Source organism: Tachypleus tridentatus, chromosome 10, assembly GCF_004210375.1.
Source record: "Tachypleus tridentatus isolate NWPU-2018 chromosome 10, ASM421037v1, whole genome shotgun sequence".
NCBI classification, from domain to species: domain Eukaryota; kingdom Metazoa; phylum Arthropoda; class Merostomata; order Xiphosura; family Limulidae; genus Tachypleus; species Tachypleus tridentatus.
Window position 1 is genome coordinate 102,613,059 of NC_134834.1, and position 288,358 is coordinate 102,901,416.

At 34.0% G+C, this 288,358-nt stretch overlaps 4 protein-coding genes and 4 long non-coding RNA genes across 26 annotated transcripts in view; 3 read left to right on the forward strand and 5 right to left on the reverse strand.

Moving 5' to 3' along the window:
* The window catches only part of LOC143229994 (uncharacterized), a 20,838-nt gene extending 2,363 nt beyond the window's left edge, over window positions 1-18,475 (forward strand). Inside the window, exons 1-6 of one of the 9 annotated variants that reach the window (XR_013016165.1) lie at window positions 1-1,107; window positions 1,537-5,079; window positions 13,996-14,101; window positions 15,849-16,261; window positions 16,899-17,071; window positions 18,014-18,475. The exon at window positions 1-1,107 is cut by the window's left edge and continues 2,363 nt beyond it. This is a non-coding gene — a long non-coding RNA (uncharacterized LOC143229994). Of the gene's footprint in view, window positions 5,080-5,510; window positions 5,552-13,995; window positions 14,102-14,603; window positions 14,704-15,848; window positions 17,072-18,013 lie in introns of all 9 variants that reach the window. The other 8 variants (XR_013016158.1, XR_013016156.1, XR_013016162.1 and 5 more) reach the window with 8 other exon arrangements.
* A 3,889-nt stretch (window positions 18,476-22,364) lies between these two features.
* LOC143229995 (uncharacterized) lies at window positions 22,365-78,800 on the reverse strand. 8 transcript variants are annotated; one of them, XR_013016166.1, is made up of 4 exons: window positions 78,545-78,800; window positions 35,665-35,762; window positions 24,403-24,520; window positions 22,365-23,114 (listed from the first exon to the last, which is right to left on the reverse strand). It is a non-coding gene; the product is annotated as an uncharacterized LOC143229995 (long non-coding RNA). The 8 variants fall into 8 exon arrangements; XR_013016168.1 differs by lacking the exon at window positions 22,365-23,114 and adding an exon at window positions 23,128-23,806; XR_013016171.1 differs by lacking the exons at window positions 22,365-23,114; window positions 24,403-24,520 and adding an exon at window positions 23,128-23,806.
* Window positions 65,688-72,039, forward strand: LOC143229996 (uncharacterized). The gene is made up of 4 exons (XR_013016175.1): window positions 65,688-65,767; window positions 69,470-69,608; window positions 70,799-70,933; window positions 71,910-72,039. It is a non-coding gene; the product is annotated as an uncharacterized LOC143229996 (long non-coding RNA).
* A 7,444-nt stretch (window positions 78,801-86,244) lies between the features above and the next one.
* Window positions 86,245-159,737, reverse strand: LOC143229997 (UDP-glucose 6-dehydrogenase-like). Its single transcript, XM_076462934.1, is given in 14 exon segments — window positions 86,245-86,564; window positions 92,517-92,707; window positions 95,070-95,161; window positions 115,997-116,037; window positions 116,856-116,951; window positions 120,694-120,781; window positions 120,784-120,823; window positions 122,523-122,617; window positions 127,277-127,424; window positions 131,864-132,061; window positions 143,882-144,046; window positions 148,251-148,388; window positions 151,863-152,063; window positions 159,635-159,737. Coding segments are annotated over 12 exon segments (1,431 nt in total). The 5' UTR covers window positions 152,019-152,063; window positions 159,635-159,737; the 3' UTR covers window positions 86,245-86,564; window positions 92,517-92,533.
* A 9,275-nt stretch (window positions 159,738-169,012) lies between these two features.
* Window positions 169,013-176,809, reverse strand: LOC143229998 (mediator of RNA polymerase II transcription subunit 7-like). Its single transcript, XM_076462935.1, has 3 exons — window positions 176,555-176,809; window positions 173,871-174,054; window positions 169,013-172,058 (listed from the first exon to the last, which is right to left on the reverse strand). Exon 3 carries the CDS (start codon window positions 171,911-171,913, stop codon window positions 171,266-171,268), a length of 648 nt encoding a protein of 215 aa, XP_076319050.1. The 5' UTR covers window positions 171,914-172,058; window positions 173,871-174,054; window positions 176,555-176,809; the 3' UTR covers window positions 169,013-171,265.
* An 11,504-nt stretch (window positions 176,810-188,313) lies between these two features.
* Window positions 188,314-223,372, reverse strand: LOC143230000 (uncharacterized). 3 transcript variants are annotated; one of them, XM_076462937.1, is made up of 6 exons: window positions 222,964-223,372; window positions 217,174-217,267; window positions 202,628-202,713; window positions 201,555-201,656; window positions 194,845-194,895; window positions 188,314-193,333 (listed from the first exon to the last, which is right to left on the reverse strand). In XM_076462937.1, the coding sequence occupies exons 1-6, from the start codon at window positions 223,054-223,056 to the stop codon at window positions 193,250-193,252; spliced, it is 510 nt and encodes a 169-aa protein (XP_076319052.1). In that variant the 5' UTR covers window positions 223,057-223,372; the 3' UTR covers window positions 188,314-193,249. The 3 variants fall into 3 exon arrangements, with proteins under 3 accessions (XP_076319052.1, XP_076319051.1, XP_076319053.1); XM_076462936.1 differs by lacking the exons at window positions 217,174-217,267; window positions 222,964-223,372 and adding an exon at window positions 211,742-211,979; XM_076462938.1 differs by lacking the exons at window positions 188,314-193,333; window positions 194,845-194,895; window positions 217,174-217,267; window positions 222,964-223,372 and adding exons at window positions 200,140-201,056; window positions 211,742-211,979.
* LOC143230002 (uncharacterized) lies at window positions 213,241-238,798 on the forward strand. Of its 2 annotated transcripts, none has more exons than XR_013016177.1 (2): window positions 213,241-213,375; window positions 237,925-238,798. It is a non-coding gene; the product is annotated as an uncharacterized LOC143230002 (long non-coding RNA). The 2 variants fall into 2 exon arrangements; XR_013016178.1 differs by lacking the exon at window positions 213,241-213,375 and adding an exon at window positions 227,564-227,757.
* A 1,908-nt stretch (window positions 238,799-240,706) lies between these two features.
* Window positions 240,707-288,358, reverse strand: part of LOC143230001 (cysteine-rich hydrophobic domain-containing protein 2-like) — a 50,003-nt gene continuing 2,351 nt past the window's right edge. The window contains exons 2-6 of the mRNA XM_076462939.1: window positions 274,115-274,169; window positions 256,224-256,379; window positions 253,839-253,895; window positions 251,865-251,924; window positions 240,707-245,429 (exon numbers count right to left, since the gene is read on the reverse strand). Of these exons, the coding sequence (XP_076319054.1) occupies window positions 245,379-245,429; window positions 251,865-251,924; window positions 253,839-253,895; window positions 256,224-256,379; window positions 274,115-274,169 (379 nt within the window). The 3' untranslated portion in view covers window positions 240,707-245,378. The remainder of the gene's footprint in view (window positions 245,430-251,864; window positions 251,925-253,838; window positions 253,896-256,223; window positions 256,380-274,114; window positions 274,170-288,358) is intronic.

The following is a 288,358-nucleotide window of genomic DNA, read 5'->3' on the forward strand; positions in this document are numbered from 1 at the left end:
ACTAGAGTACTTGGAAGGAAAAAAAAAAACAACTAACCTATTCTAAACCGATTTATTAATGTTTTGCTGTGCCTGATATTTTAGCGGGCTCCAAATATATGAAAAAAACTAATATACTATGAACTTATTTTTAAACATTTTGTACCAAACTATGACCTCAGAACAATAATAATGCTATGACTGAAGTACTTTTTGAAATATAATCAATAGGATTTGTTTTGTTTTTTAATTGACCGTTACATAATAACGCCCCCACGGCTGAAAGGGCAAGCATGTTTGGTGTGACGGGGATTCCAGAGTGAAAGGTAAAATTTGATTAGTGTGGCGGGTAGGCCAGCAATTTATGACGGGTCCTATTTTGCCTACCCTTGGTTTACAGCGTTAGCTCAGCATGTATTCATATAAAACCAATAATAGGCAAGTTCATTTTTTAAAACGAGGGGAGGAATGTACATCGTAAATGATGAATTACTTGAGATAAACGAGTATTCTAAGAGGATATGTTGATAAGTCCGTCGATCTAATTGTACAAATATATCTACAGGACTGACTGACAGATTCCCCACCAATTCTAAAAAAACAAAAACAAAAAAAACTAGTTTATTCTTGCCTTTCAAGATGCAAACTAGCGCCTCCTACGTGTCCTGCTTTGTGCAGCGCACCGCTCGATTTACTCTTAGTACGGCCTTGCAAATCTGGTTTTAATTATGAAAATACAATTTAAGTTCATTTCTAACACGGTGCCAGAACTATTCGCCTATAGAAGATGCTGTTATGGTTTATGTTATACTGGTGTTGGTTTTAATTATATTCATGTTTGTCTTCTGTACACCTCACTGCAACATATTTGGTAAACTCCATTTTTATTTTGAGTCTTTTTCAAAATCGTTGAGTGTTTGTAAAATAATCGACAATTTTGTTTGAGGCTGTTTTTTAGCGAACCCACATTGGACTATCCGCTTTGTCTAATGCAGGGAACTGAATCCTAGAATTTAGCATCTTATGTCCACATAATTACTGTTGACCCCCCGAGGGAAAAGTTTTTAGGCACGAATGTCAACTTGCAACCATATGATGGGAATCCTTTTGGCAATTTGTTCAAATATTGTAAGTAAAACTTTTTTAAATCAACATCACGTATTGCATATGTTAAAAGACAACTAAAATAATGGTAAAAACACAATATACAGAGAATCTTTCTGAGTAAAGTGGCAAGTTAGAAATAAAAAATGTATTATATGACGTAAATTTTGTATGAAGTTAGAAATATTCAAACTATTTTTTTAAATGATAAATTTGTTACTAATGAATTATACAAAAAGCTATGGTTTTAAGTCTAAGTGTTTGATATTAGCGTACAATTTATGAAATTTAATTGTGATATTTTATGCATGACAATTTAAAACTACATGAGTTTGACAAAATAAAATTTTTAGTCTCAGCCTAAAGATAATGTAAGGTGTGATATTATTCTGTAACATGTTAAACCTACTTTTAGTATAAACCTAAAAATAACGTAATATTTGATATTTTCAGTGTTGAAGAACAGTTATGCTGTCTGATATATACTAGTAAAGGTATTTAATTAAAAACTCTTACCATATTATAAATTTCTGTATTATTAAAATCTCCAAAACATGAAGGCTTGTTCATCTTAGTTATTAAAATTATAAAACGGGTGTTGTTTTATCCTGTAACAATACATCAAGCATTGGTTTATCTTAATTTTTTTCATATTATGACCTCAATTCCAACTAGTGTGGGGCTGGTTAGTATTTATGTAAACAATTTATTTTTACACAAGGTTGTTGGCCCAGTTGGCAACCATATAGGCTGAACGTGATGGACGATAGGTATTTGGACTTACAACCCTCAGATTACGCATTAAACCTATTAATGTCTGAGCCATTGATTTCTCCCATGATAGTACTAAATTTTAATATGTATTAAATCATACTTGCACACCATCTAAATCTCAAATGTTTTTAAGCTATTCAATATAAGTATATGTGAAATTCATTCATGAACTGAACTGACAGTATCCTTAAGATTGAGGTTTTAATCATTTCCATCTTAACATTTACCTAAAATATATACTAATACTTTCGTTTCTTAAAGTTAAGAAAAGCTGGTCATGTGTGTATAATTTTGTGCTTCATGATGAAGAAGTGAATTCTGTTCTCTTGTAACTGTGAAAGTAATAGAATTTCAGGTCACTTCACAAGCAAATAATCATTATGTGGACCTTGGTCACTTTACAAGCAATAATCAGTAAGTTGATCCTGGTCAGTTTATAAAGATGATTATTATCAGGAGAAGCACTTCCTAATTAGATATTTTTTGTCTTTCTCTATCATGGCCGGCAAGTTGTTAAACCCAACTAAAAGAGGTAAGGAGAGGCAGTTCCTATAGTCCCAACTATCTCCTCCCACTTGTCCAGGTTGTTCAGTTTACCTCTTCAGAATGGGATAGTCATCAAAATAAAAGATTATTCAGAAACTTAACTACTGTGTATTATCATATCCTGTGCCTAATTAATGGAGCAAAGAAAATGTTACAAGAGTCAAAACAGATCAGCAACCATCTATTCAGTAAATTCTCTAACACAGCCGTGTTTAGTTCCTTCCTGGCCTGGCATGGCCAAGCGTGTTAAGACGTGCGACTCGTAATCTCAGGGTCGTGGGTTCGCATCCCCGTCGCGCCAAACATGCTCGCCCTTTCAGCCGTGGGGGCGTTGTAATGTTACGGTCAATCCCATTATGCGTTGGTAAAGGAGTAGCCTAAAAGTTGGCGGTGCGTGGTGATGACTAGCTGCCTTCCCTCTACTCTTACACTGCTAAATTAGAGACGGCTAGCACAGATAGCCCTCGAGTAGCTTTGTGCGAAATTCCAAAAACAAACAAAACAAACTATTTTTATGTAGCCTCAATGAACCAGAATGATAGGGAACAATACCTAAGCCTTGAGTGCGTTTTTATTGTTAATAGTTTTTCTTGGCGCGGTATGGCCAGGTGGGTTAAGGCGTTGGATTCGAAATCTGAAGGTCGCGGGTTCGAATCCCCGTCACATTAAACATGCTCTCCCTTTGACGGTCTATCCCACTATTAGTTGGTAAAAGAGTAGCCCAATAATTGGCGGTGGGTGATGATGACTAGCTGCCTTTTCTCTAGTCTTACACTGCTAAATTAGGGACGGCTTGCGCAGATGGCCCTCGTGCACGAAATTCAAAAACAAACAAACAAACAGTTTTTCTTCTTGCATCTGTGTACTTCTGCTGTTATTATAGTGGTTCGGTGATTTTAAAGCGCGTAATATACAAGGCAGAAATTGCATATGTGTACAGGTTTGAAGTTACACTCGTTTCCGTTCGTTTTCATTAGAACTTCTAAAAGTGTTGGTCACATGGTAGCCTGATAATCCCTCAACAACCTTGAAACTAGATGCACGTGTTATTTCTACCGATACAACACAAGAAATGTAGTTGTTCCTGTTGATTTAGATGTAGATAAGCTTCAATATCAGTTTAAACGCAGATATCGTAATGTGTTGCCAAGGTGAGCTTAGAAGAAATACTGTTTCGCTTTGGTTATCCAAACAAGTGCCTACTCTCGTTTGTTTGTCTAGTCAGCTACTCGAGGGCTATCTGGTAGTAACTTTGAACTAGTAGAAGACAATATCAACTAACGCCAGCTCTTGTTTAATCGAAGTTTGGTTTTTGACCGTCACGCTCTAACATCCCTACCACTGAAAGGGCGAGCGTGTTATGCAACTTGTTTCGATCCCGTGGATCTGCAAATTGCAGGTCGACTGCCCTAACTACCATGCCTTACCCTCGTATATGGGTTATGATAGGTGTTTATGTCAATACTATTGTATAATATGGTATTCATCGTGGAATATCAGTATCACGAACAATTCTAGGAATTGTTTCATTTAAACCTACATATCTTGGGGCTAGAAACGTTTTGTTGAAATACTAGAGTACTTGGAAGGAAAAAAAAAAACAACTAACCTATTCTAAACCGATTTATTAATGTTTTGCTGTGCCTGATATTTTAGCGGGCTCCAAATATATGAAAAAAACTAATATACTATGAACTTATTTTTAAACATTTTGTACCAAACTATGACCTCAGAACAATAATAATGCTATGACTGAAGTACTTTTTGAAATATAATCAATAGGATTTGTTTTGTTTTTTAATTGACCGTTACATAATAACGCCCCCACGGCTGAAAGGGCAAGCATGTTTGGTGTGACGGGGATTCCAGAGTGAAAGGTAAAATTTGATTAGTGTGGCGGGTAGGCCAGCAATTTATGACGGGTCCTATTTTGCCTACCCTTGGTTTACAGCGTTAGCTCAGCATGTATTCATATAAAACCAATAATAGGCAAGTTCATTTTTTAAAACGAGGGGAGGAATGTACATCGTAAATGATGAATTACTTGAGATAAACGAGTATTCTAAGAGGATATGTTGATAAGTCCGTCGACTCTAATTGTACAAATATATCTACAGGACTGACTGACAGATTCCGCACCAATTCCAAAAAAAAACAAAAAAACTAGTTTATTCTTGCCTTTCAAGATGCAAACTAGCTCCTCCTACGTGTCCTGCTTTGTGCAGCGCACCGCTCGATTTACTCTTAGTACGGCCTTGCAAATCTGGTTTTAATTATGAAAATACAATTTAAGTTCATTTCTAACACGGTGCCAGAACTATTCGCCTATAGAAGATGCTGTCATGGTTTATGTTATACTGGTGTTGGTTTTAATTATATTCATGTTTGTCCTCTGTACACCTGACTGCAACATATTTGGTAAACTCCATTTTTATTTTGAGTCTTTTTCAAAATCGTTGAGTGTTTGTAAAATAATCGACAATTTTGTTTGAGGCTGTTTTTTTAGCGAACCCACATTGGACTATCCGCTTTGTCTAATGCAGGGAACTGAATCCTAGAATTTAGCATCTTATGTCCACATAATTACTGTTGACCCCCCGAGGGAAAAGTTTTTAGGCACGAATGTCAACTTGCAACCATATGATGGGAATCCTTTTGGCAATTTGTTCAAATATTGTAAGTAAAACTTTTTTAAATCAACATCACGTATTGCATATGTTAAAAGACAACTAAAATAATGGTAAAAACACAATATACAGAGAAACTTTCTGAGTAAAGTGGCAAGTTAGAAATAAAAAATGTATTATATGACGTAAATTTTGTATGAAGTTAGAAATATTCAAACTATTTTTTTTAAATGATAAATTTGTTACTAATGAATTATACAAAAAAGCTATGGTTTTAAGTCTAAGTGTTTGATATTAGCGTACAATTTATGAAATTTAATTGTGATATTTTATGCATGACAATTTAAAACTACATGAGTTTGACAAAATAAAATTTTTAGTCTCAGCCTAAAGATAATGTAAGGTATGATATTATTCTGTAACATGTTAAACCTACTTTTAGTATAAACCTAAAAATAACTTAATATTTGATATTTTCAGTGTTGAAGAACAGTTATGCTGTCTGATATATACTAGTAAAGGTATTTAATTAAAACTCTTACCATATTATAAATTTCTGTATTGTTAAAATCTCCAAAACATGAAGGCTTGTTCATCTTAGTTATTAAAATTATAAAACGGGTGTTGTTTTATCCTGTAACAATACATCAAGCATTGGTTTATCTTAATTTTTTCATATTATGACCTCAGTCCCAACTAGTGTGGGGCTGGTTAGTATTTATGTAAACAATTTATTTTACACAAGGTTGTTGGCCCATTTGGCAACCATATAGGCTGAACGTGATGGACGATAGGTATTTGGACTTACAACCCTCAGATTACGAATTAAACCTATTAATGACTAAGCCATTGATTTCTCCCATGATAGTACTAAATTTTAATATGTATTAAATCATACTTGCACACCATCTAAATCTCAAATGTTTTTAAGCTATCCAATATAAGTATATGTGAAATTCATTCATGAACTGAACTGACAGTATCCTTAAGATTGAGGTTTTAATCATTTCCATCTTAACATTTACCTAAAATATATACTAATACTTTCATTTCTTAAAGTTAAGAAAAGCTGGTCATGTGTGTATAATTTTGTGCTTCATGATGAAAAAGTGAATTCTGTTCTCTTGTAACTGTGAAAGTAATAGAATTTCAGGTCACTTCACAAGCAAATAATCATTATGTGGACCTTGGTCACTTTACAAGCAATAATCAGTAAGTTGATCCTGGTCAGTTTATAAAGATGATTATTATCAGGAGAAGCACTTCTTAATTAGACATTTTTTGTCTTTCTCTATCATGGCCGGCAAGTTGTTAAACCCAACTAAAAGAGGTAAGGAGAGGCAGTTCCTATAGTCCCAACTATCTCCTCCCACTTGTCCAGGTTGTTCAGTTTACCTCTTCAGAATGGGATAGTCATCAAAATAAAAGATTATTCAGAAACTTAACTACTGTGTATTATCATATCCTGTGCCTAATTAATGGAGCAAAGAAAATGTTACAAGAATCAAAACAGATCAGCAACCATCTATTCAGTAAATTCTCTAACACAGCCGTGTTTAGTTCCTTCCTGGCCTGGCATGGCCAAGCGTGTTAAGGCGTGCGACTACTTTAATCTCATGGTCGTGGGTTCGCATCCCCGTCGCGCCAAACATGCTCGCCTTTTCAGCCGTGGGGGCGTTGTAATGTTACGGTCAATCCCATTATGCGTTGGTAAAAGAGTAGCCTAAAATTTGGCGGTGTGTGGTGATGACTAGCTGCCTTCCCTCTACTCTTACACTGCTAAATTAGGGACGGCTAGCACAGATAGCCCTCGAGTAGCTTTGTGCGAAATTCAAATACAAACAAACAAACAATCCTTCCGAGATACCACTCAATTGTTTATGGCTTGTATGAGTTTAGCTTTTCACGTTCTGCAAGTCTTTTATTTACTGTACTTCTCTTACTATTATAACCATTCCATCTTTCCAAGAATTATTATGAACCAAGATTTAATTTGTACATCTGTCAACAAACAATACTAAAATTAATATACACAGATTTATTTCTCTTTTGCTAATTTAATTTGGGAAAATATTAATTTCACTGCACAACAATTTGTTTGAAAAGTTTTGCTTCCTGAAAAATTTTGCTGATTGTGAAGGTACCTGGTGGGTATGCACAAATATAGTTTTGGTTTTGCTTCATCACGTAGGAACTCTGAGAAATAGACAGTTAACTGTTTACCGGCAATAACGTATTTAATTACGTTTATGTTTCTAATACGCTATTAAGTTCAACATAGTTAAAAGTGTTTTGCTCCTGATTTTCGTTTGTATTCAATGTCTGGTGCATCACGTTGCAATGTCCAACAGTAGTCAGCAAGCATTGACGGATTCCACTTGCCCTGATATCGTTTTTCCATTGTAGCAATGTCCTGGTGAAACCTTTCACCGTGTTTGTTACTGACAGCACCGAGATTTGCGAATGTAGGAAATGAATCTTGAGTGACATGTTGCACTTCATTGTTTTGTTTGCTTTAAGAAGTTTGTCTACCAGCTAAATGTAATGTGGGGCTCTGTAATTGCCAAGAAAATTGTCAACAACGTCTTTGAAGGCTTTCCAGGCAATCCTTTTGGCCCAACTACCAGATCTTCGAACCGCTTGTCACTCATAACATGTCTGATCTGAGGGTCAACAAAAATGTCCTCTTTGATCTTGGCGTCATTTATTCTTGGGAACATCTGTCTTAACTAACGAAAACCTTCGCCTTCTTTGTTCATTTCTTTCATAAAATTCTTCATAACTCCCAATTTTATGTGAAGAGGAGGCAAAAATATCTTTGGCGGGTAAACAAGCGGTTCATGCATCACATTTTTCTGTCCTGGAAGTAACATTTTACGGAGTGGCCAGCTCTATCTAGAATAATGTGACTCTTTGGCACGACAGTCCCATTCACAGATGAAACAACAGTACTTTGTATAGCCGAGCTGCAGTCCCAGTAACAGAGCAACGACTTTCAGATCTCCACAGATATTCCAGTTGTACTTGCTGTATTGGATGTGCTTCAGCAACATTTCCATGCTTTCGTAGGTTTCTTTCGTGTGTGCTGCATAGCCAACAGGTATTGAAGGGTGAACGTTGTCATTGTGTAACAGAACAGCTTTGAGGCTTAACATTGAATCAATAAAGAGATGCCACTCTTGCGGGTCATGATCACAACTCAAAGCAGAGAACAATTCTTCGATGTCAACACAGAAACAGAGACTGTCAACTTGTGCAAAGAATTTGGTTATATCATCTTGGCAGCTTTGAAAAAAACAAATTTTCGTACCTGGTGACAGCAAACACTATTCCTGCAGTCTCAAACCCAGCAATTCGGCTTTTGCTTTTGAGAGACCCAAATCTCTGACCAGATTGTTTAATTCTGACTGTGTTATGAGATGTGGATCACCTGAGGAGCACAGTTCAAAATCCAGATCAATGTCACTGACAGTTCCCTACATTGCAGTTTCTTCATCTGGTTCGTCTAAGGTCCATTCCTCTGGTAGTTTCGGAATTGAAAGACTATCGTCATGTGGCACGGGCCTCATTGCTGAAGGCAGATTAGGGTATTCAACTGATTTCTTGTTTTTGGCAGAGAAACCAGATACATTAGTCAAACAGAAGTAACAGTCCATCACATGGTCTTTCTGTTCTCGCCATATCATCGGGACAGCAAGCAGCATTGTCTTTTGAGTGCCTCTGAGCCAAGCTCTCAGACAGACAGCACATGTCGCACAACAAATGTGAGGTACCCATACCTGGTCTTGATCACCAATTTTACAGCCGAAGTAGAGATGACATGCTTTCTTCACAAGAGCAGTCATTAAGCGTCTCTGATGAACAAGCGTATACTCGCCACAAATATAGCAGAATGTATAGCGGCTGTTACGACATTGACGAGACATATTGACCGACGCCAATCATCCTGTAAAACGTCTATAACACCTAACTTACTTGTTACTGTGCTGCTGAGGCAATGCTATGTTCTGAAACAATACGTACACACTATAAAATCTATATTAATCCAATGAGCAGCATCTGTGTATGCAAGCCACTTTTATAGTCTGCTGAGACTATAAAAACACTGATAAAGAGAACTGATACAACATAAGGTAAAAACACTGATAAAGAGAACTGATACAACATTAAGCGAAAAGACTGATAAAGAGAACTGGTACTACATTAGGTGAAAAGACTGAAAGAGAACTGGTACAACATAAGGTGAAAAAGACTGATAAAGAAATCTGGTACAACATTAGGTGAAAAGAATGATAAAGAAACCTGGTAAAACATTAGGTGAAAAGAATGATAAAGAAACCTGGTAAAACATTAGGTGAAAACACTGATAAAGAGAACTGATACTACATTAGGTGAAAACACTGATAAAGAGAACTGATACTACATTAGGTGAAAACACTGATAAAGAGAACTGATACTACATTAGGTGAAAAGACTGATAAAGAGAACTGGTACAACATTAGGTGAAAAGACTGATAAAGAGAACTGGTACAACATTAGGTGAAAAGACTGATAAAGAGAACTGGTACAACATTAGGTGAAAACACTGATAAAGAGAACTGATACTACATTAGGTGAAAACACTGATAAAGAGAACTGATACTACATTAGGTGAAAACACTGATAAAGAGAACTGATACTACATTAGGTGAAAAAACTGATAAAGAGAACTGGTACAACATTAGGTGAAAACACTGATAAAGAGAACTGATACTACATTAGGTGAAAACACTGATAAAGAGAACTGATACTACATTAGGTGAAAACACTGATAAAGAGAACTGATACTACATTAGGTGAAAACACTGATAAAGAGAACTGATACTACATTAGGTGAAAAAACTGATAAAGAGAACTGGTACAACATTAGGTGAAAAAACTGATAAAGAGAACTGGTACAACATTAGGTGAAAAAACTGATAAAGAGAACTGGTACAACATTAGGTGAAAAGACTGATAAAGAGAACTGGTACAACATTAGGTGAAAAGACTGATAAAGAGAACTGGTACAACATTAGGTGAAAAGACTGATAAAGAGAACTGGTACAACATTAGGTGAAAAGACTGATAAAGAGAACTGGTACAACATTAGGTGAAAAACTGATAAAGAGAACTGATACTACATTAGGTGAAAAGACTGATAAAAAGAACTGGTACAACAATAGGTGAAAAACTGATAAAGAGAACTGATACTACGTTAGGTGAAAACACTAGCAGTGTAAGACTAGAGGGAAGGCAGATAGTTATCAATACTCACCGCCAACTCTTGAGCTAATCTTTTACCAACGAATAGTAAGATTGACCGTCACATTATAACGCCCCGAAAGGGCGAGTATGTTTGATGTAATTGGGACTCGAACCCATTACCCTGAGATTACAAGTCGAGTGCCTGAACCACCTGGCCATGCCGAGCCGACTCAAAAGGACAAAAAAATATTTCAGGCAACTAGCTAGTATTCATATTTTTCTTCTTTTAATCAAAATTCTGAATGTCATGGAACTTGTAACTGTAATAAAATGAATGAAAAGTGTGAACTGGAGCCTAAGAAATACTGGCTAATTCACACACTAAGAGCAGTATTTGAAACTTGACAGATCTTTTTTTGTGAGTTGAATAATTCTACATTAAAAATAAAACTTAAAGTATTTTACTGTTGATGTAGTTTACAGACCTGATGAGACTTAACAATATATAAAACTAATTCAAAATGAACAATATCTGAACACTTTGTGTCTGGTTTTCTTTATTTTTTATGCTTACCGCTGTATTTATTTGATGCGTTCATTAGGGATTAACATAATGTTTAGGGACGACAAGGAAGCTCTTGGTTCAACTTGGTTGTTACATTCTGCAAATTAAAAATATAATTTGCAATGGATTTATTATTATATATTTATTTTAGTTAAATGGATAAGGATTTAAAACTGAAAATAATTCAATTCAAGTTTTCTCTTTCAGTTTGATATTCGTAAAATAACGATTTCAGTTTCGATTCAAGATTTTTTTTTCAATTGCAGTTTTTCATATTTTTTAAAATGGTTATTACTTTCTTCTGCAGCACTATGCACTCTTTTGGTTACTTGGAACCTTATTATACATGTGCATTCACGCCTATTTTCAAAAGATAACTTTTTTATCTCTATATGTAAGTTTTTATAGTTAAACTTTAAAAAATTCCACACTTTGGCAACTTCATCTGTTTTTCCTTCTACTGTCCCGTTTTTTCTCTCTTAGGGCCGGCATGGCCAGATGGTTAAGGCACTCGACTCGTAATCTGAGGGTCGCGGGTTCGAATCCCCAACACACCAAACATGCTCACCTTTGCAGCCATGGAGACGTTATATATTTACAATCAATCCCGCTATTTCTGGCAAAAAAGTAGCCCAAGAGATGGCATTGGATAGTGATGACTAGCTGCCTTCCCTCATGTCTTACACTGTTAAATTATGGACGGTTAGTGCAGATAGCCCTCGTGTAGATTTGCGCGAACTTTCATAAACCAAACCAATCTTCTGGGGGATGAAGCACTGACTTCTCTTCATTATTATTTTTACAGTTACAATATTTTAATACATATTTAAGACAAGTATCAATAAAATCAACGTATTTAACAGAAAACCACTCATTCTTTCTGATATCGTTTTATTTAATTTTCATATTTTATTTATACTATTTAGTACTTCTCAACTCATAGTTTTACAAACACATTAAGTTTTAAAAAAGAAATAGTAAAAAGGAGTTTCTACTGCAATTCCTTTATTTTATAAAAATACAAGCATATATAACATAAGCTTACAAGTTGAAATTGGAATGAACAACTAAGATATTCTCAATGTTTTCAGGCAACAAACTGTTTCTTTGGGGACTAAAGATCACTAAATATATAAAATAATCTTTTTACACATGCTTCACATAACAAAACACTAAATCTATAATCTAGATATAACAATGCTCTGATTACTTCGTTTTCAAATTAATTTTCCCTCGCCATTCACTGGTTCTATGATGTCAGTTTCATTTTTGATATTTCACATTTACAAACAAACCACACTTCATAGAGGTCTTCAGGAGCTAAATTTTCTTCTTGTAACTGTACTGTAGCTTTTTAGCCGATTCTAGTACGAGTATAATTTGTTGTAATTTCTCTCAAGATTGAAGAGAATGTTTTAAATCCACGCCAATTATTTCAATGAACTCTTTAATACACATCGGAAGTTCCGCTAAACGGGAGATCATATCGTATGTTGATCACCATGTCTATGATAGGCATATCATATTTCTTTGTCTTTAAAATATTCATTATAGCTGGAGTTTGCAGCTTTTAAGACTGTTTTCATGCTTTCGATATAGTAATTGCACACAGGGCCGGTTTGTTTGTTTTGGAATTTCGCACAAAGCTACTCGAGGGCTATCTGTGCTAGCCGTCCTTAATTTAGCCGTGTAAGACTAGAGGGAAGGCAGCTAGTCATCATCACCCACCGCCAACTCTTGGGCTACTCTTTTACCAACGAATAGTGGGATTGGCCGTCACATTATACGCCCCCACGGCTGGGAGGGCGAGCATGTTTAGCGCGACGCGGGCGCGAACCCGCGACCCTCGGATTACGAGTCGCACGCCTTACGCGCTTGGCCATGCCGGGCCCCACAGGGCCGGATTAAGGGCAAGTGATGCCGTAAGCACTGCCAAACAGTGGTGCCCCCTAGGCCCCTCCAATGCTTTTCTGACAAGACGTTATGACTTATTAAGTGCTGAAAGTGAAATAAATGTTTGTATCGATAGCACATCTGTGTGATTCACGTCATCACTAAAAAGACCTAAAGATATTTAACTAAAACAGTGTATGTCTCAAAACATAACTTAAATCTATGTTTAATATGCTTATATTATATACATAACCTCGTTTTTGAAACAAAATAAAGGTAATTTGTCAAAATACAAAACGCATGTTTTAATACAGGATTATAATAATATTGGATTTTCAAAACGTTAGCAGCGCCTCATAAGTTTTGAATAAAACTATTAGAAAGAATTGTTATGAAGTTAGAGAAAAACTTCGTAAACAGTGACGTTCGACGTTCAGCGTTTGTGGTCGAAATGTTATCGTTCTTTATGTAGGAAATTCACAGTAAAGTAAAATGTGTAAAAATTACTGTTTTTAATAGTGTTATAAAAACGCAAAAACTACCATTCAGTGGATACGATTCGATAGTAAAATATAATTATGTACCATAATAAGTGAAGAAGTTAATTATAAAACTTAATACAGTAAGTGAATAGTGATTAAACAAACTGGCTTTATTAAGTAGTCAATGGAAAGACGGTTTGTTTAATTTGTGTTATATATTCTTACAAGTTAAGTGAATCGAAGTTGATTTTACTCACTGTGTTATACTGAGTTGAATAATATGTACATTATCGTAAAGAAAATGTCTAGATTTTTCTTGTATCGTCTGATCACGTGTGTTTGGAATGGAAAGTCAGTAGGTTTCTTGTTGTATTGTCTATTAAAGTAAATATGTTGGAAAACCTGACTGATTTCCCGTTATATAACTATATAGTTATTGTTATTACATAACTGTACTATTTGTCTACTATTAAGGAGCTCAAATAATACAACAGGCGTCATTTTTCTTTGCTAATTATCTGTTTAATGTGTAAAGTAACATGTATATATACAGTTGTCAAATTGTAAAGGTTGTTATCAATGTTTAATATGAAATATATTATAAATGTAAGGAATATCATATTTATTTAATTAAAATTTTAAATATGTTAAATTAAGATTATATTTTAGTTTAAAGAATTATACACTTTGTTATTATTATTATTAACTTATATTTGAAGTTTTCTTTCGGTTTTATGTAATCGATACAATGTGTAAAACGGTTTTAAAAACAACTCTTTGTCTTAAAATCCAACTGAAGTGGTTCTCAAGGTTACGTTCCCCTGGGCTTCCAAACCTGCAGTTGAAACATATCCTTGGTGGATGGATGAGCTAGCACTAATTTTGATCTGTTTTATTGCTTTATGGTAAGTTATATGTTATCTTCAAGTTCTTAATAATTAAAGTATGTGGAACACTGGAATTAAACATTTGATCATATTGGGGTGAGAGAGCATTTCGCCTCAATACCCAATTATCTTTTAACTGAATAGTAGGGTTGGATATTCTGTAATAGTGCTACCACGTTTGAAAATGTCAAGTGTGTTCAGTGCCCCTTTGGTAGTTAATTTGTGAAAACACCAATATGAACCTAGTAAAGCTGAATGTGTTTAATTAACCTTACAAATAAGGTCAAAATAAGTTTTCAGTTATGGTTAACACTTCTTACCAAACTTATATTTGGTGATTTTTCAAATATTTTTGTAGATCTGTTTAGTTATAAAAAAAAAAAACAACAAAAAATACAACTATTTAGAGTTAATCTTTATTAATATTGTTTATATAGAAAACTGAAACAAAAAATCGCGTATTTTTCTCATTTAGCTATATAAGATTATTATTTATGTTCTTTCTTAAATGTTTCTATAGGCAAACTGCTGTTATAAACATCTGACCTCATGTGATATACCATATTCATGTATTTGCCTTCACACGAGATACAACGTTGGTACATCTGATTTCAGGCGAGGTATTAATTTGAGATCTTCACCTTCATATGAGATACTGTATTGATACAACTGCTTTCATGTGCGGTACTATGTTTGATTGTTCGAAACATCATGACTAAATACACTTGCTTACAGAATCGATGCAATTATTTGTTGCTCAAGTACAAGAGTGCTTTTATATTGATATCTTTAGCTTATAAATATACTCTTCAAAAAAAGAAACAAAATTTGAGACAAATTGTTAACAAGTTTTTTCCGGGTAGTTCTGTATGACATGTGTGAAACTTTGCACATTCACTGCTGAACATCCAAAGTCTGCAAAGGCGAAGTCCACGCTCACTAGGTGAAGTTTAACGTCACTCAACGTCAATAACGAGTATGCCCCCCGTGAGCATCAATAACTGCTTGGCATCTCCTACCCATGGAAGCGATGAGATGACGAATCACATCCTGTGGAATGGCTGTCCACTCAGCCTGCAAAGCTGCTGAAAGCTGAGGTAGAGTCTGCGGTTGAGGTTGTCGCCGTCGCAGACGTCGGTCCAACTCGTCCCAAAGATGTTTGATGGGGTTTAAATCTGGTGATCTATGTTGTTGGTAACGATTCCATAGCCTTGTGATGGTGCTTGGGTGGACATTCACAGCTCTGGCAACATCTGATCGAGATTCGCCTGCTTCCAAGCGACCAATGGCGTTGTTGCGTTGTGCTTCAGTCAGTCTTGGCGTAACTGTATTGCGTGTCAGTGGCTTAACACTGAGCTATGGAAACCGAGAACCCGTCACTTTTATAGGGATTTTGCACATGTTGCACTTGCAGAACATGCAGATCTCTCAAACAAATTTATTGGACACGAATGCGTTTTGGCGAAAAATCCGATGTTTTCCTCCGTTTTCAAAGTGCACAACTTTTATTGTCATTTTGGTCTGACAATCAGTGCCTTAACACGTGTAACATCACATACTCTGAGCTTGTAACGTTATTACATATATTTCTCTTTAAAATAACAAATATATCCCTTTTGCGTTTCTTGTTTTGAAGAGTATAAATAAATAACCCATTATTCCTAGCTTATTTAATAATACTGTATATTTTAGTGTTCTTGAAATACGTGATTTTTATTTGTTATTATTATTTTATGATTGTTTAATGTTTTGTTGTTTCTGTAAGTGGAATGAAAAAGTCCGGGGGGCGAATGGAAAGTCCTGAAAAACCGAGTCCTTGGGTCTTGTGGTGTTTTTGCCGTTACAAAGCTTGAAGACCAGGCACTTGTAACTGGTAAGATCGCCCCTAGTGAATTAGATATTTTGGAAGCTATTTCAATAATCCCTGAATGTGAGAAGGTCCCGACAAACAAGTTTAATAAAAGAGAAACTAATGTGCTGTTAAAGCAAAAACAGACACAACCAACGAGCTTGCAGACGATAAATGAAAATTACTGAGTAGAAAGGAATATAGAAAGAGCGGAAAACGCGAGCAAGTCCGCTTTAGGTTCTGGTGAAGATAAATCAAAGAAAGGTGTTACGATAATCACGAATGATGACAAACTTGAAGAGACATTAAATTGTGATTTACTGACAACGGTTCGTATACGTTTAAAGTTCTTGTTCGTTTTAGTACTCAGTATTATACAGCATAAGTATATAACAATTAATAACAAGGATGTGCTCTTAATGTTAAACTTTCACATCATATAAGTTTATTTATAGTTACACATAAATATATATTGGACGTAGCAACTAAAATATAATGGAATTAATAGCACATTAATAATGTTAATGTAAAATTACATTTATAAAATAATTACAATCATTCTCATATTTAATTTCTGTGGATATCTGACATATGATTATCTGTATTTGGTTCAATATTCAATTAATTTCTGATTTATCTTACGTTTACGATTAATATTTGGTAGAAGTGAATTCACATTTTAGAGTTAAAAACATTTCACTTTAATGTAATGTATATTGTGTCAAACTGTGTGACCATTATCATATCGATGTTGCATCCTTACAATCAGTGTTGTTAAGAGCCCGAGGTATCCACAACTACTGAAAAAGATGCGTTTAGAGAATCCTTAACGTTCAGAGTCATTTGAATACATGTAATTCTTCCAAAAGATACCTATACATGTTCGATACTATTGAGGTTTGATAAGTCTGTACACTAGTTAAACTGATTAATCACCTTTTATTCAATATTATTACATGTGGGAAGACAATTATCATCCATTCAGCTGAAGCCAGAACCAAACATTACAATATATGATTGTGTAGGAGGTACTTCCATTGTTATTATGTATCGTCTTAATGACATCTGGAAAACATAAAGGTCAGAGTATCCGTTCGTGATTTTTCATTATCACACATACTTCCACCACTGATATTAAAGTGAGTTATTTTGTGTCTTACTATAACTAAAATATACCTTGTCTTGGTAATGTTACTAAACTTCTTGTGTTTTTAACCGTACATACACTGAAATCACGTTATGTTGAAGCTAATCTGATTCTGTTTTTAACAGTTATCACATAATGTGGCGAATCGTTAGATCACGGTAACTTACTTAAAATGTGGATTTTATTATTCTTAGTTTAGTACCAGTGTATTTGTACCATTTTGTTACAAGTGATTCCACCATATCTTGTTAATAACACTTTGAGACATTTTACAAGTGTTTGTTTTTATAATCAACCAACTTTCATTGGTCTGACAGACGTTTAGTGAAATATCCAGTTGTCTTCTTTTGGACTTTACTAAGATTATTGAATATTTTAAAGTACTATAAACTCCGTGATTTACTACAGTGTTACAACTATGATAAGACAGTTTGACTATAAACTGTGTGATTTACTACAGTGTTACAACTATGATAAGACAGTTTGACAATTCTTACTCTTTATAATCATTTGTAGTTCAGATAACGTAACTTTTCATGCTTAATGAAATGAGAACAACTGACATTTATTTATAACAGTAGTTTTATCTTGTTTTAACAAGTTAGTATTTGTGAACGTACAAAACATAAATGTCAAACATTATTTAAAACTGTTGTCTGCTGTATATAACCTTCCTCACTATTTGGGACAATGCTTGAGATATATTTCGTAGTTTCGAGAAAACGTTTATCAGACATTTTAAACCAATTTCATAATTTACAATTTTTATATAAACACTTATTTGGTTTTACTCATATTATAGTAAAATGATTGTTACATAAAGAATAAATTATATATTTTTAAAATGTTTACTAACCGATTATTGTTATTAAAATATTTTTTTTCTCGATTGATAAGTGTTACCTCACTAATTGTCATTTACATCTTCATACAGAAACACCAGCTTCAAAAGAAATAAAAGACGTTGATGAATGTATCCAAAGAAAGCTGTCAAACAACATCAGGCCTAGACTTGTGAACAATGATGATAAAATTATCACTGTAATACTTGGCAGTAAACCAGAACATTACCAGAGACACGTTTTGGTTGTTATTGAAATGCTGAAAGCCGAGACAAATTTATTATTGCTAGAGCTCCGAAACCAACACCTACGTGTCAGTTAAAACGTTGCCAAAGCAAACATAATTTTATTGGATACGAAACTAAAAAGAATTATCAAGTTAAATATGTTGGCATCCCTCACAAGAGCTCCGAAACCAAAACCCAAATATTATATAACCCATGAGCTGTTCACAAGCATGCCATATTAAGAAGAATTACTTTACCTTATCTCATAATTTACTATTTTTTACATTTTACTTACTGATATAAATAAAACATACACATGAAATATAATATTCATCTGGGTCTTATCTTTTTTGCTATCAACTGTCATGAAACTTAAGCTCACTTTTTGATGTACTAAAGGTAATTTGTTTGTTTGTTTAGAATTGAGCACAAAGCTACACAATGGGCTATCTGTGTTCTGCCCACCACGGGTATCGAAACCCGGTTTTTAGTGTAAGTCCGCAAACATACCACTGTGCCACTGGGGAACACTAAAGGTATTTATACAATCAATAATGTTTTCATGTAATTAAATATTACAACTAAGAACACAGAATAATAATACACAGAAAACTGTCCTGTAAATATGATAATTTTCTTGGTTTTTAACTATGTGATAATATCCTTTAAGAAATTAAGCTAAGCTCTCCTATGTAATTAGTAATTTCCATCAGAAGAAATTTGAAACCAAGTGATAAAATAGACAAAGCTATTTAAAGAAAACAACAAACCAGATCGCTTGATAGATTGAAACTTTAGTTTTGTATTGGATATAAATCATCATCATCATCTACCATTCGATTCCATCAAGGAACACAGGGCAGAAATCACTTGCGGTTTCATGCACAGGTATTTAAGTGAGTAGGTTGTTAGCCCACTGCACTGAGCCATCCCTAATTTAGCAGTGTAAGACTAGAGGGAAGGCAGCTAGTCATCACCACCCACCGCCAACTCTTGGGCTACTCTTTTACCAACGAATAGTGAGATTGACGGCCACATTATAACGCCCCCACGGTTGGGAGAGCGAGCATGTTTGGCGCGACTCGGGCGCGAACCCGCGACCCTCAGATTACGAAGCGCACGCCTTAACGCGCTAGACCATGCCCATTGTATAAATAATATAGTGTAAAACAGTAAAGATAACTATTAGCATTTGTGAAAGATGGAATTGCAGGACGTTGGTCTGATTATCCAGTTAATGGTTTGTAGACGAATAACAAATAGAGCTATATCACTGTGTTAAGTTTGGAGCTATATCACTGTGTTAAGTTTGGAGCTATATCACTGTTAAGTTTGGAGCTATATCACCGTGTTAAGTTTGGAGCTATATCACTGTGTTAAGTTTGGAGCTATATCTCTGTGTTAAGTTTGGAGCTATATCACTGTCTTAAGTTTGGAGCTATATCACTGTCTTAAGTTTGGAGCTATATCACTGTGTTAAGTTTGGAGCTATATCACTGGCTTAAGTTTGGAGCTTTTTCACTGTGTTAAGTTTGGAGCTATATCACTGTCTATATCACTGTCTTAAGTTTGGAGCTATATCACTGTCTTAAGTTTGGTGTTAATTGAGGAAGAAACGTGGAGACGTATAAGAAATAGACGCACACATACTGACATTTATTTGTATAGATTAAATGATAGTGAACATTTTAAAAATTTAACTAAAGCCCAGTAAATTATGGCTGAAAACTCAATTGTCGAAAACAATAGGTGGTAATAAAACTCCTTCTTTATAAATATAAGGTCAACCATAGAAAACTATGGCTGATACCTAATGGCATAATATTCAAATTGTGTTTATGATTAAGAATGTCATCTTTATTAATTTCAGTGGATATATTGGCAGTTTTGTCATCACTTTTATTACTAGGGTTACTATACAGCTCCTCTGCCTTTACTTTTAACGAAAGTTAAATGTTTATGCCAATTAGACAGCTTACGCATCTGTTTTGTTTGATATATTAGAATAAATACTGTATTTTTTTTTATGTTAAAAACTGCTGAATTTATCACGACTCACAACTCATGTTCGTACATTAATTTAATTTGAAAACTCTGTCGATCACAGATATAAAACATTAAATGTGTAATCGTAACATCTTTTTTTTTAAAGATTCGATCGTCCTGAAAAGGACCTTTAATTGTAACTTAGTAACTAGAAAAAATTATTATCACCTTGTACAAATCCTGTAAAACAGAAACATTTTATATTTAAATGCTTTTAGGCCATGTTTATACCCCCTTTCAGCCCACAAGCCCCATATAACTTTTAAAAGATGCTGTCATTTAGTAATCACAAAGTAACGTGTTATAGACTTGAAGGATGTGACGTTTGATGTAAATTAGACAACAGATGTAGTTTTATTATCATATGATTATTAGGAGTGTCTTATAATTCCAATATATTCTATATAACCCTTAAACAGTGGGAATGTTGTAGGTTCCAATATATTCTATATAACCCTTAAACAGTGGGAATGTTGTAGGTAGCAACATCAGTTGATGATGGCTGCTGTTCAAGTGATAAATTTGTAACTATTATAGATTGTTGTTCAATGTTAAACATATTCAGAACCACATACTTCACTGATAAAAAGTTTAGGTTTCTCTGTTTAATACTTTGATATGCGTAGTTTTCCAGTCCATCATCGACCCAAGATGAAATGCGATCTCCATCAAGTTTATCCGTAAAATCTACGAGAAACTATCCTACACGTGGATCATTAGTTCCAATTGTTATGGGCCCGGCATGGCCTAACGCGTTAAGGCGTGTGCTTCGTAATCTGAGGGTCGCGGGTTCGTGCCCGAGTCGCGCCAAACATGCTCGCCCTCCCAGCCTTGGGGGCGTTATAATGTTACGATCAATCTCACTTTTCGTTGGTAAAAGAGTAGCCCAAGAGTTGGCGGTGGATGGTGATAACTAGCTGCCTTCCCTCTAGTCTTACACTGCTAAATTAGGGACGGCTAGCACAGATAGCCCTCGTGTAGCTTTGTGCGAAATTCCACAAAACAAACAAAAACAAACAAACCAATTGATATATGAACGATACTACACCACAATACAGGCAGACCTAACTTTCAAATGTGTTGCGCAATTTCAGTCAAGAGTGACAAGTTGTGTGTCAGCCGTAAAGATGTTCGTTTAGTCACTCTGAGGAAAATATTCATGTTTGCGCTTCCAGTGAGGAACAATAACTCCATCATTGATAAGGGTAACATCTGTAATAATTTTGTCTGGAACACGCATTAATGTACAATATTCTTCAACAAATGTTACATACGTCAACTGGGCGACATCCGTGATAGTTAACACTCACTTAACTTATAAATATTGTTTCGTTCCGTGCAGAATTCATCTACCCTTCAATTAAGAATTTGTTTTTCTGAACCGTTCAGGATATATCTATTGTTAATCCCTTTTAATTCAATAAAATCAAGCCACCGTATACTGACTGACCTGTATGTGGTACATCCACGGTTGAGGATCAGAGCGGTGTATAATGGAGGGCTACAGTCACTTGTTTATATAACCGTACACGTGAAAACAATGTTGGTGGATATAAGAGGAAATTATCACACGTTGATACATCTTGTTCTTGAATTATATAAAGTACCGTCGGAATATGTCAATATCAGAACGGCATATGTGAATAAAATGAATAAAACAATTCTAGTTATCGGTTGATTATGTACATATGTTTTAAACACGTATAAAAATTCATTAACAAAATATCTTAAAATTTGAGGTTAGATATCAAAATATTTCCTGTACGTCTGTTTCTGGAAAGCAAAGATGTAACTTTCCTCCTATTACTGTCGATACCATTCGAGAAATTTCTTTCGAGATACTGTTGTCATGGTGTCTTATGAATAAAGTCTGATGTTTGGTATGTGTTTCTGGCAGTTATCTATGGTTCTTGTTATCTATGGTTCTTGTTATCTATGGTTCTTCTGTGTAACAAAGATAGGAAATATTCCTTCTATAACTTTAGTAGCCCAAAGGTTTTGAGAACACAACTAAAGCTACAGGAATAAACCTGAGACTGTTAACGATTCTGATCTTGAAGTATATCTACACCAACAGTGATATTTGGCTTAGTGTAGTTTTGTGTTTAACGTCAAACAAACAAGCTTTATACACTTTAAAAATTGTTTACTTACCGTCAAAATCATGGACCACTTAGTAATAAATTTCATAGCTTCCTTTATTAGTGTCAAAATCATATGTTTGTGATAGATCTGTAACATCCTCAAACTGAAGAAAATACAAATGATTTGGTTCTATGAACGTAGATTTTAGAGCCGTCATACTTAAATTTTCCACACCAATAATTATCTGAAAAAACATTGTTTTATTGGTTTTTAAAGATTTTGAAATAATATATGTATTAATAAAACCTGAAATGATAGAGTTTGAGTTTTATCTACACTTTGTACCTGTTATAACAGCCTACCGATTTGAAAAACCTGTTGAAATTTGTAGAAATGTTAGAGTAATATACAATATAATAGGTAGAACAATGATGATTATTTAATTATGCAAATCCTTTATCACAATTCGAGCAATACAAACTTAAGCCAAGTGAACCCTTCAACGTACTTTTGATCTTACCTTTGAGAACAAATAACAGAAAAACGGCCAGACTGATCTTCATCAGAACGAGAACATTTGACCCTTGATATATACCCCAAAAATGTCTATTATAAAATAATCAGAAAAGATGTAAAAATAATTTAATTACATGAAAAGAGTTTCCCCTTCTTCACCCTACATAATCAAATAACTTGTTATTGTCTCTTTCTTTAACTTGTAAGTTTACTTACATGTAAGTAGCTGAGGGTGAATGTAGCGAAATCTAAACTGTAAACAAGTCTGTCTCTCTGGCTTCCCCATTTTACTAGAACTAGTGGATAGTGAGTTTAATTCCTACACAAAAATAACAAATATACATATTAATTCAAGCTTCATAAAATATAAAAATATTAATAAAGGGTAAATATGCTTACAAAGTCAAAATCACTTTTTGTATCCCATTACAGAAGTAGATAATGTTTGTTACATAATCTTCCTAAACGTTGCAAAATCAATTGACCAATATATGTGTAACATGCTGACTTTATATACATAGACTTGACCTTCAATCTCTAATTATATATTTATACCATATAAATCTGAGAACATTAGATGTATGAATAGATACTTTCATATACGGTCGTTTAGAAACAGGTAAATACAACAGCACTACATTACTTGGCTCACCGATAAGACTTAGGGCTAATAACGCTATAAATCGGGTTTCATTACTTTCGATGAGAAGAGTATAGATGTCTGTTTAGGTAGTTTTCTGCTTAACAACATAACACATTAATACATTACAGTTAGTGACACACTTTCTGAGTTTGGACATTTTATGTATCGGGCAACACGATACATTCCTTTCAGGAAGACGTAGATAACACACTATCTATCCTCTGGTGCCACTTTATAGAACTATACGTCCCTCTATCAAATTTTTTATCTTCATCTGGATTCGGTCCATGTTTTGCACCAGGGATGGACAGGTATAACGTAGACCTCTTCCTCTGGAACTGTTATTTTATCTGCACTGCTACTAAATCCTGAGTAATTAATTAGCATTGTTACTTTGTTGTTGTATTACTTACAATACATTAAATTTTGCCCATTGTCTGCATTTTTAATTAACATAACCTATTCATACAAACGCATAATCCTATTTTTACATAAAAAAGTAAAATAGAAATAGTAAAGAGTGTTTTAAAATGTAATAGGTTTAATACTAATATTGCATTACAAAACTGTAACAATCATTCTTTGACAGATTCTGGGAGGCGAACACGACATAAAACATTAATTCACTATATTATGGTTTACAATAATTGACTAACGTATTGACTACCGTTAATAAGTTGTTAAACACAGATAAATATAAAATACTCTATTTTGTAGATACAACACTTCAGACAACATATCTGCCACAAAAAATACTTCATTGCTCTTAATTTATAAAATGTTCATCACGTATGTATACATAAATGTCCAGGCAATATAGATCTTACATAAAACAATAATAAAATAACAAGTTAAAGATCATGAAGACTGTTTTTGTTCTGTCAAATAAAATAATAGTTACTGCCAGAACTAGATAGGTGGCGGGTCTGTTGAAGAAAGAGCAATGTGAAAAAATATTAGAAACCTCGGTTTTGGTTATTCGCTGGTTTCGAATTTGGGACACTGGATAACTGGAAAGCAACACATGCACCGGATTTAGAGCGAATATGCCAGGTAGGTCTTCATATCTAACTTCTAATGACCTGTAGATAATAAATCCAGATTAATTTTGTGCTACTTTAATAAAGACTTAAAATCGTTGCATAGAGAGTGTTAGCTGTACTATCACCCTCCAACTTCCCAACAATTGATTCAACAATATTGTTACCCCACACTTCCAACCATGTTTCGCACGTTCTCTTATTGTTAAATATGTTAGTGATATTTGAATGTGTTCTGGATATACGTCTTAGAAATACATCACCAAAAGAAGATGTTAGGCCTGAGACGCTGTATTGAATTAAAGTATTCCCTACATTTTACTACCTTGTATTTAGTGTTTTGTTGTTTTCTTTAATTTTATCTTGTATCTTATTTGCGGTATGTATGGACATATTTTTGGGTCTGATTCAACTGGAACAATTATACTGACATATCTAACAGTAACAAAGCTATAGTAGTGCTACAACTACAGAACTTTAAAACATTAATTCTAGCAATAAAAAATCTGAGGACCGTTATATCTACTAGTAAAATAAGATGAAAGAAGGAAAATACTTTAAGAGAAACGTTGAGAAACGGTTCCAGTGTTTAATTCCGTATTGGTATGTATTAATTATCTTTCAATTATTTTACCTTTTATATGACTTAAACTGAAAGAATTTCACTAAGACTTAACTGCACTTATAGATGCTTTCAACTATGGACAAGACTGATATTTATTATTACAACAAAAATATATAACTAAGAAATAAACAATTCAAATAAACAAATACAACACGAGGAAATGAAAACTCACACACAAGTTAACTAGTTAAAATAGGTTTAAATCCAGTGAAGACTGTGTGTTATTCAGTCATAGAAGGAGAGTTTTTTATGTGTGTTATTAGAAGTTCAGTATCTTGTTCGGTTGTTGAAAGAATTTTTAAGTGAGAGAGAGAAATTGGATGTCCTGCTTCTGTGTTGTGTTGATATTGGATGTCCTGCTTCTGTATTGTGTTGATATTGGATGTCCTGCTTCTGTGTTGTGTTGATATTGGATGTCCTGCTTCTGTGTTGTGTTGATATTGGATGTCCTGCTTCTGTGTTGTGTTGATATTGGATGTCCTGCTTCTGTGTTGTGTTGATATTGGATGTCCTGCTTCTGTGTTGTGTTGATATTGGATGTCCTGCTTCTGTATTGTGTTGATATTGGATGTCCTGCTTCTGTGTTGTGTTGATATTGGATGTCCTGCTTCTGTGTTGTGTTGATATTGGATGTCCTGCTTCTGTGTTGTGTTGATATTGGATGTCCTGCTTCTGTGTTGTGTTGATATTGGATGTCCTGCTTCTGTATTGTGTTGATAGTGGATGTCCTGCTTCTGTGTTGTGTTGATATTGGATGTCCTGCTTCTGCATTGTGTTGATATTGGATGTCCTGCTTCTGTATTGTTATGATATTGGATGTCCTGCTTCTGTATTGTTATGATATTGGATGTCCTGCTTCTGTATTGTTATGATATTGGATGTCCTGCTTCTGTATTGTGTTGATATTGGATGTTCTGCTTCTGTATTGTGTTGATAGATGTGGGAGTTGGGAGGGTTTGTAATATTTCTTACAGTTTATATAGATATATTCGTAAACAACATAAATACTCCAATGTATTTCCTCTCTAGAACAAATCAACACAAGTTTTATATTGAGTATAATTCTCGCATGTCATCTATTTTAACAATAAATAACTCTTGTGTTTTAGATCACAAAATAATGTACCTATTTCTGTTAATCATATTTCAGTGTGGTATTTTTAAACGTTAAAGTAAAGCTACACAATAAAGTATATGCACTGAGGTCACAGTTGGGATTTAATATCGAGTTCTAACACCATCAGTAAAAAACAAGTATGTGTTACCTAGAAGTTTTTTAGTTTATATTTGACATTTTGTATGTGAAGAACGTTACATGAATGACAGGTTTTCATAGATAATGTATACTTGATTTTAAAACTAGCAAAACAGTAGTCATTATCTTATCCACAAAGTAGTTGCACTATTATTTAAGTGGTCTTTATAAAGAACCAATGATCTGAGACAACATTATTAATGAGACTGTCTAGACAAACTTAAACATGTGTTTAATACGGTTAGTTTTGGTTTTCTTTACAGGCTCTCGTACATTCATACATAAATATCGTTTCTCTGTCTAAAGACGGAGAGTTCTTAAGTTTTCAAACACTTGAAAAGTCTCTCAGTAGATTGATACTGATATTTTCAACCTGATGGGTATCTCACTCGGGCTAAACGACAAATCAGAGACCAGTAGTCAGCCGTTCCTAATTTTAAACAACTGACCAGCTATTCGGCAGCTCTTTCTGCCATAAGAACCTTTATGTCCTGTAACCACATAACACGACTGACTGTCACTCTTATAACCCGAGCACAGCTAAAATTACGGATTGTGTTTAGCTGTATTGGGGTTCGTACTTCGAACATTATGACCCATAACTCTGTACACTTACAACTAACTACTGGTGGCCTATGTTCGTAGAATATAATAAGCATAAATTAATGTTAAAGTTTAGTATTAGTAAAGATTTGTTTTAAAGTAACGTATTTTTCATATATATAAATAATGCAACATTTTTTGTCATTTATCATGACTTTTGGATAATCAGTGATTTCGAATTTAACATTCAAAATGTCCGTTTCATATCAAAGTTTAACTTGTATGGAGTTTGTTGTGATTTTATGTTTGTCGCTATTATCCGTGTGGCATGATATTATTTGAAAATTTTAACTTTTTAATCAATGTTAGTATAAAAGAGAAACAACAATAGCTACATTCACACTTTTGTTTTTGTTTCCACGTGAAGTATTAAAATACAATCCACTGACCTCAAGTCAGGGTAAAATATCATGGACACTCTGCCCCTCACTGATGACGTGTGGGGTCAGCTAGTTAAGATTAATGAAGATGGCTCGCAAGTAGTAGAAATCAGACCTTCCCCAAAACAGTTTGGATTTTTCACAGCGCGTGGTAGAATAAGAAACGCCAATGGTAAGCAGTTTCTTGTTTATATCAAAAAGGGGCAGCAAACCGCCTGGAGAAATCATCAGTTCTAACAACTCCCACCAATATATAGTAGGGTGTTACCTGTCACTCAGTTAGTAGACACTAAAATGGTGTCACATAGGGGTTGCTTAACGTTGGAATTTGTATCGTCTTGACATCAACAAAACGTGCGCAAGCCATGAATCACGAAAAGAATTATACATTCTGAAAGGGCGACCATGTTTGGTGTGAAGGGAATTCGAAGCCTCGGCCCTCAAATTACGATTCGAGCGCCCTAACCACCTGTCCATACCAGTACCTCTAAGGTTTGGATAGGATCAGATTGAAGGACATATTACACGGTTGGCACATGAAAAATTAAACCTCCAGAGACAATATCTAGATTATTGTTGTTTGTTAAAATAGTACTTCTACGACCTAATTTTAATGTGTTTTTAAACCTTTGCCTGAGTAGTATCTACCTTTGTGTTGTAGTTAAAAGCTATATTAGGCCTATTTATTAGGATAAATTGAAATTTTCTCAGACCTTGTGAGGTTATCTTGTAAGAAAAAACAATTACAATATGTCTGTTTGTAAATTGTATTAAAAATCTGTGACAGTATTATAAATATTTATAGAATTTTTATCTGAATTGTTACCCATAATACCTACAGATTAAATATTTATATCACTCTCTTCACTATTAACTAAATATTAACAATTATATTTTGTTCCATCTTTGTTGTTTTTTTTAATTCTCATATATCATTTTTAATTACAAGGTAAATTTTCCATTCTTGTTTTTAAGACCGTTTATTTAGTTTTTAGACACAATACAGAAGATTAGCTACTTAATGTTAAAAATCTATTTTGAACTCTCACCATGTCTGTATCTAACAAACTTGATTTTTGATAATAGACCTGGTTTTCACTTCAGACAGCTATCGTAAGCCTACTTTTCATTTTTAAAGCACCTCACTCTACCTGCATGCTTTCCATAACCTATGTAATATACAACGACGATGGTTTTTCACTTTCCATTTTAATAGTCTGATTGTACATAAATCTATAAGCATCTCGTTTTAAAATTTCCTCGGTATATTTTTATAAGGAAGATACTTAATACCCGTTTCATTCTTCAGTTGCTTGAAGTATGCGACGGTTGAACGAGTGGTATGATGCGTCTTAGCGACCCCATACTAAGTTGCTATCGTTTTAGAGCGAATATTGAACTGGTATACATGGATATCTTGTTATAAGACAATGCACTTCATTTCTCATCACTGAGGTATGATATATTTCAGATCTCTTTCTGGATATCTCTGATTGCCAAAGTTGATCCGCGTTTCTTTGTTTTCCAATACCACTAAGTACAAGGGAAATTCACAATTTCCTATCTGTATATATCTTTATGTTTTGAGTGTACGAATAGTTTTCATCAAACAAGGATGCCAAATATCCTTCCAACAAGTAACAACTTTTTGGTAACATAAAATCACCTAGGAATCGCCAAGAAATGTTAAAATCTATTCTTGATAGATCCACTTCCATGGTGATTTTATTTCAGCTGTTATTGTCAAATTCTGACTTACATATGAAATGTGTTTTGTATAACGTATTTACCCATATGGAAGGTTACTACAGTCAGGTAAATTTGAAGTAAACATATTCGATAACTTGTTGTTGATATAGGTTCCTCAAGTGGGTCACCAGTAAGTTGACATAGTTACAATATTAAAATCTGGGTTTTGATTCCATAGTCAGATAGTATAAAGCCTATTCTATAGCTTCGACTAAACCAACGACAATAAGAACAACTTAAATATTTTTGTTTTTTGTTTTGGAATTTCGCACAAAGCTACTCGAGGGCTATCTGTGCTAGCCGTCCCTAATTTAGCAGTGTAAGACTAGAGGGAAGGCAGCTAGTCATCACCACCCACCGCCAACTCTTGGGCTACTCTTTTACCAACGAATAGTGGGATTGACCGTCACATTATAACGCTCCCACGGCTGAAAGGGCGAGCATGTTTGGCGCGACTTGGATGCGAACCCGCGAGCTTCAGGTTACGAGTCGCATGCCTTAACACACTTGGCCATGCCAGGCCAACTTAAATATAGATCGTAAAATTTTGTAGACCCACGTAAGAGCAACCTCTAATTCAGATACATCCACTTCCAAAACGTAATGTGTCAAAATTCAGCTGCAGGTCGTAAATTAAGAGCTTCCATTTCACGTTAGATGTGTGGTTACAGAAGTCCACTGTTCAAAATTCATCTACACCCAAACCTGTCAGTATTTTAAACGGATCGCTCAAACTAAACTAAACAACTCAAACTCGCCACTCTTGCTATATTTATATTCTCAGAAGAGCTTTCTATAAAAATATGTTCTAACCAAACATAAACAAGTCAGTCAACTAACAACTATTATAGAAAAAAAAACCGTTAAGCTCATTCCGTCATTAAAAAGACCACGGAATGTCAGGTTCTTGTGTTTAAGGTATGAGTATTTAAGTTTTGTAGACCTGGGATGATCAGGCTCGAAAGCCCTCTTTCGCTCTCCGTCCTGCTTTAATATCTGTCCAATATTTATTTATTTACTACTAGAAGGACACAGTTCAGCCAGTACACACTTTCACTCTTAGCCATTTCAGGGTCATCTCCATGTAGGTAATTGTGTTAATATTGTTGTGTTAAATATACTTTCAATTTATTTTATTGTTTTGAAGTCCACACTACACGAACGGTTCCAATTATGCTTTTCACATTTTTCAATAATTTTAAATTTCGGCAATATTACTTACATAGAAACAGAGAGAGTTAGAGAACTAGATGTCAGAAATATAGATTTAGCCAAGGTAGAAGTTGTCTTCAGCAAAGACAATTTTATTTTAAAGTAGAATGGTTGGCCATTATATTATGTTATGTTCTTTCCTTCTTCATTGGTATTCCGTTCATCTTTTGTATCAGGGAGGGTCAGGTTCATCGTACAACTTTCTTCCCTTTATGGAACTGTTATTTTGTTTGTACTGTAACTGAATCCCAGTTACTTTGTTGTTGCATTATTTGTAGTATGCTAAAATTTGTCCATTGTCCTCAGTTTTAGTTCATACCCTTTTCATGCCATATCCAATTTAATTTATGTTCGCTGTTTCTTATTATCAGTATTTAGATCCTTTAGGTGGATCTGAAAGGATCATATACAATCTTGACTTCTTTCTCCCGCATTTGTGGCGTTATTAATAAGTTTATGTTTTGGGTAACTGCTACATGTTGAACATAATATAAAAGAGAGTATTGCTTTCAGAAATGTTCATTGATATGAATTAAAAAACCCCTATAAGGCAGTGGCGGCGCCAAGGGGGGCTTGAGCCCCCCTAAAATGAGCTAAGCCCCCCAATATTGTTACCTACATATATTTATAAAATGTGGAAAACACAATCGTCGTTGTTGCTTAACAATTAACATCAAAGAGACATGGATCTGTAGAACTCAACGTCTTCATTAAAACGGAAGTATGTGTCATGCGTCCCATAGCAACGTACTGAATGCACTGAAACTCATGCGCTGTATTGCCGCTCGCTGTGTAATGCTATTTTGTCTTGAGCTTTGACGAAGATTAGACAACCACGTTGATTTCAATGGCAGCAAACTATGGTTGGGCAGAGGATGACCTCGCAGTGGAGGTCCAATGGTGTGGATACTTCCTGCCCCTTGTCTTTCTTCCTGGCAATTAGCCAGTTCAACTAGTGCATACAAGTTTGTCCATGATGGCATCGCTGTGACCCTGCCTGTCACTTCAGCTGCCTGTGAGAGAAGTTTCTCATGTCTGAAGCTTCTCAAGACATACTTGCACAACAGCAGTGGTAACAACCGCACCAGCAACCTTGCTGTCATATCAGTAAACTCCAGGAGGACAAAACAACTCGATATTAATACTGTTATAGACACATTTGCTGCAAATCACCAGAACAGGCGCATTGTTTTGAAGTAATACTGACTACAAACACAACACGATGAAAGATAGTTAGCCTGATAATGACCTTACTTTTTCTCACAGTGTATTAACTTCACACAGAATAATTCGTTTCTGCTATATAAAATATGTCTATGTTATATTTCTTTTGATTTGTAGCTTTACTCTTAATGGTATATTAAATGTTCAATCTAAGCTCATCTTGATTTTGTTTATTATTATGTATTACCTTAGGTGAACTTTAGGTGAGCTTCCTCTTTTAGATGTACGTATATTTTCATAAACAGATTATTTCTAATTTGTAATAATGAATTATTCATCAGAGTATGAGTTTCCAATGAAAACTGCATTGAAAATGCAGTTCAAAATAGCACACCTTTCTGAAATGTACCTTGGTATTTACATTATTATAATTTACCGTCTATACTTCATATTGATGGCATTTTGGGAAGCCCTTCCACAGTTTACTTCAGCCCCCCCTCAGCCTCCCCAACGAAAATATCCATGCGCCGCCACTGCTATAAGGGCCATTAATAATGTAAGTTCATCCTTTACACAGGGACTTGTTATGTAAGTATATTCCAACCATCCTTTACACAGGGACTTGCTATGTAAGTATATTCCAACGTTTTTCTTAAGTTCATCCTTTACACAGGGACTTGTTATGTAAGTATATTCCAACGTTTTTCTTAAGTTCATCCTTTACACAGGGACTTGTTATGTAAGTATATTCCAACCATCCTTCACACAGGGACTTGCTATGTAAGTATATTCCAACGTTTTTCTTAAGTTCATCCTTTACACAGGGACTTGTTATGTAAGTATATTCCAACCATCCTTTACACAGGGACTTGCTATGTAAGTATATTCCAACGTTTTTCTTAAGTTCATCCTTTACACAGGGACTTGTTATGTAAGTATATTCCAACGTTTTTCTTAAGTTCATTCTTTACACAGGGACTTGCTATGTAAGTATATTTCAACGTTTTTCTTAAGTTCATTCTTTACACAGGGACTTGTTATGTAAGTATATTCCAACGTTTTTCTTAAGTTCATTCTTTACACAGGGACTTGCTATGTAAGTATATTCCAACGTTTTTCTTAAGTTCATCCTTTACACAGGGACTTGCTATGTAAGTATATTCCAACGTTTTTCTTAAGTTCATCCTTTACACAGGGACTTGCTATGTAAGTATATTCCAACGTTTTTCTTAAGTTCATCCTTTACACAGGGACTTGCTATGTAAGTATATTCCAACGTTTTTCTTAAGTTCATCCTTTACACAGGGACTTGCTATGTAAGTATATTCCAACGTTTTTCTTAAGTTCATCCTTTACACAGGGACTTGTTATGTAAGTATATTCCAACGTTTTTCTTAAGTTCATCCTTTACACAGGGACTTGCTATGTAAGTATATTCCAACGTTTTTCTTAAGTTCATTCTTTACACAGGGACTTGCTATGTAAGTATATTCCAACGTTTTTCTTAAGTTCATCCTTTACACAGGGACTTGCTATGTAAGTATATTCCAACGTTTTTCTTAAGTTCATCCTTTACACAGGGACTCGCTATGTAAGTATATTCCAACGTTTTTCTTAAGTTCATCCTTTACACAGGGACTTGCTATGTAAGTATATTCCAACGTTTTTCTTAAGTTCATCCTTTACACAGGGACTTGCTATGTAAGTATATTCCAACGTTTTTCTTAAGTTCATCCTTTACACAGGGACTTGCTATGTAAGTATATTCCAACGTTTTTCTTAAGTTCATCCTTTACTCAGGGACTTGCTGTGTAAGTATATTCCAACGTTTTTCTTAAGTTCATCCTTTACACAGGGACTTGCTGTGTAAGTATATTCCAACGTTTTTCTTAAGTTCATCCTTTACACAGGGACTTGCTGTGTAAGTATATTCCAATGTTTTTCTTAAGTTCATCTATTACACAGGGACTTGCTATGTAAGTATATTCCAACGTTTTTCTTAAGTTCATCCTTTACACAGGGACTTGCTATGTAAGTATATTCCAACGTTTTTCTTAAGTTCATTCTTTACACAGGGACTCGCTATGTAAGTATATTCCAACGTTTTTCTTAAGTTCATCCTTTACACAGGGACTTGCTGTGTAAGTATATTCCAACGTTTTTCTTAAGTTCATTCTTTACACAGGGACTTGCTATGTAAGTATATTCCAACGTTTTTCTTAAGTTCATTCTTTACACAGGGACTCGCTATGTAAGTATATTCCAACGTTTTTCTTAAGTTCATCCTTTACACAGGGACTTGCTATGTAAGTATATTCCAACGTTTTTCTTATTGTTGGATTATTTTATGTTTATTTACATAAAGACCATTTTGATATACTACCTGATAAAACAACAAAATGATGAGTTATGAGAATCTAGAAATAGGTAGCATATTACTAAACTTATAGTACATATTTAAGGGTGAGAGGCACCTCTGCTCATTTCCATCGTGTTCGAAATCGCGATGTAATTCTCGTAACATATTGTTTTAAAGTATTGTTTTGTTCTTGTTGTTAAAGTTCGTAATAATCCGCTTAGAAATCTGTCATGAACTAATTGCATGTTTATATATGTATGAAGGAATTTAAAGTTTGTTGAGCGGGAAACGTTATATGCACAAGTAAGTATTACATTTTGTTGTTGTTTTTAGTTTAATATTAATTGTCTGATCATATCTTGTTAACACTGATAAATATAAACTGAATTAATATTTTGATTTCAATTTATTTCGACATTTTTCTCTGAAAGAGTCCCCAATTAATTACTTCACTCATTATTATAAATTTCAGACAAGTCTACGAGTTATTATATTATGTTATGTGTATTACTATTTCAAATAACCGGAAATTTTAATTTTAATTTAGAATTTAATTAACTGTTAATATTTATCAAATTCATGATATTTGCCAACAAAATTGATATTTTGATATTTAATCAAATTATTTTAATATGCAAACAAAAAACAAAACAATTTATAATAACGGTTATTTCTAATAGCTATTATAAATGATGGTTTATATAGACGAGGTTTTGAAAACTTACATGCAATACTGAATGTTATGTCTGGTCTAGAACTGAATATTTTATCAATGATCTAGGTCCACGACAAGTTGATGTTGTCGCTAAAGTTAGGTTGGTTTCTGTTTGGCCTCACGCCCGTACAAGCTGATATATGTTGTTTTGTTACTATAAAGTCAACTAATTTCGAACTATATGGAAAAATCGACTTTTATAAAACCGTTTTACCTAAAGTAAATTGAAATTAAACTTTTTAAATATAATATAACTGGGTATAACTTGTTTTATGAGAATCTACTTTATGCAAGACAAAGATGATAGATAGACTCACAAAATGTTAAAAAAAGTGAATAATGAAAGAGAATTGTTGAAGAACACCAGGAACAAAAGGAAACGGAAAGTTATATGAACGACTTCATGAAGACGTGATCACGACGAAGATTTTTACAACATCATGTCCGAGTCGTTCTTTTGTTATTGAAAAGTTAATTAGTTTAAACATTGATGTTAAACTTAACATAAACATTATTATAAAATATAATAACACGACTTATAATTAAAATAACATTGAACATAAATCTTCACTAAACACATGTACAATATTATTAAATCCTGTTAATATGTTTCGTTATGTAGTAAGATTCAGATAATCTATTGCACAACTTTGAGTTCACAAATAAGCAATCAACGAAAGTTTAAATTATGTACAGTTCAAGATATAAAACCAAACAATAACATTTTAAACAGTATAACAACCCAATTACGTTTAAAATATATAGTTTAACTATCACAATAACACACAATTTTTATTATAATTTAAAAGAATCACTAACACTTTCCTTTTACTTCGTTCTTTATCAAAAGCATAATTCATTCCAGATTTATTACTAAATTGTAATCAAATTAGTAATTATAGCCCACATATTTCAATACCACTTTATTAAATTCTTTCATTATACCTACAGGTATATATATTCATTATTATATATTTTCAAGTTTATATTTTTTCATAAATCGGTAGTTAGCCTCAATCCCCTCTGGGCAGCGGTAACGGATTTACAACTCTAAAATCAGGGATTCGATTCCCCTTGATGAACATTGCACATAGCATGTGGTTTTGCTATAAGATATTACATACGTGCCCATACTGTTAGCCTCCTGTTTTTCCTGTCACACTCTCTTAAGATGAACGTTGCGACATCTGGTAGTAAGGATTGTACACTCTGTTCTTTCGAACTGGAAACAATATGGAAAAAACTTGATTTATTACGAATGCACTCTTACACTTCATTGTAAAAACTAATCATTTTACAAACTTCTTGAACATTGTCTAGGGTGTTCGGAAAGTCACTGTGCACTTATATAATTATTAACAGCCATGTTTCAATATAGAATAGAGGAGGAAAATATGAATGACAATTATAAACAATGTTGAAAGTGACCCCGTTGGCATCAATACAGACTTGGATCCTTCTTATTTTGTTTCTAAACACAACTATCAGTTGCTGGCTTGAAATAAACTGAATAAATGCTGATTACAAAACTGCACAGTGACTTTCCGAACACCCTGTATATCAACATATATGTATTGTTTAATTACAATAATGTAATGTTCAAAATTGTCCAATAATTATAAATAACATTTAAGGAAAAAGAAAACAGAAAATTTCATACACTAACGAAATAAAGTGTTCAGTTTCTTGTCAAGGAACTTGTTACTTTCTATGAATATTACAGTATTTGTGAACCTTAATACGTAGTAAATTATGATGTTATTTTTAGAGTTTGAGTTAGTGTTAGTGGGATTTTCAGAACAATTTATTCATAATTCTTATAAAGGATTTCATTTCAAAACCGTTAACGGAAATCTTCAAATAAACATTTTGATATCAAGATATAGATTTAATATTTTCGTAAGAGCTTTATCAGCAAACTGTTTTTCAAGACAGTTGTCAAAAATTTTAAAATTAATGATATTGAACAATGTCTTCTCAGTATAAATATGTATTTAAAGTACATCCTTGGACGTTCTTTTATTAACAACTCAGATCATTTTGGAAACCAAACTTCAATAACGTACGAGTGAACCATGAACAGCTCAAAATATAGAAAGCTTATGTCTCAAGTGATCTGAAAACGTTTAACTGGAATTTTTCGAAGTTTTTGTAGTAGAGAAAATGTCTGATGCTTCCCGGTATAAGTTAAAGGATATTTTGAATGTTTTATCCACGACAGTGTGGAGAATGATGCACCTAGTTAAAGAAAGGTTGAAAGGTTAAATATATTGAACAAATTATTTATTAATATTTTATTCAGATATTTTGTACTTGATATAAAGTTAATAGTCGTGATTTTATTTAAATATTGATTTTAGATATTATTACATTATCATTTGTCATGTTAAATGTTGAGTTTTGTTTACATAGTTATTTTCATAGTTAATGGTTTGTTTTGATTTACAGAATTCTACAAAATATACTGCAACATAATTATCTGAGATAACTTGAAATTACTGGTTCAAGTGTTAATGGAAACTATAAGAAGAAACGACGGAGAAAAGATATTTCTGTTTGTTGCCACATTAATTGGATGAATTCAGAGTATTAGAAATGTTTGATTGGCTGACACAAACTTTATTTTGGAAGGACAATGTAATAAGATTCGCAAAATGTTTTGTTAGGCATCGTTTTGAAAAATAGTTAAAACTATACACACATAGAAAGTTATACCAGATTATTGTACATGGTCTAAAATATCTAGTTTCATTCTGTTTTGATAGAATATATTTTTGTTCACACATAACAGCTATTATTGTTCAGTGCAGCCTTCAATATGCGAAAATGTCTTTGGTTTCACTAGTCTTGAAACTCTCACCAAACCCATGTTTCAACTTGGTTCATCTGCGTTGTAACATGTAAATAAACAAGCACAACGCTTCACTGAAACATACTCTACTATCAAAGCTGGAAGCTGGCTTCCTATTTACTGTAGAACACAATCTTCAAAGTTGACAGAAAAGAAGCACCAGAAGTGTGAGGAGAGTAAAGTATCAATCGGAAATATATTTTCAGTGTCAGAAAACATCAACTTTGATACGATATCTTACCTAAAAACACATAATAACAGGAATCTCATTGAGAATCTTACATTGACTTGGTGGAGGAATCTAGACGAGCAGTCCTCGGAAAGTGTCCACAGGATGTGGTTGGAGTGTGACTTCACTTCTTGGAGGGACACACTAGTGAGATAACGCACAAACCAGGTATACTCAACACCCATCTTGAAAGTACGGGTCACTAAGTTGGGCGTAAAAATGACATTCTCAACTGTAGATACGCTGGCTGGTCCACCTTCTTTCCCATGTTGGGGGAAGGGACATCTTAGTAAACACAATACATATAAATTAGTCCACCTTCTTTCCTATGATAGGGTGGGGAACATCCTTCCAAACGCAATACATCTAAAAGGGTCCACGTTCTTTCCCAGGATAGGGTGGGGAGCACCCTAGCGAACACAATACATCTAAATCGGTCCACCTTTTTTCCTGTTATAGGGTGGGAAACATCCTAGCTAAAAAATTACATCTAAAGTGATCCACCTTCTTTCCCATGATTGGGTGGGGGTATCCTAGCCAACACAATACGTCTAAACTGGTCCACCTCCTTTCCAGACGAGATCTCCAAAGAACTAACCTGCAGGAGATAGTATGAAAGTTTCTCAGCCGACTGGTATGTTCTTTGGCTGCTAAAGTTCCTTCTGAAAGAAGACAAACCTTTTAACACAGTTAAGATATCTTCTCTGTTCGTTTGTCTTAGAGATTTGCTCTTCAGGCAGTTGTAATCTTAACTCGTGAGATATCTTTTCATGCAATATATGTCTTCCAATAATTTCAGAAGACACCTTCCTATTTTCCAGCTCTCTCTGTAGTTTTGCGATCATGAAAGTTAAAAAAATTGTAAATTTACTAGTTTTTAATAACAAAGATTTGCTTTGTTTTTCGAATTACAGTTTTTATCATTTAGTAACTTAGAAGTCCGTATTACTATTTCTCTATCCTTTGTGAGAGAAGAATTTCTTCACATAAGTGAAATTTCAACAGTGGCGAGGAAAGGAAAGATACGTGTTGATGACGTGACAGCCACTTTTCATATATTAGTGAACACCATCATGTAGTCTGCAACTTCATTCACATCTATTTACTCTCTTTCATCCCTTCGATTTCAATAGGAAATTTAGCAGGAGGTCAGCTTCTTTGTTTACGTTCATCTACTTCTAAGGCTTTGTGAACTTCCTATTGAGGACAGTATTCGACCATCCTCTCATTATGCGGGCATAATTTCGATTCCAGCTGTTTCTCTCTTACACAATCCCTTTTGTATAAATCTAATCCTCCATTTCCAAACATACTGATTTAGGTTTAGACCAACTACATTCCCAGGACAATATGCCTAGTCCTCGTAGTCCTACGGATTCCTTCATTAATAATTATAGTTTTTTTCACATGCACTATCTAGATTCACAGAGTGTGGCATAAATTTTGAATGTTTGAATAGCTGGCCCATTTAATTCAGTTCAACTATCCTGTCTTTTCCTGAACCTTCTTTGTTTGTCTCCTTGCACTTTACGTCTTCATCTTATGTTAGATGTACTTCATAGAGATGCTGATTCCTTTGGAATGATTCTTGTTTCAACCTATTTTCTGCTATGGATTGTTCTATATAGATTTTACTCCTCAACGAACGGATGGATTACAACCATTCTTACACATGGGCTTTCACTCCCGTTCTTTTCTCCCTTACTATCAGTTCTCAATCTGTTCAGTTTCATCATCTTTAGAATCTATTCTGTCCTCTTTAGGTGTGAAGAAATTTGCCAACCTTCTTACAAGGTTTTACTTGATGTCCCTATAAAGACACGGAGGAGATTTAGTTATTAATCTGTCCAACGTTTTCATTTGAAAAGTTATCTTCACTTCATTGGACCATTACTCCATATTCAGGTCTATATCTCAAACACCTTTCTTCCTATTCCCATCGCTGAGTTCTGTAGATGCTTCCTTTTATTCATCCATTGTTACTATATTTTATTGTTTCAAACACTACATTGTCTCCTGTAATTTCAGTCAGGTGGTCAAAGCGTTTGCTCTACATCTCCATTAACTTGGTCTATGGTTTCATTATTACTTGCAAAATAGCCTTCTGTTTTCATACTTATGGAAAGAGTCCTCCAGTCATATCTTCATTCTTCTGATGGTGGTAACCCACTTTGGGTGAATTGACAAAATGTTCAAATCGTTACTCACTCCTACCCAATACTTTATCTACTTAATCCAATCATCTTTCATGTCCCCTACTGTGCTTGAGAAACTTATGTAGTGGCTAGATAATCTATTACCACTGTTTTGGTTTCTTCACTTTGAATCGTATCAAACCTACACCACTTCAGAAATGTTAATGTTTACTGGTTGGGATACATCATTCAACAACAATGTCATCTTAAACATGTGTACCAGCATAAGCAATTCATTCACATCAGTGTACCCAACCTATGTTCTGTTCTTGGACATGTTTATATTCCTTACCACTGCTAATGAATTGTTTGATTATGATTCATTCTGATAATTTCGGGGCAATTTTTTACATCAATTATAGAGCAGGTATCAGATCTTTAATTCTGTTTTAAAACACTCGACCGTCATGATTCAACATCTTCCCAATGGATTTGCTGTAGAGATTCTCTAGAGATTTGAAGCGATGAACTTAAAAACAGATCATCTGTATCATGGTATGTCGATCAAACAGCCGCTTGACCCACAAGTTTTCTTATGCGTATGTGTTCTTTTGGGTAATTACGACTTATTTCCTCGTCAATAATGAAATTTCAGGAGTGGAGCAATATAGAGGGAGCCAGTAAACAAGGAGTTGATATCGCTTTCCTATTGGCAGAGGGCTTTTACCGTACAGTATCATCATTAGCCATTAATAAGAATCACGTGAGGTTAGGTTGAAGTTTCTAGTTGCCTAAAAACTAGTGTTATGTAGATACTCAAGGCAGATGATCACAGGAGATATAATCTCTGTGTGAAATGGCATCTAATGGAAACACATTTTCATCTAAGAAAATGTTAACTTTCCAAAACCAGATGTCTTCTGAACTAACCAACAGCAGATAACATAATGGGGGGTTCCAGTCTTCATCTCTACAGTTGACACAATAATCTTATGATGTATTAAATTTTTCTTCCTGCTTTTACTTCAACATTTTTCATGCTGTTTATTACTTTTTATTTTGTACAGTTATTAAGTAGCTGTAGTTTCAAAATTCACTCCAGTTGAACACGAATCTTAAATTTCATATTACTTTTCATACACTTTTCACCTGGGATATTTTTCAACACATTTCTCAATCGGTCTGAATTTTCTTTCTTTTCGTTTAGGTTGATGTAGTCCTAATCTGTCTACTAGTGAAGTAATTTCTTTACTCGAGGTAATAGCTGTAATGGAAGTCCTTATACCTTTGAGTCACACTCACTTTTACATCTGTTACTGAGTATGACAAAATCAATGGAACTTTGTATCCATTACTTAGTTACTATACGATCCTTTGTACAGTGTGTTCTTTCAATACCCAAGTGTTCTGATAGTTATCTAATCAGTGAAATACTCAACCTCTCTACACATTTACCACCCATCTCAGAAAGAAAGGTCATAACTTTTTGGTCACCAGTACCACATCGTTCTGCTTAGATGGTAAATTAATTCTATCAAGACTGGACCAAGTTACCTATATACACTGCTGGCCAAAATCTTAAGGCCAATGAACATAAAGAAAAAATAGCATTTTGCGTTGATAGACTCAACTACTTATTTGAGTATAGCTTCAAGAGATGAAAATTAGAAAAGGGAAAATAAAACTATTTTTTTAGCATTTAATAGGGAAAATACTAGCTGGTCAAAAGTTTAAGACCATAGTGAAACGAAGCGTTAATCGGTAAACACGTAACGAAATTTAGTCATTTGTGTTCAAGCATTAGCGTTGTCAACATCTCCCCCTGACATCTCCTGTGTTGCATTGTGTAAAAACATGGCAAAGTCTAAAAAGTTGACAGAATTTGAACGTGGCAGAATTATTGAACTGCAAAAACAAGGTCTCTCTCAACGTGCCATCGCTGGTGAGATTGGGCGTAGTAAAACTGCTGTTGCAAATTTCTTAAAAGACACTGAGGGATACCGAACGAGAATTTCAAGTGGTTGGCCCAAGAAAAATTCGCCGACGTTGAGTAGGAGGATTCGGCGGGGTATTCGGCAAGATACTAGACGATCGCTAAACCAGATTTAAGGCCCTTATGGACGGAAAATGCAGCTCAAGAACAATAAGACGGCATCTACGAGAGAAAGGCTTTAAAAACCGTAAACGTCTTCAAAGGTCACGCCTCCTTCCACACCACGAAACACCTCGGTTTAACTTTGCTGAGAAGCACCAAACATGGGACGTAGAAAAGTGGACGAAAAACTTTAACCTGGATGTTCCAGATGGCTTCCAACGTCACTGGCACTGGAGACATTTTCTACACGACACAGTGGAGGAGGTTCCATCATGATCTGGGGTGCTTTTTCCTTCCATGGAACAATGAAGCTTCAGGTTATACAAGGGCGTCAAACAGCGGCTGGCTACATTGGCATGTTGAAGAGAGCATCCTTATTGACTGAAGGCCCTCGCTTGTGTGGAAATGACTGGATCTTTCAGCAGAACAACGCTGCAGTCCACAATGTCTGCAGGACAAAGGACTTTTTCATGGTGAATAACGTGATTCTTTTGGACCATCCAGCGTGTTCGCCTGAACTGAACCCCATTGAATATATTTGGGGGTGGATGGCAAGGGGTCTATAGAAATGGACGTCAATTCCAAACAGTGCATGATCTTCGTGAAGCCATCTTTATCAGCTGGAATAACATTCCAGTCAGCTTTCTACAAACGCTTATTTACTGAAATATTAACATTGTTCATGTATGATGATTTAATACGATCACATTTTATATATTTTAGTAGTATATTAGGGTTCAGAATGTTATATTAAAACAAATTTGAATAACCAAATCAACAACTTGAATATAAGGTTCTAATGGTACAGTAGCACAATTATTTAGTATGTAGTTTGAACTTATCAAGACTTTGTCACGTTCGGGAAAGTATGTGATGGTCATGAAAAATAATCACGTACATGGATTATGGAGATGTGTTCAGATGAAGGACTTTTCAAGATGGAGATAGTCCTTAAACGTTGTTGAAATGAGAAAACAAAATACATCAACATCAGAACCACTATTGAACATGTTTCTATATCAACTATTACACTGACTTCCAGTTAATAATCATTACTTGATGTTTTACATGATAGATATTACTTTCAGTTATATCGTTGCTATGCGTTATTTTACAACTTTCACTAACACTGGTATACCTTCATTAACACAAAATTAGTCCTGCATGGCCAGATGAGTACGCGCTTGACTCCCAGTTTGAGGGTGGCTGGCTCAACTTTTATTTCGATACAGTTTCATTGAAGTGAGTGTACATTATAACTGTGTAATAATACGATCTGTACGAAATTCACACCAATAGCAGGTTCGCTTCAGTCACAGTGACACCCATATTAACGTCTCAGAAGTCACACTGACACTTCTAGAGATGACGTGACTGAAAGTGGAGCTAGTTTTACCGACATTTTGTATGTAACATGACGACTTTCTGTAACGTTTATTGTACATAGAAAAACTTTGTGTTTACAGTTTTGATTGGTGGTTTAGATGAGGTTAACTGTTAGTTATCTGGAATGTTTGAGACGAACCCCTATTCTAACCTCACAATAATAAACACAGATTTAGCTGCCAGTTCATTAGTTTTGTTCACAGAGACACAGTTATGGACATTCCAGACACAGAATACCTAGATATTGTCAGTTACCTAGGGTTCAGTGCCTCATACTGAAGGTATAAAAAGTTTAGATGTCTTGTAACAGGCTGGGTGTACTCGTTCGTTTTGGTAATGTAGTCGAAAGTAAAGAACTGGTACAAAAATTGTTAAACTGGACCCAGATGTGTTCTATATAATCACCTTTACTTACTTAGCAGTCTTTCATGTGTGCTGATGGTTGGTATCGTTCTATACCTGAAGAGAAGCAGCTTGTTGTTAGATAAAGTTTACCACATCTACTAAGCCTTATTCTAATTAAACTATATTAAATAACGTATTTCAATGTTCTCTGGAGTATCCCTCCCCTGGATGGAAATGATGTAAATTCATGGTTAATGAAAGGGGATCTTAGGAGATAAAAAGTTGCTTTTCTTACATGCAATTGTAAAAGCAACGCCCATAAAAACTGCAAAATACAAAATGTGAAACCGTAAGTTTCTGTGTATCTCCGCATGCACCCATTAAACATACATGACAAATTTGGTGAAGATCCATCACAAAAGGAAGACGTAGTGGTAAAAAATATCACCCAAATATTGCAAAACCAAAAATTTGTACATATTCTCCACACCAGTTTTGGTGAGGATTCATATCTACCTTGCAAAGTAGTGACATGGTCATACAACAGTTATATTTATACACATTCTATTTTGACTCGTAAACAATTATAGCTCTTCAACAGACATTGTTGAAAGACTTTTATGCATAGTAAACAAAGTCGTTTTGTAGAACAAACAACGTGTTACCTTTAAAAAAAAACAGCATAATGTTAATGTGTGTTTGTGTTGTTTTTTACTGCAAAGCATGGAAATCAACAAAAGATTTTAACGTTGGAAGTCTATGAACTTACCACTGGACCCCTTTAGGAACACACATATCACATTTTTGTGGGTTACATTTGGTGGAAGCCCATAAATCCCAGTTTTTTCTAGCAAGCTTATTCTTTGTTGGTTCATGAACTACTGTTTTAAAGAAAACTAAATAATAATTATACTTTCTAGGGTAACATGTCAAAAACTGAATTCGAATTTAACCCTTTCTGCATCAAATCTTCTCTCACCTCTTTACCTCGAAGATTTTCTTTGTTCCCAATGTTGTGTTTTTATAAAGACTTGCATCTCTCATCTTATTTCTTTAGATAGGGTGTTTGATATGAAAATAAGTGGGACTTCCTTGTCTCTGAACACTTCCTATCTTCTGTTATTGTTGTTTTTGGCGTTGACACCAGAAGTTGCCAAACCTAGTCAAACTTCATAACCAATGGAAACTATCCAATTTGAGGTAACTTAATGTAATTCCTAGTATTACTAACATGATTCGAATAAGGTATTTGAATTCTGTCGTTAAAGTCTAAAATCTTGCAATAATTAATCCACGTACAATCACTTTGACGAAACTACAGATTACTAAATGTATGAACAAAGATGTCATTACCAGAATGATAATTTTCTTTGTCAAAAAAAAATTCTAAAAGCACTGGACAGTTCAGTTGCAGTACCAATTTTCAATCGCCGAATTAGAGACCTTGTCCTCACGTCTGAAAGATACCTATAATTATTCTTTGGTATAATGCTAAAAAGAGGCCCGGCATAGCCAGGTGATTAAGGCAATCGACGCGTTATCTGAGGGTCGTGGGTTCGAACCCCCATCACACCAAACATGCTTGCCTTTTCAGTCATGAGGGCGTTATAATGTTATGGCTAATTCCACTATTTGTTGGTGAGAGAGTAGCCCAAGGGTTGGTGGTGAATGGTGATGACAAGCTACCTTCCTTCTAGTCTTACACTACTAAATTAAGAACGGCTAGCACAGATACCCCTCGTGTATCTTTGAGCGAAATTCAAAACAAAAACTAATGCTAAAAAGTCATTTAGGTTTCTCTGTTTTTTGAATTTCGCACAAAGCTACACGAGGGCTATCTACATTTTCCGTCTCTAATTTAGCATTGTAAGACTGGAAGGAAGGTAGCTAGTCATTACCATTTACTGCCAACTATTTTTGCTAAAGAATAGTGGGATTGGCCCCTCAGCTGAAAGGACAAGCATGTTTGTCAGAACTAAAATTCGAACCCGCTACACTTAAATTGCAAATCGAGTGCCCTGACCACCTGGTCATGATTAATGTAATAGGTAGTTTGAAACTAATAGTTCGAAGCTCCAGTTTCTGTCCGGACAGCTCCATAAGTATCCGCTTACACAAAAAGCACAGATACAATTAATGAACAACAACAAAAAAAAAAAGGGAAGTCAACCAATCAGAAACACTTCATCACCCAACATTTCTACTAAAATATTGACTGCCATTCTTATAACGCAAAGGTGCGGGGAATATTTATAGTATTTTACAGACTCAAACCTGACTTTCCATTTCCAAAATCCAGAGTTTTATCGAGGGCCAATCCGACCTTAAACAAATTATCCCATCAGATTCTGCTGTTTCTTTGTTCAGGATTTGACTTCTTTATTACCTTTATTCTTACAATACATATCATGCACTTCAAACCAATTACTGTTTTCAGGTTTAAATTGTTCCACGCTGGAAAATATTTACTTTCCACGGGCTAAGATCTATGTAAATTAAAAACTTGCGTAGAGAAAGAAAAATCAAAAGACAGTAAAATATGTATTTTTAAACATCAGCATTACAAATTGCACCATTTATTTTCACAGGCAGATGCTGATGATGGAGATAAAAGTTTTGTATCTTTCATCCAATCATCTTCTCTGAAGGATGTAAAAGAAACTGATAAACATTATACTGACGGTAAAAGAACGAGCCCATTTTTGGCTTAAGGGAGCAGGAATTTGATGAAAATAAGAGAAATAACGTTTTACGGCTTAAGGAAAAAGAAAATACAGGATTTTCATGAAGAAAGAACAATTCTGTTTTGTGGCTTAAAGGGAGAAAGAGAGGATTTTCATTAAAACAGAACAACTCCATTTCTCGGCTTAAGAGGAAAAAAAAAGATTTCCATGAAAAAGAAGCGAGTTCGTCTTCCATCCTCAGAGGTAAAAAAAAACATCATATTGACGGTACAAGAGTGAAAACATCTTTCGACTTGAGAAGTAAAAAGAAAAGAAAAAAGATTTCCATGAAAAAGAAGCGAGTTCGTCTTCCATCCTCAGAGGTAAAAAAAAACATCATATTGACGGTACAAGAGTGAAAACATCTTTCGACTTGAGAAGTAAAAAGAAAAGAAAAAAGATTTCCATGAAAAAGAAGCGAGTTCGTCTTCCATCCTCAGAGGTAAAAAAAAACATCATATTGACGGTACAAGAGTGAAAACATCTTTCGACTTGAGAAGTAAAAAGAAAAGAAAAAAGATTTACATGAAAAGAAGCGAGTTCGTCTTCCATCCTCAGAGGTAAAAAAAAACATCATATTGACGGTACAAGAGTGAAAACATCTTTCGACTTGAGAAGTAAAAGAAAAGAAAAAGATTTACATGAAAAGAAGCGAGTTCGTCTTCCATCCTCAGAGGTAAAAAAAAAACATCATATTGACGGTACAAGAGTGAAAACATCTTTCGACTTGAGAAGTAAAAAGAAAAGAAAAAAGATTTACATGAAAAGAAGCAAATTCGTCTTCCAGCCTCAGACTCATTATTTACACTTGTGTGTTTTAGTTACCATATTTCTAGAATTGGAGAAGTGCTGTTTACCACCAGATTTGAGATAATGTATCATGTTAATAACAGAGACAGTCGTTGATGTTTTTTCATTTAAATATGTTTATAAATTCATATAATATTCTGTAATATTCTTTAAGTGTTTCTAAAGTTAAAATTACATTTTAAATTTGTTCTAAACAAGTCCTTTCACGACTTGTATATTTCCTTGTTTCTAAAATTATATTAATAATTACGCCCGCAATTAATAAAGTTAGGAGCTACACCGTCTGATAAAGGCGAAATTTTACTTTTTTCATAATAATTAGGCGTTCAGATTGCGTGAAATGTATATAAATTTGTATAGATCTGCGTCAAAAATTATATAATGAAACGTTAATACAGTCGAACAATAAAATCTTCATTGTAGAATAATATGGACAAATATCAGGACTTGTTGGCAAACAATGTATTGTTATGCATGTTATCTATTAATATATCGCCCGGCATGGCCGAGCGCGTAAGGCGTGCGACTCGTAATCCGAGGGTCGCGGGTTCGCGCCCGCGTCGCGCTAAACATTCTCGCCCTCCCAGCCGTGGGGGTGTATAATGTGACGGTCAATCGTTGGTAAAAGAGTAGCCCAAGAGTTGGCGGTGGGTGGTGATGACTAGCTGCCTTCCCTCTAGTCTTACACTGCTAAATTAGGGACGGCTAGCACAGATAGCCCTCGAGTAGCTTTGTGCGAATTTCCAAAACAAACAAACAAATCTATTAATATGTATACACATATATATGAAACAATTTTCTCAAATAATTATTGATATCAACACTACACCTGGTGTCCAAATGAAGCATAATTATTATCTGCTGTATCTTAAAACAGCTGGTATGGGTATTAAAACAAAGTAGAGAACAACGTTTCGACCTTCTTAGGTTATCTTCAGGTTAATCTTTTGTTAGCATGAGATACATTTTTACTTGAAAGTGGATTTCTCGTTATCATGAATTACGAGCAACTACTACTTTCTGCTTATTGTCGTTGTGCAAAGCTACAGAATCTTACCTGGAATACGGTACCATAACTTGCAGAAACACAATGAGATGACTGTTACTTGTTGAATTTCGCTCAAAGATGCACGTGATCTATCTGCGAAAACCCATTCTTCTTTAAAAGTGATAGTCCAGACGGAACGCCATTAAAAATGCAATGCTTAAGTTACTGTAATCAAATAACGCACTCACTGCTCCCAATGCTGGGAGTACGATTTATTTTACTTTATATCTTTGTACTAATGGGACAAGAAACAAGAATTCTTGGATCCAAAGTCCCTCATACTAAACATGCACTCGGCCCATTTAAAATAAATAAATTCAACGTCCTTGAAGTACAAGATGCTTTGTTTCATTGAAACAGTATTTAAATAGACACGAACGAAGCTATCTTATAAAATAAAAATAATTCATCAACTATACTTAAAAGTTGTTTATAAAATTATTAAAAATGTAGAAAAGGTTTTTAAATTAATGTAAAAATCCACTATCAAATTTTAAATAGGTATTATTATAATCGTTTGTTTATGTAGAGAAAAGCCAGGCTACCTGCTGTGTGCACCTGGTGAAATCGAACCCGATATTAGCATTGCAAGTTCATAAACTTACTAGATATATTGTTAAAATCTTGCTTTTATGTTAATAAATTAGTGTCCCCATTGGATCATTGGTATGTCTGCAGATTCCCACTGCTACAAACCAAATTTAGATACTCATGGTGGGCAGAACACCAATAGCCCATTAGGTAGCCTTGTGCATAATTAAAACAACAACAACAACATACATAATCATATTTACAACAATGTGGACTGTTCTCAAAAATCAAAATCATTTACAAATGCAACACACCACACTTCCCACTAGCCAGACACTGTTGTATTGAACAATACAGATAGCAGCAGAATAAAAGAAATGCTATTGGAGTTCTTGTTTTAAACTTCTTTGTTTTAACTATAAAGCCTCGAGTTAGTGCCCATGTGCTCCATTCACCTACTGCATCTTCACCTAAAAATAAATCTTGTAATGACAGATAGTATTAGTCGAAGCTCCGACAGCTAAGCAGAACTAATCTTTCTGCCTATTGAAGCCACTCACTCAGGTTCCATTACAAGTCTATGAAATGTTTAGTGAAAAAGAATACCTGCATTACCTATAAGTCATTGTGGGATCAACATTACCCTCTCCATGTTAGATGATAAATTTTTTTTTTTGTTTATTTCTGAAATTTATCATGGTTTAGAGTAAACTGCTACTTTTCTAGAAACTTTTCCATTTAATGGAATTTCAGTATTTGCTAATAAAGACACCAATCAGAAGTTGTAGTTGCAGATGGGTGAGTGGAGTGTTAAAAGATGGCATTTTCTTCCACCCCTATCTTTCCTCTGTGATCACCAATGGCTCCCAGATTCTGGTTAAAATATTAAAAGATATACAAATTACCCCACTTCTTAACATTGGTGTGTATAGTCATCTGATTTATTTCACTAACTGATAAGTAATGTTTAAAATATCATACAACATACCGACTTAACCCTCTCAAGATTTGCACCATCTCTGACTGTTTTTATTAAAGGTATTCACTTACATTAACATAACTATAAACTTTACTTGTTTAAATCAAACCATTTAGAGTCATATATGAAAGACAAACCTCATGTTCAATTTACTAATTAATGTTTGATGTCTAATATAGATGGTAAGTAGTTCAGATACATCATACATCAGAAGGTCCTGGGTTGTTCTTTAGTTATTACCTAGTATTATACTTTACTTGTTTGTCAATGATGAACTATTTCAGATATGTTAAACAATGTGAAAAATGAAAAACAGTAAACTTTAAACTTGAGGTTAAAAAAAGCTTTCATAATTATCAAAATAACTTGTACAACTTTTCTGTGTCCAGATTATTCACATATAATTCAGTTTTCACAGGGAGTCAACAACAAAGTCCTGGTAACATTCAATGTTACAAATGAAGATATATTGTACAAAGTTTGCAGATAATGTGTGTGAAGCTATTCAAGAGGTGGAAATTTTTCATTTTAAAATTCTACATAATGAATTTTGAAGGTTTGTAGAATCAAATCAAAATTAATGTGATATGTTTATAACCATTCAGTCCTTAAGTTACTGTTTTCATTCTTTGATATTATTTTTAATGTTAGTTTGAATATTTCCCTACTGTTAGATAAAGTAACGTGCAACTTGGTCTAAATATTTCCTTACTATTAACGTAACCTCCTAAACTATTCTTTTAACAAACTGGTCCTCAAGTTAGGGTTTTTCATGTTTTTTTTTTTTTCAATGACAGACTGATACTGTTTGAGACTGTAGTTTCTCATCTGTGATAATGGAGGGGAAAAGAGAGTCTGGATAATACAAAACAAAGAAAAACTTGTGCATGTCTCTGTATTTCTGAGATAGATGAAAGGATTAGAAAAGTAGTTTGACCTGATATTCAACCTTACAGGTTTCACTATATTCATTTAAATTCTCCTTTTGTTAGATTTAATTTTTGAATTGTGAAAACACAGAATGTAAAAACTAGTTCTGAAGTTTTGTATGACAGCTTGTGGGATTCTCAGGATTCTTTTAAAAGATAAACTGGATAATCTATCCATGGATGAGTGAATTAACTATAGCTTCATGTAAAAAGATATTACTTAACCATATTGACTTTTTAAACACATTTTTAAACTGTTTATATGTCACATTGCTGATTATTCTAAGAGTGTGTTGTTTACAGAATCCCTAATTATATACAAGTTGTCAGAAATATGTACACGAATGTATTCTCAATATGGGGAGCACTTGCTCTAATCTGGAAAATGAGAAACTTAATTTTTATTCATTCAACATATCTAAATGATTGGTTGGTTTGGTGTTTTATGGCACAAAGCAGCTACACTATCTGTGCCAAACATCCAGTAAAAAGTTAAAGTAATATTATTAAAATTTGTAAAAGGAAATTAATGTAAAATAAAATAAAGTTTAATTTTTGAATTAAAAATATAAATAACATTAAATACATTTTTTACATCTAGTTTACAGCAGTGAGAGAAAATACAAATTGTAAAGGACTTTCTATAGCATAACTGTAATTATCATAATTCGCCAGGAAGACTAACAAGTAAGTTCAAAAACCACCGTTAGTCACCTGAAGTTGGCCTTTCCAGTCCTGGTTCCGAGTCATTTGACATTACAGCCATTTTCTAATTTCAAGTCGAACTAAATGGACTTTGATTCTTAAAAGCAAATTACATTAAAAAAAAGGTCTAATGTATAAATTAAAAAACCTAAATAGCATTAAAATTATTAATGGCCTTTAAAAAACTAAAAACATTTCCAACGTGGACAGTGTCACCATCACCAATAACACTGTGTAACGTTATGGACAGAACATGTTTAGTATAGTGCTGTCATTGAGAGACATGATGACAACAAGACAGTAACATGTGGCTTATTGTGACCTGAGTGTTACACATACAACACAATGTATGGCTGTACTCTGCAATTAAGATAACCTGCCTTGATGGTGGCAGGTGGATGTGGTGATGTAAATGTCAAAATGAGGACACTGGTTGGCATTGTAATTCCATCTTTGCGAGTGGAGATACACCTCACTGCAGAAACTCCTTGGGTGAAGAAACCAGCAAGAATCCCTGACTCAAGAATGTTCTTTAAATCCCTCTCTACAATAACTCCTCATGATGAATTCAAAGTAGCATGAGGTGTAACCTCAACAGGTATATCCCTGATTGCCTTTGAATGCAAGTCCTTAACTTCAGTAGGATGTAACACTTTTTTACAAATAAAGTCACTCCTACCTCTCTCTTTAATAATGTATCAATGTCACTGAGAGTTATTATAATACAAGGGTAGAAATATTCTAAATTTTCAGCAAGACACATGTCCTGCTGGACAGTGAAACTTGCTGGACATTTGAAATTTTAGCAGGACACCTCAAAATTGTCACCGGACATTACCGAAAACAAGAAATCAAGTAGAGACAATTATTATATAAAACAGAATCATTTTATTTATGGCAATGAAACATTATTTCAAAGCAACTGGTAACAAGCCTTGTATTCATTAAAATTGACACATCAATCAAACTGGTAGATTTAGTCATTCAGCAGTAAGACATCAGCTGATGTAACTCAGTATCTCTATTGTATCTACATGTGTAAGTTTCATGTGGACTCACAAATCGTCTGGTTTTTTTACTGTCCTTCCATCAGGATTCTACAGACTTGCACAGTAATTCTGTACTTGCAAGATCACAGGTTTTAGCTAATTTTGTCATCAAGTCATTAAGAGAATCATTTATTAGTTTGGACTGCCAGTCATCTTTAATAACTATCATCTGGGAAAATCCACGTTCTGGTTCAGCAGATGACACAGAAATCACCTGCATGAGGCATACCAAGGCCAACATTGTTGATCCAGGGAAAGGTTTACCGTCCTCAACAGTAATTTGATTTAACATGTGGGCACACAATCCACTTGAACTACTAGCCAGGGACTCATTGGATTTGGCAAGTCTTGTGGCTTTGAGGAGTGTCTCATGTAACTCAGCTTGGCAAATATCAGCTGCAATGTTGAAACCCTTAGCTTCTAGCAGAGCACCAGAGTGGTCCAATAGTGTCTGAAGTTCATTATGGCCATAAGATGACAATGCTTCCTTGCTTTTAGGCAAGTTGCTTGGTTCAAAAATTTGAAAGGCACCAATAAAATCCATATCAACTTCTTCAAATCTCTCATTCAGATATGTGACAATTTTACCTGTGAAGATGGCAGTTTCTTCAGCCATGGATTAAGCAACTGTCTCTTTTGTGGCACTTTTTGAGCCTCTGGCCCTTGTGTGACCACTAATAGCAATCATCTTTCCTCTAAGTAACCACTTGCCAGTTTGTTCACTTGTTGTGAGCTCTTTAAGAATTTTCTGGGATCTCTCAACATGATTCAGATTGCCCAGCTTCTCTTTTCAAACAGTGAGTTTGTCAGAAACAATGTTCACAGTAGCAGAATTGTCTTGCATTTTGAGACTAAGAAATGTCAAAACAGGCAGAACTGCCAAGAGTATGTCCATGTACAGGATGAATTTAAGGCTTGTCAAAGTACTGTATAATCCTGCAGCTTTCTGTCCACGTTCCCCTTTGTCATGCAGCTTTACTTGATACAAATGCTTTGCTAAAGCTGGCCAGTTATGAGAAACTGACTCCAGAGCACGCTCTTTGTAGGCCACCCACCGGGTTCCTGTCCCTTTTGTTGGCTTTCTAACAACAATGTTGTTGGCTTTACCAGCTTCTTTGAGGCCAGCCCAGTTCTGTGGTGAATTGTCATAAAACTTCCATAGGTTTTGTAAAAAGGTTTGGATACTATCAAGGTAAGGGATGTCCTTGATGGTCTTCTTTATTGCAAGTTCCAATCTGTGACTAACACAGTGGATCCCTATCAAATAAGGTTTTTACACCTTCAACCTGTTGACAAGTCCTTTATTTGTGCCAAAATTGACAGCTGCCCCATCAGCTGTCAAGCATACAATTGATTCAAGCCAGTCAGGAAACTTGCCATATATGGACAATGCTGCAAATAATTAGTATCCAATATTAGTTACTTTCTATAAAACAAACAGAATGTAAATTTGTACTTTGGAAAATTCAATTGCTCCATTATCTATTACGCTAGTTATGCTGGGTTAAGCTCCAATTCTGGAAGTGGTAAATACATGGTTCTTCTTGGTTTAAATCAATTGAAATATGCTCGAGATTTCACTGATGTATATTAATAATGGAATGACTATGTAAACCTGAATTAAAACACAAATGTACATGAAATATTGTCCATTTTAATTTGTCTTAATTAGGGAATTCAGGATAAATCCAGAAAATTCTCATCCCAGGTAATTAAGAAACCTTTACCTGAACTAAGTGCCTGTAGCAAGTGTTCAGAATCAGCCTTCTCAACTGACTGCAGACACAGGAAGTGGGTTACTGGGTAACAGTCACTGTCCAAGTATCTTACATAGACTATCTCCTGCTCAATGTTGGCAGTGTCTGTTGAGCCGTCAGTCATAATGCCAAAGAATAATGAGGTGTGCAGATGAGATCTGACATTAATTCTAATTGTTTCTGCAGTATGCTTCGTAAAGATAACTGCTTGTTTGTCATTGGCATAATGTTCTGTTAAGTTCATACCAAAGTTGTGCTCCTGCAGCAACAGAAGCTCTTGAAAATTGCTGAATGGTTTGGCATTCAAAGCCATATAAAGGGCAGTCCTGAACAGTACAAGCAAACTATCTTTCTCAGTCTGGTTAAGTTTGCTCAATTCTTTCATCATGGGAGTTAAATCAGGTGTTTCTTTTGCTGTCTTAGCTTGACAACTTAGACTGTGGGCACGACTGTTTTCATGCTCCTTAACAATACTTGTTCTCAGGTTGGAAGATCCTGTTATGAAGGTTTTCTTCTGCCTTCCACTACTTTGGTCATATTCCTAACAAACTGAGCAAAACATCAGTCTGGTAGCATTATTATACTCCAGCCATGGTCGGCCTCTATTCCATTCATCCTGGAAATGATGAATAGGCTTAGCACCAGTACTAGCAGTAACAGTTTTTGCTTTAACACTTGGGCTTGGGTCAACAAGCTTGGGTTTTTTCACTTGGGGTTCTATAGTATTGTCTTCTTATTCATTAGTCTTGCTTGTGAAGCCAAACTGAAATAGATCGTGAGACTTTCCCGTTTTTTTTACTATCATATGCCATGGTAGGATCGTTGTGAATGTTTGGCAGTCATGTGACTATCCGGAACGGCACAAATAAGGCGACCTAAAAAGCGCATTCACAACTGTTTTTTAAAATTTGCTTTTTTTTGTCTTAAATCTTAAATTTTGCAAGTTATTTTCCACTCATTATAGAATATACTTTTAAGCAAAATCTTTGGGCTGTGCATACACAGCTTTTGCCTCACTTATTTTGAGGGGCGATGTATTTGTGTCCGACACGTTAGGAATATGACCACGGTCACAATGTCGGTGATAGATGGGAAAGTGCCGGTCAAACTTGATTTTTTAATGGACATGTCTGGCTTTAAATAAAAAATTTTTAACCCTGTAATACTTTGTTCCTATGCTTAACTTTCATCTACATCTTACATTATCACAGTTATTGTTTACCTTGGGTCTCACTTCTGTCTCATCCTGCTTTAAAGTTTCCTTTTCAGATGTATTAATACCCTTTGCAAACAAGCCAGTCTTTATCCTATTTATTTAAAAGTAAACCATCCATTTAAAAATGTCCTCTCACATGTCCAATCAGTCAATCTGTTCATTCTTACATATTAACCTTGCATCCAGCCCTGGTGATGTACTTATTTTCATTCCAACCATTAGTTCTCAGCAGTATTCTAAACATTTTTTCTATGAGTTAGATCCACTGATTTGCCTTTACCTACAACATTAGTTTCTATGTGCACATCAAAAATTGCATCATTGCTAGCTCCTTAATTATATATCTCCTGTTCTGTCAGATATATCTTCCACCCATTCTTCTGGATATCATAATCCAGTTCCTTCTCCCTATTTATCCCATAAACCATCTTGTCTGTTGAACTTTAGAGGTCCTAATATTGACGTTCCTTTCCTTCTCAATCCCTCCAGAAAAAACTACTGAATTTTGATCACTATCAAGTAAATAGTTAAACCTTTTGAAGAGTAACTAAATATTTGAATCAATCAAAAATATTTTTACACTAGTGATAAAAGTATTTATTCCACTTTATTTTATTGTACAATGTATGATTTACAAGAGGCAGATCTAACCAAAAAAAACATCTTGATGCCTTCTGGCATTAACTAAACATGCCCAAGAAAGAGAAAAACCAAAGTTGTATTGACAACCAGCAAAACTGTGGAGGAACTTAAAATAAACGAGTTTCATGAACCATTTGTTCTCAAAATAAATATTACAATGACAACAAGATCAGAGATATTTTATCCTGAAAAATAGAAGTGAAGGGCAATGTTATTATTTAACAACCTATTTAATACTGTTAGTAAAAAACATGGTCCTTGATAAAAACACTTTTTATTCAATTATGAATAATGCATTAAATCAAATTATGTGCTTTTTAATGATGACATACATTTAATTTAGCAAAAGCAACATGTTATAATAACTTATAATACTGATCTTTTTACTTCAAGTTTTAGAATAGCTTTTAACATCATCAGTCATGAAATGTTCCAATTGCTCTTAATGCATGAATTGTAGGTAACATGACATTATATTTTGTACCAAGAAAGATAACTTTCTTTGAACAGCATTGAATTAACATCTTATTATTGAATGTTTGGAAAACATTAACTAAATATATTTCAGTTACTTTTTTGTTAAGCACATGTGTAGACAACTGGTTATCTGTGCCATACAAACTACACAAATGTAGACAATTGGTTATCCGTGCCATACAAACTACATAAGTGTAGACAACTGGTTATTCGTGCCATACAAACTACACAAGTGTAGACAACTGGTTATTCGTGCCATACAAACTACACAAGTGTAGACAACTGGTTATTCGTGCCATACAAACTACACAAGTGTAGACAACTGGTTATTCGTGCCATACAAACTACACAAGTGTAGACAACTGGTTATTCGTGCCATACAAACTACACAAGTGTAGACAACTGGTTATTCGTGCCATACAAACTACACAAATTTAGACAACTGGTTATTCATGCCATACAAACTACACAAGTGTAGACAACTGGTTATTCGTGCCATACAAACTACACAAGTGTAGACAACTGGTTATTCGTGCCATACAAACTACACAAGTGTAGACAACTGGTTATTTGTGCCATACAAACTACACAAGTGTAGACAACTGGTTATTCATGCCATACAAACTACACAAGTGTAGACAACTGGTTATCTGTGCCATACAAACTACACAAGTGTAGACAACTGGTTATTCGTGCCATACAAACTACACAAGTGTAGACAACTGGTTATTCATGCCATACAAACTAGATTTACCACTTTGCCAGAGAAGACCAGTTGAATGACTTTATAACTGTGTATTATATGATTCTCTAAACAATTAACTATAATTTAAGTGAATAGCTATATTAATATGTTTGTGATCAAGAATGTTCAATATTTATTTGTCTGAGTATTAGATGAAAAATTTTTGGTTTTAAATAGTCCATACAGTTATACTTTTGTTGTTTATGCTAATTAAATATATTAAAAATATTCACCTCCATACAGAAAAAAACATTTTGAGTATATAAACTTGGTTGGCTAAATATTGAACTTTACTTTGGAGGTCTATGTTAGACTAATAAATATATATATGTGTTTTTTTTTCATAGATAGTACATTCAGTAAGTTTTTGGGTTCAACTTTAATTCAAAATTTTTGAAATGAAGACTGTTAGCCGAAAAATAATAAAACAAAGCTTACTCACATTGTAATCAGCATCCAAACATAATAATTTAAAATAATTTGTTAAACTGATTTAACTAAATCAAAGTTCTCGGATCATGTGACAACACATGTATTACTTTTGGAGCGATCAACCCTACTTAGCTTCTCCTTTATCTGGGCATGAATGAGATCAAAATGTGACTTTAATGACACTATTGTTTTTAGTCAAATGTTATTGGGTTTTTTTTGTAGTAAACTGATCTGACAAAATACAACATACAGAGACATTTACATATAAAAAGATGACAGCAAAAGATTTTCCTTTCAACAGTGATACAAAAGCTTACATCATTCATGTAAGAAATGAATCAAACCAGACGGGTATAAGATCTGAAGTACAAAAAATACAACCTGTACGCAAAATATGTTACCACGTTTGTACTGGAATTAATTCACATTTAACAGAAATGCTTTCTAAAAAGAGGTATGGTCAACTGTAATTTGAAAATGTTAAGCACATGGCAACTTTGTTGCTTTATCTTGTGTTTTTAATGTGCCATCAGTACTATGGCCAGACTGAAAAAAAAATTGATTTCATTTTGAGATAAGAAAGCCATGTAACCTTGTCTGTGGCGAGCACAGTATCAAATCAAATTTGGACACTTATTAATTTTGATTAAAGTTAAAAAAAAATACCTTTACATTCTGAAGAAGCCATAAATGTATTTCATTGGTTTGAATAAAAATATATTCTTTTATAGTCATCTGGAGTTTAAAGGTCATTTTTTCATAACTTTTATTAAAATGTTTTAATTCTTTTAGACAGTTGTAGCTATTTAGACAAAACAGCCCAAAATAAATTGCATTTATATATCCATGTATCACAGTTTAATTTACTAAAAAAATGTGAATCCAAGTAACGCTATGCAAAAGCAGTTTTATATCACAATGTAAATGAAAAATGTAAAATTAGGAACATCCCAAACACCCTCACTTGTACATAAAATATATTATGAACTCATATGTTACATCTAAAAATGAAAGATGCAATTATTTTTTGTATTCTACAAATGTATAAAGAATACATATATAAAAATTACTATACCACAGTTTCTTCATTTAGTACACAACATTCTGAGTCTTGAATTAAGCCCAAATGCCAATCTATGATGCAACATACACCTTTTATTAGTAGCATGCAAACTTCTAGATATAAAATACACAGCTTCTATCTTCAGCAAATCTTTGAAAATATCAAATTGAACAATCTTTAGTATAATTACTAATATGAAAATACAATGAATAGTTTTAGGACTTTATAAAACATGATAACGTAGTCTTGTCATTTCTACCAACATGAAGAAATAAAGTTGAAATAACAAAGGAAGGAGCAGTTTACTACAGCTTGAAGCATGTTAGCAGATCTTCAAAACTACTTCCTGAAATAACTTCAACACCTTCCACAATAGTATTAACTCTGAATTCTATATTTTAAACATACAAAAACTCTATACACTATCTCTCTCTGTTCATCCTGATTTTTAACCTAAGTGATGTTGTACATCATGAAACCTACAACATGCAGCTAGAGATCTAAACTTCTACTTTAAATTACCTCTAAATGTTAGAATCCCAACCTGTATTAAACAGTACCAGCACATTTGATGTTGGTAATGTTATTAAAACTATAATAAAAACAATGTTGCTTTATCATCTGTCTACAAGTTTAACTGTCACAGGACTCTCTTTCCTTTGTCAAGAGAAGAATTCTTAACTCTTAAAAGAACTAGCTAGCAATAAGGATAACATAGTTACTTCACCTGATAAAATTGCTGGATTTATATTTATAGACAAAGAGGGCAATTCTAAGTTTTGTCTTGTAAAGGAGATGCTAGTTATTTGGGAGTTGGCAAGGTTTGGAATAGGTTTTATTCTGTCTGAAAATCAATCAGAAACAAGAACTGAAAACTACTTTAAAGAATATAAGGATCTTAAAAGAAGTAAGACACTGAACTAGAAAACAAAACAAAAAACATTTTTTCAGAATACTCTCACATACCTGGACAAAGCAGACAAATCATTTGACATTGGGACCAAAGATACAGTTCAAATAATAAAAGTGCAGCTTCAGATCCAGTGATGATAAGGAAGAACATATTCTTTATTTACAATATTGCAGAAGGAAAAAGTAGTGATGTTGGAATGTTACAAAAATATGAGGGAAAGATAAAAATAATAAAATATTGGAGGAAAGGATGAAACAGTATAAACAGGAGCAAACAGCAAGTTTAATTTTTGAAAATGGAAAAGAAGAGCAAGAGACCAGTTTAAGTGAACACCAGACAAAAGATGATGTTTACATCACACATGATGAAAATAAAGGTACTGATCAAAGTGACAGTTCCAGCAAGTAAAGTGTGGCCCTCAAGTAAGAACATGTAATCCTAGAAGTAGCTTAGTGTAATCTGTAGTATGCCAGATAACACACAACATACGCTGATAGAAGCATTTAATAATACATGCATGTGATTTGTTCTGATGGAGAAGCAAATCATAAACAGTGGATTATAAAATTTAAAAAAATAAATGAATATGGCATCCAGTAAGGATAAAGTAAATTACTTGTAGGCATTAATCACATTTAAGTACTTCCAATTAAATATAAAAAGATGACATATTTGGCTACTTACTTTATTTAAATGTTAATTCCATCCTACTTTCCTTTTGACTAAACAAGTTTTTACATCGTCATAGAAACTATCAGTCTTAATTTCCAGGTCATTCTGGATTCTGTTTGACAGGACAGAAAAAACACTCGATTTCTTCAAATGAGATTTCAATAATCGATCATATTTCTTGCACAAATTTACCTTATCCATATTATTTAAATAACCAAATCTACTTGAATTCCATGTCCCAAATTCACTGTTAAATAATAAACATCGCCAGCACAAAAGCTTTTGCAAGTTAAAACAAACAGTTAACCAAGTTGTCCTGTCATATTGCTTTACAATGAATTTTCGAACCCACTGCTTTGTTCTTAGTTATGCTTAGATCTGACATCAGTCACCCTTTACTGATTATGTTTTTTTTTTCACTAAAACTTGTTCACTAATAGGCTTTCAGTTATACAGTTACATTTTGAAGGGTGACAACAAAAAATTGTACACACAAACCATAACAGTATCATTTAATACAATGCCTGAAGCCCTTGCACATCACGTGACATCACAGAGGTAACAAACAGCTATGACACAAGGTGCTGGTCGTGAAATGTTTGTTTTGAATTTCATACAAAGCTATCTGCGCTAGCCGTCCCTAATTTAGCAATGTTAGACTAGAAGGAAGACTAGTTAGTCATCACCACCCACCGCCAACTCTTTTACCAATGAATAGTTGGATTGACCGTCACATAATAAAGACCGCATAGCTGAAAGGGCAAGCATGTTTGATGTAACAGAAATTTGAACCAGCAACCCTTGGATTACAAGTCGAATGCCTGAACCACCTGGCCATTTGCTGATGAAAAGCTAGAGAAATCATGAGTAATTGGTAAATGTGTAAATCATTAATTTTGTAGTTAATTTAGATTCATGATTTGTAGAAATATATTTATCTTTTAAGAGCAAAACTCTTTAAACAATTCTCATGAAAAAATAAATTCTTAAGTTTCCAAATTAAGTAAAAAAGGTTTTTTCCTATTTGATTTGTTTATTGTAGAGTTTAATTTATAAAATAATAATTACAAAACGACAACTTTTCACAATTTTTTTATTTCGCTTAAATTTTTTAGTGATTTAAATAATTTAATATATAGTATAAACAGTCAGTAAGTTCCAATTTTGCATGTATTTTGAAGGAAGATTTGTTTGTTTGTTTTGAATTTCATGCAAAGCTACTCGAAGGCTATCTGCGCTAGCCGTCCCTAATTTAGCAGTGTAAGACTAGAGGGAAGGCAGCTAGTCATCACCACCCACCGCCAACTATTGGTCTACTCTTTTACCAATGAATAGTGGGTTGATTGATTGATTGATTTAGTGTTTTATGGCACAAAGCAGCGAGGCTATCTGCGCCAGACATTCGGTAAGAATGTAAAAAAAATAATAAAATAAAATAAATAAATGTAGTAATAGACATAAATGGAAATGAAGGTAAAACAAAAAAGTATAAAACCAATGTTGAGACCTAGTCTACAATGTTAAGATAGAAGGCAGAGTATAAGAAGTTGTAAGGTATTTACTCTAGCAAAAAGGTAATGATCATAACCCGCCAGGAAGACTAACAGGTAAGTTCAAGAACCACTGTCAGTCACCTGAAGTTGGTCTTTCCAGTCCTGGTTCTGGGTTATGTGTCATAGCAACTAGTATAAAAATGTAAAAGAATAGAAGTTTTAAAAGATACATAGCAAAATTGTAACAATGAGTAGCCAAATGTCCAGTAAAAAGATAAAGTCAAGTAAATGGAGTAAAATTTGTAAAAGTAAATGAAGGTAAACACAAAACAGCAATTAAAACAGAAAATGGTGTAAAAACCAATGGTGACATCCAGTCCTCAAAGTTGTAAAATATTTACTCTAGCAAAATGGTAATGATCATAACCCGCCAGGAAGACTAACAGGTAAGTTCAAGAACCACCGTCAATCACCTGAAGTTGGCCTTTCCAGTCCTGGTTCCGGGTTATGTGTCATAGCAGCTATTATCAAAATGTAAAAGAATAAAAGTTTTAAAAGACACTCTGCAAAATCGTAATAATGAGTAGCCAAATGTCCAGTAAAAAGATAAAAGTCAAGCAAATGGAGTAAAATTTGTAAAAGTAATTGAAGATAAAAGCAAAACGGCAATTAAAACAGAAAATGGCGTAAAAACCAATGTTGACATCCAGTCAACAAAGATGTAAAGGACTACCTGTAGCAGAATGGTAATGATCATAACCCACCAGGAAGACTAACAGGTAAGTATAAAAACCACCGTCAGTCACCTGAAGTTGGTCTTTCCAGTCCTGGTTCCGGGTTATGAGTCAATATGGCCAGTACTAAAAAGTAAAATAATAAAAGTGTGAAATGATATGCAGCAAAAGTATAATAACAACTCGCCAGGACGACTAACAAGTAGTTCAAACGGATAGTTCAAACAGTAGCGTTAGTCACCTGAAGTTGGCCTTTCCAGTCCTGGTGTCGAGTTATTTAATGTTCTGGCCATTGTCCAATGTCAAATTGAATGAGAGAGATTAAAACTGTAAAAAAGGAACCACAATTAAAAAGGTGTAATTAATAAATATGCAACACTTAAATGAGATTAAAGGCCATTAAAAAATTAAAAACATTATCAAGGTGGACAGAGTCACCATCACCAATAACTCTGTCCAATGTTACAGACTGACCCTGGGAAAAAATATGTTTAAAATATTGCCGTCGTTGAGAATTGTAACGATGGCAAGAAAGTAAAACGTGGCTGATAGTGATTTGAGTGTTACACAAACTACACATTGGTGCATCAATTCCAGATAAAAGAAAATGATGAGTTAAAAAACTGTGACCAATGCGTAGCCTAGTGAGAACAACTTCCTCCTTCCAAACTTTACAGAAGCTAGATGGCCAAAGTCCAATTTTGGGTTTGATTTGAAAAAGTTTGTTGTCGCGTTGCTCACTCCAAGTGGACTGCCAGCTGGCACAGAGCCGAGCCTTGAAGATAACACCATAGTCATAATGAATATCATCAGGTCCAACAGACGTACTGGCAGACCGATGAAGGCCAATTTTTGTTCCAATTGGGTAAAGGGACAATTATAGTCAAAGAAACAGTCAGTTTGAAAGGAAAGAGGTGATCGCTCTGCCCGAGTCTTGATGGCCAGGAAGGTGGAGGAACAAGCAGAAGTGCTAGATACCCAGCAAAAGCTTTCACCTAGAGTGTTAGCGATGTTCCGAACATCAGTCACCTCCTGACCATCAGAGTAAGATCGAGAGGGGACAGAATTGTAGTGCCCATTAACCTTTCGAATCCTGTCCCATATGATCTTGGAACTGGTGGTAGAAGATATGCTGGTTGTGAACTTAATCCAAGATTCCTTCTGGCTTTGACGTCTTACCCACCTAGCATGTGCATGGGCCCGTTGGAAAGCAACCCGGTTTGAAAGTGTGGGATATCTACGAAAAGTATCCCAGGCCCGCTTTTGAGCCTTCCGTGCTAAGTGGCAAGCAGGATTCCACCATGGACGAGGATATCATGGAAAACGTGTCGAGGTTTTAGGAATACACTGAGCAGCTGCATGTGTAATACAGTCAGTTACCGCTGCTACACAGTCGTCTATTGATGGCTGATTTACGATGGCAGGATCAAGTTCTGCGAGAGCAGTGAAAGTGGACCAGTCTGCCTGATCCAGCTTCCACCGGGGCACGCGGGTAGGGTGGCATCAACTACGGCCAGTCTCTCTCAAAAGGATCGGAAAATGATCACTGCCTAGTAGATTACTGTCAACCCTTCATGAAAAATGAGAGAATAATGAAGGGGAGCAAACTGAGAGATTAATAGCGGTAAAGGACTGACTAGGTGCATGAAAGTAAGTGGAAGAACCAGTATTGAAAAGAGAAAGATTGTGATCAGAGAGCATCCGCTCTACAGATCGGCCCCTCCCATCAATAATAGCACTTCCCCAGAGGGGATGATGTCCATTAAAATCCCCTAGGATTAGAAATGGAGATGGCAACTGTTCAACGAGAGCATCATGATCTGATTGATCATATGTATCTCCAGGGGACAGGTACAGAGAACAAACAGTGATGGTATGACCCAAGGAAACACGGATGGCTACAGCCTCCAAGGGTGTGTTGAGTGACAAAGACAGGGTGGGCACGTGTTGATCAACCACGTGTTGATGCTGAAGATTGCTGTTCTGAGTATTCAAGACATGGTTGCTTACCCATTGACTGTTTTTTTACAATTTTATTTAAATTTTTTGGAGGATCCATAGGAAAAGGAAAAAATTTCGGTACCCACTGACCCCACCCACCATGGAGCCCTACAAGGGGACGCACTACAAAGTCATGCAAGGACAATGCAGCAACGCCAGGGTTTTGTGAGCACTATACCAAAACACCAGCATCAGGCACAATGTCCACAACACCCGTTGAGAACTTCCAACACTGGTACTTGGTTGACTCTAGCCCAAGTGGACCAGCTGATTGACCAAAGGGGGGCCACCCAAAGGCCGCCCGTCTACAGGAATTTGAGGCCAAAGTGGTGTGTTAGGGTTGGACCCCTCAATCACCAGGATCCACTCCTCCCCTTCACGGGTCGCCACGCACGGCAAACACGTGGGTGGATGTTTAGATCCCAGAGAAGGTAACCAGATAGAACAGAACCTTCCATGGGAGGTCCCCTCACCACGTACAGGAATCCACACCGAGGGGACGAATAGTGGGATTGACCGTCACATTATAACGTCCCCATGGCTGAAAGAGCGAGCATGTTTGGTGCGATCGGGATTCAAACCCAAGACCCTCGGATTACAAGTCGGACGCCTTAACAAGCTTGGCCATGCCGGGCCCTTTGAAGTAAGAAGAAATGGTAATTGCTTCCTTTATGCTATAAAAATAACCAATATAGTGTTCAATATATGTTATTTTAAAAAATACAGGTATGAATTTGAAATTGTTTATTCAGAAAATTATTCATGTAAAAAGTATTTTATAGTTTAAATAATATATGTAACAAAAATATTTTTAGTTAAAAATAAAGCCTTTTTTAGTAGGAATAAAACTAAAATGAACTCGACTTTTACGGTAAGAAGTAGAAAAACAGAGTTGACTAAATTAGTACAAACACTGTATGTGGCAGCAAATAGGCAATTCAGGTCATATTTTTACCTTCTAGTAAATTGTAGAAAGTATTGAGTAAAATTGAATGAAGACTGTCTTCACACTTACGTGTGTTTTATATATGTGGTGACTAGATTTATATGTATTATACATAAGCTACAGTAATAAATATCCTATGAATGTTTGTAAGGATACTATTTGAAAGCAACACACAGAATGTTTAACTATATGGAATAATGCATTATTATTGGCATTAAAGAACTCATTGGCATTAACTGTGGAGAACAAGAGTCTTGCATAGTTAATTAGCACACAGAACTGACAGAAGACGTATGAAAGTGTATAAAGGGACCTGTTAGAGTATGTGAGCCTAATTCAGGAACTTATTCAATTCAAATAGTGTCTTATAATTATGTGATATTTGTAGGCATCCAAAATAAAATAATAGAGTTATGCGAGAAGAGAGTAATCATTCCAAAACTATGATGACGAGAAAACCCACTTCTAGAGAAAATATATCTGTAAAAAGGCTCCTCTATATAAAAATTAGTAACACTTTATTTAGTAACATTCCTAACAAACATATTGTTTTATAGGGCACCAGATAAACTCTGATTAGGATACTAAGATTAGATGGATTATTAAACGAAATTAGAAAGATATAAAAAAACAACATTGAATTTGATGACAGTGAGACAACAAATTTCAATTACGTAATAAAGAAATTACTAATGGCGAATCTAAGAACGTAGAAGATGAGAAAATGTTAGTAACATAAATTTATAGGCAATATGAACATGATTTTTATATACTTGATTCTAGATGCTTACATAATCTTATATTTTCTTTTTTCATTATTTTATGCACAATTTGAATGTTTATATCTTCAACTTCCTATTGGCACAGCAGTATATCTGCTAGATAACTGGTTTTCGACACCCATTGTGAGCAGAGTTCAGAGCCCTATTCTGTAGCTTTGTGCTTAACTTCGAAGAAACAAATAACCTTCTCTAATTTTCCTTCTAAAGCTTGGGGATAAACTTACATCTTGTCTATGCACTGAACAATTTGTCATTAATTTTAAATAAATACCACATTTAATTGTATTGTCATAGTTTCATGTGGGTACTGACATATTATGGATAATGATATCTCATCTTTGATAGTAGAGAACCATGTACCACATGTCCGACTTCTGTACAAGTAAAACGGTCTTGGGGTAATGATTCCATTTTCATATAACCCTGACTTCTTATTCTGAATTCCTGAAAATATCTAATTATATGATCGTGCAGGTACAAAACAAATTTTCGAATCTGGATTACACACTGGTACAATTATATATCTTAGGATATTTTTTTTCAGTTATTTCTAGACAAGTGTGTTGGTCATTTCAAATGGATATGTTTAATTTAACTCATCTGTTTGTTACTCCAAGGAATATCTCTGTCATAACATTTTCTTATCCTCAGCAGTCTTTACCACCGTGCCCATGTATAGCAAATGTAGTTCATGATAAATAGTGGTCAAATTTATAAGTTTGATGGAAGTCTTCTCTCTCTCATTGAGGTAAAACTTAAAAGGATAAAAAATATAAATTTAGTTTCATATCAACAACCAAATTTAGTGCTCAAACTGACTTGGTTAATTCTGTTATGCTATTTCCTACTGTAATTGTTGTAAATTATTCGAAAAGATCAGGTGGTTGGCAATGCTTGATTTGTCTGTGCTTAACTTTTCTGCAAGCTTACGTACTGTTGTGTGAGGATCTCTCTCAACTGCTTCCTTTAATGTCCATGTTGAAATATTTGGAACCAGCTCTAAACTGTACATTCAGTAACAGATCAACAGCCGAATGCTTGGTTGATGTTTCGTCTAGCTTCGATAGTTTTTGTTAAAGTTTGAAATCATAGAGAGAAATCAGACAAAAGTCCTTCTTGTCCAGGCTGCCTTGGGGGATGTGAAACTTATTCTGAGTAGAGTTGAAACAGCAGACAGTTATGATACATTGTAAGTGACAAATGTTGGATTAAACCAACCAAACAATAATAAGTTCCTCAATATTCAGCTTCTAAGTATCATTGTAAGAATTCTGACATTTATTTCGACAACCTAATACATTATTTTCTAGTTACTACTATTACATTATCTGTATCTGTCGAGCATATTGTTAACTAGTTGGATTATCCCATCTTCTTAACAAAACTTATGTAAATTTGTGATAAATGAAAGGTTATCAGAGAACATGAAAAAATTGCTTCCCTTATATTTCATTGTAAAAATGTTAAAATTGTAAAACACAAAGTGTGAGACTGCAAGTTTGCCTGCATCTCCGCATGGATCCAATAAATATTCATGCTAAATTTGCTGAAGACCCATCGACAGTGAGCGAAGTACTGATTAAAAATCTCAAAAACACTTTTAAAAACTACAAAACACAAAACCAACAACTTGCATGTATCTCTCCATGAACCAAATGAACCTCCATACAAATTTTGGTGAAGATCCACCCACACCTTGCAAAATGGCTATGTGGATGTACAATAGACAACAAATTGTACTATTATATTTATATTATGTGTTTTATATACTTCTTCGACTAGTGTATTACTTGTTTGTACTTACTGACTTTATATTTTCTATATCATTTATATGAAAGCAATCAGGTCAAATCTGATCTGTCCTAGTCTCCTAATAAGTGGGTCCGAGTCCCATGGCTGATCTGTTATGGACTGACATAACCTCATGTTATACTCGTGTGTTATTCTAGTTAGTGTTGTCTCTGTTGTGCCTATACTAAGGGTCATTCCTTAGATGTTGACTTATTTTATTCTTTTGTCATTCAATTAGTTACAAAAAATATATATTATTTCTCCCTGCTTTGTGGGTTGTTTTCTATCACTGAGTACTGTAACAAACAAAATTTATATCGCAGTATGTTGACCCTCTGGGCAGTAAACAGTGGGGAAACAAATCAGAGAGTTCAGGGTAAGAAGTTTTCGATTATTCTTGTCTTAAGAAACTTCCAATATGATAGCATCAATCTGATTATAATTCTTTCTAAACAGATATTATTTCTTCAGAAATATATGAACAATAGGTAAACATAGAGGAAGTAACCATGTTGTTTAATTTTATAGAATTATTGTTTCAATTACATTTAGATTATGAATCATCATAACAAATACAAGAAATATATTTATTATTTTATGACTTACATAATAGTCACTGTATGGTATATATTTTTTCTTAGTATAGATAGGTTTTTTTTTCTTTGAAATTAACTTTTTATACAACTTGGGATACTTTTGAGGAAATATATTTTCATTAACCTTAGAGATGGATAAAATGGAAAAACCTTAAAACATAGACAGAAGTAGAAAAACAGAAATCTATGAGAAACAGTGTTCCAAATAACATAGAATCTGGAGTAGTAGATATAGAGATTTCCCCATTGCCCAGCAAAAACAAAAACAGACTTTCCTGCTAAACAATGTTTCAACAACATGATAAACACAAGTTTGATTTTAAAAAAATGGGATAACTGAGATTTATTTCATAATTTTAAGTGGTGGTTACTGAGCCAGTCTAATCCAGTGTAGAGTGATGACAGACAAAATAACAGATACAATGTAAAGTGTTTCTGAAGAAAAACATTTTGTATTTATTTAGGAAATTTTAATGGTCATGCAAATATAGTTTGAACATTTTGAGAGCAAGGAAAGTATTCTTATTTTAACATGAAAATCACTTTGTATCATAAGCAGTCAATTCTTTTACTTCCTGTATTTATGGACAAATTTTTATTAAAAATCCTTTTGCTTTCTGGCATCAGATAAAAACCATATCAGCCAATATGGCATGATGCTTTATCAGATGGCACTAAGTAAACAGTTTTTTTTCTTAATTGTAAAATTTCTATTTTGGACTTTTTTACTAGAATCATTTAATTGAGATAATGAAGTTATTTAAACAGTATCAAAATGTGTTATAAACTTTAAAGACATGTGGAATTACAAAGTAAATAGGTCCCAGTAGTTTATCTTTCTTGTTTGTCTGTAGGACACCCAGTTCAAAATCCTTTTCAATTGTTTCTCTATTCAAAAACAAACTATTTGAAACTGTCTATGGTCTGTTATCTTGTGGATCAACTATATTCAAGCCTTAGAACAGTTGAAACAACCCTGTGATAAGGTCAAAGGTCAGTAATACATGCAAGTTATAAGCCAATAAACTTTTATATAAAAAGTAGGATAAATGCTGTAAAATGCAACAAAATATAAAAAAGAAGGAAAATGTGTCACATATAATTTTTATAGATAATAAAATCATATGTTTTTGGTATGATACCTCTTCATAACCAATAACTGTAAAATTATTCTCTACATCCATGTTTTTGTTGAATAATTATAAAGCAAATTTTTGTTATAACTAAAATAATGAACCAATCAGTTGAGGCTATATACAGAAATAAATGAATTGAAATTATTAATGTGAATAAGTCAGTGAAATTCTATACGGTAAATCCGTCAGTTAATACCACAGTGTAAATAAGTTGGTTGATTACTTACTATAAACCAGCTGGTTAATTCCATTTTTTAACATTTTGGTTACTTCTTTAATATAAACCTGACTATTAAGTGTATATTAGAAACCAGTTGGTTAATTCTTTACTAAAAACCAGTCAGTGCATTCTATATTATAAACCAGTCAGTTAATTTTATACTATAAACCAATAAGTTAATTGTGTAATATAAACAAGTTTCTTCAGAGTAGCTTTAGAATCTGTAAAATAACAGGTTAATTTGAGTGTTTTTCTTTCATGAAGCATATCCCAAATTTTCTCTGTCCTATTACTGAGTTACAATAAATACAATAACAGTCAAAAAATTCTTAGAATCTACAGTAAACACCATTTTAACTTGGAGTTAACACTGCTGTCATGTGCTATATTAAGGATTTATCAGACTGTGGAAATGTTCCTGCAGTCCAAGGTTTTATTATTCTAGAGAAAGACACCAGTGAAATGTGTTAAAAAATTAGTGGATATACACATTGTAGTATAGTCAGATATTAGTAAATATATATAAAAATAGAACTTATGTGTATATAACTGAGATCCCATCTTTATTAGTGTACGTAGTTGTTTGGTATGATGTTAATATTATAAATATTCAGTAAATACATGTAGTGTACATTAAACGTTATTAAGTTTTCACTTTTTACCAAGTTGTGTGTTATTGTAAATACATGTTCATTATACTCCAGTATACATTCCAAAAAAATCAAAATGTTTGTACAGAACAAAAATTACAGGAAACATTATTTACAACCAAAACAAACAACTAAGCACTCTGCTATTGTTCATATCGGTTTGTATTCTCTTCACAGCCCCCATGAATGAAACTCACATACTGGTGGCTATCTGGATCGTAGTAATACACAGGTATACAAGCTTTACAAGGATCTAGGTCGGGTGTAGATTTGCAGTCTTGACCAGTGAAAATATGAAGCAGTCATTAACAGGTGAAAAGTGTGATTAACCTCAGAAACATAAATATATGGTATAAAAAGTGTTTCATATCCTGTAGTTATAGTTTATAATTATAAGCCTATCATTAGTTGGTATTTCAGCTAGGGTATTATTAAACAGAGATATTTTTCAGGGTAATTATGATATAAAACATTTCTATTGTAGATAACATTGTAGACAATACAATTAAACATTGTTACAATGTGTATAGTTGATATATCCATATCAAAACAAAACATAAAAAGAATTTCTTCGTCACAGATACCATAATCGAAGGATATTAATACCATGCAGAAAATGTGGGAAAAAAATTATCCCATTGTGTTTTCAATCCCACGGTTCTTTTATTATTTTATTTTATTTTATTTTGTGATATGAATATGTTGTCGTGTTCTTGTATTTTCTTTTTTTGCACGAATGGTTTCTAGTTTTTCTTCATTAACTTTCGGTAAGTGTTAAAAATACCGCTAAGAGGGTTACATTATACACTGCTGCATGTGTTAGGTTCTGAAATTAAAGAGTACATGATTGACATTAAATCGAGTAAAACACATTTGCTTAACTTATTGCGATTAGTGGCAACAAACAATTATGGATAAGATTATGTAAAGTTAGACTGACAAACAGCTAAATTCAGACACCTATAAATAGCTTCCTTTTTTGGGAAAACTATGCTATTTATGAATGAACAAACGTACAGTATGTTCGACTGAGTACAACACGACAGACCCCTTGTTTCCTGAAGCCACACCCACAAATAGTCATGAGTTTCAATATTTTCCAACTAACATATATCTTTAGTCAGATATTTTTATGTAATATTTTTCTAAATTTCCCTCCGGTTTCTGAGTGTAATTTTGACATTCTTGTTGACCGGATGTGCTAATCGTTCTAAACATGTAAAAACATAAATACTACAACCTTTGTTTTTAACTCTGAAACAAGACTGGGTTTTTCTATAAACTTTAGGAAAGCAGCCTATTGAAAAGACAATACAGAAACCAGTACTACCATGTCGGCCATTGGTTAAAACGTGTAACTTGTGGACATCTTACTTTTTTTTGTTTCACTAGAGCAGTAGTTTCCAACTCTTTTAGTCTGATGCTCTCTTGATATGAATAAAGAAGATTTGAGGCCCCATCAACCTATACCCACAGCATGAAGATTGAAAAACAATGCCGTAATAAAAACAATAACATTTCATTTCAACATGCTATATCATATAATTAATAAAATATCACAACTTTTATTGACTCTTTATTTGCCTAAAATTAAAACTAAATCAGCGTCTTTGTTTTTTTGTTTCCGGCCCATTATTTGGTGCTCCATCACTGAATTTATTAGCTCTGGTTACCATGGTGTTAATGTGACTGATGAAAATGAGTTGTCTATCAAAGTTTAGTATTTCTAAAGTACTTTAGTGTTTCTTTCAGAAGGATGCCACTGCTTTAAATGGTTGCTAATGGTTTATCTTTAACAGTATGTCTGTTACTGAGTGTCCAAAACTGTGGCTTTTGAAGGATTGGTGACTATTCCTGGGTCACTGAACCACTTGCTCACATTGCTAGTTCAGATGTTGAAGAAGACTAGCAATATTGGTGATCTATGAAGCATACTGGCATTGATAGTGATCTGTCTGATTACCAGATTTCATGATTCAGGGTACATATTACAGTAAATAGTGAGGCTACGACCAATCTTAAATATGCTGCATGATGCACCTTCTGAATATTTTATCAGCAAAAATGGGCAGCTGGAGTTTATTGTAAGCATCTTCTAAATCTAAAACCACTGCCAAGATACTTGACCATATTTCAAGCCTTCCTATATATATCATTTTCAAATTCATTTCTGTCGCAATAATCATCTGATAATGAGACTAAAAGTAATTCAATCTGAAAGGACAATCTAGCTACAGCCCTCTCTGGAATATTAGCAATAATGTTTTGCAAGATGATATTTTGATTACTTTTAAAGCAACAGTGATCCTTCAAGGGCTGGGATAAGGATATGATAAAGCCATCAGTCCATATCTCACAGATGATACCTGTTGCCTAGCTACATTGATACTCTCTGACACTAATTTCAACAGGTTGGTGTCTTACTTGAGATTTATGACTGAGTATCTAGAATAAGCTAAGGATGCTTATATATATGCTTGTAGTTTTAATTTAATCCACTTCTGCATATCATCATGGTGAAATCAGTTAATGTATCAGTGCAACTAGGCCTTCTTTTGCCTTTATGTATACACAATGGAGTACTGTCATTATCTTAAATGACTGTTTGACATTATCATGTGTTTGAATATTGTGTTATCCATGAGCTTGTGAAAGTGTCAGAAGAGTCAGGTTCTATATTTTGTAACCATTGACTCCTTTGCACAACGTGGGTCTTACCTATTCAATATGAACTAAGTTTGAGCTTGTTTGTTTTTGTTGGTTTTTTTTTTAATTTCTCGCAAAGCTACTCGAGGGCTATCTGTGCTAGCCGTCCCTATTTTAGCAGTGCAAGACTAGAGGGAAGGCATCTAGTCATCACCACCCACCGCCAACTCTTGGGGTACTCTTCTACCAATGAAAATAGAGGGATTGACCGTCACATTATAACGCACCCATGGCTGAAATGGCTGGTCGCATGTTTGGTGTGACCGGGATTCGAACAAGCGACCCTCAGATTACGAGTTAAACACCTTAACACGCTTGGCCATGCCGGGCCCTTGAGCTTAATTACAATTAAATTCAATGTTTGTTTCTTTTGTTTCTGAATTTCATGCAAAGCTACTCGAGGGCTATCTGCACTAGCCATCCCTAATTTAGCAGCGTAAGACTAGTGCAGCGGTGTACAAACTTTTTGAATCAGGGGCCACAAACAGACTTCTCGTAACCGTTGGGGGCCACAAAAAAGTGAAGATTAAAATTGTCCCACAGTTGTTTCACACAAGATGGACATCACATTTAAGAACACACAAATAACGATTACATCAAAGAGTTTGGACATTATTCTAAGAAATGTTATGATACGTCAACTGTCACAAAGTCAGTGTGATGGATGGTGCTGCATGTCATCTGTGAGCTTAGAAATGTCCGGCTTGATGTTTGACGTTGAAAGACGCAAGACTGCTTCTAGATGATCATCAGTCAGCTGATTGCGAGTGTTGTTTTTGTTCAGTTTCATATGCGAGAATGCCTGTTCGCAGCAGACCCAGTTGTCTGACCCTTCATGGAACCCATGCTGATTGGTTCCTCTGTGATATCAAACGATGACAGCACACCACAAACAAAAACTAGTAGCTGTGCTGTTGAGCTGATGTCAGTTGACTCGTCTGCTGCCAAAGAGAAGTAGACAAAGTTGGCTGCTTTATTTGTAAGCTGCCTTGTTACGTCTACTGAGAGGTGTGAAGTTCTTCGTTGAACTGTCATACAATTCAAAGCCACTATCTGTAGCTTAGAAACTGCTTCCGGACACAACTCCGATGCAGTAATCATACACTGCTTGACAAAATCACCATTAGTTAATGGTCGGCCAGATTTTGCTATCATCAACGAAATATCATAACTGACCTCACATGCTGCACCTAAATCTGCTGACTGCTTTGAGAAAACATTCTGCTAGTGATTCAGTGACTGCTGCAGAGATTCAATTCGAGCTGCTCATTCATTACCAACAATGTTGTGGAAATCTTTATGCTTCGACTCATAATGATGCTTTATATTGGATACCTTTGCCACTGCCACTGTCGAATGACACAGCAGACAAATTACGTTCTTCTGTTGTTGAACAAAACAATGTTGCACAGTCCAATCATAAAACTGTCGGTTTTCATTGTCAACTTTTCTTTTACAATTAGCTGCCATTTTTGTTACGAAATAATATCAAAATAGGGCTCGTAAGTAAATCTCGAAGTACAATTGGAACGTGTGAGATTTTGTAATTACGGAAATATTACGTCATTGCTCCAATGATTAAATGCCTATGCATTAACGAGGTATTCTTATTAAATTTTCTTTATTGCTCGACACAAATACTGGACCATCCAGTATCTAATCTAATGCATATTCTTCTATAATGTCATGACTGTATGGTTCATTTTGTGACGTATGACATAAATAGTAAAGTAGTAACATCACTAAATTCTTCAGTTCTGTTATATTGTCATAACTGTATGGTTTATTTTGTGATGTTTGACATAAATAGTAAACTAGTAACATCACTAGATTCTTCAGCTCTGTTATATTGTCATTACTGTGTGGTTTATTTATTATGTTTCCGTATGTTACATTCTGTTCTTATGTACTTCAGAATGTCCTACAGTAGTTTATCATTAACCAACAACTTTGTTTCCAGCTTGAAAGAAAAGCAGTTTTCCAAAACATCACCAAAGAAAATTAAAATCAAGTTCCTTTCAAGTATCTTTTCTCCAACAGTCTAATGTTATAATTTTCCTGCACATAGAATATACTTCTCACAGACACTTACCAACCCTCACATAAAACTTTTCTCAATTATTATATTCTCTATATACTTACAGGTTTCACTCACCACTAGTCTTAATACTTTTATCTACCCCAACATGTTTAATGTGGTTCAGTTGTACAGTAGCATATAAACAATTATACAACAGGCATGTGACACACCCTCCTCATGCAACTATCTCTACCAACAGGCATGTGACACACCCTCCTCATGCAACTATCTCTACCAACAGGCATGTGACACACCCTCCTCATGCAACTATCTCTACCAACAGGCATGTGACACACCCTCCTCAGGCAACTATCTCTACCAACAGGCATGTGACACACCCTCCTCAGGCAACTATCTCTACCAACAGGCATGTGACACACCCTCCTCAGGCAACTATCTCTACCAACAGGCATGTGACACACCCTCCTCATGCAACTATCTCTACCAACAGGCATGTGACACACCCTCCTCATGCAACTACCTCTGCCAACAGGAGTGTGACATACTCTCCTCATGCAACTATCTCTCTCTGATGTATTGTCTAAGCTCACTTGGAGATTAGATGCTAGAAAGAAAAACACTACATGGGAAAGAAGGATGTAAAGTGTGAAAAGTGGTAAGTATAAATCAGAAATACATTTTATTGGTAAGAAAATTATAAGTTCCAATATGATTCCTCACCTTTGCTAAAAGCTACAATCCTACACATTGACCTGGTGAAGAGAGTGGTGTAACATTACGAAGATTATCCCTTTTCAAAATACATCTAAAAAAAGGCCATGGAGTTTATCAACATCTCTGTTTAGTAAACACACTAAAGGGAGATTGAACCACATCTGAATCAGTTTTACTCTTCACTCTTGATGAAAAACATCATCACTGAATGGACAACAAAGAGAAACATACGATAAACAGCAGTAAGTAAAAGTGTCTGAGACTTTTAAAAGATAGGGCAAGCCCACTCAAAGCCGTGTTAACAATTCCATCCTCAAACCATTGGAACTGTGAATAATATATCCAGTTCACAAAAGAAGGTCACTGACCAACTGTGACTTGACCTGCCATTGATATAGCATGGTTGAGGCACGTCAGACCACAACTGAGAGATCAACTATAGCTTCATACTATCTGAACCAACAGTGATACATCTAGTCCTAGAAGAATGATGTCCTCAACCAATCAGATTGAGATGCACACCTAATATAACATGATGATGAAGCTTCAGACTGCAATCAGAAAATCAACTCAATAACCATATCATAAACACCCTGAATGTTTCATGTTGTTTCTGCTGCACTATTGCCTTTTTTAAACTCAAAGCATTATATGCCTAAAGTGCTCCTCAGACACATCCATCTTCATAAAGGTTTTTTTTATTAATGATCTGAAAATGTGGAGTTGGGTTAGTTTATTTTATTTGTCTGAACATTTTTATACATGCCCTACTACATATTTTAGTAATTAAAACCTTCTACAGAGACAGAAATGATGATGTACTCTCTGTATTAAATTTTTGGGCATTACTTATGGGATGACGTGATACAAATACAGTTAAAAAAAAAAGCCTTAACAACAAACTGTGTGATAAGTAAATTTTTATTGTTGAGTTACAGAAACTGACATGACTGTCATAATACCTAGATCTGTCAGTAGACATGTGGTATCTGAAGATGTAATTTCAACACTTTATTGTTTCAAACTTCCTTTTTTAACTACTGTTTTATCAAACAATATTTAAATAAACCTAAGTCATTGATGTTTACAAAACAAATTATAAGTCAATGTGACAAACCTCATTGCTCAATTATTGCAAAGATATAGTCTAAATAAAACAAGGCCAAACTAAGAATGAACAATAAAAAGAAGCAATCAGCTTTTTTATAAATATTATAAAAACTATGTGTATACTAAATAATTGTCTTTTTAAATTAGTAATTGATAGCAGACTCTCAAGTTAATTTATAATCATGTATCTTTATATATATTTTGAACAATGTTACAGTGCTTGTTCATTCCAGCAGACAATGTTGTAGTCATTTATTTGTTCAAACAAGTTTCTGTATATCTCACAACACTAACAATATTTATATCAAAGGATATCACATCACCTCAAACAACACGGAAAGTGTAATTAAAAGTATAGTATATAAAAACTTTTTATTTCTTATACACTTACTATTATTCTAGTCTTACCTTCTCCACAAATAATCCAGAGTGAGACACAACTATCTGAATGACTCCTCTTAAAGGAAACCAGCCTGAAGAGCTCAATTACTTTCTGGCATATTTTGTGTTATGAATCTTTTATATTAACAAATGATGTATCATATAAGTGTTTCATAAATAAAAGTTGAAAGTTTACTGTTTGAAGCACTATAGTAACCCAGTTTATTTTAATCAATACCAGCAATACTTAACTCTGTCATACATTTAAAGGTAAACAGGTCAGTTACCTTTGTGAACCTGACGATGACCGAAGAAGATCGAAACGTTGTTCGCTCTTCTATGTAAAATATTTTCTCAACCCAAACGAGCCGTTTTTGCATATAAATTTCTCAACAAGTGGGTTTCTCGACATCACTGATTTGTGTACTTTAATCGAACCATAAAATATTTGTAATTCTCTCTATTTTTATATTTCATATAACACATACATACAGTATATATGTAAAAGGTTAAAGTTGTATGTATAGAATAAATCTACAGACGACAAATAAACGTTGTCACATCAAAAAACTTGTTGCTTTAAGATCTACACCAACAAATCATCATTCCTGTGATCGCGAGAAACAAACCTTTATTTATATTCTATGTACACTTTGTTAACTATATTTAAAGGATAAATTTTCGTTTTCATAACTAAACTAAGAATATCATCTGACTTTTCCCGCTGTTATCCCTCACTTATCAGTTTTATTTTTCTGTTATTTTCCTTCTCTGTTGCTTACGTCATTTCATTACAACAACTGATTCAAGCGTATTGTTACACTGTCAACCAATGTGAAGAAAGACAACAATGAAATGGGACCACAATAATACTGAATATTTGCACATAGTAACTATAGAGACGAGACATTAAATTAAGCGGCCGAACTTTGAGAAGAAAGAACAAAATTTTACAACAAAAAATTACCCACCTTGCATTCCACGGGTATTTCGACCAGTACAATTTGTTGGTATAAAGTTTTGTATAAATATTTTAGTTGCATATTCACATAAGGTCATTTTATAAAAATGAATTAAGTTCTTGAAATGAGAAACAAAAGTCAGATAAATAGTAAGAAATATTCACTTTACAACCTGTTTTAAAAAGCGTCGTACTAAAAAAATTGGAAAAGGGACTATTTTCTAAGATAAATATATTCTTTTTTACGGTAATTAATGCAGTGCAAAACTGTTTTTATTGTGATAACACAAATACTATTTTTGATCTATTAAGTATGGTACCGTTTATTCAAAAATCAACAGTTTTTGTAACTGCATTCCTTAAAAGTATATTGATAAATTACATCAATAAAGATATAATCAAACCTTTAGATTTAGTCTCAGTGAAAGTAGAGTTCTTGTGAAAAAGACAGTACTTTAAAATTCTGTTCTTTGATAAACAAAGGCTTGTCGTACGTATCGTAGTTATTTTTATAATTGTATGAATTTAGAATACCAAAGTGGGAATTTTATTATAGATTTTTGTTTGTGGTGCAACTAAATAGGTAGTGACACAATGTATTTATTATTTCGGTCACATAGATACAGATACGCAATCCATGTCCTTTTTATAACAGTAAGATAAGAAAATATCACCTAATTAATAATTTATATGGGATTTACCAAAAATATATGTCTTCAACATTACACTGCAGGCCAAAATCTTAAGGCCAATGAACATAAAAACAAAATATGCATTTTGCGTCGTAAGACTCAACTATTTATTTGAGTAGAGCTTCGAAAGATGAACGCCCGCGTGGCGCTAAACATGCTCGCCCTCCCAGCCGTGGGGGTGTATAATGTGACGGTCAATCCCACTATTCGTTGGTAAAAGAGTAGCCCAAGAGTTGGCGGTGGGTGGTGATGACTAGCTGCCTTCCCTCTAGTCTTACACTGCTAAATTAGGGACGGCTAGCACAGATAGCCCTCGAGTAGCTTTGTGCGAAATTCCAAAACAAACAAACAAGAAAGATGAAAATAAGAAAAGGGAAAATAAAATTTAAAAACATTAGCATATAATGAAGAAAATGTGAACACTATGAAATTAACCTAAATACTAGCTGATCAAAAGTTTAAGACCATAGCAAAGGGAATTCCTAAACGCCTAACAAGATGTCTCAGTCACGAGTTGCATGGTCGTCATTGCGAATAACTTCAAACATTTCCTTTTAATACCTAGTGGTTGAACTAATAAAATACAGAAATAGTCACGAAAAGTTATTTAATGTTTGAGAAAATAGAACATGACTGTTTAACTCTATAAACAGGGGAAAATTACTGTCTACAGTACCATGTATTGAAGCGTCATAAATCACGAGTAAGTCTTCTTCCCAATTTTAGCTAACATATATTAAATAGAAAGGCCGAACTTTCTAGCTATAGATTATAACTGAAATGAGCTTGATCAATGTTTACAGATGTCCTAGACACACGCTTCCAAAACTACAGCTTTAATATTTTTCTGGTCTTTTATCATTGTGAATTTCTTTTGCTGCTCAAGAGTTTTACATCCAAAGTAAAATTTGCTTTGCATATAACATTTTTTATTACAGAAATAAAGACAAAAGGTACAACACAATGTTCATCTTTTTTTTTTTTCATATTAACTGTCAGGAGAAATATACTCTTTAAAAAAAGAAACGCAAAAGGCAAAATATGAGATTAATTGTTAACAAGTTTATTCCGGGTAGTTCTGTATGACATGTGTGAAACTTTGCACATTCACTGCTGAACATCCAAAGTCTGCAAAGGCGAAGTCCACGCTCACTAGGTGAAGTTTAACGTCACTCAACGTCAATAACGTGTATGCCCCCCGTGAGCATCAATAACTGCTTGGCATCTCTTGCCCATGGAAGCGATGAGATGACGAATCACATCCTGTTGAATGGCTGTCCACTCATCCTGCAAAGCTACTGCAAGCTGAGGTAGAGTCTGCGGTTGAGGTTGTCGCCGTCGCAGACGTCGGTCCAACTCGTCCCAAAGATGTTCGATGGGGTTTAAATCTGGTGATCTGGAGGGCCAGGGAAGAACATTGATGTTGTGGTGTCTCAAGAAGACAGTGGTGAGTCGGGCTGTGTGAAGACGGGCGTTGTCATGTTGAAAAACGTCGTTGACGTTTACCGTGATGGGTTGCACATGGGGCCTAAGAATCTCGTCGACGGTTGCGTACGGTCTAATCGGAAATCCTACGCCGCCCTGGTATGGTTGAGGCAGTAGACGTCGCAGTGGTGGTCCTATCCCGAAGGTGACGTAACCGGATGTTGCGATCTTGTGCGGACGTGGTCACACGAGGTCTGCCAGATCGTGGACGGTCACGAGTTGATCCATGTTGTTGGTGACGATTCCATAGCCTTGTGATGGTGCTTGGGTAGACATTTATAGCTCTGGCAACATCTGATCGAGATTTGCCTGCTTCCAAACGACCAATGGCGTTGTTGCGTTGTGCTTCAGTCACTCTTGGCGTAACTGTATTGCGTGTCGGTGGCTTAACACTGAGCTATGGAAACCGAAAACCCGTCACTTTTATAGGGATTTTGCACATGTTGCACTTGCAAAACATGCAGATCTCTCAAACAAATTTATTGGACACGCATGCGTTTTGGCGAAAAATCCGATGTTTTCCTCCGTTTTCAAAGTACACAACTTTTATTGTCATTTTGGTCTGACAATCAGTGCCTTAACACGTGTAACATTACATACTCTGAGCTTGTAACGTTATTACATATATTTCTCTTTAAAATAACAAAAATATCGCTTTTGCGTTTCTTGTTTTGAAGAGTATATTTATAACGTGTACTGAGAGTTTGCAAAATGTCACAGACATACATAAGACCTATTGATACAGTACTCTCGATGTCGTCATGGTAAAGTGTTTTACGTCAGTATTTTATAACCTTGTTTTAATACCTAGTGGTTTAATTAATTAAATACAAAAGTAGTCAGAAAAGTTATTTAATTATTAAGAAAATAAAATGACTATTTAACTCTATAAACAAGGAAAAACTGCTGTTTTCAGTATCATGTATTGAAGTGTCATAAACAACGAGAAGGTCTTTTCAAATTTTAGCTAACCTACACCAAATAGAAAGACTGAATGTACACCCTGAACTGCCCTCAAGGAAGACTGTAGTTTTGATTTGGGGTACTTAACTGTGCGATTAGGCATAGTGAATACTTACTAAAGAGTAAGTAAGAGGCACAAACATTGAACACGCATTACAAAAGCTACTATTTACTTACTAAGAAGAAAGTAAGAGGTACAAACTTTGAACACGCCTTAAAACAACTACTGTTTACTTACTAACAACTAAGTAAGAGGTGCAAACATTGAACACGCTTTACAACAACTACTGTTTACGTACTGACAAGTTAGAGGTACAAACATTGAACACGCTTTACAAAAAATACTGTTTACTTATTAAGAATTAAGTAAGAGGTACAAACATTGAACACGCTTTACAACAACTACTGTTTACTTACTAACAAGTAAGAGGTACAAACACTGAACACGCTTTTACAAAAAACTTGATCGATGTTTACAGATGTCCCAGACACAAGCTTCCAAAATTACAGCTTTAATATTTTTCTGGTCTTTTATCATTGTGAATTTGTTTTGTTACTCAATAGTGTTACATGGAAAGTAAAAATTACTTTGTATGTAACATTTTCATCACAGAAATGAAGACAACAGGTAGTATACAATGGCCATCTTCCTTTGATGAATTTAACTGTTAGCAGAAATACTTATAACGTATAGTGAGGGTTTTCAAAATGTCAGACATGCACAAAACCTTTCGATACAGTCCTCTCGATGTCTTCATGGTAAGTACTTTTACGACAATCTTTTATCAATCTTCTGTTAATACCTAGTGGTTGAATTAATTAAATACAGAAGAAGTCACAAAAAGTTTTTTAGTGATTGAGAAAATAAAACATGACTATCTAACTCTATAAACAAGGGAAAACTGCTGTCTGCAGTACCATGTGTGGAAGCGTCATAAACCACGAGAAGATCTTTCCAAATTTCGCTAATCTATACCAAATAGAAAGGCCGAACTTCATCCTGAACTGCCCTCATGGCAGACTGTAATTTTGCCTTGGGGCACTTAACTGTGCGATTAGGCATCGGGAATGCATTGTTTCTCCTTTCAAGCAAGAAGATGAAGAATAAAGATGTGGGTGGGAAGTGGTGGTTAATACAACGAAGAATAGGTATTTGGGTATCAGATATGTAGGAGAAAAATAGAGACTTGGTTGTCATATAGTTAGCAAGACCACTGGATGTCAAGTAGTTGGTAAGAAAATGTAAAATGGAGATATGAGGAATAGATGCTTAGAAAAAAATTTAAATAGAGATTTGGAACTCAAATTCTTGGCAAGGCATTGAAGAATAGTGATATGGATGTGAAACAGTTAAAAGGTAGGTGAAAAATAAAGATTTGGATGCCTGATTTTTATAAAATATGAAAAATAGATACATGGATTTCAAAGAGCAAAACGAAGAAAAGTAGAGATGTGGGTGGAAGTGGTGGGTAATACATAGAAATATAGAGATTTGAGTGTCAAATAGTTGGGAAGAGGTTGGAATATAGAGACTGGATGTCAAGCAGTTAAAAGGTAGTTGAATAATAAAGGTCTGTGTGCCAGATTTTTATAAAATAATGAAAAATAGATATATGATTCTCAAATAGAAAGATGAAGAACAATAGAGATGTGGGTGAGAAGTGGTGGATAATACAACAAAGAATAGATATTTGGGTGTTAGATATACAAAAGAAGAATAGAGATTTGGTTGTCAAATAGTCAGCAAGACGATGAACAATTGGGGCCTGGATGTCAAGCAGTTGGTAAGAAAATGTAAAATGGAGATCTCAGGAATAAATACTAAGAAATAAAAGGTATAAATAGAGATTTGGATATCAAATACTTAGCAACATGATGAAGAACAGAGATATGGATGTGAAACAGTTAAAAGGTTGGTGAAGAAAAAGATGTGGATTCACATTTTTATAAAAATATCAAGGATATATGACTTTCAAATAGCAAGACAAAAAAGAATAGAGATGTGGGTGGGAAGTGGTGGATAATACAATGAAGAATAGATATTTGGGTGTTACATATATAGAATGGCAAGAATAGAGATTTGAGTGTCAAATAGTTAGTAAGACGATGAAAATGAAAGACCTGGATGTCAAGCGTTGGGTAAGATGATACAAAATGAAGATCAGAGGAATAAATGCTTAGAAAAAAGGTTTGAATAGAGATTTGGATATCAAATACTTAGAAAAGGCATTGAACAATAGTGATATGAATGTGGAACAGTTAAAAGGTAGGTGAAAAATAAAGATGTGGATTCCAGATTTTTATACAATATGAAGAATAGATACATGAATTTCAAATAGCAGATGAAGAAACATAGAGATGTGGGTGGATGTGGTGGGTAATACAAGGAAGAACAGAGATTTGGGTGTTAGATATATTAAATGTCAAGAAGAGAGATTTGAGTGTCAAATAATTAGGAAGAGGATGGAATATAGAGACCTGGATGTTAAGCAGTGGGAAAGATAATGCAAAGTGAAGATCTGAGAAAGAAATACTTAGAAATGGTATGAATAAAGATTTGGATCTCAAACACTTAGCATGGCAATAAAGAATAGAGATATGGATGTCAAAGAGTTAAAAGGTAGTTGAATAATAAAGATCTGGATGTCAGGTTTTGTAAAAATATGAAGAATAGATATATGATTTTCAAATAGCAAGACGAAGAAGAACAGAGATGTGGGTAAGAAGTAGTGGGTAATTCAACAAATAATACAGATTTGGGTGTGAGATATATTGAATGTGAAGAATAGAGATTTGCCGGGTCGAAAGGCTGTTCATGCGCCACATTTTTCTGTCCTGGAACTAACTTTTTACAGAGTGGCCAGCTCTGTTTAGAATAATGTGACTCTTTGGCACGACTGTCCCATTCACAGATGAAACAACAGTACTTTGTATAGCCGAGCTGCAGTCCCAGTAACAGAGCAACGACTTTCAGATCTCCACAGGTATTCCAGTTGTACTTGCTGAACTGGATGTGCTACAGCAACATTTCCATGTTCTTGTAGGTTTCTTTCATGTGTGCTGTATAGCCAACACATATTGAAGGGTGAACATTGTCATTGTGTAACAGAACAGCTTTGAGGCTTAACATTGAATCAATAAAGAGACGCCCCTCTTGCGGGTCATGGTCAAAACTCAAAGCAGAGAACAATCCTTCGATGTCGACACAGAAACAGAGACTGTCAACTTGTGCAAAAAATTTGGTTATATCATCTTGGCAGCTTCGAAAAATAGACATTTTCGTACCTGGTGACAGCAAACACTATTCCTGTAGTCTCAAACCCAGCAATTCGGCTTTTGCTTTTGAGAGACCCAAATTTCTGACCAGATCATTTAATTCTGACTGTGTTATGAGATGTGAATTGCCTGAGGAGCACAGTTCAAAGTCTGGATCAATGTCACCAGTTCCCTGCATTGCAGTTTCTTCATCTGGTTCATCTAAGGTCCATTCCTCTGGTGGTTTTGGAATTGGAAGACTGTCGTCATGTGGCATGGGCCTCATTGCTGAAGGCAGATTAGGGTATTCAATTGACTTCATGTTTTTGGCAGAGAAACCAGACACATTAGTCAAACAGAAGTAACAGTCCATCACATGGTTTTTCTGTTCTCCCCATATCATCAGGACACAAATGGCCCTAATCTTTAGAGTGCCTCTGAGCCAAGCTCTCAGACAGACAGCACATGTCGCACAACAAATGTGAGGCGCCCATTTCTGGTCTTGATCACCAATTTTACAGCCGCAGTACAGATGATATGCTTTCTTCACAAGAGCAGTCTTTGAGCGTCTCTGATGAACAAGCGTATACTTGCCACAAATATAGCAGAATGTATAGCGGCTGTTACGACATTGACGAGACATATTGACCACCACCAATCGTCCTATAAAACGTCTATAACATCTAACTTACTTGTTACAGTGCTACTGAGGCAATGCTATATTCTGAAACAATATATACACACTATAAGGTCTATATTAATCCAGTGAGCAGCATTGTGTATGCAAGCCACTTTTATAGCCTGCTGAGACAGTGTCAAGCTGGCTCCGGCCTGCCCAGGAATGCCCGGACTGCAACTTCCACAGAACAGCTTCCAACCTGGCTTGATTTCATGCCTGGACATGCCCAGACTGCACAAAACATTGTTCATAGGTCTCTTACAGGAACGAAAATTTTTGGACATAAAAATATACGAAAAAACATTACAAAACTGAAGATATTGATGAAATGGTATATGATGGGCAAATTTTAATTTGATTTTTGTGATCAGCAGCCAAAAATCTATCAGTAACACCCAACAGTGTTCAAGAAGCAAAAACTTTGTTATGCAGTATTATCAGCCACTGGTTATTCTGATATTAGTATAAGCATGATACATTTGTAGAAAAGGTTTTTACTTTCTTGTATAGGTAACAACAGAAATTGTAATTATCAGAATATCAAAATTCCTACTCATTCCTTCATGATATGATTGATAAAAAAGAGGTGATTTATATATTTATGCAAGTGATGTAAACATTTAAACAACAACAAAAGTAGGAGAAAAGTGGTTCTTTTAATAAAATACTTTTGGCTACATTCTTAAAAATATACAAATTGTGAAGGTGAATTAACAAAATAAAATAACATAAAAGCAATCACAAGTAACAGTAATGTTAAAAACTGTTAATATTAACTTTAAAAAAACCAGCAAAAACAATTTCCATTTACATGATCCATTCAGGAATAGATTTAATCTGTGTTTAACATGATTCATGTTTTCTTCGGCTCAAACAATAATGTGAGGTGACAATGTTTTCTTTATGATCTACATATGATCCAAGTTTAACACCCAGGCCTTACTTCAACAAAACTCCTGTAAAATACATCAATAAAATAATAAGTTTAGCTCTCAGTATACAATAATTCAGTCTATCTCATACGTACCTACCACTGAATCTTATGATCAAGGAAAATAAACACGTTATCCTAATTATTTTAAAATGACACTGGTTTAACATATGATAAAAGTAATAAACAAAAAATAGACTACATAACATTTCTTCACTTAATAAAGTCGAATAACTTATACAATATAAAAATATTGAAGCAAAGTTTCACTAAGCAGTCTAAGTAATTATATGTCATACAGTCATCTTCATACATAAACACAAGACTACATTTACCAGAATCTTTCAATACAAGTTTAACATTTCTTCAAAAAATTATTACCATTTGCAACTCCAAATATCTAAATAAACAAACTCTTGCTGTATTGACCTAAACATAATTACTAACTATAAAATATGTTTAATAAACAAACTCCTGCTGTATTGACCTAAACAGACATACTGACTATAAAACATGTCAAAACAAACAAACTCATGCTATATTTACATAAACAGAAATACTATACATGCAATCTATATAAATAATAAAAAAAAAGAGTGCTGCATTTACCTCAATGGAACTACTAAGTACAAGGTATGTCAAAATAAACAAATTGCTTTTGTATTTACCTGTGACAGAACAACTAAGTATAAAGTATGTATTAATAAACTCCTGCGCTATTTACCTAAACAGAGCTCCAAACTATAAGGTACATCTAAAATACACTCGTGCTGCATTTACCTGAATGGAAATACTAACTATAAAATAAGTCTAAATGAACAGAGCTGGTGCTGCATTTACCAAAACAAAACTACTAACTATAAAGTATGTCAAAATCAACAAACTCCTGCTATATTCACCTAAACAGAACTACTATGTATAAAGTATATCTAAATAAACAAACTCCTGCAGTAGTTACATATAAAACAACAACTTAGTATAAAATATGCACAAATAAACTCCTGCACTATTTACAAAACACAGCTACAAACTATAAAGTACATCTAAATAAACAAACTCCTGCTGTATTTACCTAATCAGAACTACTAATTACAAAGTACATCTAAATAAAGAAACTCCTGCTGTATTTATTTTAACATAACCACTATCTATAAAGTATATCTAAATGAACAAACTACTTCTGTATTTACCTATAAAAGAACAACTAAGTATAAAATATGTACAAATAAACTCCTGCTCTATTCAGCTAAACACAGCTAAAAACCATAAAGTACATCTTAATTAAAGAAACTCCTGCTGTCTTTATCTGATCAGAACTACTAACTATAAAGTATGTCAAAATAAACAAACTGCTTCTGTATTTACCTGTGACAGAACAACTAAATATAAAGTATGTATTAATAAACTCCTGTGCTATTTACCTAAACAGAGCTCCAAACTATAAGGTACATCTAAAATAAACTCATGCTGCATTTACCTGAATGGAAATACTAACTATAAAATAAGTCTAAATGAACAGAGCTGGTGCTGCATTTACGAAAACAAAACTACTAACTATAAAGTATGTCAAAATCAACAAACTCCTGCTGTATTTATCTAAAAAAGAACTACTAAGAATAACTTACGTCTGAATAAACAAACTCCTGCTGTATTTATCTAAACAGAACTATAAACTATACATTGTCTAAATATACAAACTCATGTTATATATACCTAAACAGAACTACTATGTATAAAGTATATCTAAATAAACAAACTCCTACTGTAATTACATATAAAAGAAATACAAACTATAAAGTATATCTAAATAAACAAACTCCTATTGTATTTACCTAAACAGAACTACAAACAATAAAATATGTCTAAATAAACAAACTCCTGTTGTATTTAACGAAAGAGAACTACTAAGTGTAAAGTATGTATAAATAAACTCCTGCTGTATTTACCCAAATAGAAATACAAAGAATAAAGTATGTATAAATAAAGAAACTCCTGCTGTAGTTACCTTAACAGAGCTATAAACTATAAAGTACATCTAAACAAACAAACTCCTGCTATATTTACCTGAACAGAACTACTAAACATAAATATAAAGTATGTCTAAATAAAAAAAACTCCTGTTGTATTTACCTCAGCAGAACTACTAAATATAAAGAATGTATAAATAAACTCCTGCTGTATTTACCTAAACAAGAACTACAAAGAAGAAAGTATGACTAAATAAACAAACTACTGCTGTATTTACCTAACCAGAACTACTAAATACAAAGTGTCTGAACAAAGAAACTCCTTTTGTATTTACCTAACCAGAACTACTGACAATAAAATTATGTCTTAATAAACAAACTCCTGCTGTATTTACCTAAACACAGCTACAAACTATAAAGTATGTCTAAATAACAAAACTCCTGCTGTGTTTTCCTTAAACAGAAAAACTATAAAGTATGTCTAAATAACAAAACTCCTGCTGTGTTTTCCTTAAACAGAAAAACTAACTACACAATATATATAAATAAACAAACTCCTGCTGTATTTACCTAAATAAAACTACTAACTATAAAATATGTACATATAAAGAAACTCCTACTGTATTTACTTTAACATTACTACTAACTATAAAGTCTGTATATAGTTGTGGTTGTTGAGCTTGAAGTTTGTCTTCATCATGCTGAATTCTATGAGGGTTGCTAATTGGTTGCTGGAATGTCTATAGATGGGTTAGGGTCTCGGATATAGAGTTCCAAGGCTATCTTGCAGGCCTCAGCAGTTGGAACTTCTGTAAAGAGGGATATAACATCGAAACTGGCCATTAAGGCTTTATGATTAAGTTGGTTAAGACTAGACTTGAAATTACAAGTCTTTGATGAATGAGCAAATATGTTACATATTTGGAGAATGCTATGCTATGTATTTACCAAGATTGTAATTAAACGATTCAATTAGCAACCCTCATAGAATTCACCATGATGAAGACAAACTTCATGTTCAACAACCATAACTATATACAAACAAATGGGCAACCCAGTATCACCAGTTCTAGCCAATATTTTTATGACAAAAGTTGAAACACAAGCAATTAACACATCATTACATCCACCACTCTACTGGTACAGATATGTAGACGACACGATTGCGGGATTCACATCTACAGAACACATACTTAATTTTTTCAATCACATTAACGCTACACATCCCAACATCAACTTCACATGCGAACAAGCAGGAAGCAATCAAATATAATTTCTTAACTTCAAAATTACAAGAACCGACACACAATTTAAAATAGAAATCCACTGAAAAATCACCCATACTGGACTATACATTCCTTGGGACTCAGCACATGAAACAAAACAAAAACTCAACATGCTAAGAAACCAAATAAACACAGCCATAAAACTATGCTCACCAGATAAAATTAACGATGAATTAGACAAAATAAAACGATACTTCATCAACATCAATAAGTTTCCTCCACAAACTGTAGAAAACATTATACACACACACCTAGACATAAAGCAAAATCAACCAACAAAAGTAAATATATCTCACGAATCAAAAAAATCACGAAACCATATACTGCTGTATACCATATATTCCCGACATCAGCAGAAAAATAACCAACATTTGGCAAACACTTGTAACAAAATATGACATTCCAGTTAATACCAAATTTATTCAAAAACCAGGCACAAAACTGATGTCTATACTATGTAAAAACAACACTGACAAACACAACACCAACATTATTTATAAAATACAATGTGATAACTGCCACGACTTCTATATTGGAGAAACAAGTAGAATAATGGAAACCAGATTCAAAGAACAAAAAGTCACCTTCGTGACGCTTTTCAACACTGCAAGTCAAATAAACACAACATAACCACAGAAAACACTCTAATACTAAATAAAGAAACAAACATAAACAAATGCAAAATTAAAGAATCCTTACTCATATAACTCAAGCCCAAAGTAAACCAATACAAAGGAACTCCTTTGTACCAATATTAAACATAATATAACAAATAACAATAATAAAATAAATTTAAAATTATATATTCAAATATCTAAGCACGCCCTCTACATTCTGACACTCAGTTACACAACCCCTTTCAAACATGTGGTCAGCTGCTAGTCAGTTACCTTTTCCTTTCTTTGTGAACCTGACGATATCCGAAGAAGGTCGAAACGTTGTATGCTCCTCTACGTAAAAAATTTTCTCAATGCATACGAGCCATTTTTACATATATATTTTTCTCTGCCAGTGGGTTTTCTCGAAATCACTGAGAACTACAAAGTATAAAGTATCTCTAAATAAAAAAACTGTTGTATTTACCTAATAATAGCTACTAACTCTAAAGTATGTCTAAATAATCAAACTCCTGCTATATTCACCTAAACAGAGCTACAAACAATAAAGTATGTCTAAATAAACAAACTCCTGCTGTAATTACCTAAACAGAACTACTAACTATACAATTTCTAAATAAAGGAACTCCTGCTGTATTTACCTAAACAGACCTACTAACTATAAAGTATGTCTAAATAAAGAAACCCAGTGCTGCATTTACCAAAACAGAACTACTTAGTATAAAGTATGTCTAAATAAACAAACTCCTACTGTATTCACCTATAAAAGAACTACTAACTATAAAGTGTGTCTGAATAAACAAACTCTTGCTGTATTTACATGAACAGAACTACAAACAATAAAGTACATCTAAATAAACAAACTCCTGCTATATTTACCTCAACAGAACTACTAACTATAAAGTATATCTAAATAAACAAACTCCTGCTGTATTTACATGTAAAACAACTGATAAGTATAATGTATGTCTAAATAAACAAACTCAGGCTGTATTTACATGTAAAACAACTGATAAGTATAATGTATGTCTAAATAAACAAACTCAGGCTGTATTTACCTAAACAGAACCAATAACTACAAAGTATGTCTGTATAAACAAACTCCTGTTGTATACACCTAAACAGAAGTAAGAAGTATAAAGCATGTCTGAATAAACAAAGAAACTCCTTCTGTATTTACCTACAAATGAACAACTAAGAATGAAATATGTATAAATAAACTCCTGCGCTATTTACCTAAACAGACCTACACTCAATATTGTACATCTACATAAACAAACTCCTCCTATATTTACCTAAACAGAACTATAAACTATAAAGTATGTCTAAATAAACAAACTCTTGCTATATTTACCTAAACAGAACTACTAACAATAACATACGTCTAAATAAACAAACTCCTGCTGTATTTACCTAAAAAAGAACTACAAACAATAAAGTGTGTCTAAATAATGAAACTCATGCTGTACTTACCAAAACAGAACTACTAACTATATAGTATGACTGAATAAAAAAACTCCTCTTATTACATTAAAAAACAACTAAGAATTAAATATCTATAAATAAACTCCAGCACTATTTACCTAAACAGAGCTACAAACTATTAAGTACATCTAAATAACCAAACTCCTGTTATATTTCCCTGAACAGAACTACTAATTACAAAGTACATCTAAATAAAGAAACTCCTGCTGTATTTATTTTAACATAACTACTATCTATAAAGTATATCTCAATGAACAAACTACTTCTATATTTACCTAAACAGAACTACTAAACATAAAGTATATCTAAATAAACAAACTCATGTTCTATTTACCTAATCAGAACTATTAACAATAAAGTATGTCTCAATTAATAAACTCCTGATGTATTTACCCATAAAAGAACAACTAAGTATAAAATATGTATAAATAAACTCCTGCATTATGTACCTAAACAGAGCTCCAAACTATAAAGTACATCTCAATATACTCCTGCTGTATTTCCCTAAACAGAACTATTAACTATAAAGTAAATCTAAATAAACAAACTCCTGCTGTATTTACCTAAAGAGAACCACTAAGTATAAAGTATGTCTAAATAAACAAACCCCTGCTGTATTTACCTAAACAGAACTACTGACTATAAAATGTGATCAGCAACACCTCTGTTGATGTTGTTACGGGTAGTTTTGCGTCCAATTGTTTCTACTTGAAAACCAATATCAAGCAGTTCTTCTACATTTAGCATTTTCCTTCCATCAAATAGAAAAGCAGGTTTCAACATGGAGTGATAAATTTTCCTGTAATCTAAATGCTATATATAGAGAGAAAAAAATAAATTTCAAGATTTTCTAATTTGTATATGAAAGAAAATGTTATTCTTTTTAGAGATAAGTCACAGAAAAGTAAAACAAACAAACTATGAATAATCCTTTGAAAAAATTAAAATTTTATATAAAATATAGTGCTGTATATAAACACTTGCCTGAAGATTTATTACCATGAAAACTTGATGCATATCACAAACATTAACCTTCTCTACGTAGGCCTAGAAGTTATAAACAACAGCATTGTGAAAGGCTTACTGATTTAATAACCAAAATAATTTTAATCGTGATAAGAATGTTTATTCTTTAGCAAGGTGCAGGTTTTAAAATTATGGACATTCACAGGTTAGTCAAATGTTTTCCTTCTAAAACACTCACTGTGAGATTAAGTTTTATGTCGAATATTGTTTGCTTCTTTGTCGAACTTTGTGCAAACAACCTCAGGGCTTTCAGTGGTTGCCATTTCTAATGTTGAAGTGATAGAAAGAGAGCTAGCTTACATCAACCACTGCCAACTAATGGGCTCCTTTTTACCAAAATATAGTGGGCTTAATTGCCACATCATAGTACCTTCCCACAGCTGAAAGGATGAACGCATTCTCTGACAAACTTATACCTGTTTATGTGATTTGAGTACCACCATGGAAGCACTCCTTGTAATAAATGTCTACTGGAAAGCAAAGAAAGAGTAAGTGTCAAAGTTAGGGTTAAATTATCAGTTTTTAAGGGATTAATAATATTTATTTGGCAGTAAGACACACCCATGCTGTTTACCCACTGTCTGTCTTATCACAATAAACCACAAAAACTCATGGATGAAATGTGGTTTAAATTCTTGTATTATTCCATATGAACAGCTTTTATATAATGTTTTCATGGTAACTAACTTGTTCAGTCACTTAATCAGATTACTAATTAACTGTTTTTTTTACTATTTAGATATTAATTACTAACTAAAACAGATGTTTATTTTTAGAACGTTCCCAAGCTGACAGTTAATTATCAGCTACATTTTAAGACAAAACTTGGCAAAACACAGATATGCCACTGTGTAACTTTGTACTTAAAATCACACAAACAAACTGAGCTATTGTGTAGACACTTTTAAATGCTTGATACATATTTATCACACTGCTAACTATCAGAACCATAAACATAACAGTATTATATTTTATTACTTTTCTTTGTACTTTGTATAAAACAGAAAAGTACTTATTTATTTGGTCTATATATTTCCTTTAATGAATATGAACTCTCACAATTAATTTTTGATTAACTTATACAAAGAGATTTTGATTTAATGGTGATTTTCTTAACATAAACTAAAGATTACATGTGTGACAAGAGACTGACTATTTCTTCAAGTGTTTTTTCTCAAAACTTTATCAGTAAACTCATTTAATTTTTAACTCGATCAGAAATTAACTTTGCAGCCCTGTTATGATTTAAACAGAAAGTAAAATTGGTAGAACTGCTTCTCACTTTCAAAGTAATTCAGTATTTTGCATATAAGCCCATCTGGATTATCTTACAAAGACCAGCATTATGCATGGGCAACACTGTTGCTTCCCATCTTGATTTTTAATTGATGGTGGTTTCAAGTCCATAAAAGGAAATAAGATAATGATTTCAAGTCCATAAAAGGAAATAAGATGGTAACTCCTGCTAATGCAGAAAAAAACTCTCTTCCTTGGTAAAAAAAAAATAATTCTGCTCTCAAATTCAGCTTTGAAGTGTGTAACAGAACCAACCATCCACTCCTCCATTTTTTTTTCACATTTTGAAACCACAGGCCACAATATTTCATTTAATGATTTCATTATCATCATCATAGGATCTTCAGACTTTACATTAAAAAAGTTTACTAAAGTCCAACTCTAAACAAAGTTTTTTAGATCTAAGATCGTTCTAAATTTTCACATTTTCTAAACTTTTATACAAACATTGTTTTATCTGTCCACTTACTGCTTTTCATAATAATTAACTAAACAAATGATTATGTTATTATACTATTTCAGTAATAATCATCTTTGTAACACAATTTACAGATTTTGCTGAAGATGGAATAAGTTTTAATGAAATGTTTGAATCTTGTAAATAAAATGTTTTATTAACTGTCTACAGTTTCATCATTAAACTGGAAATAAACCTAATAATCAATTGTAGCATATGATAAGCAAATAATTTACATTTAACTGATTTGAATTAATTTTACAATGGTTAGTTTTAACCAGAAGACAAATATCAACAAACATCTAGATGTGGACATAATTTTTTTGTTCTCTTCTTGTGCACATACACATACAGTAATTAAATTAAAATTTTAATAAAGGTACCTTATGAGCTTACCAAAAATTCATCCCACTCTGTGCAGATAACAACAGCATGAGCTCCCTCTGAGGCAGAATATGGAGTCTGATGAAATGACAACAGTTGCAACACTGTGACATAAACCCAGCAGGAATATGAGAAAAGATACTTCAGAACAAAATCTACACTTTTAATGAGTATTATTATTTGAACTAGTTTTATAAACTGTTAACGGACTTTCTTTTGAAAAGAATATTTATATTTGAAATGTTATAAAAAAATTTAAAAAGTAAGTGTACAGATGAGAGAAATTAAATCATACTAAATAAGTAATACTTCTTTCTTAAGTAAACAAAAAAAAGATAAATCACATTTTTTCTGGGCTATATTTTAAATATTTTAATTCAGATACTAACTCGAGAGCACACAATATTAAGATAAAGTAAATTTGGGGGAAAAGGCCTAGATAGTAATATTAAAGTCTAGTAAATTTGCAAAATATTTGGAAACAATGCTATATCATAAATATCAAAATCAGTATTTTGTTTTCAGCATACACTGAATAGTGAATGATTATTGAATCCGTAAGTTTAGTTATCACGTGTTATTTACTTGATCACTTGGCCGTGAAACTGTAGAAGGTTACTTTAACCACAGCCCTATTACTATTAGCAGAATATTTGCCATTTAATCATCGTATATAAACATAGGCTTACAAGTTACAAAAAATGTAAGCACTTACAGAAATGTTAAGGAAGAAATATATTAATTTGTTATCATTTCATGGACTGAACTACAAATTATTTGGGGAAAAAACTGACCATCCATCCAAAAAATAACATTGCAACACTTCATTTAGAAGTGAGATTATTTTGGTGAAAACAATCAAGTAAACTTCAGCTTTCAATGTTACTTCACAACATTTGTTTCTTTTGAATTTTAAGCAAAGCTACATGATGGCTATCTGTGCTACTTCTCAATGCAACATCAGGGAATTACTGAAGTCAATGAAACAATTAAAAGATGTTACAACTTTCACTGTAACAAGTTTCTACAAAAGAACAGCAAGGTCAGTTTTTTTATTAACATGGACTTTCAAATGCATGTAGATGTCAGTTTCAAATAACACATAAATAAATAAAGCCCAAATATCTACTGGAACAGCATTACTGGACTTTCTAGAGATATACAGTCAAATGTGATTTCTATTATTCAAGTTTCTTCAGCTATCTCCATCGTGAGAAATTAAAGATGTGGCTAAAATCTTGCAAACCTTCATCAACTTCTAATCTTTATTATTGATAGCACAAAATATAATAAATATCATCAGAATGGCTTTTGTAATCCTTGCAGATGAGAAAATTGACTTTGGATGTTGTTTCAGAATCCCATATTATCCTAAAATCTCTACTATGTGAGTTTTTCATTTCCACAGAGAACACTTAAAGCTTTCTTATTGAAAATGTTGTGTCCTTTAACCACCTTACTGTGAAAAAAAATATCCTCCAGTTCCAAGTCTAGCCATGGTGAAATGCTAAATAGTTGAAGATCCACTGTAATCTAAATGTGTAAATGTTAAGTATGTAACCTTAGCCAACCTGCAGCAACATCGGTAATTATTCAAATACTGTGTGACTTCCTCTCTCTTTATATTGTCTTCCAATTTTAAATGACAGCAGTTGAAAACCACAGAGAAAAACTCATGAAATGAGGAAATTAAATAAATCATAGTTAGAGAGGGAGAATTTGATCCATCAGTTCAGAATAAACTAGATCTCTTTAACTACAAATATGAAGATACACTAAACATTAAGAGTATCAGATATATAAATAAAGCCTATTTTTTCAACAAACACTTTTCTAAAACTTTTTTCTCACCAAATGTTTGGGCAATATCTGACAAAGATTCTGAAACTTTCCACTTTCCTCTACTGTCCTCCTAAAGACTACTTTATTCAATAATGTTCTTTTAAACCCTATTTTTTCAACAATTTTTTTAAGTCCTACTTTTATTCAGCAAATCTCCTGCTAATAATTGAAAGTATAGAAGTCTACATCACACTTTTTCAACAATTTTATTTTTTAAACCCTACTTTTTCAACAAATCCTGAGATATTAACTGAAAGCACAGGAGTCTATATCACACTTTTTCATTGAATTTTCTTCTAAAGTTATAATTTTCCTATACTGAAAATGTATTTCCAATAGGTATTTACTTCTCTCCACATAAGATAATCTATTCTCGTCCAGTGCTGTCCTCTAGATGCAAACCTTTTCTTTACAGATGGCACAGTCCTTCTGCTTCCCCCTATTGGAATGATTCCAATGTGTATCTCCTGCAAATCATCATTAGGAATGTGACATGCGATGCATGTGATTGCCTCTATAAGCTGCTATTGAAATATCACTTTGAAGTTTGACAGAAGGCATAAGAATCAAAGGAAAGTGGGGAAGAAGGGTGGAAAGTGTGAAAGTACGGAAGTACCCATTGGAAATACATTTTGAGTTTAGGAAAACTATAAGTTTGGATATGGTACTTGCCTCCACTCATAAGATTAGTTACAATCCCACAGGCAGAAATGGTGGAAGGAAATGACAAAAGTAATCGTTGAAAGCATCCAAAGGATACCCCTGGAAATAAGAGAGTTAGATCAGAAGAACGGATGAATGAAACTACACCAGTTCTGAAGCAAACATACTCTACCTATCTGTGAAATGTGTTGTAGATAAGGGTGGATAAAGAGAGAAGCCCATCCAAGTGGCAGAGAACTAAAGCAAGATAGTGATCCCACCCATTAAATTTATATAGAATCCCACAGGGTATATAAGTAGGTAAATCAATCGATGTGCCCCTAGATGTAGAGTAGCTTGGGTACAACAAACAATAATTGGTAAGTCAACTAAATCCAAGATCTATATTACTGGGAACTGAAATTAACATGAGGGTAGGATGAGGGAGTCTAGAATCACTCCGACTCCTAAGCATGGCACTTGAGATCTTTCATCTATCGATCTGTGAACCAAACATCTGATATTGATAGGATGTCTATAAAACAGAAATCAACTCCCCAAACAGCAAAACTGACAGGAACCATACAAAAAGCAATAAAGTCCTTGGCATAAGATAAAAAGAGGAATAGCAAAAAGGACAGAACTGGAACAATACCCATTTACCTCTGCTATGACCCACAGCAAAGAAGTATGATTGAAGAAGGAATATAAACAACCATAAGCATGTGTGAGGACATATGTTGATTAGTCCTGCAAAACCCAGCCACAGGATATTCACATCCACATGGGGGTAGTATGAGGATTCCCAATCAAGGAGGTGCATAGCAATTTGATATCTCACTCCTTTGTGAATGTCTAACAAACATCGGAGGATATCATGTCACCTACATCTGCTGAAAACCACTACCTTACTCTGTATGATTATACCTATCTCTGTGTGGAACCCATTCAGGAGGGTGCCTTCACGGTTGACCATACAAGAGTTTTGGAAATGCAAAGTAATAAGGATTCCTGTATTCCACTTGAAGAAAAAGAATGTGAGAATGCATTGAAGAGTCTGGAGGAATGTCATCACCTGATGCAATGCAATGGATAACCATAAAATCCTATTTTTAAAAGCAGACCAAATTGATTTATTCAGTACAAGATGGTAGTTACCCTTTCTGCTTTTATCAATGCAGTGCATGGGTGGTATGGATGAGTGTATGAAATAAGTATATTGAGAGGTTATTTACCTGCACACAATCTTGTGGAACATCCCAACTCATTACTGAGCACTGGAAAGCCATGGAAGTTAAAGCATGAGTCAATATGGCTATACAGAGCAAATTTCAAATTGAAGCGTTCCCAGTCACGCACTACTCACCACAGAGTGGGATCCAGATAAATAATAAATGAAACAAGGGCCTCTGAAAGGAAAATGTTAATATAAATTGATCCTGTGAAAGTTGCATCACGGCTTGTAGAATGGCCATAAATGGAAGACAAAAACCTGAAGAGGAAAAAACCTCAATATTAAGATGAATATATTAGGTGTAGGCTGCATGCTTAACTGTAGAATTTCTTCCAATAGCCTGTGAAGATGAGAAGACACACTGAACATATTCTGGTAGGAAGAAGACAAGTATGAATAATCCAAATGAATCAAAAGTCAAATCCAACTGGTGAGGGTAGAAGGGGAAGATCAAAAACAGAAAAATACTGCCAAGGTCAAAAGAGTTTGGAATTAGTACCACAGAAGGGAGCCATTCAGGGAATATAACAATGAAGGGTATGGACCAGACATAGAAGTCTATCTGTACTGAGATGAGGGTAAAGATGAGAAATAGAAGGGAAACAGCCAAAAATGAAGAGTTATCATCCCTAACTGTCAAGGTCTTTGAAAAAAAAGAATGATCTGAATAAAGCAGAAGATAAGTATGGTGGTAAATGTTACATGCAGCATCACTGGCAAACAAATCAGACCTTCACTGACCATAGGCTAAGAAGAGAAGGAAATATATTTTAAGGAAAGAGTGAAACATGGAGAACAAGGAAATAGGTTCAAATATAGGTAAAGTGAGGAAATGGAGGACAACATTAAGATCCTAGTCCAGAAGACTAGGCTGTCTGGTTGAAAATCCATGATAGAAATTCAGTTACATTAGGTTAGTCAGCAAGGAATCCCTGAGATGCAGAACAATTGGGGAATACCTTCCATTTGCACTGACACACCTCCAATGAAGGAGGATATGGAATGAGCCAAAAGCAAAGCTACTCTGTGTGAGAAACCTGATCTCCTCACCAAGGGCCAGAGAAAAGCCAAGATAAAGGATGTGAATGGATAGATTTTGAACTAGTGACTTGAGGATTACAAGGAATGGAGGGAGACAAGGAATGGGAAAGTGGAAAGAAAAGGTGCAGTTGTTGAAATAATGAAAAACCACAGTGGAACTAGCCAATAAAGAGCAATCAGAAGTACTTGACAGGGAGTGGGGTATGGATGAGAGACACCACTTAAAAGTGTAATCAAAAAGGTGAACAAACAAAAAGGAACTTGTGAGACCATTCCTAGTTGAAGGCACAAACAGCCATAGCCAGAGAAACTGGATGCCAAAAGAGGGGTAATTTGTGATTGAAGGCTGTGACAAATGTAACTACATGGGGAAAACCCACAGACAGGAAAACCACTAGAATCCAAGGGGATCTGAAGACTGCTCTGTTGAACAAATTTTGTTGGCTGGAAAAGTCAATCCTTTACTACATTGAAATCACCCACAATATGACATGCAACGAGATGAACGTGGTAATTGTGGGCTCAATATAGGAGATCCTGTGTTTGAAACAGAGTGATCTTGACTGGATGTTTCTTTAATGATTAGTATGTGCTACCATCATAGAATTATTGGAATAAATCATCACCTGACAATGTCTGGCAAGAGAAAGGAAGCGATTCAAAGCCTGACAGACCATGAGAAGCTTGAGCATGTTAATATGCAAGAACTTCTTTTTGACAGATTAATGACCCAAGGCCTCTTGTTGATTGACCAATACACCCCAGTCCTATAGGGATGCATCCATGAACAAATATAAATTTCAATGTCCATCCATGTATTAGCCTTGTCCAACTACCAAAGTAGATTGTCTATCATGTTATAAAATAGGATAATTGGAGCTACTAAAGGATCCCAAGCAGGGTACCACTCATTTGAAGATCTCACTGAAGGGATCACACACATACTAGGAATGCCACTGAAGACCACATCCCCAAAAGCAACATAACCTCATGAACAGAAAGTGATGGACCAGAGAAAATGTGGAGAACTGACAATTCCATTGAACAAAGCTGCAGAGGTGAAGGTTGGGCCCCACTGAGATGAGTGTCAAAAAGGACACCTAAATGGATAAGGTATGGGTAGGACAGAGAAAGGATTTTTTCCAGTTTGATTAATCAGCCCACCTGAGAAGTCAATTGGAGGAGCTGATGGGTATGGCTGACCAATTCTAGTTCAGAATGAGTCCAAAGAATCCAGTTGTTCATACAGTAATGGAATCACAGCCCCAAAGCATGAACATAATAAGCAAATGCTCTGTCCACCCAACAGGAAACATAAGGGATGGAAGCAAGTTCGAAGGTTAAAGTGTAAAATTGGTAAACCATTCCATGATGGACAAATAGATATGGATGAAACTGTGTTTGATAGGGATGTGTAGATAGGCATTGGTGATGTCCAACTTGATAATTCAAATGCTTGGAGAAAATGTCCACTATAGGGTGAGAAAGGACTACATAGTAATACTGGGCAGTTGAACAATTTAACAAACAAATGGCTGGCCTCCAAGTCCCAGGTTTTCTTGAGAAAGGCAATGAGTCTTGAAAAGAAACCTGGAGAATTATGTAGAACAACTTTGATGATCTACTGAGATAGTTGGTCCTGAACTATTTCTGATAGACACATGCATGTCAATGGATCTCAAGGTGAAGGGAAGGAAATGAGTATAGGAAGCATGGGAAGTGGGAAAGAAATGAGATCAGGAATCCTTCCAGTAAAATTTGAAAAACTTGAAAAGAAGACAGTGATGAAAAAATTAGTCAGTTAAGCTCCTGTAGGAGGAACCATCACGTAAGCACCAATACTGTTAGTAACATAACATGCATTGTCAAAGTAAATGGTAAGAAAAGGTACCTCGAGAAGGAGGGACAAGTAAGGGTTAGGAAGGGGAAGAATGGAAGTGAGAAAAGGTGCCATATTGGGCTTTGACAGAGACAAACAGGTAACTTGTGGATCAAAGGACTCTGGGGATCATGTGAAATATGTAATGTGTAACAAATAGTTATACGTAAATCCTGAAAATGCTGGTAAACAGACATGAGTTAAGACCACATCACAACTTAAAAGGTCCCAGTTACAGAGTATTCATGTATGCAAAATCAGCACTGAAAACGATAAATGAGCCAACATAGAGGAAAAATGGAGAGGACTTCACCAGAAAACCCCTCAGAATTTTGATGGATAGCCTCAGAGATGAGATGGATGATAAAGAGATACCTTGAAAGAAATGTGAGGGTAAAATAAAGGAAAAAAATCTGGGGATGGGTCAGAATTACTGGAGATTCAGTGACAGCCCCACAAACAGGTAAAACAGAAACTAACAACTGTTGGTCAGGAACAGGACAGTCTGCACAATGATATGCAAAAGGAAACTGACCTGAAGCTTGTGCAGGCCGAGCCATGCTAATCCTGTCACTTAATTTTGAGGCAAACCGGTCATCGTGTACCCAAATATCTGAAAGGGGGAAAAACTAAACAGAGATAAAACATCTCATACCTGAGAAGTGAAATCCAAAATGACTTTAGTAGGCCTAACTGAATCTTCAGGAGGGGCATGGGAAGGCATGCAAAATCAGAGTGTGGAAAGGGCCAATCCAAGTCCTTGTCAGTCTGAACAGACTTAGCATATTCGGGAGGAAATGGGGGACAAGGTTCGAAGACAAAGGTTGACCCAAGTAGTGTTTAATCTTCCTGCAAATAAATGCAGATAAATCTTCCACCAGACTGCTTGCACCTGAGGCATATGACATAGCACTAGTTACAGATGTTATCCTCAAAGTGGTAACATAAACTTCAAAATTCATAATCAAAAAATGTTAGCCAAAACTGGAATTATAAATAATAATGCAACTATAATAAACTGGGATTAAATTAAAGTGAAGAAACTGTCTGAATAAATTTAGAAGTAATATAAATGAAAACCACTTTGCAAATATTGAAACAAACAAAAACGACATCCAAGCACAAGTGCTGCCAAACAAGAAGTGAAAGTTTGGTAAAGATATCCAGAAGGAATCACACATATCATGTATGTCATGCTCCTACTGGCAGAGAAGTGAGGCATGATAGATAGGTTGGTAAAGATATCCAGAAGGAATCACACATGTCATGTGAGTATGTCATGCTCCTACTGGCAGAGAAGTGAGGCATGATAGATAGGTTGGTAAAGATATCCAGAAGGAATCACACATGTCATGTGAGTATGTCATGCTCCTACTGGCAGAGAAGTGGGGCATGATAGATAGGTTGGTAAAGATATCCAGAAGGAATCACACATATCATGTATGTCATGCTCCTACTGGCAGAGAAGTGAGGCATGATAGATAGGTTGGTAAAGATATCCAGAAGGAATCACACATGTCATGTATGTCATGCTCCTACTGGCAGAGAAGTGAGGCATGATAGATAGGTTGGTAAAGATATCCAGAAGGAATCACACATATCATGTGAGTATGTCATGCTCCTACTGGCAGAGAAGTGGGGCATGATAGATAGGTTGGTAAAGATATCCAGAAGGAATCACACATGTCATGTATGTCATGCTCCTACTGGCAGAGAAGTGAGGCATGATAGATAGGTTGGTAAAGATATCCAGAAGGAATCACACATGTCATGTGAGTATGTCATGCTCCTACTGGCAGAGAAGTGAGGCATGATAGATAGGTTGGTAAAGATATCCAGAAGGAATCACACATGTCATGTGAGTATGTCATGCTCCTACTGGCAGAGAAGTGGGGCATGATAGATAGGTTGGTAAAGATATCCAGAAGGAATCACACATATCATGTATGTCATGCTCCTACTGGCAGAGAAGTGAGGCATGATAGATAGGTTGGTAAAGATATCCAGAACGAATCACACATGTCATGTATGTCATGCTCCTACTGGCAGAGAAGTGAGGCATGATAGATAGGTTGGTAAAGATATCCAGAAGGAATCACACATGTCATGTATGTCATGCTCCTACTGGCAGAGAAGTGAGGCATGATAGATAGGTTGGTAAAGATATCCAGAAGGAATCACACATATCATGTGAGTATGTCATGCTCCTACTGGCAGAGAAGTGGGGCATGATAGATAGGTTGGTAAAGATATCCAGAAGGAATCACACATATCATGTGAGTATGTCATGCTCCTACTGGCAGAGAAGTGGGGCATGATAGATAGGTTGGTAAAGATATCCAGAAGGAATCACACATATCATGTGAGTATGTCATGCTCCTACTGGCAGAGAAGTGGGGCATGATAGATAGGTTGGTAAAGATATCCAGAAGGAATCACACATGTCATGTATGTCATGCTACTACTGGCAGAGAAGTGAGGCATGATAGATAGGTTGGTAAAGATATCCAGAAGGAAGCACACATGTCATGTATGTCATGCTCCTACTGGCAGAGAAGTGAGGCATGATAGATAGGTTGGTAAAGATATCCAGAAGGAATCACACATATCATGTGAGTATGTCATGCTCCTACTGGCAGAGAAGTGGGGCATGATAGATAGTTTGGTAAAGATATCCAGAAGGAATCACACATGTCATGTGAGTATGTCATGCTCCTACTGGCAGAGAAGTGGGGCATGATAGATAGGTTGGTAAAGATATCCAGAAGGAATCACACATGTCATGTGAGTATGTCATGCTCCTACTGGCAGAGAAGTGGGGCATGATAGATAGGTTGGTAAAGATATCCAGAAGGAATCACACATATCATGTATCTCATGCTCCTACTGGCAGAGAAGTGAGGCATGATAGATAGGTTGGTAAAGATATCCAGAAGGAATCACACATGTCATGTGAGTATGTCATGCTCCTACTGGCAGAGAAGTGGGGCATGATAGATAGGTTGGTAAAGATATCCAGAAGGAATCACACATGTCATGTGAGTATGTCATGCTCCTACTGGCAGAGAAGTGAGGCATGATAGATAGGTTGGTAAAGATATCCAGAAGGAATCACACATGTCATGTGAGTATGTCATGCTCCTACTGGCAGAGAAGTGGGGCATGATAGATAGGTTGGTAAAGATATCCAGAAGGAATCACACATATCATGTGAGTATGTCATGCTCCTACTGGCAGAGAAGTGAGGCATGATAGATAGGTTGGTAAAGATATCCAGAAGGAATCACACATGTCATGTGAGTATGTCATGCTCCTACTGGCAGAGAAGTGAGGCATGATAGATAGGTTGGTAAAGATATCCAGAAGGAATCACACATATCATGTGAGTATGTCATGCTCCTACTGGCAGAGAAGTGAGGCATGATAGATAGGTTGGTAAAGATATCCAGAAGGAATCACACATGTCATGTGAGTATGTCATGCTCCTACTGGCAGAGAAGTGAGGCATGATAGATAGGTTGGTAAAGATATCCAGAAGGAATCACACATGTCATGTGAGTATGTCATGCTCCTACTGGCAGAGAAGTGGGGCATGATAGATAGGTTGGTAAAGATATCCAGAAGGAATCACACATGTCATGTGAGTATGTCATGCTCCTACTGGCAGAGAAGTGAGGCATGATAGATAGGTTGGTAAAGATATCCAGAAGGAATCACACATGTCATGTGAGTATGTCATGCTCCTACTGGCAGAGAAGTGGGGCATGATAGATAGGTTGGTAAAGATATCCAGAAGGAATCACGCATATCATGTATGTCATGCTCCTACTGGCAGAGAAGTGAGGCATGATAGATAGGTTGGTAAAGATATCCAGAAGGAATCACACATGTCATGTATGTCATGCTCCTACTGGCAGAGAAGTGGGGCATGATAGATAGGTTGGTAAAGATATCCAGAAGGAATCACACATATCATGTGAGTATGTCATGCTCCTACTGGCAGAGAAGTGAGGCATGATAGATAGGTTGGTAAAGATATCCAGAAGGAATCACACATGTCATGTGAGTATGTCATGCTCCTACTGGCAGAGAAGTGAGGCATGATAGATAGGTTGGTAAAGATATCCAGAAGGAATCACACATATCATGTGAGTATGTCATGCTCCTACTGGCAGAGAAGTGAGGCATGATAGATAGGTTGGTAAAGATATCCAGAAGGAATCACACATGTCATGTGAGTATGTCATGCTCCTACTGGCAGAGAAGTGAGGCATGATAGATAGGTTGGTAAAGATATCCAGAAGGAATCACACATATCATGTATGTCATGCTCCTACTGGCAGAGAAGTGGGGCATGATAGATAGGTTGGTAAAGATATCCAGAAGGAATCACACATGTCATGTGAGAATGTCATGCTCCTACTGGCAGAGAAGTGGGGCATGATAGATAGGTTGGTAAAGATATCCAGAAGGAATCACACATATCATGTATGTCATGCTCCTACTGGCAGAGAAGTGAGGCATGATAGATAGGTTGGTAAAGATATCCAGAAGGAATCACACATGTCATGTGAGTATGTCATGCTCCTACTGGCAGAGAAGTGGGGCATGATAGATAGGTTGGTAAAGATATCCAGAAGGAATCACACATGTCATGTGAGTATGTCATGCCCTACTGGCAGAGAAGTGGGGCATGATAGATAGGTTGGTAAAGATATCCAGAAGGAATCACACATATCATGTGAGTATGTCATGCTCCTACTGGCAGAGAAGTGGGGCATGATAGATAGGTTGGTAAAGATATCCAGAAGGAATCACACATATCATGTGAGTATGTCATGCTCCTACTGGCAGAGAAGTGGGGCATGATAGATAGGTTGATAAAGATATCCAGAAGGAATCACACATATCATGTGAGTATGTCATGCTCCTACTGGCAGAGAAGTGAGGCATGATAGATAGGTTGGTAAAGATATCCAGAAGGAATCACACATGTCATGTGAGTATGTCATGCTCCTACTGGCAGAGAAGTGGGGCATGATAGATAGGTTGGTAAAGATATCCAGAAGGAATCACACATATCATGTGAGTATGTCATGCTCCTACTGGCAGAGAAGTGAGGCATGATAGATAGGTTGGTAAAGATATCCAGAAGGAATCACACATGTCATGTGAGTATGTCATGCTCCTACTGGCAGAGAAGTGAGGCATGATAGATAGGTTGGTAAAGATATCCAGAAGGAATCACACTTATCATGTGAGTATGTCATGCTCCTACTGGCAGAGAAGTGAGGCATGATAGATAGGTTGGTAAAGATATCCAGAAGGAATCACACATGTCATGTGAGTATGTCATGCTCCTACTGGCAGAGAAGTGAGGCATGATAGATAGGTTGGTAAAGATATCCAGAAGGAATCACACATGTCATGTGAGTATGTCATGCTCCTACTGGCAGAGAAGTGGGGCATGATAGATAGGTTGGTAAAGATATCCAGAAGGAATCACACATGTCATGTGAGTATGTCATGCTCCTACTGGCAGAGAAGTGAGGCATGATAGATAGGTTGGTAAAGATATCCAGAAGGAATCACACATGTCATGTGAGTATGTCATGCTCCTACTGGCAGAGAAGTGGGGCATGATAGATAGGTTGGTAAAGATATCCAGAAGGAATCACACATATCATGTGAGTATGTCATGCTCCTACTGGCAGAGAAGTGAGGCATGATAGATAGGTTGGTAAAGATATCCAGAAGGAATCACACATATCATGTATGTCATGCTCCTACTGGCAGAGAAGTGAGGCATGATAGATAGGTTGGTAAAGATATCCAGAAGGAATCACACATGTCATGTATGTCATGCTCCTACTGGCAGAGAAGTGAGGCATGATAGATAGGTTGGTAAAGATATCCAGAAGGAATCACACATGTCATGTATGTCATGCTCCTACTGGCAGAGAAGTGGGGCATGATAGATAGGTTGGTAAAGATATCCAGAAGGAATCACACATATCATGTGAGTATGTCATGCTCCTACTGGCAGAGAAGTGAGGCATGATAGATAGGTTGGTAAAGATATCCAGAAGGAATCACACATGTCATGTGAGTATGTCATGCTCCTACTGGCAGAGAAGTGAGGCATGATAGATAGGTTGGTAAAGATATCCAGAAGGAATCACACATATCATGTATGTCATGCTCCTACTGGCAGAGAAGTGGGGCATGATAGATAGGTTGGTAAAGATATCCAGAAGGAATCACACATGTCATGTGAGAATGTCATGCTCCTACTGGCAGAGAAGTGGGGCATGATAGATAGGTTGGTAAAGATATCCAGAAGGAATCACACATATCATGTATGTCATGCTCCTACTGGCAGAGAAGTGAGGCATGATAGATAGGTTGGTAAAGATATCCAGAAGGAATCACACATGTCATGTGAGTATGTCATGCTCCTACTGGCAGAGAAGTGGGGCATGATAGATAGGTTGGTAAAGATATCCAGAAGGAATCACACATGTCATGTGAGTATGTCATGCTCCTACTGGCAGAGAAGTGGGGCATGATAGATAGGTTGGTAAAGATATCCAGAAGGAATCACACATATCATGTGAGTATGTCATGCTCCTACTGGCAGAGAAGTGGGGCATGATAGATAGGTTGGTAAAGATATCCAGAAGGAATCACACATATCATGTGAGTATGTCATGCTCCTACTGGCAGAGAAGTGGGGCATGATAGATAGGTTGATAAAGATATCCAGAAGGAATCACACATATCATGTATGTCATGCTCCTACTGGCAGAGAAGTGAGGCATGATAGATAGGTTGGTAAAGATATCCAGAAGGAATCACACATGTCATGTGAGTATGTCATGCTCCTACTGGCAGAGAAGTGGGGCATGATAGATAGGTTGGTAAAGATATCCAGAAGGAATCACACATATCATGTGAGTATGTCATGCTCCTACTGGCAGAGAAGTGAGGCATGATAGATAGGTTGGTAAAGATATCCAGAAGGAATCACACATGTCATGTGAGTATGTCATGCTCCTACTGGCAGAGAAGTGAGGCATGATAGATAGGTTGGTAAAGATATCCAGAAGGAATCACACATATCATGTGAGTATGTCATGCTCCTACTGGCAGAGAAGTGAGGCATGATAGATAGGTTGGTAAAGATATCCAGAAGGAATCACACATGTCATGTGAGTATGTCATGCTCCTACTGGCAGAGAAGTGAGGCATGATAGATAGGTTGGTAAAGATATCCAGAAGGAATCACACATGTCATGTGAGTATGTCATGCTCCTACTGGCAGAGAAGTGGGGCATGATAGATAGGTTGGTAAAGATATCCAGAAGGAATCACACATGTCATGTGAGTATGTCATGCTCCTACTGGCAGAGAAGTGAGGCATGATAGATAGGTTGGTAAAGATATCCAGAAGGAATCACACATGTCATGTGAGTATGTCATGCTCCTACTGGCAGAGAAGTGGGGCATGATAGATAGGTTGGTAAAGATATCCAGAAGGAATCACACATATCATGTGAGTATGTCATGCTCCTACTGGCAGAGAAGTGAGGCATGATAGATAGGTTGGTAAAGATATCCAGAAGGAATCACACATATCATGTATGTCATGCTCCTACTGGCAGAGAAGTGAGGCATGATAGATAGGTTGGTAAAGATATCCAGAAGGAATCACACATGTCATGTATGTCATGCTCCTACTGGCAGAGAAGTGAGGCATGATAGATAGGTTGGTAAAGATATCCAGAAGGAATCACACATGTCATGTATGTCATGCTCCTACTGGCAGAGAAGTGGGGCATGATAGATAGGTTGGTAAAGATATCCAGAAGGAATCACACATATCATGTGAGTATGTCATGCTCCTACTGGCAGAGAAGTGAGGCATGATAGATAGGTTGGTAAAGATATCCAGAAGGAATCACACATGTCATGTGAGTATGTCATGCTCCTACTGGCAGAGAAGTGAGGCATGATAGATAGGTTGGTAAAGATATCCAGAAGGAATCACACATATCATGTGAGTATGTCATGCTCCTACTGGCAGAGAAGTGAGGCATGATAGATAGGTTGGTAAAGATATCCAGAAGGAATCACACATGTCATGTGAGTATGTCATGCTCCTACTGGCAGAGAAGTGAGGCATGATAGATAGGTTGGTAAAGATATCCAGAAGGAATCACACATATCATGTATGTCATGCTCCTACTGGCAGAGAAGTGGGGCATGATAGATAGGTTGGTAAAGATATCCAGAAGGAATCACACATGTCATGTGAGAATGTCATGCTCCTACTGGCAGAGAAGTGGGGCATGATAGATAGGTTGGTAAAGATATCCAGAAGGAATCACACATATCATGTATGTCATGCTCCTACTGGCAGAGAAGTGAGGCATGATAGATAGGTTGGTAAAGATATCCAGAAGGAATCACACATGTCATGTGAGTATGTCATGCTCCTACTGGCAGAGAAGTGGGGCATGATAGATAGGTTGGTAAAGATATCCAGAAGGAATCACACATGTCATGTGAGTATGTCATGCTCCTACTGGCAGAGAAGTGGGGCATGATAGATAGGTTGGTAAAGATATCCAGAAGGAATCACACATATCATGTGAGTATGTCATGCTCCTACTGGCAGAGAAGTGGGGCATGATAGATAGGTTGGTAAAGATATCCAGAAGGAATCACACATATCATGTGAGTATGTCATGCTCCTACTGGCAGAGAAGTGGGGCATGATAGATAGGTTGGTAAAGATATCCAGAAGGAATCACACATATCATGTATGTCATGCTCCTACTGGCAGAGAAGTGAGGCATGATAGATAGGTTGGTAAAGATATCCAGAAGGAATCACACATGTCATGTGAGTATGTCATGCTCCTACTGGCAGAGAAGTGGGGCATGATAGATAGGTTGGTAAAGATATCCAGAAGGAATCACACATATCATGTGAGTATGTCATGCTCCTACTGGCAGAGAAGTGAGGCATGATAGATAGGTTGGTAAAGATATCCAGAAGGAATCACACATATCATGTGAGTATGTCATGCTCCTACTGGCAGAGAAGTGGGGCATGATAGATAGGTTGGTAAAGATATCCAGAAGGAATCACACATATCATGTGAGTATGTCATGCTCCTACTGGCAGAGAAGTGGGGCATGATAGATAGGTTGGTAAAGATATCCAGAAGGAATCACACATATCATGTGAGTATGTCATGCTCCTACTGGCAGAGAAGTGGGGCATGATAGATAGGTTGGTAAAGATATCCAGAAGGAATTACACATACCATGTGAGTATGTCATGCTCCTACTGGCAGAGAAGTGGGGCATGATAGATAGGTTGGTAAAGATATCCAGAAGGAATCACACATATCATGTGAGTATGTCATGCTCCTACTGGCAGAGAAGTGGGGCATGATAGATAGGTTGGTAAAGATATCCAGAAGGAATCACACATATCATGTGAGTATGTCATGCTCCTACTGGCAGAGAAGTGAGGCATGATAGATAGGTTGGTAAAGATATCCAGAAGGAATCACACATATCATGTGAGTATGTCATGCTCCTACTGGCAGAGAAGTGAGGCATGATAGATAGGTTGGAACTGAGAAGTGGGGCATGATAGATAGGTTGGAACTGAGAAGTGGGGCATGATAGATAGGTTGGAACTGAGAAGTGGGGCATGATAGATAGGTTGGAACTGAGAAGTGGGGCATGATAGATAGGTTAGAACTGAGAAGTGGGGCATGATAGATAGGTTAGAACTATTTGATTCCAGTGGGAGGAGTAGAAAGCTTGTAAAATTGGCAAAAAAACCTTCACATCGAAAGGGCAGTACTGGACAAGAGTAGCTGATCTAAAAAAAACCTTCACATCGAGAGGGCAGTACTGGACAAGAGTAGCTGATCTAAAAAAAACCTTCACATCAAGAGGGTATTACTGGACAAGAGTAGCTGATCTAAAAAAACCTTCACATCAAAGGGCAGTACTGGACAAGAGTAGCTGATCTAAAAAAACCTTCACATCGAGAGGGCAGTACTGGACAAGAGTAGCTGATCTAAAAAAAACCTTCACATCGAAAGGGCAGTACTGGACAAGTGTAGCTGATCTAAAAAAAACCTTCACATCGAAAGGGCAGTACTGGACAAGAGTAGCTGATCTTGTGAAAGAGGTAAGAACCTTTTCAGAAATCTACTTTTTCAACAAATGTTCCGTCAATATTTGACAGTAAAAGAGCCTGAAGCCTTCTACTTTCAACTAGTTTCCTTTTAAAGTTTATTTTTTTAATGATATTCTCCTAACCCTTATTTTTACAACAAATCTTCTCCAAACTCTACTCAACAAATCTTGTTGTATAGAAATAAAGTATAGAAATCTACATCAGTCATTTTAAACAAATGTTCATCTGAAGGATGTTTTTTCAATTGGTGAATCAAGGTCATTTTCTCTAACTTTATTGTCAAAATCTCTTCTTAAGCCTATTTTTTTAACAAATATTTTTCTGATACCTACTTTTTCAACTAATATTCTTCTGAGTCTAATTTCTTCAACAAATGCTCTGACAACATACGAAAGGAGTTTAGAGCAGGCTTATTTCATCCACTTTTTGAGTTAATATTTAAAAGTAAGAAGAAATATGTATACTTGTTCTATTTCACATATTACAATTTCACTGTAAGTCACTTACTTCCTCATTAAATGAGTTAATAAAAAATACTCTTAGAAGCAATGAATAAAGGCTTAGAAATATTGAAACTACAGTATTTCAAAATAATGTTCAATAATTTTTCCCACGTTAAACAAAACATAGTAAAAGAAATACTCAACTACAATGAAGCCTTGAAAGAATATCAAAATAGCAGTAAATCACAGAGAAGCAGCAAAGCTGGCTTAAAGAACCATTAAAAGTAATTACAAATAAATAAAGCAACTTGGCATTTTTGTTTTTAAGTGCTTACATAAACATTAATATATATTATTTTTAACATTTTTCTTAACAATAAAACCTACTATTACATTGGTTAAACAAACTATTGCTTTTAGTAAGCAGATCTTTTAAAAATACTTTAAATAAATAGGTTTTATTTTACACTGCCAACATATTTTACATATCCTTCTGCATCTAGAATATTAAATATTTGTTAATATTACTTCCAACTTGAGCCAAGCATAACACAGTGGTTAGCATGCTGAATGGTAAATCAAATGTTCCACAGTTTGTAGCCCATTAACACACACATACACAAAGTCATGGATGTGTTATAGGAGTGATAGCCTAATCCTACACTTTCATTAGGTAGCCCAAGATTTGGTAGTGAGTGTTGTTGACTTGTTGCCTTCCCTATGGGTTATAATTAGAGGAACAGCTAACATAGACAGACCTCAAGCAGCATTGTGCAAAACTCAACACAAACAGTTCCTATTAGAATAAACTGTAACATCTCTCAGACTAAAGTAATCCTGGTATAATGCTAATGTATATGATACTGAAGGGTAGTGGTTGTAAGTAAGCACATCTGTGTAGGGTTCCCTATTAGAATAAACTGTAACATCTCTCAGACTAAAGTAATCCTGGTATAATGCTAATGTATATGATACTGAAGGGTAGTGGTTGTAAGTAAGCACATCTGTGTAGGGTTCCTATTAGAATAAACTGTAACATCTCTCAGACTAAAGTAATCCTGGTATAATGCTAATGTATATGATACTGAAGGGTAGTGGTTGTAAGTAAGCACATCTGTGTAGGGTTCCCTATTAGAATAAACTGTAACATCTCTCAGACTAAAGTAATCCTGGTATAATGCTAATGTATATGATACTGAAGGGTAGTGGTTGTAAGTAAGCACATCTGTGTAGGGTTCCTATTAGAATAAACTGTAACATCTCTCAGACTAAAGTAATCCTGGTATAATGCTAATGTATATGATACTGAAGGGTAGTGGTTGTAAGTAAGCACATCTGTGTAGGGTTCCTATTAGAATAAACTGTAACATCTCTCAGACTAAAGTAATCCTGGTATAATGCTAATGTATATGATACTGAAGGGTAGTGGTTGTAAGTAAGCACATCTGTGTAGGGTTCCTATTAGAATAAACTGTAACATCTCTCAGACTAAAGTAATCCTGGTATAATGCTAATGTATATGATACTGAAGGGTAGTGGTTGTAAGTAAGCACATCTGTGTAGGGTTCCCTATTAGAATAAACTGTAACATCTCTCAGACTAAAGTAATCCTGGTATAATGCTAATGTATATGATACTGAAGGGTAGTGGTTGTAAGTAAGCACATCTGTGTAGGGTTCCTATTAGAATAAACTGTAACATCTCTCAGACTAAAGTAATCCTGGAATAATGCTAATGTATATGATACTGAAGGGTAGTGGTTGTAAGTAAGCACATCTGTGTAGGGTTCCTATTAGAATAAACTGTAACATCTCTCAGACTAAAGTAATCCTGGTATAATGCTAATGTATATGATACTGAAGGGTAGTGGTTGTAAGTAAGCACATCTGTGTAGGGTTCCTATTAGAATAAACTGTAACATCTCTCAGACTAAAGTAATCCTGGTATAATGCTAATGTATATGATACTGAAGGGTAGTGGTTGTAAGTAAGCACATCTGTGTAGGGTTCCTATTAGAATAAACTGTAACATCTCTCAGACTAAAGTAATCCTGGTATAATGCTAATGTATATGATACTGAAGGGTAGTGGTTGTAAGTAAGCACATCTGTGTAGGGTTCCTATTAGAATAAACTGTAACATCTCTCAGACTAAAGTAATCCTGGTATAATGCTAATGTATATGATACTGAAGGGTAGTGGTTGTAAGTAAGCACATCTGTGTAGGGTTCCTATTAGAATAAACTGTAACATCTCTCAGACTAAAGTAATCCTGGTATAATGCTAATGTATATGATACTGAAGGGTAGTGGTTGTAAGTAAGCACATCTGTGTAGGGTTCCTATTAGAATAAACTGTAACATCTCTCAGACTAAAGTAATCCTGGTATAATGCTAATGTATATAATACTGAAGGGTAGTCGTTGTAAGTAAGCACATCTGTGTAGGGTTCCTATTAGAATAAACTGTAACATCTCTCAGACTAAAGTAATCCTGGTATAATGCTAATGTATATGATACTGAAGGGTAGTGGTTGTAAGTAAGCACATCTGTGTAGGGTCACTTAATTATATAATGTAAAGTGAAAGATTCACTCTGAAAATTGTAGGAATGTTTTTAATTTAATTGGTACAGTCTGTTGTATATCAAACAAAATAATAAAAGTTCATGTCTTACTGATTATTCTTAGTTCATAACTAGTCACAGCTCACTCATAGAACACAAATATTTAATATCTAAGCACTTTTATTTTTCTAAACTTCTAACTTGGAACACACTTACTCTGCTCAAGGTTATGTGCTAATTGAACACTGGGTGCTACTTTCTGTAACCAGTCCAGTTAAGAAACTTATCTACTCTTTCATGAGATAATCAAACTGTATTTAACTTTTTCCTCTGAGTAGGCATGCTTTAAAATGGTTACCTGGAGCAGAGATACTTCCAGGTAACTATAATCCTACTTGTGGTTGGTCAGCTACAAGCTATATAGAAGATGTAGATAATAAGAGTACTTTCCAACAGTTTATTTTCCATTTTAAAAGGTTCACAACTTGGATTTTCATGTAGGCTACTTATTGTATGGGCTGACCATACACTTCTGTATATTAATTTTATTTTACTTTAATTTTAATTTTTCAACCTGGAAGAAAAACAATTACACAGTATTAAGTTGTGTTTTTAAACTGATATGTTTTTGTCTTCTTCATTTGTTCTCACACTAGCTTCCAACCAACCACATCTAGCGTGTGTGTGTGTGCCATTATTACCCCTCTAAACCAGGAATACCACATTTTTCTAATTTAATTTCAAATATTGAACTGTTTATATATTAATTCTTGAAGAAACACATCATTAGAACATCCATCTTTAAAGCTCAAAAGTTGATAACAGGGTTTGAAAATAAAAATAACTTGTTGGAAACACAGTTTTGTCTCAACATCAAAATAACCTTGTCCTACATAAACATCATTTTATCAACTTCCATCTAATGAGTGAAGAATTCTCACAAGACAAGATTGTAAAAAAATTAGAAATGACAGCTACAGCTACTAGTCCTTTACTTCCACTAGCATGGATATAATAGTTGTTTTTATTAAAATAAAACTCTCTGTTTCTAATATAAAATCATAAAAACCTTTTTCAGGTTCCTCAGTAACATCTGGGCATGTAAGATCACTACAGAATAAAAAAAACAAAGTTGATATATCAATCTGTTCATTCAAAGAATCAGAAATTATATAATATTTTATATCTAGAAAATTACACAATAAAAACATAAGAATATATATCTTCAAGTTAGTTATTTCAAAAATATTGTTTACAATTTATATAGAATTATTTAATAATAACCACATACACAGGTTAATTAAAAAAATTAATGAGTTTAGCAGCTCAATATTATTATGAATTACAGATCATTGAAAATCATAGATAATTACTCAGTATTTAACTATTATATATATTTATTTACTATATACATTTATTAACTATTATATGTATTTATTAACTGCTGTATATATTTATTAACTATATGTATTTATTAATTATTACATGTATTTATTAACTATTACTTACATTTCAGGAACTGTTGAATACTAATGATATTTAATTAGTCACTATTAAATTAAATTAATTAATTTATAAAATGCTTTTTTTTATAAATTAGACAATACTAATCACTCATATATTTATAATTATTCAATGACTAAAAACTAGCACAAAAATTTCTTGGGAAAGGTTTCTATGTATAAGCCTAGAAAATACTGTTGGTTTCTATGTATAAGCCTAGAAAATACTGTTGTTTAGAGCAACTCATGCATAAAATGAGTTACGCCTATCTTTCTTAACGTAGTAAAGGTTTTTGTGATTAACTTGACTGGAAACATTTCCAGTTGCTTGATTCACAATTAAAAATAATAATTAGAACACTATTAACTAACTAGTTAATGTTAATTCAATAGTCACCTTTCAATAATGTGGAATATAGAACTTACTGAATTATTTGCTGGTCATTTACTTTGGGATCGTAAATAGACAAGTGAGCTCCTTCTTCTAAAAGATGTTTGCATATGTAAATTGCAGCAGATTCTCTAGATGTAACATGTACAGTTTTGATTATTATTACAGTTCATTTACTGGAGAGCTTTAGTTTTAAGTCTGTGTATCAATATAAATGGATATTTATAATTAATAGATACATATGTACAATAGCATTTCTAAACAAACAGTTATTAAAAACAAAAGTTACATTATGAGAATATTTAGTGAAAAGTTACTTAACATGGACTTGGTCAATTTGACCGACCACGTGACCTCTTTATACTCAATTAAAGTACAGTTTTGACACAACTAACTTTTAATATAGTACATATATCTACACAAAATTTAATAGACTTTCAATAAATATCATGTCTTTTATATACAAAAAGTCATTTTTTCAGTGAAGTATTTTTAATAAACTAAAGATCTGTCAGTGATATACCAAGTAATTTTTTTTAACAGTCTGAGTGCAAAGTGATTTTCATGTTACGATTAAAAATACCTTTCTTCATCTCAGAAATCTCAAATTTCACTTGCATAATCTCTAAAACCTTTTAAATACATTTCAAATGTTTCTTTTCAATAAAACATTATATTTCACCTCTTATTTTCTCTACCCTAACTCTATAGAAGGTTGGTCTATTTGACAGAACTCGTAAACACCAAAAAAAGGAGAAAATTGAAATAAATCTCAATCACCCTTTATTCTTTCTAGAATTACATCAAATTGTAACATGAAACAACATTTGTTCATCGTAAATATGTTTAAACTCATAATAGTATACATATATTTATACTTCAGTTTTATTGTTTTATTGCTCTTTGAACTGTGTCTTACTACTGCTATTCATGCCATATAAATTTAAATCACTTGGTGAACATGGAGTTCATGTGAAACTATCAAATTATGTTACCCATAAGCTGCTAGCATGCATGCCTTGTGAAACATTTTTATTGTACTATTATTATTCATTTTACTTAATCTAACCTTAACTAGCTTAAAGAGATCCATATTTACACAATTTAGTTACTTTTATAATAATAAATAATAAGATAAACATGAAAACCAAGAAATAAACTGCTTATCCCTGTCTTCTCTTTTTTTGCCTGTCAAGTAAGCCTACTTTTTTTACATTAATTGTATTAATGCACTAAATAATCTTTATTTAATTAAATAATGCACCAAAGAACATAAAATAATAAAATGTAAAAAGCAGACAATTTCCCCTACCTATCACAATTTTTCCAACTTTTGAACAATGTGACTAAAGTTATTACAAATTCATTCAAGTTAGTCATTGTCTTTGATGTGAAAATAATGCTGTACTTACATAGAAACCGGCATTTCTTCATTCAGAAAACAATGTAATACAATACATTATTTGATAGATGAAAGTATTGTCTTTTTATTAGTTATACATAATATATAATTAAATGTAAAACAGAACTATTAATAAAGCCCGAGAGTGAAAATGTGACAGGTGGGTGTGGCATGGCAGGTCTGATTTTTCTATTTGATAGTTCTGTAACCAAACAAAATTGAAGGCAATAAAAATTATGATTCGTCTAAGTAATAATGATTTTATAATCAAAAATTTACATTAAATTTTGTACTTATTGGAGAGGTAGTAAATAAAATAGAGAAGATGTAACATCTACAGAAAACGCCACCTTTCTCACATTAGGGAAAATTAAGGATTTTTTATAATACTGCCTTTTAAATTAAAAACATAAAACTTGTATACTGTTAAAATATTGAGTATTAGCTATGATTTTATGTTATACTAACAGATACTAAACAAAAAGTAGTTTAATAAAATTTGAAATGTAAGTCACAAGAACCTTGTGAAATAATGTCCAGACAGAGTTCTAAAACCATCAATATCTGTATAATTTCCAACCCTAAAACCATTAAAATGTAAACAAAAACATAAAATAATCTTCAAGAAGCAATTCAAATGAGCACAGAAATGTAACCCCCTCTACTACACAGTAGTTCAATTCATATTATTTTTGGAAGAAAAGAATTTCCAAAATTAGAACTAGACTCTTTCAAAAAAACCCAAAAGTTTTTCATTTAAACAATAAACAGTTGCATACTTTTAATTATAATAAATGGACAGGCATAAATAGGGGATTGAAATGGCTGATGTCAAATTTGAATTAAAAATGTCCACAAATGCAGTGATATAAAAGATAAACCAGAAATACAGTAGTAAACATAAATGAGTAGTGATGATCTCTGGAAGAATGGTTAACTCTCAGAATATGGTTACCCTGTTTACTAATTATTTAGAAATTAAGAAAATCATTACCAGAAGTAATATACTCTCATAAAGCAGCAGTACATGCAAGATAGGAGAACTTTCAGCTAACAATACAAATCGTGCCATACGAGACAGGTCTACACTACTGCTTAGAACAACAATTAACATAAACTTATATATTAAGCAGCATATTATTTTAATGTTTCTAATGTAAACACAGATAAATGTTACATATTTATTAATCACATAATACACATTCTCTCATACAACAAAACAGGTTAATACTAGACTGCTGTAAGTATCTAATGTAAACACAGATGTTATATATTTATTAATCACATAATACACATTCTCTCATACAACAAAACAGGTTAATACTAGACTGCTGTAAGTATCTAATGTAAACACAGATGTTATATATTTATTAATCACATAATACACATTCTCTCATACAACAAAATAGGTTAATAATAGACTGCTGTAAGCATTAAATGGCCTTAATAATCCTGATTGCCTGACTAGACTGTTGTTAGTACCTATTAATACAGTTATGACACGTTATAATGCTTGGTTCAACAAAATACATATCAACGTATTTATGAGACATTATTTCTCATTTCTAACATTTCAGACTCTATTTCTAACAGTGTAATTTAACAAGATTCCAACAACAAAGAATTTGCCAAAGGTTGATATATGTCTCCAAACAAAACATTTTATTTAACCAACCCTCAGATAACTAATGCTAAAATAAAAGTGGGTTAAATCTATCAAACCAGAAAAAGCTATTTAACTATCATTCCAAATTATAAAGTAAAACAAGTGAAATAAAAAACATTAATTTCATCACATGTACAAGTGTTCATGGTTAGGCTATGCGTGGAATATTATGTTTAGCCTTACCTTCTGAAATACATTGAATTGTTGAAAAGGGTTCAGAGTAGGACTACTGGGATGGAAAAGTTTTCGTATGATTAAGATCTCTGATATTGTTTCCTTTTGAAGAGTTACACAGGATGTGATTGAGGTGTTTAAGACTGTTAAGAGAATTGATAGTGTTGATGCATCAACGGTAAGAAAGCTAGAGTAGGGGACACAAATATAAATGTGATTGAGGTGTTTAAGACTGTTAAGAGAATTGATAGTGTTGATGCATCAACGGTAAGAAAGCTAGGAGTAGGGGACACAAATATAAATTTTGCCAGCATAGGAGTTATCTTCAGTTAGGACAATTTTATTTTTAGTTTTAGAGGAGTGGTTTGTCTTTGGAACAGACAACTTTCAGATGAGGTAAATGCAGTTATTTAAGAGATTTTAAATGAAGGCTTCATAAACATTTGAACGATAATGGTTAGATGTGACTTTTTTAAACATTTAGTTTAGATTAATAGATGGCATGGCAGAGATGGACTAACAGTTCCTTTACTGTCCTTGAATTTTATTCAAGTTATAACAGAGAAAATGTTTTATTCCATTAACTTAGAAGTGAAGCTCAACACTACAGAAAAGTCTTGTACTGATATACCTTGTGTCAGCAGTATTCTTCTTGAATGCAAATCCAAAGATTGTTATTTTTTTATCTGTAACAGTATTGAATAGTTTTTCAGTAATCCTTCAACAAATCGAGTCCTCTGAAACTGGTTCATTTCAATAACCTGTTTACAGACACAAAACTGAAATCAATTGATGTGAAATAGTTCTTTTAAATAAGAACAAACTAGTATTATTCCCAAGATATACAAATTTTAGTTTTACAATGCTTAAATGTCTTAATTTAGTTGTTTGCTAGAAACAGCTATTAACAATATGTTTATGCTAGCTTTAGAAATAGAAGTCCTAAAATGTCTAGAATGTTTGTGAACATTACTGATTAAGCAGCTTTTTAAATGAATATACTATGAATATGAAAATCAGTGAAGCACTGACTATGTTAGTTTGCAGTTCATTCACTAGTTGAGAAGTTAAAGAACTATTCAAATTAATGTTAGCTAATATTCAGATTCAGTTAATCAAACAGTTAAACATGAAATTATACAAGTACATTTATGTGTATGTCAGTCATAACACAATTAATGAATAGATTTCTGTTGAAAGTGAAATATTATTTCTGAATTTAGGCCTACAATTCTGTACAAGTGATAACAGCCTGTGGCAAATGTTGAGAAAGAAATCTGCTATTATTACATGGACTTGACATGTCCTTATTTTCACTAAATAACTTGAAATAACTCAACAAATGATAAAACTAACAGGAAACAATACAAAAATACTTTTATGCCCAAAACAAGTAACACAAGTATAATTTTACTTGAAAAGTGCTATTAATGGACTGCATCTACTAAAATATCATCCAAATATCTTTCTATACAAATGGTGTTTATTATTAATATAAAACATTGTAACATGTGAAAAAGTTTAGTTTTACAAAAGATAATTTTATGTTTACAATAAGTAAACAAAATTGCTTTATGAAATACTTCTATGCATAAAATGTTAAAAAATTATAGTTTTAGAAAAGTATTTAACATTAAAACATGGAAAAAAGTTTAATTTTACAGAGTTATAACTAGTAATAAAACTATTTAAATTAGTTAGTCAATCCAAAAAAAATACTGATTCATGCTACAGCAGCAATTGAGTTTTGTTCTTCTAATATTATGTGGTGTTCTTTGTGCCTAATGCCCAGCTTTGTCATATGAATGTAGCAGTGATTGAAACTTTGTACCTTGTACTAAAACCAAATCTGCTTTATACTAAAAGCTGTAACTTGTAATGTAATAATATTTATGATAACACAGTACACTCTAATAAATCGTATGAAATATTAACAGTAAAAGTGCCCAAATTACACAGTACATTCTACTGAACATTGTGAATAGCAAAAATACCAAAAGAACACTCTAATCACTACAGTTTTTAAACTTTCTAATATATTATATTTCCATCACATTTGTAAACGAATCACGAATGCAAGTTAGATTACAAAATTTTGATTTTTATTGTTTTAATCAAAAGCTCTTAATAATAACAAAAGTCTACTGGTGTTAAAACTAAAACACCATTTAGGACAAGCTGTATCATATACATTTTCTCTTCTTATAGTTTAATAACATTGTCTCTGTAGTACTTTAAAGAATGAATTCAATAAGCATTTTTATATGTTTTGGGTGTTGATCAAACAGCATATATTAAATGTGTGTGTGTGTATATATAACCTTACAACAAAGTACCAATACATTGGGGAAAGGTAACAAAACACTTTAAACCTTAAAGACTATTCTGCATCCACAAAACTGCACTAATTATTTTATGACAATAAACAACTGGAGTTGAAAGTACTTCGATCCACATTACCTGGTACCAGTAATTGGCCACCTCAGGAAGATTCAAACACTCACACAAATACACAAGGTTAAGAACATCTTTCTGAAAACAACTTCCTCCAAAACCTGAAACAAAACAATTAATAATGACCATAGCAAAAAAAGGTTTCCATCTGTTAACCAATGCTGCATTATATCCTTAATGTAAGAATTGTAAATATGACAAAATAGCTGAGAATTCTTAAAAAATGTAATAAAAAAGCACAATAAAAATACATGCATTATAAAATAGCATAGCTATTAGGTTATATGTTACAGTCACTAGTTCTGAACAACTGAACACAAAAGGTATAACCCTACCATCCATGCTAAGAGATTGACTGTCACACTTATAATGCATCTACAGATGAAAGTGTTGAGAAAATTTTGTGGTTTTTATAAAGATTCAAACTTGGATCTCCAGCAAATAACAAGTATCATTCCCAATCAGGTGAGGTAAGGCAAGCTCAATGTACTGATCCACTTAGAAATAAAAAGGTGTGCCAGTCACTCTTCAGTCTGTGCTGTTGTCTTTAGTTAAAATTAGGGCACATAAAATCTATCTAAGTATCACTGATCCTGAAGACCACAAAGTTAGATGCCAATACTTTATTAAACTCTTTTATGTGAGGCTGTGTTTGCAAAAAGGCTTTAAAAAAGTCAGTTTTATATTTCACTTTTTGACAGTCTATAACTTATATATTATTGAAACAAAAGTTATTTTATGATCTGTTATTATATTTCTGTACAAATCATACTTTACAATTAAATGTCATGTATCTGGATTTATATGAGACATGTATTATTTTAATAAAACTACAATAAGGAATAAAAACGCTTTTCTCCCATGTTTCTGATAGAGGTCACCACAAATAGCATTTTCAATTCCAGCTAACGAGCAGTGACTGTAATACACAATACCATACAAGTTTGGGCAAATAATTAAAAATATATGAGGAATGGCTTGCCCAAATTTTTCATGACATATAGAGAGCTCTGAGTAGCCTTGGGTAACTCACAGAAAGAGCTAAGGATATCTGACAGATCATACAATAAAACACACTCAATGATAATCTTATTGTAGCACATATTTCAAAACTCACCAATATTAACTTTTAAAGTTCTGATAAAGCTTGTATTAAAAAATTACTAACCAGTGGTGGAGACTTCTGAAATTATTATAGATGTAAACATGGGTGCCCAGTTTGAAAGGTCATGACAGTAAGAAACTAATAATGGTGTACCAGGGGACAGTTTAATCCATATGGCATTATATGATGTATAACTAATGTTTAGTATGGACATTTTATTTTTTCATTAAATGAGCCATGTGACTTAGGTCTTTTAAATCTATATCCAAATAGTTTTATGGGGTACAAAATTAATGGCCATTGCATACCAATCTCACACTCCTAAGGTCTGCCACTGTCACAACAAGCATTAGAGGTCCTAACTAACTGCAGGTTTAACATTCAATAAACATTAATGTTAGAGTTCTCAGCCTGATGGAGCATATACTTTGAGCTTGTGAGCAAAAACTAAACTGACTAAGATCACTCTTTCCATATAAAATGAACACATACATGGAATGGGTACCATAAACACTATTTAATGGGAATAAGTTAACATCCCAGTGAGTAGGGAAGATGGCATGAGAGAAAGATGATATAAAATGAGGCTGTTGAAGCAAATGAGTTTGAGACACGGTAACACTCTGGTACATCAGCAGGACATAATCCACCCAGATTCAACTGGACAGGACTTTGTGCTGCAGGAACTCAATCCAAGATATTACAAGATCCATTGGTCATGTGGCATACAAAAGTCACTAGTATATGGAATCCACTTGAAGAAATTAACAAAGTATGAGCTTAGTAAACAGCATAGAGATTTATTTTTGACACAGTTTTCAACAGTGTTACATGGAGTTATTTTTATAAGAAAGATAACTACTGTTTCACAGTAGTCAGAAAAAAATGGGTGGTCATCAGAGCAGCCAATATCCTCAAACACATGATCACAGTAGCAACATCAACATCCTAAGTCATTACACAACTGGTAGCAAGAATCTACGCTGTAAAGATGGTTGTAACCTGCAGTCAAATGTGAAATAAACAACTGAAAACATGCAACTTTCTCATTCTAAACTAATAGTTGGAACTTCTTTATAAAAACATCTTTCAGACATTTAGAAATAGTCCATGTCAATAGCTAAAGATCTACAATGTTTTTGGCTGCCAAGCTATAATCATAGCTAGAATACATTGAACACAGTTCAGAAATATTATATTTATAGCAAAAATTATTAATGAACATAAATTCCCACTTTACGTAAGGAACACCTATATTTACAGTTTGAAGGCATTAGGACAAAAGCCTACATACAGGACACAGGATATATATGCAGTGATGACAATAAACAAGCCAAAAAAGTTTTATAGTGAAGAAAGAATTAAAATTGAGGGATATCACAACAACAGTGTAGAACAATGTTTACATTTCCATGACTATATCAGGCACTAATTGTATTTTCTGCTAGAAAGAAGTACAGAGTTATGGTATTTTTTTACTAATTTTATCCACTAAAAATTTCTAGTGTACTGAATTGTGTGTTAATAGAACTGGATGCGTATGTCCATTAATGTAGGTGTGGTAAAGAACTTGATCCATAAATTTGGGCAGTTAAAATGTGAGTGGTCTTCTACTTTTATTTTTTAAATGGGTTGTAAATTCTTAAACCTATAGTTATTATGACAGAGGCACCTTTTTTATTGTATTTTTAAATAATCTAACTATTTCAAGGTGTCACAACCACAGGCCTTCAAATAATATAACAAACTCACCACAATATGGCTTTGAGTAATATAATAGCATCATGATGATATGGCTTCAAAAATCTCACTATATTATGATGATATGGTTTCTTCATTTTGTTGAAGTCATTAATTTAGAAGCTGTTCCTTTTCTCATCACAAACCCTTAGAAGTAATTTGAAACACAGAATCCAACTGATTACTTTGCCCCAACACAATTTAGTTTGTGATTTACTAAGTTTTACGAATGAAAAATCAGAAGTGGTCATTTTAATACCACTGGATTAAGTGATCAGTATAATACCATTGCATTGAATGTTCATTATAATACCACTGAATTAAACAGTCAATATAATGTCACTGGATTAACCTTTTCCATCATTTCATCATTTCCATCATCATCATTTCTTGTGTACATACATTAAACATTTTATTAAATTATTATTTTATGAATAAATTTGGAATCAAACTGTAGTTTTCAGTTCAAATTTTAATATTATACATTAATTCTGGAGTTCAACAGTAAATATAAAGAGCAAACTATTGAATATCTAATATTTTTGGTGGTACATGGTGCATCATCTCCTACTTTTGCTCAGACTGTCTTGTGGGTGTCCTAACATTTAAAGTCTACTGAATTAAAACTCAAATTACCAATACTAACAATCTAGAACACAAAATAAAAACTTCCTAACATTTTTATTTGCTGAAATATGATATTAAAAACCCTATAACATTTGAAAATACCTGTTTGTTTATGCCTGCTTCTCTTAATTATATATTTATAAAAATCAAAAGCACCTGTCAAAGTAAGAAAATTTCAGTCTTTCTGAAATTTTCATTATTAAAATAATCATTAAAGAGTTTGAAGAGAGATGATCAAAGTGATATTCTAATTGGGAATGAGGTTTTTTTAGTCCTAAATATAGCCTAATTAGGAAGCCTGATGAATTACAGTATTGGTTTAATAACTCATAATTGTTTGTTAATTCAAAATACATACATAAAACATACAAAAATTATTTTTTGTAACATCTTCCACATGCAAAATTTGACTAGGCTTAGTGAACATAATGAACATGCACAAAGAAACATCAACATCATAAAAAGTAGATATTGTTTTCTACACATTTTTTGTCTTGTTCTATGTCTTAAAAATTAACTGAAATTTAATTATTTATTTATACATAGGAATAATATACACCCATTTAATGTATGGTAACTAAAACATTACTGGACTTTACAAAATAGTAATATGTTAGCATTAAGACAAAAGAATGAGACATTTGCACTTTGTAAAGGTCAGAATTATTCTATCTGACAATGTTAAGATGCACATGCACCTCATGATTTACAACAGTTTAAACAGTTTAGATACAGTTCATAGATCAACAAAACAAAAATTAATAAATACAAATAGATATACACTGTTATGAGACTTAAGCTATTTAGAATAAACAATTGTGGTTCCCTGTTACAATCTGTCATCATTCTGGAAGGAAAATTTGTTATTTAGACTTAGTAATTTTATGTTGGTTACAAGGTCAATTGACCAACTCCATACAAAAGTATAGAGTTAAGGCAGAAAAAGTAACAGATTAAATATAACTGAAAAAACGTTTGATACTTTTTGAAAGATTATAGAGATTAACAAAACAAAATTTGAAAAGTTTCAGATAAAGAAAATTTCAACCTTAAAACCAAAATTACTTTTCATCTTGGATAGTCAACATTCTAAAACAAAAAATTCATGAGCAAAATTTTAATTTAAAAATTCTAATAATTTTAAAGCTAACTACTCTCATGGTTACTTTAATCGTTAAGTAGTAGATGCAATTTATCTAGCCCTGTGATCAAAGAGTTTGGTTGTCAATATAATGTCACTGGATTGGAAATAGTGAAGTCTCAATATTACAATTTGTTTCATACTTACCAACACTAGCTTCAAGAAATTTTGGACCAATTCTGGAGTCTGTTCCCACAGCATGTGCCACTTCTGATACACATGCACCAGTTGCCTCACATATTGCAGAGATGGCATTGATACTGGATATCCTTTGTGCCAAAAATGCATTTGCTGCCTGCAAATATTCCAGAAATTAATAGAACCATAAAATACTACAAATAACCATTCTTTACTTATAATTTGAACTATGAACTAGTGTTTATGCACATTACATTTGGCATATCTGTTCCACGTTGCACAAAAACAAAATACTTGATTGTCAGTGTTACTGTTATGTTCTATCACAAGTATTATGGAAACCCTCCAAGATTCTTTGATCACGTAATTTGACTTCTTTTGTGGGAAAAGTCCCAATTTTTGTATGGAAAAGTAATCAAAAACAACTATATAAAAATATATTTATTTATTTATTTTTCCACCAACAAATTTAATTGTCCAATGTTAAATAATTTTTTATGCATTAGCAAATCTACTGGCTGTTCATTATTACTTTTCAGTAAAAGGAAGTGTGAAAATTATTAGAATTCAGTGAAAGGAAGTGTGAAATCATGATTGTTAATGTATGAAAACCTGCTAGGATAGATAAATTTATTTCGTTTGTTATAATTTTTTAAAAATGTATTTCATATAGGCTGTCAAAACAGATACTAACCACAACAAAAACTCTGAAAAGGTTAAAGGTTATTACTTATGTAGATGAAAGTAAATGTGTAAATTTGATGTAATTGGATTCTGAGAAAGCATTCGACAAGATGCTGCAAAGAAAAGCTTATATAAAAAAATTATCTTTAGGTGTGGGGGATATGATAACAATTAGAATATAAAAGTGACTGGATGGAAGAAAGCAGATGGTTGTTATAAATAGAGTTCAGTCAATGTTATGGCTGACTCATGAATGTGGGTTTTCTCTGGGCACTCCAGTCTTCCCCCAAAATTAATTTCAATGAGGTGTAAGACCAATAAATCTCAGCTCCCTGAAAATGGCCATTTGATCACTTCACTTAAAGAATGTCATATAGTCACATTAGATTATTTAGAACCCTTATCATGACTGCTATGCTTTCACAAATTTTCTTCAACCTACAGTTTTCAACTACTTTACAAAAATCTACTTCATCACTCCTGCACAATATACAGACTAATAAAACCTGTGAACCAACTCAACAAATTCCTGCCTATTTCAAAACAACTACACGTGGTTGGTCTTCTCTGCTCCTCACATATGCTAAATGAATACCATGTGTTCCTGGCTTGTTCATAAACATTCCAGACGGTCCAGTGATCTTCCTCCTTCTTTGACAATGGTGGCTTTTGTTTCTGAGCTTCTGATTTTGTTTTTTTTCCAGTGCTTTTCTCTGTGGAAAATTTCTTGTTAACAGACACAATTTTCATATTATAGTTTTTAACAATTCTTTTGGCAATTTATACCCTCTTTCTTGTTTGGGGTGAAGTGAAATATCAGTTTCTGAACACCCCTGATTTCATGTTTGGGGTGAAGACAAACTTCAGTTTCTCATAACCCCTGATTTCATGTTTCGGTGAAGAGAAACCCAGTTTCTGAACACCCCTGATTTCATGTTTGGGGTGAAGAGAAACTCCAGTTTCTGAACACCTCTGATTTCATGAAGAGAAACTCCAGTTTCTGAACACCCCTGATTTCATGTTTGGGGTGAAGAGAAACTCCAGTTTCTGAAAATCCCTGATTTCATGTTTGGGGTGAAGAGAAACTCCAGTTTCTGAACACCTTTGATTTCATGTTTCCCATGAAGAGAAACTTAAGTTTCTGAACACCTCTGATTTCATGTTTGGGGTGAAGAGAAACTCCAGTTTCTGAACACCTCTTGATTTCATGTTTGGGGTGAAGAGAAACTTCAGTTTCTGAACACCCCTGATTTCATGTTTGGGGTGAAGAGAAACTCCAGTTTCTGAAAATCCCTGATTTCATGTTTGGGGTGAAGAGAAACTTCAGTTTCTGAACACCTCTCATTAGTTGAGTCCAATTATCCCTCTTATTTTTTTAAGCTTTAATAACTTTTACATCTAAATTACTGCCAAGGAATTGATTAATGTTACAAGTGAAGTACCTCAGGGCTCAGTATTGGGACTTCTGTTGTTTTTGATTTACATCAATGAAGAAGATGAAGGAATGGTTAATAAATTGCTTAAATTTCCAGGTGATATAAAGGTCTGAAGAAGATGCTACTGATTTACAAAGGATTTAATCATTTATTGAGTTAGGTAAATAAATGAGAGATGGGTATTAATTATAATAAATGTAATATAATGCATGTAGGTATTCATTATTGGAATTATATGTATAATTTGGATTGGAATAACCTTAACATGAAAGAAGGGGACCTTGAAGTAATGACTTATCAGTTTCTTAAGCAATCCAAGCAGTGTGCTGTTTCCAGTGGTAGATTAAACAGGATTTTAGGTTGTGTACACAGAAATATTGAATACAAGTCTGAATAGGTCATAATTTCACTGAAAAGGTTGCTGGTTAGGTCACATTTAGAGTATTGTTACCAGTCTTGAGATCCTTATCTTAGAAAGGATATTGAATTGTCAGAAAGGGTTAAGAGTATGGTTACTATAATGGTGCCTGGGATGAAGGGGTTGTCATATGATGAGTTGAAATTCTTTTGAAAAAAGTCAAGTAAGATGGGATTTAATTGAGGTGTTTAAGATTATGAAGGAAATTGACAGTGTTAATGCATGGGTGTCCACAGAAGTTATTCCATGGAGAGGCAAAACTCTCCAATAGGAAGCAAAGTGGTGTGATATTGTGAATTGAATAAAAAAAAATTCATATGTATACATATGTTGAATAAATAAAATAAGAATTATATATCTCAATTTCCAGTCACTAGGGGGGGCATTCTGAGCTTTCGACATAAGTAGGTATACAGAAGAAAATATTTCTAAAAATGGAAAGAAGTGGGTGATGCCAGTGTGTTTGATTCAGTAAATGTAATAATATCTCAGAAAATAGAAAAGACAGGAGGTTCTTATTTTAGACTCTAGCTTCTCAATATCACTAATTTGGGTTCCTGATTCATAAGTAACTATAGACTTTGTTTTTTATTTAAAAAAATTAAGCCAATACTGCATTCAACATACTGTAAGACACAAAAATCAATGTGTGTGCTTTTTAATATTTACTTCCAAATTAATTAACTAAGGTATAATACTAAAATTTTAATTATAATCTACAGTTTGAAACCAAACTTATGGACACACATTCGTAGAATAGTAGTTCAATACCATTTTGAATGTGAGTCAACAAACATGATAGGGTTAAATCACATGTATACACATGACTTTTAAGCATGTGTTTAAATCCAACATACTTTCTTAAACAAGCATAATCACACATCACTTTTAACTGTGTGTGCATGTACACTGTTACAATAAATTTGAAAACCTTCACTCACGAAGATTTTGATACCTAACTTCAAGATGAGTTTCAACACCTTTATCATGTTATATACATATAACTTAAAATTAATTTCAACACCTATATAACTTTATATATAACTTTATAACCAGTTTAAATACCTCTACTTACCAGGTTTTACATGTAATTTCAATATCAGCTTAAAAATCTTTATTCACTCTGTCCTTATAAACAACTGTTTTATTAATTTCACCCCTGATGATGGTTTATTTATGTGTGCCCTTAACATCAGTTCTAATTTTTCTAAACATCATTATATTAAGTAAGAGTTCAACTATGAATTTAAATAAAAGAATATTAATACAAATTTAGAAAATTATGAAAGCCATGGTTATACATAAGATGTCATGGTTTATCACTTGTTTGTATTTCTTAGGACTATGAGCTTATAACTACAAATACAGAATGGTGCTACATTTGTATTAGATGTGTAGCAGTAAATACATTTCTGGAAAAAGTGAGTGTTTGTGTTTGATACATCTATCTGGACTCTTCTGAATTTATTGTTTGTTTGCTGGAGTTCATACAAAGTTACACAAGGGTTATCTGGATTAGTCATCCATAATTTTGAAGAGACAGACAAGAGGGAAAGCAGCTGATCAACACCATCCACCACCAATTCTTGAGTTACTTTTGTCAGACAAAATAGTGAGATTTAACTATCACTTATATAATGCATCAACTGCAGTCCCAAAGTGAGAAATTAAATTTTCTTTGCCAGTAACTGGATTAACCACTTGGTAACACTCAGAGAAACACTTCTTGTGTTGAATTTCGTATGAAGGTTATCTGTGCTAAGTATCCCTAATTTAGCAGTGTAAGACTAGAGGGAAGGCACCTCGTCAACATTACCACCACTACCTCTTGGGCTTCTCTTTAACCAGCAAATAGTGGGATTGAACACAACATTATAACCACCCCATGGCTGAAAGGGCAAGCTTGTTTGGTGGGATGGGAATTCAAACCTGTGACCCTCAGACTGTGAATCGAATGCTCTAACCACATGGCCACACTGGGCTTCAAATATGTCTTCTAAACCACATGACCCTTGTACATGAAGTATTATTTCACTGAATCATGAATATATCACATACCAGTTTGGACAATTCTGATGACCAAGTGTTCATTGTGATTATCTTCTTTTCTGGAATCCAGTGTTTATAAACCCAACACAATTTCTCAATAGCTTTGTGGCCTTCTGATGTTTGATCTCCTCCAATCAAGATTCTATCAGGATTTAAGAGGTCACTGACAGCTGATCCTTCAGCCAAAAACTCAGGGTTGGATAGCACCTAAGTGAAGAAAATGGAAAGACTTGTATCAACATCTTTTACATAAAAAATAAATTATACTTTAAAATCAACAGAAATAATAAAGGTAATAAACATATCATAATCAAAACATTTATGTATCAAATGTTGCAAGCAGAATAAAAACGTGATAGAAATACATCCCGTTATCAGAAGTACTACTTAGAAATTCTTATACCTACACAAAAATTAATATTGTGTATTACTACTTAAAAACATGGTATAACTTGTCTATTACAACTTAAAAACACAGTATAACTTGTCTGCTACTACTTAAAAACATGGTATAACTTGTCTATTACTACTTGAAAACATGGTATAACTTGTCTATTACAACTTAAAAACATAGTATAACTTGTCTGCTACTACTTGACAACATGATATAACTTGTCTATTACTACTCAAAAACATGGTATAACTTGTCTATTACTACTTGAAAACATGGTATAACTTGTCTATTACAACTTAAAAACATAGTATAACTTGTCTATTACTACTTGAAAACATGGTATAACTTGTCTATTACTACTTGAAAACATGGTGTAACTTGTCTATTACAACTTAAAAATATGATATAACTTGTCTATTACTACTTGAAAATATGGTATAACTTGTCTGCTACTACTTGAAAGCATGGTATAACTTGTCTATTACAACTTAAAAATATGATATAACTTGTCTATTACAACTTAAAAACATAGTATAACTTGTCTGCTACTACTTGACAACACGATATAACTTGTCTATTACAACTTAAAAACATAGTATAACTTGTCTGCTACTACTTGACAACATGATATAACTTGTCTATTACTACTTGACAACACGATATAACTTGTCTATTACAACTTAAAAACATAGTATAACTTGTCTGCTACCACTTGACAACATGATATAACTTGTCTATTACAACTTAAAAACATAGTATAACTTGTCTGCTACTACTTGACAACATGATATAACTTGTCTACTACTACTTGACAACATGATATAACTTGTCTATTACTACTTGAAAACATGGTATAACTTGTCTGCTACTACTTGAAAACATGATATAACTTGTCTATTACTACTTGAAAACATGATATAACTTGTCTATTACTACTTGAAAACATGGTATAACTTGTCTATTACAACTTGAAAACATAGTATAACTTGTCTGCTACTACTTGAAAACATGGTTAACTTGTCTGCTACTACTTGACAACATGATATAACTTGTCTATTACAACTTAAAAACATGATATAACTTGTCTATTACTACTTGAAAACATGGTACAACTTGTCTATTACAACTTAAAAACATAGTATAACTTGTCTGCTACTACTTGAAAACATGGTATAACTTGTCTGCTACTACTTGACAACATGATATAACTTGTCTATTACAACTTAAAAACATGATATAACTTGTCTATTACTACTTGAAAACATGGTACAACTTGTCTATTACAACTTAAAAACATGGTATAACTTGTCTGCTACTACTTGAAAACATGGTATAACTTGTCTGCTACTACTTGACAACATGATATAACTTGTCTATTACAACTTAAAAACATGATATAACTTGTCTATTACTACTTGAAAACATGGTACAACTTGTCTATTACAACTTAAAAACATGGTATAACTTGTCTGTTACTACTTGAAAACATGGTATAACTTGTCTATTACTACTTGAAAACATGGTACAACTTGTCTATTACAACTTAAAAACATGGTATAACTTGTCTGTTACTACTTGAAAACATGATATAACTGGTCTATTACTACTTGAAAACATGATATAACTTGTCTATTACTACTTGAAAACATGATATAACTTGTCTATTACTACTTGAAAACATGGTATAACTTGTCTATTACAACTTGAAAACATAGTATAACTTGTCTGCTACTACTTGAAAACATGGTTAACTTGTCTGCTACTACTTGACAACATGATATAACTTGTCTATTACAACTTAAAAACATGATATAACTTGTCTATTACTACTTGAAAACATGGTACAACTTGTCTATTACAACTTAAAAACATAGTATAACTTGTCTGCTACTACTTGAAAACATGGTATAACTTGTCTGCTACTACTTGACAACATGATATAACTTGTCTATTACAACTTAAAAACATGATATAACTTGTCTATTACTACTTGAAAACATGGTACAACTTGTCTATTACAACTTAAAAACATGGTATAACTTGTCTGTTACTACTTGAAAACATGGTATAACTTGTCTATTACTACTTGAAAACATGGTACAACTTGTCTATTACAACTTAAAAACATAGTATAACTTGTCTGCTACTACTTAAAAACATGGTATAACTTGTCTATTACAACTTAAAATCACAGTATAACTTGTCTATTACCACTTAAAAACATGGTATAACTTGTCTGCTACTACTTGAAAACATGGTATAACTTGTCTATTACTACTTGAAAACATGATACAACTTGTCTATTACAACTTAAAAACATAGTATAACTTGTCTGCTACTACTTAAAAACATGGTATAACTTGTCTATTACAACTTAAAATCACAGTATAACTTGTCTATTACCACTTAAAAACATGGTATAACTTGTCTGTTACTACTTAAAAAATGGTATAACTTGTCTATTACCACTTAAAATCACAGTATAACTTGTCTATTACCACTTAAAAACATGGTATAACTTGTCTGCTACTACTTGAAAACATGGTATAACTTGTCTATTACTACTTGAAAACATGGTACAACTTGTCTATTACAACTTAAAAACATAGTATAACTTGTCTGCTACTACTTAAAACATGGTATAACTTGTCTATTACAACTTAAAATCACAGTATAACTTGTCTATTACCACTTAAAAACATGGTATAACTTGTCTGTTACTACTTAAAAAATGGTATAACTTGTCTATTACAACTTAAAATCACAGTATAACTTGTCTATTACCACTTAAAAACATGGTATAACTTGTCTGTTACTACTTTAAAAAATGGTATAACTTGTCTATTACCACTTAAAAATCACAGTATAACTTGTCTATTACCACTTAAAAAACATGGTATAACTTGTCTGCTACTACTTGAAAAACATGGTATAACTTGTCTATTACTACTTGAAAACATGGTACAACTTGTCTATTACAACTTAAAAACATAGTATAACTTGTCTGCTACTACTTAAAAACATGGTATAACTTGTCTATTACAACTTAAAATCACAGTATAACTTGTCTATTACCACTTAAAAACATGGTATAACTTGTCTGTTACTACTTAAAAACATGATATAACTTGTCTATTACTACTTGAAAACATGATATAACTTGTCTATTACTACTTGAAAACATGGTATAACTTGTCTATTACAACTTGAAAACATAGTATAACTTGTCTGCTACTACTTGAAAACATGGTTAACTTGTCTGCTACTACTTGACAACATGATATAACTTGTCTATTACAACTTAAAAACATGATATAACTTGTCTATTACTACTTGAAAACATGGTACAACTTGTCTATTACAACTTAAAAACATAGTATAACTTGTCTGCTACTACTTGAAAACATGGTATAACTTGTCTGCTACTACTTGACAACATGATATAACTTGTCTATTACAACTTAAAAACATGATATAACTTGTCTATTACTACTTGAAAACATGGTACAACTTGTCTATTACAACTTAAAAACATGGTATAACTTGTCTGCTACTACTTGAAAACATGGTATAACTTGTCTGCTACTACTTGACAACATGATATAACTTGTCTATTACAACTTAAAAACATGATATAACTTGTCTATTACTACTTGAAAACATGGTACAACTTGTCTATTACAACTTAAAAACATGGTATAACTTGTCTGTTACTACTTGAAAACATGGTATAACTTGTCTATTACTACTTGAAAACATGGTACAACTTGTCTATTACAACTTAAAAACATAGTATAACTTGTCTGCTACTACTTAAAAACATGGTATAACTTGTCTATTACAACTTAAAATCACAGTATAACTTGTCTATTACCACTTAAAAACATGGTATAACTTGTCTGTTACTACTTAAAAACATGATATAACTTGTCTATTACTACTTGAAAACATGATATAACTTGTCTATTACTACTTGAAAACATGGTATAACTTGTCTATTACAACTTGAAAACATAGTATAACTTGTCTGCTACTACTTGAAAACATGGTTAACTTGTTCTACTACTACTTGACAACATGATATAACTTGTCTATTACAACTTAAAAACATGATATAACTTGTCTATTACTACTTGAAAACATGGTACAACTTGTCTATTACAACTTAAAAACATAGTATAACTTGTCTGCTACTACTTGAAAACATGGTATAACTTGTCTGCTACTACTTGACAACATGATATAACTTGTCTATTACAACTTAAAAACATGATATAACTTGTCTATTACTACTTGAAAACATGGTACAACTTGTCTATTACAACTTAAAAACATGGTATAACTTGTCTGCTACTACTTGAAAACATGGTATAACTTGTCTGCTACTACTTGACAACATGATATAACTTGTCTATTACAACTTAAAAACATGATATAACTTGTCTATTACTACTTGAAAACATGGTACAACTTGTCTATTACAACTTAAAAACATGGTATAACTTGTCTGTTACTACTTGAAAACATGGTATAACTTGTCTATTACTACTTGAAAACATGGTACAACTTGTCTATTACAACTTAAAAACATAGTATAACTTGTCTGCTACTACTTAAAAACATGGTATAACTTGTCTATTACAACTTGTCACAGTATAACTTGTCTATTACTACTTAAAACATGGTATAACTTGTCTGTTACTACTTAAAAACATGATATAACTTGTCTATTACTACTTGAAAACATGATATAACTTGTCTATTACTACTTGAAAACATGGTATAACTTGTCTATTACAACTTGAAAACATAGTATAACTTGTCTGCTACTACTTGAAAACATGGTTAACTTGTCTGCTACTACTTGACAACATGATATAACTTGTCTATTACAACTTAAAAACATGATATAACTTGTCTATTACTACTTGAAAACATGGTACAACTTGTCTATTACAACTTAAAAACATAGTATAACTTGTCTGCTACTACTTGAAAACATGGTATAACTTGTCTGCTACTACTTGACAACATGATATAACTTGTCTATTACAACTTAAAAACATAGTATAACTTGTCTGCTACTACTTAAAAACATGGTATAACTTGTCTATTACAACTTAAAATCACAGTATAACTTGTCTATTACCACTTAAAACATGGTATAACTTGTCTGTTACTACTTAAAAAATGGTATAACTTGTCTATTACAACTTAAAATCACAGTATAACTTGTCTATTACCACTTAAAAACATGGTATAACTTGTCTGTTACTACTTAAAAAATGGTATAACTTGTCTATTACCACTTAAAATCACAGTATAACTTGTCTATTACCACTTAAAAACATGGTATAACTTGTCTGCTACTACTTGAAAACATGGTATAACTTGTCTATTACTACTTAAAAACATGGTATAACTTGTCTATTACAACTTAAAATCACAGTATAACTTGTCTATTACCACTTAAAAACATGGTATAACTTGTCTGTTACTACTTAAAAAATGGTATAACTTGTCTATTACCACTTAAAATCACAGTATAACTTGTCTATTACCACTTAAAAACATGGTATAACTTGTCTGCTACTACTTGAAAACATGGTATAACTTGTCTATTACTACTTGAAAACATGGTACAACTTGTCTATTACAACTTAAAAACATAGTATAACTTGTCTGCTACTACTTAAAAACATGGTATAACTTGTCTATTACAACTTAAAAACATGGTATAACTTGTCTGTTACTACTTGAAAACATGGTATAACTTGTCTATTACTACTTGAAAAAATGGTATAACTTGTCTATTACAACTTAAAATCACAGTATAACTTGTCTATTACCACTTAAAAACATGGTATAACTTGTCTGTTACTACTTAAAAAATGGTATAACTTGTCTGTTACAACTTAAAATCACAGTATAACTTGTCTATTTCTACTTGAAAAAATGGTATAACTTGTCTATTACAACTTAAAATCACAGTATAACTTGTCTATTACCACTTAAAAACATGGTATAACTTGTCTGTTACTACTTAAAAAATGGTATAACTTGTCTGTTACTACTTGAAAACATGGTATAACTTGTCTATTACTACTTGAAAAAATGGTATAACTTGTCTATTACAACTTAAAATCACAGTATAACTTGTCTATTACCACTTAAAAAACATGGTATAACTTGTCTGTTACTACTTAAAAAAATGGTATAACTTGTCTGTTACTGCTTGAAAACATGGTATAACTTGTCTATTACTACTTGAAAAATGGTATAACTTGTCTATTACAACTTAAAATCACAGTATAACTTGTCTATTACCACTTAAAAACATGGTATAACTTGTCTGTTACTACTTAAAAAATGGTATAACTTGTCTGTTACTACTTGAAAACATGGTATAACTTGTCTATTACTACTTGAAAAAATGGTATAACTTGTCTATTACAACTTAAAATCACAGTATAACTTGTCTATTACCACTTAAAAACATGGTATAACTTGTCTGTTACTACTTAAAAACATGGTATAACTTGTCTGTTACTACTTAAAAAATGGTGTAGCTTTTATATCACTTCTTCAAAAACAAAAATATTCTTACCAGTACTCAAAATACCAGTAGATAACAAAGACAGACCACAGACCATCTAGTTGGATTAACTGAGTCAAAACATTAATAATTTAATATGCCCACTACTTTCTTGAATGTCAAACAAGCCTTTGACTGTGTATAGTGACTCCATAAGGTTCCAAACTGTTTAGATATAAGATACCAATTCCCATAATTATATGGTTAACTACTTTTCTCCCAAGCATAACCACCAAAGATAAAGTGAATAACATTACATCCATAATCATTTCTGCTAAAAGCAAGGGTACCACAAGGTTTAATTTGCAGCCCCCAAAATTGTCAACAACCTCACTCACCTACCTCTCATTTAGGATTGCATTAACACTCTAGCCCAAAAACACTACCGTAAAATCCAAAATAAAAACAGCCAAACAAGTTCATTTTCAATCCTAATAGACTCACTTTCTACATAGCAAATGTAAATCTCTTCATTCAATTATATTAATAATGTTTAGCACATACGTAATAATCAGATGTTTCCTTTTGAGATTCGCATCTCAAGCATAGACACTTGACTCACGAAAGCAGGTTTTTTCTGGGCACTACTTAAACAGTAGTTTCCCTGCTCATCAAAATTTCTAAGAGCATAGGATTATTTTATCACAACCTCCTGAAAAAGGCTATTAATCTCTCAAATCCATAAGAATCTCTTTAATCATTTAATCATAATATCTCTAATTTTATAAAGTTTTGTTTTCTTTAATTCAATCAGTCTTTCAGAAACCTGTTCAAAGAGAATCATGCCCACTCATTCAGTATCTCTCTCTCTGCTCTAATCCTCATAGACTGCTATCTCCAACCAACATCACTACCACATGAGTAAATAAAATGCACATGTTCCACTTCGACTAGAGAACAGCAGTCTCTAAACAGCTCTCCTGGTGTGCTGGGTCGACATGTTCGATTGTCTTCATACCTTTTCAACAATTCATTCTGTGTGTCAAAATTAAAGTCCAATGGCTCTATCAAAATTCATTTGGTATTAATCTTTTCACTGAGCAGAGTGAAAAGAAGCAAAACTTTCTGACCACTCTGGGTTGCCTTTCAACCCGAAATTGCTGTCACAAATTTGGGTTTGAGTATGAAAATGGCCTTATTCTTAACTGAACTTGCATAAATTGGAACACATACTTCAATAACATTCTCACAAACACAAGTAAAATACTAGCATATTTTCTTTGTATCAAAAGCATAATCAAAGGCTACAACAGTTTACCTAAAAATTATATAAAGCATCCATAAGAACATTATATGCATATGAATGTTCTGTCACTTGCAACGTGTCTGATGCTATACACAACAATATACACCAACCACAACACACAGATATCACAACAGCATTCAGATTATGAATACATGCCTCTCATGAATATGTCTGTAATCTTACCAATTTTCCACTAACAAAGTCCAAATTCATAAATTCGCAAAAAATATTATAACAAAGCAAATATTCACAATAGTCAGACTAGAACCTTCCAGACACTAGCAGCCATGCCTTCTACATAGTAACCTTATATATCACCCCTCACTTACATAAAATCATAAGCCAATATACCATTGTACAGTGCTTAAAAATGTAAGTCAATAGCCTTTTCGTTTCAGCCTCACACTGAGTACAGAAGAGATAGGTTATTTGGCACCTGATCTGTGAAAGTGGGTTTTCTCCAGAGTCTCTGGTTTTTCCTTTCATCAAGTTTTTTTTTAAGAGAATTGAATAATTTCATCCCAGTAAGTCCAACAGACTCATTTCAACTCTATCATCACTTTAACTTTACAAAATTTTGTTTTCTTTAAATTAATCAGTTGTTTGGAAACTATTCAAACAGTATCACTCACTAATTCTGTATTTGTCTGATTGTTAACTGACATCACAGCCACACAGATAAATAACAGCACATGCAACACCGTGGTAATACATAGGCTATCACTTGACAGTCTCTTTACAGTTTTCTCTTCATCTTCAGGTTCACACGTTTCAACATCTTACCACGCACTCAACAAAATGCTCACCCTGTTTTAACAACATTAATCCAAGAGGTTTTCATATCTGTTTGACTTAAGCCTTTTCACCGTAGGGGTGAAGAAAAACTATAGTTCCTGATCCTGGTTTGTCTTTCAGGCCCCAAATTTTCTTTAAGGCTTGAAAGATCTTAAACTTAAATTACTGTCACAGATTGGATATCATTGCTTAAAAACATGGTGTAACTTGTATATTACTGTTTTAAAACATAGAAATAAGAGGCCAAAATAAATCGGAAAAAAGCAAACACATTAACAAATGTAGCAAAGCAAAAAACTTTAAGTCCTACCCTGATGAAGAGTAGGATTATAAGGTATATTGTTAAAAATGAAGAAACATTTATCCAGGTAGAACAAGGAATTAGATATTACTTGTAGTAAAAATATGTAATGTGCATACAAGCTATCTAAACATGTCTAGTTCATAAAGTACTTATGAATATTGAAATGAAAAACTAAATTTACCTGGTACAAAGTACTTAACAATAACAAACAAGCAACCTGACAAACATTATAGAGAAAATAAAGTACTGGTCAATATCTAACTTACAATTCATTTAAATTAACTTAGATGACAAAGGGCACATAAGGCCAACACTGATTTTAATTAGGATTATAAAGCACTTGTTTAACACTGCTAAGAAAAAACAATAGTTCTATAGAACAACAATGAAATGTGACTAGTTATAATGATAAGAAATTTACAAACCACCTAAGCATACTTAGTTAAAATACTTATTAATATTGAACTGACAAACCTTTGAACTTTACTAAGTCCACAAGGTACATAGTATTAATAAATGTGTAAAATGACTAAAATTACCTTGAAAAATAAAGTAATAAACAACATATAACTTGTAAGCCACCCAGCTTGTAATGACAAAAATAACCATGGGAATTGTACAATAATTTTTGATAAGGTATGCATATCTTAACAAAATTTCTCAGATTACTGGTGAATATTAAAAGGCTTTTCTACTAATACTAATAAATGTATTATGTTATAATATTTACTTTTCAGCTATGCATACCTAACATTACAGAAGTGGCAATGACATAGTGCATATGCTCTCAGGTAACCATACCCAATAACATATGCACTCAGGTAACCATACCCAATAACATATGCACTCAGGTCACCATACCCAATAACATATGCACTCAGGTAACCATACCCAATAACATATGCAGTCAGGTAACCATACCCAATAACATATGCAGTCAGGTAACCATACCCAATAACATATGCACTCAGGTCACCATACCCAATAACATATGCACTCAGGTAACCATACCCAATAACATATGCAGTCAGGTAACCATACCCAATAACATATGCAGTCAGGTAACCATACCCAATAACATATGCACTCAGGTCACCATACCCAATAACATATGCACTCAGGTAACCACACCCAATAACATATGCACTCAGGTAACCACACCCAATAACATATGCACTCAGGTAACCATACCCAATAATATAAAATTGTCCTTTACAAAGTGATCTGTCTTGGCTATGTTTTAGTGGACTTGTATTTTGTAAAATACAGTCACATTACAATTTTAATACATTTTATATATATATATATATTATTACCATTTAGAAACAAGTTTTTAGTGTTCAGTTACTTTTCTTAAAGCATAGAACAGTAAATAAAGAATTACAGAAAAATAATTATCTTTTCTTGTTTTGAACTTTGTTGTTTGCCTAAGGTTGCTAAGTTTTATCAAAATTTTGTGCATGGAGGATATGAAATAAAGTAATTTCTTTTAAGGTTTTATATATACGTTTTTAAATAAGCAAAAAATCATAAATTACTATATTAATACCACAGAATACCACTATAATTTATCATACTCAGTAGCTCAGCTGTATTTGGGTCTAAAAACATACAAAATTTCAAGCTCACTAAAGACTTATCTTAGTATTTGAAATTTACCATAGGAAAAAAAAAAGATTTCCTGCATAAATATGTTGTAAAGACTTAAAGAACCATGTGGGAAACAATCTGAACTTTTGATTGGTTATTCACATATGTAGACAGAAGTAGGTGTACATAAGCATTTTCAAAAATGGAAAGAGGAGGTAGGGGCCAATATGTTTGATTCAGTAAATGTAGCAAAATCTCAGCAAATAAAAGAGGCAGGAGGTTCTTATTTTAGATTCTGTCTTGTCAGTATTGGTACTTTGAGTTTCTCTTTTGTGACAAATTGTAGACTTGGACAAACATCTAATTTAACCAACACCATCTAATTTAGCACGACACACAAAATTTGATTTTAGGATTTTTTTTTTAATATTTACTTTTAAATTAAGAAATTAATATTGGCATGCATTCACAAAATAATAACACAAGAAAAACTGCAATGCACGTCAACAAACTTGATATGAAACGGCCTTTGACCACTGACCCACAGCAACAGAGTTAAAACTTAGTTACTACAAAAATTGGATTTATTAACTTTAATGACAAGTTTATTGGCTGGGATTGATGACTGTGATCCAGCAGGAACACCACTCTCAATTACATCTGTTTTCTCACATAACCATCTAACTATCTGGAGACAAAATTATTAAAGGATGTAATATAAAAATTATAAAGCATATCACCCAAAAATACTATTTAATTAGTTACAAAAGATTACTGAAAGTCATAATCAAACTGTTCTATAAGAAAAGAATAGTGATGTTTACCGTCTGAACCATGAACATCTAAAGAATAAAACTGGTGTATTAGATACAGGTATAAAACTGTTTTAGAACTATTCCACTATATTAAACTGTAATTACTGTTTATAAAGGTACAAGGTAAGGCATACTACCATGGCAACCTAATGTTGAAAACAGAAGTGGTTAAACTTGTTCACAAATATGGTTTAGTATACATACTACTAAGAGGTCACTGTTAAAGCTATTTATAGTAGGCATGGATAAGCATACTGTATTAATAGACATCTACTAGACATTACACACTTGAAAGCTGACATTTGGCCGCATGTTAGCTCTGAGAATGTTGTTGATACTTTCTGCTGCCTTCACAGGTACGGTGCTTTTCTCTACCACAATTTTCTTCCCAACTGCTACTTCGGCAATCCTACGAGCTGCTGCCTCAACATAGCGAAGATCAGCAGCACGACCCTGTAAGTTTAATAAAACTTTATACTCTCCTATGTTATAGGATAGAAAAACATATAAACAATACAACTTACATTACTATACAGTAAGGATTCCACTGAATAAATAATGTTTAACATATAATTAACCAAACATTTACCTGTAATAATAAGGCTATGTTTTACTCGACTACAGTTATACAATGTTTAAATAATGTAATAATAATAATAATAATAATGTAATAATAATAATAATAATAATAATGTAATAATAAGGCTATGTTTTACTCGATTACAGTTATACAATGTTTAAATAATGTAATAATAATAATAATAATAATGTAATAATAAGAATAATGTAATAATAATAATAATGTAATAATAAGGCTATGTTTTACTCAATTACAGTTATAAAATGTTTAAATAATGTAATAATAAGGCTATGTTTTACTCGATTACAGTTATACAATGTTTAAATGGTTCAAGTCACACTAATATACTAGTATGTGACAAGTTACGAACAGTCCTCACAGATGAAGTTAAATTTCACGATGATTAAATGATGATGTAAATTATGAGGAGGAATGTTTTTGTTTGAAGATAAACAATAGTTAAATATCTGTATTGTAAAAGTTTTAATATTCTTACAGATTAGGTCAGTTCCTCTATATACAAGTTCAACACTACTTTCTGATTTGTTTGAATTCTTTCATGTAATCAGATACATTCAAGGCTCCTTTAATGTGTTTCTCTTAGCGTGTTGCTCATATCTTTCCAAAGTTTGCCCACATAAAAAATCACTACAACAAATGTAATAAATTTAATAATTGGTTCCTTTGTTCAGGTTTTTGTCACAATCATTTTTTCTGAATAACAACATTGACTTTTAAAGGTATTAATTTTTATTTAAAATGCTAATGTTGATTTTCTGTTTAATAAGGAGCTATTTTCATAGATTGACAAGGTTTTCACTCAGATGTTCAGAGAAAGGAACTGTATGAATACTGTTTAATTTTGAACATATTATTTACTGTTGTTTGGTTGAGTCTTTCATTAATACTGCTTTGTTATTTTGAGTAAAGATCTAGACACTGCCTACTCTTCATCATTGAAGTTGTAGATATGGTTTAGTAACCTTTTGTGTTTTTAATTGGCCAAGTATAACTACAAAAAGTACCACATAAATCATTTCATTCAGTGTAAGCATTGTAAATGGCTAAAAAAACAATTAAGTTGAATCAAGAATACAGTGGCTAATAATTATTGGAACAATCAGCTTGTGTAACCCTTCCCCTCAGAATGTTTGTATAAGTTTTGCACAGGACAATTCCTCTTTTTCTTTTTCAGACATCAATTTAAATTGTAATAAAAAGACAAATATATTCACATCGTTAACCACGTTTTTAAAAATAATTTATGCACTTTTAGCAAGTCATAAATTCATAGGGTATTACCTTTATAAGAGTTTCAATATATTTCTTCTTCAAATATTATCAAAAACTTTAGTTCATTTCTTTTCCACAAGTACTTGAGCTTTCCTCTTTATCAGCTAAATCTTTTTGTTGTTTAAACTTTGATTTATTAATGTTACATGTTCTGCTTTATTTAATAAAACAACATTGATTCCTTTATCGGCTTTTGCTGCAAGTTGGTCAAAACTTTTGTTTTACTTTAACGGACCAGACACCCAAAAGGTTGCAAAACCTAATTTTTTTTTAAGTTATTCTGGATCATTTGTTTAATGGATTACACTTTCACTAAAATCTTATTGGACCAAAGGTAGGTGACATCATACTCTTTGTGAAAACCGGATCCATGGCTAGCCACAAAATAGATACTGCCATACTATCAACATTCAGTGAGTAAGTGTACTGATCCTGTGTTGATAAAGTTAACACAGGAAAAGAATAAAATGGCTTGTGAGTGCAAAGTACATATGTGCATTATTTCTGAGAAATGCCCTCAATGTCAAAATGGCAAAACAAGCAGGTGGGAATAAAAAGCAAATTAAAAAGGATGAAGGGATTATGATATTACAGTGGAGAATGATGAAGATAAGATGTTTAGTGACACTTCTGGGGATTCCTTGGATTTCATCACACTAAAGAAAGGATCAGATTTTTCCCAGGAGATCCAGGTGGTCTTATAAATGCGACTGGAAATGAGATTTGTAAAAAAATCTGATGACACAAAACTATTCTCATCTGCCAACAATGTGCAGCAAGTTGTGCCAGAGAAACGTTATACTTGCACTGCTATGCTAGTCAATGACATCCAGAAAAGTGAAAGAAAGACTGACTGAATAACAAGCTTTTGAAACAGCTGGATGGCACTTTCATTGATTGAAATCTGGGTTTCAGCTAAAACCTACAGTACAATCTGTACAGTATTATTGTAAGCAAGCTACACTGAAAGCAGTAGAATATCATTAAGCATCCTTCATATCTACTCTAAAAAAAACAAGAGCAGAAACAAAGCCAAGAACACAACAAACCATGCTTGATCTTAAGCAAAGAGACCAAGTGGATAAGTCAGCACCAGATGTACATCTTCCAAGTTTACTACTGTGTACTATGGGAGTAGGAAAGCTACAATAGTGTCACTAAATCTGTGAATTGTTGTAAATGTTTGGGTGGAATTTTAGTATGACCTCAAATTGCTTAAAAGAGAGTTTTTAGCTCTTTCTGGAATGATGTTATATGTTAAGGTCTACCATACACTCCAAATTTAGGGTTCCTGGCAAGAAGTACTGTTAATATGTTTACTCAGAATCCTTTTGAATCTAGTACAGAAATCTTTTAAGAATACATTAACAATTTCTGTTTTTGTTTGACTTGAAAATTATTTTGTATGGACTTTGAATTTTGACCTTTTACATTCTTAAAATACTATTTACTTTGAATATTGATTTAAAAATTATCTTGAAGCCAAGGCAGAAATTAATGTTTTATTATTAATTAATGCATGATAAGAATGCTAAATATATACATATATATATTAAACAAAAATTTGTCTGTCTGTTTGTCCATTATTTAACTACTGCTGGGTTGCTAGACCAATCTCAATCAAACTTTGTAGGATGATAGCTTGGAACAAGGGTATGTTAATGGGGGTTCACAACTACCTTTACCTCCATTATTGCTATAACTCAGCATTTATTATCTTTGATACAAGTTGAAATCATAGATGGTTCTGCATCCTTTGACAGAAAAAAATACTAAATTTTCTATAACACAAGATAAAACACATCTTGTATGTATCTCTGAGAGTGCTCTAGCACTATGTAAGGTGGAATGTAATGGAAGAAAAAAACGTTGTCACTATTGCAATAATACTTAAATTGAACACAAGTTTCTACTCCAGCCACCCTAAGGTTGATAAAATGAGTTATTTCTTGAGTTATACCTACTTCTTACTTTGACCCTTGACCTTTCAACTTCAGCTCATAAGACACTTCTGCAGCTAATGACCATCTATTAATTAACCACCTAAAACACTGTGAAAGGGTATTAAGAGGTGGGTATTAAAAGCAGGTGACAAAAAGCACCACTATCATCACTACTTTGGCCACTTTCTCTTCTTACAAAGTCATCCTTACTATCACTCAGTGTATCACATTTTAAGTATACACATACTGAGTTCTTAAACTAATGCAAAGCATTTGGTGAGGTAAATATAAGCACTGTAATAGCATGTTATAAAAAAACAACATGAACATTAGGATTTTTGTGTTATTTATTATAGCATCAACCCTATTACAACACCCACTCATTGTACAGCTAAGCCCATGTATCAAGTTTCGTCCTAATAGCTTGTGAGTGAGGGTATGAACGTATTTTCAAATATGGCACTCCTTAGGAATTCCAAAAATATAACAACTGATGCATGATTAAGGTTCAGCAACTCATCATGCTTAGGTAACCTTTTGGGCATGTTTTAGTCCCCTGGGTCACCCCAAGCTTGGCCCTGGATAGTCTAATACTACTGAAATGGTTCATGGACAAAAAAAACAAAAAATAAATTCTCAAATAATGTGAATAGATATAGGATAAAATATACACAAACCATATAAAAACACTAACATGCATATAGAAAGGTTGCTCACACAATTTATAGTTTCTGAATAAGAATTTTTTTAATCAAGTTATAAAATGTAAATATATATACTGTTTTTCTTCTCAGCCAATTTTATACTTCTATCAATACCACATAACTGTACATGAACTTACCTTTCCAAACCCATACGTTTTGGTAGGTGTGTTGACAGAAATGAAAATTAAGTCGGATTCTTTAATAGCAGTATCAACGTCCGTTGAAAAGAAAAGGTTTCTTCCACGACTCTTCTTCACTGCTTCATCTAAACCGGGCTAGTGCAAAAAAAGTAGTATATATCCATTTGTGATAAGAGTAAGCTAACCACACAGATCAAAGTTAAAAATACAAATGGTAATAGTACTGTTAAGTAAATATAATGTTCTTAAAGATTAAAATTAATCGTTTCGTTAACTTACTGTTAATGATATTTTCAGACATAATCCCAACATCACCATCAACAGAATTCCACTGTTGGGAAATGTTTTGTTATTTCAGAAAAGTTATGTTATTCAGTGAAATGAGTGTTTTAATTATAATTAAATAGTATACTTAAGTATAGCTCTTAATTATATATGTTTTATATTTGCATACCAATATAATAGGGTCATTCCATGTCAAATCATCCAAATTTTGGAAAATTTTCCAAGTAACCCCTTCAGAATGCCTTAAAAAATATTCACATGTGCTCATCTACCCATATACTGAAAAATTGCCAAAGATTAAATCAATATCTCTAATAATTTCTGATTTACAGCTCTGTAAAATGTAATGTTTTTTTTTATTTTTGGCAAATTCATTTTTAGGCAACTTTGGCTGCTTAAAGCTGCAAGAGTAATGGTGGTAGAAGGCTGAAATTTGTTACACTGACTGAATTAGTCCCACAAAATTCAAAAATGGTCTCAAACCAAGTTTATCTCTCTTAGGATTTGCATAGTGAGGCAGTAAAATCACCTGAAAACCCAAAATTGTAAAAAACATTGGTTTATTTAATAAGCCATAGCTCTGAGACTTAATATGATACAAAGTTGAATTTTGTTTTCAAATTTCCTATAACATATCAGTTGATAAATCAGCAATTGTTGTAATTAAAAGTCTGTTAGATCTCCTGTAAAAAATATTTAGTTGCATGCAACTTTTTATGATGTAGCTAAAAATAGCCTGACTTCAGGCCACAGTTTGACCAGGTCACCAGTTATTCAGCCCTTTCAGATTTTTACCATATATTCTTACATCTCTGAATATGATCTACAAAAAAAATCAGGATGGTGTTCAACCTACTTTTTGAGTTATAATATTTTAAAATATCCTCTGACCATACGTTGCTTACTTGAAAAAAACCTCAGTTCAGGTGTGTTACTGTGTGCAAATATATCTACACAATTTTAAAATTAGAATATTTCAATGGGATTCATAACTTATCAGCTTTTACCATATATTCTTACATCTCTGAACATGATCTTCAAAAAAATCAAGGTTGTGAAAAATAATAAATTATCAAATTTTAAGTGTCTCTGATATGTATCACTGGGCAAAGGACTACATTCAGGGCATTCAGTCCTTTTTTGTCAATCAGGAATCAGTCCTGCAGAATTGTGTAAAGTTTGATCCACTTGAGCACTATGAAAAATACAAAACTGTGACAGGTATTAGGTCACATCATAGCTTTATTCTACCAACACATTCTATATGAGAAGGCTATCAGATGATGATGTGTACACAGTTGTAACTGTTGGTAGTAGCAGTGAAAGTGATGCTACAGCAGCTCAAATAGAGTCTAATGATAGCAGTGACAATTATCAGCCAGAGAATGATAGCAGTGACAATTATCAGCCAGAGAAATATGTGGCATGCATATATGATCATGAATGGTATGTGGGGAAACATAAAAGATAGATCAGATGAACATTCCGATGTGGTGGTGTCATGTTCGAAGAAATCAAGAAATGAAATGTCCTCATGGCCTGCAAGGTCACGTAAAGATGAAAGCTGGATTCCTTTCCTACATATTCTTTGTCTGATAAGTGCACCTACTGTGCAAGGCAGTAGTGCTCGCCACTATGTTCTAAGTCAAAGTGATCTCAACATAATCAAACTCGAATTTCAGAAATTTATTCAAGCTGTCTGAACAAAGCAATGTTTATTTGATGTTGTTAAGGCTAATTTATCGCCAAAGCAGTTTTTGAAACATTTTATTGTCACGATTATTGCAGTTTGGTGTGACTATAATCCGTCTCAGTTATCCCCTGTTGTAGCACTGTGCTTTTTGTGTCTGATTTACCTTTGTATTTATTATATTACGAATCTTAAACTCAGCCATATCTGCATAACTGTAATGCATACACAATATATTTGCATTGCCATGTGATCTAACTAGTTATGCCAATAAACTTGTTCAGAAATGAATTAATTCCTTTTTGTTTTTTACAACTTCATTATTTAACATTGTGAAAGGCTGGTTAGAATATTTCAGTGTGATTCATAAAATTCTGACAGGTATTTGTCAAAATTGTATGGATATATTTACACACAGTAACACACCTGAACTGAAGTTTTTTTTCAAGTAAGCAACGTATGGTCATAGGATACTTTAAAAATTATAACTCAAAAAGTAGGTTGAAGACCATCCTGAGTTTATTTTGTTAATCATATTCAGAGATGTAAGAATATATGGTAAAAATCTGAAAGGGCTGAATAACTGGTGACCTGGTCAAACTGTGGCCTGAAGTCGGGCTATTTTTAGCTAAATCATAAAAAGTTGCATGCAACTAAATATTTTTTACAGGAGATCTAACAGACTTTTAATTACAACAATTGCTGATTTATCAACTGATATGTTATAGGAAATTTGAAGACAAAATTCAACTTTGTATCATATTAAGTCTCAGAGCTATGGCTTATTAAATAAACCAATGTTTTTTACAATTTTGGGTTTTCAGGTGATTTTACTGCCTCACTATGCAAATCCTAAGAGAGATAAACTTGGTTTGAGACCATTTTTGAATTTTGTGGGACTAATTCAGTCAGTGTAACAAATTTCAGCCTTCTACCACCATTACTCTTGCAGCTATAAGCAGCCAAAGTTGCCTGAAAATGAATTCGCCAAAAATAAAAAAAAAACATTACATTTTACAGAGCTGTAAATCAGAAACTATTAGAGATATTGATCTAATCTTTGGCAATTTTTCATTATATGGGTAGATGAGCACATGTGAATTTTTTCAAGGAATTCTGTGGGGGTCACCAACAGCCCCTGGATGATTTGACATGGAATGACCCGATAACAATGTTATTACACATACAACTACTATGCCATACAGATACTTTTATCACAGTACACACCTTTCTGAAGTCTTAACTATATATGTAGTTGCAAAAATGTTTACTGAATATAGTATTACTTCATGTGAAACTTATTACCTGCGTCTGAAAACACTGTTTTTCACATCACAAAATTTAAAACAAACAGAATTTGATTCCAATGATTATAATGACTTGTACTGTGAAATGGAACTTGTTTGTCTTGAATAACACTGTTATCAGAAGACAATTTAAAAAGAAAATTAAATTGGGTCTCTAGAGTTTACCTATGTGTGTGTGTATAACACTTTAGACAAGACAGTCTGATGAAAGTGCCCAAACCAACTACTTCACTGCTACTCAAAGTGTTTAATTATACATGCACTATAAATATACATACATTAAAACTTGTAAAAATCACTGAATAAATGTTACCATGGTAGTATTACCTCATAAATAGGAAGAGTGTCAGAGTTCCACTGTTGAATGCGAGCTTCACTTTTATCAACTACAACTACTTGAATGTCTGGGCATTTTAGGGCTATTACAGTGCAAGTTGGACCTCCAACGTATCCTGCACCAAGGCAGCAAATCTTTTGGATCATTACGGTTATATCTTCTGGATGAATCTAATCTCTACTTATGATGTACTGAAAGAAGTAATACAAGTGTCTTGGATCAGTTTCAATCCTTGTTCTATCCAACCCAGTATGTTAGCAATTAATGTCAGTTAATATATGGCTGTTTATCTGTAATATCATTTTTATATTTTAAATACCCTAAAAATAAAATTATAATTATCATAAGCATTGATGATCATAATAAACAAGCTATCAAAACTTCTTGGATCAATTTAGACATTGTAATCTTGAAAGGCCAGAGGGAGTTTAAACATTAAATACTGAGCACATGGTTTAATGCTTGAAATTTATTTCCAAAGTTTTAAGCCAGATATAAAGAGCTAGTTAGGTTAGAATTAACAAGTAAGTGTTGATTAGTTAATGTGTAATCAGTGAATGATTTTGTCAGTTTGCCTGTCAGCCAAATAGTTAAGTTCCAGAAACTGTAATGTGTTTGTAATTCTTCTCTTTAACAAACAATAGAAATCATTATACTTATGTCAGAAGAGGTATTATTTTAGTAAAAGTAAAATTAATATTGAACTTCAAGATTATAAACATGTTATGACAAATATAATTATTATAGATGCTGAAAATTTAATAGAAATGATAAAAACTGGAAAGAAAAGCAAGACAAAAAGGCAAAATATTAAAAGGTGAAGAAACCTAAGGTAAGTTGAACAAGAGAGAGACAGGAATTTAAAAAAAGATTTATAAAAATGAAATTAGATTTAGAAGAGAATTATGAATGTAAATCAGTTTGCCAATGAAGACATTGTAAAAACAAACAAACTACAGGAAGTGTAGACAAGGAATGTAACAAAATCAGTGAAGCAAAAAATGAAGTACAGAAGAAATTTGGTGACAAAAGAAAACATTTAGAAATTGAAGTAAGTACAAGGGTTATGTGAAACATAACTTCCTCTACGTATATTTGAGAAGTTTCAATCTCAAATATCATTAGCTATTCAATATGGAATAGAATAACTCACTCCATCTACACTTTTTACCACCAGTGTGTTGTTACTATGACTTTCTTTTTACCACCAATGTGTTGTTACCATGACTTTCTTTTTACCACCAGTGTGTTGTTACCATGACTTTCTTTTTACCACCACTGTGTTACCATGACTTTCTTAGGCTACTCCAGCTATACCATTTGAACATGTTTTGAAATGAAACAAGTCAACACTGTTTAACTGAGGCATCCACAGATTATAAAGGAAAGGTACCAGATGGAGTATATCAGATACAGCCTGAAATGATCTCTGAGGTAAATGGAGTGGTACTAACATAAGTTATTCATTAAAAAATTAAAAGATTAAACAACCTTCCACAGAAAGCCTAAACAAATTACCAGGCTGCCTTTTAAAGAGTTATATTACAAGAAATTTTCAGAGCAAGTGAAAGATCGTACCTTACCTAAATTTGCTGTTAAAGAGGTTAGAAAGTTTGTTTAATTATCTTACCCAGATGTTCTATGATAAATCATTGACCACAATGCTGTAAAGTGCTTACAAAAATGGACATTACACCTGAAATCTGACATGACAATAAACCAAGCAGATTATCTATCCTGAATATGAAAATATTTCATCTACCCCAAATGAAATAAGGATTGTTTTTTGAATTTCGTGCAAAGCTATACAAGGGCTATCTGCACTTGCTGTCCCTAATTTAGCAGTGTAAGACTAGAGAGAAGGCAGCTAGTCATCACCACCCACCACCAACTCTTGGGCTACTCTTTTACCAATGAATAATGGGATTGACTGTCACATTATAACATCCCACAGCTGAAAGGGTGAGCATGTTTGGTGCAATGTGGATTCAACCCACGACTCTCGGATTACAAGTCAAACACCTTAACTCACCTGGCCCTGAATTAAGGAATGAATTATGTAAATCACTGATAGGAATCTTGAAATATGTGGATTGACTTTAGTTACAATTGTTCAATCTAACTAGGTAATGAAAGGAAATGGCAAACTGTCTTCATATATGAAGGAAGATGAAAGTTAGAAGTTATCTTCCATGTGGGGAAGTTTCTATACATAAAACAGTGTGTAGGTATTTTATATGTGGGTAGTTGAAAAGAAGAAGAACAAACTTCATTTTGAAACACAAATATGAAGTTTAGAGAGTTTCACACTCCAAAAAAAAACAGTAATTACAGTGTCAAAGGTTGAACTTCCACAAACAACAGGATGAGAAGCACAGGATAATACAACAAACAAAATGTGCATAATAACAGAATCCAAAAAGACAGGTGATTCAAGTCGTTTTTGATTTTCCTTGATAGTCTTTGGAAACATGTAAGCAGATATATTACCAAATGGTTACTTACAGACAAGACACCATTATAAGTTTGCCAATTTTCTGAAATGCCCAATGTTTATTCTGAAATTACTCTTGGTGTCACTGAGGTTTTGAAGTATGTTATATGCTTCCTATCTCCTAAGTTAATATGTAAAATATTTCTGTACTTATAAAGCATGTGTCCCTACTAAGAAGTTCCTTTCAAACTAATTACATTTGAAACTAGACCATTCAATCAGGATATCATATGTATTTGTTTTTCATAAAAAGAAGATTGTGTAATATAGAGCATACAAATAGAAATAAACAGTGACTTCTTTCATTGGCAAGTTGGGTGTTATTCCAAAGATACAACAACCCTTTTTTATTTGTAGCGAATGATAATCATTCGCATGTGTAGTACCTTCCTCCAAGACAAATGGAATTGTTGCGTTTGTATATAATGTCATGCTTCCTCAGTCTAGAACAAGATTAGATTACTATTCACAAGTTTAATGAGAAAAGAAAAAGATTATGGGTTGATTTAATTACTGTAAGCACATTTGTACACAGCACAGTAAATGTGATATAATACACATGCCTGTAAAAGCTTGATGGTATTTGAATAAAATGTGTTTTACCATGTGATAAATTATGCACAATTATATTCTTTACTTCAAACTATTTAGGGTTAAGAGAATATACATTTTCATCCACAAGAAATTTTGTGATAATCCTCTGGTTATTTTTCAGCTACTACCCAATTAGGAAACCCATTGTGCCATATCACCAGGGATGGAACTATTAGTTGATTATCTCAACTACTTGAAGAGAACTATCTTAGTGGCACAAAAAAACATTCATAAAGAACATGAGATCACCTCATCTTTCTATCATAAGCCATGAAAAGAGAGAATGACCAAAAGAAAGATTTTATTTTGTTAATCAAAATTTTGGTTGTACTTTATTGTACTTATATTAATGGTCTTAAGTCTTAATGTGTATATCAATTATCAAAGAGCACTCTTGTATCAATTAGGAAAATTCAACTCTAATGTACCACTGTCTTATAGGTTCAAACACAGGATATAGTACTGTATGCTATATTTTAATCCTTAAGTGGTGTCTTATAGGTTCAAACACAGGATACAGTACTGTATGCTAATCCTCAACTGATGCTACTTCCTACAACATTCCCACTGTTTAAAGGTTAATTGAGTTTTTATATTGTTTTTTGGTCACATGGATATTCAACATTATAAAATTAGCACATGGTGTAACATCTGATATTTTCTTCAAAGTTTTAGAATAGATTTAAGCCATATATATACATGTTGAATTGGCCTAGAGTTAGTAATTAATTTCTACAAGTCAGTGTTAGCAGTTTATGAGTAATCAGTATATGATTTAATTAGTCTGTTGCTATCACTAGTTAGTTCAGTGCTGTAAATTTTAAGACTGTTTCAACATAATAAATATATTGGCAGGTTAGGGAAATTTCTGTTTAGACAATGATTATTTGTACAGCAATGCTAATTGCATAAAACCATGGAAGTTTTAAACATTAGAATGTACAGTCAAAAGTTATGATTTTCATATACAGAAAATGCATTTCAACAGGTTTTTCCTTCCACACAAAAGAGTAGCTACTCTCATCTACTGTTACTCTCTATATCCAAACGTTTTATTCATGCATGCCCCAAGTTTTCTACTTTCCCCTATGGAATAAAATGATTCTAATATGTCTCTCAGACAAATCATCATCATCAGGAGCATCACAATCTCATGACACATAGTGACTCCCTCTATACAAATCTGAACTATCACTTCAAAGCCTGTCAGAAGACGAAAACAGGAGGAAAGTAAGGAGGAAGGGTGGAAGTGCAAATGGAGGGAAGTACCTGTCAAAAATGCATTTTCAGCATAGGAAATTATAACTTCCAATATGGTACTTACCTCCTCTCAGGCGAAGGGACGGGTGCAAGGTAATGACAAAAGTATACCTGAAAAGTGTCCAAAAGATACCCCTAAAAATGAGAGACTTCTGACCAAGTATACTCTTCATTCATCCATGAAATGTGTAGTAGATAAGGATGGCAAAAGAGAGAAGCACATCCAAGTGGGAGAGAACTGTGGCAGGATAGTGATCCTAACCATGTAAATATATATGTATGTAACTTAATCCCACAAAGCCTAAAAGTGGGTACATAAATGAATGCCCCTCTAGGTATAAAGTAGCTAGGGCATGACAGATTTTACTCTGTAAGTCAACTACATCCAGATGGGTTAGGATGAGGATCATATTGTCTTTACCTTAAGTCCATGAGACCAGATGGAAGCTAGAACCACATCAACCCACAGAGCACAATGTGTTGCCTTTGCTATATTGATTCAGGAACCTGACATTCAGTATCAAAAGGATGTCTATTAAATATAAATCAACTCTCCCAACAATAAAATTGACCAAACCATCCAAAAAGCAATAAAATTCTCAGAATAACATACACAAGGGATAGCAAGAAAGACGAAGCTGGAACAATCCCCTTTACCTCCATTGCGACTCACAATACAGATGGAATATAACCAAAGGAGAAATACAGACAACCATCAACACATGTGAAGGACTTATGCTGATTGATTCTCCTCTGGATCCAAAACCCTATCATGGGATACTGACATTCAAGGGCTCCCAATCAAAGGGGTGAACTACAGTTTGACATTTTACCCCTTCGTTACTGTATTACACATAGTGGAGGATATCATCTACACCCACAGAACACCACCACCCTACCCTGCACTGAGTGGTTACAGCCATCTTTGTGTGAAACAGCTGACCACCCCAGTGACTTGCAACTAGAAAATGGTAAGGACTCGCATATTCCACTAGAAGCAATGGAGTGACAACTGCATTGAGAGTCTGGATGAACATCATCACCTGAGAAAGTTACAACAAAACCTATTTTGAAAAGCAGACCATAACAACCTATTCAATACAAGGCATGGAAGTGAAATCATATGTCAGCATGGCTGTACACTGTGAATTTCTAATTGAAGAATAATTGGTCAAGCACCACGCAACAGAGGGGGATCTGTATAAAAAACATAAATGAAGCACGGGCCCCTGGAATGTATAAAAACAGACTTACCCAGTCAAAGTTGCACCAAAGCTTGAAGAATGGCCACTGGTGGAAAGTACAATCCTGATAACAAAGAAACTGTGATACAGTGTAAATAATGGGACACAAACATATTAGGTGTAGACCACATACCTGACTGGAAAATTCTCCCCAATGGCTGACAAAAAACAAGAAAATGTGAGGTGTCATGTTTGATGAGAAAACACCATGAACAAATTCTTGTCAGAAAAAGACAAGGAGAAATAAGCCAATTGGTGAGGGTAAAAGGGGAGAGATCATGAACACAGTAAGATTGTCAAGAGATATTGAGTCAAGAACAAGTATTACGGAAGGAAGCCATGTGGGCAACATAGCAATGGAGTGTATGGAGAAGGAAAGAGTTCTGTCTGAATTATGGCAAGGGTAGAAATAAGAAACAAAAGGAATGAAAATAGACAAAAAGGAATTACCCTCCATAGCAACTGAGAACTTTGAAACAAAGGAATGATTTAAATAAAGGAGTAGATAAGTGTGATGGTAGAGTGATTGTTATATTGTAAAATGTTTATTATATTTGAATAATTCAGTTTAATCTACATTTGTTTTTGAAAGGTTATAATATGAGACTCAAAACAGCAATAAGTGTTTGCCACCACTAATATATTAAAACATTTTTTCACTGAATACACATGAAGAACCCAACATACTTCATTGCTGTTCTATTTACATTTTTTGATTTTACATTTTACACTTAATTTTTGACAAACATTTTGGAGTAACAACTTCTTTACCACCACATCTTTCTGTAGGTACATATGTATGTTCAAACTACTAGAACAAGTATTCATAAATAAACATTTCTGGTCCACCTAGTAGTCTTTGGTACAAATGATTTTTTAAAATAAATTATAAATGCAAAAGTTACATTTATTTCTGTGACTTGAATGAATTAGACACAATGTTTTTAACTGTAATCTTGTTTGTACTTGCACTCTTTTACTTACAAGTAAATGTTCCTCCTCAATACATGACACAGTCTTTGGATTAAAAATTTTCAATCTAGTGTGGATTTTCTCTCTTAATATAAACTCAGTACTTATGCAGAGAAAGTTTTATTTTATGTTTTATAATTTAAAATTCATAGTTTAAGTTTCAAAATAAAACAATTTTAATCAAGAAATTACAGCAAAAAAGGATTTCTTAATAGAATAATTGAAACTCATAAAAACATGTAAAAGTGTTCAAAATCACACATTATTCAAAGCAGACATATTCAAATATAGATTTAATATAACACTTTCCAACTAAACTTCTACAATCAAACCTGCACATACATCACTCTTCTGGAAAAAACAACAACCTATTATTAAAATTTAAATATGTTTAATCTTAGTAGTTCTTTTATCTGGTTGCATTAAAGATAAAAAAGATTGAATGTACAAAAGATAAAGTATGTCATTAAAAAAAATTGTTTAAAGCAATTAAATTTAAAATGTTCAGCTAAACAGTACTCAGAGGCCTTGCTTCAGCACTGACAGATGGAACTCGTGCTCCAATTTTATCTGACAATGTACCAAATATCGAGTTGATGTTTTGAAAAATTAAAATACTGAAATATCGAAAATTCCTGTGTCTTTGAGTCCAAACCCCAAATCTTTCAAGCACTTAGAGATGCTACTTACAACAAACGTAAAAACTATATATACTGTGTAATTGTCAACAGTAAAATTTCTCACCATATTAACATAATCTAATCAGCCTAACGCATTTTGCCTGTTATTTTAAACATAACTGTTTAAAAACAGAATAATTTAGCAAACATCAACACTTTTGTAATTACAGTTCGTTTTTAACTTTAACTCATTTTCTCAACCTTTACTTTCTTTTTCTTAAGCGGCAAGGCTTTGTTTAAGTCAAATAAAAAAAAAAGGATAAACAAAACATACGACTTAGCCACACAAATAACAAAGTAACATTAACAATAACACTTAAATTTTAATTTTGTGTCATTATAATCAAAGGAAGCTAAGTTCATTATTACAATAGCAATAACAAACCAAATTAAGGAACAATTAACCCCGTGTATAACGTAGCTTACTTAACTTACTGATCTAATTGGGAACTTAAAAAAATTCTTAATAATTATATTGCATTTATTCATCACTAATATGAATAACATAATTATCATACCTCACAAGAAATAAACAGAACAATTTACCGTCAAATACGTAATAATGCACATGTCATCACACACAAACAATACAAACCGCTAAGTGATTTTAGCGCCCTCTCGATAATTCAGATATCAAACCTTTTGTGCACAATTCCTAGAAACAATTATAAACCGAAAGTTAAACGATTGTTTTGCCAAAAATCGCCAAAATTGAAAAGCAATTTACCCTCAGTTAAAAAGGTTGGTAAATTAATTTTACGATATCAAGCATTTACTGAATCAATAAGAAAGTTAAGTGACATTCAGAAGCTGTAAAGGAATCTTACAAATTCTATTTATGTGCACTTCAAATAATTAAACTTCTACCTATAGTTGACAGAGTATGACGTATTTACAGGTGAAATCGGGCTCAACAGCTAAGTTGACAATACAACTCAACAGAGAGTTGAGAGAATTTGTAAGAGCTTTAAACCTAAAAGAAATAACAAGGGACTTTACACAGATGATTCTCTTTGAAAAAATATACTTCATTAAATAATTCACAACAGTTAATAATAACGTTCTGAGTTAACTTGCTGATTATAAAGTCTTATTTTACTTCCAATTGCAGCTTTTACAGTATGGAAGGATATTTGTAAAGGAGGCAAAACGTTTCAATTGCTGGTGTGATCCTTTCCAGGAATATATGATTTCTAGTCTGGTGGACATTTCTGTTATATGTAGTTGAATATGTCTTACATCAATCAACACTATGCTCATAGCAATTTGACTTCACGTGAAGGCGATAAAAAAAAGATTGATAGATTAATAACTTACTTTTCTCGTGATTATATACAACCCAAGACTCTCATTATGTCAAATCTCTCATTTCAATAGATGAGTCTCGCGTGACCACTAGACCACTCAGGTCAAGAAAATCACTTCGATAACTTGACCAACATAGACGTGACAAAAGCAGATAAACATTTCTTTAAACAGACCTCTAACTAAGAAATGCATTTACGCAAATTAAGATAAGTCCTCTAGTAGTAAAGCCCTGCATGGCCAGGTGGTTATGGCGCTTCATTACAATTTGAAGGCCGCAGGTTCGAATCCCCGTCACATCAAACACGTTCGTTATAATGTGACAGTCAATCCCACTGTTTGTTTGTAAAAGAGTAGCTCAAGAGTTTGTAGTGGGTGGTGATAACCACCTACCTTTCCTCTAATATTACACTACTAAATTAGGGACGGCTAGCACAGATAGCCCTCGAGTAGCTTTGTGCGAAATTCCAAAACAAACAAACAAACAAGACAAGGTACAAAAATCACAGATGTCCCCAAGTTTCCATCTCAAATGCTTTATAAATCCTCTGTATCTCAGAACGGCTGTTATGTTAACAAACCTGAAGATGACCAAAGAAGGTCGAAACGTTGTTCTCTGCTTTATTAATAAAAGTGTTGGTACCCATAACAGTAGTTCTGAGATGCTTTTTTTTATTTCAAGTGGGTTTCTTGTCATCAAGAAATTATGAGAAAAAATATTTTTATTGCTCTTTCGATTGTAGACCGTTGAGTTTGTTTGTTTTGAATTTTGCGCAAAGCCACACGAGGGCTATCTGCACTGGCCGTCCCTAATTTAGCAGAGTAAGACTAGAGGGAAGGTAGCTAGTCATCACCACCCACTGCCAACTCTTTTACCAACGAATAGCGAGATTGACTGTCACATTATAACGCCCCCACGGCTGAAAGGGCGAGCACGTTTGGTGTGAGGGGATTCAAACCCACGACCCTTAGATTACTAAGCGCGTGTCTGAACCACATGGCCATGCTGGAGCTGGACCGTTGAGTGGTTGAATGAAACACTTTTCTCAATGAAAATGGAAACTTATCCAAGTCCACATAGTGGACTGTGGTATTCTGCACAGGTGACACGATGGCGTAGGCCAAGTAGTCAAAGTTGTCCAGGTGCAGCACAAGTTAAACAGCTGTCCCCCACCTTAGTGCGCAGTATTGTCTTGTAATGAGATATTTTTATCTGGTACCTTCTCACAATGAAAAGAAAATTATTACTTCCAGCAACCAACAAAAAATTTGTTAGAGTATCATCACTGATGATACCAATGCTATAGCAATGTGTTTCCTGACCACACATGATAAATTGATGGATCTCCAGGCACAAGAAAAGTGTAAATGCCTGTGTAAACAATTGGTCAGTTATGCAGAGCGAAGGTCATTTTCCTTCAGGTGCTCAGTGAAGAAAGATCTTGGTTGATTTTGCCAGATAGCTACTTCTAATTTATGGACTCACAAACAAACAATGCAACTTATTTTTCTTACTTTAGATGGTACAGCATTAAATGCCAAACATTTCCTGGAACCTGACTAACAGTTAAGAAACCACTATTAGGGAGTTCATCATTGCTTCAACCTATTAGAAACTACAACTGTCTAGTTAGCATAATTAAAGACTCTCAAATATAGCACTCACAAAAACGTTGCCGTGTATGTTGATAAGCTGCAGTTCTTACATTATGAAGCATATCCAAGCAAGGTAACAGTTTACTGAAAATATGTGATAGACAGATTTGTACAGTGACTCTACAACAACCGTTTGCAACACAATTTGGTGTTTGTGTCTGACTGAACCTGTATACAAATTTGCAGTCTGTGGCATCAAAATGTGTAAACCCCACAATGAGGTAAATCAGGAAATGACACCACCCATGCAAACCAATGAGGCTGTGTACAAACTTCCACTTGCAGCAACAGCTGTGTTAGAGATGCAACATCAAAGCATGCTAACATATTTTGTCTCCCATCGCATCTATTTCTTCAGATATAGTGATTAATGCAACTCTACTGTACAATTATTGCATTCCCTGATCAAATCTGGTCATTGATTTAAGATCAAAAAGCCATCTGTCTGTTCCTTCAGGTATAATGGTTAATAAATATTCATTGCCAAATTTGACTTATTGCATTCCTGTAAAAATACATTGGCATGAGGTAGTTTTTATTCACTATAAGAAGAGCAAGAACTATATTTTCTAAGCTGTCACTCATTCAGTAAATAGAAAAATATTCCTTGAAATGACAAGCAGCCAACAATGAACAGACAAACTCAATTGAGTTGGTGCTGTAGTCACACACACAAACGTCATTCTCACTTATCTTGGTTTAACTATCAACACTTAATAGCACTGGATGTCCTACAGAAGATATTTATTATAGATGGTGCACCAGATACACTGCAGCTCTGTAACAAAAATAATAAAATATGAACAATAACAGTAGGCTGCATGATTGTGTGTATATATATATAATGGTGATATAATTCCGCTTAATAAAAAAACGTTTTATAATGTTCTATAAACACAATCTCAGGATGCACCAATCACCAATGCTGTGGTTGAATTTATGCCTAAAACACAGCTTTCTTAAACAAAACTATTATGGCTCAGACAGTTCTCTCTCCAAGAAGTTAAATTATAATAATTATTTGTAAGAATGGTAAACAGTTGGAAAGTATACTAGCTGTAATAATTTTTAATGTTGTGCATGAAAGAAAATCGACTGAACTAGTCATGTAGTTAATTTCAACTGTATAAAGTTGATGGAAAAACTGGAGTTGCTAGTTGAAGATTTTGTAGACCAAAAGAGAACACAAGAAATCAAAGACTGAATTCACCAATTTGTTCATTTATTTATTGGAGTACATGACAGGTTGGAAATAACAAACATCATATAGCCTGTAATTATTGTAAACAGTTGGAAAATGTACTAGTTCTAGACGTACGTCCTATAAATCAACCACTAAATGTACTTCACTGGATATATTCATCACAGTCAGAGGGCACTTGATAATCACCAAAACTACAAGTAAGAAATACAGGAAGTACACTGTAGTTCTGTATGAACTTTCGGTGTTTGAATTTTGTTTCAACATTTTCTACATTCATATTGGTGTGACATTTATGGATGAAACTGGTTTCCAAAGTGTTAGATAGATGAATGTGCTATGACAACAGTTTGCTCTGGAGTTTATGAAGATTTTGAAGAGAAAAGCAATTTAACAGATTTCTCTATAATGTTAAAATAATAAAGATTCACACATTGTAAATAAAGGGTAAAAATCTATATTTTGACAATTAAAAAGCAGTGCATGCACCTACTTATGACAGGTAGAAAATCCTCTTATTCTGTCAGTAGTATTTAGCCCTGCCTTTTATCTTTCAGAATTTTGTGCCACAAAACCAAATGAAGTAATCTTCAAATGGAAAGCAGGTCCCTTCCATAGATCAATTAATACAGAATCAAATTTAAAAAGTGTGCTCAGATCTAGTATGTAAATTCACTTTGTTAACAAGACAAAGTCACCTTCTGATTTCTTTCCTGACAGCACTGATAAGCTGTTACTTTTGTTTGATGTCAGAACTGGTCAGCAAAGGATATTCCAGTGCTAACTCATTCAACTCAGATGTTTTATACAATTCTGAAATATCCCTGAGAGCAGAATTGTCACATGCAAAATACAACTAAGAATGCTTTGGATCAGCAATTCTACAATAAATAAAAACTCTGAAGATTTCTATGTCACCAGATAAGGTAGAAAACAAATGATCCAACTGCTTGTCACAGCATATGGACCTAGCTGGTTTAGATCAGTCAGCTGCTCGTCACAATGGATGGATCTAGCTGGTTTAGATCTGTTAGCTGCTTGTCACAGTGGATGAAGCTAACTGGTTTAGATCAGTTAATCTCATGTCTGGCAAATGGCGTGTCAAACTGTGTGATTAAAGCAGAACCAAGGCTGCTTTTGGAACTCAAGCATGCACGTTTGAGATCTGCATCATACCATTACACCTCTGTATTAAAGGAACCTACTTTTGAACAGATATATTACATGGTTTCCAATGTCTTAATTTTTGGTCACATTTCAGCTGAAACACATTGGAAACTGAAAACAGTTCTCTTACATGAATTAAAGAAGGTTTATAGACAACAGACCTGCTTTCAATGTCAAATATGTCCCATTCTAGATGGACTTGCTTGGTGATCTGGTGTTGGCTTACCCATGGAGAAATGTACTATCCATTCTTGGATTAGGATGAATGAACAAGTGGCATTGAAGCAATACTGCCACAAACACAGGAACGTATAGATCATATTGTACTATACATAAGCTCGAAGACTGAAGTCATAGAATTCATAAAGTAATGATGTCTTCTACAGACTAAATATTCACCCCACTCAAGGCTGAGAGTGAGCTCAAGAGTTTACAATATTAAACTATGAGTTTCTATTCTGGTAAGTAAGCATAGAACAGATTCGTGTTTAAAAACAACAGAAAGCAAAGTCTATTTACAAAGTCATCATACCAAGATTCTTATTGCTACTCTCTAAACTTTGAAGTTTTGGAAAAACAAATATCCTCAATATGTTCAAATGAATTCACTCTCCAGTAAAAGTCATACAGAATCAGTTGTCGTAAATTTGCTGTCAATTAAATCTCATACAGAAATGTCAAAAATTAACTGTCAGTAAACTCATACAGAATCTGCTGCAGCAAATTAACTGTCAACTAAAAGTAAGTCATACAGATTGTGTTGCAGTAAATTCATTGTCAACTAAAAGTAAATCATCCAGAATCTGTTACAGTAAATTCACTGTAAACTAAAAGTCATAGAGAATATATTCCACCAAATTTACTGTCAACTAAAATACGTCATACAGAATCTGTTGTAGTAAATTCACTGTCATCAAGTAAGTCATAAAGAATCTGTTGCACTAAATTCACTGTCCACTAAAAGTCATACAAAATCTGTTGCAGCAAATTAACTGTCAAATAAAAGTAAGTGATACAGAATCTGTTGAAGTAAGTTCACTGTGAACTAAAAGTCATACAGAATCTGTTGCAGCAAGTTAAATGTCAAATAAAAGTAAGTGATACAGAATCTGTTGCAGTAAGTCCACTGTCATCTAAAAGCAAGTCATACAGAATCTGTTGCAGCAAATTAACTATCAACTAGAAGTAATTAATACAGAATCTGTTGCAGTAAATCCACTGTCATCTGAAAGCAAGTGATACAGAATCTGTAGCAGTAAATCCACTGTCATCTAAAAGCAAGTCATACAGAATCTGTTGCAGCAAATTAACTATCAACTAGAAGTAATTAATACAGAATCTGTTGCAGTAAATCCACTGTCATCTGAAAGCAAGTCATACAGAATCTGTTGCAGTAAATCCACTGTCATCTAAAAGCAAGTCATACAGAATCTGTTACAGTAAATTCACTGTTAACTAAAGATAAGTCATACATAATCTGTTACAGTAAATTCACTGTTAACTAAAGATAAGTCATACATAATCTGTTACAGTAAATTCACTGTTAACTAAAGGCAAGTCATACATAATCTGTTACAGTAAATTCACTGTTAACTAAAGATAAGTCATACATAATCTGTTACAGTAAATTCACTGTTAACTAAAGATAAGTCATACATAATCTGTTACAGTAAATTCACTGTTAACTAAAGGCAAGCCATACAGAATCTGTTACAGTACATTCACTGTTAACTAAAGATAAGTCATACATAATCTGTTACAGTAAATTCACTGTTAACTAAAGGCAAGCAATACAGAATCTGTTACAGTAAATTCACTGTTAACTAAAGGCAAGTCATACAGAATCTGTTACAGTAAATTCACTGTTAACTAAAGATAAGTCATACATAATATGTTACAGTAAATTCACTGTTAACTAAAGATAAGTCATACATAATCTGTTACAGTAAATTCACTGTTAACTAAAGATAAGTCATACATAATCTGTTACAGTAAATTCACTGTTAACTAAAGATAAGTCATACATAATCTGTTACAGTAAATTCACTGTTAACTAAAGATAAGTCATACATAATCTGTTACAGTAAATTCACTGTTAACTAAAGATAAGTCATACATAATCTGTTACAGTAAATTCACTGTTAACTAAAGATAAGTCATACATAATCTGTTACAGTAAATTCACTGTTAACTAAAGATAAGTCATACATAATCTGTTACAGTAAATTCACTGTTAACTAAAGATAAGTCATACATAATCTGTTACAGTAAATTCACTGTTAACTAAAGATAAGTCATACATAATCTGTTACAGTAAATTCACTGTTAACTAAAGGCAAGCCATACAGAATCTGTTACAGTAAATTCACTGTCAACTAAAAGTCATACAGAATCTGTTGCAACAAATTAAATGCCAACTACATGTTTAACTGTGTTTCCCCCATAGTGTCTCTTCAGCATTATACTTTGATAAATCTTGGAGCTAAACATTCAAATATGTGTTTCCAACTTTTGGATTTCAGCCATATAAATTTAAATAAGACTAAGTATTCACCTTATGAAACACTTGTAGGTCTTCAGTTTATTAAGATTAAGTATTCACCTTATGAAACACTTGTAGATCTACAGTTCATTAAGACTAAGTATTCACCTTATGAAACACTTGTAGGTCTACAGTTCATTAAGACTAAGTATTCACCTTATGAAACACTTGTAGGTCTACAGTTCATTAAGACTAAGTATTCACCTTTTGAAACACTTGTAGGTCTACAGTTCATTAAGACTAAGTATTCACCTTATGAAACACTTGTAGGTCTACAGTTCATTATGACTAAGTATTCGCCTTATGAAACACTTGTAGGCCTACAGTTTATTAAGACTAAGTATTCACCTTATGAAACACTTGTAGGCCTACAGTTCATTAAGACTAAGTATTCACCTTATGAAACACTTGTAGGTCTACAGTTCATTAAGACTAAGTATTTACCTTATGAAACACTTGTAGGTCTACAGTTTATTAAGACTAAGTATTCACCTTATGAAACACTTGTAGGTCTACAGTTCATTATGACTAAGTATTCACCTTATGAAACACTTGTAGGTCTACAGTTCATTCAGTAATATAATTAAATAAGTTTGACTTCTTTCACAAACAAAATCAAAGACATTTTCTTACCTCTTTTATTAACATAAAGATTTTATCTAAAGTTTGGATAAAGTTGGTTTTAACATTTGATTCTTATCAATATCAGTTTCACTGCAGCAAGTTCTTACAATGAACCACAAAAAGAGTTTGTAATTATTGCTAAATGAAATCCTCAGCAATAGTCGAAATCTAAAATACAAGCTAAGTGCAAAATTTATAATAAAGTTAGCATTTTTTGTTGATTACTCACCACATATAAACTTCAACTCCTGAAGATAAAAAGCATCTTAAATTACAAAACAGTTTTTTAAAAACTTAAGTTACACAAATATTCACTGCCAATTTTTTAAATCTATGTCATAAAGTGACTCTATTACTTAGTTCTCAATGAGAACTTAATGACGTTTGTAATGCATGAAATATAATAAAACACAACCAGAAGATGAATGTTAATTTGCACTGAATAATCTCTCATATTTTAAAGTAACATACATCATAAATAATGAATAGTAAAACAAAGTTAATAGGTAAAACAGATCCTCTTTTGTTAAAACTTTCACTATGGAAAGTTCAGGTGCAGACTTGACCACAATCAGACACATAAAACTAATTAGTCTATATACAGATAAAGTTTGTGATTGGATGTAGTTCCTGATTGCATTCAATTAACTGATTATTCATATTCCTCCAACCACGGTATAAAGAAACTCAAAAATTAAAAAGAATTATACAGTTGCTGCTTTCCCTCAAGCTGGCAGTTCAAAATTAGTAGCAGCAACAGAGCCTCACTAGCTTTGTCGTAACAAAAGCACAGAATGCAACTCTGGTTGCATTAGGAATAGAACCCAAGATCTTCAACTCATGAGTCATCTGTCCTGTTGCTAAACCAACTAAGATAAAAACACATGAAGTTTAAAAAAAAACACACCAAAACAAAAAAAAACAGTCACATGGCTTAGTTGGGTAGAGTACAGGTAGCCTACCATGTAGCTTTGAAATTAACAACATATTTTTCATTTGAATACTCCTAATATTTAGAGGTAGTAATAATTAGAAGATGTACTTTAAATTATTGTGACAACTCATTAAATAATAAGTGTTATTAATTAATTGTTTGAAATATCAATAGTAATATATGAAAACACTGCTCATATTTATATATGCTTATTGATTTAATTTTCCACCATATATAAATATTGCTCTTTTATTTGTTTATTGATTTAACTGTCCAGCTATATATATGAAATTTATAGTTATTGATTTAATTGTTCAGCTGTGTATAAATGTATGTTGTACCTTTATTTCATTATTGATTTAAATGTTCAGCTACATATATATGTATATTGTACTTTAGTTACTGATTTAATTGTCCAGTTATATTTAAATGTATGTTTTACTTTTATTCAGCCATTGATTTGATTGTTGAGCAATATATATTGTACTTTTATTTTATAACTTCATTGCATGATATGGGAGAACATATTTCAAGATTTCATAAGTACATCATATAAATCTGTACAGTTGTCATAATTTCAAAATATTTGTTAAATGATTTAGATTTATAGTTTAGACACCAAAAACTGGCCAAGTATTCGAAACAAATGAGATTAAAAGTTCTGATAACAATCACAAAAACTGCTGCAGAAAAATATCTACACATTCTTCAGATATATATCTACACATTTCTCTTAATTTGGTTATTTTTAAATTACAAGTTACTGCCCAAGAGACCTGTCATTCAGTGGTTATTTTTAAATTACAAGTTACTGCCCAAGAGACCTGTCATTCAGTACCAGAACTTCTCATTTGGGCTGGAATATCACAGAGAAAAATTGACTAAAATGCTGTTTATACATACACAATAATACTTGTATGGTTTAAATGTCAAAAATTGTGACATTGAATGAAAGATCTCTTGGACACAGACTTCAGTAAAATACAAAGATATATTTAAAATGTTGCTTTCACATGCATTTGACTTCAAATCTAAAATGAATGAGAGTAACATGAAAACAAATCTGCAGTTTACATGATTTTTACCACAGACTTTACAAAGTATTTTAATTTCTATCATAAAAAAACCTTTGTTTTCCTATCCAGAATGTTAATCTCTACAGAAAACAGTTCTAAATTATCCTTATTCTCCAGATGCTCGAATCAATACAGACCACCAATATCTTCATCTTATCCACTATACAAGTATTCTCTTTGCAACTAGTTATTACCTCAGTACTGTTTATTAAACAGTGGCAGAGCTACATGTGCTAATTACAGTATTTAATTCATGGACTTCATTAGAATGGTATGTGTGTGTTCATCTTTCTGATATAACTTCTTGATATAAATGTAACAATTATTAATAAAATAATAAACTTGTACTTTAATAGCTAGGTAGCCTGAAAGTCTTGTGGTGATCAGAAAATTAATATAATTGTTATAAACAGTTGATTCTTAAATATGAGTTACTGTTATTAGATGCTGTGAACAAACTCTATTTGTGTCTGAAACAGCAGAATTATAAAAGATTTTATGATTTGAAGGAATGAACAAAAATTAGAATCTAACAAAAATCAAAGTAACTTTTTTGCTTGAGTGCTATCAAAAATAAGCAAATCAAGAATTTTCCACGTTTATATTAACCTGTGAAATATAATAAGAGTTAGTTAGTTTGAAATAGTATCTAAGCAGGTGTTCTTTGGAATATTAAAAATCAACATAATATAGGGAGCTGATCAAACAGTTTTGTATAGTTTCTGAACCTCTTGAATTTTTTACAGTGTTATTGGTTACTTGAAACAGTGTTGTTCAATGATATAAGTAACCATTAAAAGATTTTTTATCTCCATAAACTTTATGTTTCATTACAGTATGTCATAGTCCAACTTTAGAAGTAATGAACATTTCTTCAGGTACGACATATTTCACGTAATATAAGTGAGTACCGTGTAGAACAAGAAAAAAACCAACTGAAGTTTTAGTTTGTTGTCTGCCCATTTTATAGCATATTATCAATTAACAATTCTTTCTTAACTGCTACAGATTTCACAAGTCCTGAAAAAAAAACTGGTAGGAAGAAAAGTAAACATTGAAGACCTAGAAGACAACAGATACATATAGATGTATAACATATACTACATTGAAGACCTAGAAGACAACAGATACATATAGATGTATAACATATACTACATTGAAGACCTAGAAGACAACAGATACATATAGATGTATAACATATACTACATTGAAGACCTAGAAGACAACAGATACATATAGATGTATAACATATACTACATTGAAGACCTAGAAGACAACAGATACATATAGATGTATAACATATACTACATTGAAGACCTAGAAGACAACAGATACATATAGATGTATAACATATACTACAATAATGAATTTATTGATGTATGAAACCCTACACAGTTTACCAGTTCCCCAGTTTTCTATTAGTTATCTCTTATATCACCCAAGTTTACACTTTTACTAATATTACAGGCATCTTGACCACTACATAAACTGGACAGGAAGCCCATAATTTGTCATTTTCAAATTAATTGCATTCACAATGAACTAATTTTTTTCCTCAGATGTATTTTGCATTTGAAGATTATCACTTGTTTGGGTTGATTAAATTACACTTCAGTAACAACTGAATTAGCTTGCATTCTTGTTTTAAAGTGTATCAATAATGTTGCACATTAACTTATCTAATCTATGACAATCTTCTGTCTCTGCATCAGGTTTTCCTTGCGTGTCACTTGTATCAAGGAACTCTGTAGGCATGCTGTCCAAATCTGCTGTTTCCGGAAGACTTGATAATGTATTTTGTAAAAGTTCTCGAACCTTGTCTAAGTGTTTTTGAAAACGTTCTGCAGTTTCTAAACGCTGACGCTTCTGTACTTCTAACATTACACGCAAAGTCTCCCTGGCTTGGTGAGGTCGAAATTCATTGATCAAGTGGTGCACATGAATAAAAAGTAATCTTATGTCATCTTGCTTTTCTTCTCGTTTTGAAGTATCAGGACAACGTATGAGTATGTCGAGTAAGTCAAGAAAATTCACAAGAATTGAATGATTAAGTTTCTTGAGTTCTCTTTTATGGTCGTAATTTTGTGGATACAGCCGACGAATTCCTTGAGTTTCTAAAGGTCTGATTATAACATCATCAGTTTGAAATTGCACACCAAACATCGAATAAGATTCTTGGACAGGTCTCGGAGGGGAAGGCGCCACCCCTCTCTCAATGTTCTCATCTGTATACCAGTTAACATACTGCATAGGAGGTAATGGCAGGGAGCTTACCTGAGTTGATTCAGACATTGTAATTCTAACTCTCAATATTTTTTTAACTAACTAAACAAAGTGTCCAAAGCTTGTGGATATCAGGTGTGGTTGTAATGATAGACTGGTATCAATTTTTACTGCTGACTGGTGAACTCAATGTAAAGAGCCTTGCTGAAGAGGCCTACAAAATAAAGAAAAACGTTTTTAAAATCAAAACTACTTTAACTGCTATTTCTAAAATCCAAACCCAAAGAACACTGTAAAAGGAATTTTAAAGATGAAGTGCACAAAACAGGAATTCTTAAAGGGGAATAACAATGATATATGAAAATAATTATGTGCTCGTCAAAATATGAAGTAGAAATTTCTCAAAAATTAAGTTAAGGCCTAATTCTGTCATTTTGGGGCCATTAAATAGACTATACACCCAGGTTAAAATATACATTCTTAACAGGTTACATTATTATCAAGTTTACATGATTATGCACATACAATTAAAGATTGACAACTTAGTAGAAAAATCAGTTACATAAACTTGTTACCTGAAATAAATGATTAACTAAAATTATAAGTTGATTAATGTTTTGGTTCTAAATACTGCTTTGTTTAATCATTCTGAGTTGTCAGAATTATGAATGAGAAAATTATTCTCCAGGAAATAATAAAGATATCAAAATTAGTCTTCCTGACTATTACTGTTTGTGAATATTCCAACTACTCTGTTCAGGTATAAATCTGTATAAATCAATACATAGGACCATAAAAACAATTTATCAAAATAATAATTAAATCAACTAAAGTCACAAAACTAATCAACTTAAACATTAAACATTAAGGGAGATTCTAACATCCTTAATGAAGCATAGTATTTAGATAGTTAGTATTATCATGTCAATAAGCTACTGTGCAATAAGCTGTCAATAAGCAATGTTGTTCTCTATCCTGTCAATAAGCTACTGTACAATGTTCTCTATCCCGTCAATAAGCTACTGTACAACGTTCTCTATCCCGTCAATAAGCTACTGTACAACGTTCTCTATCCGTCAATAAGCTACTGTACAATGTTCTCTATCCGTCAATAAGCTACTGTACAATGTTCTCTATCCTGTCAATCTACTGTACAATGTTCTCTATCATGTCAATAAGCTACTGTACAATGTTCTCTATCCGTCAATAAGCTACTGTACAATGTTCTCTATCCTGTCAATAAGCTACTGTACAATGTTCTCTATCCTGTCAATAAGCTACTGTACAATGTTCTCTATCCTGTCAATAAGCTATGTTCTCTATCCGTCAATAAGCTACCGTACAATGTTCTTTATCATATCAACAAGCTAATGTCTAATAGCCCCTAACTCTATTTACTTTCTTTATATTAAACATGGGATTGTGTCACCCAGGTGTCGAGCTACATCATGTGAGCACCCAAATTATCAAAAGTTATTACTTCATCAAGGTGTTAGACATATGACACTTCTGAACTTATTTGAAGAATTCAGTGTCTCTCCTAAAGTAACGACTGAACAGAAACTCCAAATCTGACCTAACTGGAGCAATGCCCAGACTTCACTGTTTAGATGGGTGGGTTACCTGTAACCAATTTTCTTCCACCTGCCTGTTTTATGATCCTTCCTAACCTATAACCTACTACTAAAAATGTCTGTGCTACTCAGTTCAAAATCTATGGCATGCACTCTCAAAACTCCTGCTCATCAAACAAACCTGCTTATTATATCACTGATGAACAGAATAAATTTGCCATGCTCCTTCACAATTACAACTGATCAACTCTGCAAACTTACAGTACAGCGTGTAGTTTTTCTCATTCCAATATCACAAAAATCCTACACACTTCACACCTGGCAGTGTTGAAAACATCACTTATGAATTCCGTGTAGTATGATATAAGGTGTCAGGTGTCACAGTGGGCTTAAGTGGAAGAACTACTTCTCTATTGGCACCACTTATTTCAGTTTCTGCAATGGTTACTTACCTTATCTGGTAACATCACCCAAGCTGAACAACATGAGGGTCCTTTTGAATCTTGAAGAGGTATAGAGTTGACTAATCCTGAGGTAGGATAAATGCTGAAATCCTTGAGTTTCTGCATGCAAATGTGCCCCTTCAATTAAACTCCACCCTACCTCTTTTCAATCAATCTAAGGGTCTGCAGTGACCTATATAATGAAATTATAAACTTTTTAGGCTTTTATTCATTATTTCTACAGGTACAACTTAAAATTCTATTTACCTTTCTCAGAAGCCTTATTGCTCTTTAAACTTCCAAACTATATTTAACAATCTCAAAATTAACATGATCATGTTGTTCAGTCTTGTTTACATGTAGTAACTGTTCCAGATTTATAAGAGCTATTGGTCAAGTCTTCATTAGTAAAAACTGAAGAGAAACATAATTTAATAGCTCAACCATCTCATAACTATTAGATATGAGAGTTCTGTTATCAACTCTCAAAGGTCCTATCTTCATTCTAACATTTTCAGTTAACCTTTTTATATACATCCTTTCTGATGTCCTAACTTCTTGTTTCACCAACTTTATTAATATTCTATACTCTTCTGATCAAAACAGTCAATTTAAATTTCTTACACTGGTATTGCTTTAGTTTTATCGTTTATATTGTTTGTGAGCCAACCTGGTTTTATACTTGCAACTGCCCTTTTCTTTCCACAGGGAATATATTTATATTTATCTTGAATATTATAATATTTAACTATAAATATTTTTACATTTGATCAGTGCCTTCAGAGAACTCAGATACTCTATTCACAACAGACAGTTCTTGTTGCATCCCTTCAAAATCTGTTGTTTTTTTTAAATTTGGAATTAAAATATCATTATTCATTATCTTCATATATAGTAAAACATCAAACTTAATACAACAATTATCACTTGCATCCAGATGTTCAACAACTTCCACCTCTAAACATTTCTATTTTAGATGTTAACAATAAATCTAAAATAACATTGTTTCTAGCAGGTTCCTTGAGTAATTTGTGAAGAAAACCATCTTGAACAGTTACAAAATACTTTTCTCAATTATTATTTGATTTAATCTCACTGTAAAGTTTTTCATTCATCATCATCTGATCGTTTGTAACTAATTGCCAGTACAAATAAAAGCCTTTTCAGTTTATATCTGCTGACAGAAATCCATATGAATTCTATCTTCATGCTATCACTTCTAATATCCTGATATCATTTGACAGGAATCAAAGTTTAATGATGAATAACAGGATGATGGCACCAATAACAAACATCTGACACATGTATATTCAGCAACAAACATTTAATTATTGGATGTTTTAAAATGAACATATTCCATCTTCAAAATGTTAAGATTAAATGTACCATGTTCAATATGGCTTGCTGCAGATGGAATATTTGCATTATGAAACATCCAATAATTAAATATTTGTTACTGAACATACACATGCCAAATGTTTATTGGTGCCCCCATAGTCCTGTTATTCATCATTAAAGTGGATGTAACTTTCATTTTTCTTCCTCTCTCTTTAGTACTTTATCCCTATTAAATAACCTATAATCCTATAGTTCAAAAAAATTTGCCATCAAAGTAAACTATAATTAACCATGTCTTAGTTATTCACATTATATCAAAATTCTCCATTCCTACCAGTTCTCTAAAGCCATCTATTTAATTTCTTATGTCTTGCATTACAATAGTAACAATTAGGCCAACCTTCAGAAATACTTCTATTCACACTTATAATGTTAAAGAATTTTCTACGTCTTTTTTTTTTTTTTGCATTTAGTTTATTCTGACCCTTTCAACTGTCTAGTCCTAGTTTAAAATCTCCCTTACAGGTCACAATCGTGTTAAAAACCCTTGCAAACAAGCCAGTCTCTACCATATTTAAATGCAAACCATCCATTCCAAAAAACAAACAAAAACACTTCTCTGCACTAGTACAACCAACCAGTCTACTCGTCTTTACAAATTAGTAAGTCTAGCATTAACCGACTCAACCCCAGTGACTTACCTATAATTTCATCTGCACAGTTAATTCTCAACAGCATCCCTGACACAGTTTTGGCCGAGTTATAAAATGCTAATATTAACCCCTTGTAGTTATATTTATTAATTAGTTCTCCTAACCTACCTTTCTCAGCATCATTAGCATTATATATCATGCTCTGTCAATGTCAGTTAGACATTGCTACATATGTAGTTCTTCGGTAATAAATTCATATTTATTATTTATTACCATCACTTCATCGTAAAATGATTCACACTTATACTTGTGTACTTGGTAACTGAAAAATGCACAACTATTAGTGCATCGGGTACACTAATAATAAATGTTAGGCCTAATGATAACGCTTATATTATTAACACAAAGTTTTAAAAATCTGCGACACACTCTTCTTTTCAATGTTTTATTACTAGTACCATTATCCATTACCAAGTGTTGAAATATCAAATATTAACGGCAGTTTTTAATGTAAAAGTTTAATTGTTTAAAGAAATATCTGCTGAAATTAAATGATATTATTGTTAGTCACTTAATGTTGACATTATAACAATGTTAATTTTTAGTACCACGATTCGATATTAAAACGTTTTTTGATAATTGCGCTTAAAAATTAAGAAGTAGAATTTGAGAAATTTAATGTTTAAAATTAAACTTTCCCACCTCCCTGGTGTTTCTGAAACAGAGTCCAGTAAATTTTGAAATACGCGATAACTTTATAAGAACTTGAAGAGAAAGCACTTCTCCATAATTTAATTTCTACTATTTAAATGAAAGCAAAACTAAAAACACTTTCGTTGATTATCGTTGATGGCATCGGTAATAAACTAGAAAACACATTTTCAATAATTTCAAACTTTCAAATCAAGTGAGATCAATTGAACAAATTTTAAAAGAGCACTAGCGTCACCTAAGTCCATCATTATAGAAAAATGTTCTAACCGTAATTTTATTCGTTTTAATATTACGATCATTCTGCGCTAAGCAGAAATGTCAAAATGAGATACTGTACTATCACTGTATGAAAATATTATTAATATTTATTATTACTTATGACATTCGAGAACATCAGTTTTCTGTATATTTAAAAATTATGACGTTACCAACGAATTGCAAGAATGACGGGCATAAAGGGCAAGCATATTTGAAGACATGTTTCGATCTCGCGACTTGCATATTGCAAATTCAGTGCCTCAACCTATAGGCCACAATAGACCCAAAAGATTTCTTAAGAAAGTTTAAATGATGTAAATACAGACCTATACACAAATACATCCATAAAGGTTAGGTACGCTAAAAAGATGTGGAACCCTGAGTAGTATACTGGGGCCCAGCATGACCAGGTGGTTTAAGGCGTTCGACTCCTAATCTGAGAGTCACGGGTTCGAATCCAAGTCATACCAAACTGCTCGCCCTTTCAGCCAAGGGGCGTTATAATGTGACGGTAATTCCCACTATTCGTTGGTAAAAGCGTAGCCCAAGAGTTGACGGTGGGTGGCGATGACTAGTTGCCTTCCCTCTAGTCTGACACGACTAAATTAAAGACGGCTAACGCAGACAACCCTCGTGTAGCTTTGCGCGAAATTCAAAACACACCAAACTAAATATAAAACAGAACCGCTTCTATTTTTATTCGAAATAAAATATTTTAAAAGGTTTTGTACAAAAATAAAAATAAAATAAGCTAATTTCCATAGCCAAAAGCGTTTAAAACTGTTTCTGGTGATCGATTCCATAATTAACTAAGAAGGGCTAATCATTTTGTTGATTTCATATACATGTATATCTATTTGTCACGCAAAGGTACACGAAAGTCATATGTGTATTGCTGTCCCCAGCAAATCAATTTCTGGGAAGGCAGTTGGTCAACAGTATTCATCGCCATCCCTTGGGCTACTCTTATCTGACTAAATAGTTGAAGCGTGTTTCAACTGCAAACTCTCGTTAATCGTAAACCTATGGTATCAGTGTTCAAGAAAACTAACTTATAAGCCTACACACATAGCAGGTTGGTGTCACACCGAACCCTCCTCTTTTTGTGATGTAAAAATAGTATACTTATATCTTTACCCATCAAGGGTATGTTTAAACTTAATTTACACAGTACAAGTTTAACAGCAATAATATATTTCAAAGTGATAACTTGAACGGAAACTTTATCTCAAAATTTTAAAACTATAACAAAACCTCTTTATAAATACCTTTGCAGTTTGCTTTTCATTTACCAACAAATAAAGATTCTGAGTTGATTCCAAGCATAGTTTGGTAAACAATCCTATAACTTTCATACTTTGACCTTAAATCCCTTTAATATATTCAACACTGTCTAAAGGTGAACCTGCCAAGATTGTATGAGATTGGCTCAACAGGCTTTACAACGTAGAAATAGTGATGAGTTCAGATTTGACTTCTTGAGACATTCCCCATAGTTAATAATGTTTATATTCAAGTTTTGTTTAAGATTGGCTCAGTATACTTGGAGGGAGTTAAAGTGCGCACAAACACACATTTTGTCTTTAAATATATACAGATAACACAGCTTATTATGGTATTTGACGTTTTGCTACAGAGCCTACATTCTTCTGATGAAGAATCAGAATTTTTGGCTTGAAATAGTCACATGCAATGGTTTCTCTTGACGCTTTGTAATTGGTAGCCCAGAGCCGTATTGTTACTGTCAGAGTTTGTAAGCTGAATTATTTAAAGTAGGTGCCTGTGACGTGTTGATGATAAATTTTAACATTAAATAAACAGAAATACAGTTTATTTGTTTTAAAATGATATATTAAAGTGAGTCAAACGTTTATACAAGTCTTCGTTACGCTGTTGATTATTACACTTGTATCAAACGTTTTGAATATTTGTTTATTTGCCGTCAAATGTACACTGACTGGTTCAGTTTCTTTAGAACACAGTCTGTGATACTTTCACATTAAAACAACCACTATAATTGTTGGTTACCTCGCTTGTATCCAGAGCTTTAAATAACTATCTTTTTTACAAAAATCCTCACTGACTGGTTCGATTATTTCAGAATAAAACTTACAAGACAAAGTATTTTCTCTTTACCCCGTTATTACAAAATATTATATGATAATTTCACTTTACAATTCACGACTATATGTTCTTTATTGCTGAACTGATGACCACACAGTCTAGATCTAAATATTAGACCTTCGAAGCTTTTTTTTCTGAACATAATGAAGCCTTACATAGAACTGTTTGCAGCCAGATAAGATTGATTTTTTACCAGAAAAAAAGGGGGGATTGGTATAAGACAACAAGATGCAACACTACATAACTTTTTTGCTTTAGTAAATAATATAGCCTTTGAAATTCAGTTAGAATAGTCACTTGTGCTTTACATATGTCTGGTGTTTAAAATGAGAAAGTTTCTGTTTAATCCATGAATACCCGTAAATAATATTGTAATTTATCCATATACAAATTAGTACAACGATAGTCTTCACTATCCACTTTATATATCATATAAGCTATATACTGGTCGCCTCTTTAAAATTGCTATTTCAGTCTTTCTCTAGTGCTGGCGATGAACGTGAAACTTGTGACGTTGACACTAGTGACTATTGAGCTATATTCTTGTAGTTGTGACAATAAAGATATGCAAATTGGTTTACTTCAACCTCAGATACTGATATCTTGTTTTTCCAGGACCATAATCATCGCACTGTACTACAATAATCATGGGTTCATCAGAGATTTGTAATGGTATTTCTGTAGTCTCTGTGTTTAAATATGATGATGGCAACTTAGTTAAACAACCAAAATCACTTGATGTAAAATGCTAAATTATTGGTGATTTATCAAATGCTAAAAGTATTTCTATCTTTATAAGCATGTGGTTTCACCAAGTTTTTCTACTACCATCTTTTCTCATGCAAGTTTAAAATACCTTAGCCTAAAAGTACTCATTTCTCTTCTGCCAGTGCATGATCGACGTGTCAACAAGTCATTTAACAACTGGGCAAAATTTAGTGATACTTTAAGCAACACTTTTGAGCTTGTTTATCATCATGATTTTATGCAGAGTACTGGTACTTAGAATGTTCCCATTGAACATTCATTATCAACAGTACCATTTAATCACATATAACTAAGAATAAACATATTCTCCATCAAACCGAAGGCGCCATTTTCCTTTTATAAAAGAAAAGGCTTAGAATTTCATGGCAGTAAAAGGTGTTTGTTTTTCCAAAAATCCTAACAACTTTCTGACCTTACTGAAACATTATGTTGAAAATGATGAGGCACTGAGAAATCTTTTGCATCATTCTAAAGTAAAAAAATAATATATATTTATCTCTACTTCACAAAATAACATCAGCAACATCATAGATATGACGTAAAAATTAGTGATGAAGTAAAAACGACTGGATTCTATTATATTCTTGCTGTTGGAGTGTCTTCTCACATTCTGGAACATTTATCAATATGTCTCTGCTTTGTAGATGACAGCTGTGAAGTTAAGGATGAATTTATTGGTTTGTTAAGCTACACAGGGGCAGCTCAACAAATATTGTAGGTACAATCACAAATATACTAACTGATGTTGGATTATTTCTAAATGAATTGCGTAGGCAAGGATAAGACGGACTCTTCATCATGACTGGCGAAAGATCTGGAGTCCAAAAACAAATTCAAATATGAAAAACGCTGTCACTCGCTTAATCTTGCTATTGTGAATTCATGTTCAGTTCCACCGATACGAAATTGTATCAAACAAGTTAATAGAATAACTATTTGGAATTCTCACCTAAACGTGAAGAATTATAAAAGGCAATCTATTAAAAGAGTGTCCAGTATGGAGTAGCTTCATCACGTCTTCCACTATTCAACGTATGCATTACACGCTGGGTTGAGAATACTGAAAGTTGGGAAAGGTTTTGTTTATGTGATTCATGCTTACTTCACATGTGTGAAGTTATTGTGTATGAAGATACACTACATGGCCAAAAGTATGTAAACACTCCTTCTAATTAGTAGGTTCGGCTAATTCAGCCACACTCATTGCTAACAAGTGCATAAAATAAATCATACAGCAATGCAATTTCCATAGACAAACATTGGTAGCAGAATTGGTCGTACGAAAGAGCTCAGTGACTTTCAACGTGGCACTGTCATAAGATGCCAATTTTCCAACAAGTCAGTTCGTCAAATTTCTGCCCTGCTTGAGCTGCTCCGGTCAACTGTAAGTGCTGTTATTGTGAAATGGGAACGTTTAGGAGAAACAACAGCTCAGCCACAAAGTGGTAGGCCACACAAGCTCACAGAACAGGACCGCCAAGTGCTAAAGCGCGTAAAAATCGTCTGTCCACAGTTGCAACACACACTACCGAGTTCCAAATTGCCTCTGGAAGCAACGTCAACACGAGAACTGTTCGTCGGGAGTTTTATAAAATGGGTTTCCATGGTCGAGCAGCCGCACACAAGCCTAAGATCACCATGCACAATGCCAAGCGTCGACTGGAGTTGTGTAAAGCACACTGCCACTAGACTCTGGAGCAGTGGAAACGCATTTTCTGGAGTGATGAATGACGCTTTACTATCTGGAAGCCTGACGGATACCAGGAGAACGCAACCTGCATGAATGCATAATGCTAACTGTAAAGTTTTGTGGAGGATAAATGATAGTCTGGGGCTGTTTTTCATGGTTTGGGCTAGGCTCTTCAATTGCAGAGAAGGGAAATCTTAATGTTACAACATACAATGACATTTTAGAGAATTGTGTGCTTTCATCTTTGTGGCAACAGTTTGGGGAAGGCCCTTTTTGTTTCAGCATGACAATGTACTCATGCATAAAGCAAGGTTCATAATGACATGGTTTGCCGAGATTGATGTGGAATAACTTGAGTGACCTATACAGAGCCCTGACCTCAACAACATCAAGCACCTTTGGGATGAATTGGAACGTCGACTGCTTGTCAGACCTTCTCGCCCGACATCAGTGCCAAACCTCACTAATGCTCTTGTGGCTGAATGGAAGCGAATCCCCGCAGTCATGTTAAAAAATCTAGTGAAAAGCCTTCCCAGAGGAATGGAGGCTGTTACAACATCAAAGGGGGACCAACTTTATATTAATGCCCATGGTTTTGGAATGAGGTGTTCAACAAGCACATATTAACGTGATGATCGGGTGTTCACATACTTTTGGCCATGTAGTGTGATTTTAAAATGCATAAAGATAAGGAAAATGCTTTGGCTTATTTCAAAATACTGGAACCCTTTGAATTCATTATTGTCTAAAAGTTTTACAGCATTTCTTTACTGTTTGAAAGACGCTTTTGTAAATACGTAACTCTGGCAATTCTGTTATTGTTCAGGGAATTGAAGTGGCTTTGTTAATGTTCCTCTTCATAACATTTGTTTAACATTAGATTTAATTTTAGGACCAGTTGTTGTTGGAGTAAGACTTACTTTGTCAACTTCGTATCATTATTGTTGGAAAACGATTGGACTGGGGAAAGTTGTTGTCGACCCCAAAATGGTTAGACCAATTACTCAGTGATGTCGAAAAAACCCACTTGTAGAGAAAAATATATATGCAAAAACAACTCGTTTGGGTTGAGAAAATATTTTACGTAGAGGAGCGAACAACGTCATATATTCAAACATCTAAGCACGCCCTCTACAATCCGACACTCAGTTACACAACCCCTTTCAAACATGTGGTCAGCTTCCGGTCAGTTACCTCTTTCTTTCTTTGTGAACCTGACGATGACTGAAGAAGATCGAAACGTTGTTCGCTCCTCTACATAAAATATTTTCTCAACCCAAACGAGCCGTTTTTACATATATATTTAGCCCAATTACTGTTTCATCTAAGAATGGTGTTATTGTTGAGGAGAACACAAATATTATAGATTTGTCTCAAACATTTTTGGATCAGACAGGGATCCTGTAAATAATTGTCCAACTGACAATTCATTGGTGAGCAACAATGATGAACGTAATGGATTTGATTCGTTTGGGGAAGTACCGTGTTCATTATGAAAGTTTTAGACATCAATCGGCGTTTCATATATCAAATCTTCCTTCTAATTTTAGTAATTAATCTTCATTTGATGTAACACAATAAACTTATTTGTATTCGCTTTTTTTATAATTAACATAGACTTAGTTATTTTGGCTACAACAAGAGGTAATGTTGTGATTTAACAACCCTACAGTTATAAAGGGTAGACAGTTTTATTTTGCTTCAACAAATTATATTGCAGTGACTTAGACGTATTATTTCATAGTTTCCATTCGTATAGCTTCAGTTTAATAGTTTTAAACAGATAACATGGTTGATCTGGTGATAAAGTGAAGAAGTTTTGATACTTTTAACAAGTGACGGGAAGAAATTTTTCCTTTTGTTAAGCGTATGTTCTTTCTCTTTTGTAATCTGTGAAGTTGAAGCCGATCCATGGAGTGGGAAATTTGCTTTTGCACCCTGACCTGTCTAAAATCATTAAGGAACTGGTCGAAAGGTGGTGACGTTTAACAGAACATGATGTTTAGATACAATAAGGAACCTGTTGGTCCATTTCAGCTGTTCCATCCTCTAAGCCAAAATGAAACTATTAGATAAATAAATAAATAAAATGTAAAAGCCAGACCTTATCATTCACATATCTATTAAGCTTTATTTAAATCACATTCAATATACTGCCTCCACAACATCTCAAGCAACCCCTTCTGTAGACCAACCACCCTATTTGAAAAGTAAAATTATCTTACCTGAAGACGGCTTCTACCTTGCCTAAATCTATCCTCTAGTTTTATAGTTTGCACTGCTTTGTATGAAAATGTTGATGCATCAACATTGTAAATTCCTCTTACAATATTAAACACCTCACTCAGGTAATTAATAACCTAACATCTAACTGCATCCCCCTACCCGTTTATATTTTCATCTCTAACATATGCTCGACAACGGTCAGTTGCAATCTTTCTTTGTTAACCAGAAGATAACCCAAGAAGGTTCATACGTTGTTCTGTACTTTATTTTAGTTAAAATTTAAATACCCATATCATCCGTCTGGATAATACATTTAAAGTTTTTGCTATTTGTAACACAACAATAACCAATGGATTCTACCGTTTGTATTTCTGTCGCCTTAATACCTAGAAGTGTTAAGGTATTGACTTAAACTAACTAGCAGAATATTCATATCAAAACAGACAAGACTTGCATCCTAAACACAAAAACCTTTACTTGTTGAATTGCTTTTGTGTTATTAGCAGTCATGTTACTACAGTTCTGAATGTACGTGACACAGTAGAAAACGTGCATTAACTTACACACTGTTAATTACTCTTCCATTTTCCCCATGACTACCGTGTCTGTATGATGACGTGTATATATGCTTCCATGTCGTACTATATTTCATATTGTTTTGGTGAGGATTACGTTGCTAAACTGCCCCATGTTAAGACCGAAGGTTATGTCATTTGATACTTTAGATATTTGTTTCATTATCATAAATTTCAAACCACTTTGACAACCTTAAGTGAGTAGTTTAGGGATTTCCTGTTCCTATTCACTATTATTTTTAAAGCAGGATTTATTACCTAGCCATAATTCTAAAGAAGCTCTACTGGTCTGATTTCTTGTTTTTATCTCAATTGTGTTCTACTTTAAATCTTGAAATGAATTTCTAATATGCTAATATGTTGAATGATTCAGTTATCAAATTTGGATATTTTTTACCTATTTATAATTTCTGGAACATTACTGACAATTTTACAAATCATTTAAATGTAAATAGTCGTTTAGTAGAGATATCTTCCTGTATTTATTTTTTTCCTCGCATGTACGATTTTTTTTACATTTCAAGACGATATTCTTTGAACTGTTTATAAACTGTCAGCTAATTTTGATTTTCTGACTTTGCTAGTCAGGATAGATGGTATAACTAATGTAGTCTTTATTACCAAATGGCTCTTACGTTCTCTTACCACATTTCCAACCAAACTTTATGATACGGAATTTCTTCTCTTCCCTACTGTTAACAGCTGACAAAAAGATCTTTGTTTGTCTTTGCAACATTTCACCCACTCTACTCTCATTTTCATGATTAGGGTTTCAGCATTTTGACTTTAATTTGTTATTCATTCCTTGTGATGCGACCAGCAATTAACGTCCATACTCCTGTCTTATCTCCCTCATCCACTTCTACTTGTTTCTATTTACCTTCCTTAATGATCCAAAATAAATATATGGAATTAATCTTTTCTGTTTTGGTAAAAGCCCCCTTCTCGGTTTATATGGGTCATCCTGGATCACTGATTCATCTGGAAGACCCTTGGTTTTCGATATAACCAGTGCTTAAAAAAAAAAAGTGCAGATACTCATATGAGGACTTAGGAGATGAAAATTACATTTATGTAGAAAATTCCAAACTTTCATCTTGTTCTCATCTTACGTGTTTTTAAGTCAAAGCCTGAAAAGTGTGGCCCAAAAACTTTAATATACAAAAGTGCCAAAAAGGTTTTTGTCATCAACGAACCTCTGGCTGGGGTGATAATCAAATTTATCTGTGAAAACCCTTGTTCACATTCATTGTAAGAAATGGTTATAGTACTCAGAACATGTTTCAAGTGCTGCAAGGCCTTAGAAACCGTCTTTTCAATCAAATACTGATGAAATCCACAAATCATCTCTCTTTCAGTTAGCTGAAGTTTTATTGATAATCTTACTGAATGTTAAATGAACATCATTTTCATGACAATGTTTTTCATCAAGCATACGTGCACACAGCATTATTTGTCATCTTTACTATCAAACAATACATTTCCGATCAATTTTTTTTCAAGGCTCTGTAAAAACCTTCCAGTTGATCGCAGGACTTGTTTTGTGAAGTAAAACTCAGGAAGTGAATATTATTGACGGCTTTTTTATAACATGAGCCTAGAATAATTTGTCTTCCTTAAAAATTTTGTACAAAAGTTTTTATCTTGTTATCTGGCTAATAGAAGACTGTATCATGCTCTTCACAGTTCTAACTTAATTTGGATAGTTCTTGGAGAGCATCACACATTAATTCTAAATCTAATAAAAATTCTGTTCTTATAATTTTTCACTCTAAGTCCTTATGTGCACATTGCTCTTTTTGACTTTTTGAATAATGTTTCACTTTTCAAAATATTGCACCAATGCTTCATATTTTACTAAACATCGAATGCTTAAAGTTTGGCCAATGTTTAAAGTTGAATCTCGAGCGAGTTCGTGCACACTTTTAGTTCTTTGTTATTTTCAGGCAGTACATGATACATACAAGACAAATTTTATTAATTAAACACTTTAAAGCTGTTGATCCCTGTGACTGATTTTACAGTGCCACCAACTGACAATTCTAATTTGTGGTTAGCACAGTGTCACATAATCACAGAAAGAAAGTGGTCTTTCTTCTGTTTATTCACTTTTGCTACCCAACATCATGGCTGTACCATCATTGCCATCCAAAGTAAATAACTTTTGATACAGTTTTCATTCATACCGTACGACTGAAGACAATCGAATAGAGTAAAAAAATTCTCTCAGTAAAATTTTCAAGCTTGATCAAGTACAAAATTAAATTTACTGGTGAGTTCATTCTGTTATCCAAGATACAGATTTGAACATAATACTATTAAGACAGACTTTTTTACTCAAAGACCTATCAATTAAATTTTGCTTTTCGATTTAGTAACTATATTAATTAGTATTTTTTTCATTTCATAACTAACGTGATTCATGATGTTAATACATGCATTAATTGAGTAAAGGACATGGCCTGTGTCAATGCCATTTAGTTCTTGTAAATCTTTCTCGGATTCCAAATTATGTAATGATTGGTTTTCTTTTTCCTTTGCTACCTTGTATGCTATGTGAAAAATTATTGCAGTAATCACTTTTTCAAACACACATTTTCAGTGGTCTCTTCCTGCCAACAATTTTACCATAACTTTATGTCTCACGGTTTCATTGTGATCAAAACGTTTTTCCACAAAGACAGAAGCTGTAGTTGTTGACTCTCACCCAAATAAGTTAATTGTTGGCCAATTCTTTAGAAACTTTCATTCCTACTTTTGTTTCCACTACAAATGTTCCAATCAATAACAATAAAATCAAAGTACAGTTGAAGAAAAACACACATACACGTTCAGACTGTGTATCTCAGACCACATGCATGCACATATTTATCTTGGTTGAGAAGATATTGTGTGCTTAATGATGTATATCTTCTTCATTCACTTTGTGACATATTGGAACAAATGTGTACTCAGATTTGCATACCAGTCAACTAAGCTTGTGGTCATCTGTTTCTCAGTCCAAAGTAGTCTTTTTAAACATAGTATTGTGTATTTCCAGTCTGGCTCTCATCTGCCACAACTCAATTAATACCTGTAAAGCAAAGTGACGCCACTACTCTATATCGACTGACAATGGCCACATCTTGTAAGTATTAAAACTAGGTGACCATTGATGTTTCCTAATAATGACATACTAATCCTACCTGATGTTTCACACCTCATACTGCATTCATGATCACACAATCATGTATACAGGATGAAACAAACTTTGTCACTTGTAACACTTCTAGTCTGGTGTATCTTTGGTATTCTTCTGAACAAAAGATTTGTTCATAGGGGAAAATTCACATATTCACTAACATTACTGTCTCAAAAAGCTCTGGGTTTAACTAATCATTAAAACTGATCTTAAATGTCTTTCCTCCTATTTTCCTACTCAATCACAAGTTCTAGATTAAGAAGTCTCAACGTCCTCAATAAATTATTTGTTACAGTTCTTCAAGTTTTTGTTCTTTGTAGTTCTGTAGAAAACTTATTTAGATTTATCAGAGACCTACCCCAACTTATCTGTTTCTAGAGACATCTCATTTACATATGGAATATTTTAGGCTGTTATGAAATACACTATGCCATAACCCTATTTCTCTTTTATTCCAATATTTCTACTTTTTTGCCATTGGGATGGTAGATCACTGCCTTTTCCTTTGAGGAGACTCCATACATTTTTCTCAGGTACTCCAGTTTTTTCTGGTGTTTTCTGATTATTCATTAGTTTTACATGGATGATTGACTTATTTTGACTTTTTCATCCATTGAATCTCTTGCACACATTAAATTGACCAACCAGTTAATTACACGTCTTGGGTTGATTATCCATAACTCCATTTTCCAAGGACACAAGAAGTTCTTTTTCTCAACGTGTCACGCCTTAAAATATTTTCCATAGTCGAAAATGGCAAGTATACGGACTTAAAATGCCAAAACCTGGGGTTCGACTCCCTGTGGTGGACGCAGTAGATAGCGTAATGTGGGTTTAAAAAAACAATATAACAATCAAACCTTAAAACTTTTATAAACACAATGTATGTGTATCAATGTGCTAAAAAAGGCATACGATAACATACTTTTGTTTAATGCAAAATGTTTAATTACAATGTATAAAAAGTTGCTTCAGTTAATGTATTAAAAACATATACAACGACAAAGAAATGAATTATTGAAACATCTAATAGTAAAATAAAGGGATGCAACATTACTTCTCAAAAAAACATTTTACTGTAATATAAACATTATTTAAAACATAATAAAATGTTCCTAACTTTGTTATGAAATAAGTTTTCATTTTACCAAACTAAATGATTTAGCACCAACCGATAATTTAAACTTATAATAAACCAACTAAAAACAAAATAATTGAAAAGCTGGTTTCAATGACACACAGGTATGTATATGTACACCCAATAGTTATAAATGATAAAACTAGGAAAACCACTGCACCACTTAAAAATCGAAAACTGTTTTTTTTCTATCATTGTTAACGTGCTCAAGACACTCAATAATATGGTAAACTTTATTTTCCACTTATCTCAACAGACACTCTCTCTTAAAGTATTATAATTAATTATTAATAATTAATTAATTACGTGAACTGGCAACCAGTGGTTATATTTTTTTTTTAAATTGGTTGTTTCAAATTAAACAGAACATTCGAGTTATATACAAACTGTAATTCAGAATCAAAGAAATGGTTACGTTATCAACTGATAATATCACAATAACTAGTACACTACATCAATGTTAACTTTATAATAAGGTAACATGGACAAATAAAGCACACCTTTTTATGAAGTTGTAAAAACTAGGCTAGAGTTACTATTGAAAGCGATGTTTATTAATATGAAATGTCAAATTTTCATGTGCAAATTTGAAATTCGATTTTTAGTGGATGACAGAGAAGCATTATCGTAAATTTGTCAGAATAATATAGTATATTGTTTAGTTCATTTTAAGCTCTCTTTATTTCTCTTGTTTCAGAAAATAAATCATAATAATAAGGATTTTTGTCACCATGGATAAAATAGACATTCGTATAATTTTCTTGTAGAAATGCAAAGCTTGGTCACAATGCGGCGACAGCAGCTAGTAATATCAACTATGCATTTGGCGATGGCACAGCTAATGAACTCACAGCACAACGTTAGTCTAGGACATTTCGCTCTGATGACAAAAACCTTCAAAACGAGCAGTGCCCTCAGACAGCCGTAATTGGATCAGATGTTCGCCAAATCATAAAAGAACTTGCCGACAGATGTTCATTATTCAACAGTTACCTGTGATAAAAACGGATTACCAACGACAATCGATGACGATCCAGACAGTGGACTGACAGTAAAGAAGAACCCAAACATATGTCAAAACGAGCTCTTCACTCTAAGAAGTTTATGGTCAGTAATCATCAGCAAATGTCTTTCATTTTTCATTCTTAAACCAATGGGAAAACAATTACAGCAGAGAAATACTGTTGTAAACTTGAAATTATGCATTAAAAGTTTTCACGGAAACATCCAACAACAACAGTCAGTCACAGTGGACACATACTGGTTCATGTCTCACTCATTACTGTCCAAAAACTAAACAAACTTCAGTATGAAACTTTATTTCATCCACCATATTCACCAGATCTTTCCCCTACAGATTAACACTTCTTTAAACATTTGGATATTTAGAAAAAAAAAAAAGTTTGCAAATCAAAGGCCAATTAAAAGTACCTTTGAAGACTTCATTACATCAAAGGATGACCAAATTTTTAAAGATGGCATTTATAAACTTACAACTTGTCGGCAGAAGTGTATTGAGCCTAAAGGAGCTTATTTTTATCAAATAAATTAAACAACACTTACATACTTGTTTCATATTTTCATTTAAAAATACGACATTTCACACGCAACAACCTGGCATAAAAAACATCGCCTCAGATCCGTTTGGAAAATACTTATATGCTTATTATTCTAATAACTACACGAGAGGGCATTTTACAGCAAAGAGTGAATAGTTTAATAAACGAAGAAAAAGGATCAGTTTGCCTTTAAACCACTGTTTAGAAAAGTCCACAAAGACGTTAAAGTTGAAGCTACATAGACCCTGTCATTTCCAGTGATAAATAAAGTCTGTTGTTTCCAGCCATTATCCAACATTTGAACCTTTCTACCGGTGGGTCGTAAATTATAATTATTCATCAGAATCAGCCAAATCTGCAGTAGCAGAGACTGAAACTTATATCAAACGTTTTACTATGTATTCTTTCACTTGACAACAGAGGGGAAAATGCCAACTGACATTTTAAACCATTGTCCAACATTTGAACCTTTCTACTGGGGGGTCGTAAATTATAATTATTCATCAGAATCAGCCAAATCTGCAGTAGCAGAGACTGAAACTTATATCAAACGTTTTACTATGTATTCTTTCACTTGACAACAGAGGGGAAAATGCCAACTGACATTTTAAACATAAGCGTGTGAGAAAATATAGTATCGTAACAACAATGTTCGAGAGGAGGCGCTGACATCTTGCTTATTTGTTAGGTGGAACACTTCCCCTATAACAGTGTTTTTTTTTTTTCATTTCGCGCAAAGCTACACAAGGGCTATCTGCGCTAGCCGTCCATAAGTTAGCAGTGTAAGACTAGAGAGACGGCAGCTAGTCATCACTACCCACCGCCAATTCTTAGGCTACTCTTTTACCAACGAATAGTGGAATTGACCATAACATTATAACACCCCCACAACTAGAAGGGCGAGCATGTTTGGTACGACCGGGATTCGAACCCAAGACCCTCGATAACAAAGTGACTATGGCAATTGACAATGGGATCTAAACCCAAACCTGTATTTTTCCGATTTTTGATACAAAAAAGGTTTAACATACAATCATAAACAAATTACAAATGGTTATTTAGTAACAACGTTTGTTAACAGAAGTTGTTTTTTTTACAGTTTTGTGATGTTTTACAAAAGCTGGAAAACATCCTCTTTGTATTTCACCATTTTTTCTTCTTTACGAACAAACCATGATTCTGATAGCTTACACGATAAAAAACGTTATTTGTTACACATATCAGTAATTACTACTTTCATTTATCGTTATTTCTATGAAAGCGCGAAACACCTAGCCTCCCAAGAGAACTAAACAAATATTTATTACGCTATGAACACCTTCACTAATATCTGGTCCACACTTAACAAATCACCAGTTCCCTGGTTTCACACGTACTGGCATGAAGTAACATCATTTTTACAAGTAACAAAAGTTCCCAATGATTTACTTATGACGTGCGTGTAATATATACTTCTGTTTCTAATCTACATCCCATCAGTTACTACAGTCCGCGAAAAAAGTATAAAACCACGTTGTAAATCGCTATAATATTTACCAATTAGACGTTCAGAAATTAAGAATATTAGCCAATCAAAATTCGACACTTGCTTTTCCATGACTGTAGTTTTTATCGCCAAAACAAATATCCTACATTCTATATCACTCATTAATTTCCACCTTCATACAAAGAATGAGTGAAAAAAGTATAAAGTAAATTAAAGTTTTTATATTTGATCTGATTCCCTCATTAAATATGCTTTATTTATTGCTTATCCTATCTTAATTTATGCTGTATTTTGCTTTTTATGGATGTCTAGCCATACCTAGAGGTAAAAAACTGACGGAAGATGAGAAAGGTCAAATAAAAGCACTTAAAAGCACAGGAATGAGTAACAGAAAGATTGCTGACCAATTAAATAAATCTCCTGGTGTTATTAATGCGTTTTAGAGTGATATGAAATCTTATTGGACGAGGAAAAGATCTGGAAGGCCATAAAAGGTCAGCAGAAGAACCAAGAGGAGTATCATTAAAGAAGCATCCTCAGAAAAATATACGGACAGGCAGATCAAAGTCAACGTGAATGTTGATGTTTCGGTTAGAAGAGTCCAGCAAGAGAAAAAATGGAACCTAGATGGGCCGGATGGCTTGCAGAAGTATCGGTATCGAAAAGATGCGGCAAGGCAGCGCTATACAAGAAGACGTTTCGGTGGAAAATCCGTTATGATATGGAGTGCATTCTCATACGTTGGAAAGAGGAAGTTGGTGTTTCTGGAGGGGAACCAGAATACCGAGGACTACATTTATACGTTATCCGAATATCTGTTACCGTTTGCGCACCTGCATTATGGGACTAGGTTCATATTTCAGCAAGACAATGCATCTATATGTTCTTCCAAGGCTACTAAGGTTGGTTTCAAGAATGAAATGTTGATGTTATGGACTGGCCTGCCGATTCTCCACACACTTAAATCCAATTAATAATGTTTGGGGGTGGATGTCCCAGCAAGTTTATGCTAATGAGAAGCAATATCAAAATGCTGAATCTCTCAAAAAGGCCATTTGGAGGCACGGAATGAAGTTCATGTAACTCACCTTCAAAAACTTACTGAAAGTACGCAGAAAAGGTGTCTTGAGGTTATTACTAAGAAAGGTAAGAAGATTAACTATTAAGTTTGTCAAAAACGCATTTTTGTTTACGTTATTCACATAGTGGTTATACATATATATTTCGTTAAGTGCTTGTATGTGTGTATATTCTTGGCTGCATATCTTATAACTTAGTTTGTGTGTCGGAAATCCCTTCGGTAAATACAAAATATAAGGTATTAAGATTTTAATGGCTAAAATTATTTTTTTCTACCAATCAAAGCGCAAGATATATTTGGGAAAATATTGTGGTCTTATACTTTTTTCGCCCACTGAACATTACCGGGAAGTCATCCTATTGGCTGTTGTGACAACGAACGATGTTTATCCGTTACTATATTGATACCAAGCCGCCGTAGCTATCTTTAATGTTCATGGAAGTAAACAACAATAATTGTAATGAATCTTTAAAGCTACAACATTAAAATATCAAAAGATTCTTCACGTTGTTTTTGAATACGCCCTCTTCCGTGTTGAATACAACCTTCCAGCAGCCACTTGAATTTTCCCCTGCTGTGGTGACGTCATTATATTTATCAAGGATGTAACATAACAAACTGTGGTTCTTGAACATCTCGGAGAACCTGGTACTGGGACAAAACACACAGGAAACAGTATATCTGGAAAAGATAATTAAACGAAAAAAAAAAAAAAAGTTAAGTCCTAAGAGTTTCTAAGTTCTGTTAACTATCGTTTTAATAACAATGTTGTAACAGTTTTTAGTGTTGGTGGATTATTCTGGATTATCCAGTAAAACCAAAAAGGAATGCAAACTCCATTCGGCACAATAATAACGATTACAAAAAGTTCCGTGTAACAAGCGATAGGCCTAACTTCACAAATAAATAATGCTTCAATTCAGTTCCATTTATTGGAAGGTGCAAGAGCGCTCTCTATGTAAGTATGGCACGAACGTCCCTATTAAGGCAATACAAAGGTTATTTCAATTTTCTTCTCTACAGGTCATCAGAAGCTATATATAAATTAAAACTATATCTCCTGCGTGTATACCGCTTTTCAGCTATCCAGAGCGTCCCAAAGTCGAAAATCGGTGAATAGACAAAACTGAATTTCTTATTCTGGTTCATCATGGTCTTCATGCTTAGTGTCTACCTAGTTTCTAGCAGCACCTATAATTTTAACACGATCAGACAGAGAAAAACAGTGTTCACAATATTTGAGTACCTATTTTATTGTTACTATTATATGTAATTAGTAATAAAGCTTTAGAATACACTCGAAAACCAAATAACCCACGTTTAATCATCTGTTTAAAAAAACAAAACTATGTAAGTCTGGCTACTGAACTTGCAGAAAAGAACGAAACAAGAACAGGTGGAAGTGGACATATCACTTGATCCACTAATGATAACACTGCAGACTAATTAAACTTTATCGACTTTATGTGAAAAATAAAATTCATACATTACTGGCTACCTTACTAGCACAAAAAAGGGCAGAATTTCTAATAATAAAATGTTTATCTATTGTAAAAACATCACAAAAATAACATTTTAATTTTAACTAAAAGAAAGGTATAATGATAAAAGTTGAGATTCTATTCAACCACCAGACTTTTGATAAAGCACAATTAAAAATATGAAAGTTTGTTTATTTGTTATGAATTTCGCGCAAAGCTACACGAGGACTATCTGCGCTAGCCGTCCCTAATTTAGCAGTGTAAGACTAGAGGGAAGGCAGCTAGTCATCACCACCCACCGCCAACTCTTGGGCTACTCTTTTACCACCGAATAGTGGGATTGACCGCAAAATTATAACTCCTCCACGGCTGAAAGGGCAAGCACGTTTGGTGCGACCGGGATTCAAACCTGCGACCCTCAGATTACGAGTCGAACGCCTTAACCCACCTGCTCTTGCTGGGCCATATTAATTTAAAATAATGTGAAGTTTTATAAAGTAAATATTTAATCAAATATACTCGTACAACTTAATTATCAGGACATGATTTCATATTGTGTTTATGATGTCACGTTAATCTACGACATGACCTCATATTACCTTAAACCAAACTTATTATTATGAATTCCACCTTATGTAACAGAAACAAATGAGGAATATAAACATTAAGTTCATTTTTTTCGGTATTCCGACAACAACTTGTAAAACTTACATGTAGTCCGTCCAGACACCACAGAAAAATAGCAGCAAAAACGGAATAAAGCTGAAACAAAAATGAAAAGTAAATGAATTATAAAGATATTTATTTATCATATTTAATGTTTCTTTGACACCAGTTATTTATTATTAAACATTTTATTTATTCTTTATGTTTTCAAATTTTTTAGTTCTGCAGTTTCCACATAATATGTTGGTTTAAAAAAATCATTAAGTTCCTTTTGCTCCAGTTACCAATTGTTCTGTATCATTCACTTGCACTACATCTTTTGTCTTTCTGTTGAAGATAGCTAAGCTTCACCTGTAGTATCTGAAGCTAGTTCTCTTCTTCACTAGAACTTCTGGTTTGGTTTGGTTTTGAATTTTTCCCAAAGCTACACGAAGGCTATCTGTGTTTGGTACGACGGGAGTTCCAACCCGGGACCATCAAATTGGAAGTCGAGTGCCTTAACCACCTGGCCATGTGGGCCACACTAGAACTTAAGTGATCTCTTCAGGTTATGACTTCTCTTACATTTTACCGGGAATAACCAGTCAAGTTAAGTAAAAATTACAGAAATGTATTCTGTCTTGAACATGATTCAAACACAATTTGTTCAGTACAGTCTCAACCAAGTTTATTTATTACATGACGGACAAAATCTAAAATCTTTTTCTCTAACAAAGGTGACTTCACTGTTTTAATAAACATTGTTTATTGTAATTATGCTTTTGTGTTAAGCCTTTCTTATTTCTCATAATCTTGGTCAGAGAATACAGAATTAATTAACAGTAAATATCTTGAAGAACCCCTACTGCTTAACTGACTTATCTCAAATCAGTGTTACCTGAAAGTATCACACAGGTATCATACAACTATACTAGTGATAATTAATACATTAACACGACAAAGAAATGGAGCAAAATGTTCTAATTTTAAGAAAATTATTTGATTATTTATTAACTCTAAAAGCTATGAAAATATTATCCCATTGTCCATAAAATCCAAAGGAAACAACGTTTGTAAATGTTTATATCAAGCATCCTTGTTCAGTAAACAGTACTCTTGTAATCTACACTTTAAAATATTTTATATTAGATATATTTTCATACAGGAAGTTACTCGTGAGGTAATAACAATGCAATATCTCAGAAGTCTCCTGGAGTATTGTATTAATATAAAACAACAGATTGTGTGAGTCAGGATGAATGAAAGTTCGGGGTCAGTTTTAGTGAGTTAGACAGTAAGACTTAGCGAATCTCTTCACCAGTGACTGAATTAAGAAGTTAAAGTTTCATGAAAAGCAATAAATTCATTATTTAAATTTAACAAAACAACTGATATTCCAATTTTGGCACTATAATCAGTATACTATTAATTAAAGGTGTTATAAAAGTATAATAAACATTTTAACAGACAAATTAAAACATGTGATTTAAAGTTTCTTTGCTAGAATTTGTTTTCTGGTTAGGAAAACCACATGTTCCTGGACACTTACTGAAATAGTTCAACACAACCATGTTGTATTTATCACCACTGTTACGTTGTGGAAGAGAAACAAACACACTAAAATCCGTGATGACGAGAAACCCACACGAAATTAAAATGTATCTCAGGATGGCTGGTATAGGTATTAATATTTTTACTATTAAAGCAGAGAACAACGTTTCGACCTTCTTAGGTTATATTCTTTGGTTGTCCAACCAAATAAATACTGTTGTAGCTGCCCATGTTATTTTTTAATTTGACCTTTTTGTCTGACATCATAGTTCACATGACTTACACCAGTTATCTAAAGGTCCTCAGCACTAACTATAATATAACCATTATTTTACTCACTTCAGTGTTTTTTTAACACCTATATTATGGAGCGTTTCTGAACGTAGAGACCGAGGAAGTATAGATTGTAGTTGTTGTTTCTGTCCACTAATGTCTTCACATTTCTGATACAACAAGACCTCTACAGTGTCCAGCACATCTCTGTTCTTGCACTATATGGACTGGTTTGTCACAAGAGTTTTACTGCACTGTTACTAATCCATTTAATAATTGGTTTTCATCTCGCATTCTCTGACTGATCTTCTTTCAGTTGGGTTTTTTCATCATCATCTATGAATATCTCATCTTGTCATCCTTAAACTTAGTAATATTTAACATCCTCTTTTCACAGTATTTACATTTTCTAATAACAGCTAGCCTTCAGAATAATGCATCATCATTCTCATTGCTCAGTCCAGAATAATGTATGGTACTCCAAAAGTTTTGGAGTCGTACTCCAAAAGTCTCTGAAGTCATCTTGTAATTAAGCCTTCTGGACTATTTACATTCAACAGCTATGCTGCATGATATGTCCAGTGTGCAGACTTCTCTTATCATAACCAATGGCAGAGATATTTTAGGGCTCGGGCAATACCAGGTACCTCTTTTCAAGTTCTACAATACCTCCTTTTATAGTAGGCAGTCATGTTATTTTCCATGTTGTAATAACTATTCCTAAGCGTTGATCTTGGGCATGATATAGTTTAAGGCATGGCAATACAGGAGTAGTAGTCAATTATTTTCTTAATTTGTTGAATCCTTGTTTACAATCAGCATTTTAACAATTAATAATTTTTTTTATGGAGGACAAGCTATGTCACTGAATTATTTTACAGAATAAATATAAAAAGAAATCTTGATTTTCTGCTACATAAATAAATCATTAAGTGTACCTAACAAATATACATCATTTCTCTTCTAAGCCTAAAAAGGTACGAGTGAAAATAAAGAAAACCATATAACAACATGTAAACCACACTACCTGCAATATCTAGTTCTGAACATTTTAGTTTGATATCATATAAAGTAAAATGTGTAGAAAGTTCACTAGCTAGAGGATGTAATATTACCCTATTAATACATTTTATTTAGAGATGTACAAACAACACATATGTATGTATGCTTACTGATGATAAATACTATTATACTTTTACACTTTATACCACAGCCATATTTAACAATGTAAAAACAACCATAAACACTACTGCTAGGGATAAATAATTCTCTCTACACCTTACAACCTTACAGGTCTTTCAGTGAGCAGTTGCAAAAAGGTTTATTAAAGGTTCCTTTTTCTAAAATTATTCAGCAAATTGTGCTTTTAAAAAGAAAGATGACACAAAGATAGGTTAAGATCTCCAAAATGTTCTTTTGTGGAAACAAAAGTTGGAAATATGTAAGAATTTTAATTATTATCATAGTGAACTTGGTATAATATTAAATATGTAAGAATTTTAATTATTTTCAGAATGAACTTGGTATAATATTAAATGTGTAAGAATTTTAATTATTATCACAGTGAACTTGGTATAATATTAAATATGTAAGAATTTTAATTATTATCACAGTGAACTTGGTATAATATTAAATGTGTAAGAATTTTAATTATTATCACAGTGAACTTGGTATAATATTAAATGTGTAAGAATTTTAATTATTATCACAGTGAACTTGGTATAATATTAAATGGGTAAGAATTTTAATTATTATCACAGTGAACTTGGTATCATTTTAAATGTGTAAGAATTTTAATTATTATCACAGTGAACGTGGTATAATATTAAATATGTAAGAATTTTAATTATTATCACAGTGAACTTGGTACAATATTAAATGTGTAAGAATTTTAATTATTATCATAGTAAACTTGGTACAATATTAAATGTGTAAAAATTTTAATTATTATCATAGTAAACTTGGTATAATATTAAATGTGTAAAAATTTTAATTATTATCACAGTGAACTTGGTATAATATTAAATGTGTAAGAATTTTAATTATTATCAGAATGAACTTGGTATAATATTAAATGTGTAAGAATTTTAATTATTATCACAGTGAACTTGGTATAATATTAAATATGTAAGAATTTTAATTATTATCACAGTGAACTTGGTATAATATTAAATGTGTAAGAATTTTAATTATTATCACAGTGAACTTGGTATAATATTAAATGTGTAAGAATTTTAATTATTATCACAGTGAACTTGGTATGATATTAAATGTGTAAGAATTTTAATTATTATCACAGTGAACTTGGTATAATATTAAATGTGTAAGAATTTTAATTATTATCACAGTGAACTTGGTATAATATTAAATGTGTAAGAATTTTAATTATTATCACAGTGAACTTGGTATAATATTAAATGTGTAAGAATTTTAATTATTATCACAGTGAACTTGGTATAATATTAAATGTGTAAGAATTTTAATTATTATCACAGTGAACTTGGTATAATATTAAATGTGTAAGAATTTTAATTATTATCACAGTGAACTTGGTATAATATTAAATGTGTAAGAATTTTAATTATTATCACAGTGAACTTGGTATAATATTAAATGTGTAAGAATTTTAATTATTATCACAGTGAACTTGGTATAAAATTAAATTTTTTTATGTTTTAAAACAAAAATGATTGTATTGTGCTAATTTCAGATGAAATGATTGTATATAGTTATTATATGAATCATTCATCTAATTACTTGCTTTGCATACGCATTCAACTACATATATGTGTGTGTGTGTTTGTACACTATTATTATTACCCAAATAATGGTGTTTAAATTCAATGACACAACAGTGAGAGCTCACTTTAAGTCAGCTGCAACAAACCTTCTAAACACAGACTCTCTATGATTGAAGTACTCTATAAAACATATGATGAACATAAGATGCTTGTGCAACTTTTGTGGACATAAAGTACCATCAACTTCATTTTGTGATACATAGGCTTTCAGGTATAACTTCATATAGTTCAGAGAACTAAAAGAATGCTTATTAACAGCACCTGTAGCAGGCATAACCATCAGTAGTGATACTAGTATATGCAAGTGCCTTATAAGGCTCTGTAAGGTCCTTGAAACATAAAAGGACGGACTAAATATTCTCAACTTCAAAAGGTATGTTGGTGGACCTTACATATATTCAACTAATCTGGGTCTATATCATCACTGAAAAATTCTTATACAAACTCAAATTATATATTGAGTGCTTATGTTTTTATTGGTTTGATGAGATATTCCAGTTTAGAATAGACCCTGTTATCTGGTTGATCAAAACAATCCTTGGGATCAGTGATAATAATATCCATGGCTCCATAGCAAATCTGTCAGTAATGGTTTTCAACAATGGAAGCAATACTATGAGGAGCTCCATCTTCATATCTCTTTGATGTTTTTGCTGTTCTTGCAAACTTGGTTCATTAACTTCCATACCACATGCTTTTCTCTCAGTTTTAATCCAAAAACTTTGAAAGCTCTTACTTGATCTTAAAGATTGCAGTGTATTCTGTTCTGTGCTATCTTTTACATTCTGCTGTTTACATTCTAGTAAAATTTTACTAAGGTTATCACTGTGCCTCAGCAATAATTCTCACAGTGAAGCATCAAAGAAGTAATCATAACATTTCATGAATCTTAACATATCCTAAATCCACGTACTCATTTCAGTATCTGTAACAAGTGACAGTGAATTTTCCTACAACATATGAAGCACTTTGTAATTAGCAACCATAGACCATAAAACTTGGGCTCTAAATGTATCTAGTTGGAAAAAAAACCTAATTCTTGGCACATTTTCTTGCAGCTGTGATTTGAAGATCTAAAAAGCAGCATCATGATGTGATATTATTATCTCATAAGAGGTATCCCTAGCACCTCTCATCACTTGAGTCTTTTTACATCATTACAGGCTGCTAACTTAAGAGTATGTCCGTAGAAACGGATATACGTTATTCATCATTTTGTATCAAGATGGCTACTCCTTCTCAATGTCTAGACATTGTTGATGCTCTGTCACAGAATTGACACCAAAGGTTGCTAAATGATATGTTTGGGACATTTACTTGACTTGAGAATGAAGAATTTTACAGTTTCAGAAACTATCTGGTATAAATAAAACATCAACATTAGTTGGCCATTAAAGCTTTTTTTCTTTGGCACAGGTTTGGCAAAGCACTGAATCTTGACTTTCAATGTATTGAAACCAAGTATACTTATCAAACCAAGGAGGTTGGATTTTGTTTTTCACCACTGTCTTTTTTACTAAAGCTTCTTTGAGGGAAAGGAAATAGTTTAAGCTGATGTGGAACATCAGGTACGCCTGGTGCAGTCGTCATAATTCTTATTGGTTATTAGTTACTCCATGCATGTGAAGTGGGCTGTGTGATTGCCATGTTGTGCTGTAAGTGAAAAAGAAATAAACTTCCTTAAAAGAAGAGCAGCCATGGCCACTTTTGTTCCTCTTTCACTGTTAATTATATTAGTCATAAACTTATCTTCTGAAACCCAAATTAAAGATTTATCCAATTGCAGTTACAAAATTATCTTAAAGTCTATCTTGTAGCTGCATAACTATTGACTTGTGTATACCTACAGAAGTTTACTATCATTATTGTGATATAATAGTATTAGCACTTGTTTTAACCACTTTGTATCTTGGATTATTTTGAAATTTATTTATGATGAATAAACAATCCATTAACTTAACATAATGTCAGTTTCTACCTGTTGAAATCTGTTAGAAAAGTTTCCATTTACTCTGAAACTGAACCAGCATAAATTTCTAAAGTGAAAAAACTAAAAATTCACATGTAGTAAATTAATAATAAGATACATAGATTCACTAGTTCTAATGCTTTCTGACCTATAAATAGTACATAATTATAATCGTAACTTACATTAGTATAGTATTTGGATATGAACCACAGTCCTAGAGCTAAGAAAATAAATATTTCCAGTGACATTGCAAACATCCAAGGGATAAAGAAGTTCCGACGTTCCTGAAAATAAATACATACTTCATTATGAATGTCACCAACACTTAAACAACATGTAACAGACAATAACTAAAGCTTCAGCAAAACCCTGGATATCAACAAAAGTTTTTATAAAACTAATTTATAAATATCAATATAATTAACCCTATTTATTAACAAATGTTTGAAAAGAACTAACCCTGAATATCAACAAAAGTTTAATAATACTCAAATAGAAAATACAACTTTTTATCAATGAGTGAAACATGGTTTAAAGTTCCATGAATGTATGGAAAAGAAACTTGAAGAATTAATTTTATAAAACATACAAGTAGTTTGAAACATTTATGTCACTCATAAATCAGCAACATTTTTGCTCTGTTCAAATGTAGACATTTTAAGATAATCTGTTTTTCACACTGAAAAATTAGATCCCCCCATATATCACATGCACCTTTTTGTTCTATAGATCAAAAATTACACTTCTTAAACTCTCAAAAACAGTATTAAACTGGGTCACAATTTCTAAACTTTCACAAATTGGTGCCCACCTGATTCATAATATGTCACAAAGTAGCCAGAAGTTGGCTCATACTTTCAAAACTTTCATAGTACTGTGTAAAACAGTCTTATACTTTTTAAACTTTCCCAAATTGGAGTTAAACTGACTCACTATTTTTAAACTTTTACAAATTAGAATTAAACTGATTCACAATTTTTAAATTTTCACAGATTAGTGACAAACTGATTCACAATTTTTAAATCTTCCCAGATTAGTGACAAACTGATTCACAATTTTTAAATTTTCACAGATTAGTGACAAACTGATTCACAATTTTTAAATCTTCCCAGATTAGTGACAAACTGATTCACAATTTTTAAAATTTCACAGATTAGTGACAAACTGATTCACAATTTTTAAACAATTATAGCTAATAGGTGAAGTAGTACAATACATCAGATACACAGATGTATATTCTCAACAAAATACTTACTGTTTTCAAAGCCAGAATGAGTATTCCAGTGACAAACAGGAAAACCAGGCTGAATACTGTCGTAATAATTCCAGCATAATAAGTACCTGTTATTTAAAATAAGTTTAAGTTTAATCATCCATGAACTCTGAAGGAAGGTTCTACAGATAAAATTCACCAACTGAAAACTAAATGTTCAGAAAAACTTAAATGTTATAAACACTGCAAAGCCTGATAAAAACTAAAAACTCCAAAAAATAAATAAACATTATTTATAGTTAGAAGCTTAATTAAAAACTGATGTTAGTTTTTGTTATTGTAAAACCTGTCATGCAATAATTAAAACGAGGTTTAAACAAAAACAATCAATATAAATCTCCTTTACAAATAAAACCTCACAAATAAAGCAGTTTATAATTTTTTTTTGGGGGGAGGGGGGAATATCTTCAAAGACACAAGGCATCTTTCAGCATAAACAAAAAAATGCATTTCCCCATTACATAACTTGAAAAGAATATACCTTTAATTAGTAATATCAAAATAAACTGTTAATAACCCCACAGGTTAATATGTGTGTTAATAACATACACAGGATAAGGAAGGTTACAAACTTGTATCAATCCTCTACCTTTGACAAAATTTGGTTGTATCATCCGACTATGATGGTAAAGACTCTTCTTTTTAGTGAAATGGAAGACATCTCACTAATATTAATGACCTTTTTTCGCACTGATGGAGACATCAGCCAATGTGCAACTATTCAGAAGCATCATTGACACGTTGAGGCTAGTGACCAACGACACGTCTGGAACAACTACTGTTAATGTAGCAGGATATTCTCCATCACTGTGCTTGCTGTTACTGTCAGCGCCCTCCACCAAAGCTTTACTCACTGAATAGTTTGCAATATTTTAATTTAAATGTACCTAGGGTTATATCTGCTTGTAGGATTATAATATCATAATATTCGTTCCATGTTCCTTCTTTCTACTGAATATGTGGAGGTTACACATAAGGTATAGCAAGGGAAAGTTAAGCTGATCTTATTTAAAGTGACCTTTATTGTTGTTCTTAAAGTATGCAATACCTGTTAATGTTTGGGAAGAGTGTTGCTTAATATGACAATGTGTATGAATATTGACAATAGTGTCATCCATTGACTGTTCAGGTGGTATTCTGATGATTGATTATGTGAGTAGCAGCTGGTGTGGTAGATAAATGCAAAACTCTGTCAATTAGACAGTGGTGGTTGTTTATAGATGCAGAAGAACAAGTACAAGTGCTCATCATAAATAAGACATTCAAGTATACCTGTGTTACATCATTTAATAAAGATTAAATACAACCTTACTTACTTAGCTGACCAATCCAATGACACTCAGTTCACCTGTATGTATTACAAGACCACCTGATACCACACATTCCTTCTTAACATTTGTACCATACCATGTGGAAATAATCTGAAGTACCACTTGAAAGAAGCATATGATGGATCTCAGCCCTCACCCAACAACAGAGAACACAGTCGTCCAAAAGCAGGCACAAGCTGCTGAGTTAAAAAGAGGCTTAATGATACTAAAGATTTAAAAACCGGGAGACAAGCACAGAAATCTGAGTCAAGAGAGGTTTGTGCTGTAAGTACATGTCAAATATTGAAGCCTGAAAACAGACACAGGCAGGAAGTTGAGTCTACACAGGTTTATGTTGCAGGTAAGTGAGGAATCATAAACCAGGAGACCAAGACCAGCACAAAAAGCAGAGTCTAAAGGGTTATACTAAAGAGGAGTAAACAATACTAGAACAACCAAGACCTGCTGTCCAAACACCATAATATTCTTTGTTATCTTTATAAAAGTAGTTTCTAAATATTAGTTCTACATATCAATGCATTTTTTGTCCTTTTTTCATTTTATATATATCTATTATGCTTTACTAGTTTACTTAGATCTGTATTATTTTCAGTAATTCATTCTTAAATATGATGCACTATTTTATTAATTACTTTATTTTCTTTGTGGAATTACATTTCCTTCGGCTCCATGAACTAGATTTGATTCTGCATTCTGTCAGTATTAGTTTTTAGTCACGTTTCATTTCTCACTCAGTTCTACTTTATTTTAATGCATTTTGAATTGTTTTTAATGACGTCATCTTCACACGTAAGAAATTAATTTAAAATGTCTTCATTTAACACCTTTCTTTCACTTTGGGCACGGCATGGCCAGATGGTTAAGGCACTCGACAAATACATTTACATACCGTTTCTGGGGCATCTATTTGGATAAAGCCCTGAACATGAGTGTGTGTAGTCTGGCCATTACCACTCAATTGTGCAGATATAGTTTAGAAAAGCCCACCTAACAAATCCCTTTGAAAACATCAAGGATTTTAAGGCTCGTACCTTTAAACCTACCTTTAACACCTGTCGTACAGGGATATTGGGTAACATTTTGTACTGCAGTTTGAATAATCAAAACTTGATGTTTTAAAGTGAATGAGATAATGAAACCAAAGGAATGGAATAATAATAAGAATTTTAAATATTCTTTTAAAGCGGAGCATTCACTATAGATAAAGGTATGGCTACATAAAGATCTATGTATCAACCAGCATTACATTAAGTATAAATAAAGGTATGGCTACCTAAAGACCTATGTATCAACCAGCATTACATTAAGTATAGATAAAGGTATGGCTACATAAGGACCTATGTATCAACCAGCATTACATTAAGTATAAATAAAGCTATGGCTACCTAAAGACCTATGTATCAACCAGCATTACATTAACTATAGATGAAAGTATGGCTACATAAAGACCTATGTATCAACCAGTATTACATTAAGTACAGATGAAGGTATGGCTATATAAAGACCGATGTATCAACCAATATTACAATAAGTATAGATAAACGTATGGCTACATAAAGACCTATGTATAAACCAGCATTACATTACGTATAGATAAAGGTATCGCTACATAAAGACCTATGTATCAACCAGTATTACATTAAATATGTATGGTATGGCTAAATAAATACCTATGTATCAACCAATATTGCAATAAGTATAGATAAACGTATGGCTACATAAAGACCTATGTATAAACCAGCATTACATTACGTATAGATAAAGGTATCGCTACATAAAGACCTATGTATCAACCAGTATTACATTAAATATGTATGGTATGGCTAAATAAATACCTATGTATCAACCAATATTGCAATAAGTATAGATAAACGTATGGCTACATAAAGACCTATGTATAAACCAATATTACATTAAGTATTGATAAAGGTAAGGCTACATAAATACTTATGCATCAAACAATATTACATTAAGTACAGATGAAGGTATGGCTACATAAAGGCCGATGTATTAACCAATATTACAATAAGTATAGATAAAGGTAAGGCTACATAAAGACCTATGTATCAACCAATATTACATTAAGTATTGATAAAGGTAAGGCTACATAAATACATATGTATCAACCAATATCACATTAAGTATAGATAAAGATAAGGCTACATAAAGATTGATGTATCAACCAATATTATAATAAGTATAGATAAAGATAAGACTATATAAATACCTATGCATCAACCAGTATTACATTAAGTACAGATGAAGGTATGGCTATATAAAGACCGATGTATAAACCAGCATTACATTAAGTATAGATAAAGGTATGGCTACATAAAAACCAATGTATCAACCAGCATTACATTAAGTATAGATAAACGTATGGCTACATAAAGACCTATGTATCAACCAGCATTACATTAACTATAGATGAAAGTATAGCTACATAAAGACCGATGTATCAACCAATATTACAATAAGTACAGATGAAGGTATGGCTACATAAAGACCGCTATATCAACCAATATTAGCTACATGTTAGGAATGTAAGACAACTCACAAACAGCCCCACTGAAATATGTTTAGAAAATACTGTATCAAGTTAAAACAAGATAGACTATTGTGTTTTAGATAGCGGCTTTACACAAAGAGCAAACCGTACCCTTTTTAGTGAAACACAAAGTGGAGTTATTTTCTTTGTCTATAGTTATGCACAAAGCTAAACAATGGGCTATCTGTGCTGTGCTCATAACGGGCATCGAAACCCAGTTTTTAGCGGACGTTACCTACCTGCGAAACACACGTTGGTCAAGTTACACTAATGTGTTGTCCAGTAAACATTTCATGACCTGCAAAAATAATTTACTGTTTAACAATGGAGCTTTGTGAGATGACATGGTTATAGAAAGTAATTTATTTGAAATATTAAATGACTTTGAAACTGTTTAAATACGTGTATTTAATTTTACGGTTAAGAAATTTAATTTCAAATTTACTGAAATGAAACGTTTCTATTGTTTAAACCTTTAATTTTCCCATTAGATTAAACAGTATTACTGACGATAAACAAATTAATACAAGTTCTGTCTTTTAATAATATTTTAAAATGTTCTTTAACGTGTTTCAGGTCAATACCTATTTATAACAGACAAATCCAAACTCGCAGATTTTTTTTCTTTTTTTTGTATTACAAAAACTTGTATTTGTATGGCGTGTATGTAGTTTGGTAATCCAAAATTGGTCAAATATCATATCGTAAGATTTTTAACAGAATATACATTAAAGTCTGATAAAACCGTAACGGGTTTCGATACGATACTGCATATGGCGATTTTAAAACATTTTTACACTCATTAGACAAAGCTTTTTATGCTTTCGAAGTAAATCTAAGTTTTTTACAAATGAACATGAAGCTGTTACCCGCTTTATCTGCGAGTCTGATGACATATCCACTATGAATGACGATTCGTTTTTTTACCCGAGATAATTACTTTGTTGCTAATACTCAATTTATTTAATATGTAATGTGTTTACTGATTATGTCTGGAACTTTATCTATCCAGTTTCTAAATAAACTGCTTTTACTTTCTAGTTTTACTCCAGCTATGTGAGAGTGGTGTTCCTTTCTAGTTTTACTCCAGCTATGTGAGAGTGGTGTTCCTTTCTAGTTTTACTCCAGCTATGTGAGAGTGGTGTTACTTTCTAGTTTTACTCCAGCTATGTGAGAGTGGTGTTCCTTTCTAGTTTTACTCCAGCTATGTGAGTTGAGAGTGGTGTTCCTTTCTAGTTTTACTCCAGCTATGTGAGAGTGGTGTTCCTTTCTAGTTTTACTCCAGCTATGTGAGAGTGGTGTTACTTTCTAGTTTTACTCCAGCTATGTGAGAGTGGTGTTGTTCCTTTCTAGTTTTACTCCAGCTATGTGAGAGTGGTGTTCCTTTCTAGTTTTACTCCAGCTATGTGAGAGTGGTGTTACTTTCTAGTTTTACTCCAGCTATGTGAGAGTGGTGTTACTTTCTAGTTTTACTCCAGCTATGTGAGAGTGGTGTTACTTTCTAGTTTTACTCCAGCTATGTGAGAGTGGTGTTCCTTTCTAGTTTTACTCCAGCTATGTGAGAGTGGTGTTCCTTTCTAGTTTTACTCCAGCTATGTGAGAGTGGTGTTCCTTTCTAGTTTTACTCCAGCTATGTGAGAGTGGTGTTACTTTCTAGCTTGTGAGAGTGGTGTTACTTTCTAGTTTTACTCCAGCTATGTGAGAGTGGTGTTACTTTCTAGTTTTACTAGCTGTGAGAGTGGTGTTACTTTCTAGTTTTACTCCAGCTATGTGAGAGTGGTGTTCCTTTCTAGTTTTACTCCAGCTATGTGAGAGTGGTGTTCCTTTCTAGTTTTACTCCAGCTATGTGAGAGGTGGTGTTGTGAGAGTGGTGTTCCTTTCTAGTTTTACTCCAGCTATGTGAGCTATGTGTGGTGTTACTTTCTAGTTTTACTCCAGCTATGTGAGCTATGTGGTGTTTACTTTCTAGTTTTACTCCAGCTATGTGAGAGTGGTGTTCCTTTCTAGTTTTACTCCAGCTATGTGAGAGTGGTGTTCCTTTCTAGTTTTACTCCAGCTATGTGAGAGTGGTGTTCCTTTCTAGTTTTACTCCAGCTATGTGAGAGTGGTGTTCCTTTCTAGTTTTACTCCAGCTATGTGAGAGTGGTGTTCCTTTCTAGTTTTACTCCAGCTATGTGAGAGTGGTGTTACTTTCTAGTTTTACTCCAGCTATGTGAGAGTGGTGTTCCTTTCTAGTTTTACTCCAGCTATGTGAGAGTGGTGTTACTTTCTAGTTTTACTCCAGCTATGTGAGAGTGGTGTTCCTTTCTAGTTTTACTCCAGCTGTGTGAGAGTGGTGTTCCTTTATAGTTTTACTCCAGCTGTGTGAGAGTGGCGTTACTTTCTAGTTTTACTCCAGCTGTGTGAGAGTGGCGTTACTTTCTAGTTTTACTCCAGCTATGTGAGAGTGGTGTTGCTTTCTAGTTTTACTCCAGCTATGTGAGAGTGGTGTTCCTTTCTAGTTTTACTCCAGCTATGTGAGAGTGGTGTTCCTTTCTAGTTTTACTCCAGCTATGTGAGAGTGGTGTTACTTTCTAGTTTTACTCCAGCTATGTGAGAGTGGTGTTCCTTTATAGTTTTACTCCAGCTATGTGAGAGTGGTGTTACTTTCTAGTTTTACTCCAGCTATGTGAGAGTGGTGTTCCTTTCTAGTTTTACTCCAGCTATGTGAGAGTGGTGTTCCTTTCTAGTTTTACTCCAGCTATGTGAGAGTGGTGTTCCTTTCTAGTTTTACTCCAGCTATGTGAGAGTGGTGTTCCTTTCTAGTTTTACTCCAGCTATGTGAGAGTGGTGTTACTTTCTAGTTTTACTCCAGCTATGTGAGAGTGGTGTTACTTTCTAGTTTTACTCCAGCTATGTGAGAGTGGTGTTCCTTTCTAGTTTTACTCCAGCTATGTGAGAGTGGTGTTCCTTTCTAGTTTTACTCCAGCTATGTGAGAGTGGTGTTCCTTTCTAGTTTTACTCTTTCTAGTTTTACTCCAGCTATGTGAGAGTGGTGTTCCTTTCTAGTTTTACTCCAGCTTGTGAGAGTGGTGTTCCTTTCTAGTTTTACTCCAGCTATGTGAGTGGTGTTCTAGTTTTACTCCAGCTATGTGAGAGTGGTGTTCCTTTCTAGTTTTACTCCAGCTATGTGAGTGGTGTTCCTTTCTAGTTTTACTCCAGCTATGTGAGAGTGGTGTTCCTTTCTAGTTTTACTCCAGCTATGTGAGAGTGGTGTTCCTTTCTAGTTTTACTCCAGCTATGTGAGAGTGGTGTTCCTTTCTAGTTTTACTCCAGCTATGTGAGAGTACTCCAGTTCCTATGTTACTCCAGCTATGTGAGAGCTATGTGAGTGTGTTACTTTCTAGTTTTACTCCAGCTATGTGAGAGTGGTGTTAGTTTTACTCCAGCTATGTGAGAGTGGTGTTCCTTTCTAGTTTTACTCCAGCTATGTGAGAGTGGTGTTCCTTTCTAGTTTTACTCCAGCTATGTGAGAGTGGTGTTCCTTTCTAGTTTTACTCCAGCTATGTGAGAGTGGTGTTCCTTTCTAGTTTTACTCCAGCTATGTGAGTGGTGTGTTACTTTCTAGTTTTACTCCAGCTATGTGAGAGTGGTGTTCCTAGTTTTACTCCAGCTATGTGAGTGTGGTACTCCTAGCTCTTTCTAGTTTTACTCCAGCTATGTGAGAGTGGTGTTACTTTCTAGTTTTACTCAGCTATGTGAGAGTGGTGTTCCTTTCTAGTTTTACTCCAGCTATGTGAGAGTGGTGTTACTTTCTAGTTTTACTCAGCTATGTGAGGTAATGTTCCTTTCTAGTTTTACTCCAGCTATGTGAGAGTGGTGTTACTTTCTAGTTTTACTCCAGCTATGTGAGAGTGGTGTTACTTTCTAGTTTTACTCCAGCTATGTGAGAGTGGTGTTCCTTTCTAGTTTTACTCCAGCTATGTGAGAGTGGTGTTCCTTTCTAGTTTTACTCCAGCTATGTGAGTGGTGTTCCTTTCTAGTTTTACTCCAGCTATGTGAGAGTGGTGTTGCTTTCTAGTTTTACTCCAGCTATGTGAGAGTGGTGTTGCTTTCTAGTTTTACTCCAGCTATGTGAGAGTGGCGTTCCTTTCTAGTTTTACTCCAGCTATGTGAGAGTGGCGTTACTTTATAGTTTTACTCCAGCTGTGTGAGAGTGGCGTTCCTTTATAGTTTTACTCCAGCTATGTGAGAGTGGTGTTCCTTTCTAGTTTTACTCCAGCTATGTGAGAGTGGTGTTCCTTTCTAGTTTTACTCCAGCTATGTGAGAGTGGTGTTCCTTTCTAGTTTTACTCCAGCTATGTGAGAGTTAAGGCTTCTACGTTTACTAATTTCTGTAAACGTTTACACGTCACTCAATACACGAAACTATCCGTGTACACAGAATTGATGTTGGTGTTGTGTTCAGTGAATATATTGGCCACATTTGAAATATGAATAAAATGAAAATTAATTGCAGGTGTGTCACGTGTTTTGTTTTAACATTTTACCTCACTCTGTTACTGCCAATCTTATCGCGTCATTACATTATCTTAGTTACGTTGCACCATACAAATGATAAAATATTATCGCTCTGAACTGTGTACTGAAAATGGGAAAAACCCAAGTACCAGGAGTGCGCATGCTCAGACACATACAGACAACGACAAAAACATGATGTCGGAAAATTGTTCTTATTTCCACACAAGTTTACAAAAACATCAATGCATTAATTGAAGTGAATATGAAAGGTACAACGTGCAGTAGAAAACATATATATGTTGGACTTTGGGCCCACTCCTACTCCAAGTTAGTGACTCCTCCAAGAGTAGGGAGAGCCGGAACATCACTGGAGTGTGCAACACTGACATCCATTGGCTCTTACTTGATGCGGACAGGGAGATTGGTAGCTGTATCGGGAGCTGAAGCCTCAAGTTTTACGGAGACATGATCCACACTCTTGGCATTGTTTTTGGCTTTTAATCGTTTGTTTAAAAAAAATCAACATGTCCACTGTGTCGGAATCAAGAGACGATCTCAATTTTGTAACAGTTCCTGGCATAAACATATAATAGAAACATTTAAGTATTTACAATAGAACATATTCTGATATGTCGGATAACGGTATATATCTATAATCATGATGAACCACATGTGTGATATAGTGTGAATGTTTTATAAAAGAAATAAAGAACTCACCACCAGCACAGGAAAATACCCGCTCGGACGGTACAGAGGTGCCTGGAATGGAGAGCAGCGTTCGGGCCAGTTTAGACATCGTTGGATACGATGATTGTTCATTTCGCCACCAGGCAAACGGAGATTCATTGCATGGGATTGGCTTTTGCTCCAGGTAGAGTTCTAATTCAGCCTTGGGGGATTCAGGAACAACAACAGAACAGTCTTGTTCATAAAAATCACCCAACAAATAAGCCATGTCGTCTTGTGATAGTTTGCTGCCTGGTTTGGTACTTGAATTCACCTCGGCTGACTGATGTTGAGGAACAGAACTGTCAGCTGCTACTCCAGTGACTTGTGATTCAGACTGTGCCAGTTTTTGACAGTAACAAATGATTTCTCGGTGAACTACATCTCGCTGAGCTGGTGTCAAAAATGGCAATCCTTCGGGGATCCATGAAAGAACACATCATTCTAATGTTTTTTGCACACGTCATCAGTTTCTGTCTTGAAACGCCTTTTCAGATCTTGTGAGATTTCATCTTTGAAGTTTTTAACCACATTGGAATCTGAGTCTTTGGTCTTTAAATGGATCTCCAACAGACTGTACACGACCGTCATCACCCCAGAGAGGGTTGGATATTGTTCTGAGCAAAGAACCCTTGTGGCTATGTATAAAGGCTGAAGAACTGGAACAATATCTTGAATGACCTCCCAGTCTTTATCAGTAATGTCAAGAACCTTTGCTTGAGAGTCCTTCACAACATTACTGTGCAAGACTGCATATACAGCAAGTCTCTGTTCTATAAGTCTGTCAAACATGTCGTACGTGCTATTCCACCGTGTTGCACAGTCTATGATCAAACTATGGTGCGGTAATCCCATCTGCTTTTGACGTTGGGTGAGCTCATTGGAAGCTAACACGGATTTTCGAAAAAAAGTTACTAGTTTTTTGGCGCTGCCAAAAGCGTGGTTAATTGATCTGACTTTATGAAATGCAGATCTGATGCAGAGCTGTAGCGTGTGTGCGAAACATTTCACACTCAGCCAGCCAAGATTGTTGCAGCACAATGTCATGTTGCTGGCATTGTCTGTTATGAGTGCCGTAATTTTGTTCAGTGGTATGTGAAATTCTGACGTGATTGACCTCAGTTCATAAGCCAGATTTTCTCCAGTATGTATGTCTGTGACTTCTCTTGTGGTTAAAACAACATTTTGCAGTGTCCAGTTCGAATCAAGATAGTGCCCCGTAACTGTTATGTACGCTTCAGTTGCCTGGCCTGTCCATAGATCAGATGTCATGGCATACCCGTGTAGTGATTCAGGATATCATTGATGAGTAACTCTTTCTCAGTAGCAAATATTTTCTTCAGATGATTTGTGACCGTTTGTTTCGATGGTACGGTGTAACTGGGATTTAGTTCTCCACAAAACGCCCGGAAACCGGGTCCTTCACAGATTGATAACGGACGCAGGTCCACGGCACAAAATAAAGCTAACTTTTGTGTGCAGCTATTCCACCTATCCTTTGATAATACAGGTGCTTTATATGCGTTGATTTTAGTTTGAACTTTTGTTTCTTCACAGTGGATTGACTTATGTTTATGCTTAAGTTGGTTTAGCATTGTTCCTGTTGAACCTCCAGAAAATGAAAGGTGAGTGAAACATAACTTACACTTCACTTTGTTGTTATTTTCACGTTCAAAATGGTCCCATACTTGGCGGTAGCAGGCCTAGAACTAGCAGAATCCATTTTGTACCATTTCCGTTGGCTAGTTTGGGTGTGTGCGCGTGGCAATTTTCACATTCATACCAGACAACAATTACAAGATCGTTTGCACGTGATTTGACCATGTTTACGGCTGCACGCGCGCGCTGTCAGGGATCTTTACTGAAGTGAGTTTAGAGTGACGTTCGGGTAGAAGACAACAACACTTTGCATTTGCCATTTAAAAAACGATTTATGGCATAATTCGTTTTGCAGAAATATTTTGTACAATCTTATCCACCACTCGGTGCAGGTTATCCGAGGAGCCAATATGGCAAATGTGAGTAAATCGTAAAAAAACAGCGAAAACTGTCCGGGACTGTATGGAAAATATTTTGTCACAAATGATAGCTACCGTATGTTTATTAATTAATGACGTTACCAACTGGCTCACACTTAGTGCAGGACCTAAGCGATTAAACGTTTTGTAATATCCTAAACGGATACACCACAAACAGTAACCTTCATCGTGTACACGTGTAAACGTAGAAGCCTTAGTGAGAGTGGTGTTACAGTTACGTTTTTAGTCTCCAACAACTTTTTTGGACATCCTGCATTTTGACCGTTTTACTACCGTGTTTCTCCGAAAATAAGACAGGGCTTATATTAATTTTCACTCCAAAATATGACACTAGGGCTTATTTTCGGGGGATGTCGGGGGATGTCTTATTTTGATATATTAAAAAAATGAAGTTACAAAGTAAAACTATTAAACTAACCATTTAAAATAAACTATTATTAAACTATTAAACTAACTGATTAATACTTAAACAAACTAATTAATAAATTATTATTATTTTTATTTCTTTCCTCTTCCTGCCACTCTTAACTAGGGCTTATTTTAAGGGTAAGGCTTATATTAAAATTATCCCCAAAAATCACACTAGGTCTTATTTTATGGGTAGGTCTTATTATCGGAGAAACACGGTACTAAGCAGTTTTTGTCACGTGAAGGTTACCAGCGAGAACGTGGTCCATGAAAAAGGAAATAAGGGAAAGAATTACATTTACAATTAGAAGATAAAATGTTAATTAACTTCGTAAGTTATGTTATCTAAAACATTACAACCAATGGTGCTCTTGTAACAATAGTTAATAAGTAGATATTTATTTGTTCGTTTGTTTCTTTTCTAATTTCGCGCAAAGCCACACGAGGGCTACCTTCGCTATTCGTCCCTAATTTAGCAGTGTAAGATTAGAGGGAAGGCAGCTAGTCATCACCACCCACCGTCAACTCTTGGGCTACTCTTTTACCAACGAATAGGGGGATTGACCGTCACATTATAACGCGACCCTCAGATTATGAGTCGAGTGCCTTAACCACTTGGCCATGCCAGGCCAATTGTCCCCATTCGTGTACACCACAGGTTGTTTACCCGAGACAGTACTAAAGCTAGCTAGTATCATATATGATACATAGCTACGTTTATTTAATATACATCTGTTTGCTCAGGAACAAGACAATAAGAACTGGTTGTTTAGGTTCAATGTACGAGATTGGAACAGAACTTGATATGAGCATCACATGTTGATAATGGTAAGTTACGTTACTTTAACGCAAGAGAAAATGTAAACCTAAGATTTTAATTAACAAAATATCCCCTCTACTATCTTTCAGTAATACTAGAAAGATAAATTACACTCGTACCTATTTAGGCAAGCAGTCAAACAAGCATTGTTTATTTATTTTTACGAATCTCTAGTTGTAGGGTTGAAAATATAATCTTCGCATTTTTATTCGACTTGTTTTTAGTTTGTTTTTTCTCAAAGTCCGTTCGTATAAAGTAACTTTAAATCTACACACGTACATAACGTTTAAAATAATTGTCCGTGTTTTTCAACAGTTTAGTGCTGCATTGGTTTTTTCTCACCCAAGCATCGCAACTGAACTTATTCAAAATAAATAACAAATATACAAAACAAATAAACACATGTACTGTTTTGCAATTACAACAAACAAAATTTAATGTTCTTCTCAAAGGATCATCTCGAAGGCAAAGATTGTATCATCACATATTCAGTGGCCAGCTTCTATCATTGCTGGTGTATAATATAATAATAGATGTGAAGCAAGAAAGCAATCAATGTCCGGCACAGGCAGATGGGTCTTGACTCGTATTCTGAGGATCGCGGGTTCGAATCCCCGTTACACCAAACATGTCGCCCTTTCAAGCGTGGGGGCGATACAACGTTACGGTCAATCCAACTATTCGTTGGAATAATGGGCATCCCAAGAGTTGGTGGTGGGTGGTGATGACTAGCTGCCTTCCCTCTAGTCTTACATTGCCAAATTAAGGGCGGCTAGCACAGATAGCCCTAGTGTGGCTTTGCGCGAAATTTAAAAACAAATAAAGCAATCTCATCAGAATGGAATAATGCTTCTTCTAAGATAATGCAACACTGATTAACGACTGTAAACAGACAGTAACAATTCAACACTGATTAACATACTGTAAAAAGACAGTAACAATGCAACACTGATTAACGTACTGTAAACAGACAGTAACAATGCAACACTGATTAACGTACTGTAAACAGACAGTAACATATTTCATTACACAAGTGTTTGTTAGAACAAGGTGACACAAATAATCCATGCAAAATAAACAGCAGCAATACACTTAGCGTAAGTCACCAATGACAGACAACATTTACAACCGTTACCTTAACACCAATTATGTAAAAACAGCAATAGCTGCATGAACGAATGCTGTATGCAGTGGTAATAAATACTCAATAAGCACTTCTAATTACAATTAACAGTACAAAGAATCACCGCTGTCTTCTGAGTAAGAAAAACTACTATAGTAATTGTACATTGTTAACGACTTCAAATAGAGTCGCGAATATCCACGTAGAGAGAGAGTGTGTGTGTTTTCTTATAGCAAAGCCACATCGGGCTATCTGCTGAGTCCACCGAGGGAAATCGAACCCATGATTTTAGCCTTGTAAATCAGTAGACTTACCGCTGTACCAGCGGAGGACGACATAGAGACGATGAAAAGCGACTTGAGTAACTACATTCAACAGTAAAATCGGAAATCATTTAAGTGGCAGTTTCCAATTAATTGGAAAATGTACGAATTGTAGTTTTCAACTAATGCGCACGCTAAGAAAACACCGAATTGTTTTACCATGACATAAAACTAAAACAATATAGAATCATATTGTAAAATTTGTTTACATGACTTCATTGTAAACAATATTTCCCCCTTCGGGGACGTAAATTTTTAACAGACCGAATGACCATACCTGAATGTAATTGACCCTGAGAAAAAAATTAGCTCAGCTAAGTTCAACCTCAACGGACAGTTTTCCGTTTTCATTAATTCGATTATTTTACGTGTGCCAAGTTCATTTTCAGAATATCGTGTAAAATTTTCACCAAATACATTTTCCAAATTATCTCCAACACTCGACAATAAGAAATGTTAGAAGTAAAGATAATAGTTGGGAAGCTGAATAAATAATTTAATAAAACAGTTCAATAAAGATATCGATTATTGTACAGTGAATATAATAATTATAGTTTTAATACCAACCCATCACAGTTATTGCTCTTACTTTATTATAAAGATATTCATACTGATGCTGGCAGTTTTAAACAAAATGTAACTGTTTTCCTCATTGGTTATATTTTACAACTCCCTTGGTAAATATATAAACGATAAAAAAAACAACATACCAAGTTTTCCCACTTCAAAGTCAGAAGCAAAGATCCACTCACGATCTAACGAGAGGAAATATATGCCGAAACAAACGGTAACAACATGTAACACCTGAAAATAAAGAAAAAATGAAATTAAAACAAGTAACATTTTGTGCGTCTTCAAGAACGCGCGAAAGAAACAAACGGTAACAACATGTAACACCTGAAAATAAAAAAAATGAAATTAAAACAAGTAAAATTTTGTGCGTCCTCAAGAACGCACGAAAGAAACAAACGCTCCCTTTAAAATAAGTAGTTTTTATAATAACTGTTTATTCGCCGTTCACCTCATACATTTGGTTAGTTAAGTCTGTTTGTTTCGAATATTTGTGCAAAGCTAGTAATAGGACTATCTATCTATCAACGTTGCTCGTTCCTCATTTTGATATTGTAAACTGGCGAGAAGGCAACTGATAAACAGCATCTACTAGCAACTGTTGGGTTAATACTGTTTAATAGAACAGAGGGATCTGACAGTCACTTTTGCACACGCATTCATATCCCCAAAGTGTTGAGAGCGATTCTTTGTTATCTAAACAGAAAGCGAATAACTGTGCTTCAAAACCATTGTAGGGCACCCTAGTCGCGAGCAACACTCGGCCAACTGCCGCTACGGTAATATTTTATGTAAAACAATCATTTGTATAGTTAAGTGTAATCTATGGTACAGAAACGTTAAACAATAATATTAGGGTTACACACTACACTCACAAATTGATAATTAAACAGTACCGTTACAGTAATATGTAGTGCAGAAACTTTTACACAAGGTTTACAGCTAAAGAATAACATTAAGGTAACACACTACAGTCACACATTAAACAGTACTGTTAGAGTAATATGTGGTCAAAACGTTAAATAAAGCTGACAGTTAAACAATAACATTATTGTAACACACTACAGTCACAAATTAACAATTAAACAATACCGTTAGAGTAACATGGTGAAAAACGTTAAATAAAGCTGGCAGTTAAACAATACGTTAGGGTACTACACTATAGTTACAAATTAACAATTAAACAGTACCGTTGGAGTAACGTGATGAAAAAAACGTTAAATAAAGCTGATAGTTAAACAATGACATTTGGGTACTACACTACAGTCACAAATTTACAATTAAACAATACCGTTAGAGTTCAGTTGAATAACGTCTGAAATGAAACATTTAATGATACTACTAATTAAATAATTTCCATGAAATTACTAAGTGCTGACAAGTCAGTTAAGTATTAAATTACGTGTCACTAGGTTAACAATAGTGACACACTAAGAATAATAATTAGACAGTGGTAACTCAGAAACAACTTCATGTAATTATCTCATGTTTCGTTTGTTTGAAGTTACGAATAAAGATAAACCAGGGGTGTGCAACAGGCGGCCCGCGTGCCACAACTCGGCCCGCCAAGCCATTTAGTGTGGCCCTAGTTGTTGTAATCTAACCATGTGGCCTGATCTGTAATCCAACGCAAATGGAATATTTTTAAAAGCATCGATCCTACGGGATTCCCAGGCTTCGACTCGACAAACTTCTAAAATTATCTTTGCTAGAGAGGAGCAGGCCGAATTCGATTGGTCGGCCTCCTTAGGGCATGAATAGGTGACGTGCACTAGCACTATTGTCTACGACTCAACGTCATGTCCTGAACCTCGCCTTCGCCCGCTGGCGACAATTTTCCCTAACCTCTGCTGTCCGTCATTCATTATTGGTAAAATTTTATTACCTTTTACAGTTACTACAAGAGATTGAAGGTAAATTGATTATTATTTAGCATATTGTTGTGACTTTACTGAATTTATTAAAATTTTTGCTTTCAGATGCATCTGATTCTATGTACAGTGTGACCTCGTTATTCGCGGGGTTACGTTCTTTACCCTCCCGCGAATAGCGAAAACCGCGAATATTGGACGCAGTTTTAAAACGTATATGTATGCGATTATATACTATATGAAATGCTTCCCAAACACTAATGATACTTATACTCATTGATGCAGTAATAATGTAGCAATATTGCATACTGTTATGTATTTCACTAAATTGTACCGTGCGTTACCGGGCTGTGCTTTGCCGTTTGCGTTGTTGGGGAAGCTGAGGCAGTCAGCCAATAGCAGTCAATCTTGTTTGGTGAAGACGACAATTGATAAAACGGCTTGATTGAGTAAATACAACAGAAATCTCCTCGAAAAGCCCTTTCAGTCTCTGTGACCTACAAAACGCAGTTCGCGCATAACCCGCGAATATGCGGGGTCGCGAATGGCGAACCGCGAATAGGCGAGGTCACACTGTATTTTGCTATTCTCAATTAATTTAAGTACCGGAAGGCTATGATCGGGATGCCAATTTAGAAACATGTGTTTCTGTCCATAAGAGGTTCCATGTGTAAATAAATTCTATGTTTTTTCTACTTTGCTATTTTCGTGAGAATAATTTTGTTTTGATTTCAGGGCTAGTAAAATGTCAGCAGTTAAGAAACGAAAATTGATGATGAGGAAGGTTATTCAACAGTGAATGGTGCACAAAATATCTTGTTGTCCCACATAATCAAGGTGTTGTCTGCCTCGTCTGTCAAACTACAATTGCAGTCATGAAAGAGTACAATATTAAGCGACATTACGCAACTAAGCACTCCTCCCAGTTTGATGAAATTGTTGGTCAGGCACGAAAGGACAAAATTGAACATTTAAAACATCCATCGAAAAGCAACAAGGTGTTTTTACCACTTTCAAGAAAAATTCAGAACTGGTGACAAAACTGAGTTTTAAGCTTTGTGAATGTATGGCAGAAAAGGAAAAGCCTTTCAGTGATGGAGAATTTATTAAAATTGTTTAACAATATTCACAGAATATGCATGTCCAGAGAAAAATATTTGGTGGAGCAAACTAGCCTTTCCCGCTTTACTGTCTCACGCAGGACAAAAGATCTTTCAGAGGACATCAAAGAAACTTTGAAAGAGAGATTGAATTCGTGTGAAGCTTTCAGTCTGGCTTTGGATGAAAGCACTGATATCAATGACACATCCAAACTTGTCATTTTCATCAGAGCTGTTACTGCAGGCTTTGATGTTTTCGAAGAGTTTTAGATAAGGCAAGCCTTTCCTCCACAACCACAGGACAGGATATTTGTGAACAAGTGCTTAAGGTTGTAGAAAAGTTTGAACTGAATCCTTATAAATTATGTGGTGTTACAACAGATGGTGCTCCTTCCATGACAGGTAGGACAAATGGATTCATCAAGAAATTTCTAACTGCAATTGGAGCACAAGACGTAGTTGTAAGCCATTGCATTATTCACCAAGAGAGCTTGTGCACCAAAGTTCTGGATTTTGCAGAAGTCATGAAAATGTCGTCCAATGCGTAAATTATATTCGAACACGAGGATTAAATCATCGACAATTTAAAACTTTTTTAGATGAGCTGGACAGTGAGTATTCAGATGTTTTGTACTTCTCTGCTGTACGTTGGTTAGTAGAGCTGCTACTTTGAAGAGATTCTGGAATCTGCGAGAGGAGATTAAGTTCTTCATGGAGAGCAAACGTCAGAATGTGGACTTCTTGAGCAATGAGAACTGGCTGAATGACTTAGCATTCCTCACAGACATTACACAGCATCTGTCTGATTTAAACTTAAAACTACAAGGGAAAAGTCAACTTGTGAATAAGTTGTTTGAGCATATTTGTGCTTTTGAGAAGAAATTGGAACTTTTCAGGTTCAGTTGAGAAGAGCCATATTGACCCATTTTACATGTCTTGCAACCAGGAAACTGGAATTTCCTAATCTGGATTGCACCAAATATGGAACCAGTGTACAAAAGCTGCGTGATGAGTTTGCAAACAGATTTCCAGATTTCAGACAAACTGAAATTAGATTGAAATTGTTCGCTCAACCTTTTGATTTGGCAGTGGAAGACAGTCCTGATGATTGCCAAATGGAACTCATTGAACTGCAGGCTGACATGGACACTAAAAGGAAATTCTCTGAAAACAGTTTGCTAGACTTTTACAAACTCTGTGTACGTGAAAAGTTTCCCAATTTGTCCCGTCATGCACAAAGAATTGCCTCCCTTTTTGGTAGCACCTACTGCTGTGAGCAATTTTTCTCCAAAATGAAGCTCATCAAAACCAAATGTAGAAGTCAGCTGACTGATGAACATTTGACCAGTCAGTTAAGAGTGGCAACCACTTCTGTCAAAGCTGATATTGACAAGCTCTGCAAGGACTCTAAATTTCAAGTGTCGCACTAAAATGATCACTCATGCAAAAATATAAAATATTATTGCTTGCATTTTGAGATTTTTTTAAATTTATTGTGCATGTACACGAATAAGCTTGTTTTTTAAGTGGCCCCGCTTGATTGATGAAGTTGGTTATATGGCCCACCGACGAAAAATGTTGCACACCCCTGAGATAAACAATAGGCTATCTGTGCTCTACTCACTTCCGTAAAGTAATATCAACAAATAAAACCAATACTACAACACCAAGTGTACGTTACGTAAAATGTATCAAATAAAATGATGGTTGGGATATTACTCAAAGGAGAATTATTAACTACAAAATAAACAAAAAACGAAAAAATTAAAACTAAACATTAACTTACCTAATCAATCATTATATCCGGAAACTTCCAATACTGTAAGTATTAATTGCTTCAATACGGTCGTGGTTTTGTCATTTCTTCGAGGACATTTATTACACAAATACCAATTACAAGAACTAGAATATTACTAGTTTTAGCACTTATACATACATTTATATACTATTCAACAATATCATTAAGAAAACATTCACTAATTCATTTTTATTTTGTTTTTCAAGCTCCAAAATTATGAGACAGCATCTTTATCACGATTGTCGGAATGTTACGTGTTTTTCAAACCACTTATCCAATTAGACAAAAACCATAATAACAATGTATAGATACAAAACACACGAAACTGAATACAGTATTCTCCACCTGCACGTTTGAGTACAGCTTGCAAATTGTATCTGAACTTCTATAAATACCAGAATATCTGAGAACTCATACATATAAAACCGAGTAAAACAAAAAAACTGTCTTTAGTACTTTAGAATAACACAAACTATTCTACCAAGTTCAAACTTTAAAGAACATACTTCAAGTATGTTAAAGATTTTTTTCAAATCACAACATCGAGCGAGAGCGTACTGAAAAACTTGTCACCTTTTACTTTTGTGATTAGATTATTAATACAATTTCTGCTATCATAAGTTCCCTTTTGTTTTCAAACAATGAAATAACGATACAAATATCTTATGTGTCAGTTATTTATAATTAACAAATTAGACTTCGGGAATTTATCCACTAGGTTAGCTTTCTAAAATAATATCACCTCTATTTGTTGTGCTACAAAAATACGATACACATAATATCTGCAGTCCTATAAAACATTTGAAAACCTTAATTTACAAGTCTTTGTCAGTAGTTCTTGTACTTGAAAACAGTTCTTGACAAATTTACCATCTTAATGGTAGAAAGTAATCTAAACTGAGTCGTTACTGTCAGTTGATATTGGAAGTGTTTGACTAGTGGCAATGTGCGACTTGTGCACAATGATTTATCTCAATTAGTCTATTGTGTTACTTTGAATAAAATTATGTCTGCATAGATATTAGTAAATTCGTCCGCATTTCTTCATAATTTCAGTTACAAGTTCACATTAAATCAAAATATTATTAGATAATATTGAATATTGCTATTACTTATTGAACTATCTCCTAAGAATAACTGAATAAATAGTAAAAACCTTACTATTGTGTATCCAGCAGTATAATAGCTTCCATATTTGACATTAGTCCACGAGAATACTTGAAAAGGTGTCCAACATCTCTGTAGAATAGGCATGACAGCAATGGCGTCGTTATTTGTTAGTCGATGTTGCTGTCAAGTCAGTGATTACATGTGCAACAAAAGCAGGTGAGTTTGTTTGGCAGTCGTTTTAGTTTGTCATCGCTTAGCAACGAATTGAAAAAGGAGAAGAAAGGCACTTTTGCAGAATTACGTCTGATACAAAAATTGATAAAGTGTTTCTGCAAACAATCCCAAAATATTTCCAAATTCTGTCCTTTCCTTGCTTGACCTCATGCTTAAGGCAATTTCATAATAACCTCGTATCGTCTAGAACCTGAACAATTCCGCCAATAACGATCTCAGGTGAAGTGGCGTACACGTAATACCGCAGCATGAATAAAACATTGCTCCAGGTAGCTCGTGCAGATTTTTCTTGTGTTTTTGGTTTTCAAGGCCATATAGCATCAATAATATCAACATGAAAAAGTTAATACCTAAAAGCGCTAAACATAGGAACAGGTCTAGAAATAAGCCAGAACAAACAACTGTTAAAATCTTTGTGTTTCGTGAAATGAGTCATTAATTTAAAAAGACAATAACAGTAATTTTTACACTAAGAACGTTCTAATTGTAATAGTTAACAATCATTTGAACAACATTATTGAGTCGTCGTAAAGTAAGAGTTACATTCATACTGACGGCTCGATACTGTGGATTAACACACTGTAATTATTAAATTCTGAACTTTATCAGTGTAAAAGTTGCTCTCACTGTACCTTTGTTACATGGCGTGAAACGAGACTTAAACAATGGGTTTTGAATTAATACGTCACTGGTTTAATTTCCGTAGCGCATATCAGAGTATGTAAACGACTTTAAAACATTTGTTTTTTTCTTTTAATCGGACACTTCACTTTTTCTGGAGTGTTTCATAAAAACACAAAGCGGAACGTTTACTGTCCAAACATGCTCGCCCTTTCAGCCGTGGGTGCGTTATGATGTTACGATCAGTCGTTGGTAAAAGAGTAGCCCAAGAGTTGGCGGTGGGTGGTGATGACTAGTTGTCTTCACTCTAGTCTTACACTGCAAAATTAGGGACGGCTAGCACAGTTAGCCCTCGTGTAGCTTTGCGCGAAATTCAAAACAAACTAACATTTTATACAGGCTACTTTTACTTGCTGTTGTAGGCCTAAGTGCACAAATAACGTTCCAACCGAAATTCCGAGACTATGGTAAACGTCCGTAACTCACAAAGTTACTTACAGAATTCCCTTGGTAACAGACGCAATAAATTTCACTTCGAGCATCAAATTGCACGTGACTTTTTCTGACACTGAACTCGTAAACTCATTAACTTCTTACGTATTTCCAACTAATTTTTCCTAAATAGCTACTCGTATTCACGACCAATGTATCCTTGTGTGTAGATACTACTCGATATTAGTATGTTATTGTGCAAAAGTTTAGGACAGAGCCAAAAATTAGATTTCAGGCAACTTTCAAAGAACAATGGAAGGTAAATAGCAGGTGAGACATATTTCGTACAACAGAAGCTTCGTAGAAGTGCTTGAGTTCAGCAAACAGTTAATATTTTGTGTGTCACCCTTTTGCTTTAATAACTGCTAACAATCTTTCATAGATAATTGCGACATATTTAATTAAAGTGTCTGTTGGAATTTTACTTCACATGGCTCTTGATTTGTCAAGTTTATGTTCTATTAACTCCCAGATTTGCCTAAGTGGGCTAAGATCGGGTCTCTGTGGGGTCATTGCAATGTGTGAATGACTCCAGCAGCTTCTTTCTTAGCAAAGTAATTTCTGGGTAGGTTGAATGAGTGTTTGCAGTCTTTATATTCTTGGTTGCAGAATCTTTTGCCAATAATATATACAATACTGGGTATGCCATGACGGATCAGTATCTGATGGTAATTGCGTTGGTCCATTATTCTATCCATTTTCCAAATATCTCCTTTCGCTTTCGCAGGAAAATACCTCTAAACCATCATCACACTACATCCCCCATGCTTCATGGTAGGTATTATGCATTGAGGTAAATATCTTTCACCTTTCTTCTGCCGGACGTACAATTTAGGCTTTGAACCAAATATTTCAAAATTGGACTCATTCATCTATAACACTTTTCCCAATAATTAATAGACTAATTTTTGTAATTTTTAGTAAAGTTCACTTTCTTGACAATATGTGGAGATCAAAGTTGTTGTTTTTTTAAATATCTACATGACCAAGTATTATATTCTGGTTAAGTCTTATTGACATGTATATTTGGACATTTTCTGTCATTTGTTACATGGTTGTTTATCTCATGCTTGAGATCAGTGGCAGTCTTCCTTCTGTCATGAAGGCTACATAAACAAAGATACTTAACATTAGTATAATTTAGTTTAGGTGTTCTGCCTCTTCCTTCACTATTATCAAATTCACCTGTCTCGGTCTCATGATCTAGGGTATATTTGACAGTATTGGGGGAGCATTTCAAGTCTGTAGCAATTTATCGGAAAGTCCAACCAGCATGATATAAAGTTTTATGCAAATTATTTGCTCTAGTGAGAATTATCTTCGCTTTTTGGTATCTGGCATGACAACAAAACTTAATATATAGGGTTAAACACTGTTTTATTAAGGTTTATTTATGGAGTGCTACTAAATTAAGATTTTCTAGTATATACCGGTACCATATGCTAGTTTCTTGCTAGCTTCTCTTTATATAGTTAAGACACTGCATAGAGTACCAGGACAGTTATTTCAGACCCTATATTTGATCATCACGTTCATTCAAGCAGAACCCTTATGATATGTCCTCAGTTCAGGTATATGGAATATTCTCACCCTAGCTCATTCAATTGTTAACAGGGATCATTGTAGTATAATAATAGTGTTGAAATTGACATTATGTAATGGCGTGGAAAAATTAGCCCCATAAAATGGAAAGAATGACAAAATATTCTATTGTCATAACACTTTTTCACAGTACTACAGACTTTTACCATCAGCAAACATTTAAATTAAGATATTCGAAATAAAGCTTACAACACTGTCCCTTTCGTAAATTGTGAAATCGCTTAAATAATTATAATCCATAAATGAAGCAGTTCACTAACCTCTCCCTTCACTAAGTCTTTTTGGTTGTTTTCTTCTCGGAGAGTTATGGTATGCTGACGGGATGATATCTTCTCTATTATCGTCAGATGTTGTCACTTGGGAAGTTCTCTCTACTAGGGAGGTAGTCGAGTGAATTCACTAAGCACACTCATGGACGAGCCTCTGAAAGTGGTCTCGACGAGACCCCTGTGTTCTTCAGCAGGTTGAATTTTTTGGCAAATTCCTCTTGAATTCATCCAGTTGGCTGTTCTCTCACAGATACTACGTAAAGGTGATCAGTGAATGACTTCTGACTTGAGCAATCTGTCCTTTTGGTTTCTATAAACCATATAATTGACTATTTTCAGAACAATATATTCAGCCATTTCGAATACCTACTTAACTTTGGAGTCCACCCTTGCTTGCAGAAAGAATTGTTCAACTATGCTATGCCACTTCAATGGAATCCAATCTTATGAGCATTGACATCTTATTGACTTTTCATTTGACTATGACCTGATCTAGGTTTTCCTTGGTAAAATAATTTGGACGATTTTCATTCTTTAATTCCACTAGACCTCTTCCAATCATAAGTCCCTTGGACATCTTGGAGTATTTACTTCCACTATTCTCCAGTTACAAGATAAAGATTTATTCATAATATCTCCTGGTACTAGTATTTCACTTTTTGATGGTACAATAAAGACTTCATTTTTGTCACTGAAAGTTCAGTCTCTGGTGTAATATAGCACATGGGGATTTCCTGGTCGTAGAGAGTGAAGCTGTTTGAACCTCTCCTAACTTTCAGTCTATGCCTTCATATAGTCAGTTTCCAATATGAACAACTCCTCGATAACAATAGCTCAAATATTAGTAGCTGTATAAAAGACTTCTACAGTAACCCCAACTTTCCTTTTTTTTTTCTAGAACTTGTTGTTTTCACTTGTTGCTGGTATCAATTACTCTTCTTTCTTCACCTCCACGAGTATCTCTCATCTCTAATTAACAAACTGGATTGAACAATTGTAGTTGAAGAACTGAAATTGATCAATACACTGGGAGGTTTTCCATCAGTATGTTCGTGGACGCTTTTCCTTAAATAATAAAATTTATATTTCGAGTATTTGGAGTATTCAGAACTGAGTTTTGCTACACGAATCCAGATAGTTCCTATCTTTATTTAGTCGGATTACCTTTTTGTTGTCCATTTGATCGGTATGGATTTTGAGATACATCCTTAGAGTTTTGTCCCAATAACGGCTGCTGTTTTACCTTGGCGTGTCATCCAAATGACCACATTTCCTTCAATTATAATATATATATATATATATATTTAGTATCCTCTAGAAGGAGCTTTTATTCTATACAAATTTTAATTTAAAGTTTATCAAAACATTTCATTTCATACTATATTTGTTTTCTTGTGATCTTTTTCTTCGACTCTAAGTAACTATCTATCTGATTAATTTTTTCAGTATTTCTAGACTACTGTAAGGGGGAGATGATGTTTCAGTACAGGATCTGATAACTACGTAGCTACTAGATGGCGCTTTTCCATTATAATTCATTGGTTTTGGTATTGACGTGGCTGGAGTAGTCCAAAAAGGTCCTGCAGTAAAAAATAGCACAGTAGTAAGGGTGGCTGGTGTATACAAAGTAAGTTCACGTTTAGTTGTAAATAATGTTTTAGCTAATAATGCTTCGGACGATGCTTGCTTGTTTGTTTTTGAATTTCGCGCAAAGCTACACGAGGGTTATTCGCGCTAGCCATCCCTAATTTAGCAGTGTAAGACTAGAGGGAAGGCAGCTAGTCACCACCACCAACCCTTGAGCTACTCTTTTACCAACGAATGGTGGGATTGATCATCACTTTATAACGCCATCACGGTTGTGAGGGCAAGCATGTTTGGTGCGATTGGGATTCAAATCCGCGACCCTCAGATTACAAGTCGAACGCCTTAACCCACCTGGCCATGTGGGGTTCAGGGCGATGCAAAGAGAAACTTGGTTGGCTTAATCTTTGCATTAATCAATTTATTTTACTATTATTCTGAAATCGATTTTATTTTGTAAGCCTTGAATTTTGTCATAACAGTCTATTTGCATTTCGCTGATTTCTTTCTGCACTTCTTCAAACGTTTTTTGTAACACCTCTGATCCTTGCATGTCTAATAACTTCGTATATCTTGTCTTAAATCATATTTATTTTTATTACTAATTCCTTTTAAACATACTTCTCTTTCTCTTAACTTCTCCTAATTTTCTGTTTTTTTTCTCTCTGCATCTTTTCTTAATTTTCTACTTATTTCTCCCAAATCTTCTTTTAATTTTCTTTCTTTGGTTTCCGGGCGTTCTTTTACTTGTTTCATAATTTCTAGCAAGGTTACGATCTTGGTTCCCTGTATTGTCATAATTTTAAACAGTTGAAATTCAAGTTTAGTTAAAGTTTCATTTTATTTTCTGACATGAGGGCTGTAACGTATTCTGTTCTTAGAAAGGTTATTTTTAATTAGTTAGAAAAATATTGTCATGGTTAATCCATGTAACAATTAAAAATATTTCTTCTTTAGGATTTACTAAAGACTACTTTTACTTATAGTTCTAAGCCTAAGTGCACATTGTTTCAACAGAAATTTCTAAACTAAGATAATTACAGCGAACTTAATTATTAAGATTTTATTTCCTAATAGACACAATAAATCTTGCTTCTAGCGTTGAAGACTTATTTTTTATAATGAAGTCTTAAACACACTGAATATCCATTATCCTCTAATTTACTGACCACTACTCAACCACAATGTGGCTACTTCTTTTTATAATCAATGCATCCTTATCTCTACACTGTCGTTCTAGGTTTTTGACGTCAACAAAATGACAAGTTTCCTTTTGCAAACATCTTAAGTAAGATATCTACTACTAGCTCTCCACAGTAGCTATGCTTAATTTATCAACGAATTTTTGACAAACAACTTAAAGTTTTATAGGTAACTTACGCCCCCTATAACTGATTTAATATTATTTTAATATCTCCATTTGTTTCGGTTTAATATACATTTAGAAATTTATGGAATGTTTTGTTTGTTTTATGAATTTCACACAAAGTTACACGAGGGCTATCTGCATTAATTCGTAGCACAAGAAAATTATATACCAAATGTATAAAAACATGATTACCCATGATAGAGCACTGTCTTCCATGTCAAGACAAGATGTAATCAGACTGACATTTTTTTGTACACTTTCAATCCACTAATCTCACATTTGTGGAACATTTACTGATACTCATGTAATTTACTAGACGATGTGAATTGTCCTCTGTGAACACAAAAACATATCTAATGCCTGAATAAATCTTTTATATATGTAAATGTAACTTATTCAGAATTATCCTGAGGTGTTTGTTTTGAATTTTGCGCAAAACCACACGAGGGCTATCTGTGATAGTCGTCCTTAATTTAGTAGTGTTAAAGTATAAGAAAATAAAAAGTGCATGATTCCTTTCAAACTCAACGTTTTAACATTCCAGATGAAACACGAGTAAACTCGTGAATGTCCACTGTGTGTTAATATTTTAAACAATGTGATACAAGATGTCTATGCAATGCCAAGTGATACAATGCTGAACAGAATAATAACAAATTAAGTGTAAAGAACTTATAACAAAGTTATAACGGTAGAAACTGGGTTTCGATATCCGTGGTGGGCACAACAAAAATAGTTATGGAGCCTTGTGCTTAACTACAAACAACTCACAGAATTAAGCTCAAAATTAGCTATATGGCCCAATGGGTTAAGACGTTCGACTCGTAATGCCTGTGTCGCGGGTTTGAATCCTGGTTTGACCACCAAACATGCTCGTCATTTCAGCCGTAGGGGTGTTATAATATGACAGTCAATCCCACTATTGGTTGGTAAAAGAGTAGCCCAAGAGTTGGCGGTGGGTGGTGATGACTAGCTATTTTCCCTCTAGTCTTACACTGCTAAATTAGGGACGACTAGCGCAGATAGCCCTTGTGTAGGTTTGCGCGAAATTCAAAACAAACCATTAGCTACATTTCATAAAATCGAAATGTATATGGTATACAATAAGGGAAACGATTGGTTTGTTTCGAAGTTCGCGCAAAGCTACACGAGGGCTATCTGCCCCTAATTTTGCAGTGTAAGACTAGAGGGAAAGCAGCTAGTCATCACTACCCACCGCCAACTCTTGGGTTACTGTTTTACCAACGAATAGTGGGGTTTAGCGATACATTATAACGCTATCACGGCTGAAAGGACGAGCATGTTTGATGTGACGAGGATTCGAACCCGCGACCCTCAGATGCAGATTTCATGTCAACAAATTTAAATTATTTGTTAATAAGAACGTTTTCTTTCCACTTGTATTTTTTCAAATATTCCCTTGAAGGCTAATACAAACCATGGAGTAACGTGAACAATAAGTCTATATTTAAAAAGGTTCAGGTGTTTTTCTATTTCTGTTCAGTTTATACTTTGTAACGAATTCGACATAGTTAACTTTCAATGTTTCTAACTAGAAAATGACTCATGCGTCACAAGTTTTTCACACATGATCTATGCGTGTATTCGTTGACATTATGATCACATAAATGAGATAATACATGCATTTATATTCAATCAGAAAACTGGTGTTGGGAAAATAATTTGTAGAGTTAATGTAACAAAAACACAAGATCTCAGTACTAACAACATCCTAATAAGTGAAGTTCTACTTTGTTCAACAACATACAGATAAGACAGTTGTTTCGTTTTGCTGGCAAAACCATGTTCGGTTTCTACTTACTTGTCATGGAAGTTTTTTCTTTCAAAGTTTTGTTCTTAAGCACAAAACTACACCATGTATTATCTGTGTTCTGCCAACAGTGGGTATCAAATCCAATTATCATTATAAACCCCCAGATTTAACACTGTAGAACTTCTTTTCAAGTACGTTTAATACAACCAAGCAACTAACGTTAAAACAATGACTTAATTCTATATGTATCATATACACATAACGTTCCCTGTATCTCAGCATCAATTGAATACTTTACAAAAAGTGAACACCTTATGTTTCATTCTCATATAAAACATGTTTAACAATACAAAAGTGATCATTATCGTTCTAATCTTTGGAATAAATTACGTGTCTCTTCATATCTGTGACACAAACCACTCATTTCATGGGGTAGTTGATTAAGAATAACTAATTTAGATAAAAGTGTTGTCATTATCAGGGCAAAATTCTAGATGACTGCAAGTCATCTTTTTTTTTCGTAATAGTTGTCTTTAATGTACCAGCACACTGTGTCTAGTGAGAATTATGTGGTAGTTTAATTATACTGAACAGCACCCTGAAAAATGTTATTTAGAACCATTACATTACAGAGATACATCTTACCTGATTTGAGTTATTTTGGCACTTTCATACAAACTTTATTCTGATTGTTTGTGAAGTTTTCTTTCAGCTGTGTATTTTTCTTCTCTTAATGAGATTGGTAATTTCCACTTCAGATCAAAATCAAGCTTAATTTTTGTTAACAATTTTTCAACTAGTAACTTTCACAAAAATAAACTCTTACTTCTTCAGATGATCATCCACAGTTCCAACCATCTTTCTATTCTATTTGATTTTAAAAAAAGTGTTTGATCTCCAATCAGCCACTGAAAAATCACTACACCTGTCTTTCTATGTGCTAGATAGTCAACTCTGTGTTTTCGTGGTCAGGTAGCTATATGCTCTACCTATTTCAAATATTACCTCATATAAATCAAACCAAATTATAGTTATTAAAAAAATGGCAGATGATATGTAAATTTGGTTCTTTCAGAGTTGGTTCTCTCTCTTCTCTGTGTGAGATACTATTTGAGAGTTATTGCTGGGCTCTGTCAAAACATATTATAGAGGAAAAGAACTGTTTTGATGCAGTCAGATAACAACTGATTGGTTAGGAATATTTTGTTGAACATGGAGTGCTTACCAATACATTGACAAGTTCCAGAGATTCATGTGTTGGCCACCTAACACGATGACTAAACCAAGGTCACAAAAAGATCATTTTTAATAATGTCTAAACAGCAGACTGAATACTCAAGTACTCTTGAAGGCACATGCTGGTTAGACCACACGATGGAGACCAGGAGATGAGTTTCAATGGGCAGATGATTTCATTCTGATCCTATCCACTATCAGACAGTATGGCCACCATCATGTAGCTCGAATCTGTCAAAAGTCCTCCTGTACTTTAATAGTGTCAAAAATGAAGCAGTTAATGTGATCATGTGCCATACAAGTTAGCATGAGAAGTACTTTAGTTCTCAGTAGGACCTAAAATTGCTGCAACTTTAGAATCCTGCAACTGACAGCACATAACATCATTCTGGTAACAATATATAAACAGTCATGGTTCTATAATTCCACAAATTAACTTTTAAAATGTTAACATTTTTGCATGCACATTATGCATGTTGTTTTTCCACAATCTATTTTATTTTTCTATAATAATGTGTGACGAACCAGTAAGTCATCATGATGAACTTACAGGTAGAGGTATTAAGGTGATACACTGTGTAGTTAGAATGATGTACAAACTAATTGATTGTAATTTAATATTGCCACATCTATATGTAGCAGACTTTAATTTTTTAAGCTTTTAAAACATTGTTATATTTTCAATGTTTTTATATAGGTTATAGCTCTGCTATTATTCAGTAATTCATTGTTTTAGACTTGCATTTTCTAGATAGTAGCAAATAACAGTTTGATTATTTGATATATTTAATGATTTAAATTTCAATGTGTCAGAGAAAACAAAAGGTTTCAAAAATCACATAAAACCAATTCTGATTTAATTGAAGTGATGGTGATAATAATGATCATACAAAAATAATGTCAACAAATGTCATAATAAGATTTTTATTTCTTCACATGTAAAGACTTCCTTGTAATAATAAGAATGTGTGAGAGAATTACATACAACAGTTCACTTTCAACAAAACTTACATTTACATTTGAGGCCTGTGCAAAATACAAAGAATGTTTTAAATATAACTTGGAAGTCTAATATATAAACTATGTACAAATAAAAATGCCACAAACATCTGGGTTCCAACTTCAAAGCTTTCCATAACATTTGCTGTTTTTCTAACTTGTACAATATTTTGAACTCATCCTCATAAGTCTTGCAAATAAGAATAAAAAAAGAGCTCTGTTTAACTCTTGCTACCAAAAATGACTCCTCATTTTCAACACTGAATCACTTAATGAAGTTTCTATGCCTGACTTCAACATTTATTTACTATCATGATCAAATTCCTACACCTAATTCCTTTCCTCACTAAACATTGTGATTCTGTCACTAAAGGTAATGATGTAGAAAAAGAGTATTTTAGGTTAAAACTCACAGAAAAAACTGTGGATAATTATTATATCTTATGATAGTAACACCAAACAACTTCTTCTGCCTTTCTTTAAAAAACAGCACAAGCTATATAAACTGTGTATGTTATATTTTAAGATACACAGCAGTTGGACATTTGCTCTTTCTCTTCCAAATACAGAAGCTATGGAAGGAAAACTGTACTTTTCAAAGTATTTTATACTGTCTAAAACAAACATTACAACTACAGTAAAGTTTTAAAATGAGATATCACATGATTATGGATTGTTCTGTTTCTTTTTGGAAATCTGCATAAAAATACTCAAGACATATATATACACACCTTTCTTATTTAGAATTGATAGAGTACAGAGAAAAATTCAGCATCTAATAATTCTATGGCTACTCTTGTCTGGTCAAATGATAGGACTTGATGTCACTCTTATAATCCATCCATGACTACAAAGTGCATAGCTCCATTATCATCTCCTGGTAATGGGAGATAAATGATAACCCTGCAGATACAAAGTTTGGCACATTAACACGTTCACTGCCGTGAGGTATTTTGTGCTTTAGTCTTATTTGTCAAATCAGATCTTTTGTATATTTCTAAATGCAAATGTTTGTAATGTTCATATATACATATAAATATGCCTTTTATGACATGACAAATCATGATAATTCACTACAAGTTACCTAGAATATGGCAATTTCAAATTATTTTTCTTTCTATCTGCCAAACATCAGCAATCTCGATGTGACTTTAGACAGGGCCAGCATGAAGCAAAAGCAAACTAAATGATTGTTTAGTTGTAATTCACTTAATTGGTTTTAATATCAAAAAACTATCATTCTTGAAAACCCTGCTTCTACAACTTTTCATTACTTTGAATCTATTCCACCAACAGAAAAGAAAGCAAGACCTATCAAATCATGTCGAGCATGCACAAAGAACATGATATGAGTGTGCAGTTTGCACTGAAAAGCCAGCATTTTGTGTTAGAAATTGCTTCAAAGAATATCATATGTAATTATTATCAGATTTTATTAAAATTCTCTTTTATTACAAATTTTTTTGAGATTTTGTGTGAAGTGATTGATGTCAAACACTGCTTTCTTGTTACAACAAATTTAATTTTTGTAAGTTGAAATAAAAGAAAGATTAGTATACGTTTATTACAACTTTGTAATAAAACAAGAAGGTTCCATACATTATATAATCATTTTATACTACTATACAAGATACCTTGTAGTATCTTAAATGAAAAACTAATGTCTCAGATCACTGGCCTCAAAAATAAATGTTAACCCTTGGTGCCAAAAAGAAAATAAGACGCTTGGTATTAAAACAAGTTACTAAGAGTCTTCTCACATCTGGCTACGTTGACCTCTTTGCCAACTACAAGTCAACTCATAACTGGCAGTGAACGTGTTAACTACTAGGCCACACCTGATACTCACTTCAAGTTGATTAACTTGGTGGCCAACTATACTTTGAAATCAAATATTATTACAATGCTAACTTTACCAGGTGTGTTTCTTTAGCAATAAATATTTAATCATTTCCAGTGAAGGGAAAAATACTTTGAGGGGTAGAGACTAATTGTTTTGAGGACTGTTCAGAGGAATACCCTGAAAGAAAAGGATTTAATGTTCACTGTAACCAAGCAATATAATATCTGTAGGTGTACGTTACCAGTGCAAAATCTACTGTGCAGACAAAGTTTTCTATGCCACTTTTTATATACTCAGGTATAACTGAAGTGTCTTAAATTCTTCACAAACCAGATGAACACACCAAATAAGAGATCTGTAACAGAATTGATTGTACATCCAATGCTGAATTACAGTAACCAAATAAAAAGCAAAGTGCTAGAAGTATAAATAAGCTGAAACACTATATTGAATAACACTCGAAGTGGATCCACTGTACAACACTAATAACTAACTGAAATGATCCTACACTAAAACACTATGGGAGGGATTACAATCACACACACACATATACATATAAAGTAGGAAAGTTTATCTTTCTTGTTCAGAAGTTTTTATTTATTTCATTAGTTTGATAAAAATGAATGTTTAGTTTTAATAGTGCATTTTTCTCTCACATAAAAAGCATTTAGGAGTTACATTTTTTCTCTGATAAACATATTATTCAAGATATTCAAAGACTATAGAAAAGTACAAAACACTTTAAAATAATATTTATACCTAAAAATCAAATGTAGTTTTATTAAAAGTGTTACTATTATTATTTAAAAATTAACTAGCTACAACAAATCTCTATTTTTTAATTCCAATGACATGAAAATTATTCCATACTAATGATCAAAACCTACTTTTCATCTGACAGTAAATAAACCAAGACATTTGTTTTTAAACACTTCATAAGATAATTTGTTATCAAAGTGAAAAATCTATAATAATTGTGTAAGATTTACAAAAATGCAAGTTGGTAAGTTATCACTCTACCCACTTGTGGTTTTTCTTGGTGAATATGTGGATCACTTTTAAAACATTTCAGATTCACTTGTAAGCATTTACTTAATGTGGATTTTGAGGATGAAATAATTTGTAAATGGAAATCTTGTGGAAATTTGATAAGGAAATCCAACTGCCAAAAGCCATGCCATATTGGTTCAATTTTCTTATAACTTAAAAATTATACATTAAAATATGAAAACATGCAATTTTCAGAGTTATAAACCATACAGAAAAGATATCTTTTACAGAATGACTTTTATTATCCTACTTAGGCCAATAACCATGAAAAGGAGAGGCCTTAGTTCGGCCTCGAATTAACCATAGACAAAGCAATAGAATTGTATATTTCTATCATACTGTTAACACCAAATATTGTACACTGGGATAACACACTTAGTCCTACTGTTAACAATTAACTGCAAAACAACGAGATTTTTTTATATTTTACTACTGACAACAAAGATGGTACTTTGTTTAAACTTTAAACCAAATTGCAGAATTTACAACAAATATTATGAAAATACCAAATTTTGTACATTTTTGTAACATTTTATATTGAACTGGAATATCACAAACAAAAGGCTATATATGTGTATTTAGTATAAATTCAGGTAACTGGTAAACAAGTTAAATACTTTTTTCCTGTAAAATATTTTTAATAATGATTTTATACCAGATGTGTTCAAACAATTGTTCCGGTACTCTTTAAACACTTAAGCAATCTTTAAATGGTTAAACAGGCAGTCTCTAAATAATTATTTAGACAGTCTATAAATAGTTAAAGTCTCTAAACAATTATACAGACAGGCTTTTCTTTGGCTCATAAACATACACATGATACTCCCAACAGGAGGGAAAAAAACACCCTGTTTTTAGAGGGCCCCTCCCAACCTTTCATTTAAAATAAAAAAAAAACATGTAGCCCTGTGATTATTATTTCCCTCTTAGAACTTTAGAACATAACCCTTATTTTACTCTAGATTTTCTCATGAATTTTCTATTTCTTCATCATATGTAATGCTGACAATAACTAAAAAACTTCACTGCTATTAGGAATTCCATTACTGCAAAATGTGTAATAATCATGAGCACATCTTATGCCAATATCATCAATTTGCTTTTTAATTAGCAACATCTCTTTGACACTTAATGCAATTTATAAGATTAGAGTGAAAAAACTGAAGTTGCTTATCAGCAAATAAGCATATTAATTTTACATAAATAAGAAAGTGCAATAATTATTAATTAATTTTTATTCTTTACCTGTTGCCTTTTATCACTGTCTTTTCTCATTCTTTAACTTCTCTTATTCCTTATCTTACTGATTTTGTAAACGTTTTTTTTACAAATTTTTTAATTTGAATTTTTATTATTTTTATGTTTTGATGAGAATGTGTTTTCTTTAAATAAAAATTATTCTGAGCTTTTTACGATTGTTATTATAATTGCTTTTTCTCCTTAAATTTACCCAGTTAGTGTACATTTCATGTCAATTCAAAATAATTTATTTTTGTATTAGTGAAAAAGGTAAAAATTACAAAATTTTACTAATAATTTTATAATTTCTCCACCCCTTTGGGATCACACTAAGTATTCCAACAAATTAATACAAACTCCTAACAGCAGCACCCACCTTCACAAAATCATCTGTGGCAGCGTCTGCATTTGCAATATGCAGTTGGTGGTTTGTGTATACCTATGTTTATTTAACAAAGAGGCATTGGTACTGTTTAGTCATCAACAAATCTTCAAGATGCTCAAACATGCATTTCTTCTTCAAAATCGTCACCTGCAAAACAGACCAAGTACCTCACCAAATTCAATAAAGCATGGATAATAGAATTCAGGTGATTTTGTTTTATTTTTTTTATGTTTGTAGACCAAACGCTTGTATGAGCTTTGTTGTATTGTTTTATACATACTGACTTTAAATAACACTTATTTTATCTTATATTAGGTGGTGCACATCAAGTGAGAAAAGGACAGATTACGCCCATTGCAGTTCCTGCAAACTGGGCTTCAAGATTTGTTACGGTTGCAGGAATGACCTCACAAGACACAACCAGACCCCACCCCACAAATAGAAGCATGATGCTGTGTCATCAACTCCACTTGTGGTCTTGATGTTTGGCAGCAACAAAAGTATTATGGATCAAGTAACCCTAGCAGTTTCTAGGAGTTCACCAATACAGAGCCAATGAAGTTGTTGAAGCACTGTGGAACATAATGACTTCCTTGGAGAGATATGTGAAGAGACTGCTTCAACAGTGGTCAGCACTGCATTCCTATTTCTAAAGCCATCCAGACTCAGAGAAACCTGGCTTTGTAATGTGCTGTACCAAGTTCCTACTCAGCGAGTATATGTGGCTTTACTATACCTTCTTGGATTTGATCCACCCAGTTCTCAATGACTTCAATGTTATATTTAGGTAAGATTACATATGAATAATTAATACACAGGAATTTGATAACTGATAAATTAATTCATGTTATTTTAATGTTGTATAATTATTTCAGACAGTTGGTTTCCTGCACACAGAAATAATTAGTCTACTGTGCAAACTGATGGGCAGATTTTTCAATGCCAAAGCCATCACAGAGAAGGAAGACATCATCAGAGTTGACTACAAGTCAACAAACAACCAGCTACATAATGAAAAGATTGCTACTGGTTGGATGGCCAGATAGTACCTCAAGGAACATAGTGAGCTTTCTCAAATACTTCAGGTATTTTAGTTTAGTGAAATAACAGTGTTCAGAATTTGAAAGTATAAAATATAACAGTATTAAATATACTTTACGTAAGTGGAAATCATTTTATCACAAGATATGTACAGTTATTAATTTTCATGATTGTACAAAGTTTAAAATAAAAAGTACACTGAATTTAAGTTAAAGATGTATCCTTACTTTTGCTATAGCAATTATAAATATGGTGTATTCTATTTCAGTTCTGTAAGGCAGTTTCATTTCACAGTAGTATCCACTATGATAGAAAAGTTTCCATTCAATGATCCAGTTCTAAAGGCCATCTTATACGTGAATCCTTGAGACTAGAGACAAAGTTACTCCAGAAGATAGCAAACTTGAGCACTTTCTATTTTTGTTATTGTTTTTTTATTTAACAAAAAGAATATAAGCGACTATAGAAGGGCTATAATGTTGGTATTTTTCAAGCATATGGAACCCTTTGTAATCCTTTGATTTCTGCTTTACAGTTTCCAACCTATCTGACAGATTTATGCCAGTCTCACCAGAACAAAAGAGCCAGTCTGAAAAGACTACATCCTTACTCCGAAAGCTGACCTTCATAAATTTAATGACCAGCAGACCACCTTGACTGCATTCTGGAATTCTATAGGAAAGCTTAAGCTACCAGATGGAAAGATGCAATAGGTTCTTCTTCACTAGTTGAAGAAGGGGATGCTAACTCTGCCCCATTTAAATGCTGACACTAAGAGGGAATTTTCTATTCTTACAAAGATCCAAACAAATTCCAGAGACAACCAAGATGAAAAGATCATTTACAGTAATCCTCAGTGAGAAGATTATTAACCCTTGTGTCTGAGTTAAATTCAGGAACTGACATTGTGAAAAACACAATGACAAAAACCTCGAGATCTGAAATCTAATCTTCTGATTAAAATTTTGAAACCTTCTGATTTTGAGCAATAGCTCTGTCAGATGTACCTAGAAAACAGGAATGAGGTGGACAGAGAACCACCAAAAGAATTTAATGAAGAGCGTTTGCAGCTTAATGTAAACTTGAAGGTGTATAGCAGCTTCAGGAGTTGGTGAACAAAGAAATGCACAGTGGAATCCAAAACAAATCATCAAAATGTAAAACCAAAAGTCACCACATTTTGATATTATTAAACATTATAAAATGAAAGGCAGAACTAATAAGTCAGGATGAAGAACCTACAGGAAACGTGGAACACAATGTTAAATTGGACATTTGCAGCAAGTTGATGTGTATTATGATTAAAAGGTAGCAAGCAGTTACTAAAGCAGTGATTCCTACTAAATGTTAAGAACATACACATTTAAAATATAATTACACCCAAACAAGTTAATAATTTTGATACTGCCTAAAAAACTATTTGAGCACATCTGGCATAAGATCTTTCTATAAAAATATTATCAAAACTGAAAATGTTTTTGCATTTTATTTACAAATGTCTAAACATATACTAAATATAAATGGTTGGAACTTTCTTTGCAACATTTGAATCACATACAAAACATTACAAAACAGAAACAAGGCATTGTTTACTTCAATATTCTAGACACTATACACCATTCATGTTTACCATATTCTTTATACTTAGTATATTTTCTAGGCATGCTGCTTACTTACAGACAGGATATTTTCTGGGCATTCTATTTACAGTGAAGAAATATTTTTGTCCTAACTTGTGTGCTTCTGATGCCAACTACTATATCACTGTTAAAACATATCTTTATTATACTGTATAGCCTGGAGATGGCAATATATTTGTTATAGTACAGACCCTGAAAATGGCAGATTTCTGTAATACTGTTAACCCTGAAGATGTTAGATCTTTGTTATTCTGTAAAACCTGAGGATGGTATATCGTCTTTATTCTATAAACCCTGAAGATAGTATATCAATTTTGTAAACAGTGAGGAAGACACATCTATGTTATATCAATGTCTTGCATGTTTTCACATATTATGTATCATTATTTTTTATAATTTTTGTCTTTCTACATGTTTCATTTCTACTTTTGAAGAAAAATGAAAGTTGTTTCTTACTCCTATAGCTAGTTCTAAGTGTTTGTTACAAAAAACAGATGATATTAAAGTTTCTAGATGCAGTATGTAATAAGTTTATCTAAGGATTTTATTACATTTCACACTGTTACAATGATTATATTGTTTTATTTTTTGTCAATTAGTTTGCATCTTCATAAACAGTTTTTTATTGTACTACAGAAAAGTTAGTACTGTTAACTAGACAGACTTTAAACTGGAACATGTTTTGAATTTCACAGATCGGAATAGCTTTTGACATTACATACCAATTATTGCATACAGAGTTTTCTTTGAGAAAGTATAACACTAGGGATGGTAAAATTACAATTTCTAAAGAAATTCATTACTGTTGTTCAAGACAACAACTAGTTTGTATACTTCTTATGCAAGATTTATCACACTGTTTATTTATTATAGCTTTCAATTAACAATAATTTGATTTTTTGTTTATTACTATACTCACTATAAACAGTGTTGTGCACTGTTAGTTAATAATTACATTTAGGACTAATCTAAATTTCTTACAATGGCCAAACTTTGTGAGATTTTATCAGGATTATGGGAAAATAAAAATATTATTAAATATACGAGTAGCCAACTGATGGAACAATGTATTCTAGTCTTTATAAATAAAACATATGTACATTTAACTTACAGTTATCCACTCCTTCAACTTTTACTTAAGTGCACAGCTTATTATACTCCTTCAGTTATTAACATACAGCTTTGTGATACTCTACACTTAAGTTATCTAACTCCAGTTCAACTTATACTTACAGTAGATTTTATCTACTACCTACTCAGACAGGCATACATGTACATCTACAAGTTATCTACTCCTTCAACTTATACTTAAGTGAGGTTATCTACTCCTTCAACTTATACTTAAGTGAGGTTATCTACTCCTTCAGACAGGCATACATGTACATCTACACTTAAGTTATCTACTCCTTTGGCTTATATTTAAGTGAGATAATCTAACACTTTACCTAAGGCTTACATAGAAACTTGTACTTAAGTGAGATTATCTACTTCTTTAGCAAGTACTTATATAAAGATTTATATATAAGTAAGGTTATCCATTCCTGACATACATATTAATATGTGACACAACATATTCCTTTAACTAGGCCTTACATAAATATTTACACATAAGTTATCTTCTTTCATGACAGTACTTAAGGTATTATGCAAATGTCGTGTTACCACTTTAATTGTACCAGTCATAATCTTCCTTAGCTAAGATGATAAATAGTGTAACATGTGACTAAAATTAGCATCATCTTCAGTTAGCTAGTACAACATGATACACGAGTCAGTTATAATCTTTCTTTTTCTTAACTAGTACAACATGATACATCAGTGAGGCTGTTAAAACTCATGGCATTATTCAGAGATTAACTTTTGTTTTTCTTACCAAGGATTCACAGCAAATAGGTTATCCTCTTCCTTTGGTACTATTTTTTGTGTGGATTGTTTTCTTCCCTAGCCAGTACATACAGCATTATATATGTACCTCTCTATTTGCATTTTACTAAAACTACACCATAGTCCTTGATGTTTTTTATTATAATGATGAGAGAGGTAACTGCATTTTCTAGCAACTTACATATTAGTTAGTGAATAAACAACCAAAAAATTAATTAGCCCTACCTCAAAACACAGTACTTGTTTTAAACAAACCAAACTAGATACAGGGAAAATGTGTCCATTTATGATAATCAAGTACATGTATTAAAAATCATAATTTCTAAAGAACATAACTCATCCAGTCATACATAGTAGTACCAAATAAAGTATATCATAACAACAGCACTAAATATTGTTTATATTAATGACTAAACTTCCATTAATGTCAAGTAAGCATGTGAATTGCTAAACCAAAATTTGATAAAACAAATTTTAAAAAATGTGTTTATAACCAGTACTCTTTATATCTCTGATGTAGTGGGGAAATTTCGGTTGAAAACAATTAAGAATAAAAATAGACAATCATTAAAAACTTCATTATCAAACTCAGATCTTTAAACAACACAACTACTAAACTTTCCAAGTCCCAGATGCTCTTTACATTTAAAAAGAGTTATATTTTCAATAAACATTAATACAATGCATTCTAGCTAAACAGTCATAATGTAAAGACATCTCATAGATGATAGCTACCGACTGCACAATAAGGAAAGCATCATCATTGTGTGGGTCTATATTATAACACAATTCTATTTTTTAACTAAAGCATCAAGCACTTTGTTTATCAACAGACATAAAGCAGTAATGTGATATACCAAAATTACTTCTCTTCACATGTGAACAAGTATTTGGTTTTCTACACTACTACTACTAATACTACAAGTACATATATCAAAAACCTTACAGTATACACTTTCACTCCTTATACTCCATTTATAGGGATTAGTTTCTTTACACAATGTATTCTAAATAACAGACTAACTGAACTACAGCGCGGACGGTATAACATATCACAGGCACGTGTATACCTTTCCAAACTAACAACATATTTTTAATCTTACATTCTTCAAAACTCGTGTTTAACGAGAGGTACAAATATAAGCATGTCTGCTACTGAAATTGTCCAATGAACGTCCATCTTTTTATTATGTCCATAACAAAACTAGTTTACTAAGAGATAATGAATGTGCAGATGAGTATCTCCAGCTCTATTTTTAATCTTTTAAAATAAAAGCTAACTATGAACCTATTTGGTGAAAAATAAAGAGATAAAAAGTAATGATATTTAGTTGCATGTTTCAACCTTTACCCCTTTCACTACAACATGTCAAACCCTCGAGGGCACAGTCAAGTAAGTATGGAATTTTTTAATACCATGAAAGGGATATTCCTGTTTAAACTTCCCAAAGTTTACTAGTTTCCAGTTTCTGGAATATAATGAAACATTAATTTACATGCATTTCATTCCTTTTATTATCTGAAAACAAACTTGGCACTGGAAGAGTTGTTTATCTATAAACTTGACAGGGAAAGTGTTGAGAGTGAATTATGAATCTAATTCTAAAAGAAATGAGGAGCAAATTTTGGTCAGCAGTATTTTGATCATTGCACAGCTATCTTGATAATAAGTCAACTTAGTTAATAAAGTTATCGTCAGATGAGCCGTTAAACATCTACTACCTCAGTAGAAAAACTACGTAATAAATTAAATTTCACCTGTAACAAAAAACAGCCAAGTCTAATATAAATTATCTCAAGTTTAGTGAAAAGAAAAACATGTATTGAGACCATACCTCACTTAGTATTGTTTTTTTTTTTAAATCATACACACCTGGATCACTTATTGCTGTTATCTTTATGGTGGGATTAATGCAAAATAAAGAGATCTGAAAATATGCATTTAGGATTTAACCACTAATATTATTTATTTACAGTTCCATATTCCTTGTTTGTTTTCTCTAAGTAATTTAAGTTCTGCTCATGGTGTCACACTATTCATAGGCCAAAATTAAGATGAATAAAATTCTAAGAACTTTGATACATTGAAATTTTCTTTTCAGATTTAATAAAATAGTATAGCGTGCTTTCTACTTCAACAACAAGATAATAACAGCTAACTTACTATATTCATGAAACTGTTTTAACAATTATTTACATAAATATAATTTTCTCATTAAAATAAAATAATGCAGGATAGTAAGATAAAGGTTTTGATCTGAAAAAAAAACACAATGTTTTGTAGCCATAAACTTAATGACAAACAAAAAATATGATTTAGATTAGTTTAGGTTTGTAGAGAAAACAGATTTTAGAGCTTACATCATGCCAGATTCTGTTTAGGTTGTGACCCATCAGCAGAACATGTGTAACACATCAGCAGAACATGTGTAACACATCAGCAGAACATGTGTAACACAGACTTAATAATAAACTATTTTAGTTACTTTAGGCTCTTCTTTTGATACCAATGTTGTTGTTTTTTCAACACTATTTAAACTTTATTTCAGCTTATGAACACGAAAAAATATTTTAAAGGGAAAATAAATACAAAACACCATAACAAATAACAGAAACATAATTACTGGAAATAAAACTATTAAATTTTAAAACCAAGTTAATTGTTCAATTTATATTCCAGTAAAAAAAAAAAAAGACTGGTTAATTAATAGCTGAAAGTATATTTCACTCTTTATAGAAGGTTTTGGAGTGGTATTTTTAAAACAAAGAAGTTCTAACATTTATTATCAACATATTACAAGTATCATGTACTAAATAAATAAATGCTTAAAAAAATGTAACTTAATAGATTTGTGTGTCTTTCTTTACCATGAAATTTGTATTTTGTTGTCACTAAATCCACTATTTTGACAGCAAACTAATCCTTTATCCAATGGTAAATTGCCCCCTATAAACTTGTGAAACTCGGTAGACTAAGGGAATTCAAAAGTTTTTTTTTTTTAATTTTAATTACTATTGACGGACAAATCAATACAATTGATGTCCACAAGCAACTCTTTCAAAATATTGAACAAAAGTACCATTACTAGATACTGTGTGCAGGGTACAGATATATTACACAGTAACCAAGACAAGACACACATAAATTTACTTATTTTTAGGCAACTATATATTTTGTTCCCAGCTGGGACACAAGTCCATTAACTAGTCTGGTCGATGAATTGGAATTTTTGGGATGAACTCTATCAATAGAACCTGAAAACAAATAATTACAACCAAATATTTGACTTTGCATGTATACAAAATGACATGTTAAAAATTTCATTTCAGATTTAAGAAATTATATATTCCTACCAGAAATTTATTACTTTTAGGTCCTAATGTGTTACATCATCAAAATCAATACAAGCCAATGACAGTTACTGTTAAATCACCACTTCATAAGTTAACACACAACTTGTATCAAACAAACAATGCTACAGTTTTAACTCATTGTACTACCTGTTTATTTCCAGCATCTACCACTTCCCAAAACATTACAACGAAGCAGAGAGGAAAAGCTTTTGAAACAGTCCCTGAATAGTATTTACTGATTACAGATACTGTTGGTGAGTACCTTATATTAAAACTATTTTGGAATCTCATTATGTTGTTACAGTCAATGTCCCCACATCCAGCCATGTTTTGTTGACAACTGTACATTTTCCCAGTAGCAATGCAGCATAGTTTCCAATGCAAAGGCTCTGACAGAAAACTGTTGTGTCGAAAGCACCCCACTCATCCATTATTTTTCCATATTTAATCTACTGAAAGAAGACAACAGTTACTTGATGCCAATTTCCATAGTCCAATTGCACAATACGTTTTCACACAAAATAACCTGAATACTCATTTCATCTTCTATCTGCTTGAAGGTATGACTGGAATGCTTTTTTTAGTGAACCATAATTGGTCTCAGTTCCAGATGAAGATCATTCTTGATCTTACTGTGTTCTACTGTTGCTTAGGGCACATGGAGGCTTTTGTCACTAACCTTTGCATTTGTGGATTATTTCTAGACACTGCATTTTGCTTAATACAGCTGGGGTAGAACTTGTTGCTGGTCTCTTTCTGGATGTTCTGGTTCCCCAAATTGATCCATATTATTTTTTTTTTGCCAATGTTTTTAAGCATATGAGATATTCCTTTTCTCAAAATTCTAAATCCCCAGTCTACTCGCATCTTTATCTTCTGATTGTACAAATATTTTGTATTAGAAAGGTTGTTACACACTCTTTTCAAAACTTCAAGCAATGTAAAAATGTAGTTTTCACACAAACCATTCAACCAAGGGTTGAATAACAACCATTTTTGTTATTTTGAAGAGAAATATATGTAATAACGTTACAAGCTCAGAGTATGTGATGTTACATGTGTTAAGGCACTGATTGTCAGATCAAAATGACAATAAAAGTTGTGCACTTTGAAGCAGAGGCACTGATTGTCAGGAAAACATTGGATTTTTTTTTTCGCCAAAACGCATTTGTGTCCAATAAATTTGTTTGAGAGATCTGCATGTTCTGCAAGTGCAACATGTGCAAAATCCCTATAAAAGTGACGGGTTCTCGGTTTCCATAGCTCAGTGTTAAGCCACCGACACGCAATACAGTTACGCCAAGACTGACTGAAGCACAATGCAACAATGCCATTGGTCGCTTGGAGGCAGGCAAATCTCGATCAGATGTTGCCAGAGATGTGAATGTCCACCCAAGCACCATCACAAGGCTATGGAATCGTCACCAACAACATGGATCAACTTGTGACCGTCCACGATCTGGCAGACCTCATGTGACCACGCCCGCACAAGATCGCTACATCCGGTTACGTCACCTTTTGGATAGGACCACCACTGCAACATCTACTGCCTCAACCATACCAGGGCTGCGTAGGATTTCCGATCAGACCGTACACAACTGTCGACGAGATTCTTAGGCCCCATGTGCAACCCATCATGGTGAACGTCAACGACGTTTTTCAACATGACAACGCCCGTCCTCACACAGCTCGACCCACCACTGTCTTCTTGAGACACCACAACATCAATGTTCTTCCCTGGCCCTCCAGATCACCAGATGTAAACCCCATCGAACACCTTTGGGACGAGTTGAACAGACGTCTGCGACGGCGACAACCTTAACCACAGACTCTACCTCAGCTTGCAGCAGCTTTGCAGGCTGAGTGGACAGTCATTCCACAGGATGTGATTCGTCATCTCATCGCTTCCATGGGCAAGAGATGCCAAGCAGTTATTGATGTTCACGGGGGCATACTCATTATTGACGTTGAGTGACGTTAAACTTCAACCAGTGAGCGTGGACTTTGGATGTGCAGCAGTGCATGTGCAAAGTTTCACACATGTCATACAGAACTACCTGGAATAAACTTAACAATTTGTCTCAAATTTTGCCTTTTGTGCTTTTTTTTTTTTTTGAAGAGCATATGTAAATACATTCTCAATCCTCACTTGTACATGTAACATAGCATTTGTTTGCTCCAACTCTGATGTCTCATGTTTAAACACAAATAACTCATTACACTATAGACACTACTTAGGTATTGTCTAAAAGTTTAGAGACTTCAACCCTATTTATTTATGGAGATATAACCAGAAATTCAAACCCATTTGACATACTTTCCCAATCATGTCCTGTCTTTCATAAACTGTCAACAGTTATCTGTTATTTGTCATTACATCACTTATAACCAATAGAAAGACAGTTTTAATTTACCAACTGGCATAAAATGCTACCTCGTTTTCAGGAGTTATTTTGCCTACAGATCCAAATGCTATTGTGATGTTAAGATCAAACAGCTAAAATAATTATTTTAAGGCACTTATGCCTTACTTACAAAGTCTGTTAAATTAGTATAGTTATAGGACATTCTTTCCTTGGTGTTTGTTACTGTTTAAGTACATATTTGAAATAAATAAAAATTATTAGATGTATAAGTATCAATATTTAAAAAGCAGGCTTAAGTTTAATCAGTGGATCAAACATAAGTATACTGCTGGCCAAAATCTTAAGGTCAATGAACATAAAGAAAAAATATGCATTTTGTATTGTTAGACTCAACCACTCATTTGAGGAGAGCTTTGAAAGATGAAAATAAAAAAAGGGAAAATAAAAATTTTTTTAGCATTTAATAGGGAAAATGTGAACACTATGAAATTAGCCTAAATACCAGCTGGTTAAAAGTTTAAGACCACACTGAAACGAAGCATTAATCAGTAAACATGTAACACAATTTAGTCATTTGTGTTCAAGCATTATTGTTGTCAACATCTCCTGTGTTACATTGGGTAAAAACATGGAAAAGGCAAAAACATTGACAGAGTTTCAACGTGGCAGAATTGTCGAGCTTCAAAAGCTTGGGGTTTCTCAATGTGCCATCGCTGGTGAGATTGGGCATAGTAAAACTGGTGTTGCAAATTTTTTAAAAGACCCTGAGGAATAAAGAATGAGAATTTCAAGTGGTTGGCTCAAGAAAATTTTGCTGGCTTTGAGCAGAAGGATTTAATGGGTTGTCTGGCAAGACACCAGCCGATTGTCAAACCAGATTAAGGCCCTTACAGACACAGAATCCAGCTCAAGAACAATAAGACGACATCTACGAGAGAAAGGCTTTAAAAACTGTAAACGTCTTCAAAGGCCATGCCTCCTTCCATACAATGAAACAGCTTGGTTAAAACTTTGCTGAGAAGCAAACATGGGACATAGAAAAGTGAAAGAAGGTTTTGTTCCCTGATGAGAAAAAAATTTAACCTGGATGGTCCAGATGGCTTCCAACGTCACTGGCACGATAAGGATATCCCACCGGAGACATTTTCTACATGACACAGTTGAGGAGTTTCCATCATGATCTGGGGTGCTTTCTTCTTCCATGGAACAATGGAGCTTCAGGTTATACAGGGGCATCAAACAGCAGATGGCTACACTGGTATGTTGGAGAGAGCATCCTTATTGACTGAAGGCCCTTGCTTGTGTGGAAATGACTGGATCTTTCAGCAGAACAACCCTGCAATCCACGATGCCTGCAGGACAAAGGATTTTTTCGTGGCGAATAACATGATTTTTTTTAATCATTCAGCGTGTTTGCCCAAACTGAACCCCATTGAAAATGTTTGGGGGTGGATGGCAAGGGAAGTCTATAGAAATGGATGTCAATTCCAAACAGTGCATGATCTTCATGAAGCCATCTTCACCACTTTGAATAACATTCCAGCCAGCCTTCTGCAAACGCTTATACCGACCATGCCAAAGCAAATTTTTGAAGTTATTCGCAATGATGGCTGTGCAACTCACTACTGAGACCTCTTGTTGGGCATTTCCTACCTTGTTTAGCACTTCTTTTTGGTGTGGTCTTCAACTTTTAACCAGTTAGTATTTAGGCTAATTCCATAGTGTTCGCATTTTCCCTATTAAATGCTAAAAAAGTTTTTTATATTTATTTTCCCTTTTCTTATTTTCATCTTTCAAAGCTCTACTCAAATAAGTCGTTAAGTCTAACAACGCAAAATGCATACTTTTTCTTTATGTTCATTGGCCTTAAGAATTTTCCTAAGCTGAACAGAAGTGGGAACAATGGGTGGGAAATATGAAAGGAGGTAATTCCTATCAGAAAGACATTTGTAGTTTAGGAAAATATCAACTTTTCTAATGATATCTTATCTCCGTTCACAAAAAACCAGAATTCCACACTGAACTGATAGTGGGTTGGTGAAAAGAGAAAGAAGATACCTGCAAGTCCCCAAAATGACACATAACTGAAAGGCTTATTCAGGTGGGGGAAAAATGCTGTCCAAATCAAAAACTAAAAGATCAAGGAAAACCCTTGTTAGGATAATCATTTGTGTGTTCTGAATGTTGCATGAAAGTGGTCAAGTCCCAACAGACCAGAGTCATCACTTCATGGGCTGAGAATTGTAGTTTCAACTCATTGGACCTAGTTGATATTTCTACTCGTGCAGTAACAGCAGTCATGTCTACAACTACCTGAAACTGTGAGAGCAGAATTCCCAAAATTGAATGAGAATGAAAAATAAATTGTAACTCTCCAAGAAACACAATGAAAATGTAAAATAAATTAACTGAAGTAGAAATACATGAAAATAAAAAAGTGTGGATAGGTTAATTAAACTGGAATGAAAAATTATGATTAATCAGTAAGACTGATTAACATGCGCATGATTAAAGAGGGAGCTAGTTACTATAGGGATAATGTCACACTTATTAGCAGAGGGTTGTCACATGATCATTGGTGTTATTATACACTAATAAATGAGAGTAACAATGCTAGTGGTAAGCAGTACAAGCCTGGAAAACTTTGTGTGAAAGTAGGTAAGATATGATTTTGAAATTTCTTGTTTTCAATGTGTATTTTTAATATAATGTTTTTTAAAGTAACTAAGATGACAGAATTACAAAATTCAAAACATTACACAAGTTTAGATCAGATCAGATAATAACAGTAAAAATATTTCTCCATAAGGTATGCATTACATCATTTAATGTTTGAGCTATACATCTATGTTATTACACTATGTAACACAAATTTTGTTCCTGGACAGTGTGCTTTATTTCTTAATTGTTTATGTTGTAAAAGTACAGAAAATGGCCATTATTCCCTTCAAACTTTGCTTTTGTGACTTGGATAATGAAATTTAGAAATTAACCTATTTTCTTTGTAAAAACTGGCAAATTTGAACATGTTCATTTACATAAGGTCTGAATAAAACAACATATGAATCAAGATTTACATGTATTTATATTAAAGTTATACAAAAATGAACAAAAATGTTTAGAAGTGAGTAGTTTTTGAGATTTGTGACTGTAACGTAAATCACTTTCATGTATCAGCCCCCAAATATAGTCTTCCATTATGTTTTCAATATACGCTCCCAGGTCACAAAATCAAAGTTTGAAGAGAAAAATAGGTCATTTCTATATACTTTAGACATAAGCAATTGGGAAATAACACTTTCTGTCCAGGAACAAGAAGTAGTAAAAATTTTATTACATAGTGTAATGTACAACAATTTAAATCAGACACAACCCATAATTTATTATGATCAATGTTTTAATAAAGATGGGTGTAAACTGTTATACACCTCAAACTGTTGAGGATGAATAACTGTTTCTTTTAAAATCACTTTTGAAAAACAAAACAGTAAATTAGATTTGTTTTGTACTTTTTGTAGTGGTTCTTTGGTCTGTCAAACACACTGACTGTACAGCATTAGTAAAGAACTTAAATGATAAAATTTAAACTTTTTGAAAAACTTTTGATATTCATTTTGGAATTTTCAGAGGTTATGAAAAGGAATATTGTTAAATGAAAAAAAAAGAAGGTATTTTTTAATCTTAATGTCCCAAATCACCTTGCATTCAAACCCGTCAGAGTTACACTCTGACTCCATACATTCGTAGATAAATCTTTAGCAAAAACACTTGATTAAAAAATCTGGGTACATTTATCAAAAGCTCACCATACTTCCATGAAGATATGCTTACCACATTAAACGTTAGGGTCAGTACACTTATATAGCTACCCAGTGGTTATATGTTCAGTCAAAGTGATCCAGCCCTCACACAGAGAGAGTTAAACTCTGTTAGCAATATTGATACATACTTAGAATTCAGATATACTTACATATTCCATCATAGTAGTTGAATCCTTTCTTTGCTTTCCTAACCTCCAGTGAAGACCAAGCTAAATCAGACATAAGAATTACAAAGCACTTCTTAAATATGTCTCATTTATGCTTCAAACAATGTACATAATTAAATGTTTCATATGAAAGTAATTCAAGTATACATATATGTACAATGTGTGTATCAACAGTGGCAAAAATAGAAATAACGTAGCTGTAAATTAGTGAAGGCAAGTCAATTGAGAACAAGGTTTTAAGTGCAACAGACATCAGACCGTGTGCTAGCTGACTGAATGACCAGGCTCAATTTTCACCAATCATACCATGGATATAATTTTACAAGAACTGTTATGTGGATCCAACAACCACATCATCTTGCATTGTACTAAGATCTTAAATCATTAGTCTAAGAAGTTATAGATGAGTCATTCTCATGCTGTTGATTTATACAGGTTTGTTAGATATCCTGATGTGACAGTTGGGCTTCAAGTCCTTCCTCTACAAGACAGAGAGAATTCACCTGTGAAGGTTTTTTTTTACCTTCAAAATCTGCCCTACTATCACTGACCTGAGCCTGACATCAGTAAGGTAAACAGTAGTACCACAAGTACCACAGTACAATAATCAATGAACTGAGAACAGTTTCTTGTCTATCTGAAAACCAACAGATCATGTATTGTTCCATAAACAATAAAAATGACATCAGGAGCAACACCTACATTTTGAAAGTAAAAATAAACTGTCATGTAATAGGTACATAGTGAAAACTACTGTTTCTAACATAACCAACAAGGAGAGAGCTCACCAATATTTGAATATTCCATGTTCAGAGCAGAGACAGTAAAGATGAGGACAAGGTCAACATTTGTGTTTTTTCGAGACAAAACTTGTAATCCAAATAACATTTCAGAATACAAACAAAAGCCACAACAACAACAATAATAATACTAATAATTAAGTTACCTGTGAATATTTGGTTGCATAAAAATATAGTGATGTCCAGAAATGTTTCTTAGCAATTGATCTCTAACAAATGATGATATAGCAATAACTTATGGGCTCAATGAAATATTAAACTTTACCTGACATAAAATACATATCACTGGTGAAAATGTCCATTATAACATGTAATTATAAAATATTAATGCTGGAATACAAAATTATCTACAGGACCCTGAACATATACCTGATATGTCATACTAAGTCTGTGTCAATACAGACATACTACATGGAATTACATATGACACTTTGTGAAATATCATCCAGAACAAGTGATGGTATGTTACTTTCTCCAGATTTTACAAATAGCATGCTTCTCAATTAAACAAACTGTATTATGTTTTGCACAAATATATGTAGGACCTACAAATACTGTTTCACAGAAAACTACAACGATTTTTATGAAAAAAATACTTGACTTTTGTGGGAGTTTCTATATAATTCATCTGATTCAAGTTCCTGTGTGAAGTTTATGTAAAACATTTTACTAGTTGACTGCTGAGTTACACAACAGGAATTTCCGAGGCACAACAAGTGACCTGACTACATTTTTAACTGCTGTTTATCAATAAATGTAAGACCATACCTGAACTTTTATTCAAAATAAAGAAAGTTTAAGAAGTATTGTACTAGCAAATGAATCAACAAACTTTTATTGTTTGCCACCTGACTTTAATGATTAGGTACATGAACTATTTTTCTGAACAAAATAAAACTGGTATTTCAAACTAATTTTGGTGCAAAAACTGTAACAAAAAGAAATGTCATTACGTAGGTCTTACGAAATTTAAGTATGATAACATTTTCAAATATAGACATATCTTCCATAGAAAATAAATAAAATAATTACAGGGGTATGTATAAGTGTACCAACAAATAAAGTTTATGTGGAAAACTAAGACCAACTAATATATAGTTTAACACATTTATTACAATATCATTTAATAAGGAAAGTTTAAGGTGAAGATACTTACTTTGTGATAAAGATGGCTATTTTCCCAATCCAATACTTTTTCTATTGAATGTCTTGTCTATTGAAAACAGAGGTTACAACATTTTAAAATTTATACATACATACATACAGTATGGAAATTATAATCAGTGATGTCGAGAAACCCACTTGTTGAGAAATTTATATGCAAAAACGGCTCGTTTGGGTTGAGAAAATATTTACATAGAAGAGCGAACAACGTTTCGACCTTCTTCGGTGATCGTCAGGTTCACAAAGAAAGAGGTAACTGACCGGAAGCTGACCACATGTTTGAAAGGGGTTGTGTAACTGTGTGTCGAAATGTAGAGGGCGGTATTAGATGTTTGAATATATAATTTTATTTATTTTATTATATTAATATAGGTATAAAGGCGTTTCTTTATATTGGTTTATTTTGGGTTTAAGTTGTTGTATAAGTAAGGCTTCTTTAATTGCTCTTCTATGTAAAATATTTTCTCAACCCAAATGAGCCGTTTTGCATATAAAGTATGGAAATTATTATTGAAACACACAAGTCATGAACATGCAAGAATAAAAAATGGTTAAATGAAACAAGATAATGAATTTACTAATAATAACACAGAAAACACAAAGTATAAACTACACAATGTATTGGAATTTTGATATCTAAGTCTTCTGCTTTAAACAGAGAAAAGATTTTACTTTCATGCTCCTATGTGGTTTATAAACTTACAATTGTAGAATACTGTTACAAGACACTTTTGTTACCTTTCCACCATTTTTATATAAGGCCACATAGCCTGGCCTTTATGCAGGCCAAGCTAAAGTTTTAAGAGTTCCAAAAGCCTTTTTACATTCAAAATATTGTTTCACCATTTTTGATACATTCTTTGGATCATTGTGTTGCTGGTAGATCTCAGGCAGATGATTCATATTTGTGAACGAACAAGTTAATCCAGCACACCTCTACTTATCACCAGTATAAAGTTTGTATGCATCACTGACACTGGTGATTTGGATTTGATCCTAAATGTGTTCTGGTTATCCACAATGTTTCACTTTAGATTCTGTACACTGACTATGATACAACCCCACTCTTCACCATCAAATAATCACTGACTGTTCCTGATTAATTCACACCAGGAATTAGCTGTAAAAACCAAGTTTTTTATCCAGTTTTGCTCATTCCACAGTTGGTAATCCAATGCTAATTTTAAACTTTTGATTTGTTTTAGTGGTCTCTTCTCAGCAACAGCTTTTGAACAGCTACAACATCCACTGTGATCACTTCATGTGTATCTTATGTTCTCAAGGCAACATTCAAAATGTTACACCTTTATTCACATCAAAGTTGTTGATAAGATTTGTACTTTGCCATCTTTCAGCTATTGCTGAAACACTTTTGTTATAACTTCTTGCACTGAATATCCTTCAACAGACAAAACTATGATTTCCACAAGTTTTTTATGTGTTATTTCAGACTCATAGCTGGATTTACACAACTACTGGGCATAGTATGACCATACTGTTAACAGGTTTATGCTGGTGTAGTATGTCAATTATTTATTCACAGTGTAAAGTATAAATACATTATTGTACTCTCTCTAGTACAGTTCATTTACTCATGAAACAGGAAAACAAGTAAAGTATGACTTTTATAACTATTTCCTCATCATTTTCAGAACTGTTTCCAATACTGTACAACTTTTATATGGAACTAAAACTTTACAACTCATTAATGTATATAACAATACTTTCATAACAGGTGAAAAAAAACCAAAATGAGTGGAAATTTTGTTTTACTTAGATATCACTATCACAGACAGAAAGGTTTTAAAACGTTCCACATAATGAACAACACTTATGTATGACTATTTAATAGATATTTAGTTATATTTTAACTATCATGCAACTAGTAACCAGATTTATTATTTTACCTGTTCAGAGGGTTTCATGGAATGGTCCCTTGAAAGGAATGTTAAGAACTACATGTTAATTAGCTAGGATGGACCTGTAATGGTCTTGTGTCAAGAATATTAAGAACTAAATGCTAATCAGCTAGGATGGACTTCTAAGGATTTCACTTGGGATCATATCAGCTAGGTTAGGTTGTAGCTATAAGATCTTATTAAGGAACACATTAGATGGGGTTGTTCTGAAAGCACTGACTAAGAAACACATCAGATAGGCCAACCTTATAAGGACCTATCATGGAACACATTAGATATGCTAGTCCTGTAAAGATCTCACCAAGGATCACATCAGATAGACAAACTGTTTATTCAACATAATGTGAAGAAATTGCTTTGTTTGTTACTTAAAAATGTTCATTCAGACCTCAAAAATGTTCTGTAATTTCTCAGTGATATGTGACAGGTTATCACAATGTGACAAGAAGATAACTTACTCGTTTACTGAGGCATATCACTGGCCAAAGTGAACAGCCTAATGTACAACAACAACAGACACAGCCACATAATAACCACTTGACATTAACAGGCAATGTCTTCTTCAATACACTGTTCACTCGAGACATTGTAGCTTTGTATTCTTCTGGGGCAACCTGCAATAAGAGATAGCCAAGTGTAGTAATACTGGACATTCTTTATGATCTGCTAATATATAATGGAACCTACAATTTAATGAAAAACAAATTACTTCATCAGTTGTAAGATTAATAGTATTCATATTTTCCTTGTCCTAACTTTTGTTTAGGTGTTAAAACAATAGTAGGGTATCTCTAGGGCCAAAATATGTAAGAACAATATAAACTAAATAATAAAATGAAAAATGAATATAAACTGCCATCTTTGATTCCAAAGTTTATTTTAAAGTTTCAGAGAACAAAGTTTAAATTAAAACTATTACCGAGTACACTACAGAACAAGTTATGTTATACTGTTACAGTAAAATTACAAATCAAGAACATGCTAATGTTGTAGTAGCAACTACTGTTACACAGGATAAAACAGATATAAGACACATGCAACTTGTGTATATATTACTTTAGAAGCTGTACAATTTTATGTTATAAATCCTAGAAACCCTCTAAATACCACAGTTTTCAGCAAAATCTTGTACTTTCCACATTAAACATTGAGAAGCTGATATCATTCTGAGTGTTACTGCAAAGTTTCATGCCATGTAACGTGTTGTGTATATCACAATGACAAGTTGCGATATTCAGTAACAGCTCCAGTCTGTCAATGGATGGAAGACAAATGGGATGAAAGGGGGAACAAATTTTTTTTTTATTTCAAAAAGATAAGGGGGGTGTCACAGAAGGGAAATTAAGAAACTCTAAACTTTGATTTTTTTTATGAAGAATATTTTCACAAAATTTTATTTTAGTACACTTCAAAATATCACAATTTGTAGCTTTTAAATGTTCTACGTTCTTATTCTGATTGGCTACAAATGAAACAAGACTAACAAGAGACTGAATGATGTATTGTTAGATAAGGATTTTTGTCTGACACCTGAAGACATGGTATTCCATTAGCTGTAGTTTTTACAGCGTATAAACAAGTAGTTCCACCCACCAACCTTCATCACCGTGTCATATAATAAAGTTAAGATCTCTGAAATTGTTTCTCCTGAAAAAAAGAAGAGTTAGAGGGGCTAATTAAGGTGCTTAAAATTGTAAAGGGAATTGATAATGTTGATGCTACATTTTTGTTCACACTTAATGGTAAGAATAGTAAGACTAAGGGACACAAATATATATTCTGACAGAATACGAGTCATTTTCAGCTAAGACAGTTTGATTTTTCTAACAGAGTGGTGGACTTTTGCAATGGGTTGCTTTTGAATGTTGTGGAGGCAGTATATTTAAGTGTGTTTAAGAGAAAACTTTATAACCATATGCATGATAAGGACTGACCTTTAAGAGTTTTATTTTCTTAAATTTATTTATTTGATAGTTTTAGTTTAGTTTATAGGATAGGACAACCAACATGGTCTAGTAGGTCTCTTTCATCCCTAAACATTATGTCATTTCTGGCCTATTGTTGGAAGGTTTGGAAATTTACATGCTCAGAACTTTGTTAATGACTTATTGTTGGAAGGTTTGGCAGTTTGTGTGGTGAGAGCTTGTTACCGACCTTTTGTTGGAAGGTTTGGAGATCTATGTGGTCAGAGCTTGTTACTGCTCTGTTCTTAGAAGGTTTGGAGATTCATGTGTTCATAATTAATTATAATACCTTATTTCTAACATGTCTGATTCAGTTCAGATTAAGCATTTTTCTTGTAAATTTTAGCCATGGATGAGCAGCTCATACCATGGACTGTTTTTTTTTTGAACAACAAATTTTATCTCAAAGCTCTACAATCTCTTGACTAATTTAAGATCTAACTACAGTTGACGTATTTGACCAAGACAAAGGTCTCTCAGATTAATTTATTCTCATCCTGTACAAAATAATTTTAATTTGAGTAGGCTAGTAGAGATCCTAATGAATAATAAAATTGAACCAGCTACAAGTGCATCCCATGCTCGAGGTAACTGGAGAACAAAATCATAGTAAATGAAAAGAGAAGTGTCTCAGATTAATTTATTCCGTACCTGCCCAAAAGAATTTCAAGTGCCTCAGCTTTTGAGGTTTCTCTGTTATTTCTCAGTTTACTCATGTAATTCACTATTTTAATAATATTATTTTACCCTATGTGCATGAAGTCAGTCAACAGGATTAAGTCTGTATAGGAGAATTAATGTTTACTATACTTCCAAATTCATTAATATAATATCACAAAACTTGGCAAACTGTTAGTAAACATTACGAGTCTGTTGTACACACACACACACACAAAATGTTTTTTAATGGTGTAGTTTTTCCTTTAGTCTGAGTACAGTGATTCTCTTCTGCATCTTGCAGTTTCCAAATTTTATTTGCATAATCTCGAGAGCCTCCTTCTTGAATATGAGAAGTTTATTTTTATCTATTATTTTCTGTTTTATCTACCTTAACACTACAGTGGTGAAATGAGCAATGTAAAAAAGTAAAACTGAAAATACATTACAAATTTAAATAATATTTTCCTCTTTTGAGAATGAATGCACATCGTAACATATAATTGTTCATTATTTATTCTTACTGTCAAAGCCACAGACTTCAAAAGTTAATTCACTTTTACTCATTTATAGTTCCACTTTGACTATCTCATACTATGGCAAAAGCCGTTCCTCACGGCAGGATAACTTTGCATAAACAAAGGGTCATGTTACCAGCAAGCATGTCAAATCATAAAATCATTCCACAGCGTGCTCATATTATCACAAGCAATTAAAAAAAAAATTCTTATCTCACCTATCAATCAAGTTTCAAATTTTTACATTTTAGTTTCTTATACAATAATAAATAAATAAAATAATAATAATAATAAAAAAAAAAAAATTAGGTTAACAAAAAGCAGGAAATGTAGTGCTCATGTTCGAAATTTTATATTTTTATACTCTGACAAAGAAAGCTAATGAAACACAGTAAACCTACTTTTAGGTCACAATACTGTTGAAAAACAAATGAAATTTTATATTTTAAAATGCAATATGCTGGGAAAAAAATCACTAACAAAAAACAGAATGTCCTAAAATTACTATAATTCAAGAGGGTCAAATGAGTTAAAAATTCCATTACCTGGCTAAGCTGAGATTAGACAGTGACAAACAAAAAAATTGAGAGAAAACATTTTAAATCTAGATCTGTATAAAATTCACTTAAATGAGATCTTTCTTGTATTGGTTATAAATGATCCAATAGTAAATGTCAGAGAGAATCATTAACATTTTCTGAAAGACAAGATGTGGAACGTAGGTATGTCTTTATTATTTAAATATTCAGAAAGCAAGAAACTTGGAGGTTAGAAACCTACATTATGGTTGAAAATATCTGTAGTAGGAGTGTGTAATCCATGTTAAACCTAGAAAAGCAAATAAGGGCAGAAAAAAAATCTTAAAATTGGTAATTCAGAGTGAAGAGGCATCACACATGTGAGGATTAAGAGTGTATTTAAATATTTCATTAAGTAATTAAGAAATTAAAAATCATACAAAAACAAAACTTGAGTTATAAACCACATTTTGATTTCACGATTATGGACACAGGCTGATATTAGCTTAAAGTAACCAAATTTAAATTTATTTCTGTAAAACTCTTGTGATATACTCACTGACCTTCACTCATATATAAACAGTTTGAGGGTTATAATGCTTCCAATAAAAACAAACACAAACTATTCCAGTGTTAAAAACAGCAACCATAAATAATTAAATACAGTGGTTAACCTGTGCTACCATCCATATAGACCATAATTAAATGTAGTAATTAACCATAACTACCATCCATATAGACCATAATGAAATGTAGTAATTAACCATTGCTACCATCCATATAGATCATAACTAAATGTAGTACTAAACCATAACTACTATCCATACAAATCATAATTAAATGTATTAGTTAACCATAGCTACTGTCCATAAAGATCATAATTGAATGTAGTAAACCACTGCTACCAACCATATAGATCATAATTAAATGTAGCAGTTAACAATTGCTACCATCCATAGAGTTGATAATTAAATATACTAGTTAACCACTGCTAACACAAATATAGACCATAATTAAATGTAATAGTTAATCACTCCATCCATACAGATCATAATTAAAATGTAGCAGTTAACCACTGCTACCATCCATATAGATCATAATTAAATGTAGTAGTTAACAGTAACTACCATCTACATTGACTACAAGTACCTACTCATTCCTGCAGTTCATATTAATCAAAGGTAGTTACATGTATACTCTAAATATAAGCTTTCGATATAATCCACATAAATCGCATGTAAGCATATATTGCTACTGTCTAAATAAATCACATATAGTTGCTTACAGCTACAGTATATAAATTAGATGTAGTTTCTTATGGCTACCATGTACACAAATCACATGTATTTACTTATAACTACTGCACACAAATCACATGTATTTACTTATAACTACTGTACACAAATCACATGTATTTACTTATAACTACTGCACACAAATCACATGTATTTACTTATAACTACTGCACACAAATCACATGTATTTATTTATAACTACTGCACACAAATCACATGTATTTACTTATAACTACTGCACACAAATCACATGTATTTACTTATTGCTGTTGTCTATATAAACCACATTCAGTCAATTCCAGCTGGTGTATGTAAATCACATTAAGTTTTATATATACAGATACTGTCTACGTAAATTAAACATAACAGTAGCTACCACATATAAATCACATATAGTTACAATTACCGTACATATAAATCACATGTAGTAGATAATTGTAAGTATTACCCATATAAGATTATCTGCCTTGAATAAGAGATTACAGCATGTTATAATGATAAAAAAAAACTTCTTCAAAAGAGATAATTCTTGTCATAGCTTTGGAATAGGCTTGTCCCAAAGACTGGAAATGATAAAAAACACACTAAACATTAAACAAAAGTCCAAAGATGCAGAGTTTTGAATAGAGTGTTTATTGTTATTTATCTTTTACAATGTTTTGACTGCTCAGTGGCCATAATCAGGTGACTGTCTAATGGTAATGTGTATTTTACAAACTTTTGTAAAAGGATTTTACTGTAGTCAGTATTTAACTGCAGCTAATGTTGCAAAATATATTGCAACTACCAGTTTTTAGTACATGGTCTAAACTTATACTTAGTGGTTAAGACTTTGCACTTTCATGCCCACAGATATATCCATTGACCATATTCATATGAACTAACAATAATGATAGCATGCACAACTAAAAATCACATTAACTGAGTTAACTGTTCATATATAACTGGGTATTAATTCTTCTGCTCTGCATGTATAACATAGCTAAGTCATATTTACCCTAAACTGTTAATAACAGTCAACAGATTTTAAAAAAATTACCAAACTGTAAGAAATGGACAGCTACAAATACACTATTTTTTTAAAATAATAGGTGCCAATTTTTTCAGCTCTTAAAATGAATTAACATGTTTATAAAAACACAGAATGAGATGAAGTATTGAAAACTATACAAAAGATTTCAAATCTTTCTGGGATAAAATTTTTCTTTTTTAATGAAAATGAGTGAAAATTTTAAAAAGTTACAAAGCTGGTTAATTTAATACAAATCAATTTTATTTTACTACATTTCATGTGTTTTTGTGCAGTTAATGGAATAGCGGCATATTTAACTGCTTTTTATATAAAAAAAAACAACATACCACGGAATTGGGTGAATAGGACAGGCTGAGGGAATACTTTATGACTGATAATTAAAAGATGGTCCCCTTTACCAAAGAGCCTATATAACCAAGAGCCTCACTTCAAGTAGTCTTGACCCCAGGTCAATTTGTTTTGAGAAAAGCACCTTCAATCAACATCACTGAAGACAAATTTTTACTGCAACAGAGTGATGTAATATTCTTATAAAAAATGAAATAATTAACTTAAGCACAGTGGTTCAAGATTTCTAACCTATAATAGTTACCACTGGAGAGCAAGTAAATTGTTTCTTTCTGAACACTTGTGCAAAGCTACTTTAAGGGCTATCTGCACAAATTCCACTTAATTTTGAAGTTACAAATTACAAGGAAGGCAAATAGTCAATACTAATCACCACTAACTTTTGGTCTGCTTTTGTTCCACTGAATAGTGGGATTTACCTGTTACACTTAAAATGGCCCCAAAGTGTTTATCAAATTTACAGTAATTGGATATGAGCAATGGAACTTCAATATTCACAGTCTACCAAGCCCTAAATGTCAGTAAAAGCCAAGAATTTTGTTGCTGAGATGATGAATATACCACAATCATGAAAATACTTATGTATAATAAATGCCTATAAAAGACACATCGTAATACATAAAATATAAAAATACATATATAATGCTGCTGATAATTATTGTAAGTTTTGAAAACAACATCAGTTTCAGAATTACAATAATAAATTTAAAACCTATTACTTTAAAATGGGAATAAAGATCGTCACAAGTTGAATCAAAACTCAAAAATCATACTTTCAAGCCTACAACTAAAATTGATAAGTACTGTAGACATAAAGTCAAAATAGAGATTTATAGCTTGAGAAAATAATGAAGACACTATTCTCAGCCTAGTTTGTTTATTTTCTGTTTTAGTTGTAGGCTTAAAAATATAATCCTAGCATTTTGATTCATCTTATTTCTATACTTCTCTGATAATCTCCATTCCCTTTTAAAATGAATAATTTCTAATTATCTTGTTTCTGAAGTTTTTATGTCCACTTATGGAGAATGAATTTTAAGCTACACACATTAATAAACACTTCACTGAACGTTATGTTTTTCCCCAGTTTAATGCTGAGTTTTTGTTGTTGTTTTTTTTCCACTCAACAATTATTTACTGAGCCCGGTGATTTTGTTCCTGAGGTTTCATGTAAACACACATTTAACGAGTGTCATGTCCAAAGGAAGTCACTCATAGCAACATTGAAAATATTATGTATTTATTGCCACATAAATTAAATTTCAAAGAAAAATACTCATCTTTTAAATAGATCATGAGAGTTTGTAGCATTTCATATAGTATATCTAAGTTTTGGTGCAAAATACCCAGTTGATTTTGTTGTAGGCTTGTGGTTGGTTGGTTGAATTGGTGTTTTATGGCACAAAGCAGCTGGGCTATTTGCGCCAAATGTCCGGTAAAAAGGTAAAAATAAATTAATTGTAGTAAAATACATAAAAGGGAATAAAGGTAAAACAAAACAGCATTGAAAAACAGAAAAAGCACAAAACCAATGTTGGCACCTAGTCTACAATGTTAAGATAGAAAGCAGAGTAAGAGAAGTTGTAAAGGACTTTCTCTAGCATAATGGTAATGATCATAACCTGCCAAGAAGACTAACAGGTAAGTACAAGAACAACCGTCAGTCACCTGAAGTTTCCAGTCCAGGTTCCAGGTTATGTGTCATAACAGCCATTATCAAAAGGTAAAGTAATAAAAGTTTTAAAAGACATGTAGCAAAATCGTAACAATAATTAGCCAAATGTCTGGTAAAAAGGTAAAAATAAAGTAAATGTGGTAAAATTCATAAAAGGAAATGAAGGTAAAAACAAAACAGCAATTAAAATAAAAACGGCATAAAACCAATGTTGACATCCAGTCCACAAAATTGTCAAGGACTTTCTGTAGCAGAATGGTAATGATCATAACCCATCAGGAAGATTAACAGGTAATTACAAGAACCACCGTCAGTCACCCGAAGATAGCCTTTCCAGTCCTGGTTCCGGATTATGTGTCATTATGGCCAGTATCAAAATGTAAAGTAATAAAAGTGTGAAAAGATATGCAGCAAAATTGTAATAACAACTCACCAGGACGACTAACGGGTAGTTCAAACAGCAGCGTTAGTCACATGAAGTTGGCTTTTCCAGTCCTGGCGTCAAGTTATTTAATGTTATGGCATTTTCCAATTTCAAATTGAACTAGAGAGATTGAAACTCTTAAAAGGGAATCACAATTAAAAAGGTATAATGAATAAATATCAAACACTTAAATGACATTAAAAAGATTAATGGCCATTAAAAAACTAAAAACTTTATCAAGGTGGACAGTGTCACCATCACCAATAACACTGTCTAATGTTACGGACAAACATTGGGACAGAACATGTTTAAAATAGTGTTGTTGTTGAGAGTCGTAACGATGGCAAGAAAGTAAAATGTGGCTAACAGTGATTTGAGTGTTACACAAACTACACACTGGTACAACAGTTCCAGATAAAAGAAAATGATGAGTTAAAAAACTGTGACCAATGCGTAGTCTAGTTAGAACAACTTCCTCCTTCCGAACCTTATGGAAGCTAGATGGCCAAAGTCCAATACAGGGTTTTATTTGGAAAAGCTTGTTATCATGTTGCTCACTCCAAGTTAGCTGTTAGCTGGCATGGAGCCGAGCCTTGAATACAGGACCATAGTCCATGTACGGAATAGGAACAGTGGTGATAGTGCCGGAGCAGACAGATTTAGCTGCCATGTCTGCAAGCTGAATACCAACGTGGCCTGGTATCCAGGAAAACTAGATAGAAGTAGATGTTAATGAGAAATGGGCCAGTCGGTTTTGAATATCAGCGAGAACAGGGTGTGAGCCAACATGAAGCGATTCCAGGGCCAGTAGAGAACTAAGGGAGTCAGTATAAATAGTGCAGTTGGAGTACTGCTTAGCTTCAATATGATCCAGGGCAAGAGATATAGCATACAGTTCAGCAGTGAACACAGAAGCTGTAGAGGGGATTCTGTGTGCATCACCAAACTGCAACAAACCATGGCAGAGCCCACAGAGTTACCTGATTTGGAACCATCCACATAAATTGGAATGGAAAGATTGTTCAAGAGATGTTCAGTAAATAAAAGATGGTACTTCCCATCGGGAATATCTGCCTTTCTCAGATGACTTAAAGAAAGACCACATTTGGGGACTGTAATAAGCCATGGTGGGATGGGCTGACCAGTGGATTCTGCAATGTTATCCAAGGACAGACCCAATTCATCCAATTGCACCTGGATGCAAAGGCCAAAAGGAGCAATGACAGATCATCTGTTCTGAAAAAGTATGGCCCACTGAGGAAGGAAAACATCCCCAGGTGGGATGCTTTGGTAAGGAACAAAGTTTTGAAGAATCCAGCAAAGACAGTTGCAAACGGCAAAGGTGCAGAGAAGGTTCATGAGATTCTATGTATAAGCTTTGAACTGGGGAGGTGCGGAAAGCCCCAGTGCAGAGCCCAAGTCCTTGATGATGAATAGGGTCCAGCATCTTTAAGGCCAAGGGTCTGGCAGAGCCATAGACCAGTGATCCATAATCGAGTTTCGATCTAATAAGAGCACGATATATTTTTAACATAGAACATCGATCTGCTCCCCAACTGGTGGTAGAGAGGACACGGAGGATGTTCAGTGCTCTTGTGCATTTGACCAGTAGCTGCTTCAAGTGTGGTATACAGGTCAGCTTACGGTCAAAGATAAGCCCCAAGAACTTGGTCTCAGAGACCACTGGTAGCAAAACTTCACCAATATGGAGTTCAGGATCAGGGTGAATACTCTGTTGGCAACAAAAATGCATGCAAATGGTTTTAGAGAAAAAAGAATTTAAAGCCAGTCACCATGGTCCACTTCAGTACACAATTTAGGGCAGTTTGTAGTTGCCGCTCAATATATCTCATGTTCGACGACTGATAAGAGATGTGAAAATCATCGACATAGAGCCCGTTTGCAACAGTGAGAGGGATTTATTCATATGGCATTAATCTTTAAACTGAAAAGTGAGACACTCAAAACACAGCCCTGAGGGACCCCAGATTCCTGTAGAAAAGAACAGGAAAGTGTCGAACCCACACGAACTTGGAATCTCCTGTCCATTAAACTTTTTTAAATAAACATAGGTAAATGGCCATGTAACCCACATATATGGAGGTCTCGCAAAACTCCATACCTCCATGTTGTTTCATTAGCCTTTTCAATGTCAAAGAATATTGATGCAAGATGTTGTTGTTTGAGAAAGGCTTCTCTGATTGATGTTTCAAGTTGAATTAGGTGGTCCTTGGTGGAGTGCTGTCATCAGAACCCACACTGGGTGGGCGAGAGGAGGTTGTTTGATTCGAGGATTCAAACAAGATGAGCATTAACCATTCTCTCTAAGGTCTTACAGAGACAGCTCATCAAAGCAATTGGAGAGGTAGTTTGAAGGAATCTTGGGATCTTTCCCAGGCTTAGAGAAAGATAATAGCCTGGCACCAGGCATTAGGAAAAACATTCTCCTGCCAGATCTGGTTAAAAAACAATTAGAAGAATAACAAGAGAAGCAGGAGAGAGATAACGCAGCAAGTCATACTGTACATCATCAGGTCCAACAGATGTACTGCCAGACGGATGAAAGGCCATTTTAAGTTCCACCAGTGTAAAGGGACGATTATAGTCAAAGAGACAGTCAGTTCGAAAGGAAAGAGGTGAACACTTTGCCTGAGTCTTGATGGCCAAGAAGGTGTAGGAACAAGCAGAAGTGCTAGATACTTGGCAGAAGCTTTCACCTAGAGCAATGCTCCGGACATCAGCTACTTCTTGGCCGTCAGAGAGTAATACTGAGAGGGGGACAGAATTGTAGTGCCCACTGACCTTTCAAAACCCTGTCCCATATGACTTGGAACTGGTGGTAGAAGATATGCTAGTGGTGAACTTAATTCAAGATTCCTTCTGGCTTTGATGTCTTACCCACCTAGCATGTGCACGAGCCTGGTGGAAAGTGACACGGTTTGAAAATGTGGGATATCTACAGAAAGTATCCCACGCCCGTTTTTGAGCCTTCCATGCCATGTGGCAGGCAGAATTCCACCACGAGCGAGGATATCATGGAAAATGTGTCCAGGTTTAGGAATACATTGAGCAGCTGCTTGTATAATACAGTCAATTACAGCTGCCACACAGTCGTCTATTGATGGCTGACTGACGATGGCAGGATCAATTTCTGCGAGAGCAGTGAAAGTGGACCAGTCTGTCTGATCCAGCTTCCATCGGGGCACGCAGATAGGGTGGCATCGACAATGGCCAGTCTCTCTTAAAAGTATAGGAAAATGATCACTGCCTAGTAGATTATTGTCAACCCTCCATGAAAAATGGGAGAATAATGAAGGGGAGCAAACTGAGAGATCAATAGCAGTAAAGAACTGACTAGGTGCATGAAAATAAGTTGAAGAACCAGTATTGAAAAGAGAAGAACTGTGATCAGAGAGCATATGCTCTACAGAGCGACCCCTCCTATCAATAACAAAACTTCCCCAGAGGGGATGGTATCCATTAAAATCCCCCAGGATCAGAAAGGGAGACGGCAACTGTTCAACAAGAGCATCAAGGTCTGATTGATCATATGTCTCTCCAGGGGACAGGTAGAGAGAACAAACAGTGATGGTATGACCCAAGGAAACACGGATGGCTACGGCCTCCAAGGGTGTGTTGAATGACAAAGACAGGGTGGGCAGATGCTGATCAACCAATAGTGCCACCCCTCCATGTACTCGTCCATCACTCAGCCTAAAATTTCTGTACACAGAAAACTGCCAAATGGTGACTGTATCAGCAGGTTTGAGAAATGTTTCTTGTAAGGAAAGACAAACAGGATGGTAGGAAGCAATAAGTGTTTTGATAACATCCAGATTAGAAGATAAACCTCGACAGTTCCATTACATCAAGGTGGCCATTTTTAATGACGGGTAGGTGAAGTGGCTGGAGAACCCTTCTGTTTATAACCACGTCTTTTTTCCTTACTGTCCTCAGTCAGAGGAGGTCTATCAACCTCTGTGGATCCTGCCCTGGGTCGAGTTGGCAGGTCTTGGTTATTGGAAGGGGATTCCAGTGACTGAGGATGCGATCAAATGATTGTTTTGCATCTTGGGTGGGAGAAAAAGATGTATCTAAAGAAATGCCTGTATTTGAAACCAAAGGATGTGGATCTTGAGGTTTGTTGGAATGTAATGGGAGGAACAGAGATGGGTGTAGAAGTTGATTCATCATCCTTTTTAACTGTGGAGGTCAAAAGGCTTTTCATTTGTTTGGAAAATGATTCTCTTGGAGTCACAGAGAAATCTGTCTTCACTTCCACTGTAGTTGTGAAATGAAGTAAATCAGCATATGTCAGAGATGAAGTGGCGAACAGCAATTTCCGAGCCTCGGGATAACTAATGTTATGAGTCATTTTCAAACGCTGCACCTCTTTTTCCTCCAACCATTTTGGGCAAGAACGAAAGCATGAAGGGTGAGAACCATTGCAGTTGACACAATGTGGGTCCGTGTCACATTCATAGGCATCATGGTCCTTGCCACCACAACGAGCACATGTCAGGGAACCACGACATGACATCTTTGAGTGGCCAAACCTCTGACGTTGGAAACATCGGAGAGGGTTTGGAATGTACGACCATATCATGCAATTTAGATAACCTGCCTTGATGGTGGCAGGTGCACGTGGTGATGTAAATGTCAAAACAAAGATATTTGTCAGCAGTGTAACTCCATCTTTGCGAGTGGAGATGCTCCTCACTGCAGAAACTCCTTGAGTGGAGAAACCAGCAAGAATCTCTGACTCAGGGCGCTCTTCAAATCCCTTCAACAATAACTCCTCGTGATGAATTCAAGGTAGCATGAGGGGTAACCTCAATAGGTACATCCCCAAATGCCTTTGAATTCAAGAGGAGTTCACTGTGTTGGGATGTGGATGTTTCAACCAATATGTCTCCAGATCTAAGCTTCTTTACTGACTTTGGAGAGCCAGCAAGTCCCTCTTGTCCCTTATGAATAAAAAAGAGGGGGACATTTGTCCTAAAGGTTTTTCTGAAAGAGAATGTAATATAAGAAAATGAGGTACGTGTGCTGCAGATGTTGAAGATTGCTGCTCAGTCTTCAAGACATGGTCATTTACCTATTGACTGTTTTTCACTATTTTATTTAAATTTCTCATAGGAGGATTCATATGAAAAAAGGAAAATTTCAGTACCCACTGACTCCACCCACCATGGAACCCTATGAGGGGACGCACTACAATGTCATGCAAGGACAATGCAGCAACGCCAGGGTTTCGTGAGCACTATACCCAAACACCAGCATCAGGCACAATGTTCACAACACCCGTTGAGAACTTCCAACACTAGTACTTGGTTGACTAGCCCAAGTGGACCAGCCAATTGACCAAAGGGGGGGCTACCCAAAGGCTGCCTGTCTACAGGAATTCAAGGCCAAAGTGGTGTGTTAGGGTTGGACCCCTCAACCACCAGGATCCTTTCCTTCCCTTCACGGGTCGCCACGCATGGCAAACACGTGGGTGGATGTTTAAATCCCAGAGGAGGTAACCAGAAAGAACAGAACTTTCCCTGGGAGGTCTCCTCACCATGTACAGGAATCCACACCGAGAGTAGGCTTGTGAAACAGTAATAATAATAATGTTAAAATGCATTCACAATTTCAGGGAAGTATGAACAAGCAGAATCATTCACCAATCACAAGAGGAGAGATATCTATTACTGTAATTATCTACTGGAAGAAAATTCATTAAAGTAGTCATAAATCAAAGTTGAGACAAAATACACCAGTGAACCTTTGAAATGGATCCTGAACATGGCATTTTCCAATTAATGCACATTAGTAAAATACCAGATGTTTTCAATGGTGAAAAAGGAAGGACTTAGAAAAATCCTTCAGAGCAAAAAACAAAGGCTCTTAAATTAGTTTTAAAACTACCCTATGACATACTGATAACTACATTTATTATTATTGTCTAAATTTCAGTAAAATATTCATATCTGTTTTCTCTGTAGTGGTTTGTAAGACTGGTCTGGCATGAAGTTGGCCTCCTTCTACAGAAAGTTTGCTGTCATGGTGTGCCTTGTCTTTCTCTCTTGTGCCTTTATGACGCATCTTTCATAGTCAAGCTGCACTTGTTCACGTGCTTCATCCATTCCTTCTTACTTTCTCCCTTTGGTCTTGTTGTCCAATAACTGTCATGGTGTGCCTTGTCTTTCTCTCTTGTGCCTTTATGACGCATCTTTCATAGTCAAGCTGCACCTGTTCACGTGCTTCATCCATTCCTTCTTATTTTCTCCCTTTGGTCTTGTTGTCCAATAACATTCTGACTACATGACCATAATATCTACACTTTCATTGTTTTAATGTGTTAAGTAATGTTCTTCTAGCTTTGATCTTCTATAGACCTCTTCATTTGTGACTCTGTCTTTGTAAGATGTTCTCAACATTTTTTGAACATCCTTATTTTAAATGTACTGATTTTTCCTCCAATTATTGTTGATTGTCCTTGTTCCATCATCATATATGAAAGTAGATGGTACACAGAGTAGTCTCCTGCATTTCAACATAAATGCTTTTTGCTGCCAAGATATCTTTCATTTTGCACAAGGCATTATTTGCACTATAATCAATGAAGGTGAAAACACCATTATAAATATACACATTGTTTACTCTAATAAAATAAAGCATTTCTAACTGGTATAAAATGGAGCACTGATGACTGGTATGATAGAACTTAAATGGATTCTGCATTTCTATGAGAATAATACAAATAACATTAAAAGCATGAATAAAAAATGAATTAATTTTGTCTAACAATTGAAAAATCAACTTTTTCTCTACTAGTATTGATATCTTAGCAGCCTCAACATGGCAACAGAAAGTCTCGAGAGTTGTTTCAAGAACAAATCCACTTTTTAAAATGATTTTTGCCTGGATGTCCTATTAGAACTTTTGTGAAATTCTTGGGTAAACTTTATTAATAACTACTATCATGGTTAATGACAGAAAACACTTTCACTGGTTAAAAATGGCCTTTAAATACCAGTAAAATGATAACTAAATAAGAGATGGTCCAGGTAAGTGAGTTGTAGTACCTCTGTTAACCAAGTAGCAGACAAATGAGATAACTGAGAAGGAGAAAGCCTAGATAACCAAGGAGACAACCGAGGTAAATGAGAAGAAAACTCAGATAATCGAGAAGGAATATTTCAGGTAACAGAGTAAGAGAGGTCCTAGTAACTGAGTTAGAGTGGTCCTGGTAACTGAGTAAGAGTTCCAAGCAACTGTGCAGGAACCAAGCCAAGATAAATATGTATGAATGTCTTCCATCTAACTGCATAGGAGTGTCTCAGTTAACTCAATAGGAGACAACTCAGGTAACAGAATAGGAGATAATAAAAGTAACAAAATAGCAGATAATCCAAGTAACAGAGTATAAGACAGCTCAGACAACTGAGTATGACTGCCAAGGTAACAGAGTAGAAAAAGTCCTGGTAACTCAGAAGGAGACGACCCAGGAAACCAAAGAAATGATCAAAGCAACTGGGTAGAAGATTGCTCAGGACACTAGGGAGATAATGCAGCAAACTGGGCAGAAGATGATTTAACTTCCAACACTAATTGATTCTTGCTGGTCTCATATGGAGCTGGGCATCAATAACTTCAAGTTGATAGAAGATAAATGCTATACAGCCATTTCACATCATACACATTACTGGATGAGAAAAAAAGTGACAGAGAACCCAATGACAAACTCCACCAATGTTCCATTACTTTAGTAGAGACGAACAGTAGTTTTTGAGGAGTTTTATTAGATGCTAAGTGTAATACCTATTTATTACATATTCATTATGCACTAAATTCCATCCTAACAATAAAAGAAGTACAAATTAGATCATAAAAAAATAAGTTGTATAACACTTATTCTTCTGAACAACAGATGACTAAAACTACTGAAATACAGGCATTTCATTAACTCTTTTGCAACAGATCACAGGTCAAAGACCATATTATCGTGTTTGTTGACTTGCATTCAAAATTTAATGGAACCACTATTTTATGAATTTATGTCAACAAGTTTAGAATCAAATTTTAGATTATAATTCAGACTTTAATATTATATACTAGTTAATTTAATTTGAAAGGGGATATAAAAAGAACACACCTAAATATCGATTTTTTGAGAGTCACATGGTATGTTGAATGCAGCTCTGGTTAAAGTTGATGTTTGTGATGTTAAAATACTTAGTATAGTTTGGTATAAATTAGAAACTCACATTACCATACTGACAAGATAGAATATAAAATAAGAACCTAATATATTTATATTTTGCTGAGATATGGCTTGTGTACTAAATCAAACACAGTGGCCCCATCCAACCCTTTCCATTTGTGAAAACAGTGCCTTATGTACACTTACTGCAATATATGACATGCGAATAACCAATTAACAACTCAAAATATCCCCTTAAGTGGTTTTCTCAGCCATTTTAATCTGCAATAACGTTACCTACTTCTTTCAACCAAAGATTTAAAGGAATTAGGTTGTGTCTTTAATTTGCTCCAAGTTTCATACTTATTTTAGACCTAAATACAGCTTAGTTACTAAGCTTAATAAATAACAGTGAAATTCTACTGTATCAGTGTAGTTATTTATGATTTTTTGGTTATTCAATAGTACATATAAAACCTAAAAATATTTCGATATCCTCCATGTGCAAAATTTTAGAATGCTTAGCAACCTATGTCTAGTAGCAACCGAGTTCAAATGTTATAGCTAGAAGAGACAATTGTTTGTTTTATATTTAAAGAAAAATAAGTTTCATAACTTATTTTTAAATAGTAATAATCTATGTACACACATAGAGAATAATAATTTAAATGTTACTGTATAATACAAAATACCAGTCCACTAAAACAGCCAAGACCAGATCAGCTTTATGTTACTGGATACAATAACATGAGTGCATGTGCACCATGTTAATGCAAGTTATGTAGTGTGAACTAGGCATGACTAAGGTTAATATAATAAAAAAAATTAGATAAATATATAATGTTATGAGACTTAAGTTACTTAGACTAAACATATGTACTTTCATATTACATTATGTAGTCATTCTAACATGAAAAAAAATGCATACTTAATTTGTAATCTTTTATGATGGTTATGAGATCGGTCAACTGATAGAACTCAGAGAGGCTATAGAAAGGTATACAAAATAATATAAAATATCACTCTAAACAAACATTTGAAATGTATTTAAGAGGTTTTACAGATTACACAAATACTACTCAAGATTTTTGGTATGAAGAACAGTTTTTTAATTATAACATGAAATCACTTAGCATTCAGACTAGTAACTTGATATTTCACTAAACATATCTTTTGCAAAAATGTATCATTAAATAATGTTTTTTGTGTAAAAAAGCTTGTAACCTTTATCAAAGGTATGTAAAATTTTGTGAAGGTACATATACTGTATCAAAAGTTGTAGTATAAATACTTAAGAGGTGCAAATGTGTATACGAACTTGCGTATATTATAGCAAACCAATTGCACAAGGGTTAAAGAAACAAATACTTCGGTGAGATTATTTTACTAGCAACAATATCATTTTGTTTAACAAAATATGCTCTCAGAACAAAATCTCATTAAGAGTTTTGTTTTGAGTTTATTTACCAATTTAAATATTATTTTATTAGAAGTTAAGTATTTTATAGCAAGGAAGAATATTCTTCAGAACAAGTACAATGTTCTGATGACAAATGTTAATGAAAAAGAAGGTAAGAAAATATGAATCCTATTAGGTTTCATCAAACCAAATATATCATGAACATAAATGCACTGCATTATGTGCTCAAAAGTACCATTTACCTGCATTAACAAAATTACAACTAACAAGAAAGAAAACATGAAAATAACAAGTTCACACACTCACCTTGGCTGACAACGGTGAAGGGAATTCAGAATCAAATCGATTACTCAAGCCAAACCTTATGGAAAAAAAAAACCTCTTAAGGTGCAAGTTTCGTTTCACTTATTAAAACACACAACAATGAATTTATACATTTAACAATAAGTTTATTGTCAACAAAATGAATGCTACTTAGTTAATAAAGATTAAATATTTTGTTTATGGACACAACCAGAACAAACTTTATGATATTTAAAGTTGCAGAGACATATAACAAAATACCATTAAAGAATGTAATCTTACCAAGTACGATTTCCACAATATATTCTTTAAACTAATGTATATTTGATTTGACACAAATAGTAACACACTGAAAAACAAATATGATCGACTGTACAAAAAGCACAACAGGAACACTTTACAATCAACTATCACTAGTAGAGATCCTGTACAGCACTACATGTACACTTTACAATCAACTATCACTAGTAGAGATCCTGTACAGCACAACAGGAACACTTTACAATCAACTATCACTAGTAGAGATCCTATACAGCACAACAGGAACACTTTACAATCAACTATCACTAGTACAGATCCTGTACAGCCCCACATGAACACTTTACAATCAACTATCACTAGTACAGATCCTGTACAGCCCCACATGAACACTTTACAATCAACTATCACTAGTAGAAATCCTGTACAGCACAACAGGAACACTTTACAATAAACTATCACTAGTACAGATCCTGTACAGCACAACAGGAACACTTTACAATCAACTATCACTAGTACAGATCCTGTACAGCCCCACATGAACACTTTACAATCAACTATCACTAGTACAGATCCTGTACAGCACAACAGGAACACTTTACAATCAACTATCACTAGTAGAGATCGTGTACAGTCCCAAATGAACACTTTACAATCAACTATCACTAGTAGAGATCGTGTACAGTCCCAAATGAACACTTTACAATCAACTATCACTAGTAGAGATCCTGTATAGCACAACAGGAACACTTTACAATCAACTATCACTAGTAGAGATCCTGTACAGCACTACATGAACACTTTACAATTAACTATCACTAGTAGAGATCCTGTACAGCCCCACATGAACACTTTACAATCAACTATCTCTAGTAGAGATCCTGTACAGCCCCACATGAACAATTTACAATCAACCATCACTAGTAGAGATCCTGTACAGCCCCACATGAACAATTTACAATCAACCATCACTAGTAGAGATCCTGTACAGCCCCACATGAACACTTTACAATCAACTATCACTAGTAGAAATCCTGTACAGCACAACAGGAACACTTTACAATCAACTATCACTAGTAGAGATCCTGTACAGCCCCACATGAACACTTTACAATCAACTATCACTAGTAGAAATCCTGTACAGCACAACAAGAACACTTTACAATCAACTATCACTAGTAGAGATCCTGTACAGCCCCACATGAACACTTTACAATCAACTATCTTTAGTGTAGATCCTGTACAGCCCCACATGAACACTTTACAATCAACTATCTCTAGTAGAGATCCTGTACAGCCCCACATGAACAATTAACAATCAAGCATCACTAGTAGAGATCCTGTACAGCCCCACATGAACACTTTACAATCAACTATCACTAGTAGAAATCCTGTACAGCACAACAGGAACACTTTACAATCAACTATCACTAGTAGAGATCGTGTACAGTCCCAAATGAACACTTTACAATCAACTATCACTAGTAGAGATCCTGTACAGCACAACAGGAACACTTTACAATCAACTATCACTAGTAGAGATCCTGTACAGCACAACAGGAACACTTTACAATCAACTATCACTAGTAGAGATCCTGTACAGCCCCACATGAACACTTTACAATCAACTATCGCTAGTAGAGATCCTGTATAGCACAACAGGAACACTTTACAATCAACTATCACTAGTAGAGATCCTGTACAGCCCCACATGAACACTTTACAATCAACTATCACTAGTAGAGATCCTGTACAGCCCCACATGAACAAGTTACAATCAACTATCACTAGTAGAGATCCTGTACAGCACTACATGAACACTTTACAATCAACTATCACTAGTAGAGATCCTGTACAGCCCCACATGAACACTTTACAATCAACTATCTCTAGTAGAGATCCTGTACAGCCCCACATGAACAATTTACAATCAACCATCACTAGTAGAGATCCTGTACAGCCCCACATGAACAATTTACAATCAACCATCACTAGTAGATATCCTGTACAGCCCCACATGAACACTTTACAATCAACTATCACTAGTAGAAATCCTGTACAGCACAACAGGAACACTTTACAATCAACTATCACTAGTAGAGATCCTGTACAGCCCCACATGAACAATTTACAATCAACCATCACTAGCAGAGATCCTGTACAGCCCCACATGAACACTTTACAATCAACTATCACTAGTAGAGATCCTGTACAGCACAACAAGAACACTTTACAATCAACTATCACTAGTAGAGATCCTGTACAGCCCCACATGAACACTTTACAATCAACTATCTTTAGTGTAGATCCTGTACAGCCCCACATGAACACTTTACAATCAACTATCTCTAGTAGAGATCCTGTAGAGCACAACATGAACAATTTACAATCAACTATCTCTAGTAGAGATCCTGTACAGCCCCACATGAACAATTTACAATCAACCATCACTAGTAGAGATCCTGTACAGCCCCACATGAACAATTTACAATCAACCATCACTAGTAGAGATCCTGTACAGCCCCACATGAACACTTTACAATCAACTATCACTAGTAGAAATCCTGTACAGCACAACAGAAACACTTTACAATCAACTATCACTAGTAGAGATCCTGCACAGCACAACAGGAACACTTTACAATGAACTATCACTAGTAGAGATCCTGTACAGCCCCACATGAACACTTTACAATCAACTATCTCTAGTAGAGATCCTGTACAGTCCCACATGTACACTTTACAATCAATTATCTCAAGTAGAGATCCTGTACAGCCCCACATGAACACTTTACAATCAACTATCTCAAGTAGAGATCCTGTACAGCCCCACATGAACACTTTACAATCAACTATCACTAGTAGAAATCCTGTACAGCACAACAGGAACACTTTACAATCAACTATCTCTAGTAGAGATCCTGTACAGCCCTACATGTACACTTTACAATCAATTATCGCTAGTAGAGATCCTGTACAGCCCCACATGAACAATTTACAATCAACTATCTTTAGTATAGATCCTGAACAGCACTACATGTACACTCTACAATCAACTATCACTAGTAGAGATCCTGTACAGCCCCACATGAACAATTTACAATCAACTATCTTTAGTATAGATCCTGTACAGCACAACATGAACAATTTACAATCAACTATCTTTAGTATAAACTATCTTTAGTGTAGATCCTGAACAGCACTACATGTACACTTTACAATCAACTATCTACAGTACAGATCCTGTACAGCCCCACATGAACAATTTATAATCAACTATCTTTAGTGTAGATCCTGAACAGCACTACATGTACACTTTACAATCAACTATCTTCAGTACAGATCCTGCACAGCCCCACATGAACAATTTACAATCAACTATCTTTAGTATAGATCCTGTAGAGCACTACATGAACAATTTACAATCAACTATCTTCAGTACAGATCCTGTACAGCCCCACATGAACAATTTACAATCAACTATCTTTAGTATAGATCCTGTAGAGCACTACATGAACAATTTACAATCAACTATCTTTAGTATAGATCCTGTACAGCCCCACATGAACAATTTACAATCAACTATCTTCAGTATAGATCCTGTACAGCCCCACATGAACAATTTACAATCAACTATCTTTAGTATAGATCCTGTAGAGCACAACATGAACAATTTACAATCAACTATCTTTAGTGTAGATCCTGAACAGCACTACATGTACACTTTACAATCAACTATCACTAGTAGAGATCCTGTACAGCACAACAGAAACACTTTACAATCAACTATCACTAGTAGAGATCCTGTACAGCACAACAGGAACACTTTACAATCAACTATCACTAGTAGAGATCCTGTACAGCACAACATGAACACTTCACAATCAACTATCACTAGTAGAAATCCTGCACAGCCCCACATGAACAATTTACAATCAACTATCTCTAGTAGAGATCCTGTACAGCCCCACATGAACACCTTACAATCAACTATCACTAGTAGAGATCCTGTACAGCCCCACATGAACACTTTACAATGAACTATTACTAATACAGATCCTGTACAGCACAACAGGAACAATTTATAATCAACTATCTTTAGTATAGACCCTGTAGAGCACTACATGAACAATTTAGAATCAACTATCTTTAGTATAGATCCTGTACAGCCCCACATGAACAATTTACAATCAACTATCACTAGTAGAGATCCTGTACAGCACTACATGTACACTTTACAATCAACTATCACTAGTAGAGATCCTGTACAGCACAACATGAACACTTTACAATCAACTATCACTAGTAGAGATCCTGTACAGCCCCACATGAACACTTTACAATCAACTATCACTAGTAGAGATCCTGTACAGCACAACAGGAACACTTTACAATCAACTTTCACTAGTATAGATCCTGTACAGCACAACAGGAACACTTTACAATCAACTATCACTAGTATAGATCCTGTACAGCACAACAGGGACACTTTACAATCAACTATCACTAGTAGAGATCCTGTACAGCACAACAGGAACACTTTACAATCAACTATCTCTAGTAGAGATCCTGTACAGCACAACAGGAACACTTTACAATCAACACTCTCTAGTAGAGATCCTGTACAGCACAACAGGAACACTTTACAATCAACTATCACTAGTAGAGATCCTGTACAGCCCCACATGAACAATTTACAATCAACTATCTTTAGTATAGATCCTGAACAGCACTACATGAACAATTTATAATCAACTATCTTTAGTATAGATCCTGAACAGCACTACATGTACACTTTATAGTCAACTATCACTAGTAGAGATCCTGTACAGCCCCACATGAACAATTTACAATCAACTATCTTCAGTATAGATCCTGAACAGCACTACATGTACACTTTACAATCAACTATCTTCAGTACAGATCCTGTACAGCCCCACATGAACAATTTACAATCAACTATCTTTAGTATAGATCCTGTACAGCACTACATGTACACTTTACAATCAACTATCACTAGTAGAGATCCTGTACAGCACAACATGAACACTTTACAATCAACTATCACTAGTAGAGATCCTGTACAGCCCCACATGAACACTTTACAATCAACTATGACTAGTAGAGATCCTGTACAGCACAACAGGAACACTTTACAATCAACTATCACTAGTATAGATCCTGTACAGCACAACAGGAACACTTTACAATCAACTATCACTAGTATAGATCCTGTACAGCACAACAGGGACACTTTACAATCAACTATCACTAGTAGAGATCCTGTACAGCACAACAGGAACACTTTACAATCAACTATCTCTAGTAGAGATCCTGTACAGCACAACAGGAACACTTTACAATCAACACTCTCTAGTAGAGATCCTGTACAGCACAACAGGAACACTTTACAATCAACTATCACTAGTAGAGATCCTGTACAGCCCACATGAACAATTTACAATCAACTATCTTTAGTATAGATCCTGAACAGCACTACATGAACAATTTATAATCAACTATCTTTAGTATAGATCCTGAACAGCACTACATGAACAATTTATAATCAACTATCTTTAGTATAGATCCTGAACAGCACTACATGTACACTTTACAATCAACTATCACTAGTAGAGATCCTGTACAGCCCCACATGAACAATTTACAATCAACTATCTTCAGTATAGATCCTGAACAGCACTACATGTACACTTTACAATCAACTATCTTCAGTACAGATCCTGTACAGCCCCACATGAGCAATTTACAATCAACTATCTTTAGTATAGATCCTGTAGAGCACAACATGAACAATTTACAATCAACTATCTTTAGTGTAGATCCTGAACAGCACTACATGTACACTTTACCATCAACTATCTACAGTACAGATCCTGTACAGCCCCACATGAACAATTTATAATCAACTATATTTAGTGTAGATCCTGAACAGCACTACATGTACACTTTACAATCAACTATCTTCAGTATAGATCCTGTACAGCCCCACATGAACAATTTAGAATCAACTATCTTTAGTACAGATCCTGTAGAGCACTACATGAACAATTTACAATCAACTATCTTTAGTATAGATCCTGTACAGACCCACATGAACAATTTACAATCAACTATCTTCAGTATAGATCCTGTACAGCCCCACATGAACAATTTACAATCAACTATCTTTAGTATAGATCCTGTACTGCCCCACATGAACAATTTACAATCAACTATCTTTAGTATAGATCCTGTAGAGCACTACATGAACAATTTACAATCAACTATCTTTGGTGTAGATCCTGAACAGCACTACATGTACACTTTACAATCAACTATCTTCAGTACAGATCCTGGATAGCCCCACATGAACAATTTACAATCAACTATCTTTAGTGTAGATCCTGAACAGCACTACATGTACACTTTAGAATCAACTATCTTCAGTACAGATCCTGTACAGCCCCACATGAACAATTTACAATCAACTATCTTTAGTATAGATCCTGTAGAGCACTACATGAACAATTTACAATCAACTATCTTTAGTATAGATCCTGTACAGCCCCACATGAATAATTTACAATCAACTATCACTAGTAGAGATCCTGTAGAGCCCCACATGAACAATTTACAATCAACTATCTTTAGTATAGATCCTGAACAGCACTACATGTACACTTTACAATCAACTATCTTCAGTATAGATCCTGTACAGCCCGACATGAACAATTTACAATCAACTATCTTTAGTATAGATCCTGAACAGCACTACATGTACACTTTACAATCAACTATCTTCAGTACAGATCCTGTACAGCCCCACATGAACAATTTACAATCAACTATCTTTAGTATAGATCCTGAAAAGCACTACACAAACATTTTTCAATATTACACTTCGTTTCTACTGCAGCTTTAACAATGTTTTATTAAATGATATACATTTTTAACATCTTTGAAGAACAGTTGAAGAACAGCAAGCAGGAGAGCGATGGTGCAGTATCTCATAGTATATATCATCAGGTCCAACCTTTGTAGTGCCAAACCAATGAAGAGCCACCTTGAGTTCCATCAATGTAAATGGGAAATTATAGTCATAGAAATGATCAGCCTGAAAGGAAAGAGGTGATTGCTCTGCCCCGAGTCTTGATGGCTAAGAAAGTGGAGGATGAAGCAGAAGTGCTAGATGCCCTGCAAAAGCTTTTGCCAAGAGTACTGGCAATGATCTGAGCATCAGCAACATTCTGGCCATGAGAGAACAAAATCAAAAGGGGGACAAAATTATACTGCCCACTGACCTTCTTAACCTTGTCCCATATGACTTTAAACTGGCAGTAGAAGAGATGTTGGCTGTGAACTTAATGCAAGATTCCTTCTGGTTTTCACGTCTTACCTGCCAAACATCTGCATGGGCTCATTGAAACGTGATGAAGTTTGAAAGTGTGAGATATCTACGAAATATATCCCAGGCCCATTCTTCAGCCTTTTGTGCCATGTGGCAGGCATGATTCCACTATGGAAGAGGATATTGCAGAAAACATGTCAAGGATTTAAGAATACAATGAGTAGCTGCCTGAATAATACAGTCAGTCACTGCTGCCATGCACTCGTCTATCAATGGCTCACAGATGATGGCAGGATTAAGTTCTGTGAGAGCAGTGAAAGAGGGCCAGTTGGTTTGGTCCAGCTTTCACCAGGAGAAGGGGGTCAGATAGCATCGACCATGGACAGTCTCTCTTAAAATGACAGAAAAATGATCACTGCCCTGTGGGATACTGTCAACCCTCTGTGAAAAGTGGGAGAATAGTGAAGGGGAGTAGACTGGGAGATCAATAGCAGTAAAAGACTGACAAGAGGCATGAAAATAAGTATGAGAACCAGTATTGAAGAGAGAAAGGTTGTGATTGAGAGCATGCGCTCTGTGGAGCAACCCCTCCCATCAATATCAACACCTCTCCAGAGATCCGTCTGCACTCCCACTGTTGTGGTAGAATAAAGTGCAGTAGCATACACCTAAAATGGAGAGGAGGACAATAACTTTTGAACCCCAAGGTAAGAAATGTGAACCATTTTAAAATGCTGTACCCCTTTTTCTTCCACCCACCTAGGGCATGAACAAAAGAATGATGGGTGAGATCTACTACAATTAACACGGTAATTGGTCTATTTCACACTCATTGGCATCATGGTTCTTGCCACTGCAAGAGCACATGTCAAGGAACCATAACATGATGTCTTTGAGTGACCAAACTGCTGACACTAGAAACATCTGAGAGGATTTGGAATATATGGCTGTACCCTGCAATTAAGATAACCTGCCTTGATGGTAGAAGGTGGATGCGGTGATGTAAATGTTAAAATGAGGACATTATGCAGCATCATAATTCCATCTTTGCAAGTTGAGATACACATCACTGTAGAAACTCCTTGGGTAGAGAAACCAGTGAGAATGTCTGACTCAGGGATGTTCTTCATATTCCTCTCAGCAATAACTCCTCATGAGAAATTCAAAGTAGTATGGGGATTAACCTCAACAGGTATATCCCCAATCCCCTTTGAATGCAAGAGGAGTTCACTGTGTTGAGATGTGGATTTTTTCACCAATATGTTACCAGAACGAAGCTTTCTGACTGACTTAGGAAAGCCAGCAAGCTCTTCTAGTCCCTTCTGAATAAAAAAGGGAGCCCTAAAGGTTTGTCTAAAAGAAAATGTAGTGTCAGAAAATGAGGTACAGATGTTGAAGAGGTTGAAAATTGTTGCTCAGAATTTTCAAGGCATGGCCGTTTACCTATGGACTATTTTTTCACTATTTGATTTTTATTTGGGGGATCGATAATAGAGAAGGAATATTTCGGTGCCTACTGACCCTACCAACCATGGAGCACTACAATGCCAAACAATGATTTTGCAGCAATGCCAGGGTTTCATAAGCACCATACCCAAACAACAGCATCAGACACAACATCCATGACACCTATTGAAAATATCCAACACTGGTACTTGATTGATGCTAGCATAAGTGGACCAGCTGAATGACCCTTGATGAGCTACCCCAGGGTTACCCATCTACAGGAATTCAAGGCTAAAGTGATGTGTTAGGGTTGAACCCTTCAACCACCAGGATCCTTTCCTCCCTTTCAGAGGTCACCATGCACGGCAACTACATGGGTGGATGTTTAGATCCCAGAGGAGGTATACTGAAAAAATAGAACCTTTTCTGGGAGGTCCCCTCACCATGTACAGGAATCCACACTGAGGAGCACAGTGTGTGAAAAAGTATTCATCTGTTGTGTTCTTAGACCAGAGCAGATCAAATGAAAATTTTGAGGATGAAGCATTCATTCTGTAGGAAGAGCTCTGTTGGGACAAGAAGTGGTTGGTCACTTGAGTTATTACCAGTGGGACACGACAAGAAGAACAATCTGGCACTTATGTGCCTAAAAGAGAAGATTCACTGGTCAAAAACAAAGTGAGTTTATTTTATTTTACTCTGAAATGTATCAGAATACTGTGGAATTGTTTAAATGAAGCAAAACCATCTTTCATCTCATCTGTTAAACTCCTAAAAGCTGTAGAAACTGATGTAGAGAGAAGCTTCCCCTACCTCCCAAAGTCCCTTGAATACTGTATTTTCCATACAAGCACCCTAAGCCTGAAAAGAAACATTTGGTGGTGGTAGAGGTATACCTTCTGTTGTATTGTCCACGTCCAGCTAGCAGCCAAGATTCAGCAAAATGGAACATGACAATCTCACTGGACAATGTAGCACATTTGTGCAAATGTTCCACTGGTCTTGTAATGACCAACCTAAAGAAGTGAATATTTTCAAGGATGACCCCCTTCCAAAAAAAACAACAAAAAAACAACAACAATAAAAACTGGTGAAAGAAGAGACAACTGTATTTTATGAACTGTGTCCTCCATGGTCTGAAGGTTCAGAGGAGGAGATTACTCTTGGCTTAGTCTAGAAATAAAAAAGTAATGGATATGGTATGGTATGTGAGAAAGAATTACTTTTTTATAAAATAAGAAACCTTCACAGCTTATGATAACAAATCAAATGTGCAGTTCTGTCAAACGGTGAGAAAGGGCAGTTGTTTGTGTAATGGTAAGTATGAATTCTGAGGGAATGAAGTTGATGTGAAAATGTTCTGAATATCCAGCAAAAACATATGGAGCAGATGTGAGGCCAAACTGAAAGATATATTGCATAATGCTGTGTTTTAAAGAGATAATAGTCAACTTCACTCAAAGTACCAACATTGTTGTAGTGAAAAACTTAATAATTAGTTTGGATTAATATGTAATGGGCCTTGTTGCATAGTTAGAAAACAAAAAAATTGAGAAGTAGGAAAATTGTCTACTTTTTTTATGTCATTAGTCTATGTTCTTTGTGCATTATTTAATTATATAAAAATTATTTAGTTAATTGTACCATTAGTATACAACATGTAGTCATAAATGTCCTCAAGAACTGAAACAGCAAGAAAAAGGATAATTGGGTCAGTACTTCATTTCTTGTTTTTCATGTTTGTCCTTTATGCATTATTATAAAAATAACTAAAATGTAAAAATAGGGATCTTTTCAGATTAGTTAAGATTAGATTAGGTAAAATAAGTAATAATAACATCATAAAAATGGTTCATGAGGAAACATGCAAGCAGTACATGGGTAATGTAATTTGATAGCTTAAACTGAGCTGCACATGCACTGAGTGATTTACAACTTGTAATGGCACTGATAATAGTTAGACACAGTTCAGAGGGCAATCAAAAGTGCAAAAATAAAATAAAATGTAATTATAAATAGATGTATACTGTTACAAGTTTAAGGCTACTTAGAATATATTAATATAGTTTCCTGTTACAATTTGAATTCATTCTTGGAAGAAAAAAGGAAGTTTAGATTTATTAAAAAAATGTTTGGGAGTTATGAAGTCAGTGAAACTGACTAATCCCATTTTGAGTTAGGGTAAGGATAATAACAGATAAAATAAGTTTTACTAAAAAAACTGAAATATATTTAGGAAATTTTAGGGACTACACAAAATAAATTTTAATTTTTGAGATGAAAAAGTATTTTGGTCTTAATACAACATTTACTTGACCATAAACTATTCAAATGCATAGGAAATTAAGGATGGGTTGGCCAGTAAGGAGCCACAAGCATGACACTTCAAGAGATGTCTTAGACCAAAGCAAGTACTCATGGAAGAAAACAGAAAAGAGGACAGGCATAATGGCAGAGATGGGACCAGTTCGGAATTAGGGCAATGACAGCCAAGACTGAGGGGTGGGGAACAGAAGACCAAAAGAGAGAATGGAGTGACAAAGACATCAGTTTATGGTGTTCTGAGAAGGAAGAAGATCCAACAGAACATTTGATGATGTAGAGACAACCCCATGGGCAATATGTGGTCCCATTGATAAAGGTGGTCTGCATCAAGATTCAGTGCACCTGGAATGTGATAAGCTATCAGATGTACCTGAAAGGAATGAACTCAGAAGAGGAGTTCCAATGTCTAAAAACAAAAGGTTTTGGAATGCAAACTTCCTTGGCAGTTGATACAGGATATGACTGAAGAATAGTCTAAGTGGATCATAATTAGTCAATCCATAAGATAGGTTAGGAAATTGGTGCATGCCCAACAGACAGCATGATGTTTGAGAGAGCACTGATGTGTCCAGAAAACTCCTCCAGAGAACAATCTTCCGAAATCAAATTGTAATTCAGAAATATTCCCCCAGCCTAAGAACAAAGAGTAATGAAAATGTGGAGATATGGTCCAGGTGGTGATGTTGGAGCAGTCTGGCCACCATATTAGTTCCTTGAGAAATACAGTGGAGCACCGTTAAGCTGCGGTATTTGGGGGGGTCAACCTGCTTAACCATGGCTTAAGTGGTCTGCGACTTAAACCTTCATGACTGAAAAGCCAAAGTCGCCAACAGCTCTGCCGAGGAGCCTCATCCGGGCCATTGCGTGATCATTATATCGGATTATCGAATTAAAAATAATACTTTAATTATTGATCACTTTTTTCATGGATTTACCGCGGATTAACTTTAATGTATGGAGAGGTGTGATTTGGTAACAATGGCGGCCTCCATAAAGCTGACATAGAGAGCGGATAAGGTAGATTAACGGTCGATTTCTATTGTAATATATTTTATTTATTTCCCAAAATAAAGCAAATCCTTTTTAAATATCCCCTTAAAGTTATAAAGCCAGGATTAAATTCGTAAGCCGTGTTTTTACACGTTCTTAAATTAGTGGTGAGCTGCGATAATCCTCGCTCACAAGACTTGCTACAGCAGCTTAAACGATTTCATGGTTTACTGGTCCGCGGCTTAATGGCGCTCCACTGTAAATGAGGGAAATTCATAAAAAAGGTGACAATATACAGTGGTACCTAAGTTCTCGAATGACTCCCTTCTCAAACATATTGTTTAAGAAAAAAAATGTCTCAGTTGTCGAATATAAACTCGGTTCCAGAACCAAGCTGTCGTGGCCCCAACCCCGAAATAACCCGACCAATGACCTGAATGACCCTTCGACCATTTTTGGCCGACGCCAAGCTTGCCAAAAACATTTTACCTGCACCTGTCACTCAGTCCACAACCCCGCTAAAATCTGATGTGAACGTTCTCGTTTTTCTTGTTGTTTCTTTTGTTGTTTTTCTAAATATTCTAATTAAATAAGCCACCATGGGGTCAAAGAAGGATAATGAAAGCAGCAAACCAAAAAGTTGTTAGAGCCACAATAGAGGTGAAAAAAGATCTCATAGCGAAGTATGAGAATGGTGTTTGTGCATCTAACCTTGTTACACAGTTTGGTATGGTGAAGTCTACAGTCTGCACCATACTGAAAAATAAAGAGGTCATCAAAGGAGTGACAGTGCTTACGAAACAAAGATCACAAACAATGAAAGAGGTAGAACAACTGTTGTTGATTTGGGTAAATGAAAAACAGTTAGCTGGTGATAGCATTTCTGAGACCATCATTTGTGAGAAAGCAAAGCAGTTGCATGCTGACCTCCTGAAAAACATCCCTAGAACAAGTGCTGATACAAGTGATGCCTTTAAGGCTAGTAGGGGGTGGTTTGAAAAATTTAGGAAGAGAAGTGACATACATAGTGTGGTGAGACATGGGGAGGGTGCCAGTTCTAACAAAGATGCTGCTGAGAAATTTCTTAAGGAATTTAAGGACTATGTAGAAGGTTTTATTCCCCAACAAGTGTTCAACTGTGATGAAACAGGCCTCTTTTGGAAGAAAATGCCAAAAGGACCTACATCACCAAGGAAGAGAAGTCACTGCTAGGAAACAAGCCAATAAAAGACAGGCTAACTCTATTGTTATGTAGTAATGCAAGTGGGGACTTAAAACTTAAGCTTTTGCTTGTGTACCATTCTGAGAACCCGAGGATTTTTAAGAAAAATAATGTCCTGAAAAGTAAACTGAATGTCATGTGGAGAGCTAATAGTAAAGCATGGGTAACCAGGCAATTTTTTATGGAGTGGGTCCATGAAGTGTTTGCCCCAAGTGTAAAGAATTACCTCACGGAAAAACAGTTGCCACTCAAGGCCCTTCTTGTGATGGACAATACAACTGCTCACCCACCAGGCTTGGAAGACAAGTTGGTGGAGGAGCACAGTTTCATTATGGTGAAGCTCTTGCCCCCTGACATGACTCCTCTCATTCAGTCCATAAACCAGCAGGTCATATCAAACTTTAAGAAACTCTACACCAAAGCACTGTTTCAAAGCTGCTTTGAAGTGACCTCTGACACAGAGTTAACCCTCAGAGAGTTCTGGAAAAATCACTTTAATATCCTCCATTGCTTGAGGATCATAGACAAAGCCTGGAGAGAAGTGTCTTTGATGACCATGAAGTCAGCCTGGAAGAAATTGTGCCCAGACTCAGTAGCAGATAGAGACTTTGTAGGCTTTAAGGCTGAGCCTGTTGTCGAGGGTATTGTCTCACTAGAC

Excerpts from the sequence above, each read along its gene's own strand:
- LOC143230000 (XM_076462936.1), bottom strand. The coding sequence starts at position 211,979 with ATGGCTTATTTGTTGGGTGATTTTTATGAACAAGACTGTTCTGTTGTT. Across the intron at positions 202,714-211,741 it reads GGTATTTTCCTGTGCTGGTG|GTACTTATTATGCTGGAATT; the intron begins GTGAGTTCTTTA and ends TTTAAATAACAG. Across the intron at positions 193,334-194,844 it reads GGTGTCTGGACGGACTACAT|ATATACTGTTTCCTGTGTGT; the intron begins GTAAGTTTTACA and ends TATCTTTTCCAG.
- LOC143229998 (XM_076462935.1), bottom strand. The coding sequence starts at position 171,913 with ATGTCTGAATCAACTCAGGTAAGCTCCCTGCCATTACCTCCTATGCAG.